Below are 243793 nucleotides of genomic sequence, written 5' to 3' on the forward strand. Positions count from 1 at the left end.
GTCCATCCCCATCAAAACAGGCCAATACGCGTATACATTGAAATATGTTCTTCAGGCCTGGTTTCCAATGCGCTTCCATGGGTCTACTCTGAGTAGGACTATTTTCGTGTATCTTTATATACATAACTTAAGTTTTGTTGCCAATTCTAGTTAAACCCTTCAATAAAACGTTCCACAGGAGTCTTTACTATATATTGCAGTAGACTGAGCGTTTTTGGTAACATTTCACAAAAAGTCCTTTTTAAGAGAAACGCATGCCAGTCTACTGATTTACATTGAAACCGTTCTCACGGCCTGGTTTCCAATGCATTTCCATGGGTCTATTCTTAGTAGGACTATTTTCGTGTTTCTTTATAAACATGAGGCAAGTTTTTGTATTGTTGCCAATTCTATTTGCACTGTAATAAGGCACTCTATTGGAATCTCTATTATACTGCAGGAGATTGAGCGTTTCTGAAGTCACTGGTAACATCTCATTAATAAGCCGTTTTTAAGAGAAAAGCATGATCTGTCCATCCCCATCAAAACAGGCCAACACGCGTATACATTGAAACATGTTCTCCAGGCATGGTTTTCAATGCGTTTCCAAGGGTCTACTCTGAGTAGGACTATTTTCGTGTTTCTTTATATACATAACGTAAGTTTTGTGTTTTGTTGCCATTTCTAGTTAAACCCTTCAATAAAACGTTCCGCAGGAGTCTTTACTATGTATTGCAGGAGACTGAGCGTTTTTGGTAACATATCACAAAAAGTCCTTTTTAAGAGAAACGCATGCCAGTCTACTGATTTACATTGAAACCCGTTCTCCAGGCCTGGTTTCCAATGCATTTCCATGGGTCTACTCTGAGTAGGACTATTTTCGTGTTTCTTTATAAACATGAGGAAAGTTTTTGTTTTGTTGCCAATTCTATTTACACTCTGTAATAAGGCACTCTGTTGGAATCTCTACTATACTGCAGGAGATCGAGCGTTTCTGAAGTCACTGGTAACATCTCATTAATAAGCCCTTTTAAAGAGAAAAGCATTATCTGTCCATCCCCATCAAAACAGGACAATACACGTATACATTGAAACATGTTCTCCAGGCCTTGTTTCCAATGCGTTTCGATGGGTCTACTCTGAGTAGGACTATTTTCGTGTTTCTTTATATACATAACTTAAGTTTTGTGGTTTGTTGCCAATTCTAGTTAAACCCTTCAATAAAACGTTCCACAGGAGTCTTTACTATATATTGCAGTAGACTGAGCGTTTTTGGTAACATTTCACAAAAAGTCCTTTTTAAGAGAAACGCATGCCAGTCTACTGATTTACATTGAAACCGTTCTCACGGCCTGGTTTCCAATGCATTTCCATGGGTCTATTCTTAGTAGGACTATTTTCGTGTTTCTTTATAAACATGAGGCAAGTTTTTGTATTGTTGCCAATTCTATTTGCACTGTAATAAGGCACTCTATTGGAATCTCTATTATACTGCAGGAGATTGAGCGTTTCTGAAGTCACTGGTAACATCTCATTAATAAGCCCTTTTTAAGAGAAAAGCATGATCTGTCCATCCCCATCAAAACAGGCCAACACGCGTATACATTGAAACATGTTCTCCAGGCATGGTTTTCAATGCGTTTCCAAGGGTCTACTCTGAGTAGGACTATTTTCGTGTTTCTTTATATACATAACGTAAGTTTTGTGTTTTGTTGCCATTTCTAGTTAAACCCTTCAATAAAACGTTCCGCAGGAGTCTTTACTATGTATTGCAGGAGACTGAGCGTTTTTGGTAACATATCACAAAAAGTCCTTTTTAAGAGAAACGCATGCCAGTCTACTGATTTACATTGAAACCCGTTCTCCAGGCCTGGTTTCCAATGCATTTCCATGGGTCTACTCTGAGTAGGACTATTTTCGTGTTTCTTTATAAACATGAGGAAAGTTTTTGTTTTGTTGCCAATTCTATTTACACTCTGTATTAAGGCACTCTATTGGAATCTCTACTATACTGCAGTAGATTGAGCGTTTCTGAAGTCACTGGTAACATCTCATTAATAAGCCCTTTTTAAGAGAAAAGCATTATCTGTCCATCCCCATCAAAACTGGCCAATACACGTATACATTGAAACATGTTCTCCAGGCCTGGTTTCCAATGCGTTTCCATGGGTCTACTCTGAGTAGGACTATTTTCGTGTTTCTTTATATACATAACATAAGTTTCGTGTTTTGTTGCCAATTCTATTTACTCTTTGTAATAAGGCACTCTATTGGAATCTCTACTATAGTGCAGGAGATTGATCGTTTCTGAAGTCACTGGTAACATCTCATTAGTAAGCCCTTTTTAAGAGAAAAGCATGATCTGTCCATCCCCATCAAAACAGGCCAATACGCGTATACATTGAAACATGTTCTCCAGGCCTGGTTTACAATGCGTTTCCATGGATCTACTCTGAGTAGGACTATTTTCGTGTATCTTTATATACATAACGTAAGTTTTGTGTTTTGTTGCCAATTCTAGTTAAACCCTTCAATAAAACGTTCCACAGGAGTCTTTACTGGAGAAGAAGAGGCGAGTACTACAGCATCCCCGGCTCTCTATATGGCCTGGAGAAGAAGAAACGAGCATCCCTGTCTCTCTATAGGGCCTGGAGAAGTAGAGGCGAGCAGTGCAGCATCCACGGCTTTCTATATGGCCTGGAGAAGAAGAGACGAGCATCCCAGGCTCTCTATAGGGACTGGAGAAGAAGATGCAAGTACTGCAGCATCCCCTGCTCTCTATAGGTCCTGGAGAAGAAGAAGCAAGCATTCCCGGTTCTCTATATGGCCTGGAGAAGAAGAGACGAGCATACCAGGCTCTCTATAGGGACTGGAGAAGAAGAGGCAAGTACTTCAGCATCCCTGCCTCTCAATAGGGCCTGGAAAAGAAGAGGTGAGCATCCCCAGCTCTCTATACGGCCTGGAGAAGAAGAGGCGAGCATCTCCGGCTCTCTATAGGACTTGGAGAAGGATAGGCAAGTATTCTCTATAGGGCCTGGAGAAGAAGAGGCGAGCACTGCAGCATTCTCGGCTCCCTACAGGGCCTGGAGAAGGAGGCGAGCACTGCAGAATCCCCGGCTCTCTATAGGGCCAGTAGAAAAGGAGGCGAGCAACCCCAGCTCTCTATGGGGCCTGGAGAAGAAGAGGCGAGCATCCCTGGCTCTCTATAGGGCCCGGAGAAGAAGAGGTGAGAACTGCAGCATCTCCGGCTCTCTATAAAGCCTGGAGAAGAAGAGGCGAGCACTGTAGCATCCCCGGCTCTGTATAGGGCCTGGAGAAGAAGAGGAGTGCAGCCCCGGCTCTCTATAGGACCTGGAGAAGAAGAGGCGAGGTCTGCAGCATCCCCGGCTCTCTATAGGGCCTGGAGAAGAAGAGGCGAGTATCCCGGGCTCTCAATAGGTCCTGGAGAAGAAGAGGCGAGCACTGCAGCATCCCCGGCTCTCTATAGGGTCTGGAGAAGAAGAGGCAAGCACTGCAGCATCACTGGCTCTCTTAAGGGCCTGGAGAAGAAGAGGCGAGCACTGCAGCATCCCCTGCTCTCTATAGGGCCTGGAGAAGAAGAGGCGAGCACTGCAGCATCCCCAGCTCTCTATAGGGCCTGGAGAAGAAGAGGCGAGCACTGCAGCATCCCCTGCTCTCTATAGGGCCTGGAGAAGAAGAGGCGAGCACTGCAGCATCACAGGCTTCAAAGTGTTGTGCGAAATGAATAATCTACACTGTAGGCAAAAATTTATGTTAACAGGTGCTATATTTTAGCATTTACATTTACACACACACACATACACACACACAGAGAAAGAGAGTATATATATATAGATATTATGAACATTGTTTTTGTTCTTACTGTTTGTGGTTATTTTTCTTGTATTCATGTTTTCATAAAGAATATGACTAAAGAAGCGTATAGCTTCAGAACATCACAGCCAATGACAATGGGTTATACTGAATCAAACAAATGGTCAACCTAGATCCCACTTATTCACATGGGGCTAACCTATTCAAGACACCTAACATACAATTAAAAGTTGTGTGATTGGCTTTTAAAAATAAATTCCATGTTTGGGGAGGGGAGAGGTACCTGTCAAGATTGTGGAATGTGGGCATTAACGCTTTGTCTCCTGGTGTGATAATGGTGACCAGATGACCCGGAAAACACGGGAGACCTCTGGAAAAATGGAGATCTCCAGGGCAACCGGGACTGGCATCCAATTTCCTGGGGGAAAGGGCTGAGGGGGGAAGGCCTCCATCAGCCCTGGAAGGGGTTGGGGGCCGCGTTTTTGGACTTCCTGGAACGCAGCCTCCAGTACTCCCATGGCAATCCTCAAAAGACCTGGGCTTTTTTGGCAGAACATTTATATCCCACCTGCCACCCAGAAACACATGGTGAACTACAATGGTCTTTCCCAATTTTGTAATAACCCTGTGAGATAGGTTATGTTGAAAGATGTGAATAGCCACAGGTCATTGTAAGCTTAATGATGGAATGAGACAGCCCAACCCCAGCAATGCCATCATAGACAGATATTTTAAGCACACTACCAAACACATGACAACTATGGGCTTCTGTAGGAAACCATCTTTGCAGAACTTCACTCTGGATTCTGAGAAAGTTTATTAAATGTTCCAGTTAGTACAATGAAAGTGGTTTATTTGATTGCATTCACACACATAGAAGTTGCCTTTCAAGGCAATTTCCCGACAATAGATAGTGCCTCATTTTCCTCACCCATAATTTTCTTTTCCAGCTAATTTTGGGAATATGAACTATGGCCCCGATTGGGTAACAGAACCTGACTTTCATGGAAATTTCAGAGTTTATTATATCTGTCCCATCTAGTAATGTGCTTCTGGTGAGTTTGGTTGACTTACCTCATTGGGAAGCTGCCGTTACGGCTCATTTTGCGCAATACAGACTTTTGCCCAGAACGGGTATCAGAACGTGGTTTCGGGGCAACATTTGGAGCTTTTTATATCTGTCGCACCTAGTAATGTGCTTCTGGTGAGTTTGGTTGACTTACCTCATTGGGAAGCTGCCGTTACGGCTCGTTTTGCGCAATACAGACTTTTGCCCAGAACGGGTATCAGAACGTGGTTTCGGGGCAACATTTGGAGCTTTTTATATGTGTCCCATCTAGTAATGTGCGTCTGGTGAGTGTGGTTGACTTACCTCATTGGGAAGCTGTCGTTACGGTGCGTTTTGAGCAATATGGACTTTTGCCCAGAACGGGTATCGGAACGTGGTTTTGGGGCAACTTTTGCAGCTTTTAATATGTGTCCCACCTAGTAATGTGCGTCTGGTGAGTTTGGTTCATTTACCTCATTGGGAAGTTATCGTTATGGCCCGTTTTGCGCAATACACGTTTTTGCCTGGAACGGGTATCTGAACGTGGTTTCGGGGCAACCTTTGCAGCTTTTTCTATGTGTCCCACCTTGTAATGTGTATCTGGTGAGTTTGGTTCACTTATCTCATTGGGAAGCTGCCGTTACGGCCCATTTTGCGCAATACGCGTTTTTGCCTGGAACAGTTATCTGAACGTGGTTTTGGGGCAATTTTTGGAGCTTATTACATCAGGCTCACCTAGTAATGTGTGTCTGGTGAGTTTGATTAACATACTTCACTTGGAAGCTGCTGTCCCTGCCCGTTTGCGCAATATGCGCTGTGCCTGGAACGGTTAACGGAACGCAGTTTCTTTGCACGTTTTGTGGCTTATTGCATCCCTGCATGGAGTTATGCATGACTGGTGAGTTTGGTTGATATCGCTCATTCAGTAGTGGCCGTTCCGGCCATCCCATTCTGTTCCGGATGTTGTTTTGGGAGTTCTGGGGTTAATAGTGATATAATATTGGCATGGTTTTAGTTAGGGGTGTGCACGGACCCCCCGCTCCGCTTCACTTGCAGATCCGCCATTTTTCGGAGCGGGTCGCTCCGCCCCGCCCCCGCTCCGCCCACTTCCGCTCCGCTCCGCCCGGAGCTCCGGATCGGATCCGGAGCTCCGTTTTTGCCCCCCCATAGGCTTGCATTGAAAGCTAAAAAAGTAAACAACTTTTTTTCCGTTGAAGTTAGAAACCTCACGTTTGGCACCATGACACCTCATGGGCGTATACACACACACGCCAAGTTTCAAGGCAATCCCATCATCCCCTGATTTTTGGCGAATTTTTGAAAATCGGGCACCCCATTCACACCCCTTGGGATAGCTCCGTCAATTTGCATGTTACAAACCTCAAACTCGGCACCAGGGCAGCTTATCCATGTGTCCACATGCACGCCAAGTTGCAAGCAAATCCCATCATCCCCTGATTTTTGGCGCGGCTCTACCCTCTAACGCACCTCCCATAACCCTAATTCACACCCCTTTAGATAGCTCCGTCAATTTGCACGTTAGAAACCTCAAACTCAGCACCATGATAGCTTATCCACGTGTCCACATGCACGCCAAGTTTCAAGGCAATCCCATCATCCCCTGATTTTTGGGGAATTTATGAAAATCGGGCACCCCATTCACACCCCTTGGGATAGCTCCGTCAATTTGCATGTTAGAAACCTCAAACTCGGCACCAGGAGAGCTTATCCATGTGTCCACATGCACGCCAAGTTGCAAGCAAATCCCATCATCCCCTGATTTTTGGCGCGGCTTAAACTTTTTAACTCACCCCAAATCAAGTCCCATTCTACAACTACGTCAATTTGCACGTTAGAAACCTATCCTTTGGTCCCATGACAGCTTACCCATGTGTCCCCATGGACACCAAGTTTCAAGGCAATCCCATCATCCCCTGATGTTAGGGGAACTTTTGAAATTTGAACACTCCAGTATGTCAGGGATTTAAAGTTGCAATTGCAGACAGCTCAATGGGGCCAGTTCCAAGGCAATCCCAACATGCCACGAGATAACCCTAAATCTTCTGGCACATTTGAAAAAGGGATTATTGAATTTGATAAAGTCTAAGTGAGCGCAGGAAGGACTTCTCCCCTTAGTCAAAGCAAGACACATACACCATCGCTGCAAGGCGGGAAGGGGAGAATTATTATTATTATTATTATTTATTTATATAGCACCATCAATGGAAAGCAGGCAGGCAGCATGCATTGTAGTGCCGCAAGGATGGCTTGAGCACTAACGCATAGCAAACCAACCCATAAGTGGGCGCAAAGTGAGGCAAAGATGGCTGGTTGTTTCTTTCTAAGCCAGCAGTTACGCCTTGAGGGGCACAGAGGAGGACGATTGGGAGCAAACCAGGCACCAGGCGGGCAGAGAGGCAGGCAGAGTAGGCGAGGAGTCAGTCCTGGCAGATGCCCCACCACAGCAGCACCCCGGGGGAGGCGGGCAGGCAGGCAGGCAGGCTGCGGGCATTTCTGGGGGCACAAGGAAGTGATGGCTGGTTTCTAAGCCAGCATTGCAGTTAGTCACGCATTGCAAACGCAAACCATCCCAGCGAGTCGGTCACCGAGGAGGACAGGCTAGCAGAGGGGCAGGCAGAGTGACATGTCATAGATCTAGTATTGGGGAGGAGTCAGTCCCGGCAGATGCCCCAACACAGTAGCACCCTGGGTGGGCATTGGAAAACGCCATCTTGTGGGTCAATACTTCCCCCACCCCATGTCCTGCAGGGTTGCCTGCCTAACCCTTGTGGGGATGGGAGATGGAGAGCTTAGAGTGGCAGTGCCAGCAGCAGCCTTCGGCTTTCCCCTGGAACCAGTCGCCTTGCCCGCCTCTTTCCCCAGCAAGATCGCCTGGTGCTGCCTATGAAGATGCATCTTCATGCTGCTGGTTCCATAATGCCCTGTCGATGAACCCCTGCTTAGGCTGAGTTTGCAGTGGCGACAGACAGCAAAGCGGGGATCCGCTCCCAACTCAAAGTGGTCCCACACGATGCTTGTCTTTCGTTTCTGTGGTGACACCACCAATTGCCCGCCTGAGCTCTCTGGTGTTGCCACAGAAACAGGGGTGTGGGATGAGACTGGGGAGAGAGCCTCGGCCTGCTGCTGCTCCTCCTCAGCCCCCACATCCTGGAGGCCCACCGCCTCCTCCTCCTCCCCCCCCTCCACTGTGCTGAGGACCTCGTCTAGGTCCATCAGCGGGCTCGTGGGCTGAAAGGAGAATGAAGGAGTTGGGGATACTCCTCCTCCTCTAATGGCACTGCTGCCACGTGCCTCTTGCAAACGGGCACTTTTCCCATTCCCACCCTCAAAAAGAGAACGCCGGGCACAAGTTGCAGAAGAGAGTGGCTCTGCCTGCTGCTTGTCCTGCTTCTGTTTTGGAGCAGTCAGCCAAGGAGTTGCCCGTTTGAGTTTCACAGGAGGAGAGGAAGCCCTGCTGGCAGACTGAGCCTTGCTGCTTTCAGCACGCCTGCTTTCTCTTTTCATGATGACTAACAAAATATTAATACTACTAATACTATGTATAAGGTACTACTAAGAATATGTATAAGAAGAATATAATATGTTTAAATGTAGGGAAATGGGACAAGAACAATAAAATATACTACTACTAATATGTATGAGAATATACTACTAAGAATATCTACAAGAATATAATAATATGTTTTAGAATATTACTAATAAATGTAGGGAAATGGGACAAGAAATGGGACAACCACTACTATAAGAAGAACAAAATATGAATACTACTACTAATATGTATGAGAATGTATACTAATAGACTACTAAGACTATGTCAAAGAATATAATAATAATATGTTTAAGAATAGGGAAATGGTGTGCGTATGCTTTCCCCAAAATGCTCAATCTGTGGCTGCCTGTTGAACTTGACAAAAGCAGCCCACTCCGTCGAAGTTACACAGAGAAGAAAAAGAGAATCCAATTTTTTTGGTATATTTGGTATATAGAAGATAGAAGGAAACACAATCAGGATTTAAGAGAGGGGAGGGGGAAAAAGAACCAACCACTACTATAAGAAGAACAAAATATGAATACTAATATAATATGTATGAGAATATATACTAATGGACTATGTGAAAGAATATAATAAAATATGTTTAAGAATATAAATGTAGGGAAATGGGACAAAAAGTGTGTGTATGCTTTCAAAAGAAAGCTTTCACAAAAGCAGAACAGTCAGGCTTTAATACAGGGAAGGGGGGGGGCAACCAACCCAACCACACACTCCAAAATTCAAAAATAAAGTTTATATTAAATCAAAGTAAGGGGAAAACACAGGGCAAACTAAGCTACAAGTCAGAAAGAAGCAAACAAACACACACACGCGCCAAACTAAACCTATATTAAATTAATCTATCTCCAAAGCAGGAGCACTAGCTAAGTAAGTGTTCCCTCCACGAACGCCAACCCACAAAGAGACACAAAACAGAAAGTTCTCAGGGTGGGTCTGCCTTAGTCCCCCCTCCAACGCTGGGATTGGAGGAGGATGCTTTCTGAGGAGATGAATTCTCATCAGGATTGGGAGTTGAATGTGCCTGTCATCGCTTCCAAAAAAATAATAATAATAAAAAAAAAAAACCCAAACCCCGATTTTTAAAAAAATATTGCACGTGAACCACAGCACGCAGAAAGTTGAGAGTGGTCTCAAAATGACCCCCATCCACGACTCTCTGTGCACAAGAATTTTCAGAACGATAGCTTAAACCCCCCCCCAGTTATCCCCGATTCTTTCCCTCAATGCAATCCTATGGGCGAAAAGCCGAAACGCCGTTTGAGCCCTGCGGTTGACCCGATTTTTAAAAAAATATTGCACGTGAACCACAGCACGCAGAAAGTTGAGAGTGGTCTCAAAATGACCCCCATCCACGACTCTCTGTGCACAAGAATTTTCAGAACGATAGCTTAAACCCCCCCCCAGTTATCCCCGATTCTTTCCCTCAATGCAATCCTATGGGCGAAAAGCCGAAACGCAGTTTGAGCCCCGCGGTTGACCCGATTTTTAAAAAAATATTGCACGTGAACCACAGCACGCAGAGAGGTGAGAGTGGTCTCAAAATGACCCCCATCCACGACTCTCTGTGCACAAGAATTTCCAGAACGATAGCTTCAAAAACAACGTAGTTATGCGCGATTATTTGCCGCAATGCAATCCTATGGCGAAATGTTTTCAAGATGGCGACCGGAGCGCTCCGACTGAACTCGGAGCTCCGAAAAATGGTCGCTTCTCTTCGCCTTGCTTCTAGGGGGTCCGCGGTCTGCTCCTACTCCGCCTCTGGGTAAGGCGGAGCAGGCCAATCCGCTACTGCTTCTACGCTCCTAATCGGAGCGGAGCACATCCCTAGTTTTAGTCCTAAAATTTAGTTCCCAAGTGTTGCTAACACATGCCACTGTTTTTGGTATGTTTTTTTTAATATAATGGGGCCGTTCTGGCCTGTTCCGTTCCGTTCCGGCTTTTACACCGTCCCAACAAAATTATGGGACGTTAACATAGATGGAGGGCCAGATTATTCTCCAAAGCCTGCTGGAGCAAAAAAGGTTTAGCCTGCTTCCGAAAGCCCATCAAGGAGGGAGCCAGCCTAGCTTCCCTGGGAAGAGAATTCCAAAGCACTGGAACAGCCACCAAGAATGGGACATACTAAAACAAAGGACAGTACTTGCCCATAGGGAAACCATACTAGCCCATAGAAAAACCATACTTGCCAATAGGGATCCATTGAAAACCACTTGCCCATAGGGAAACACAGGACGGAATTCTCCATAGAGAAACCATACTTGCCCATAGGGATCAATTGCAAAGCGCATGTCCATAAGGAAACATAGGACAGAATTCTCCATAGAGAAGCCATAATTGCCCATAGGGATCCAACGCAAACCGCTTGCCCATAGAAAACAATGGGACAGAATTGTCCATAGAGAAACCATACATGCCCATAGGGATCCATTGCAAACCCCTTGCCCATACAAAATAATGGGACAGAATTCTCCATAGAGAAACCATACTTGCCCATAGAGATCCATTGCAAACCACCTCCTCATACAAAATTATCGGACATAATTCCGCATAAAGAAACCATACTTGCCCATAGGGATCCATTCCAAAGTGCTTGTCCATAGGGAAACATAGGACATAATTCTCCATAGAGAAACCATACTTGCCCATAGGGATCCAATACAAACCGCTTGTCCATAGAAAAATATGGGATACAATTCTCCATATAGAAACCATACTTGCCCATAGGGATCCATAGCAAAGTGCTTGTCCATAGGGAAACATAGGACAGAATTCTCCAGAGAAAACATACTTGCCCATAGGGATCCAATGCAAACCGCTTGCCCATAGAAAACAATGAGACAGAATTCTCCATAGAGAAACCATACTTGCCCTTAGGGATCCAATGCAAACCGCTTGCCCATAGAAAACAATGAGACAGAATTCTCCATAGAGAAACCATACTTGCCCATAAGGATCCATTGCAAACCCCTTGCCCATACAAAACTATACGACAGAATTCTCCATAGAGAAACCGTACTTGCCTATAGGGACGCATTGCAAAGCGCTTGTCCATAGGGAAACATAGGACAGAATTCTCCATAGAGAAACCATACTTGCCCATTGGGATCCATTGCAAAGCACTTGTCCATTCAAAATAATGGGACAGAATTCTCCATAGAGAAACCATACTTGCCCATAGGGATCTATTGCAAACCACTTGCCCGTACAAAATAATGGGACAGAATTCTCCATAGAGAAACCACACTTGCCCATAGGGATCCATTGCAAACAACTTGCAGGTACAAAACAATGGGACAGAATTTTCCATAGAGAAACCATACTTGCCCATAGGGATCCATTGTAAACCGCTTGCCCATAGAAAACTGTGGGACAGAATTCTGCATAGAGAAACCATACTTGCCCATACGGATCCATTGCAAACCGCTTGCCCATACAAATCTATACGACAGAATTCTCCATTGCAAAGCTCTTGTCCATAGGGAAACATAGGACAGAATTGTCCATAGAGAAACCACAATTGCCCATAGGGGTCAATTGCAAAGCGCTTGTCCATAGGGAGACATAGGGCAGAATTCTCCATAGAGAAACCATACTTGCCCATTAGGATCCATTGCAAAGCGCTTGTCCATAGGGAACAAGGTGGATTCCTGCACCAGGGTGGATTCCTGCATTGAGCAGGGGGTCCCCCATAGGGATCCATTGCAAAGCGCTTGTCCATAGGGAGACATAGGGCAGAATTCTACATAGAGAAACCATACTTGCCCATAGGGATCCAATACAAACCGCTTGCCCATAGAAAATAATGGGACAGAATTCTCCATAGAGAAACCATACTTGCCCATAGGGATCAATTGCAAAGCGCATGTCCATAGGGAAACATAGGACAGAATTCTCCGTAGAGAAGCCATAATTGCCCATAGGGATCCAACGCAAACCGCTTGCCCATAGAAAACAATGGGACAGAATTGTCCATAGAGAAACCATACATGCCCATAGGGATCCATTGCAAACCCCTTGCCCATACAAAATAATGGGACAGAATTCTCCATAGAGAAACCATACTTGCCCATAGGGATCCATTGCAAACCACCTCCCCATAAAAAATTATCGGACATAATTCCGCATAAAGAAACCATACTTGCCCATTGGGATCCATTCCAAAGTGCTTGTCCATAGGGAAACATAGGACATAATTCTCCATTGAGAAACCATACTTGCCCATAGGGATCCAATACAAACCGCTTGTCCATAGAAAAATATGGGATACAATTCTCCATATAGAAACCATACTTGCCCATAGGGATCCATAGCAAAGTGCTTGTCCATAGGGAAACATAGGACAGAATTCTCAATAGAGAAAACATACTTGCCCATAGGGATCCAATGCAAACCGCTTGCCCATAGAAAACAATGAGACAGAATTCTCCATAGAGAAACCATACTTGCCCTTAGGGATCCAATGCAAACCGCTTGCCCATAGAAAACAATGAGACAGAATTCTCCATAGAGAAACCATACTTGCCCATAGGGATCCATTGCAAAGCGCTTGTCCATAGGGAAACATAGGACAGAATTCTCCATAGAGAAACCATACTTGCTCATTGGGATCCATTGCAAAGCACTTGTCCATTCAAAATAATGGGACAGAATTCTCCATAGAGAAACCATACTTGCCCATAGGGATCTATTGCAAACCACTTGCCTGTACAAAATAATGGGACAGAATTCTCCATAGAGAAACCACACTTGCCCATAGGGATCTATTGCAAACCGCTTGCCCATACAAAACTATAGGACAGAATTCTCCATAGAGAAACCATACCTGCCCATAGGGATCCATTGCAAACGGCTTGCCCATACAAATCTATACGACAGAATTCTCCATAGAGAAACCATACTTGCCGATAGGGACCGATTGCAAAGCTCTTGTCCATAGGGAAACATAGGACAGAATTGTCCATAGAGAAACCACAATTGCCCATAGGGGTCAATTGCAAAGCGCTTGTCCATAGGGAGACATAGGGCAGAATTCTCCATAGAGAAACCATACTTGCCCATTAGGATCCATTGCAAAGCGCTTGTCCATAGGGAACAAGGTGGATTCCTGCACCAGGGTGGATTCCTGCATTGAGCAGGGGGTCCCCCATAGGGATCCATTGCAAAGCGCTTGTCCATAGGGAGACATAGGGCAGAATTCTACATAGAGAAACCATACTTGCCCATAGGGATCCAATACAAACCGCTTGCCCATAGAAAATAATGGGACAGAATTCTCCATAGAGAAACCATACTTGCCCATAGGGATCTATTGCAAACCACTTGCCCATACAAAATAATGGGACAGAATTCTCCATAGAGAAACCACACTTGCCCATAGGGATCCATTGCAAACAACTTGCCGGTACAAAACAATGGGACAGAATTCTCCACAGAGAAACCATACTTGCCCATAGGGATCTATTGCAAACCACTTGCCCATACAAAATATTGGGACAGAATTCTCCACAGAGAAACCACACTTGCCCATAGGGATCCATTGCAAACTACTTGCCGGTACAAAACAATGGGACAGAATTCTCTATAGAGAAACCATACTTGCCCATAGGGATCCGTTGTAAACCGCTTGCGCATAGAAAACAGTGGGACAGAATCCTCCATAGAGAAATCATACTTGCCCATAGGGATCCAATGCAAACCGCTTGCCCATAGAAAACAGTGGGACAGAATTCTGCATAGAGAAACCATACTTGCCCATACGGATCCATTGCAAACCTCTTCCCCATACAAAAACTATAGGACAGAATTCTCCATAGAGAAACCATACTTGCCCATACGGATCCATTGCAAACCTCTTCCCCATACAAAAACTATAGGACAGAATTCTCCATAGAGAAACCATACTTGCCCATAGGGATCCATTGCAAAGCGCTTTTCCATAGGGAACAAGGTGGATTCCTGCACCAGGGTGGATTCCTGCATTGAGCAGGGGGCTGGACGAGATGGCCTTGTAGGCCCCTTCCAACTCTGCTATTCGATGATTCTATGATTCTATGAAACATAGGACAGAATTCTCCATAGAGAAACCATACTTGCCCATAGTGATCCATTGCAAAGCGCTTGTCCATAGAAAACAATGGGATAGAATTCTCCATAGAGAAACCATACTTGCCCATAGGGATCCATAGCAAAGTGCTTCTCCATAGGGAAACATAGGACAGAATTCTCTATAGAAAAACCACACTTGCCCATAGGGATACATTTTTAACCGCTTGCCCATAGAAAACAGTGGGACAGAATCCTCCATAGAGAAATCATACTTGCCCATAGGGATCCAATGCAAACCAGTTTCCCATAGAAAACAGTGGGACAGAATACTGCATAGAGAAACCTTACTTGCCCATAGGGATTCATTGCAAACCGCTTGCCAATACAAAACTATAGGACAGAATTCTCCATAGAGAAACCATACTTGCCAAGTATCCATTACAAACCGCTTGCCAATAGTAAACAATGGGATAGCATTCTCCATAGAGAAACCATACTTGCCCATAGGGATCCAATACAAACCGCTTGCCAATAGAAAACTATGGGACAGAATTCTCCATAGAGAAACCATACTTGCCGATATGGATCCATTGCAAAGTGCTTGTCCATAGAAAAAAATGGGATAGAATTCTCCATATAGAAACCAAACTTGTCCATAGGGATCCAATGCAAACCACTTGCCCTTAGAAAACAATGGGATAGAATTCTCCATAGAGAAACCACACTTGCCCATAGGGATCAAATACATACCTCTTGCCCATAGAAAACAATGGGATAGAATTCTCTATAGAGAAACCATACTTGCCCATAGGGATCCATTGTAAACCGCTTGCCCATAGAAAACAGTGGGACAGAATCCTCCATAGAGAAATCATACTTGCCCATAGGGATCCAATGCAAACCAGTTTCCCATAGAAAACAGTGGGACAGAATATTGCATAGAGAAACCTTACTTGCCCATAGGGATTCATTGCAAACCGCTTGCCAATACAAAACTATAGGACAGAATTCTCCATAGAGAAACCATACTTGCCAAGTATCCATTACAAACCGCTTGCCAATAGTAAACAATGGGATAGCATTCTCCATAGAGAAACCATACTTGCCCATAGGGATCCAATACAAACCGCTTGCCAATAGAAAACTATGGGACAGAATTCTCCATAGAGAAACCATACTTGCCGATATGGATCCATTGCAAAGTGCTTGTCCATAGAAAAAAATGGGATAGAATTCTCCATATAGAAACCATACTTGTCCATAGGGATCCAATGCAAACCACTTGCCCTTAGAAAACAATGGGATAGAATTCTCCATAGAGAAACCACACTTGCCCATAGGGATCAAATACATACCTCTTGCCCATAGAAAACAATGGGATAGAATTATCTATAGAGAAACCATACTTGCCCATAGGTATCCATTGTAAACCGCTTGCCCATAGAAAACAGTGGGACAGAATCCTCCATAGAGAAATCATACTTGCCCATAGCGACCCATTGCAAAGTGCTTGTCAATAGGGAAACATAGGACAGAATTGTCCATAGAGAAACCACACTTACCCATAGGGATCCAGGGCAAACCGCTTCCCCATACAAAAACTATAGGACAGAATTGTCCATAGAGAAACCATACTTGCCCATAGGGATCCAATGCAAACGGCTTGCCCATACAAAACTATATGACAGAATTCTCCATAGAGAATCCATACTTGCCCATAGGGACCCATTGCAAAGCGCTTGTCCATAGGGAAACATAGGACAGAATTGTCCATGGAGAAATCACACTTGCCCATAGGGATCCAATGCAAACCGCTTCCCCATACAAAAACTATAGGACAGAATTCTCCATAGAGAAACCATACTTGCCCATAGGGATGCAATGCAAATCGCTTGCCCATAGAAAACAAACCACTTACCTATAGAAAGCAATGGGACAGAATTCTCCATAGAGAAACAATACTTGCCCATAGGGATCCACTGCAAACTGCTTCCCCATAAAAAACTATAGGACAGAATTCTCAATAGAGAAACCATACTTGCCCATAGGGACCCAATGCAAAATGCTTGCCCATTGAAAGCAATGGTATAGAATTCTCCATAGAGAAACCATGCTTGCCCATAGGGATCCATTGTAAACTGCTTGCCCATACAAAATTATAGGACGGAATTCTCCATAGAGAAGCCATACTTACCCATAGGGATCCAATGCAAACCACTTGCCCATTGAAAACGATAGGACAGAATTCTCCATAGAGAAACCATACTTGCCCATAAGGATCCGTAGGACAGAATTGTCCATAGGGAAACCATGCTTGCCCATAGGGATCAATTGTAAAGTTCTTGCCCATGTGGAAACAGAGGACAGGATTGCATTAGATGAAATTATAGATAAAGCTATTTGCAATTTTATTTGTAAGTTCCAATTAAAGGATAAACTCCTACTCTGCCCAACACACATATATAAAAGTATTGCCTTAGGCAATGTAGATGTATTCTACAATTTCCTGGATACAAATCTTACTCTTAACAAAGACTTTCCACTGATACCCTTGAACATTGATATTGTTGGTACTGGTCAACATTGGCTATTAGGTATTATAGTTTTCAAAACAAAATAAGTATTTATAGTTGATTAAATGAAAAATAGAGAATGATCAATGCAGCATGGACACATTCTCCTTTGTATTGCAGCTGCATGTTATCAGGTAGGCTTGGTGCCATTGAAGATAGACTGCAAAGACTGTTTTTTATGTGAGGATATACCATAACAAAGGAATTCCTATGTGGAATACACTCAGTTTTAAATTCATACACAACCATATCTGGGGAGGAATGCAGCACCATTGTAATTAAGACAGCAAGGTCTTGGATAGGGATACACGTTGGCATGCATCAGAATTGTGCCTGCAAGAAAGGAAAGTCAAGGAAAAGAGTTCTCGTCTACACCAAAATGCATAAAAAATTACTAAGAATAGCTTCAGCTGTGGAGGTTGTGGTGGCACCATTGTCAACATATCTATTACAGTTGACAGACAAAGAGGAAAGTAGATGGACAAGGTGACACAATGGTTTTCTGTTGCATTTGCAGGACATATAATGTAGCACAGTGGTTCCCAAAGTTTTTCTGGTAACTGCCCCCTTGGTTCCACAAACTCATGCCCAGTGCCCCCTGCCCTACACTATAAAAATCATTATTCAGAATAGCAGTTTTCAACGACCCACTAAGGAAGATAATAACAATAAAATTCAAAACAGTAGCAATTAATTGAATATTTATTCAAAATCCAATTACATTTTTTAGTTTATTCAATTAAACATAATTGATGAACTTGATCCAGTGATATCATCCTTCCAAAGTCTGATAGTCATTTAGCAAGAATATTAGATATCACATTTAGTAACTATGGTAGAGTACCTCACTATTCTATAAATTCTTAATGTGATGGATGGGCTTGATGAAGGTATACCAGTTTCCCAATGTGTGGTTTAAAGTCACTTAACATGAGTCTTAAATCACCATGTTTAGTCACCTGGAGTCGATTTCTTTGCTTGGAGAGAAGTAGGCAGACAAATAGGTTGGAAATGCAACCAGGAGCTTCTGAACCACTCTCCATAGCACAGGACAGCAATCAGAAATTTCCTTCAGTAACCAAAACTCCTTGTACGATTTCTTAAACTTTGGCTTCAGCTCAATATCATTCTGTAGCTTAATTGGCCCCTTTAAATGGGAAGCACCTGTCTCAGGCTTACTGAGGGAGGGAGGGAGGGAGGGAAAAGAGACCAAACGCCTCTGTTTTGCAGCTGGCGTGGAGAGGCACACCATGCAGGGTATGTCTCTTCATTAGCGGTTTGGTGCTTTTGAAACATTTCAATTCACCGTTAAAAGGACTCTTCTTAAACAGTATTAATACCTGTGTGGATTCTTCCCTATATGGCTTGGGACCAAACTACCTTCTCCCATAAAAATGTCCCTAGGTTTTAAGACTTTCTGGAGAGGCGCTTCTTGGAAAAGTCCACCTCGAGTGCCCCCCTGACACCCCTTTGCTGCCACCTTGCCTCTTAACGCCCCCCTATGCAATCCCACCACCCACAAGGGGGCAGTACCACCCACTTTGGGAACCACTGATGTAGCATGTCTGGGACATAAAGTGGTTCCATTGCCAGACTACTACATTTGCAAACAATGCAATCCATAAAAATCTGTCATGGTGGCATGCATGTAGGGGTTCCTGCACTGTGCTCATGGAGTGATACAAGGGCAACAGGGGCAATGGACTAAAAAGACAGACTGTGCTACGGAAGGGGGGTTGTTAGTAAAAGTTATGAAAATTGTAGGTGTTATGCATTTCTCTGTTTAAAAATCAATACAGAAATTTTTCAGAAACAATGTAAAAAAGATGAGCTCCTTTCCCTCCCCCTCAGCTTGTCTGTGCTTTTACATTGTTTATTTATTTCAAATATTTTTATACTGCTTTTTGAGGCAAACTCCTCTTCAATGCATTTAACAAAACTAAATTTTAAAATGCTAATACAAAATACAATTAACTAACTTTTAAATTCCCTTCTTCACATTCACCTTTCATGCTCCAGCCTTGCTCTCTAAACAACTCGCACTCCCACAAGTACCTATGCCCTGTGCATGTAGGGAACTGCTGCTGCATCAGTCTTTCGAGAAAGCTGGGGTGCTGCCATGGCAATCGGTAGTCAAATGAAGAGATACTGAACAGGCTGCAACACCAGGACCAAGCTGAGAGTGGGATGGAACACACAGGTGAATCCTGACCCACAGTTTGAGAATCACTATCGTAGAATGCTACCTGTGCTGCTTGCCTGTGCCTTCCCTTTTCTTTTTTGGACACTTATATCCCACCTAATCATTGAAAAGAAAGATGTGATATATAGCAGAAATACACTCAATAAAAGCTGTGCAAAAAAAGCCCATGGAGGGCAAAGAATGAAATAGACAGAAAAATTAAATAAAATTATAATGGAAACAATGTACTTGAACATAGTATATCAGATTAAGACTCCAGGAATAAAATAAAGTCTCCAGCAAATGTCTAAAACAAGTGACTAAGTGGAAAAGCACTTAGCCCAATAGGTAGAGTTTTCTATGACAATGATTCCTTGCAAGGTTGCAGAGGCTGCTGAATTGTCCTATGTCACCCTATGGGCAGGTATATTGACCCTGCGGTGAGATACTGTTCTATGTTTCCTAAAGAGCAAGAATAGTTTTTATTCGGGATATACTCTCCTATGGATCCCGGTGGGAAAGTGCTTTGCAATGGACCCCTATGGGCAAGTATGTTTTCTCTATGCACAATTCTGTCCTATGGATCCCTATGGGCAAGCGCTTTGCAATGGATCCCTATGGGCAAGTATGGTTTCTCTATGGAGAATTCTGTCCTATGTTTCTTTATGGACAAGCGATTTGCAATGGATCCCTATGGGCAAGTATGGTTTCTCTATGGAGAATTCTGTCCCATATTTCTCTATGGACAAGCGATTTGCAATGAATCCCTATGGGCAAGTATGGTTTGTCTATGGAGAATTCTGTCCTATGTTTCTTTATGGACAAGCGATTTGCAATGAATCCCTATGGGCAAGTATGGTTTCCCTATGGAGAATTCTGTCCCATGTTTCTCTATGGACAAGCGATTTGCAATGAATCCCTATGGGCAAGTATGGTTTGTCTATGGAGAATTCTGTCCTATGTTTCCCTATGGACAAGCACTTTGCAATGGATCCCTATGGGCAAGTATGGTTTGTCTATGGAGAATTCTGTCCTATGTTTCCCTATGGACAAGCGCTTTGCAATGGATCCCTACGAGCAAGTATGGTTTCTCTAGGGAAAATTCTGTCCCATTGTTTTCTATGGGCAAGCGGTTTGCATTGGATCCCTATGGGCAAGTATGGTTTCTCTATGGAGAATTCTGTCCCATTGTTTTCGATCGGCAAGCGCTTTGCAATAGATCCCTATGGGCAAATACGGTTTCTCTATGGAGAATTCTGTCCTATGTTTCCCTGTGGACAAGCGGTTTGCAATGGATCCCTATGGGCAAGTACGGTTTCTCTATGGAGAATTCTGTCCTATCGATCCCTATGGGCAAGCGCTTTGCAATAGATCCCTATGGGCAAATACGGTTTCCCTATGGAGAATTCTGTCCTATCGATCCCTATGGGCAAGTGCTTTGCAATGGATCCATATGGGCAAATACGGTTTCTCTATGGAGAATTCTCTCCTATGTTTCCCTGTGTACAAGCGCTTTGCAATGGATCCCCATGGGCAAGTATGGTTTCTCTATGGAGAATTCTGTCCTATGGATCCCTATGGGCAAGCGCTTTGCATTGGATCCCTAAGGGCAAGTATGGTTTGTCTATGGAGAATTCTCTCCTATGTTTCCCTTTGGACAAGCGGTTTGCATTGGATACTTATGGGCAAGTATGGTTTCTGTATGGAGAATTCTGTCCTATGGATCCCTATGGACAATCGCTTTGCAATGGATCCCTATGGGCAAGTGTGGTTATTTTCTACAGTACTTAAACATACACCATTACAATTAAAAAAAACATATATACTACATAATTATTAATTAACATTAGTATCATATCTATATAACATAATCAAACTTAACATATAAGTTCACCCCTCCACCTCGGGATCTCATTCCTGGTTCCAAAATCTCATACTTTCTTCTGCTGGCGGTTTCCCACTTCCCTTAGAAAACACAAATATTAGGAACTGCTTGCAGATTCCTTCAAAATCATTTGTTTTAGCTATACCTCTTCTTACTTTAATATTAAAAGTCAATTTGTCATTAATAGCTATATCCCATACTTCTTTGTACCATTCTTCAATACAATAATCTCCTTGAATCTTCCAGTTCCTAGCTACGATCAATCTTGCTGCCGTCAGCAAATTCGATATCAATTCCTTAATTTCTTTTTTACATTTAAAATCTTCAAATAGTGACAGTAATGCAACTTTTGGTGTTCGTTCTATCTTCATTCCCACAATTTCTTCAATCTCTAAAAATACCATCTTCCACAATTTTTGAACATATTTGCATTCCCACCACATATGTAAATACGTTCCTTTTCCCCCACATCCTCTCCAACAATTTGCTGAATGCTGATTATTTATCTTATTTAATCTAACCGGGGTTAGGTACCACCTCCATATAATTTTAAAGTAATTCTCTTTTATTCTCACTGACATATTTCTCAACACTCTTTGTTTCCATAGTCCCTCCCAGCTCTGTTGTCCTATTTGTACTTTCAAATCTGTCTCCCAAACCATTTTCCCTGAACTATCCATCGACCCTTTCTCCAACAGTATTCTATATATTTCACTCATTTTTATTTTTTCTATTTAAAACTTTACTTAATCTACTCTTTAATTCCTACGGGAAATTCTTTAACATTATTACTCAATAATAATTATTATTACCGGTGGTAAAGGGGAGCTGCTCGAAAGCAGCTCCCCTTTATATTTACTCCAAATCTCCCAGTGAAACCTCAAGAGCGGATTACCTATACTTTCAGCCCATTTTTTTCGCCTTCCCTAAAGAATACCATAAATACCATTTATTCTTATTTACCCTTGCTTTCTTATCCCCATTACAATAATTATTTATATTTTGCCAACTTTTTATCTCTGATTCTGAAATTTTTATTGGTAACATCCTGAGCACAAAGTTAATTTTTGCAAAATCTTCATTTTTATTAATGCAATTCTTCCAAACCAGGATAAATTTAATCTTTTATATTTTTCCAATTTTACTAAAATCTCTTTTTTTAAACTATTTAAGTTTAAATAGAAACTCTCATTTCTATTCCTTTCCCTTCCCATTCCTTCTCTTCCTTTTTATTATAATTGAATAACATCATCTCTGATTTGGATCAATTTATTCTTAACCCAGTAATTTCCTCAAATTCTCTCAGTTGCTGTTTAATTCTTTCCATCTTTCTTACTGGATTTTTAATAGTTAGTAAAGTATCATCCGCAAACATATTCATTTTTTTTTTTATATCCCCTATTCCTTCTATCTCCCCATCATCTCTTATTGCATTCGCCAATAATTCCATAACCATTACAAACAGGACCAGCGAGAGTGGACATCCTTGTCTTGTCCCTCTGGCTAGTCGTATCTTATCCGTGACTCCGTCGTTCACTACCACTACGGCTGTATTTTGAGAGTATAATTGTTCTATTATAGCTTTAAATTTATTTCGAAATCCCATTTTATGGTTTCTCTATGGGCAAGTACTGTCCTTTGTTTTAGTACGTCCCCCAATGAGGTAAGTCAACCAAACTCACCAGACGCACATTACTAGGTGGGACAAATATAAAAAGCACCAAAAGTTGCGCCGAAACCACGTTCCGATACCCGTTCTGTGCAAATGTCTGTATTGCGCAAAATGGGCCGTAACAACAGCTTCCCATTGAGGTAACTCAACCAAACTCACCAGATGCTGATCCCTAAGCGGGACACATTTAAAAAGCTCCCAAAGTTGCCCCATAACCCCGTTCCGATACCCATTCCGAGCAAAAGTCCGTATTGCGCAAAACGGGCCGTAACGACAGCTTCCCAATGGGATAACTCAACCAAACTGTCCAGACGCTGATCCCTAGGTGGGACACATATAAAAAGGTCCAAAAGATGCCCTGAAACCACGTTCCGATATGTTCAGATGCCCTGAAACCACGTTGTTACTGTGGAGTAACTCTAATCAAATGTGTTTACTTGGAATTGTTATTTTTTAAAGAGTACAAAGACCAACGTTTTTGAAGAAGGTACTTCGAAACAAGGAATAACATGAACCTTGTTGACTAAATTTGGTCTTAATATACTGTTGTGATTAGATTAAAGTGTTTGATGTCTATGGGTCGGATTTTCTGCAATGATTGTTTAAAATTTGGTTTGAAATGATTGTTAAGTACAATTGAATGCTATTGATATGTAATGAAATGCTACACTGATGTGGTAGTTAATTTTTGTAGACTTGTATTAGCATTGGATTTTAAATAGTTATTTTAGTAAAAACAAGTGAGTATAATTTTTTGAACAACAATTTAATTCATTGGGTTTATTTTGTTTCTACGGTGGTTGCCTTTTGGGTTCCTTTTGTTCACATTTTCACCACCACTGCCTCCCTTACTAAAGTCAACCAAACCCACCAGACGCACATTACTAGGTGGGACAGATATAAAAAGCTCCAAAATTTGCCCCCAAACCACGTTCCGATAAACGTTCTGGGCAAAAGTCCATCTTGCGCTAAATGGACCGTGACAACAGCTTCCCAAAGAGGTAAGTTAATGGACACACATTATTAGGTGGAACACATATAAAAACCTCCAAAAGTTGCCCCGAAACCACATTCCGATACCCGTTCTGGGCAAAAGTCCGTATTGCGCAAAACGGGCCGTGACGACAGCTTCCCAATGAGGTAAGTCAACCAAACTCACAAGATGCACATTACTAGGTGGGACAAATATGAAAAGCACCAAAAGTTGCCTCGAAACCACGTTCTGATACCTGTTCCGGGCAAACGTCTGTATTGGGCAAATGGGCTGTAATGGGAACTTCTCAATAAGGTAAGTCAACCGAACTCAACAGACACACATTACCACGTGGAACACATATAAAAAGCACCAAAAGTTGCCCTGCAACCTCATTCCGATATCCGTTCCGGGCAAAAGTCCGTATTGCGCAAAACGGGCCGTGACGACAGCTTATTTATTTATTTATTTATTTAAGTATTTTTATGCCGCCATTCAGCCAAAAAAGGCTCTCATGGCAGCTTACAAAAGTATTTCTTGACAGTCCCTGCCCACAGGCTTACAATCTAAAAGACATGACACAAAAGGAAAGGGGATTGGGAGGGAGGAGGAGGAGGGGGAAAAGGAAAGCAAATTCAGGCACTACAATCTTAGTTGGAAAGTTCAGCAGTTACAGGAGACAGCAGGAGGGAGGGGGCTCTCAGCTGGAGACCCATCCAGACCCAGGCACGGTGGAGAGGTGCCTGGCTGCTGATTCCTCCCTCACTGGTGGTCTCTGCAGAGACAGTTGGTAGCAGGAGGGAGGGGGCTCTCAGCTGGAGCTGGACCCAGGCACGGTGGAGAGATGCCTGGCTGCTGCTTCCTCCCTCACTGGTGGCCTCTGCAGAGACAGTTGGTAGCAGGAGGGAGGGGGCTCTCAGCTGGAGCTGGACCCAGGCACGGTGGAGAGGTGCCTGGCTGCTGCTTCCTCCTAATGAGGCAAGTCAAACAAACACACAAGATGCACATTACTAGTTGAGACACATATCAAAAGCTCCAAAAGTTACCCCAAAACAACGTTTCAATACCCGTTCCGGGCAAATGTCCGTATTCCGCAAAATGGGACGTAACAGCAGCTTCCCAATGAGGTAAGTAAACCAAACTCACCAGATGCATATTTTTAGATGTGACAAATATAAAAAACTCCAAATGTTGCCCTGAAACCACGTTCTGATACCCGTTCCGGGCAACTATTGTCAGTATTGTGCAAAACGGGCCGTAGCAACAGCTTCTTAATGAGGTAAGTCAACCAAACTCACCAGACGGACATTACTATGAGGGACAAATATTTAAAGCTCCAAAAGTTGCCCCGAAACCAAGTTCCGATACCTTTTCCTGGAAAAATACCGCGTTGCGCAAAACGGGCCGTGACGACAGCTTCCCAATGAGGCAAATCAACCAAACTCACCAGACACACATTAAAAGGTGGGTTACATATATAAAGCTCCAAAAGTTGCCCCAAACCACGTTCCGATACCCGTTCCGGGAAAAATTCCATATTGCGCAAAAGGGGCCATGACAACAGCTAACTTAAAGTTAACAGCTAAAGTTAACTTAACTTTGGTTAAGTTAACCAAACTTAACGGCCGCACTTCTCTAGGTGGAACACATATAAAAAGCTCCAAAAGTTGCCCTGAAACCCAAATAACCGTTCCGGGCAAAAGTCTGTATTGTGCAAAATGGGCCGTAGTGACAGCTTCCCACTGAGGTAAGTCAATGAAACACACCAGACGCACATTAATTGGTGGGATACATATAAAAAGCTCCAAAAGTTGCCCCAAAGCCACGTTCTGATACCTGTTTCGGGCAAAAGTCCGTATTGCGCAAAACAGGCTGTAACGACAGCTTCCCAATGAGGTAACTCAACCAAACTCACTAGACACTGACCACTAGGTGGGACAGATATAAAAAGCACCAAAAGTTGCCCTGACACCACGTTCCGATACCCGTTATGGGCAAAAGTCCGTATTGCACAAAATGGGCCGTAACGACAGCTTCCCAATGAGGTAAGTAAACCAAACTCACCAGATGCACATTACTAGATGTGATACATATAAAAAACTCCAAATGTTGCCCTGAAACCAGGTTCTGATACTCGTTCTGGGCAAAATCTTTATTGTGCAAAACGGGCCGTATCAACAGGTTCTTAATGAGGTAAGTCAACCAAACTCACCAGACGCACATTACTATGAGAGACACATATAAAAAGCTGCAGAAGTTGCCCCGAAACCAAATTTCGATACCCGTTCCAGGCAGAAGTCCATATTGCGCAAAATGGACCATAACGACAGCTTCCCAATGAGGTAAGTCAACCAAACTCACCAAACGCACATCACTAGGTGAGATATGTATAAAAAGCAACAAAAGTTTCCCCGAAATCACGGTCCGATACCCGTTATGGACAAAAGTCCATATTGCACAAAGCGGGCCGTAAAAATAGCTTCTTAATGAGGTAAGTCAAACAAACTCATCAGACGAACATTACTAGGTGGGACACACATAAAAAGCTCCAAAAGTTGCCCCGAAACCACATTCTGATACCCGTTCCAGGCAAAAAATCCGTATTGTGCAAAATGGGCCATAATGGGAACTTCCCAATGAGGTAACTCAACCAAACTCACCAGACACACATTACTAGGTGCGACAGATATAAAAAGCTCCAAATGTTGCCCCAAAACCACGTTCTGGTATTCGTTCCGGGCAAATGTCCGTATTGCGCAAAACGGGCTGTAATGACAGCTCCTCAATGAGGTAAGTCAACGAAACTCACCAGATGCACATTACTAGATGGGACACATATAAAGAGCTCCAAAAGTTGCCCCGAAACCATGTTCCAATACCCGTTCCGGGCAAAAGTCCATGTTGTGCAAAACGGGCCGTGACGACAGCTTCCCAAGGAGGTAAGTCAACCAAACTCACCAGACGCACATCACTAGGTGGGACAGATATAAAAAGCTCCAAATGTTGCCCTGAAACCACGATCCGAAATCCGTTCCTGGTAAAAGTCTGTATTGTGCAAAACGTGCTGTAACAAAAGCTTCCCAATGAGGTAAGTCAACCAAACTCACCAGACGCACATCACTAGGTTGAAAAAATATAAAAAGCTCCAAAAGTTGCCCCGAAACCACGTTCTGATACCAGTTCCGGGCAAAAGTCCATATGCGCAAAATAGGCCATAACGACTGCTTCCCAAAGAGGTAAGTCAACCAAACTCACCAGACGCACATTTTTAGGTCGGACACAAATAAAAAGCTGCAATAGTTTCCCCGAAACCGCGTTCCGATAACAATTCCGGACCAATGTCCGTATTGCGCAAAACGGGCAGTGACGACAGCTTCCCAATGAGTTAAGACAACCAAACTCATCAGACGCACATCACTATGTGGGACAGATATAAAAAGCTCCAAATGTTGCCCCGAAAGCGCGTTCCGATATCCGTTCTTGGTAAAAGTCTGTATTGTGTAAAACGGGCTGTAACGACAGCTTTCCAAAGAGGTAAGTCAACCGAACTCACCAGACATACATTACTAGGTGGAACAAATATAAAAAGCTCCAAATGTTGCCCCGAAATCACGTTCTGATATCTGTTCCTGGTAAAAGTCTGTATGCGCTAAACAGGCTGTAACGACAGCTTCCCAAAGAGGTAAGACAACCAAACTCACCAGATGCACATTATTAGGTCAGACACATTCCCATCAAAACAGGCTAACATACTGATTTACAATGAAACACATTCTCACGGCCGGGTTTCCAATGCATTTCCATGGGTCTACTCTGAATAGGACTATTTTCGTGTTTTTTATATACATGAGAGCCTCGTGTGGCGCAGAGCAGTAAAGCAGCAGTTTCTGCAGCTGAAACTCTCCCCATGGCCTGATTTCGATCCCAGCAGAAGCTGGTTCTCAGGCAGTCGGCTCAGGTCGACTCAGCCTTCCATCCTCCCGAGGTCGGTAAAATGAGTACCCAGTTAGCTGGCGGAAAGGTAATAACAGCCGGGGAAGGCAACGGCAAACCACCCCGCTATAAGGCCTGGCAAGAAAACGTAAGCGAAAGCTGGCATCCCTCCAAGAGTCAGTAATGAGAGGTTCCTTTCCTTTCCTTATATACATGACAAAACTTTTATGTTTTATTGCCAATTCTATTTCAACTCTGCAACCAAACGCTCCAAAGGAGTCTCTATTATATTTCAGGAGATTTAGCGTTTTTGACATCATTGGTAACACAGCACAAAATGTCCTTTTATGGGAAACGCAATATCTGTCCATTCCCATCAAAACAGGCTAACATACTGATTTACAATGAAACATGTTCTCACGGCCGGGTTTCCAATGTATTTCCATGGGTCTACTCTGAGTAGGACTATTTTCGTGTTACTTTATATACATGACGTAAGTTTTACGTTTTGTTGCCAATTCTATTTCAACTCTGGAATAAAACGCTCTATGGGAGTCACTACTGTATTGCAGGAGATTGAGCGTTTTTGACGTTATTGGTAACGTATCACAAAAAGTCCTTTTTAAGAGAAACCCAATCAAAAGAGGCCAATATACTAATTTACATTTAAATGTGTCCTCATGGCCTGGTTTCCAATGCATTTCCATTGGTCTTCTCTGAGTAGGACTATTTTCGTTTTTCTTTATAAACATGACATAAGTTTTGTGTTTTGTTGCCAATTCTATTTCAACTCTGCAATAAAACGCTCTATGGGAGTCTCTACTGTATTGCTGGAGATTGAGCGTTTTTGACATCATTGGTAACACATCACAAAAAGTCCTTTTTAAGAGAAACTCAAAATCTGTCCTATATAGTAAAACAGGCTAACATACTGATTTACAATGAAACGCGTTCTCACGGCCGGGTTTCCAACTCATTTCCATGGGTCTACTCTGAGTAGGACTATTTTTGTGTTTCTTTATATACACGATGTAAGTTTTATGTTTTGTTGCCTGTACTGTTTGCACTATGCAATAAAACCCTCTATGGGAGTCTCTACTATCTTGCAGGAGATTGAGAGTTTTTGACATTATTGGTTACATATCACAAAAAGTCCTTTTTAAGAGAAACACAATATCTGTTCATCCCCATCAAAATAGGCTAACATGCTGATTTACAATGAAACGCGTTCTCAAGGCCTGATTTCCAATGCATTTCCCTTGGGACTACTCTGAGTAGGACTATTTTTGTGTTTCTTTATATACATGACGTAGTTTTGTTGTTGTTGCCAGTACTGTTTAAACTATGCAATAAAACCCTCTATGGGAGTCTCTACTATATTGCATGAGATTGAGCGTTTTTTACATCCCTGGTAACAATCACAAAAAGTCCTTTTATGGGAAACGCAATATCTGTCCATTCCCATCAAAACAGGCTAACATGCTGATTTACAATGAAACGCGTTCTCAAGGCCGGGTTTCCAATACATTTCCATGGGTGTATTCTTAGTAGGACTATTTTATTTAAAATCGGGAATAAAACCCTCTATGGGAGTCTCTACTATATTGCAGGAGATTGAGCGTTTTTGACGTTATTGGTCACATATCACAAAAAGTCCTTCTTAAGAGAAACGCAATATCTGTCCACACCCATCAAAACAGGCCAATATACAGATTTACTTTGCAATGCGTTCTCAAGGCCTGATTTCCAATGCATTTACATTGGTCTACGCAATATCTATTCCATCCCCATCAAAACAGGCCAATGTACTAATTTCCATTAAAATGTGTTCTCACAGACTGGTTTCCAATGAATTTCTTTGGGACTACTATGAGGAGGACTATTTTCGTGTTTCTTTATAAACATGACGTATGATTTGTGTTTTGTTGCCACTTCTTTTTAAACTCTGCAATAAAACGCCCCTAAAAAGTCTCTACTGTGTTGCAGGAGATTGAGCGTTTTTGACGTCATTGGTAATGTGTCACAAACAGTCCTCTTAAACAGGAACGCAATATCTGCCAATCACCATCAAAATAGGCCAATATACTGAGTTACATTGAAATGCGTTCTCACGGCCTGGTTTTCAATGCATTTCCATGGGTCTACTCCGAGTAGGGCTATTTTTGGGTTTCTTTATAACAATGACATAGGTTTTGTGTTTTGTTGCCAGTACTGTTGAAACTATGCAATAGAACACTCTATAGGAGTCTCTACTATATAGCAGGAGATTGAGCGTTTTTGATGTCATTGATAGCATACCACAAAAAGTCCTTTTTTTAATTTTTAATTTTCTACAATACTTAAACATACACCATTACTATTAAAAAAACATACTACATAATTGTTAATTAACATTAATATCATCAAACATAATCAAACTTAACATATAAGTGCACCCCCCACCTCGGGATCTCATTCCTGATTTCAAAATCTCATACTTTCTTCTGCTGCTAGTTTCCCACTTCCCTTAGAAAACACAAATATTAGGAACTGTTTTCAGATTCCTTCAAAATCATTTGTTTTAGCTTATACCTCTTCTCACAATACTACAAGTCAATTTGTCATTAATAGCTATATCCCATACTTCTTTGTACCATTCTTCAATACAATAATCTCCTTGAATCTTCCAGTTCCTAGCTACAATCAATCTTGCTGCACTCAGCAAATTTGTTATCAATTCCTTAATTTCTTTTTTATATTTTAAATCTTCAAATAGTGACAGTAATGCAACTTTTGGTGTTCGTTCTATCTTCATTCCCACAATTTCTTCAATCTCTAAAAACACCATCTTCCAAAATTTTTGTACAGATTTGTATTCCCACCACATATGTAAATACGTTCCTTTCCCCCCACATCCTCTCCAACAATTTGCTGAATGCTGATTATTTATCTTATTTAATCTAACCTGGGTTAGGTACCACCTCCATATAATTTTAAAGTAATTCTCTTTTATTCTCACTGACATATTTTTTAACGCTCTTTGTTTTCATAGTCCCTCCCAGCTCTATTGTCCTATTTGTACATTCAAATCTGTCTCCCAAACTATTTTCTCTGAACTTTCCATTGACCCTTTCTCCAACAAAATTCTATATATTTCAATCATTAACCCTTTTGACGCTATTCTTTTTCCTTTATCATTTTCTTTTTTAACTTTTAATTCCTCAAATTTTGTCAACTCTCTACAACCTCCATTTTCTCTTACCCACTTTTTGGTCCACTGTTCTAATTGCCAATAATTTAACCAAGTTAATTTTTTGTCTTTTAAAACCTCTTCCAAATCCTCTCTTGTATTCATTTCTTTTAACCAATCCTTTAATTTCATTTTATTTTTTTCTATTAAAACTTTACTTAATCTACTCTTTAATTCCTCCGGGAAATTCATTAACATTATTACCGGTGATAAAGGGGAGCTGCTCGAAAGCAATTCCCCTTTATATTTACTCCAAATCTCCCAGTGAAACTTCAAGAGCGGATTATTCTACATTTTGGGAATAGAAACCAAATGCACAGTTACAAGATGGGGGACACTTGGCTCAGCAATACTACAAACGAGAAAGATCTTGGAATTGTTGTAGATCACAAGCTGAATAGGAGCCAACAGTGCGATATGGCTGCAAGAACGGCAAATGCTATTTTGGGCTGCATTAATAGAAGTATAGCTTCCAAATCACGTGAGGTACTGGTTCCTCTCTATTCGGCCCTGGTTAGGCCTCATCTAGAGTATTGTGTCCAGTTCTGGGCTCCACAATTCAAGAAGGACGCAGACAAGCTGGAGCGTGTTCAGAAGAGGGCAACCAGGATGATCAGAGGTCTAGAAACAAAGCCCTATGAAGAGAGACTGAAAGAACTGGGCATGTTTAGCCTGGAGAAGAGAAGATTGAGGGGAGACATGATAGCACTCTTCAAATACTTGAAGGGTTGTCACACAGAGGAGGGCCGGGGTCTCTTCTCTGTCATCCCAGAGTGCAGGACACGGAATAACGGGCTCAAGTTAAAGGAAGCCAGATTCCGGCTGGACATCAGGAAAAACTTCCTAACTGTTTAGAGCAGTGCGATGGTGGAATCAGTTACCTAGGGAGGTTGTGGGCTCTCCCACACTAGAGGCATTCAAGAGGCAGCTGGACAAGCATCTGTCAGGGATGCTTTAGGGTGGATTCCTGCATTGAGCAGGGGGTTGGACTCGATGGCCTTGTAGGCCCCTTCCAACTTTGCGATTCTATGATTCTATGATACCTATACTTTCAGCCCATTTTTTCTTCCTTCTCTAAAGAATACGTGTTCCAACTTCATCTCAATATTACTTGTGGTTTTATCCTCCATCCAATCTAAATCTCCTACTCCTATAATTGCTTCCACAATATGCCTTAACCTATTAGCTATATAATATAGATTAATATTTGGGAGACCCAATCCTCCCTTTTTTTGACTTAAATACCATTTATTCTTATTTACCCTTGCTTTCTTGTCCCCATTACAATAATTGTTTATGATATTTTGCCAAGTTTTTATCTCTAAATCTGAAATTTTTATTGGAAACATCCTGAGCACAAAGTTAATCTTTGCTAAAATCTTCATTTTTATTAATGCTATTCTTCCAAACCAGGATAAATTTAATCTTTTATATTTTTCCACTATTTTTCAAAACAGGCCAATATATTAATTTACTTTTACATGTGTTCTCATGGACTGGTTTCCAATGAATTTCCATGGGACTACTATGAGACGGACTGTTTTCGTGTTTCTTTAGAACCATGACGTAAGATTTGCGTTTTGTTGCCAATTCTATTTCAACTCTGCAATAAAACGCTCCAAAGGAGTCTCCATTATATTGCAGGAGATTGACCGTTTTTGACATCATTGGTAACACATCACAAAAAGTCCTTTTTAAGAGAAACGCAACATCTGTCTAACCCCATCAAAACAGGCCAATAAACAGATTTACATTTAAATGTGTTCTCACAGCCGGGTTTCCAATGCACTTCCATGGGTCTACTCTGAGTAAAACAATTTTCGTGTTTTTTTATAAACATGATGTAACTTCTGTATTTTGTTGCCAATTCAGTTTAAAATCTCCAATAAAACACCCTTTTTGACATCATTGGTAACATATCACAAAAAATCATTTTTAAAAGAAACGCAATATCTGCCCATCCCCATGAAAAAAGGCCACTATACTGATTTACGTTCTCATTGCCTTGTCTACAATGCATTTCCATTGGTCTATTACCGTATTTCTGAATAAACTTGAAGTAAGATTTGTGTTTTGCTGCCAGTTGTAATTAAACGCTGCAATAAAATGCTCCATATGCCTCTCTACTATACTGCAGGAGATTGAGCGTTTTTGATGTCATTAGTAACATATCACAAAAAGTCCTTTTTAAGAGAAACGCAATATCTGTCCATCCCAATCAAAAGAGGCCAATATATTAATTTAAATTTAAATGCATTCTCATGGCCAGGTTTCCAATGAATTAACTTGGTTCTACTGTGAGGAGGACTATTTTCGTGTTTCCTTATAAACAGTACGTAAGATTTTGTTTTGTTGCCAGTACTGTTTACTCTGCAATAACATGCTCTATACTGCAGGAGATAGAGCGTTTTTGCCTTCATTGGTAACACATCACAAAAAGTCCTTTTTAAGAGAAACGCAATATCTGTCCATCCCCATCAAAACAGGCCAATATACTGATTTATATTGAAAGGCGTTCCCAAGGCCTGGTTTCCAATGAATTTCCATGGGTCTACTCTGAGTTGGACTATTTTCGTGTTTCTTTATAAATATGACGTAAGTTTTGTGTTTTGTTGCCAATTCTATTTCAACTACGCAATAAAAAGCTCCATAGGAGTCTCTGTTATATTGCAGGAGATTGAGCGTTTTTGAAGTGATTGGTAACATGCCACAAAAAGTCCTTTTAAAGAGAAACACAATATCTATTCCATCCACATCAAAACAGGGCAATATACTAATTTCCATTTAAATGTGTTCTCACGGACTGGCTTCCAATGAATTTCCATGGGACTACTATGAGGAGGACTATTTTCGTGTTTCTTTATAAACATGACGTAAGATTTCTGTTTTGTTGCCACTTCTTTTTAAACTCTAAAATAAAGCGCCTCTAAAGAGTCTCTGCTATGTTGCAGGAGATTGAGCGTTTTTGACGTCATTGGTAACATATCAAAAAAGTCCTTTTTAAGAGGAACGCAATATCTGCCAATCCCCCTCAAAATAGGCTAATATACTGCATACTCACGACCTGGTTTTCATTGCATTTCCATGGGTCTGCTCTTAGTAGGACTATTTTCGTGTTTTTTATATAAATGTCGTTTTGTGTTTTGTTGCCAGTACTGTTTAAACAATGCAATAAAACCCTCTATGGGAGTCTCTACTATATTGCAGGAGATTGAGCATTTTTGACGTCATTGGTAACATACCACAAAAAGTCCTTTTTAAGAGAAACACATCCACTTTTTTGATGTGGATGGACAGATGTTGCATTTCTCTTACAAAGGACTTTTTGTGATTTGTTACCAATGATGTCAAAAACGCTCAATCTCCTGCCGTATAATAGAGACTCCTATGGAGCGTTTTATTGCAGAGTTGAAATAGATTTGTAAAATACAAAATAGCAAATGCTATTGGGCTGCATTAATAGAAGTATAGCTTCCAAATCACGTGAGGTACTGGTTCCTCTCTATTCGGCCTTGGTCTACTCTGAGTAAAACAATTTTCGTGTTTTTTTATAAACATGATGTAACTTCTGTATTTTGTTGCCAATTCAGTTTAAAATCTCCAATAAAACTCGTTCTCAAGGTCGGGTATCCAATACATTTCCAAGGGTCTACTCTGAGTAGAATGATTTTCGTGTTTCTTTATAACAATGTGTTTTGTGTTTTGTTGCCAGTTGTGATTAAACTCTGCAATAAAACGCCCCTAAAGAGTATCTATTATACTGCAGGAGATTGAGAGTTTTTGACGTGATTGGTAACATGCCACAAAAAGTCCTTTTTAAGAGAAACGCAATATCTATTCCATCCACATCAAAACAGGGCAATATACTAATTTCCATTTAAATGTGTGCTCACGGAGTGGTTTCCAATGAATTTCCATGGGACTACTATGAGGAGGACTATTTTCGTGTTTCTTTATAAACATGACGTAAGATTTCTGTTTTGTTGCCACTTCTTTTTAAACTCTAAAATAAAGCGCCTCTAAAGAGTCTCTGCTATGTTGCAGGAGATTGTGCGTTTTAGACGTCATTGGTAACATATCACAAAAAGTCATTTTTAAGAGGAACACAATATCTCCCAATCCCCCTAAAACTAGGCCAATATACTGATTTACGTTGAAATGCGTTTTCACGACCTTGTTTTCAATGCATTTCCATGGGTCTCCTCTGAGTAGGACTATTTTTCGGTTTCTTTATAACACTGACTTAGGTTTTGTGTTTTGTTGCCAGTACAGTTGAAACTATGCAATAGAACGCTCTATAGGAGTCTCTCTTATATTGCAGGAGAATGAGCGTTTTTGACGTGATTGGTAACATACCACAAAAAGTCCTTTTTAAGAGAAACGCAATATCTGTCCATCCCCATCAAAACAGTCCAATATACTGATCTATAGTGAAACGCGTCCTGACGGTCTGGTTTTCAATGAATTTCCATGGGTCTACTCTGAGTAGGACTATTTCTGTGTTTATTTATAACAATGACATAAGTTTTGTGTTTTGTTGCCAGTTGTGATTAAACAATGCAATAGAACGCACTATAGGAGTCTCTGTTATATTGCAGGAGAATGAGCGTTTTTGACGTGATTGGTATGCCACAAAAAGTCCTTTTTATGAGAAACCCAATATCTATTCCATCCACATCAAACCAGGGCAATATACTAATTTCCATTTAAATGTGTTCTCACGGACTGGCTTCCAATGAATTTCCATGGGACTACTATGAGGAGGACTATTTTCGTGTTTCTTTATAAACATGATGTAAGATTTCTGTTTTGTTGCCACTTCTTTTTAAACTCTAAAATAAAGCGCCTCTAAAGAGTCTCTGCTATGTTGCAGGAGATTGAGCGTTTTTGACGTCATTGGTAACATATCAAAAAAGTCCTTTTTAAGAGGAACGCAATATCTGCCAATCCCCCTCAAAATAGGCTAATATACTGCATACTCACAACCTGGTTTTCATTGCATTTCCATGGGTCTGCTCTTAGTAGGACTATTTTCGTGTTTTTTATATAAATGTCGTTTTGTGTTTTGTTGCCAGTACTGTTTAAACAATGCAATAAAACCCTCTATGGGAGTCTCTACTATATTGCAGGAGATTGAGCATTTTTGACGTCATTGGTAACATACCACAAAAAGTCCTTTTTAAGAGAAACACATCCACTTTTTTGATGTGGATGGACAGATGTTGCATTTCTCTTACAAAGGACTTTTTGTGATTTGTTACCAATGATGTCAAAAACGCTCAATCTCCTGCCGTATAATAGAGACTCCTATGGAGCGTTTTATTGCAGAGTTGAAATAGATTTGTAAAATACAAAATAGCAAATGCTATTGGGCTGCATTAATAGAAGTATAGCTTCCAAATCACGTGAGGTACTGGTTCCTCTCTATTCGGCCTTGGTTAGACCTCATCTAGAGTATTGTGTCCAGTTCTGGGGTCCACAATTCAAGAAGGATGCAGGCAAGCTGGAGCGTGTTCAGAAGAGGGCAACCAGGATGATCAGAGGTCTAGAAACAAAGCCCTATGAAGAGAGACTGAAAGAACTGGGCATGTTTAGCCTGGAGAAGAGAAGATTGAGGGGAGACATGATAGCACTCTTCAAATACTTAAAAGGTTGTCACACAGAGGAGGGCCAGGATCTCTTCTCGATCCTCCCAGAGTGCAGGACAGAGTGTTAAATGTTAGGAAAGGTGAGACTATGGTCATCCAGTGAAGGACTTGCAGTCAGAAAAGATATTTGAGGCAAAGGGAGACTGTATCACACAAAAGCTTCAAAGTACAGTGATATCTACAAAAGTAGGAATGAGTGAAGTTAATTTCAGATACATTGAATGACTCAATTGTTCTTTATTCCAGTGATTTTAACTTTAAGATGTTACATAGAACAGGCTTGTGTGCTGTGAAATCAGACATGTGAGCAAGACCATGTTTAGGTGGGCTTGGGGGCTGGGTATGTTGGTGGGCATGCCCCTTTGGGCATGCCTAAAATCCTACCTAAAATCCAGAATACACATATGGCTAGACTTGTGGCTGAGTATGTAGCCTGTCCATTCAACCTCTCTCAGCTGCTCCTTGCTCTCAGCGCTGGTTTCCCTAGAGGGATGTTTTTTATTAGGGATGTGCTCCGCTCCGATTAGGAGCGTAGAAGCAGTAGCGGATTGGCCTGCTCCGCCTTACCCAGAGGCGGAGTAGGAGCGGACCGCGGACCCCCTAGAAGCAAGGCGAAGAGAAGCGACCATTTTTCGGAGCTCCGAGTTCAGTCGGAGCGCTCCGGTCGCCATCTTGAAAACATTTCGCCATAGGATTGCATTGCGGCAAATAATCGCGCATAACTACGTTGTTTTTGAAGCTATCGTTCTGGAAATTCTTGTGCACAGAGAGTCGTGGATGGGGGTCATTTTGAGACCACTCTCACCTCTCTGCGTGCTGTGGTTCACGTGCAATATTTTTTTAAAAATCGGGTCAACCGCGGGGCTCAAACTGCGTTTCGGCTTTTCGCCCATAGGATTGCATTGAGGGAAAGAATTGGGGATAACTGGGGGGGGGTTTAAGCTATCGTTCTGAAAATTCTTGTGCACAGAGAGTCGTGGATGGGGGTCATTTTGAGACCACTCTCAACTTTCTGCGTGCTGTGGTTCACGTGCAATATTTTTTTAAAAATCGGGTCAACCGCAGGGCTCAAACGGCGTTTCGGCTTTTCGCCCATAGGATTGCATTGAGGGAAAGAATCGGGGATAACTGGGGGGGGGTTTAAGCTATCGTTCTGAAAATTCTTGTGCACAGAGAGTCGTGGATGGGGGTCATTTTGAGACCACTCTCAACTTTCTGCGTGCTGTGGTTCACGTGCAATATTTTTTTAAAAATCGGGGTTTGGGTTTTTTTTTTTTATTATTATTATTTTTTTGGAAGCGATGACAGGCACATTCAACTCCCAATCCTGATGAGAATTCATCTCCTCAGAAAGCATCCTCCTCCAATCCCAGCGTTGGAGGGGGGACTAAGGCAGACCCACCCTGAGAACTTTCTGTTTTGTGTCTCTTTGTGGGTTGGCGTTCGTGGAGGGAACACTTACTTAGCTAGTGCTCCTGCTTTGGAGATAGATTAATTTAATATAGGTTTAGTTTGGCGCGTGTGTGTGTTTGTTTGCTTCTTTCTGACTTGTAGCTTAGTTTGCCCTGTGTTTTCCCCTTACTTTGATTTAATATAAACTTTATTTTTGAATTTTGGAGTGTGTGGTTGGGTTGGTTGCCCCCCCCTTCCCTGTATTAAAGCCTGACTGTTCTGCTTTTGTGAAAGCTTTCTTTTGAAAGCATACACACACTTTTTGTCCCATTTCCCTACATTTATATTCTTAAACATATTTTATTATATTCTTTCACATAGTCCATTAGTATATATTCTCATACATATTATATTAGTATTCATATTTTGTTCTTCTTATAGTAGTGGTTGGTTCTTTTTCCCCCTCCCCTCTCTTAAATCCTGATTGTGTTTCCTTCTATCTTCTATATACCAAATATACCAAAAAAATTGGATTCTCTTTTTCTTCTCTGTGTAACTTCGACGGAGTGGGCTGCTTTTGTCAAGTTCAACAGGCAGCCACAGATTGAGCATTTTGGGGAAAGCATACGCACACCATTTCCCTATTCTTAAACATATTATTATTATATTCTTTGACATAGTCTTAGTAGTCTATTAGTATACATTCTCATACATATTAGTAGTAGTATTCATATTTTGTTCTTCTTATAGTAGTGGTTGTCCCATTTCTTGTCCCATTTCCCTACATTTATTAGTAATATTCTAAAACATATTATTATATTCTTGTAGATATTCTTAGTAGTATATTCTCATACATATTAGTAGTAGTATATTTTATTGTTCTTGTCCCATTTCCCTACATTTAAACATATTATATTCTTCTTATACATATTCTTAGTAGTACCTTATACATAGTATTAGTAGTATTAATATTTTGTTAGTCATCATGAAAAGAGAAAGCAGGCGTGCTGAAAGCAGCAAGGCTCAGTCTGCCAGCAGGGCTTCCTCTCCTCCTGTGAAACTCAAACGGGCAACTCCTTGGCTGACTGCTCCAAAACAGAAGCAGGACAAGCAGCAGGCAGAGCCACTCTCTTCTGCAACTTGTGCCCGGCGTTCTCTTTTTGAGGGTGGGAATGGGAAAAGTGCCCGTTTGCAAGAGGCACGTGGCAGCAGTGCCATTAGAGGAGGAGGAGTATCCCCAACTCCTTCATTCTCCTTTCAGCCCACGAGCCCGCTGATGGACCTAGACGAGGTCCTCAGCACAGTGGAGGGGGGGGAGGAGGAGGAGGCGGTGGGCCTCCAGGATGTGGGGGCTGAGGAGGAGCAGCAGCAGGCCGAGGCTCTCTCCCCAGTCTCATCCCACACCCCTGTTTCTGTGGCAACACCAGAGAGCTCAGGCGGGCAATTGGTGGTGTCACCACAGAAACGAAAGACAAGCATCGTGTGGGACCACTTTGAGTTGGGAGCGGATCCCCGCTTTGCTGTCTGTCGCCACTGCAAACTCAGCCTAAGCAGGGGTTCATCGACAGGGCATTATGGAACCAGCAGCATGAAGATGCATCTTCATAGGCAGCACCAGGCGATCTTGCTGGGGAAAGAGGCGGGCAAGGCGACTGGTTCCAGGGGAAAGCCGAAGGCTGCTGCTGGCACTGCCACTCTAAGCTCTCCATCTCCCATCCCCACAAGGGTTAGGCAGGCAACCCTGCAGGACATGGGGTGGGGGAAGTATTGACCCACAAGATGGCGTTTTCCAATGCCCACCCAGGGTGCTACTGTGTTGGGGCATCTGCCGGGACTGACTCCTCCCCAATACTAGATCTATGACATGTCACTCTGCCTGCCCCTCTGCTAGCCTGTCCTCCTCGGTGACCGACTCGCTGGGATGGTTTGCGTTTGCAATGCGTGACTAACTGCAATGCTGGCTTAGAAACCAGCCATCACTTCCTTGTGCCCCCAGAAATGCCCGCAGCCTGCCTGCCTGCCTGCCCGCCTCCCCCGGGGTGCTGCTGTGGTGGGGCATCTGCCAGGACTGACTCCTCGCCTACTCTGCCTGCCTCTCTGCCCGCCTGGTGCCTGGTTTGCTCCCAATCGTCCTCCTCTGTGCCCCTCAAGGCGTAACTGCTGGCTTAGAAAGAAACAACCAGCCATCTTTGCCTCACTTTGCGCCCACTTATGGGTTGGTTTGCTATGCGTTAGTGCTCAAGCCATCCTTGCGGCACTACAATGCATGCTGCCTGCCTGCTTTCCATTGATGGTGCTATATAAATAAATAATAATAATAATAATAATTCTCCCCTTCCCGCCTTGCAGCGATGGTGTATGTGTCTTGCTTTGACTAAGGGGAGAAGTCCTTCCTGCGCTCACTTAGACTTTATCAAATTCAATAATCCCTTTTTCAAATGTGCCAGAAGATTTAGGGTTATCTCGTGGCATGTTGGGATTGCCTTGGAACTGGCCCCATTGAGCTGTCTGCAATTGCAACTTTAAATCCCTGACATACTGGAGTGTTCAAATTTCAAAAGTTCCCCTAACATCAGGGGATGATGGGATTGCCTTGAAACTTGGTGTCCATGGGGACACATGGGTAAGCTGTCATGGGACCAAAGGATAGGTTTCTAACGTGCAAATTGACGTAGTTGTAGAATGGGACTTGATTTGGGGTGAGTTAAAAAGTTTAAGCCGCGCCAAAAATCAGGGGATGATGGGATTTGCTTGCAACTTGGCGTGCATGTGGACACATGGATAAGCTCTCCTGGTGCCGAGTTTGAGGTTTCTAACATGCAAATTGACGGAGCTATCCCAAGGGGTGTGAATGGGGTGCCCGATTTTCATAAATTCCCCAAAAATCAGGGGATGATGGGATTGCCTTGAAACTTGGCGTGCATGTGGACACGTGGATAAGCTATCATGGTGCTGAGTTTGAGGTTTCTAACGTGCAAATTGACGGAGCTATCTAAAGGGGTGTGAATTAGGGTTATGGGAGGTGCGTTAGAGGGTAGAGCCGCGCCAAAAATCAGGGGATGATGGGATTTGCTTGCAACTTGGCGTGCATGTGGACACATGGATAAGCTGCCCTGGTGCCGAGTTTGAGGTTTGTAACATGCAAATTGACGGAGCTATCCCAAGGGGTGTGAATGGGGTGCCCGATTTTCAAAAATTCGCCAAAAATCAGGGGATGATGGGATTGCCTTGAAACTTGGCGTGTGTGTGTATACGCCCATGAGGTGTCATGGTGCCAAACGTGAGGTTTCTAACTTCAACGGAAAAAAAGTTGTTTACTTTTTTAGCTTTCAATGCAAGCCTATGGGGGGGCAAAAACGGAGCTCCGGATCCGATCCGGAGCTCCGGGCGGAGCGGAGCGGAAGTGGGCGGAGCGGGGGCGGGGCGGAGCGACCCGCTCCGAAAAATGGCGGATCTGCAAGTGAAGCGGAGCGGGGGGTCCGTGCACACCCCTATTTTTTATGTCCTGGTTTGGCCACAGGCCGTTTTGTCAGGGGGCTTGTGTAATGGTTTGTGTGACAAAATCATCCATTTCTTTGGTTAACCTGTTAACCTCCCAGGCATATGTTCATATGAATGTATATCATTTTTTAAAAAACTGTTTATATATGTAAGGAAGGGCTTAACGGAAGGGGTATGTGTTTGATTTCGTTCTATCTGGGGGAGAGGGAGGGTATTGAGTGTTTAGTTTTGAGGTATATAGGGTTTAAAGTTGATGAAGCCCCTATCTGGACAGGGATAACCTAGCTTCAGTTGTCCATACTCTGGTAACCTCCAAATTAGATTACTGCAATGCCCTCTACATGGGGCAGCCTTTGAAGACGGGTCGGAAGCTGCAGCTTGTGCAAAATGCAGCAGCCAGATTGATAACTGGAACAAGGAGATTTGAACATATAACACCGTTTCTGGCCTGCTTGCATTGACTGCCTATACGTTTCTGAGCCCAGTTCAAGGTGCTGGTTTTAACCTATAAAGCCCTACACATCTTGGGACCACAATACCTGATGGAACACCTCTCCTGACATGAACCTACCCATACATTGCGCTCAACACCTAAGGTCCCCGTCCGAGTGCCTACTCCGAGGGAAGCTCCGAGGATGGCAACAAGGGAGAGGGCCTTTTCGTTAGTAGCCCCTGACTGTGGAATGATCTCCCTGACGAGGCTCGCCTGGCGCAAACACTGTTATCTTTCAGGTGCCAGGTCAAGACTTTTCTCTTCTCCCAGGCATTTAACAGCATTTAACAACGCTAAGTTTGTTTTTAACGGACCCCAGAACTGTTGTTTTTAAATGGATACTGTTGTTTTTATACTGTTGTTCTTATGTTTTTTGATGGTTTTAAATTTTGTATATTTTTTAATGTTTACTGTTTTTAACTTTTGTAAACTGCTTCAGGTAAGGGGCTGTATATAAATGTAATAAATAAATAAACAAATAAAATAAATAAATAAAATAAACTTAGTTTTGAGGGAGGATTTAGAGTGGTAATGAGGTAGGCTTAGGCTATTTAGTAATTATCCAAGTAAATAATAATGCCATCTATAGCACTGAAACATCATCTTGCATATAATAAACTTCTATTTTTTATCATTGTGTTACATCTGAGTGCCAGCTTGGTCTCTGTTTATGCTACTGCATACAATAGCACTTTACACCCAGCACCCATTTTCCCAAACAAGAAATAATAGTAAAAGTGATAGTTTCGACACCTATTTAGTGTTGACTGAGGCAGGTAGTACGTTAGCCAGGTCAGTTTGTACAGCTGACATGACGGTGATGTCCCACTCCTTGGGCTTTTTGTCCTCAGCATGAGGGGTAACAGGTGTAAGCCCAGATAAAGGAGGGGTGGACATCACAGTCTGCCATGCCTCCAGCAGCATTTATTTATTTATTTATTATTGAATTATATATCCTACCTTTTTTCCTCCAAGGAACCCAAGGCGGTGTACATAATCCTCCTTCTCCTCTCCATTTTATCCTCACAACAACAACTCTGTGAGGTAGGTTGGGCTGAGAGTCTGTGACTGGATATGAGTGGCTTATCTCCCCATCCTATGGTATAATTGGTGAATAACTGGGATCCGCAACACAATTTTAATTTTTAAAAGATTGTTTAAAATTAACTTAGAAAGGAAATCTGCATGTATTAGTTTTTCAAAAAAATATTTCCTGAACATATTGAAATGTTCAGTATTCTCAAGTTGCAATTTGTTTAAAGGCACAATCTATGCATATTTAGATTTTAAAAAATCTTACAACTTCCAGCATTCCCCACAGAGAATTCCCCACTGGGGAATCCTGAGAGTTGTTTTTGCCTAAATATGCATAGCATTCCACCATAAATGACTATGACTTGTCTATAGGCATTTATATTTTGAAGAAAACTTTGACCAGTCTTCTGAGAGTGCCCCTGTTCAGAAGACACCTTAAATCATGGCTTTAACCAGACGTTTAAGTCAAAAAGCCTTAAGCACTATGGTTAAAGCTGTGGTTGAAGATGTCTTCTGATCAGTACCATTGGGATATTGTTTCTGTTACCACTTATTAGCCCTGAGGAGGCTGACATTGCCAAACATGTACAGTACTCTTCAAGAAGCATGAATCACAGTGGCCTGGTTCAGACAGCATGCCAGCATGGTTTAGCATGCTGTCTGAACCAGGCCAGTATAAGCAAACTCTCCACAAGCTGCAAAGAGTACTTGCTCACTGCTGGCTCTGAGGGGAGTAACTTTTTTCTCTCCACATATACCAAGCTATGTAAAAATCTACAGTTATCGTAAAGGAACAGATACAGATAAATAGCTCCTGCTACTATTAATTAGTAGGATTTGAAAGAAGTGTTTGAAACTGATCATTCAGAATGAGAGTATACTGGAGACCTGTCTTGCATCACTGTTTTTAATTAGCATCTGCAACTTTTCATGTTTATGTTATGTAAACTCTGAAATTATATTTCTATACACATTTTCAGATTCTTATGGATTTCCACTCATTTGTATTCCATGTTATGAATCTGTTATTCTGTTGAGCTAATTTTTTGAACAGACCCAGCCCAAAAGGGTTGTATCCCCGGTGTATAGGATTGCTGTTAGTTTCTATGATTATTATGCATTAGCTATGTTTACTCAACTTTTCTGTAAATGTACTAAAAATATATCAAAAAGTGTAATGAATCTTGCAAGAATCAACAATACTTGAGCAATACTTGAAACAAGACAGGAAAACACATGCCTTCTTTAAAGAATTTTATTTGTGAGTAGAATTGAATGATAAGCAAAAGAAGAAAAATACAGAACACTTCCCTTTTCCAACCCATTTCCCACTGCCCACAAGTCAAACTCCCAAACAAATCTACACAACTAGATTTTATATTTTAATAGAAAGAGTTGAGAACTACAAAATTAGAACTTAACTATCATTGCATATGTGGTCAAAAGATAGGGCCCCTACAATTTATAATAGAAACACTGAAGCAACGGCTTTTGTAATGCAATTTCAATCCTGACAATGAGACACAATTAAGCTTTTTAGTGTTCACAGGACACACAGTTAGGCAACAAGCTTAAAGCCATTAGTGCCATGCAATCCATAGGAAACATTACTGTTAAGATTTCTCTCTCTCTCTCTCTCGCTCATCAGTTTCCCTGTAGAGTTGATATTACTGCCACAAACCCTCATTTCCTTATACTCCTTCGACACAGATATTACAGAAGTAAAATTTATTTACTATTTTAAACTGCTCCAAGGTATCTATTTGGAACTTAACATAGTTGGGACATTTACAATTAAGCTGCATCCAATCACTGAATTCATTATATATTTTTGTATTTTTTAAAAGCACAAGTTATATTGCATTCAATACTAGCTATTTTATCAGATTTTACTTGAAGGACAAAGAACAAACAAAACCATGATCTTGAAGCAGTATACTATTCATTATTAAGTTCATGTTATTTCATAAAACTGTCTTAGTTCCTCATGTCCTCAAGTAATATATGAACACTAGTTTTTGTTATAACTAGAAATTAGCAGAGTTTAAGTTTTGAAAGAATACCAATCATTAGGGTAAAGTTGTTGGAAATATTCACATGCACAACTCAAAATTTAGTCTTTGCATTCTATTTTTAAATGAGCAAATCCAGAGAAGTAGAATAGGATAGCAAGCTCTGCCAAGTCTGAACTATATCACTTGCTGATAGAATATGGCAAGCCTTTCCAGGGCTCACAGAAATGTGCCACATGGTCTTGATTCAACTGCTATTAGGAAATGACTGATCCAGTTACCATAATGACTGCTGACAGTGTTAATAACAGTTAACACATCAGTAAGTGGTTACAACATATTAGAGCAATTGAATGAGGTGGTAAATAAATGCAGATCTGTGGAGATTTTATTTCCAAGGGCTTGAATTTAACTTCCAAGTTTTAGGTGAGTTTCAATACAACATCTCCCTAGAAAACAAATTAGTAAAACAGCTGATTGCTCTGTGAAAAAGATTACATTAAACATATTAGAGGCATATTAGGAAAAAAGGCAGGAAACCCTACAGGTTACTTATGTCGTCTTAAACAGTACAAATAGCTTTAAAACTCAGCATACAGAATAAGAGGGAAGAAAGACAGAATTTTAAAAGCCTCAGTGTAACATTATTTCTAGTTACACAGTGCTAAAGCAGATACTCAGTTCAATAATATAACCTTTGAAAACATAAATGCAACCATTTCCAAGTTGTCAGTACTTAAAGCCACTTGCAAGACAAGCTCTGAGACAAGGATACATTGTCTGTGTTAAGCAGGACCTTTTGAAAAATGCTTGCTTTGATAAAAAGCAACATGGGTTTTCAAAGTTACACACACTGACGTAATTTACTTTTGTTTACATACTAGGAATAAATCATGGTTAGCTTCTGTTTGCACACACAAGATTAGCAAATTCTGCTTCTTAATTTTTCAATATAATCTTACTCAAACTATAGATTTAAGGTGTTGCTTGTTCTGCTTTTTATGTAAAAGACAAAAAGAAAATACTCAGTAAGATCGGATACATTCTAGTGCTTAATAAATGTAAGATTCTAAAACGTAATAGCATTTTTAAAGGTCTTTAGGAGTCACTCTTCTTTTTATTTTTCTTCAGGAAGGAAGGTGTACGGAACTTCTTCTTCTTCTTGGACGGAGACTTCCCAGGAGACTCATCACCACCTAGTTCAGCGGCTGCCACCTCCTCAGCCACTGGGGTCATGGTGTTTTCACCAAGCTGAGACTGGGGCTCCTGGTTTTCAGTTTGGCTTTGGGTGAGATCTTTGTCACATTTATCATCCTCTTTTCCAAAGGTTGGGAAGCTGAGGGCTTCTGAAGGTTCATCAGGGGTTAGGTCTGGGAGGCTTTGCTTGAAAGTTGCAGCGTCACTGTCATCGTAATAAGTCTGGTTAGGTTGCCTCTCTAATGGAACAATCAACAGAAATATTAATGTGTGCCTTGTTGCTTAAATGAGTTCTAACAAGAATCAGCTCTGTGTGGAAAAACTACATACAAACCCAGGCATTTAAGCCTTATGTAAACTGGCCTTTGGATAGAGAAATGTAGATGAAGGCTCTCTTTGAACTCTGACTTTGCTTTAATCCTTTTAGAGTCCAAATCTGAGTGTAGAGATCTATATCAATAGACTTGGTGTCAAAAGTTGAAAAGTTCATGTACTAGAAATTCCAGTTTTGTGGGTTTCTAAATTTATTCATATAACATTAATCACTTCTCTCTAAATGCACCCATAGAAATGACCCCGGGACTGTTTTCTGGCTCATCGTTTTTAAAGTTGTTATACTGGTTTTTAAATGTATGTGTATTTTGCTTGTTTTGTGGTTTTTTAATCTTTGTATATTGTTTTTAAGTGTTTTTATCTTATGTGAACTGCCCATAGAGCTTCGGCTATGGGGCGTACTTGCATACTTTTGCATGGGGCGTATTGCGTACAAATGCAATAAATAATAATAATAATAATAATAATAATAATAATAATAATGTCATACAAACATTTACTACTATTCATCAGCTGAAGAACTATGGATTGTTTAGTTTATACAGACTAATAATGAGGTGGCTTAGGCTAGTTTCCCCTCATTTTGTCAAAACCATTTATTAGCCTCAGTGCACAAACTGAATAGTACTGATGAATTAATGAGGTTTTAGGTTAAAAGTCTTCTAGTTGCAAAAGTTGTTGTTATACAATTTAATTAAATCTTTTCCAAACAAGGAAGAGTGGTTCACACTGTGATCGTTTTGGACATAATGTTGGGATCCATGCTATGCGTGAGCTGCTTCTGGTTTCCAGCAACGACCTATGAATGCTGCATTCATAGCTTGTTACTGTAATGTTTGAACCCAGAGATGTGGTATTGTTCGTTGGTAAACAACCTCAAGTTAACCCATGGTTTATTCTTGGTTTGTTTACCCATGAACAACCCCAAGTGCCTCTGTTCAGACAACCTAGGGTAACAGGTTGTCTAAAGGGTAACAACCTACAAATGCGGCATTCATAGGTTGCTGCTGGAAACTGGAGGAGTTTCACGTGTTCCCACAATTCATAAGTTAATTAACTCATGAATTGCCACTGAACATTACAGTTACATCCACACAGCCCAATTATATTCAGTATGAAAACATAAGCCATACTACTTAACATAACATAACAACATAATTATAATAACATAACAACATAATTATGCTTAACATAAGCATAACAAACCCCTTGCAGATGAAGGACCTGACCAAGTAAGCCCAGCAATTTTAACTATTACTCTCTCATCCTCAAAAGACATCTCACATGCTCTGTGACACCTTCAAATGGACCACAGATTGTTAAAAAGAATGCAGAAATTAAGATTCCAACTCATGCAGAACTGTTCCTTGGAGCTTTTTCAAATGATACAAAGGAGAGGAAGGTGAGGTAGGAACTATCCCTGCTTCCGCTTCCACACTTCTATCCACAGGTCTAAGCAGAAGCAAGATCTCTCAATTCAGGCATTAGAACATAAGAAGAAAAGAGACAAGAAGTATAGGTGATTCCTACTTCTATTTCCCCCACTTGTTCATAATACCTGAACTGGTCTTCAGGCTTAGGAAAGATGCTGTATTTGGCTATTTCATATCTCTAGACTTTTTTAGTTCTAAGATGGAAGGGAGGATATCTGAGCAGAAAACAAGGTTAGAAAAGAGGCACAATTACCATGCCCATGTATTGTTATACATAAATATTAAAAAGCACTATTCAAGTCTTGCAGGGAAGAAGGATAAGACTCATTTGAAGAACATCTACATAAAACAGCTGGGAGAGGTTATCTGGAGATGTGGGCTGAGGTGTCATCAATATGCGGATGACACACAGCTCTCCCTCTCCTTTTCATCAAATCCAGTTGAGGCAGTGACTGTTCTGAATCAGTACCTGGGCAGGGTAATGGACTGGATGAGGGCCAACAAACTGAGATTCAATCCAGACAAGACAGAGGTACTATTAGCAGGTGGTTCATGTGTCCAGATAGGTGATGTTCACCCTGTTCTGGATGGGGTTGCACTCCCCCTAAAGGATTGGATTTATAGTTTGGGGGTGCTCTTGGATCCAGAACTGTCACTTGAGACACAGGTGGGACTCAATGGCAAGGAGCACCTTTTATCAACTTAGACTGATATACCAACTGCAATCTTATCTGGACAGAGATAGCCTAGCTACAGTTATCCATGTTCTGATAACCTCTTGTCTGGATTACTGCAATGTGTTATACATGGGGCTGCCTTTGAAAATGTTCTAGAAACTTCAACTGGTACAAAACAGGACAGCAAGATTGTTAACAGGGACTGGCCAATGATACCACATTACGTCAGTACTTTTCCAGTTTCACTGGCTGCCAGTCCACGTCTGGGCCCGATTCAAAATGCTAGTATTAACATTCAAAGCCTTAAATGGCTTGGGGCCAGGTTATATGAAGGAATGCCTCTTCCCATATGTACCTGCCCGGACCCTAAGATCATTTTCAGGGCCCTGCCAAAGGAAGTGAGGCAGGTAGCTACCAGGAGGAGGAACTTTTTTGCTGTAGCACCCCAGCTCTGGAATGAGCTTCCTAGAAAGGTTCACCTGGCACCTACATTATACTCTTTTCAATGCCAGGTGAACCCTTTTATTTTCCCAGTATTTTATCATTTTACCATCTTAGTCTTTTACTTCACTGTTTTAAATCTGCATTTTAAATCTGTATTTTAAATCTCTGTATTGCTGCTCTGTACAATCAGAATATTCTATTACAATATTTTGATTGTACTTTGACATTGTGTTTTTACATTGTGGATTAAATTTTATACTTTAAATTCTACTTTATGGTTTTGATTTTTGTGAACATCCCAGACAGCTTCAGCTGTTGGGCAGAATAGAAATGCAATAAATAAATAAATCTGAGATGTTAAAAAAAACAAAACCTCAGATGTTGTTGGGTGGATCAAGCCAAATCATTCCCCTTATTTTTTAGGTTCCATAACTCATGTTCTTTTAACATAAACATGTTGAAAGATGGAGGAAATGGAATTAAACCAAAAACACAGGAACGCACAAAACACAAAAAACTTGCACCAGCAGTCTTTATTGTTTTTCCAGCTTAGGGTTTGGAGATTCAATGTTCTTTACTAAATTTATATCCCAAGTCAGTGACTTAAGTATGTTTGATTACTACCTCTGCACTGGAAGCTTACTATGAGCTCCATCCAACAAGCGTTTTATTGCACACTCGTTACTGAGCACTCACAGATTTCTTGGAGGTCCCTCACATGATGTCGTCTGCCTCTCTTGCACCTTCCTTCCCTTCTGGCTTTCCTTGCGCCGCAAGAAAAACCAGGAAAAGTCCAGTTGCTGCTCTCTCCTGCTGTGTGTGGGAGAAGCAGTGTGATTACAACACCCGACTGAACGGGCCTCGTGCTCATGTTTTCCATCAGGAAGTAACTGAGCGATGAAACCAGGAGTGGAGAAGCCACGGTAGCCAGCATTTTCCCCAGATGTGATGGAGCTTATGTTGCAGTCTGTATTCTTTTAAGATAACATTTAGTGTTATGTTTACTTTCTCTTCTAATTGTATCAAACAATTCTGTATATGGTGCAACTTTATTTTTGAAGCTTAGAATCTAAGGAATTTTTAAGCTCAGTGATGATAACTCAACAAACCAAAATGTTAGAAGTTTTAAACTGGGTTAAGATAATATAAAAGCAGTGTAAAGGTAGAAAGCCATTTGGCAGGTTAGAACTAAAATTAGGTTTTTTTAAAAAATATTCACAAGTTCCCTTTAAAACTGAACTACCGTTTAGTTTTCATTTTTTCTGTTTCAGCTGTTTTCTCAGGAAAACATCATTACCTTTCCTTGGAATATAGTATGCATCAAGTTTTTAAGCAACACTAAAAAGTTGTTTTATTTTAAAGAAATTCTTCAGAAAAGTAAGTACGTAAGTCTAGCAAATTTGGCTTCTAATTAGATTTCACATGAAGGAATTTCAGAATAAAAAATAAATGGAAAATTTGAAGCTTAGCGAATACTACTGTAAATGCTACATACAAATATTCCTTCTTGCACTATGAAGTCACCCACAGCAGTCAGTTTCAACACAAGGAGAAGATGGAACTTTCCTATCCTACAGAAACCTATGTTGAGACTTTACCAACTGTTGCTGCTGAAGCCATCAGAGGAAAAGGAAGCAGCAGCCAGGCGCCTCTCCAGAGCCCCCTCCCTTCTCTCCATCATGCCTTGATATGTATGAGGCTATGAGAGGGAGAGGGAGCAGCTGCTGAACTTTGCAACTAAGAATCTAGTGCCTGAATTTGCTTTCCCCCCTCCTTCCCAATCCCCTTTCTTTTTATTTCATGTTTTTAGACTGTAAGCCTGTGGGCAGGGACTGTCCTAAGAGATATTTTTGTAAGCTGTCCTGAGAGCCTTTTTTGGTTAAAGGGTGGGATAAAAGTGCTAAAATACATACATACATACATAGTAACAGAAGTGCAGACTACCAGATTTGCAGTGCACACTTGCTTTTCTTCCTTGGGCCAAATTTTAGATAATCATCCGTTCAAAATGAAGACAAAGGGAAGAAGGGCTCGCAACAGGTCACTTGGGAAATGATAAGAGCCCTGAAAAACCAACACAATTTAAAGATGGGCCTATTAGAAACACCATCTTATTTGTCTCCTAAGACAATTCTATATTTTTGTAATTGATGAATGCAACACAAATATATCTTCTTTTTATAGGAGACATTTGTTGTTTGTGGTCAAAATCAGTATCTGAACTAACATAATGAGTTTTAGATACAGTATGTAGCTACCAAGAAAGGAAGCCACTGTCAAATCTAATTTAAGGTACAGACTGTATTTCTGTTAATGTAACTCTGATCTGTTTGTTCTGGTAAAGCAACAGAAATAGTTAAGCATACTTGAACTGTGTAAATGCCTGACTAATCAAGCCAACACAAGGAGGAAACATCACAAAAGATGCAAGAGAATGAAGCAAAGCACAGAGAGGTTAGGGAAAGCAGCAGGAACAGGAATGGGATGATACTTACTATGGCAACAGGTACTCTTTAGCATATCCATCTCCTGTTTGTAATGCAGCCACAAGAAGAAAAAGCACAAGTAGAGAATCTATGCATCCATTAAAGCCATTGTGTTAAAAGAATGGTCAGTCCCATTCTTATAGAATACAGAATGAGGTGGTGTGAATAGACAACTTTGTAACAGACAGTGATAAGTCCCAGGGGAAAAGGGAAATGCAGTACACATCTTAGATTACACCTGTTTGTATACTCAACTTATTTTTTACCAGTTCACTGAAATAAGTTTAAAAAGTGTCTCTGGCTTTGCTCTCATTAAGCAAAAACCTTAGAAGAAACAAAGATACATTTCATCTAAATTAAAATAGAAATATGACCAGAGGTGTAATCCAATTACAATAATACTTAAGAAATGTGCAAACACCAAGCAGAATTCACTACATGTTTGCCTAATCCAAAAGCTTCTTGAACAAGTAATTTGCCCATTTATTGAAAGGACGCAGTTCTGTTCATGAAGACCTACTTCTCTACTAAAGTGAATCTCTTTTGTGGATGGGTGGTGCTCACATGAATCACAAGACTTAAGCAATCCTGGTCATATCACCCTTAGTGAATTTGCACAATCTAGCTGTGGCTTGACTGAGGAAGTGAAAATATGATTACATTTTGGAACTAATACAAAAATTTGATTTTGACATGGTAATTATTCCCTAGCTCAATAATTATCCTAAGCAGACTAGAAAAAACTTGAAATCTCTTCAGGTTGGCTTTGAGGGTTATAAAAATGCAAAATAATGCCCACCGGGACCAGTAAAATCCTAATTTTGCCAGTATCTTGATGGCATGGTATGGTAGCCAGTCGTTATTTTTTAGTCGTCAGCTGTGAAGTTCAATCCTAACACAATATACTGGGCATCAACTTACAATGAACTTTCTGCCAATGGAAGATTTAAGGAAGAAGAGAACAGGTGTGTGGTGTTGTATGTATGTTGTATGTATGAGTGTGTGTCTGTTACAATGAAAAAATACTCTATACGTTCTCAGCATAAAGAAATTATTTCGAAAGTTGATAGCTTCATCATAATTTGGACAAGTCACTGTCAGTAAATCCCTCTTGTGACTTTGTTAATTGGATCATCCAGAAAGATGTTATGTCATTTTCCCATACAGTTTCTTTCCTCTCAACTTCCATCATGACCCTATGGAGAATGGGGAAGCAAGAGTTCTTAAAAACATTATCCTGTGCACACTCCCACTACAGAGTGTGATTGTGCTTGCTCCCAAGTAAGTGAGAAAAGGAAGGACTCACCCTGATTCCACCAGCAACTTCACAAATGCTGCCTACTCTCATACCCAAGTTGGAGGGGGGATATATATCACAAAGAAAGTCCTGAGAGACAGCTAAGCAGAAATACTGTATTCACAGAGCCCAATTTCTCATGCAACAACTGAAAGAAGTTCATATGATCCCGCTTTGAAAAACTATGGCTGGGTTCATACAAGGTACTAACCCACTATGGGTTACTGTGTTGTCTGACCACAGCTTATTTTCCACAGGGTAAGTTGACATGTTGTTTGAACGCAGTGTGTTTTCTGCAGGGTGGATTATCTGAATGCAGTGTATTTCCTGAAAGGTGGATTGTTAAACATGCAGTGTGGTTTGTTTTTCTTGAAAATGCCACTTTTCTTGAAAATGCCGTGGCTTGTTGTTCTGTTGTTCAGGGTAGCTAACAAGCAACCCTGCATTGTTAACAAGCAACCCTGCAGAAAAAGTGCTGTGTTTGGGCAACATGATAACCATCCCTGCAGAAAACACAGTGTGTTCAGACCATACAATAACCATGGTTTAAAAACAACCCACACTGGGTGGGTTAGCGCGTTGCGTGAACACAACCTATGAACAGAGTGAAGGAAAAGATGTTATTTCCATCTTCTCATAGCCAGTTTGCAGCATGCTGTTATCAAAGGCAAACAAATCCAACAGCCATTCGTTCAACAATATTTTTTTTGTTAATCAGTTAGGTAACCAAACTTAAGAAATCACTTAATTCATTCATTTTGCTTTTGTGTTTTCTTGTTTGCATGTACATTTGGGTTTGAGGTGGGGGAGGGGGAGATTAGCTCTTGTTGATTATGTCACTGAGAAGAGGAGGGACACCAAGCATTAAATCAACTTCCCATCAACCTATCCTAGAAGCAATCCTTCCAACACTTGCTTACTTCCTGTAAATTAGCTGATTTACTAAATGTGGAACTGGTTTCACAGTCTGGGTGCTGGGCTGTACTTCAGGACTTCCTCCCAAACCTTCATTTTCCAGGTACAATAATTTATCTAGTTGAGACCAAGACAGCAGCACTAGCAGAACAGAGGGAATGGGCTGAAGCTACAAGAGAGTTCTGTCTTGGTGCCCAAATTGCACAGGAAATGAGGAAAGGCAACAGATTTCCTGAGTTGCATGGGTTGCACTGGTCTTTTTTTTAAAAAAAACTTTCCAGAATGCTATGCAAGTTTAGTCATAAAATACACATTTCCCCCATAAACATGAAAATGTGCATTTTTCACAAGTGTGAATTTGTGCAAATTTGAGAAATTGGAAAAAAATCCAATTCTGTCAATGAGAAGACAATAGAACGAAAGGCACCTGACTATCCATGAAATATAGATGGAATGGATTTTATAAAATCCATACATCCCTAGTGAAAGTACTTCGTTTTGCTACTTCCATCTTTGCCCCAGCCTGAGAGAGAGAGAGAGGAAAAAAACACTGCTTCACCAATTTGTCTGTTAAAGAAAAGAGGGGCAGTTTTTCTCCTTCAGTCTAGGCTTTTGCAGGAGGCATGACTAAGAAATGCAGGTTGCTTACCTGTAACTGTAGTTCTTCGAGTGGTCATCTATGTATTCACACATATGGGCTTTGCGCCTGCGCAGAGACCAGACCGGAATCTCCAATAGCTTAGGGAAACGCTTTTGGGCGGGAACCCCTCCCCCACGCTACCGTGCATGTCCACGGGGTTCCCGCCCTTCCCTCAGTTTACAGGAGTCCGACATTGTGCCCCCATAAACATGAGTGTAATTCAATAAAGAGGATAAAATAAATCTATAGTCAATTATGTCATTATTAAATATCACACCACCAAGAGGGGATGGTGGGTGGGTTGTGTGAATGCATAGATGACCACTCGAAGAACTACAGTTACAGGTAAGCAACCTGCATTTCTTCATCGTGGTCTCTATGCATCACACATATGGGCGAGTAGCAAGCTCACATACCTTGGAGGTGGGTTGGTGTATTATTTCAACACTTCCGAGAGCACCGCCCTTCCAAACGAACAGTCATGTCTGGATCGAGTGTCTAAGCTGTAATGCTTGACAAATGTGGAAGGGGTGGACCAAGTCGCAGCCTTGCAAACGTCCTGAAGTGGAACACCCCTGCTGAAAGCCACCGACGTTGACATTGCTCTGGTTGAATGAGCTGTCACAGGTCGATGTATCTCTAATTTAGAGATAGAGTAGGCCAGTTCAATTGTCTCTACTATCCAGCGTGACAATCGCTGGCATGACACTGGGAGTCCTTTATAGGGCTCACCATAACATACGAACAGTTGTTTGGATTTTCTAAATCCTTCAGTTCTAGCTCTATAGAAAGAAAGAGCTCTTCTAACGTCCAGCATGTGGAGAGCAGTGTCTGCAGGCGTTGTAGGGTTTGGAAAGAAGGCTGGCAAAATAATGTCCTGAGCCAAGTGAAAGGGTGTCACGACCTTTGGTAAAAAAGATGGGTCTGTACGCAACACAACCTTGTCATTGTGAAAAATTGTATAAGGAGCATCTATCCTTAGAGCTCTAAGCTCACCTGCACGCCTTGCTGAAGTTATGGCAACCAGGAACACAGTCTTGAGAGTCAAGAGTCTTAAGTCCGTTGTAGCCATAGGCTCAAAAGGTTTTCTCATCAGTGCATGGAGCACAACCGACAAACTCCACGACGGTACGATGTTTCTAGTTGTTGGTATGGTGTTTTTTAAACCCTTTAAAAATTCTTTAGATGTAGGGTGGGTGAAAGGCGAGAAGCCTTCCACACCTTCATGAAAAGCAGTGACGGCAGCCAGATGGACCCTGATGGACGAAAGTCCTAGTCCTTCTCGGAACAGTAAGAGTAAGTATTCCAGAATCACAGAAATGGGACAAATTTCAGCGATGTGATTCATTTGTACTGCAAACCTAGAAAACCTCTGCCACTTAGCCGCATATGACTTCCTTGTCGAGGGTTTTCTCGATGAAGTCAGAATACTCTGTACCGTCAATTGTTCGATACCGGAGGTTATGGTACTATTCTCCATGCTGTCATCTTGAGTGTCGAGAGGTCTGGGTGTCGAACTCTGCCTTGGTGTCGAGACAGAAGGTTCGGTATCGATGGTAGCTCGATGTAGTCCCCTCTCGACAGTCGAAGAGCATGAGGAAACCATGGTTGTCGAGGCCACCACGGCGCGATCAGGATACAGTTTGCGCTGTCTGTCCTTATCTTGGCCACGACTTTTGTCAAGAGTGGGAACGGTGGAAAGATGTAGAGTAGTCCACCTGTCCAAGTTCTTGCGAAGGCGTCTCCTAGCGAGTTCCTTCCGCTTCCTGCTCTGCTGCAGAAGTTGGTACAGACTGCGTTTTCTGCAGTGGCAAAGACATCGACAGTCGGATCGCCCCAATACCGAAAGAGGTTGTTTCTTACTTCGGTATCGAGCTCCCATTCGTGGTCGACATGGAAGGACCTGCTTAGGGAGTCCGCTACGATGTTCTCCTTCCCCGCTACGTGGATTGCAGTCAGGTAAGTCCGTCTCTTTATGCACCAGTTCCAAATCCTGAGTGCAGAGCGGGTTAAGGGGTATGATCTCGTACCCCCTTGCCTGTTTAAGTAACAAACAACAGTGGTGTTGTCTGTTGCGATCAGAACATCTTTGCCCTCGATGATCTGGGCAAACGCTTTTAAGGCATTTTCCACTGCCAAGAGTTCCAGGTGGTTGATATGTTCCTCCCTCTGTTGAGGGGGCCATCGACCTTGAACGGTGAGCGAATTGCAGTGAGCTCCCCACCCATCGAGGGAAGCATCTGTCGTGATGGTAACCGATGGTGTTCTCTGCTGAAAGGGAATCCCTTCCAAGAGGTTTTCCATCGAAAGCCACCATTTCATCGACGCTCGAACTTGTCTCGGTATCGAAAGGTAAGTCTTGCGAGCATTGCGTCGAAGGTCGAAGGTCTTTAAGAACCACCCTTGCAGGATCCTCATTGGCAGTCTGGCGAATCTGATGACAGCGGTAGTCGACGCCATCAAACCCAGCAATCTTTGGATTGTCCATGCCGAGGGTCTTGCTAGGGTTTCGATATCGAGAAGTAAGTCTCGAAGTGTCTTTGCCCTTGCTGACGGGAGGTAGGCTCTTCCATCCGGAGACGACAGAGTCACTCCTATGAAGTCTATCGTTCTCTGAGGAGTCAGTACAGATTTTTCCTGATTGACCCATAGGCCAAGGGATTCTAAAAGTTCGAGAGTCATGGCTATATTTTCCTGGAGCGTGTGACTGTCCTCCGATACCAGGAGCCAATCGTCTATGTATGGATAAACATGTATTTCCTTCTTTCGCAGGTGGGCACACACAACAGCCATCACTTTTGTGAAGACCCTCGGCGCCGTCGCGAGGCCGAAAGGGAGGACGTTGAATTGGAACTGCTCGACGCCGATGGAGAACCGTAGGTAAGTTCGATGCGACTTCCTGATGGAGATGTGGAAATACGCATCCTTCAGGTCTACTACCGCAAACCAGACCCCTGTATGCAACAGTTGGAGGATAGAAGTGACTGTTGTCATACGAAACTTCCTTGGGGTGATGTATTTGTTCAGTTGTCTTAAGTCCATGATCGGTTGAAGACCTCCATCTTTCTTCGGGACCGTGAAGTAACGGGAGAAAAATCCCTGGTTGAGTTCCTCTGCAGGTACAGAAGAGATGGCTCCCTTCGATAGCAAGGTCTGTACCTCGAGCAGCAGAGGAGGGGATGGTGCTGTTACTTTCACCCCCGAAGAAGGAGGGAGGGCATCGAATTCGATGGCGTATCCCGTCTTGATGATAGTGAGCACCCAGGAGTCGGATGTTATGAACTCCCATTGATGGTACTTGAGTGCTAGACGGTCTGTAAAGGGTAGTAGGCCTGGTACGGAGGAGTCAAAGCCGCTGCCTCTTTGAGAAATCCGGCTGATGTCTACTTTGCTGGTATCGACCTTGGTAAGGTCTCTTTCTCTGCATCTGTTGTTGTTGTTTTGGAGGTTGCTTCTCAAATTGAGGGCGCTGTTGTATCTGCTGGTACGGTTGTCTAGTCCAGCGCCTTTGCTTAAACTGTGGTTGGGGTTGTGAGAAACCCATCTTTTTGGCGGTTGTGCGAGCCTTATATATCGAATCTAAGGACTCGTCGGTTTTATTGTTGAATAGCCCCTCTCCATCGAAGGGCAGACTTTCTATTCTAACCTTCGTTTCGTTTGTCAAGTTGGCTGATCTCAGCCAAGCATGACGTCGAAGGGCTATAGACCCCATCATCGATTTAGAGTGAGAGTCCGTTTGATGTTTCGCTGAATTAGGGTGACCATATTTTGGAAAACAAAAAGGAGGACAACATGGTCGCCCCCAAGGGGGCGTGTCCAGCACCAAGGGGGCGTGCCCACCCGAACATAGCCTTGGTCACATGTCTGATTTTACAGCACACATTCAAGACAAATCTCTTCTTCATAACATCTTAATGTTAAAATCACTGAAATAAAGAACAAGTGAGAGATTCAATGTATCTGAAATTAACTTCACTCACTCCTACTTTTGTAGGTTTTGCTGTACTTTGAAGCTTTTGCTATACTCTTTGTGTTATTTTATTTATTTATTTATTTATTTATTTATTTATTTATTTTATTACATTTATATACTGCCCCACAGCCAAAGCTCTCTGGGCGGTTTACAACAATTAAAAATAGTAAACATTAAAAGTATACAAAAATTTAAAAAACATAAAAACAGTATAAAAACAACAGTATAAAAAGTGTTACATTCTCCCCTTCCCTCAAATATTTTTTCTGACTGTATCTTCACTCATTGCAAGCTGCTGTTGTTGTTAACAGGGTTTGCTACTGGCCCCAGATCTGTTTCAAATTTGGTATGGCTAAAGCTCTACCTAAAAGCTAAGTTTCAGCTCTTTATCTTTAAAAATGACAGTTTTAAAAATAATAATTTTAAAATGTCATTTTTTAAAAAATTCCTAAAAAATCAATGGATGAGCGGATCTCTTTCAAATTTGGTGTGGCTAAAGCTCTACCTAAATCCTATCATGGTACATAGTTTCATCGCTTTATCTTTAAGAATGATGATTTTAAAAATAATAATTTTAAAACCTCAATTTTTAAAAAATTCCTAAAAAATCAATGGATGAGCAGATCTCTTTCAAATTTGGTGTGGCTAAAGCTCTACCTAAATCCTATCATGGTACCAAGTTTCATGTCTTTATCTTAAAAAATGACGGAGTTATAAGCATTTTTGTTAATTCCCATTAGAGCTGCTCTTTGCAAAAAACCTGGATTTCCCCTCCCCCTCCCGGATCTGCCGGTTTACAACAAAAATCCGGACATATCCGGGCAAATCCGGGTCATATGGTCACCCTAGCTGAATTTAGCTGCAGATGGGCTATTGCTGTTGCCTCGGTATGGAAGATCCTCGCCAACTCCCTTTTATCTTCGGGCAGATGGTCAGAGAGGGAGTTTAATTTTTCCAGGACGAATATTTGGTACCTGGCCATGGTTGCCTTGTACGCAGAGGTTCGTATTCCTAGAGAAGATGAAGCATACACCTTCCTGCCGAGGTAGTCTAACTTTCTACCTTCTCTGTCGGTAGGGGCTGAATGCACCTTCTGAGATCTTCCCTGGGCAGATTCCACAATTATGGAATTAGGTTTTGGCTGCTGGAATAGAAACTCAGCATTAGCTTCCTTAACCTTGTACATTGACTCCAACCTTTTAGATGTCGACTGAGCTGCACAAGGATTTTTCCAGGAGATCTGTGCTGTCCTCCGTAGCTATGGTCGAGCTAGATTCCGTTCGAGTCACATCGTAGATCGGGTCATCATCAATCTCTGTTGGTTGATCAATGTCGAGACCTAAAGACTTGGACATTCGGAGTACCTGGTCGGAGAATTTTCCCACATCTTCTGATGCAGAGACAGGTTCATGACTATTTACAATATCGTCAGGTGAAGGCATAGATTCTATAGATACTATAGAGTCTGAATCAGACCTGTAGTCCTCATCAGGAGAATCTTGCACCGCCCGCACCGTCTGATGCACTGGCTGCAAAGCCCGCTCATGTTGAGGTGAAGGGGCGACGACAGTTGCAGTCGGTATCGATCGATGTTCTGTTCGCTCAGTCCTACTATCTCGGCTGCGAGGTGTATAGGATCGAGGATCTGGAGGAATTTGCAAAACTCTTGAATCTGGGGGAGGTTGTGCAAAGTGTTCATACCATCTGCGCTCCGAAGGATAATAGTCCTGAGGCCGGTAGTACTCCCAATCATAAGGGTAATCCCGTTGATATTCAGAGTATTGAGATACTCGATCAAAGTCCGGGCCAGGAGATTGGCGTCGTCGGTGTGGAACAAGCCCAGTCGGCTCCTCTAGCTCAACCGTGCACGGTACCTGAGCCGATGGTATGGAAGCAACTGATGTGGAGTCCCGAATTTCACCCTCCGACATCGAACTCCTCGCTGGTAACGGCAATTGCGTCGATACCGAGGTCGGCGCCGACTTGGTAGGCTCAGCGGGTATCGAAGATAGGGTATCGACCCTCGAGGTGGAGCGTCTTTCAGCGTCCTTCCTCTTTTTCTTCTTTTTCTTTAGCTGTTCCGCTGATTTAGGGGTCCGAGCCTTTTTTTAAATCTTCTTGGCTGCGGAGACCGCTAGGGATCGGCCTGGCGTCAGGGGTATGGCCCTGTTATCTGCCATCAACTCCTCACCAATAATAACTGATTGGACTTCAGGGCTAAGAGGTTTTTCCATTGCCCTTGAGGAGGGTTGTTCCTTACGCTTTTGAGGCGTAGGTTCAGTCGCTCGTAGAGCTTTTTCCCGGAGTATAGACCGCAGTCTATCTGATCTATTTTTCCGCGTTTGTTTGGTAAACGCCATACAATGGTGGCACTGTTGAACTTTATGCGCCTCGCCCAAACACAGTACACAGAGCGAGTGACCGTCCTTAGGTGGCAATTTAGCGCCACATTTGATGCACTTCCTAAAAGGGGCCTTTACGGCCGTGCGCCTCAGGCGCCGAAAGCGATCAGCGATCGCTGGAAAAAAAGGTAGGAAATAACAACAATAAATAATAATTTTTTTTTTTAGGTAAGACAAGAAAAAGAGAAGAGAAGTGCCGAAAGAGAGTAAAAAGCGAAGCCAAAAAGAGGTAAGTATCGTTACAAAGCTGGAGAGAACACGGTTTCTACGTCTGTGCACAATGGCGGACGACGAAGAACTGAGGGAAGGGCGGGAACCCCATGGACATGCGCGGTAGCGTGGGGGAGGGGTTCCCGCCCAAAAGCGTTTCCCTAAGCTATTGGAGATTCCGGTCTGGTCTCTGCGCAGGCGCAAAGCCCATATGTGTGATGCATAGAGACCACGATGAAGAACTAGGGGGATTTTTGCACATTAATGTTGAAAGAGAGAAAGGAGTAACCCCCAGAGATAGGAGTAATTTTCACCATAGGAGAAGAGGCAAGTGAATTTTTTGGAACCTTATTGTTAGGGTCTGCATGGGCTGTGATTTCTCAAGACATCCTGGGGTTATACTAGGAAATTCATTGAAAACTCAATCCAGTGAGTTTATAGCAGTTTTAAAAAAGGCACAAAGTTGGGAATGATTAGGAAAGGAATTGAAAAATCAAATGGCAAATATCTGCAATTATGGTATGGTTTCTTATGGAATACCATATACAATTCTGGACACAACAGCTCAAAAAGAGAGTGTCATAGAGCAAAAGAGGTACAGAAAATCACAATCAAAATGACCGAAGCACTTTCACTATGACAAAAAAGTTGCTTACCTGTAATTGTGGTTCTTCGAGTGGTCATCTGTGCAGTCACACATATGGGCTCTGCACCTGCACGGAGCCTCAGTTCAGGAAGATTCTAAAGCTGAGTAACGTTTTGGCGGGAATCCCTCCCCCACCACCTTAGCGCACAACCTTTCCTTTCAATTCCTTTGCAACCACTACTATACCAGTCTCAGGACCACCCTTCTGGCATGACACCATACTGACATTGACACTGTAGAGGTGACAGTGAATGGGGGTTTGTGTGACTGCACAGATGATCACTCGAAGAACAAGTTACAGGTAAGCAACCTGCTCTTATTCTTCATGGTCTCTGTGCATCACACATATGGGCGATTACCAAGCTAAGCCACTTGGGTTGGTGTCCCTGTAAAACAGCAGACAGCACTGCCCTTCCAAAGGAGCAATCTCTCCGGGATTAAACATCGACCTCACCCCTGCTGGCACACTCACTGTCGACACCATAGATACATAGGTACACTCTGTCGAGACTGGGGAGAAATTCACCAACAGCATCCTTGGATCCTCCAGGCTGTGAGATTCAAGGTGTGGAAATCCAGGTGATGAATTCGACCCTGATTGCATGTGATGAGGGATGGGTATGTCGGTAAATGGTATGTCTCCCCTTTCAACATCTGTAGTAGTGGGGCAAACCAGGCCTGTCTCGGCCACCAGGGCGTGATTAGAATGTCATTGGTCCCAAACTCCAACATGGAGTTTGCTACTACTTCATTTAGAAGTGGTAATGGAGGAAACATTTAAAACAGAGTCCCCTGCCACTAGAGAAGGAATGTGTGCAGCTATGGGTAGGGTGGTGATCCGAATACCTCTGGGGATGATCCAACAGAATATGCAAAGGGTCAGGCTGACCAGGGTTTGGAATCATGTTCCACCCTGCTGGTTTATATGCCAGAGGACAGCTGTGTTGTCTGTCAATATCTGGACATGACAGTTCTGGAGGTAAGTTTTGAACGACACTAAGACCTTCCAAACTGCCAGCAGTTAATTGATGTGATGGATGTTGTTGCATGACCATCGACTTTGGATTTGTGGTGGTCAACAGTGCACTCCCCAGCCTTCCCTTGACGCATCCATGGCAAAGAGGAGGACTGCCTGAAAGGCATGCCGTTCAACAGGTTCGGAGAGACCTGTCTGGGACCGTGAGGAAGTGGTGTTTGGTCCCACTGTAGTTCTGAAGGAACCAAGCTTGGAGGGGTCTCATCCGGAACCTTGCGTAGTCCACAACAGTGACTGTGAACGCCATGTAACCCAAAAATCACTGGAGAATGGTGATTCCTTGTTAGCTGTACTACTTTGAGTGCTAGTAGATTTACTCGGTCCCAAGGCAAGTATACTTTTCCTTCTATGGCATCGAGAAACGCCCCTATGAAAGTGATCTTTTGTACAGGATGCAAATTAGACTTTTCTCGATTGACGCAGAGCCGAAGCTCATCAAGGAGAGTGAGAGTGGTTATAAGATTGTGGTGTAGATCCACTGTCGTGTTCACCACTAACAGCCAGTCGGATATAGGATATAGCTCGACACCTAAGAGACTCAGATGTCCACATACCACTGGCATACATTTTGTAAAAACATGGGGGGCAGTGGCCAACCCAAATGTAAGTATCCATGCCTATGGCAAAACAGAAGAAACGGTGGTGCAAATGTTCAATATGTGGAAATATGCGTCTCTCAGGTTGATTGAGGCAAGTCACATATCCTTCCTTAAAAGAGGGAGAATCATTTGTAACATGGTCATTCTGAACTTCCTGGGCTGATAAAGGTGTTTATGTTTCAAAGGTCCAAGATCAGTCTGAAGCCTCCATCTCTTTTCGGTACTGTGAAGTACCTTGAGAAAAAGCCTCTTCAAGTGACAGTTGCAGGAACTCTTTGGATGACACCTTTCCTCAAGAGGGACTGAACTTCCTGGACCAAAACTTCTGATGGAGTTGTAATCTTCACAGTCCCAACAGGAGGGAGAGCCTCAAACTCAATTTTGTAACATGGTGAGTACCCAGGAATCTGACGTTATCCTTTCCTATGCTGGGAAGAAATCTGTAAGATGGTCCTCGAATGTTGGCTGACTCTTTTGCAGCCTTGGAGTCAGAACCGAGTCAAAGATGATGTTTGGAATATCCCTCCAATTTGTGCTGCTGCCTAAATCGTTGAGGCTTTTGCTGCTGCTGTCCAAATTGGTAGTGAGACAGTCTATCAAAGCTTTGACGATGAAGGAAGGGTTGTTGCTGTCTGAACCAATGATGAGGTTTATAAGATTGCTGTTGTTGTCCTTGTTGTCTGAACCCCATCTTCCTGGCTGTGGACTTTGCATTTTGGACCAAGTCCATCTATTCATCAGTTTTGGAAGTAAACAGTCTGTTGCCATTGAATGGCAGATCTTCAATGTGTGAACATTCCTCTGATGTCAATCCAGCTGACCTGAGCCAAGAATGCTTTCTCAGGGCTATAGCGCCCATGATAGACTTTGCTTCACAATCAGTCTGATGGCTCCCACCTGAAAGATAATCACAGAGGGACCCTATCTTGTCGCACCAAAAAAGCTGGTAGCGGGATATTAGTGCTTGGTAGTTAGCAACATGGAGCCCTAATGCAGTAGACTAGTATAACCGCTGTCCAAGCAAGTCTAGAATCTGCTTTCTTTATTGGCTGGGGAAGCACAAACTTTCTGAGGGTGACTTTGAGAGGACTCCACAATGATTGAGTTCAGCTGGGGATGCAAGAACAAGAACTCAGCCTCCTTGGCCTGGATCGACTTCAACCACTTGGATGTGGGAGCCATGGATGAAGGGGCAGCCCATGTCTGCTTCACTGCCTGCAATAGTGATGGTAAAAAAGGTATAGCTACTGAAATGGAGGTTTCAGTAAAAAACGCATCAAATACTGGATCCTCCAAGCGTTCTATTGGCTGTTGGGCATCAACTCCCAATGCCTGTGCCATCCACAGAAACTGTTCTGCAAACCTGCCCATATCCTCCAAGGTGTAGACACAATCCTCAGTGCCCACCACTTTGTCAGGGGTTGATATCGAAGGCGGAGTCAGATTCGTAATCCTCTGCTGAGGTCAGGGAAGATGGTTGATGTGTCCTTGATTCCTCTGCTGTTGGCAGGATTCTTTGACCTGTCGGTATGGAACAGTCGGTTTTGACACAGGACAAACTGGATGAGATATTGGGGGGTCCCGTACATCTTGAGAGAGAGATTGACAATCACACCTGGCATCTGGTGGTGGAGGATATCGCCTTCTTTCGTAATACAGATCCTAGTCTCAATGGAACCTCCAGTCATCTGGATAATAATGACCGGACGGTGGGTAGAACCAGTCAGAGCACTGCTCTCAATCTCTTCTAGTTGATCTGGATTGACCTCAGTAAATTGTGGTGTATTGACAATTGAATCCACCATAGGTCGGCAGTGGTGAGTGGTGTTGATAAGCTCAACTTGGAGAAAGATATCTAGAAGAACAGTCTTGATATTCTTGAGCATTAGCTCCATCGGAGCTGGTCGAAATTCCCTTTGTAGTGAGGGGTCTTGAGCCAATAGCCTAGGTGGAGGGGAGTCTAATGTATGGTGTCAATGGCCTGTATTGACACGAGCTCCACCTTGAGTGTTGTCGTTGACTGTTTCTCGATAGTTCGTGTCACGAGCTGCTCTGCATCGAGGGTCGTTACCAACTGCCTCTGGACTTTGTTGAGGAGAGGAGGTAGACCGACTTTGAGGTGAAAGAAGCTCTAATTTCACCCTCCAGTGTAGTAGATAGTAACTCAACTGGCGGAGGTTCCACTGACACAGAATTCTCCAGTGGGGGTGGCAGAGGAGGCATACTTAAAGTTGCAGCCTGAGAGGGCTGCCCCAAAGACAGAATCCTCTTTTTCTTCTTTTTAGGGATCACCTCCGCAAAACTCTTTGATTTTTCTTTCTTTCTTAGCTAACTTCTTAGCCATTGAAATAGACAGAGACCGTCCTGGGGTAGGAGGATCAGGTCTGACTATAACAATCAACAGCCTGGGAGGTGAAGATGCTGGTGAGGACACCATCGTCACAGACTCAGAAGTAGATACCTTAGCTTTTTGAGTTACTGTTTTCTGGTGATTCACTGTCTGAAGAGCTTTCCTCCAAAATTCTGCCTTAAGTCTGTCAGACCTATTTTTTCTGGTTTGCTTACAGAAAGATTAGCAATGTGGACAGATTTCCACCACATGCGACTCACCTAGGCAGATTGAACCTAAAGAGTGTCCATCTGCAACTGACAGTTTACTGCCGCAGCAAACACACTTGCAAAAAGGGGCCTTTAAGGCCATACCAAAAAACTATCAGTTGAAAGATCAATGATGACTTTTTTCTTTTTTAGAAGAAGGACGAAGGTAGAGATGTAGTAATAGAACACAAAGAAAAAATCCTCAGCTAAATAGATGAAAAAGAACGACTCTTTTCAAGATTGATTTCCTGGCGAGGCACCAGCAATGGCGGTTGTAAAGGAACTGAAGGGAAAGGCGGGAACCTGCAGAGACATGCATGGTAAGACGGTGGGGGAGGGTTTCCCGCCAAAATGTTCCTCAGCTTTAGAATCTTTCCGAATTGAGGCTCCGAGCAGGCACAGAACCCATATGTGTTATGCACAGAGACCATGAAGAAGAAGAAGCTAAAGCACTGGGGCTTTCTAGTTTAGAAAAATAAAGGGAAAACAGCATAGGGGTTTACAAATTTGTACACAGTGTCTATTAAGAACTCAGGTACGTAAGGAGAAAGGTACGTAAGGGCAGACAAAACAAAGTACTTCTCACAATGTATGATTTATCTACAGTGGTTAAGTTGTGGTGCTGGCTACATCTTTTAAAAAGGGTTAACACATTCATGGAAGATAATCTATTAGCCATGAGAGTTAAATGGACCCTCCGAATGCACAGGAAGTATGCCAATTATCTGGTGCTAGGGAGAAACAACAGGAGATGGCCTTCACTTCCAAAGGTGGGCATGTTGCTAGAAACAGAATGCCTGACAAGATGGACTTCCTTCTGTTCCATCAAGGCAACTCTGGTGTTCACAGAATCACAATGCTGGAAGGGACTACTTAGGCCATCGAGTCCAACCCCCTGCTCAGTGCAGGAATCTGGTTGAAAGCCTTCCTGAGAGATGGCTGCCCGGTCTCTGCTTGAATACCTCCAATGACAGAGATCCACCACTTTCCTAAGGCAGTTGTTTTCATTCTCTAATTGCTCTGTCCATTAGAAGGTTTTCCCTCATGTTCAAGTGAAATCTCCCTTCTTGCCACTTAAGCCCGTTATTTTGTGTCCTACACTCTTGGATGATAGAGAACAGGTTGCAGCCCTCTTCTGTGTGACAACGATTAGGTACTATCATATCCCCTTTCCATTTTCTTTTCTCATGACTAAACATATTCAGTTCCTTTACTCTTTCCTCATATGATTTAGTTTCGACTCCCCTGATCACCTTTGTGGTCCTTTTCTGAATTTGTTCCATTTTATTTGAATCCTTCTTAAAATGTGGTGTCCAGAACTGGACACAGTGCTTGAGATGAGGTCTGACCAGTGCAAAGTAGAGTGGAATTATTACTTCCCATTATTTTGAAACTATACTTGTATTGATGCAACCTAAAATAGCATTTTTCTTTTTTGCAGCCACGTCACACTGCTGACTCATATTCATATTGTGATAGACTAAAACTCCAATACCCTTTTCAGATGTACTGTTGGCAAGCCAGGTGTTCTCAGTACACATTTCTTTATTATTGTGAACACAACTACTAGTACATTTAGCTCTACAGAGTAAAATACATAAGTGACATTATCACCAATGGATCTATTAACTGAAGCACCAAACCATAGTTACAGAAGGTCCTTTAACTCCAAGGGACATACCTTCCTCTAGCTTGACTGGAGTAATGGGTGAAATGCAAGCAACAGGAGAGCTCCTTTCTCTTTGCTGGCTGGCATCTTCTAAGTCTTCTACAAAATGTACCATATAGAGAGGTTAAGAAAATAAAACTTTGCATATTAAATACAATATGAAAAGAAAGCCAAAGTTCATCATTTATCTTTGCTTTTACTAAAAGATACTTCTACTTAGAGAACAATTTCTAATGTGAGTAAAAAAAACCATGAGCACAACTGAACAAAAGCAGAGACCTCTCACTATGGTGTCCTGTGTTAAATTAGATAGGGCAGAATGCTGTTTCAATTTGCTGGGCTAATATCGACTGACGAAATTCACAATAAACTATGTTTTGCTTTGGCACCATTAATGTGAAAGGCTTCTTAACTGTGTGATCCCAGGCAAATAAGGATCACTTAAGTCCTACACGTATAAATCTGAAAAGGGGCTTGTAAGTGTATTCAGCTGAACGTACTTACAAAGTTCCCACAATTGGGAACCTTGCAAATGAATGCCTGAATAGGGCTTTAGTGAATATGACAATGTAATAGTGCTGTGTAACCAACTACATTTGACAATGTGATGTTATCGAGGGCCCTCATTGTTAATGAGAGTGAAGAATGAGTCTTCATTGCCCAAGCAAGTGGTTCAATACTCTGTGTTTTCCCAGCATTAAGCAGCATGGCTTTTGCCCTAATTCATATTCACAGAATCATAGAATAGTAGAGTTGGAAGTTGCATATAAGGCCATTGAGTCCAACCGCACCCCCTCCCCACAATGCAGGAATCCACCCTAAAGCATCCCTGACAGATGGTTATCCAGCTGCCTCTTGAATGCCTCTCGTGTGGAGAGCCCACAGCTTCCCTAGGTAACTGGTTCCATTGCGGTACTTCTCTAACAGTCAGGAAGTTTTTCCTGATGTCCATCCGGAATCTGGCTTCCTGTAACTTCAGCCTGTTATTCCACGTCCTGCACTCTGGGATGATCAAGAAGAGATCCTGGCCCTCCTCTGTGTGGCAACCTTTTAAATATTTGAAGAGTGCTATCATGTCTCCCCTCAATCTTCTCTTTTCCAGGCTAAAGATGCCCAGTAGTTTCAGTCTCTCTTCATAGGGCTTTGTTTCCAGACCCCTGATCATCCTGGTTGCCCTCCTCTGAACACGCTCCAGTTTGTCTGCGTCTTTCTTGAACTGGACGCAATACTCTAGATGAGGCCTAACCAGGGCCGAATAGAGAGGAACCAGTACCTCACACGATTTGGAAGCCATACTTCTATTAATGCAGCCCAAAATAGCATTTGCCTTTCTTGCACTGTTGGTTCATATTCAGCTTGTGATCTACAACAATTCCAAGATCCTTCTCATTTGTAGTATTGCTGAGCTAAATACCTCCCATCTTGTAGTTATCTTGTAGCATTTGGTTCCTATTTCCTAGATGTAGAACTTGGCATTTATCCCTATTAAATTTCATTCTGTTGTTTTCAGCCCAGCACTCCAGCCTATCAAGATCACTTTGAAGTTTGTTTCTGTCTTCCAGGGTATTAGCTATCCCACTCAATTTTGTGTCATCTGCAAATTTGATAAGTGTTCCCTGCATCTCCTCGTCCAAATCATTAATAAAAATATTGAAGAACACTAGGCCCAGGACTGAGCCCTGCAGTACCCCACTCGTTGCCTCTCCCCAGTTTGAGAAGGTTCCATTGATAAGCACTCTTTGAGTCTGATTCTGTAGCCAACTGTGAATTCACCTAATAGTTGTTCCATCTAGCCCACTTTTAGCTAGTTTGTTAATCAGAATATCATGTGGTACTTTGTCAAAAGCTTTGCTGAAGTCAAGATATATGACGACCTCAGCATTCCCACAGTCCACAAGGGAGGTTACCCGATCAAAAAATGAGATCAAATTAGTCTGACAGGATTTGTTCCTAGTAATCACTGCATTGTTTTCAAGGTGCTTACAGATTGACTTCTTTATAATATACTCCAGAATTTTCCAAGGGATGGATGTCAGACTGACTGGTCTGCAGTTCCCAGGTTCCTCCTTTTTGCCCTTTTTGAAGATCATAGAATCATAGAATCATAGAATAGCAGAGTTGGAAGGGGCCTACAAGGCCATCGAGTCCAACCCCCTGCTCAATGCAGGAATCCACCCTAAAGCATCCCTGACAGATGGTTGTCCAGCTGCCTCTTGAATGCCTCTAGTGTGGGAGAGCCCACAACCTCCCTAGGTAACTGATTCCACCATCGCACTGCTCTAAACAGTTAGGAAGTTTTTCCTGATGTCCAGCCGGAATCTGGCTTCCTTTAACTTGAGCCCGTTATTCCGTGTCCTGCACTCTGGGAGGATCGAGAAGAGATCCTGGCCCTCCTCTTTGTGACAACCTTTTAAGTATTTGAAGAGTGCTATCATGTCTCCCCTCAATCTTCTCTTCTCCAGGCTAAACATGCCCAGTTCTTTCAGTCTCTCTTCATAGGGCTTTGTTTCTAGACCTCTGATCATCCTGGTTGCCCTCTTCTGAACACGCTCCAGCTTGTCTGCGTCCTTCTTGAATTGTGGAGCCCAAAACTAGACACAATAGTCTAGATGAGGCCTAACCAGGGCCGAATAGAGAGGAACCAGTACCTCACGTGATTTGGAAGCTATACTTCTATTAATGCAGCCCAAAATAGCATTTGCCTGTCTTGCAGCCATATCGCACTGTTGGCTCCTATTCAGCTTGTGATCTACAACAATTCCAAGATCTTTCTTGTTTGTAGTATTGCTGAGCCAAGTGTCCCCCATCTTGTAACTGTGCATTTGGTTTCTATTCCCTAAATGTAGAACTTGGCATTTATCCCTATTAAATTTCATTCTGTTGTTTTCAGCCCAGCACTCCAGCCTATCAAGATCACTTTGAAGTTTGTTTCTGTCTTCCAGGGTATTAGCTATCCCACCCAATTTTGTGTCATCTGCAGATTTGATCAGCGTTCCCTGCACCTCCTCGTCCAAATCATTAATAAAAATGTTGAAGAGCACTGGGCCCAGGACTGAGCCCTGCAGCACCCCACTTGTTGCCTCTCCCCAGTTTGAGAAGGTTCCATTGATAAGTACTCTTTGAGTCCGATTCTGTAGCCAGCTGTGGATCCACCTAATAGTTGTTCCATCTAGCCCACTTTTAGCTAGTTTGTTAGTCTGCCATAAGGACGTTAGCCCTCCTCTAGTCGTCCAGCACCTCACCCATCTTCCATGATTTTGCAAAGATAATTGACAGTGGTTCTGAGCGTTTCCCCGCTAGCTCCTTCATTACTCCAGGATGCAGTTCATCGGGCCCTGGAGATTTGAACTCATTCAAGGAAATTAGGTGTTCCTTGACTATTTGTTTATCAATCTCAAACTGCAATCCTGCCTCCTCAATTTGTGCTTCTCTTTTCCCAGGTGGGCTTTTGGGAGAAGACTGAGGCAAAGTAGGAATTGAGCACTTCAGCCTTTTCTTTGTCATCTGTTATCAATTTGCCATCCTCATTAAGCAGTTGAACCACCATTTCTTTCCTCTGTCTTTTACTACTCATATATCTGAAGAAAGCCTTTTTATTGCTTTTAGCATCCCTCGCTAATCTCAGCTCATTCTCAGCATTAGCCTTCCTGATGCCATTTCGGCACTTCTGTGCCACCTGTCTGTACTCTCCTTTTGTAGCCTGGACTTCCTTCCATTTCCTATATGTATCCTTTTTTGTTTTCAGGTCATCTCTAAGCTTTTTGTGGAGCCACATTGGTTTCCTCTGTTGTCTTCTATCTTTTCTCCTTGTTGGAATTGTTTGTAACTGTGCCTTTAAAATTTCATTTTTTAAATACTCCCACCCATCCTGAACTCCTTTTCTCATTAGGTTCACTTGCCATGGGACCTTACTTATCATAGTTCTGAGGTTATTAAAATCAGCTTTCCTAAAATCCAGAGTAGGTGTATGGCTATGCTCAGCTTTTGTCTCCTTTATAATCAAGAATTCAAGTATGACGTGGTTACTTTCCCCCAGAGTTCCCGTAACTGCCACTTTATCCACTAAGTCATCCCTATTGGTCAATATCAAATCAAGGATTGCCGATCCTCTAATTCCTTCCTCGACCTTCTGTAGGAGAAAGTTATTACCCACACATGTCAGGAATTTCTTGAAAGGGACGCTTTTGGCAGTATTTGTCTCCCAACAGATATCAGGGTAATTGAGCCCATTATTCTTGAGCCCCATTATTTTGTGTCCTGCACTCTGGGATGATCAAGAAGAGATCTGTGTGACAACCTTTCAAGTATATGAAGAGTGCTATCACGTCTCCCCTCAATCTCCTCTTCTCCAGGCTAAACATGCGCAGTTGTTTCAGTCTCTATTCATAGGGCTTTGTTTCCAGACCCCTGATCAACCTGGTTGCCCTCCTCTGAACATATTGCTTGGGCTTCCAATGTGACGCCCATGGGCACTTTTCATGACACCTATCAGGGAGGCTCTGTATTGGGAAACAAGGGGGATGTTTTGTTTGTGTGGCATGTTTTTTTGGCAGGGGTGGGGGAGATGTGGCTATGTGGTCTGCGTGTGTTTTTCTCTCACAGATTGTCTTCTGTGAAACTTGATATTTCGTTGTGCTTTGTGGGGGCATGTGATTTGGTATTTGGCTGAGTCAATTGGCTACATTACTTGACTCAGAGTCTCATAAGTTTGTCTTCCGCAAAATTGGTGATGGAGAAGAAAACTGTGGGTTCAAAGGAGTGGTTTTGTGTTTTGGAGTTTAGTCCCTAGGTCTGCCTTTTACTTAGTCTTTGGGGCAACTTACTTTTCATTGGTTCTTACCAGTTTGCCTTTGAGTGGCATGAACATATAAACAATGTCACACCCTTTTATACTGGGATGCAAAAACAAAATCACCCAAGGGCAGAGGAAAGTTTTCATAGGCAATTCACAGCAATTAAGAGAGCTATTGTGGTGTTGTGGTTAACATTTTGGAACATAACTAGAGAAACTCATGTTCAAATCCCCACTCAGCCATGCAATTCACTAAGTAATTTTGGGTTCAGTCACTATCTCTTAGTTTAACCTACCTCACAAAATTACAATGGAGAACTCTGGAAGAAAACCAGGCACATTTAATATTCCCACTATCTTGACCTCATAGTAAGATAAATCTTACACACACCTTCTGACTGTCTTTGTTTTCTTTCTATTTCTCTGCGATACTCTTCCAGTTCTCTGTCTGTGAGCTTGTTGAAGGGGTTTGGTCCTGTTGTGCTCACTACGACTCGTGGCTGATATTCCTTCTCAATTATTGCCTTTGATGCTGTCACCAGTTCTCCCTAATTGGAAGAAAAGAGACATCTTTCACCACCAAGAGCACTGATAATGCATGAGGGCTAAAACAATGGGAAAATATTTAAAACTGATGAAACATATAACTGATTTTTAAATTTAGTTTATTGAAGAGAATACTATGCAATTTACTGTATGTTTCTGGCAGCACAGGCATCAGTGATCCAACTTGGGCAACCTTTACTAAATAGCATGACCAAATTGTTGTAAATTTGTGAACACTTTTCTGTTTAAAGGTGGTCTATAAATATTGTAAAAAAAAACCTAACCAACAAATATTCACTGAGTGCAAAGCATGAGAGCAGGCATTTCCGGGACAGCAACATACATACATCAGTGTTTTTGCCAGTCTATAACCACTCATAAACAGCACATTAAAAAGTAGAATCATGGAATCATAGAACAGTAGAGCTGGAAGGGGCCTATAAGGCCATCGAGTCCAACCCCCTGATCAATGCAGGAATCCACCTTAAAGCATCCCTGAAAAATGGCTGTCTAGCAACATCCAGGGCGGGTGCCAGACTATTTTGTGCCCTAGGCAAGGCGAGCTACTTGCATCTTTCCCCCCAAATTGCCAACTTAGATTAAGCTGTTCAAAAAGAGTTTCTGAACTATTATATTTTCCTTTTATGTTTTTTCTTAAAACAGCTAATTTCTATAAAACTGTGACCCTTAAAGGGCAGTACTGCGCCCCTCTGAGGTCTGCGCTCTAGGCAGCTGCCTAGGTGGCCTAATGGTAGCGCTGGCCCTGGCTATATCTTGAATGCCACTAATGTGGGAAAACCCATGACCTCCATAGGTAATTGGTTCCATTGTTGTACTGCTCTAACTGTCAGGAAGTTTTTCCTGATGTCCATCTGGAATCTGGCTTCCTGTAATTTGAGCCCATTATTCTATATCCTGCACTCTGGAATGATCGACAAGTGATCCTCCTCTGTGATGCAGTTCATCGGGCCCTGGAGATTTGAACAAAGGAATTTTGTTCCTGTTCCCCTTCATCTTGTACTATATTTTTGCCAGCAGGGTCATAGACCCACCTTTGGGTAAACACTGAGCCAAAGTAGGAATTGAGCACTTCCGCATTTTCTTTGTCATCTGTTATCAATTTGCCATCCTCAGTGAGTAGTTGAACCACCATTTCTTTCTTTTGACTTTTACTATGTACATACCTGAAGAAAGCCTTTTTATTGCTTTTAGAATTCCTCGCTAGTCTCAGCTCATTCTCGGCTTTAGCCTTCTTGATGTCATTCCTGCATTTCTGTGCTTCCTGTCTGTGCTCTCCTTTCGTAGGCTGGTCCATGTTAGAACTGTTGGCAATTGTTCCTTTAAAATTTCCTTTTTAAAACGCCCCCATCTTGGACTGCTTTTCTCATTAGGGTCACTTACCATGGGATCTTACTTATCATTGTTCTGAGTTTATTAAAATCAGCTTTCCTAAAATCCAGAGTATGCGTATGGTCTCACTTAGCTTTTGCTTCCTTTAAAATCAAGTATGATGTGGTCACTTTCCCCCAGAGTTCCCATAATTGCCACTTTATCCACTAAGTCATCCCTATTGGTCAGTATCAAATCAAGGATCACAGGTCCTCTAGTTCCTTCCTCCACTTTCTGTAGGAAAAAGTTATCAGCCACACATGTCAGGAATTTCTTGGAGGGGCCACTTTTGACAGAATTTGTCTCCCAGCAGATATCGAGGTAATTAAAGTCCTCCAACACACTTCCCTGAAACATTGGCAATTTACTTTTCAAAAATTTAATCCTCATCTTCTCCTTGATTCGGTGGTTGGTAGTAAACTCCGACTATCATGTTCCTTTTATTCCTTGCCCCATTTATTATAATCTGGATGATCTTGATGGGGCTCCCAGGCTATTCCTCCTGTAATTCTGTGCAGGGGTAAATATTTTTAACATATAATGCAACTCCACCTCCCTTTCTATTTCTTCTGTTCTTTTTGAACAAGTTATATCCTTCATCTGCTGTATTCCACTCATGGGAGTCATCCCACCAAGTTTCAGTTATACCTATCAAGTCATATTTGCCTTTATGTATTAAGAGTTCCAGTTCGTTCTGTTTGTTTCCCATACTCTGGGCATTAGTATTTAGACATTGAAGATCATGTGCTTTATAGTCTGGCTTCTTCCCTACATTATTGTGAAGACTATTATTGGGTGCTATTGGAGCTGTTCTCTTTGTTATGTTGCGTAAGCCTTCAACTGTTGTTGCCTCCAGGTTTACATTTCTCTCTCTCTAGGATTCAGTTTAAAGCCCTCCTGATTAAGTTCTTCATGCTGTCTTCCCAGTCCTTGCGAGGTGCAACCCGTCCCTTGTCAGCAATCCATCTTCCAATGGACTCTATTGTCTCAGAATCTGAATCTCTCACGTCAGCACCATCTTCATAGCCAGTCGTTCACCTGGAGTATTTCCCTTTCCTGTTCTACTCCTCTTCCAAAAACTGGAAGGATGGATGAGAAAACTATCTGCCCCCCCTCAAGTTCTTGAGTTTCCTCCCCAAAGCTTCGAAGTCTAATGTGATTTATTTGTAGCTCCACGTGGCAGTTTTATTTGTTCCCACATGGATAAGAAGAAAATGATATGTGTCAGTGGGCTTTATGAGCTTTGGCAACCCTTCAATCACATTTCTAATCTGTGTTCCTAGGACACAGCATACCTGGCAAGTCCATGGGTCTTTGTGACATACTTGAGTTTCAAACCCACGCAGCAGGGAGTCTCCCATAACGACAACTCTTCTCTTCTTATTGTTGTAGACCTTAGTATTATTGCCTCTGCTCGACTGACCTTCTGCCTCTTGCTCACTGTTGCATGGTCTCCCCTGTAATTCTTCCTCTGCAGGCTGAAAGTGTTTACATAGTACTAGTGGTTCCTGGTGCAGAATGTCTTCTAGTTCTCCTAACCATCAACCTTTTCTAGGGAGTTTCCTGTACTTCAGCTTTCTTTACCTCAGCATTCCCCACCTTTGCATCACTGTTCTGTCTAAGAACTCTTTGTCTTCTCTTATTCCTTGGAGGGTGGACACTTGCCCCTCAAGTACACTCACCTTTTCTTGCAATACTGCAACCAGCTTGCATTTCTTGCGCGTGTACACCATGTTGATCTCAGGCAGGAACACAAATATTGCACACGCTTTGCAGGTCACTGTTACTATAGAATCCTTTCTGTCCATAGTCTGTATTCCTTTTTTGTTTCTGTCATTCCAATTGTATTGGAATAAACTGTGCTTTGTTCTGTCCTCCCTGAAGGTTAACAACAGAGTCCCCTAGTATATGAGTGTGTTACAAGAAAACATTTTTTTTGTTTGAGGCCTCCTCCGCTGCACTCCCCTGACAAACTCCTGTTTACTCACCCTGTTTGCTTGCTCTAAGCATGCTCTCTCTGGGAGCTCACTTTCTTATGTACCTTCTAGACCAGCTGGAGCAGCTTCCTATTTTCTGCTCTGGTCAGCTAGATGTCAGAAAACAGAATGAAACATCCTGCCCACTCAGCTGCTGAGAACAATCAAGCCACACCCCTTCAGTCCCAGCACCAGCTCTCAGGCCACGCCCCTTCAATCACAGCTTTCAGGAGCACATGGCAAGCACACAGTAACTTTAAATAGGCAGCACCCTGGATTTACTCGAGGCCTCTCTCGTCTTCCACTACATCACTATTTAAAAATGGAAAAATAAATAAGTATATGCTTATATATTTGTCAGATTCTTTTGCGTATTTTTTTCTTTTCTCTTTATTGGGGTGGTGGTGAGCCAAACATGGGGAGAAGCTGTCAAGAGAGTCCCAGTATCAGGCTGGTTTGGGTGTGTGGTCTGAGCAAGCACTAGAAGTTCAAACGAGAACAGTTCAAAAGAAAAGTTCAATAGAGAACAGGCCAGTCAGAATCAACAGCCTGCATAGCAGGAGGTTCCCCCCCGAGGAAACCACACCACTGAAGCCCTCCACGTGGATTCAGGCAAATGCAGGCTAGGCGAAGGAGCAGCTGCTGCCCCACAGTAAATGCTGCAGCGAGGACAAGGCCACTGACTGGGAGAGGGCTGGGAATGACATGAGAGGGTGGCAAGAGAAGGCAAGGGCTGGACAGCACAGGTTACTGCTGTCTTCTCACCTTCGAGGAGAGGAGCCAAGGATCAGGCCTTGTGTAAGCAGGCTCTGGTGGGACAGGAGCTCAAAGGAGAGCAACTGGGCCCTCCTGCCTGCTAGTGGGGTTATTTCTCCTCCGGCTCTCCTCTGAAATAGGGGGCATGGGTGGCCAGGGCCATCTAGAGCTCGAGTCTCCTTAGTTGGGAGCGTGGGATCCAAGGCCCTAGTATAACTTTCCACCTAGGCACCAAGCCCTTCTTTAATTTGGGATGTGGGTGGGGGAAGCTACCTTGCTCCAAATTCCTAGTTCCTTCTGTGTTCTCCTCCTGTAGCATCTGAGCTCTGCAGAGAACATCTGCCTTCAGCAAGCAGAAGAAAGAGAGTGGGAAGTTGGAGCTGGAGGAGTCAAGAAGACGGGGACTGAAATCTTTCTTTGAAGATATGAAAGGTTCTGCCAGTCAGTGGGTAGCCAGAGGCAGACCCACACCTTTGGAGCTTGTAGTGAGAAGTCAGGGGAAACACTGCTCTAAACCAAAAGGGCTACTAAATAAAGCTAGGCCTGTCATCTCTCTCCCAGGAGCCCTGCAGCTGAAGTACAGGCAGAATATCCATAGGTACTGCATCCATCATCATATGCTAGGTAAAGTGGCATCTACTGAATTTCTGCCTGCCATGCAGAAGAGTACTGGTAAGAGTACTGGAGCACAAGGAAATCAGCAGCCAATTTGGTCTATGAGATAAAAGGTTGGAGGGTTGGTAAAAGCCAAACAACACTGAAGCTAGCAGTTTTGAGGTGAAAATGAAGCAAATGAAGAAAACCACTTACAGATAGAAGCAGTCAACTGTGGCCCTATAATGCACATGCAGGTACAGAAAAAAAAGGCAATTACTAACCTAGATGATTGCTGGGGAAAAAAGCAGCAGCAATTTCATAAAGGAGAGATCAATCAGCAGCCATTAGCCATAGGGACACTGAGGTGTTGAGGTTCTATCTACACCTTAAGGTAAGGTTAATCTCCTTTTACACCCTCTTTGTGGACGTCTTGGGCATCTGCCTGAGCACTTCTGAAAATAGGATACTGGTCTAGATGGATCTTTGGTGTGATCAAGCCAGGAGATTCCTTAGTCTCAAAGTTAGATTGAAGTACCTCCATGTAGGCTACATATGAATATAGCCTACTTATGAATTCCAGTTGAAGTGGGGAGGTCAATTTGTTTCCTGGAAACATCTGATCACCCACTTCTGGGAAGCTGGAACTACTTCAGTATAATCCAGTAGGACTCCTCTTGTGTAAATCCCCTTGATTCCATCCTAGTAAATTTGTGCAGGATTCCTTCTATTTACATGCCAACTTTTTTTGGAGGCATATTTGTATCTGAAGATGGATAGGCCAAGAGAATGCGTCAAAATACTTACATCATAAGGTACAAAAGGTTTGACTATATGGATATCTTACAAACATTGTGGCATCTCTGAAACTGCCAGTCTTATGCACAAATGCCTAAACCCCCGGTTTAGGTGGTGGCAGCCCACCCAAACCCCTTTAAGGGTCCAATAATTATGTCATAAGGTACAGGGATAAAACAAGCAGCATCTATTGGGGAATAGTGTATGTAATTCCAGACTGTCCAATCTGACTGACTTTGTTAGCCTACATAAACCAGTCAGATTGGATATTGTAAGATAAAGGAAAGTGATTGCTACGAAGTGTTATGGATTTCAGCCACGTACCTTAAAATGTAATTAACGCTTACCTTTTTGAAGAGGTCAGAAAGGGGTACACTCCTAAAAAGTTAGTCAGATTAGACAGTCTGGGACCCTGAAAATACTTGGCAGGTAATTTTTTGTCATTTACTATCCGATCACTTCCAGCTGCGGTGGAGGCACATTGAGCTGCCTCTGGAGCTACATGCTCTTTTAACTTTTATGAAACCATTTTTAATCTTTTAACTTTTTATCTCAGCTAGTTGTTGTTTTACAACCACAGACAGAAGAAAAAAGAGAAAGAGAAAGGGTGAGGATAAGGATAAAGAGTGAGAAGGGCAAAAAATAAAATAAAAAATGATGCTAGCATATAAATATTTCCTGCTAATCCTGAATGGCAGCTCAGTGGATATGCCTACTGGACACTATACTTATCACTAATGTCAAAACATTCTCAGTAGAAGATTTCTGTAAACCGCCCTGAGAGCTCTGGCTATGGGGGGGGGGGTATATAAGCGCAATAAATAAATAAATATCCCATTAAATTAGTCATGCAACTGACTGTTATGAAAACTTGTGATAAAAGCACTTACCCGATTGTGCTGGTCAAACAGAACGAACTTGAACTCTATTACATAAAGGCAAATACGACTTCATAGGTATAACTGAAACTTGGTGGGATTACTCCCGTGTTTGGAATATAGCAATTGAAGGATATAACTTGTTCAAAAAGAACAGAAGAAACAGAAAGGAAGGTGGAGTGGCACTATATGTAAAAGATACCTATCCCTGCACAGAAATAGAGGCGGATCAGACTGGGAGCCCCATTGAGAGCATCTGGATTAAAATAAATGGGGCAAGGAATAAAAAGAGTATGATAATCGGAGTCGATTACTGACCACCCAATCAAGGAGAAGAAGAGGATGAAACTTTTGAGAAACAAATTGCTAATGTTTCAAGGAAGTCTGATGTAGTAGTGATGGGGGACTTCAACTATCCTGATATCTGTTGGGAGACAAATACTGCCAAAAGTGGCCTTTCCAAAAAATTCCTGACATGTGTGGGTGATAACTTTCTCCTACAGAAAGTGGAGGAAGGAACTAGAGGATTGGCAATCCTTGACTTGATATTGAACAATAAGGATGACTTAGTGGATGAAGTGACAGTTACAGAAGCACTGGGGGAAAGTAACCACATCATATTGAATTCTTGATTATAAAGGAAGCAAAAGCTGAGTGTAGCCATACACCTACTCTGGATTTTAGGAAAGTTGATTTTAATAAATTCAGAACTATGGTAAGGAAGGTCCCATGGCAAGTGAGCCTAATGAGAAACGGAGTGCAAGATAGGTGGGAGTATTTAAAAAAGGAAATTTTAAAGGCACAATTAAAAACAATTCCAACAAGGAAAAAAAAAGACAACATAATAAACAAATGTGGCTCCACAAAAAGCTCAGAGATGACCTGAAAACAAAAAAAGGATACATATAGAAAATGGAAGGGAGGCCAGACTACAAAAGAAGAGTACAGACAGGTGGCACAGAAGTGCCGAAATGGCATCAGGAATGCTAAAGCTCAGAATGAGCTGAGATTAGCGAGGGATGCTAAAAGCAACAAAAAGGCTTTATTCAGATATGTGAGTAGTAAAAGACAGAAAAAAGAAATGGTGGTTCAACCATAGTGAGGATGGCAAATTGATAACAATGACAAAGAAAAGGCTGAAGTGCTCAATTCCTACTTTGGCTCAGTCTTCTCCCCAAAAACGGGTCTTTGACCCACCTGGAAAAAGAGAAGCACAAGTTGAGGGGGCAGGATTGCAGTTTCCTTGACCATAAACAAATGGTCAAGGAACACCTAATTTCTTTGAATGAGTTCAAATCTCCAGGGCCCAATGAACTGCATCCTAGAGTAATGAAGGAGCTAGCAGAAGAACTCTCAGAACCACTGTCAATTATCTTTGCAAAATCATGGAAGATGGGTGAGGTGCTGGACGACTAGAGGAGGGCTAACGTCCTTATGGCAGACTAACAAACTAGCTAAAAGTGGCTCCTGCCCGTATGGTCCAACTTTCTGCCTTCTCTGTCCACGGGTGCAGAATGTGCCTTCTGTGAGTGGCCTTGAGCCGACTCCACTACGATCGAATTAGGTTTGGGATGTTGGACTAGAAACTGTACATCTTCCTCTTGGACTCGATAGAGGGTCTCTAGCCTTTTCGATGTGGCTTGAGTCATAGCCGGTGTTTTCCAAGATAATTGAGCCGTTTGCTTTAAAGCATGTGGAATAGGGATGGCAAGTCGTTGGTTGGTTGTGGACTGGAAAACATCGTAGATTGGATCGACGACCGATTCATCCATTTGCTGGATCTCCAGTCCTAATGCCTGAGCCATTCTAAGCATATGGTCAAAAAATCTGACCATATCGTCGGAAGGGGAAGAAGGGTCCTTGTCATGAACCTCATCTTCTGGTGAAGGCATCGATGGAGTAGCCGACAACCCCGACTCAGAATCCGATGGGTAATTATCCTCAGGCGAGGGTACTGTAACCACCTGGAGGTCTACATGCTCCGTCGGTACCGTGGTAACCGCGGCAGTCGATGCCGATGGCTGCGTACGGTGTCGAGGCGTCGACACCGTGGATGTTTGGTGGGCGGGCGGTGGAGGCAGCGGTAGATGACACATCCTCGTAGGCGGAGGGTGCGCATAATATTCTTCTTGAGGGTACTGGTGGTCACCCTGGAAGTATCGTTGTGGGCGATATTGATCCCATACATAGTCGCCACATACTGATTGGGGATAAGAGTATTGAAAAGCTCCTTCCCATTGACGCCTTAGAGTGTGCCTTGGCGAAGGCGGTAGAGGGATTAGTCCCTGAACTTCTTGCAGCCTGGCAGGCTCTCGGAAAGAGGCCGCTGAAGCTGAATCCCGCAACTCGCCCTCCGATAGACTGGGAGGATGTGTCGGTACCGTAGCCATCGGTACCGACTGGGATCTCGATACCGAGGGAGGCCTCGGTATCGAAGAGGTCGGTATGGCAGGAGGAGTAGAGTGACTCCTAGCCAGTTCCGCCGTGCGGGATGACCCTAACGAGGGTTTTTCCGCGTCTCGCTTCTTCTTCTTCTTCTTCTTTTTCTCCATTTCAGAAGAAGATTTGGGAGTCTGGGCCTTTTTGGAGATTCTCCTGGCCGCGGAACTCGCCAGTGACCGTCCAGGCGTTAGGGGTATCTGAGCCCTATTAGCCGCTCTGGAATGTTCAGGCACCTCAGTGCAACGGTCATCAACGGACTTACTGGCTGCCGTTTGTCCAGGCGTTAGGGGTATCTGAGCCCTATTAGCTGCTCTGGATGTTCAGGCACTTCAGTGCAACGGTCATCAACGGACTTACTGGCTGCCGTTTTGTGCATCCTCGAAGATTCAGCCAAGACTCAACTTTATGGCTTTCACCTAGGCACAGGACGCACAGGGAGTGCCCGTCAGTTGGAGGGAGCTTAGCTCCACATTTCACACACTTGCGAAATGGGGCCTTAACTGCCATACGGCTAAGCGCCGCGATCGAAATCACTGAGGAAAATCTAACTACTAAAATAAAATTATTATTTTTTTTTAGATAGAAGAAAAGATGTTAAGAAGTGAGAAATAAGCGAAAAGAGGAAAGATTTGAAGTAAAAAAGGATTTTAAAGAGAAAACGCTAAAAGGTTTGGTTCTATGGTCTAAGCACAATGGCGGACGACGAAGAACTGAGGTAAGGGCGGGAACCCCATGGACGTGCACGGTAGCGTGGGGGAGGGGTTCCCGCCAAAAATGTTCCACTCAGCTATAGAAGGTTCCGGTCTGGTCTCTGCGCAGGCGCAAAGCCCATTTGTGTGATGCATAGAGACCACGAAGAAGAACTTGACTTCAGAAAAGCTTTAACAAAGTGCCCCGATATTCTGATTAACAAACTAGATAAAAGTGGGCTAGATGGAAAAACTATTTGGTGGATTCACAGTTGGCTACAGAATCGGACTCAAAGAGTGCTTATCAATGGAGCCTTTTCAAACTGTGGGGAGGTCATGAGTGGGGTACCGCAGGTTTCAGTCCTGGGCCCAGTGATCCTCAACAGTTTTATTAATGATTTGGACAAGGAGGTGCAGGGAACGCTTATCAAATTTGCAGATAACACAAAATTGGGTGGGATAGCTAATACCCTGGAAGACAGAAACAAACTTCAAAGTGATCTTGATAGGCTGGAGTGCTGGGCTGAAAGTAACAAAATGAAATTTAATAGGCATAAATGCCAAGTTCCACATCTATAAAAAAGGAACAAAATGCACAGTTACAAGATGGGGGATACTTGGCTCAGCAATACTACAAACGAGAAGGATCTTGGAATTGCTGTAGATCACAAGCTGAATATGAGCCAACAGTGCGATATGGCTGCAAGAAATGCAAATGCTATTTTGGGCTGCATTAATAGAAGTATAGCTTCCAAATTGCCGGAGGTACTGGTTCCTCTTTATTTGGCCCTGGTTAGGCCTAATCTAGAGTATTGTGTCCAGTTCTGGGCACCACACTTTAAGAAGGACGCAGACAAGCTGGAGCATGTTCAGAGAAGGGCAACTAGGATGATCAGGGGTCTGGAAACAAAGCCCTATGAAGAGCGACTGAAACTACTGGGCATCTTTAGCCTGGAAAAGAGAAGATTGAGGGGAGACATGATAGCACTCTTTAAATACTTAAAAGGTTTTCACACAGAGGAGGGACAGGATCTCTTCTTGATCATCCAAGAGTGCAGGATGTGAAATAATGGGCTCAAGTTACAGGAAGCCAGATTCCAGCTGGACATCTTGAAAAACTTTATGTTAGAGCAGTACGATAATGGAACCAGTTAACTAGGGAGGTTGAGGGTTCTCCTACACTAGAGGCATTCAAGAGGCAGCTGGACAACCATTTGTGAGGTATGCTTTAGGGTGGATTCCTACACTGAGCAGGGGATTGGACTTGATGGCCTTATAGGCCCGTTGCAACTCTACTATTCTATGATTCTATGATTCCCCAGGGAACAGATGGATCAAATGGTCTAAATCCTTGAGCATCAAGGCTGCAGACTTGTTGCATGGCGCTACCTTGCCGGGCTGTAAAAACAAAATTGTGGAAGGAATTTTGGAAGTGATGGAGGGTTATCAACTAATTACATTACCTGAAACCTCATGTAGTACAGTCTGGCACTTTTGGTGCTTCCAGACCTCGAAATGCGAGTTGGTTTGACTAAGAACGTAGAGATATGAAAAAAGAACTAACCAGGGTCAGTAGAAATGTCAGAAGGACCAGATCAAATACTTTACTAAAAACCCTGAGAAGGAAAAGATAATCATACAAGGCCTTACTGAAGAGAAAGAAGTTAGTGTTTAGCAGACAAAAGTGGAATGAGTTGGGCCTGGCAGTGAGACAGAAGGATGATGAAAATGTTTGGAACATGGTCCATTCCATCTACATGTCTCTAAGTTGCATTTGGAAATTTAAATCCCTGCAATTACATGGCAACAGCACTTCAAGGGCATTTTTCATGGTCCGGAGCCAATTGAGGAAGGTCCACTGAGCATAGACATCCCAGTCTGGCCTGAAGTGACAACTCAGGAGATCAGTTGTCTACTTAGGAAGCTTTTAACAGGTAACGCTCCAGGGGAAGATATGCTCTCCCCTGAACTATTTAAATTTAACCTTACTTGTTGGGCCCCACTTGGCTAAACTGTTTATGCACATTAATCCAGAGAAGAAGCAATGGTGGACTGAAGCTCCGTGCCAAGCGGAGAGACGAAACGTCCTGACTGATGGCTGGGATGTCTTTATTTTATTTATTTATTTATTTATTTATTTATTACATTTCTATACTGCCCAATAGCCGAAGCTTTCTGGGTGGTTCACTTTTCAGCTGAGCAGAATTCTCTAGATTAAAGAGAATAGCAGGAAAAACCAAACAAACATAGCTCACTGGCTGTCTTATGCGAGGTTTATTTTTCCAGACAACTATTTGCTGATAATTTAAAGATGTTCAATCAGTTAAGTAAAAAGACTGATGAGGGAAGGAATCTGGGGAAACATATGGCAGACATAAAGAAGGAAGTGTCCCAAGAGATAAAAGAATTGGATAAATCTTTGAAACAAATAGCAATGGAAGTTAAAGATTCCAAGGATAGAGTAGAAATCCAAGAAAGCAAGATTCAGGTTCTGAACAGGGAATTAGAAAGGCTTGGCGCAAGCAGAATTAAAAGAAAAAGAACATATCCTGAGATTTAGATCTATTCCAGAACTTTAAAATGAAGACATCAGAGAGGAGATTAATAAAAATCTGGCAATGCTGTTGATGAGGATGAGGAAGTTATAGAAAATGGAATTGACAGAGTTTACAGAATAAATTATACTTATGCCAGGACAAAGAATGTACCAAGGGATGTATTGGTCCATTTTGTGAAAAAGATAACAAGGGACCAGATTCTCAAAAAGCACTACTCTAACAGGTTGAAGATCAGCGGGAAAGAGGTAATTGTGTTAAAAGAAATCCCTGTGAGGGTTTTGCAAAGGAGGAGGGATTATGCATCCCTGATATCAATCTTAACACAAAGAAAGATTATCTTTAGATGGGACTTTCCAGAAGATGTAATCTTCACCTTTAAAAGCCAGAGTTATAAACTAAACTCAGTTCAGAAAGTGAGACTTTTTGGAATTTTTTAAAAAAAGAACTGGAAATGACAAAATCAGATGAAGAAGACTTGGATGGTGCCATAGGTGCCACAAATATGGACTAAGATTAACCTATGATGGACTACAAATTTCTAACTTGGAATATTAATGGAATCAATGCACCTCTAAACAGGGGGAAATCATCAATTGAGAAAACGAAAACAGGATGTCATCTGTTTACAAGAGACTCACATCAGGAAAAAAGATATAAAATTCCTATACAATAAGACTCTAGGGGAAGAATTTATTTCAGCAAACATGAAAAAGAAAAATGGAGTTGTCTTGTATATTAAATCATACCTGAAACCAGAATTGGTAATGTCTGATGAACAAGGACGTTACATAGGAGTTAAAATTAACTTAAATGGAACTACAACTATGGTATTTGGAATCTATGCTCCTAATGAACATAAAGCAGAATTTTATGAGAAACTCATGAACAGCCTAACCGATATAGCCTTTGACAGCTGGTGTCTGATGGGTGGCTGGAATGGAGTGATGGTGCCAAAAATGGATAGGACTTCAGAGAAGAGTATCAAAAGTTATCAGGACAAACTCCCCAAAAGTTTTTTGATATGATGGACAATCTGGGACTGATAGATAAATGGAGACAAAAAAATGGCAATTCAAAGGAATTTACCTATTTTTCAGAAAGACACAGATCACTTTCAAGAATAGACATGATCTTAACAACCAGAGCCTTTTGTTACCAGAGTGAATAAAATAGAGATTCTATCCAGATCTCTCCAAGATCACAATCATAGAATCATAGAACAGCAGAGTTGGAAGGGGCCTATAAGGCCATCAAGTCCAACCCCCTGCTCAATGCAGGAATCCACCCTAAAGCATCCCTGACAGATGCTTGTCCAGTTGCCTCTTGAATGCCTCTAGTGTGGCCCATAACCTCCCTAGGTAACTGATTCCATTGTTGTACTGCTCTAACAGTCAGGAAGTTTTTCCTGATGTCCAGCCGGAATCTGGTTTCCTTTAACTTGAGCCCGTTATTCCATGTCCTGCACTCTGGGAGGATCGAGAAGAGATCCTGGCCCTCCTCTGTGTGACAACCTTTTAAGTATTTGAAGAGTGCTATCATGTCTCCCCTCAATCTTCTCTTCTCCAGGCTAAACATGCCCAGTTCTTTCAGTCTCTCTTCATAGGGCTTTGTTTCCAGACCCCTGATCATCCTGGTTGCCCTCCTCTGAACACACTCCAGCTTGTCTGCCTCCTTCTTGAATTGTGGAGCCCAGAACCGGACGCAATACTCTAGATGAGGCCTAACCAGGGCCGAATAGAGAGGGACCAGTACCTCACTGGAATCCTATACTGATGGTTTACAAAAGAAAAGTAAATACCCCGAGACGGAGATTCAATGAAGCACTACTATAAAATGAAAGTATTCTAGAAGAGGCTAAAAGGAAATTAAAAGAATACTTCGAGATAAATTTAAATAAAGGTACAGACATGAGAATGGTCTGGGATGCAAGCAAAGCAACCATTAGAGGCTACTTCATACAACAAAATAAATGGCTCAAGAGGAAAAGGCAAGAGCAAACACAAAATATTATGAATGAAATCAAAAGTTAAGAAGAAGAATTAAAGAACACACCTGGAAGTACAAACATTATCCAGCAAATTAAAATACTACAGCAACAGCTATCCATGCTATCGTTAAGAGAGATGGAAGTAAAACTAAATTATATGAAACAAAGGAACTTCAAATTTTGCAAATAAGCCAGGGAGGTGGGTAGGCTTACAAACTGCAAAAAGAAAAAGAAAAGAACATAATAAAGATACAAGAAGGAGATCTGGAATTAAAAGACAACACAACCATACAAAGAAGCTTCCACCACATCTATTAGAATTTATACAAAAGACACGAGGTTGCGCCTGAGAGAATAGATGAATACATTAAAAAGCAAACATTACCTAAAATTACAGAAAAACAAACAGATCACGAATAGATCCATAACAGTAACAGAAATAGTTGAGGCATTCAGAAAAATTAAACTGTGAAAATCGCTGGGCCCAGATGGCTTTTCAGGCGCTTATTACAAAAACTTTGAAAAGGAGCTGTTACAACCTGTACAAAACATAATGAACTCCATCTTGGATACTGGGAAGATACCAGACACTTGGAAAATGTCTGGTAACATTAATACCGAAAGAAGGACAAGATCCTACTTTGACCAAAACTTACAGACCAATCTCACTATTGAACAATGACTATAAACTGTTTATAACAATATTGGCAGAAAGACTCAAAAAAATCGTACAAGAGATAATTCATGAAGATCAGAGTGGCTTCCTACCAAAAAGACAGTTAAAAGACAACGTTAGAACTATCCTAAATGTGGAATACCTAGAAAAACATCAGGAGAAACAAGCTGCCTTGATTTTCCTTGATGCAGAGAAGGCGTTTGATAATGTTAACTGGAATTTTATATTCAAAATTTTGGAAGAAATGAGTTTTGGAGATAACTTCATAAAATGGGTCAAATCGATTTATTCTTCACAAAAGGCACAAATAATTATTAATGGGGATCTATCACAACCATGCGAAATACAGAGAGGAACAAGGCAAGGGTGCCCATTGTCACCCTTGTTATTTATTTTAGTTTTGGAAATACTGAACAGGGATATAACACAAGATGAAAGAATTGGAGGGATAAAGATTAAAAAAGAGTCATATAAATTGAGAGCTTTTGCAGCTGATCTGGTACTTACTTTGGAAGACCCATTAAAAAGAATAGAAGCTTTGATGTATAAACTAAAAGAATTTGGTGTAGTAGCAGGCTTTAAGGTTAATAAACAGAAGACAAAGATATTAATAAAAAATATGAACCCCCAAGACCAATTAAAACTAATAGGAAAAACAGGAATGACATTAACATCTTGTTCTATAATAAGTATGTCAAGGTGTGGAATGAAATTAAAAAATACCTAATTAAATGGGAGAAAATACAACTATCAATGTTGGGGAGAATTGCCACTTTCAACATGAATGTGTTACCAAAAATGATATTCTTGTTTCAGGCAATACCCATAGTGAATTCAGAGTTACCATTCAAGCAATGGGAAAAGGATATATCTAAATTTATATGGAAAGCAAAACCACCAAGAATTAAATATAAACTATTACAGGATGCAAAAGAAAGGGGGGATCTAGGTTTGCCGAATCTAAAATGATACTTTGCTGCATGTGGCTTGGTACGGATGAAAGACCGGATACTGTTGAAAAAGAAAAGATTATTGGATTTAGAGGGACATGAATTGAGATGTGGGTGGCATGGTTATATATGGTATGAGAAAGTTAAAGTTAACGTAGAGTTCAACAACCATTATGTATGGCGTGCTATTCTGAAAATATGGAATAAATATAAACCCAGACTATGTCAAAAAACGCCATTATGGGTATCAGTGCAGGAAGCATACCAAAGAAGGGAGAGGACAAGTAGTTACAACTGGTGGACATATTGTGATATTTTAGAACCGTGGCAATGGGATTTTGTCAAGAGAAGGGTTGACAAAAGGGTACCCATGTCAATGGTTTGAATATATGAAAATGTCAGAAAGGTTTAAAATGGACAAAAAAGCTTGTGGCTTTGAAACAACAAAGTCAGAATTTGAAAGGGCATTATGTACGAATGACGAATATGTTATTGCTAAAATTTATAAACTTTTATTGAGGTTTGAGATGCAGGAAGAACAAGTGAAAGAATGTATGATAAAATGGGGCTAGAATATGGGACATAATGGCACAATGGGAAAATATGTGGACAAGAGGGCTAAAATTTACGTTAAGTTAAAATTTTGCCACCAGCAAAATTGGCTAAAATGTATAAAGGGGCATCAGGGTTGTGCTGGAAATGTGAAGAGCAGGAAGGAACATTCTACTATGCATGGTGGACCTGCAAAAAAGCAAAACCTTTCTGGATTCAAATTTGTTCTGTAATCCAAAAAATCCTAAAAATTAATATCCAACTGAAACCGAAATACTTTCTTTTGGGATTTATGGATGAGCAGATGAAAAAGAACCATGGGACTATATTCTTATATATAACGACAGCTGAAAGATTACTATATGCACAAAGATGGAAGGGCAAAATAGTGCCCACAATAGAGGAATGGCTACTGAAGATGTTTGAGCTAGCGGAGATGGCGAAACTCATGGCAATAATGAGAGAAAAATCGTCTTTAAGATTTATAACTGAATGGGAACCTTTTGTAAACTTTATGAAGGGACGAGAAAAAGATGACTTGTATATCTGTGGATTAAACCAATAATGTAGAAAATGTTAAGAGAGAAATTAAAGATTTGGATTTGACAGTGATAGAGTAAAAACAACAACATTGTTATACAGTTTTGCTGGGGAGAATATTGGAAGAACATTTTATTTTTGTGGGTTTTTTTTGTTTGTTTTTGCTTTGTTTGATTTTTGTGGATGTGTCTGTCTATGTATTATATTTTGCTCTGTAGTGTCTTTTATTTATTGGTGTTTGGAAACAATAAAAAAGATTAAATCAGAAATTAATCGGACAGGAATTATCCCTGCTGGATGGCAGTCCAGTATTATTGTTCCCCTGTACAAAAAAGGTGAGAAAACTGACCCTAAAAACTATAGGCCAAAAAGTCTACTGGACGTAGCATCAAAAGTGTATGGTAGGTTCCTACTGAATAAGTTCAATCTTGGGCAGAGGAAAATGGTATTCTGGCTAAGGAGCAGGCAGGGCTCTGCCAAGGGAGGAGCACAATTGATCAATGTTTTGTGCTCAGCCATCTGATTCACAGATGTCTGAACCAATCAAAGGAAGCTTACATGTGGTCTTTGTGGACTTTACCTCTGCATTTGACTTAATTGATAGAGATCGCCTTTGGGATAAACTCTCACAGACTACCATAGACAAGCGTTTATTGTTCCTGATTTGGAAACTTTATTCGTACACAGACCTACGAGTGCGGATTGGCCTGTCTGGCACTCTCTCAGATAAAGTTAATATCAGAAGACGAGTTAGGCAGGGTTGTCTACTAGCACCTTTTTTGTTCAATTTTATGTGAACAATTTCGTCTCTGAGCTAACAGCCCTGAATTGCTTCCCCCCCTCTATTGGAACCAGAAAGATTCAGATGTTGCTATCTATGAATGACATGGCCCTCATATCTATTACTCAGGTGGGCCTGAGGAGACTCTTAAATAGACTAGGCAAGATTTGCAGCCAGGAAAAACTGGTAATAAGCCATTCCAAAAACAAGGTTGTGGTTTTCTCCAGGAGAAATTGCCATCATAAATGGCGCCTAGATGGACACCCGACTGAACAATGTACTTGCTTTAAATATTTGGGGATACACTTTTCATATAATGGTAGCTTGAAATTTCATCTAGAGGAAGCAAAACTTTCAGTCTGGAGAACAGCAAAAGTAATTTTATGTTACAGGAGACATAAAGGAGGCTCCCTCCTTTGAAGCTATACACAGCTAAGGTACTCCCCCAACTTCTATACAGGGTGGAATTATGGGGCCAGGGATTTGCCCCAGCTGTTGAGAGCATATAGAATAAGTTCTTGAAAGAACTGCTGGCACTCCCCCTTGGAGTACCCTCTGCCTTACTAAGTGGAAGTTGACCTGCCTTCTATTATGGCAAAAATCCACAAGGCAATCATACTTTATGGGGAAAAACTGATGAATCTTGACAAAAATAACTTGGTGAAACAATGTTTTAAAGAACAGTTCGCAAAAGGTGGATGGGCTTGTAAGGTTGGCATTGTCAAAGTCTTGTGTAGAGGATGCTCAGAAAATGCAAGTTGTTTACCTGTAACTGTAGTTCTTCGAGTGGTCATCTGTATATTCACACTTAATGGGGCTCTGTGCCTGCGTGAAGCCTCAATTGGAATTTTAATAGCTGAGAAATATTTGGGTAGGAACTCCTCCCCCACCGTCATGCATATATATCCGTGTTCCCACCCAATCCCTCAGTTCCTCGAGACCGAAGTTGATCTGGGACCTTGGAATGACCATACTTCAGTACCGCCAGGTAAACTGACACCAAAGTGGAGATGGTGGGGGGGGCAGTGTGAATTCACAGATGACCACTTGAAGAACTACAGTTACAGGTGAGCAACTTGCATTTCTTCTTCGTGGTCTCTGTGCATCACACTTAATGGGGCGATTAGCGAGCTCACTTATCGAGGTGGATAAGGTGTCACTGTAGAATGGATGCCAGGACAGCCCTTCTGAAGCATGACGAGGACTTTGCGTATCTTGTAGTGTCGGATGAACGTCAACTGTGACATCCAGGTGGCTTCTCTACACAGATCCGAGAAAGGAATTTCTCTAGTGAAGGCTGTGGAGGTTGCTACTCCCCTAGTAGAGTAGGCTTTAATATTTACTCTTGCGTACAGCGCAGTATGCTAGCTTGATTTTTTGCTGAATCCAAGCTGTGAGTCTTTGTTTGGATACCATGGTGCCCCTGTTAGGTTGTCCGTAGCAGAAAAAAAGTCTTGGAGTGAATCGGAAGGGCTGGGTTCGATCTTTGTAGAAAGTGAGAGCCCTTCTGACATCTAATGAGTGGAGTTGTCTTTCTAGGTTGGATGTCGGATTCAGGAAGAAAACCGGCAGGGAGATCGGTTCGTTGACATGGAAATCGGACGCTACCTTAGGGAGGAAGGAAATGTCCAGACGGAGCGAAACGGGTTCCTTGTGGGAAATCAGGTAAGGATGGTCCGCTCTAAGGGCTGATAGTTCACTGACTCTCCTAGTGGATGTGATGGCTACCAGGAATGAGACTTTCCAGGAAAGAAGTTGTAGGTTGCATGTAGTTCAAAGGGCTTAGCCATGAGAGCCTTTAGCACCAGTGGAAGGTCCCATGTTGGTGCCTGAGGCCTGAGAGGTGGAACGAGGTTGTTTAGGCCTCTAAGGAAGGCTCTTGCCATTGGTGGCAGAACTTGGTGTAACCTTCAGAGATTGGTCGCAAGTTTGATATGGCTGTGAGGTAGACCCTAATGGAGGAGGGTTTAAGTCCTTTATTGAACAGGTTCGACAAGAATTGGAATACTTTGGATATGGGACCGTTGTACGGGTCAAGTCCATTGTCGGTTGTGTACTGAAAGAAGGACACCCACTTGGAGGAGTAAGAATGTCTGGTGGATGGTCTAGTATTCTTTGAACTCAGTCTGGAATTTGTGGGTGTGTTAAGGTTGGTGTATTCTCCAAGCTGTGAGGTTTAGGGTTTGCAGGTCTGGGTGGTATACTCTGCCTGAGCTGTGTGATATGAGGTTGTGGTGCAGGGGGAGATGGAAATACTGCCCCTGTGAGAGTCAGAGCAGTGTGTGGAACCACGTCTGTGGTGGCCACCATGGTGCTATAAGGATTGCATTCGTCTGTTCCCTGGAGATTTTGGTGATCATTCTTGCCAACAGTGGAAATAGGTAGAACAGGGCTCCTGACCAATGTGACCAATGGATGGCAAATGCATCTCCTAGAGATGTTTTGCCTCTGCCCCTGAAGCAGAAGGCTGGGCAGGCTGCATTCCGTGGAGACACAAAGAGGTCCACCATGGGCTGTCCCCATTCGTGGAAGATGGTTTGATGGATGCGAGGCGCAAGTTCCCATTAGTGGGACATTTTGTTGGAGCAACTCAACACGTCCGCTAGCATGTTGGAGACACCTGCAATGTGCACAGCTGTAAGACGGATGTTCCTGGGGTTCATTCAAGTAAATATCTGGATCGTGAGATTGACAAGGTAGGGAGAGTGTGTGCCCCCTTGTTTGTTCAGGTGCCACAAAACAGACGTCTTGTCTGTGAGAATTTGGACATGATGACCGGCAATGTCTGGTTCGAATGAGACCAATGCTTTCCATACCGCCAAGAGTTCCAGCATATTGATTTGGTGGTGCTTCTCTAATGGTGACCATAACCCCTGGGCTCGGAGGGGTCCACAGTGCGCCCCCATCCCTTTAGAGATTATTTATTTATTTATTATTTATTTATTTATTTAAAGCGTTTTTATAGCGCCGCCTCACCATTTCTGGCATCGAGGCTCTTTACAATAACACATAAAACAATTCCATTAAAAGCCCTCAACCCCAATTTAAACCACCCCTCCCCAAACTCTTGTGAAAATAAAAATGCCTTACAAAGGCGTATGAAGCAATTAAAAGTGGGAGCCTGTCGAATCTCCAGTGGCACATTGTTCCATAACCAGGGGCCAGCCACTGAAAAAGCCCTGGCCCCAGCACATTCCAATTTGTAGCGGGGGACCATCAGGGCACCCTGCTCCTGAGAGCGAGTCTGCCAGTGGTGAGACACAGGAGAAAGGCGAGTGCTCAAGTATCCAGGACCCAAGCAATGCAGGGCTTTATACATGGTAAACAAAACCTTGTAGCGCACCCTAGCAGCCACCAGCAGCCAATGGAGCTCTTGAAGCACCAAAGTGATAGAAGACCACTTCGGGAGCCCCTTGACCAACCTGGCTGCTGCATTTTGTACAGCCTGTAGGCATTGGATTTGCTTCAAGGGAAGCCCTGTATACAACAAGTTGCAATAGTCCAGTCTGGAAAGAACCAGGGCCTGGACTGCGGTGTTAAGATCAGGCTCTGACAGAAAGGGGCGAACTTGCTCCTTTCCTTTTGTGTCATGTCTTTTAGATTGTAAGCCTGTGGGCAGGGACTGTCAAGAAATACTTTTGTAAGCCGCCATGAGAGCCTTTTTTGGCTGAATGGCGGCATAAAAATCCTTAAATAAATAAATAAATAAAATAAAAGCAACTCCGAACCACGGTCCCCACCTGTGATGACATAGTTAGGGACTGGTCAAGAATAACACCCAAGAATAACACTCAGTCACAATCCTTGGTCGTATTCCTGAAATAGGCAGATCTATGAGCTCCTGCCTCAAATCTGCCAGCCGCTGACCTCGGCCAATCACCATCAGCTCAGTCTTCTCCGGGTTAAGCTTTAGTTAAGCTCCGGGTTAAGCTTTAGACATCCAGTTACAGATCTCAGCCAGGCACCAAGACAGAGTAGCAACTGCCTCGCCGAGGTCAGACCCCACTGAGATGTAAAGCTGGGTATCATCAGCATACATATGGTACCTCAGCCCATGGGCGCTAATTAACTCTGCCAGTGGCCTCACATATACATTGAACATGAAAGGTGAGAGGATGGAACCCTGTGGAACTCCACAGGGGAGGGCTGTGGGGGTAGATGTACAGGTGCCCATGGTAACCACCTGAGCCCTTCCATCTAAGTAGGACTGGAACCAGGCAAGAGCCAGGCCCTCCAGGCCCACCTGGGTCTTCAACCGTCTAATCAACAATTCATGATCCACTGTGTCGAAGGCCGCTGAAAGGTCCAATAACAGCAGGATGGACAGATGACCTTTGTCCATTGCTAAAAGAAGATTGTCAAAGAATGCGGCAAGGGCAGTCTCCGTGCTGTGACCCGGTTTAAAACCCGATTGAAAAGGATCTAGAAAATCAGAGTCATGAAAAAACTCTTGAACCTGCTCCAATACCACTTTCTCTACCACCTTACCAAGAAAAGGAAGGTTAGAGACCGGTCAGTAGTTGTCAGCAGCGATGGATCAAGAGTTGGTTTCTTAAGGAGCGGCCGCACACTAGCCAATTTTAGGCAGGTGGGCACCCTAGCCTCCATCAAGGATGCATTCACCACTGCCATTAAAAGTGGAACCACCACCGACCAAGCGGGGCAGATCAACCAAGTTGGACATGGATCCAGGCCACAGGTGGTCAGCCTAACCTGACCGAAAATCCTCTCCAGCTCAGTCAAGGATACTAAGCCAAAACAATCAAATGTAGGCCGTAATCTCGATGCCTTCAGTGGTGGCACAGAGGGTAAGCCTGGAGGAAAACCAGCTCGAATTCCATTAATCTTATCAACAAAAAATTGGGCAAACTCGTCACATCCATTAACTGTAGGTTCTACTACCGCTGCTGCGCAGTTAGGATTTATAAAGCTGCGGAGCATTGAAAAGAGGCCAGCTGTCCGGTTCTTTAATGCGTCTAGGCGTGAGGAGATGGAAGATTTCTTCGTCCTCATCACAGCCATATGATATTGTTCCACCAAGGGTGAGCTTTTCCACCTGCTCCCCCCCACCCCCACCCCACCTGGAGGCTTTAAAAGCAAGGCTGGAGAGGCTGGAGAGGCTGGGACATCTGGAGAGTAAGAGAATTGTTAATTATGTTTGGAGATAATTGCAAATAGAAATGCTAATATAGAAACCTGCCGGCCAGGCACAGCACTGCCTCCCCCCCCCTTTAAAGTAGATGGCTGGAGTACTAGACTCACGGGGATATGGGGGGGGATTAGAGTGGGGGGGTGGGGAGGGGGGAAGGTGGGGTAGGAGGGTGGGGGTTCTATGTATGGAGTTTGTGTTTTTATGTAAGCAAGTTTGAATTGCTGAGCACAAGGGATCGGAAGAGATTTCAAAAGGGTGATTATGGATAAAAAGATAAAGGTATCAACACTCAATGTTAAAGGTTTGGGGGCAGTCGTGAAAAGGAAGAGAATAGAACAAATGCTTAATAAAGAGGGATCAGATATTATAATGGTCCAAGAGACACACCAAGGCTCCGAGAATTCGAATATGATAAAATTAAAGTGGTTAGCCTATTATGAAAAGTCATTAGGGACATCGAAAAAAAATGGAGTGGCCACTTTGATTTCAAAAAAAAGTGGGTTTATATTAGAAGAAGTAAAAAAGGATGATAAGGGTAGATATCTTATGTTAAAAGGTAAAATTGAGGGAAAGGTCTATACTTTGATTAATGTTTATGCCCCAAATGAGAGGCATAGAGAGTTTTTTATAAAGTTGTTTAAAGAAATAGAAGAATTTAAGGAGGGGTATGCTATATTAGCTGGGGATTTTAATATGGTTATGGATAATAAATGGGACAGGTCAAATCCCACTAATGCTGAAAAGAGGAACAATATGACTATATTGAATAAATTAGTAAAAGAAAATGATTATTTAGATTCGTGGTGTTTACTTAACGGGAATAGGCCTGGATTTTCATACTTTTCCCCAGTTCATCATACATACTCCAGGATAGATTATATATTTGTTTCAAAAGATTTTGCAACGAGGATTTGTAAAATGGAAATGGGGGTAATAAAAGTAACTGATCATGCCTTGTTAAGTTTAGAATTTACAGTTAAGAAAGATTATAAAGAGGCATATAGATGGAAGCTGAACACAAAGATATTGAAATACAATAAAATAGTAGATAAAATTCGGAAGGAACTGTCGGAGTCATGGGAAATTAATGAAAAAGGAGGAACAGCTGGGTCAGTCATTTGGGACACCATGAAGGCTGTAGCAAGAGGAATCTGTATTAGAGAAACATGTAGTTTAAAAAGACAACAACGTGCAGAACAGGAAAAGTTAGAGATAGAAATTAAAAACTTGGAGGAAAGATATTGGCGAGTTAAAGATAAATATAAATTAGTGGAAATACAAGCTAAGAAGAAACAATTAGAAAACTTAAATATAGAAGAGATTCAAAAGAATTTAATGTATATGAAAAGGGAATATTTTGAAAACAGTGATAAGAACTCGAGGTTGCTTGCCAAGCTCACACAAAAAGAAAAAGGGAGGAATGGGATAGAAACGTTGAAAGATAGCCGAGGGAATTATTGTCATGCAATGAAAGCTAAAATAAAAAATTTTCAGGAATTTTATCAGGAATTGTACAAGGGTAAAGAAATTCAACAAGAAAAGGTGGAGGAGTATATTGGAAGGTTTATAAAGAAGGAAATAAAATTAGAATATAAGGAGTTAATGGAGTCAGTAATAACTCAAAGAGAAGTTGAAGAGGTTATTGATAAGTTAAAAGTTGGTAAATCACCAGGAGCAGATGGTTTGGGTCCAGAATATTATAAGGTCTTCAAAGATTGTTTAGTTCCAAAATTAATGGAACTTTATAATAGGATATTATCAGGAGAGAAGATACCTGAATCATGGGAACATTCAGTGATAATTCTGATCCCAAAACCAGATAAAGATTTGACTAATCCCGATTCTTATAGACCTATTTCTTTAATAAATCAGGATGCTAAAATTTTTACATCTATTATGGCCAAACGACTAAATAAATTTTTGGCAGAATACATAGGAGCAGATCAATGTGGGTTTGTGGTAGGAAGGCATATGCATAATTTAGTGGGTAGAGTTTTAAATGTAATAAATGTAATAAAAAAAGCAAATATTAAGGCAGGTATTATGGCATTGGATATTTTTAAAGCTTTTGATTGTGTGAGCTGGCAGGCACTAAAGAGTATTATAGATAAATTGGGATTTGGAAATAAATTTAAAAATGTAATAGAACAGCTATATTCCCAAAATACGGCGGTAGTGGTGGTAAATGACAGACTTACTGAAAAGATACGACTAGCCAGAGGAACAAGACAAGGATGTCCGCTCTCGCCGGTCCTGTTTGTAATGGTTATGGAAGTTTTGGCGAAGGCACTAAGGGAGGATGAAGAGTTAGAAGGAATTGGAGAGGTAAGGGAAATAAAGTTAAACATGTTTGCGGATGATACTTTATTGACCATTAAGAATCCATTAAGAAAATTAGAAAGAATTAAATATCAGTTGAGGGAATTTGAGGAAATTACAGGGTTAAAAATAAATTGGTCTAAATCAGAGATGATGTTGTTTAACTATACCAAGAAGGAAGAAAAGGATTGGGAATTTAAGGGAATGGAATTGAAAGTTAAGAACGAGATTAAATATTTGGGAATTAAAATTACAAAAAATCTAGAGAATTTAGAAAGGGAAAATTTAACGAGGTTAAAGAAGGAGGTACTAGAGAAATTGGAGAAATATAAAAGATTAAATTTATCTTGGTTTGGGAGAATAGCTTTGATAAAAATGAAGATATTAGCCAAAATTAATTTTGTATTTAGGATGTTACCTATAAAAATATCAGAAACCGAGATAAAAAGTTGGCAAAATATTATTAATAAATATTGTAATGGAGAAAAGAGAGCAAGAGTGAATAAAAATAATTGGTACCTAAGCCAAAAAAAGGGGGGAATGGGTCTCCCAAACATAAAATTATACTACGTAGCAAATAGATTAAGACATGTTGTAGAAGCAATTATGGGAGTAGGAGATTTATATTGGATGGAAGAAAAAACCATAAGTAAGGTAGAGATGAATTTGGAGAATGTTTTTTTTAAAGACGGAGGAAGAAAGTGGGTTGGAAGTATAGATAATCCACTCCTGAGGACTCCATGGGAAATTTGGAGTAAATTTAAAGGGAAGCTGCTTCCGAGCAACTCTCCCTTAGCACCGATAATAATGTTAAAGAATTTCCCAGAGGATCTAAAGGGTAGATTATGTAAAATATTAAAAGAGAAAAATAAAATAAAATTAAAGGATTGGGTAAGAGATATTAAAACAAGAGAGGATATGGAAAATTTGTTAAAGGAGAAGAAGCTATCTTGGCTAGAATATGGTCAATTAGAACAATGGAATAAAAAGTGGATTAAAGATAATAGAATGTGCAGAAAGATGACGAGGTTTGAAGAATTAGTAGTAAGTAAGGAGAAAGGAAAAGGAGGTAGTATAGTTTCAAAAGGATTAATGAGTGAAATATATAAAATATTGTTAGAGAAGGAGTTTAGAGAGAATACAGAGAAAATGGTTTGGGAATCAGATTTGAAGATACAAATAGGGCGACAGAGCTGGGAGGGACTATGGAAACAAAGAGTGTTGAGAAGTTTATCAGTAAGAATAAAGGAGAATTATTTTAAAATTTTATGGAGGTGGTACCTAACCCCGGTTAGATTGAATAAGATAAGTGATCAACATTCAGCAAATTGTTGGAGAGGTTGTGGGGAAAAAGGAACGTATTTACATATGTGGTGGCAATGCAAATATGTACAAAGATTATGGAAGATGGTGTTCTCAGAAATTGAAGAAATAGTGGGAATGAAAATAGAACAAACACCAAAAATAGCATTGCTGTCACTATTTGAAGATATAAAGTGTGGAAAAGGAGCTATAGAGCTGATATCGAGTTTGTTGGTTGCAGCACGATTGATGGTAGCTAGGAACTGGAAGATCCAAGGGGAATATTCTATTGAGGAATGGTATAAAGAAGTATGGGACATAGCCATTAATGATAAACTGACATGTAATATTAAGTGGAGAAAAGGCGTAACTAAAATAAATGAGTTCGAAGGAATCTGGAAACAGTTCCTAGTGTTTGTGTTTACTAAGGGAAGTGGGAAACCACCAGCAGAAGAAACGATTAGATTTTGGACTCAAGAATGATCCCGAGGTGGGGGGTGCACTTTTATGTTAAGAACGAAGATGTTGTAGTATGATAAGGCATATGTAATAGTTTTTGATATTTGTACTCAACAATTATTCAATATGTATGCAGCAGATATTTGATGTTTTTTTTCTTATTGTGTTTGTTTCAGTTATATTTTGGTAATGTTTATCTATGTTTATATAGTGTTGAAAATGAATAAAAATTATTAAAAAAAAAAAAAAAAAAAGCAAGGCTGGAGCTGAAGGGAGGCGCTGCTTCAGGGGGAGAAACGCTGTTCCAGCAAGGGTGAGCTATTCCACTGGCTCCCCTCCACCCCCCACCCCCACCTGGAGGCTTTAAAAGCAAGGCTGGAGCTGAAGGGAGGCACTGCTTCAGGGGGAGAAATGCTGTTCCACCAAGGGTGAGCTATTCCACCGGCTCCCCTCCGCCCTGCCCCCCACCTGGAGGCTTTAAAAGGCTGGAGTTGAAGGGAGGCACTGCTTCAGGGGGAGAAACGCTGTTCCACCAAGGGTGAGCTATTCCACCTGCTCCCCTTTGCCCCCCCCCCACCTGGAGGCTTTAAAAGCAAGGCTGGAGCTGAAGGGAGGTGCTGCTTCAGGGGGAGAAACGCTGTTCCAACCAAGCTTTCTTTTCTTTTTATCTTTTTATCTGGTTTGTTTTGCTGTGAACTTGTATTTAGTATATTTTTGAGCATTATTGTGATGTTGTTGATTAGTATATTGTTAAATATTGTTGTAGTTCTAATTTTTGTAAACCGCCCAGAGAGCTTCGGCTATTGGGCGGTATAAAAATGCAATAAATGAAATGAAATGAAAATGATATTGTTTGCGGTGCCATACAAGAAATTTACGATCAGCAAGAGAGCGGGTCCGTCTCCAGTGCCACTCTAATCTACCCAACCTGTTTCATCCCACGCAACTCATCTGAAAACCAAGGTGAATTGCGTGGGTGACCCCGAGCCAGCAGCCGCCTTGGGGCTACATGATCAATAGCTGTGGTCAGCCAAATATTATAGCAGTGCACCAACTGATCCACTGAGTAGTCGGTATCCCACCGAGGTTTATGGGTTCTCAAAGCACCCTGGAAACTGTCTGGATTCAGCTTGCTTCTTGGGTGGACCCAGCGTTGTGGGCCATCACCTCTTCGGGGGGGGAGAGGTGTCTTAAACACACATTGCAAGAGGTAATGGTCTGTCCATGACAGAGGGGTTAGATGACAATCCCCAATGACCAACCCTAGGCCAAAGATAAGATTGAGTGTATGACCTCTAATGTGAGTGCTCCCAACAACATTCTGCGAGAACCCCAACGAGGTCATGGTCTCAAGGAAGGCCCTGGCCGACACATCACATGCATCCTCTGCATGTACATTGAAGTCACCCAGGACCACCAGCCTGGGTGACTCTAAGATCAGGTCCGACAACAACTCAGTCAATTCAGGGACAAACTCCGTTAAGTGCACTGGCGGTCGATGCACTATCAGGAGTTTGCAAGCAATGTTCTTGCGAGAGAGACATGACACCAAAATATGTTCAAAGGATCTCGAGTCTGGGCTAGGGACCACCCTACAGTATAAACTAGATGAATATACTAAAGCAACCTCTCCTCCCCGATGGCCCTGTCTTGCCCGGTGATGAATCGAGTACCCAACTGGAACAAACTGGGCTAACAGCAGTCCATCCATCTCACCCAACCAAGTCTCCGTAAAGACAACTAGATCTGGGCGCTCGTCCATGATCAAATCATGGACAATGCTGGTCTTATTACATACAGACCTAGCATTCACCATCATAAGGGAAAGAGGACTACCATCCATGAGGCCATTGCCTGATGTTAAATGGACCAAGTGGGCAGACGAGGGAGGAAGCGTGACAAGAGTCCTTGGTCTTCGGCTACACCATCGCCGCCTCCCACCTAACACTCGCCGCTTACACCCACCCCCAATAGATTGTATCTGCAGGGCATTATTAAACTAACTTTCTTGTCAGATCTGAACAGGCCCCTCATCAGTCATAGATTGAGTTCCTGTATTCGTTCCAAGGGATATTTCGTCAGCATGGAAACATTGTTTTGTTGTACTTTTCTGGTCCCCAATTAACAGGCTTGATTTTAAATCCAGGTCCTCAATCTGGTTCATTTGTGAGCAGATGGTGCTGACATTTGATTTCACTAAACAAGTCATTTTTATAGACGGCTGAAGAGGTTCCACAAGCCTCTCAGGGGATCCAAGTTCATCTTCCTCCAGGTATCTCATATCTTTCCAAGCAAGTGGATTTGTTATATTTGGAGTTGGCTTATGATAAGTTAGGGTGTCCTGTAGCTCTTTGTTATCTGACAGCAAAAATTCAGCTACAACCAATTTTTTCAGTGGCTCTTTTGTTTCATCAGCATTCACCTTTCTTACACCAACCCCACTTACTGGTGCATACTTCTGGGGGGATTGGTTGTTCTCCATACTTCGGCTAGACACTTTTTCTTTTTCCTTAAAGGCTGCACAATCGTTCTGAATCGTTTTCAGATGGTCACTTAATACTTCTATCCATCTCAAAATATCAGTATGTGCCAGTAAAGGTAGTGTGGGAAAAGAACTCAGAGTACCTTTCTCTTCAATATTAAATAAATCAATATCACTGTCCAGTTTATACTGTACGTCCCATTGGCCTTGTATCACCTCTGAACTATTTCCTAGGGACATTTGGTTGGACTGGATTTCAGGGTTTTGTGCAAGAGTGTGTACTGGGTCTACAATGGATGATTTGTATGTCTCTTCTACATCCTCTAAGTTGATCAGATTGTATGATCTATCAGCCCTTTCCTGTTCACAAAATTCTGACTGGTTTGAACTATAACCCCGTATATCCCACGGGGCCTTGAGATTTTCAAAGAACCTTGAAACTGTTATTCCATTGTATAAAAGTTCTTCCTTATAATGGAGTAATAAGTTGGCCTTGGCCCAGTCCTTAAAAGTAATCACTGCTCGTGCATTTTTATAATTGAAAAATATATATTCTACATGAATTATATCGTCCACACTCCAAGAATAGGGATGCACACTTTCTAATATTTGTATCAAGTGCTGTTTATGCACTTTTTGATGAAGTAATCCTTTAAGTTTAGGATAGTTATAGATAACGAGCTTGCATCAGTTCAGGACAAGATTCCAATTATTTGCACTACCAGACACATTATGAAGTGAGTTTTCCCCCATTCGTTTCACTGATCGAGGGTTTTGTCTATCACCATTGTTCCCCTGAAGTAACGAAGAAAGTGTACACTCAGAGTCGCCAACCATTATGGGTTTTATATCAACTTCTTGGTCAGGCACCCATTTTACCGAAGGTGATATTTGAGCCGGAAGCAATTCCTCCATCCTTGGGTGCTTAAGGCAGGCCTGGTTCTTATCTTTGTTCTTAGTAGCCTCTTGGGGACTTGAGGTGGATTTCACACTAGATGCTTTATCCTTCTCAATAAGATTAAAAAGTTTAATAAAATCCATCTTTTTGTAACTTAAGCATTTTACGTTTTTAATATTTTTAGTCTTTTTTAAATTGTTTGTGTACTTTTTACTCATTGCCCTCTTGGGAGACTTACCATTTTAAAGATTTTTCCCATGCAACTTGACATTTTTACATTCACACAACACAGCCTCACTTCCCAGTCCTGGACCCATCACTCCAAACGCTTTGACAAGTGTTGTTAAAAGGTCATTACATTCAGAAAGAAATGCTTTAATATGAGTGAGGTCCTGTGATAATAAAAAGAGCCATCCTTCAACTGACATCATACTCTCTTTAGTTGGCTCACTTTGATCAGTGAATTGTTCTTTATCTGATTGACTTCCCCCTGTCTCTAGCTCAGCTATTTGTTTCATCATCAGTTCATTCAATTCAAACATTTGTTTTTCTTTCTTAGGGGAGTGTTCCTAAGAAGTGGCCAAGGCCACTTCTAGAGCCAAATTTGTGGAGGAAGAGTCTTCAAACCAGTTTTTGTGTAATTTCCCTTTAATCTCCACAGACCAATCTAATAAGGGCTCCACGGTAGAGGAACTTTCTTCAACAGCTACATTATCATCAATTTTCTTATCTCCTCTATTGGCAAGAAATTGTGTAGTTCCCAGCTGTTTCTTTCTACCTCTCCGACCATTTAATGGACTGCTCTTAAATATAGGCGGAATCCCGTGTTCTTTATATACTTTCCTGGTAAGCATATAGTTGTTTTAGCAACTAAATCCAGAAGGCCAAGGGTTAACAAGAGATTGGGTTTCACGGCCTAATACCAAGTAGTCAAATGCCATCAGAGACTCCAAACAGTTGCAGCAGGAACTTTATCCCTCAGCCAAACTCCCTGCATAAGATACTCCTCCACACTAAGGTGGTAAGCTACTTTATCTAATAATGATAATAATAAAAGCTACTTTAATTTAAGACAAAACAAGATAACAGAGTAATAAAAACAATATGAATAGGAAGAGGGCAATAGTAGAAAGCAACTAATAGATAAAAAGCAAACCGAAAGAAAAAACACTTGGAAGCAGTGCTTTTTACCATGCCACCATCTTAGTTATTTGCATCTGTCGTTATGGTCTTGGAGTGTGGAAGTGGCTGAAATGGTATACCTTGAGTGAGGTTGAGATCCATCCACCACAGCAGGGATAGCACTATTTTGGGTGATATGCATAGTCGAATGCGATGGCCATCGGATTCAAAGTCGAAAACTCTCGCCAGCCAGAGTTGTAAGAGTCCGCGACTGCCACTGCCATGTGGCCGAGCAGTTTTTGGACAGTAGTGCTGTCCAAAAGGCTGTAGTGCTCCTTTCATTGAATAAGGAGGTGGCCATTGTAACAAGTTTGAGGGCCCTGTCTTGAGGGAGGGAGGCTTTGCCAACGTGCGCATTGAGCCTGGCTCCAATGAATTGGATTGTCTGGGAGGGCCGTAGGTTGGACTTCACAGTGTTGATGCAAAGGCCTAGTGTGTCGAGGAGATGAAGGGTGCAGAGCACAGCAGAGTGCAGTGTCTTTTCATCGGATGCGACGATTAGCCAGTCATCCAAGTAAGGGTATAGTTCTAGGCTGTTGGTACGGAGGAAAGCACACACTGGTGCCATGCATTTTGTGAAGACCCTGGGGGTGGACGAAAGGCCGAATGGGAGTATGCAGAATTGTAGGGTTTCGGTACCGATTGCGAAGCGGAGTTACTTGCAGTAGGTCAGGTGGATGTGGATATGGAAGTACGCATCCTGGAGATCCACCGACGTGAACCAGGTGCCTTGGCGGAGGAGCGGGAGTACCGTTCTGAGTGAGTTCATTCTGAACTTCTTGGTGGTAATGAAGTCATGAAGGTCCAAGATTGGACAGAGTCCTCCGTCGTGTTTGGGCACGGTGAAGTAGTGGGAGAAGAACCCATTGGAAGATGGGTTGGTGGTGACCCACTCTATGGCTCCCTTTCGAAGGAGAGTGGTGGTCTCTGCTAGGAGTGTCTGGTTCAGGGCTGTCGTTTTTACAAACCCAAGTGGTGGAAGGGAAATGAATTCGATTCGGTAGCCGTGTGCTATAATGTTGAGAACCCAAGAGTCTGTTGTGATGTTGGCCCAGGCATGTTGGAATTTGGAAAGCCTGTTGTCGAATGTGGGCAGCACCTCAAGGTGGCTATCAAAGGAAGCGGCTTGGTGAGGCCGCGTAACGGACGTGACTTGGGGGGCTGGTATTGTTTCTTTTGTTGCTGTGGTTGGTATCGTGGGACACGATCAGGATATTGTTTACTGTAGTATGGGTTCTGTGGTGGAAACCATCTTCATGCCTTGGATGCTGACTGTGTCTGCTGTTGGCCTATGCCCATCTTCTTTGCTGTGGATCGAGCCTTCTGGACTGAGTCCATTTGGTCATCCGTTTTGGCATTAAAGAGACCCTCTCTGTCCAATGGGAGGTCTTCTATTCTGGTTCTGGCTTCTGGGGTCAGTCCAGCTGAACGTAGCCATGCATGGCGTCTGAGGTTTATGGCGCCAACCATTGATTTTGCATGGCAGTTGGTCTGGTGTCGGGCCGTGTTCATTTGGTGGCGTGCCAGCTTTACATCTTCTGTTTGGAAGACTCTAGTCAGCTCTCTATGGTCATCTGGGAGGTGATCGCAAAGCGAACCTACTTTGTCCCAGAGGAAAAGCTGGTACCTGGACATCATGGCTTCATAAGGCCGAGTGATGCTGTTGAGTAAAGCTTTCTTCCCAGAGCATCTAGCTTGCAACCCTCTTGGTCAACTGAAGAGCTGTGGTGCTTGTGAGTTTTCCCCTGCGCTGATTCAACAATAATGGAGTTTGGGCATGGGTGCAAGGAGAGGAAAGCTGTCCTTTTCCTGCACTCAGTACATGGACTCAAAGTGCTTAGATGTTGGGGGCATCGTGGAAGTTGTGCTCCATGCCTGGTGAACAGTTTGTAACAGCTTTGGTAGGAACGGAATGGAGACTGGAAGGGTGGAGTTGGTGTAGATCGCATCGTATACGAGATCTTTTATTTGCTCAACTTGTTGAGCAAGTTGAGGCTTTGAGCCATTCGGAGGACTTGGTTGGAAAATATGTCAAGCTCCTTAGAAGGAGAAGTTCCGCCTTTAGGAGCTACGGTGTCCTCTGGTGAGGGCATGGACGAAGGAGACGATAACACCGAGGAAGAGTCAGATTCGTACTCCTCAGGCGAGTCTGGCGAAGTATGCCTGGTGTTCGAGAGTGGAGCCAGCTGAGTATCCGGTGGAGGGAGTGGGAGTGGTTAGATTCAAAACTGTGAACGGTGCTCAGTATGTGGAATCCTCAGAGACACTCCCCTTGGTGGTACTGGGGGTGGCGGTGTTGGTTGGCGAGGCCATGGTTGAGGAGACACAGGATCATAATACAGATCGCGGTAGCAGGGGCTTGGCCACTCTGCGTGGTCTCTCCAGTAGTCAAAATAGTATCTACTAGGTAGTTGGTAGCGTTTGTAGAACCGGTCCCAGTCCCTGTGGGGCGATCTGGAGCGGGCATAGTAACACTGGTGCTCCGAATGCAGGTATGGTTCTCTCCCTCTGTGCCTTGGGTGGGAATGAGAGGGTGAACAGCTGTTGGTGCCGTGGCTGTGGGCCAGTGGTGAAGATTGATGTGTTGAGGAGAGACGCTGTTGACAAGTTGATTCGGTGGGATCGGTCTGTCTGGGGAGAGGTCTTGAGACTGATCGCTCAGAATGGGAGGTTGTACCGACGGTGAAAACTCCCTGATTTCTTCCTCTGACGCTGTTAAAATTGGTTTGATGATCAATGGCTGCAGAGGGGACCGCACCAGTACTCGAATAGGGGAATCGAGTAGAGGGGGAAGTGGTGGCGTTATTACCACAGCAGCAAGATGTTTAGTCTTCTCCTTTTTCTTCTTTGGATGAGGCACCTTAGTCTTGGGCTTTTTAGCCCTTTTAGCGAGTTTCTTCACTGCCGTTTGGGCTATAGAACCCCCTTAGGATAGAAGAGTTGCAGGTGGGTTCTGCAAGGAGGCGGCAGATGGTTCATCAACATTTTGGGTGATTGGATGGGGTCTACCGCCTGAAGCACTTTCTGCCAGAGGAGTGCCTTTAATCTATCAGCTCTATTCTTTTGAGCCTGTCTAGAAAAAGACATACAATGCCTGCAGGACTCAACGACGTGGGTTTCCCCTAGGCACAGGAGGCAGAGAGTATGCCCGTCGGATGGTGGCAGCTTACTGCCACACTGGATGCATTTCGTAAAAGGGGTCTTCAAGGCCATGCGCCTGAAGGACGCTAACAAAAATAACAAGGTCTGAAGAGATATATATATATATATATATATATATATATATATATATATATATGGAAAGATGAAGAGGATGAGAAGATGAAGAAAACAAAGAAAACAAAGAAAAATGAAGATTTTTCTCAGCAAGTAGGTAAGTAACTCAAATCCAGATGAGGCAACGCCGACAGCGGTCGAAGAGGAACTGTAGTTCTTTGAGTGGTCATCTATGCATTCACACATATGGGCTTTGCGCCTGCGCAGAGACCTGAATCGGAACCTTCTATAGCTAAGTGAAATGTTTTAGGCAGGAACCCCTCCCCCACGCTACTGCGCATGTCCCTGGGGTTCCCGCCCTTACCTCAGTTTACGGGAGTCCGACATTGTGCCCCCATAAACATGAATGTATACATAATTATTTCAATTGTATATCGTACCACAGGTAATAAATGTATCATGCATACACCCTGTATACCACCAAGCGGGGATGGTGGGTGGGTTGTGTGAATGCATAGATGACCACTGGAAGAACTACAGTTACAGGTAAGCAACCTGTATTTCTTCATTGTGGTCTCTATGCATCACACATATGGGCGAGTAGCAAGCTGACATACCTTGGAGGTGGGTTGGTGCATCATTTTAGGACCTCAGAGAGCACTGTCCTTCCAAAGGAGCAGTCTTGCTGAGCACGAGTGTCCAAACTGTAGTGTTTGACAAACGTGGATGGAGTAGACCATGTTGCAGCTTTACAAACGTCTGTCAGTGGGACACCTCTGTTGACAGATCTATAGAATGAGCTGTCACAGGCTGTTGCAGCTTTAGTTTTGAGAGAGCGTAAGTCAGTTCAATTGTTTCTACAATCCAGCATGACAATCGCTGGCATGACACAGGGAGTCCCTTGGATGGCTCTCCATAACAAACAAATAATTGATTTGTTCTTCTAAAGTTCTTGGTCCTCGCCTTGTAAAAAGCGAGAGCCCTCCTCACGTCAAGCATGTGTAACGATGCATCCAGTGGTGTTGCAGGATTCGGGAAGAAGGCTGGTAGGATGATGTGTTGAGACAGATGAAAAGTAGACACTACTTTAGGTAGGGAAGTTGGGTCTGTGCGTAGTACAACTTTTTCTTTATGAAAAACTGTGTAAGGAGCATCTACTCTGAGAGCCCTAAGCTCACTTGCACGCCTTGCAGATGTTATGGCCACTAGGAACACAGTCTTGAATGTTAAAAGTCTAAGATCTGCTGTGGCCATGGGCTCAAAAGGTTTCCTTGTCAGTGATTGCAACACAACTGACAGGCTCCACGATGGAATGATCTCCTTAACTGTCGGTATCGTATTTTTGAGTCCTTTCAAGAATTTCTTTGATGTCGGGTGCGTGAAAGGTGAAAATCCATCCACACCTCTGTGAGAAGCTGCGATCGTGGCTAGGTGGACTCTGATTGATGTAAGTTTGAGTCCTTGCTGGTACAGTGTCAGTAGGTATTTGAGAATTATTGAGATAGGGCAAGATTCTGCTGCTTGACCGTTCTCTGAGGCAAACTTTAGGAATCTTTGCCACTTTGCTGCGTAAGACTTCCTTGTTGAGGGCTTTAGCGATGCCAACAATATGTGGTCTACAGTTAAGTCTCTGGTACGGGAAGAGGAATGGTTGTTATCCTCCACGCCGTCATTTTGAGTGTTGACAGGTTTGCGTGTTGAACTCTGCCCTGGTGTCGAGACAACGTCGGTATCGACGGGAGTCTGATGTAGTTCCCCTTCAATAGTCGAAGGACATGGGGAAACCAAGCCTATCGAGGCCACCAAGGTGTGATCAGAATGCAGTCCGTTCTGTCTGCTTGGATCTTGGCTACGACTTTCGTCAAAAGTGGAAAAGGGGGAAAGATCTATAGAAGCTCCCCCTTCCACGTTCTGGTGAACGCGTCTCCTAAAGAGTTCTTTCCTTTTCCTGCTCTGCTGCACAATCTGGAACAGGCTGCGCTTTCTTCGGTAGCGAAGACATCGACAGCAGGTTGCCCCCAGTACAGAAAGAGGTCTTCTCTCATCTCGGTATCGAGTTCCCACTCATGGTCGACGTGGAAGGACCTGCTGAGGGAGTCCGCGATGATGTTCTCATGGATCGCAGTCAGGTAAGTATTTCTCTTTATGCACCAGTTCCAAATTCTGAGTGCCGATCAGGTCAGGGTGTGTGATCTTGTTCCACCCTGCCTGTTGATATAGCAAACTACGGTGGTGTTGTCCGTCACGATTGCCCTCGATAATCTGAGCGAATGTCTTTATTGCATTCTCTACCGCCAGGAGCTCCAGGTGATTGATGTGCTCTTCCTTCTGGCGAGGAGGCCAACGACCCTGGGCGGTAAGGGAGTTGCAGTGGGCTCCCCATCCGCTCATAGAAGCATCTGTCGTGATCGTTACCGAAGGTGTGTCTTGTTGAAAAGGAACCCCCTCTAGCAGATTCCCCATCGACAGCCACCACTTATGGGATGCTCGTACTTGCCTCGGGATCGACAGGTAAGTTCTGCGGGCGTTGCGTCGAAGGTCAAACATCCTCAAAAACCAACCTTGTAAGATCCTCATTCGCAGTCTGGCGAACTTGATCACTGCGGTGGTTGCTGCCATTAGACCTAAAAGTCTTTGGATTGTCCATGCCAAAAGCTTTGTTCAGCTTTCGGTATCGAGTATCAGGTCACGAAGTCTTTGCTCTCGATACAGGGAGATATGCTCTTCCGTCTAGGGATGATAGACTCACTCCTATAAAGTCTATTCTCCTCTGTGGAGTCAAGATGGATTTCTCCTCATTGACCCATAGTCCTAAGGAGTCCAGCAGGTTGAGAGTCGTTAGTATGTCCTCCTGGAGCGTATAACTGTTGTCTGCCACCAGGAGCCAATCGTCTATGTACGGATATATGTAACTTCCTTTCTGTCGTAGATGGGCGCACACCACAGCCATCACCTTTGTGAAGACCCTCGGTGCCGTGGCAAGGCCAAAGGGAAGGACGGTGAACTGGAACTGTTGCATGCCGATAGACAATCGCAGGTAAGCTTGATGCGACTTCCTGATGGAAATATGGAAGTATGCATCCTTCAGATCCACCACAGCGAACCAAACCCCCTTGTGCAAAAGCTGGAGAATGGAAGTTACCGTTGTCATATGGAAGTTTTTGGGGGTGATGTACTTGTTTAATTGTCTTAAGCCCATAATCGGTCGAAGACCCCCATCCTTCTTCGAGATTGTGAAGTAACGCGAAAAGAACCCCTGGTTGGTCTGGTCTGCTAGTATGGGAGAGATGGCTCCCTTTGCTAGTAGGGTTTGTACCTCGAGCAGCAGAGGAGGGGACGGCGCTGTTACTTTCACTCCCGAAGAAGGAGGGAGGGCATCGAACTCGATGGCATATCCCGTATTGATGATGGTGAGCACCCAGGAGTCGGATGTTATTAACTCCCATTGATGGTAAAAAGGTGCTAGGCGGTTCGCGAAGGATGGTGGATCTGGGATAACGGAGTCAAACCCGCTGTTTTTTGCTGAAGTCGGGTTGGCGCTTGTCTTGCTGGAAGCAACCCTGGTAAGGTCGTTTTCTTTGGTGTTGATGTTGCTGCTTCGACTGTCCTTGATATTGAGAGCGCTGTTGTTGTTGTTTCTGAATAGGCGGCTTCATCCAACGCCTAGGTCTATACTGTGGAGGAGGGCCGGTGAAGCCCATCTTTTTTGCTGTAGTACGGGCCTTATATATCGAGTCCAGCGTGTCATCAGTTTTGGTGTTGAATAAGCCCTCGCCATCGAAGGGCATATTTTCAATCCTGGTCTTCATTTCATGAGCTAGATTGGTGAATCTTAACCAGGCATGCCTCCTTAAGGACACAGCACCCATCATGCTTTTGGAGTGGCAGTCGACCTGGTGTCTCGCAGTGGATAGCTGCTGTTTAGCTATAGCCGAGGCTTCAACCTGAAAAACTCTAGCCAACTCTCTCTTGTCCTCTGGGAGATAGTCACATAGTGACCCTATTTTCTCCCAGAGGAAGAGTTGGTATCGAGCCATGGTTGCCTGGTAAGTTGAGGCTCTGATACCAAGGGAGGCAGAGGAGTAAATCCTTCTGCCTGTTAGGTCCAATTTCCTGCCCTCTTTATCTATGGGGGCAGAATGGTTCCTCTGTGAGTGGCCTTGGGCTGATTCCACCACAATGAAGTTGGGTTTTGGGTGTTGGAATAGAAACCCAGCATCTTTCTCTTGTATGAGGTAGAGAGTTTCCAGTCTCCTTGAAGTAGCTTGTGTGGAAGCTGGAGTCTTCCAAGAAAGCTGTGCTGTCTGTTTTAGGGCAGGAGGAAGGGGAATGGCCACTGCCGCATTACTTGCAGTATGAAACACATCATAGATCGGATCATCCACTGGGTCATCGGGTTGCTGGATATCCAATCCGAGTGCCTGGGCCATTCTCAACATATGCTCTGAAAACCTGCCCATGTCTTTGGATGGTGAAGACGGATCTTATGCGTGTATCGCATCTTCTGGTGATGGTACCGACAGTGTAATTGATAACACCGACTCGGAGTCAGATGGATAATCATCTTCAGGCAAGGACGGTCTGACAAGTTGCAGCTGTTGTTGTGCTGGCTCTAACTGCTCTTGATGAGCCCGTACCATCGTGGTTGCGGCCGCCATCGGTACCATAGAGGTGTGGCTATGACGGCCATGGCTCGGTGTTGGAGAAGCTTGATGAGATGGAGGTGGAGCCAAGGGAATTTGGAGAATCCTTGTTGTGGGTGGAGGCTGAGCGAAGTAAGCCTCAGGTGGGTACTGGTAACTTCGCTCATGTGGGAAATATCTTTGTGGCCGATAGTAGTCCCAGTCATAGTACTCGTGTCTGGACTGAGATTCGGAATACTGGGAGGCCCTGTCCCACTCATGCCTTGGTGTGCGTCTCTGTGTAATCATTGGTCTCGGCGATGGTTGAGGTACAGCGATAATTTCCTCAGTTTCTATAGGCCCTGCCAGGTCACATACTGATGCTGCAGAGACTGAGTCTCGAATTTCGCCCTCAGATAGACTTGGGGGTCGAACCGGTACCGTAGCTGTTGTTTCTATTGTCGGTAGCGAGTGGGGTCTTGGTACCGACAGTTGTGGAAACCGTCAGTACAGCCGCAGCAGCTGAGTGGCTATGAGCCGAAGACTTTGGAGTTTGAGCCTTTTTAGTAATTTTTCTGGCTGCCGAGCTTGCCAATGACCGCCCAGGCATGAGGGGTATCAATGCCCTACTGCTCGCCATGATTTCATCACACACTTCAGTGCTGTAGTCTGCAACAGTCTTACTTGATGTAAGTCCATTTTCGCTACGTCTGTGGCCTTGAGGGCTTTCTCCCACAAAGTGGCGCGTAAGCGGTCAACTCTGTTTTTCCTAGTCTGCTTGGTGAATGCCATGCAGTGGTGGCAGGCTTCTACCTTGTGACCTTTGCCCAAACAAAGGACACACAAGGAATGCCCGTCCATATGAGGGAGCTTGGCCCCGCATTTAACACATTTTCAGAATGGGGCCTTCACTGCCATGCAGCTCAGGCGACCGCAACCGAAAGTCGCTGAGGAGAAATCTAACTAACAACAAACTCTTATATAGTAAGAAGAAGGAGAAGATATTAGAAAAGGTTGAAGAATTTTGGAGAAGAAAAGGTTTTGAAGAAATTTGAAGAAAAATAGGCGAAAACACTAAGAGGTTCGTTCTAACAGTCTAGGCACAATGGCGGACGAAGAACTGAGGTAAGGGCGGGAAAGCCAGGGACATGCGCAGTAGCGTGGGAGAGGGATTCCCGTCTAAAACATTTCACTTAGCTATAGAAGGTCTCTGCGCAGGCGCAAAGCCCATATGTGTGATGCGTACAGACCACGATGAAGAACTGAGGGATTGGGCAGGAACACTGATATATACGCATGAAGGTGGGGGAGGAGTTCTCGCCCAAATATTTCTCAGCTATTAAAATTCCGATTGAGGCTCCACGCAGGAACAGAGCCCCATTAAGTGTGATGCACAGAGACCTCAAAGAAGAACTTCTGGCTCACTATAAATTTTTTATTAGAAATAGAATTTTTGAGGCAGATGCTCATGAAAATATACTTTCCACCCAGCTGCAGGCCTTTTCCCCATGGTTCAGGTATGTTAAGAAAGAACAATACCGCAGTATTTTCAAGATCTGACTTTCCCTGCTCTCCGAAAGGCCTTTCTTTACTGCCCTCCATTTCTAAACAATGCCCACAGCTTATTTGGAGGGGAAGTTCAAAGGGGTTCCCTATGCCCAGCAGACTTGCATTTGTGGTGCAGGGGAGGTAGAAGACATAGTACATTATTTGTTACACTGCTCCTTGTATAAAGATATTAGGGATCACTTTCTGGGAGATCTTCTTATAGTGAGAGTGGGTTGGCTCACCACTGATATTATCTGTGATCTGTTAGCAGATTATAGTAAAATGAATACAATCAAAGTTGCAATGTTTGCTGCAGCAGCTCAAAAAATCTGCCAAAATTTTCTAAAGGAATCTGGCCTAGACTGCAGAGGGGACCACCTGCTATAATCATCTTTTATTGTTACTAGGGGCTTTATTATTATTATTATTATTATTATTATTATTATTATTATTATTATTATATTTTAAATATTAGCCTCTTCTCCCAGTCTATTGCTTTTATATGACCTTTCATTCCCCCCAGTCTGGGACCCCATCCTTGGTTTAACACACAATAATCCAGACTGAATCATCACGTATTCCATTTCAGCATTGCAGCTTTTGTTAGCTCTCATGGGGAAAAAAGTTTCGACAATAGAGAAGCCATGACATGAAGACAGAAGAAAAATATCCTCTATGTTCAGTCACGTTTTCATTGGTAGACTGTGACTGAAAGTAGAAGTTCTGTACCTAGCTCTCTCTGTGTGTGTGAGTGTGTGTGTGTGAATGAGGTCTGGGTAATCATGTTGGGGGTCAAGTGTTAGCAGCGCAATGCGATCCTACTCACAGCTGGCATATGGCCCCGACATGCTTGCCAGAGACATTGGGCTGAAAGAGGTTCCGTACCCCTGAAGTATAACAACAGCAGCAGCATAAATATGTTTCAAACATAATTAATTATGAAGCTCCTGTTTCCTTCCAAAACCTCACTCTATCCCAACTGCTTAACCATAATCATTATAATAAATTCCCTATTCTGAGTTCTATCCTGCCATACTCACTCCCATTCTACCTCCATCCTTCTCCAGGATTGTTCTGAGCATTCCCAAAAGGTATCTTATGAATTCCTATAGGATAAAATGGATCAGGGTGGGGGGTGAAATGCATTTTTAATAACAACTATTAAAATGTCCTGCTACCACTGGCACAACAACTGATTCCTGAATGCTGCTATAGCAAGGGAGAAATTGGTCTGTAAAGTTTAACTCCAGAAAAATCTGAGAAACCCCCACAGACAATTCCCTTCAAACTGTTGAAGGTCACTCATTAAGTAAAAATAATCAATTTCTTATGCCATTCCGCTTCTAAATCAGCATGGACCATCCCCAAATCAATCTCTCCTACACTGCCAGTTTCAGATCAATCCACTGAGCCATTTCCTGAGCCATAGAATTTACTGTCCCTGATTTCTGATTATAATGAGATTCATCTGACACCTTTAATCTAGGGTCCTATAATAAATCAACATTAAAAGTAGAAGTCACACACAAAACCAGCACCTAATAATTTTTCTAAAATCATACAACATGCAACATCTGATGTTTCCAACATCTAAACTGAGATATTTTATGTCTTTTTAAATTGTTGTACAGCTAAATACTTTAAATAAGTACACATAATTTTAGACGGAATCTCCCTCATATTCAATGACAAAGAAAAATACCTAATAAAGCCACATACCTCTTTCTAATCAACATCCTTTATTGGAGTGTCACATTCTGATTACTTTTTTTTTAACAAACAAACATATAGACCTCTCTTTATAACTAAGAGCAACACATTTTTTTAAAAATATCACTCCTCTATTCATGGAAGTGCATTTAAAAACAACAACACCAATTTTTGTTTATTCTTTTAATTGAGAAGAATGTGGGAACTCTGGGCTTGCATATACATTTATATTCTTCTCAAGGGAAGGAGGGCAGGAAGTGCTGGCGCAAGACACTTTGTTGACTGAAACTGCTCAGGATGTTGGTAAGGAAAACAGGATCCCTGGAAGTGAACACTTGGTTATGCTGATGGTGCTCTTGGGAAAAGTTTGGTTTGGCCTATGATACCAATATGAAGGACTCCTTGTAGAGAATGGGGTGCACCTCATGTATTTAGCAGGAGTCCAGCAAATCTGATCAAGACGGCTTTAAACTAATTCTGAGGATGTGGGTGTCAGAAACCCAAAGCTAACTACTAAGGCACTTATTAGGGACAAGAACATGAGGGACAAAGGAGGGAGCATGACATGAAGTTGGAGTCCAATAATTTGTAGGTAAATAGAGGAGGGAAACTGGGAAGGTGCAATGCCCAGGGCCCCCAATTTACTGACACAGATAATGGGAAACTAACAGGACAACTTGAATTCATAGTATAGGGTAGTGTAAGATCTGATAGGTATCACTGAGACTTGGTGAAAAGAGACCTATGATTATAGAAACTGAATGGTATACCTTGTTATGAAGGAACAGAGTCAGCAGAATGGGAGGGAGAGTTCACAGAACCTCCACCTCTGTCACCATAAAACCACTCTGACTTGGAATGGGCCTTGAGGGGTTGCACCCGATATTGGGTCATAGAGACAGATTGGGGATGCTGCTGGTGTACCCTGCTAACCAGCACCCTCCCTGACCAAGCTGGCGGAGGTGATCTCAAGTGTAGTGTTGGAGGAACTCAGGATGGTGGTTCTGGGTAACTTTAACTTCCATGTTGAGGCTGTCTTTGAAGCTCCAGCTCGGTACTTCATGGCCTTTGATAACCACGGGGTTCTCAGTTTGTCATCGGCCCAACATTTGAATCAGGGCACACCCTTGATTTGATTTTTGCTACAAGCTGTAAGAGGAGTAATCTGAAAATTGGGGTGCTCCAAGTAACCCCTTTGTAATGGTCAGATTACTTTCTGGTGAGATTTGAATTTATGGTGTTACTTCCCTACTGCAGGGGTGGGGGACCCATTTGGATGGTCCGCCCCAGGAGACTGATGGAATCTGATGAATTTTTGAATGCTCTTGGGGATTTTCCAGTGGAGAGAGCTGGTGATCGAACTGAGGCCCTAGCTCAGTGTGGAACAGTGAGATGTGGAGAGCTATCAACCTGATTGCCCCTGAGTGCCCTCTCTGGTGCTGTGGAGCCCATTTGGCTCCCTGGTATACTGGGGAGCTGAGGTCAATGAAACAAGCTGGATGTCAGCTAGAGAGAAAATGGGGCAAGACCCAAAATGAAGATGACCAAGTACGATCTAAAGCACATAATCATGCCTATTGTGCACTGATGCGAACAGCAAAGCCTTACTTTGCTGCCTCCCTCGCATTTTCAAGTAGCTGTCTAGCAGAGTTCTTTTGAGTGGTCCAGGGGTCCACTCTTTGAGTGGTCCACTCTCCCTAGTGAATGGTTCCCTCAAAGACTTGCTATGACCTTTTTGCATTGCACTTTGAGGACAAAATCGATTGTCTCTGTGGCAAATGTGATGCTGTCGTTAGTGCAGCTCCAGTCGAGGTATACTTAGCCTCAAATGAGAAATTTGTAGCTATGAAGTTGGAGGTGGGACGCCAGCTCTAAGGCAAACATAGCTAATATTCCATTCTCCAGGAGACAGCTCTTTGGGGATTTGGGATCCCTTGGAGGCAATTTTGGTGGAGATTGGCATGCTTGAGATCAAGAATGGCTTGTTTTTAGGCATTTTTCTTCAGTACTGTGAAAATTTTGGGCCCTGGATCTTTGGCATCTCAAGAAGATGAGTATATATCTCTTATGGAACTAGCGCAATCAAATTAGTGCTTCATTTCTCACACTTTGGTCAAGACTGAGAACACAATAACCAATGCCTATATCAACAGGCAAAGCAGTACCCAATTAGGATCTTTCCTGAATAAAGCACTACTTTATTCAGGAAAGGCTGTGAGCCCTAAAGGCTGTAAGCACTTCTGCCCTGGTCTGGAACCTCCATTGTTGTGCACAAAGGAGGCTCTGAAAATTGTGTATTTCCCACATTGCATAAATGGAGGTTGTAAAGTCATGCAATTTCTGGAGCCTCCATTGTGCACAGACTTTGGATGAAGGCAGTCGACTGCCGGGTGCTTGTTGAGTTGTATGCTGCCCTGAGATCTTATTGATATAGGGCGGGATATAAATGTTTTAAATAAATAAATAAAATAAATATTCGAAGTACAGCCCCGCGAATGCGCTGTGGCCTGGCAAGCTGGTGAACGTGGGAGAGTCCATTGGGCTCCGGACCCAGTCGGGCACCCACAAAATTCCTAGCACTATTACTGTTTTCACGAGAGAATTACATTCAATGAGTAAGGGCAGAAACCTGAAGGGTATGTTATCTTCAACATACAAGCAGACTGAATCAGTTGTCAGATTCTGGACCCAGCAGAATGGACTTGAATCTAGAGGTATTCAACAGTCTGAGTTCCAGGTACGAGGATCCAATCACAGTATCTGCATTATCCAACAAGAGATTCAGAACAGATTTCAAGGAGGAGCAAGGCTGCTTGATGCTCTAAAATTGGACTAATCGTGAAGGCTGCTATAAATCCCATTATGAGGTTTCTTATTTGTAGCAAATGCTTATATTTCTGGGCCTAAATGTTGTGATTCTAATCCCTTCCACCAAGATGGGAGATAATAAAGAGGCCTGCTGTGCAATCCACAAAAGCTTTAATAAGAAAATAGATACCTCTTCATACCTGAAGGGAGTGTAAATGCTAGAAGCTATCTTCTAAGCTTAATTAGCCTAATAAATCAAGGCAGTTGCCTACCAAACTAAATGGATGGTTTCCTGCCATGCCCGATAGACTTTTACTGGACCCCTCCTTCAGGGAGGGTCTTCAAGCTGTAACCTCTGCTGTGTGGCTAGTCTAGCAGACTGCTTCCTACCTCCTCTCAACTCCACTCCACCCACTTGACTCTGCGGCAGACTCTGGGATTTTAAGTATTTTATACTTGTTGTTCCCCACCTCAATCAGGATGGAGAGGTGGGTTAGAAATAAATTATTATTATTATTATTATTATTATTATTATTATTATTATTATTTTATAATAATAATTTGTCAATTCCAATGCTCCCTCCCTCTCCAACAAAGACTGAGTTCCCACAGAGGGGGAGAAGTGGAAGATGACCTCTGAGCTTGGGCCTCCTGTTTGATAAATTCCTGGAAGTTCCTCCTTGACTCCTGGAGAGCCTTGGAGAATTTCCTCCCCTCTGCTTCCTGTCTTCTTCAGCCTCTGAGTCCAATTCAGGATCACACGTGGGAGATCAAGCCTGATCCTGACACTAAGGAATTCTCTGCCACTAACTCAAGATTTCCACAAATTGACCCTTTTATGCTGCCACCTCATATGGTGATTTCCTCTCCCCAGCGCTGCCACTATCTATGGGAAACTGCTTCACTGGGCAATTGTACAGAGAAGAAAAAGCTTAATATTCAAACCTTAGCTATTCAGTTTTTTCTCAGCTTTCTCCTAGTCCTTCTAAAACAGCACACATCAGCCAGACCTTTTCCCTCACTCTCCACAGACTTACCAACTCCCAGCTGCCAACTGTCAACGTCTTAACTGTTATTTCCCAACTGCTCTTTTCTACCTACCCAGAATCCCCAGCCAATCAGAACTGAATTCATCTAACAATATTCAAAGTGATTGTCTCACTCTCCCCCTTCAGAATGTCACTAAGCAACTATGATACAGGCCTTTGACAGTAACAAAACTCAGATTCATTGTAGCCTCACAGAGGCAACACAAAGTAAATATTACATAATAACAGCAGTTATATACAAGGTGTTGCTTCATATACAGTACCTTCTGCTATATTTCCTCTGCTCAAGCTGTTTATTTTTCATTTTGATTTTCCTTTTTTGGGTGAAGCAAGGGGCTCACACAAATAGCCCTCCAAGAACCCACCTGCCCATATGTGGATTGAGGGGCCTTTTCTTCTTTGGATACAAAATTTAGAGACTGCATTCCTGGCTCTGAAAAGAAGGGCCAATCCCCATACTAACTCCCCTCCTCTCCTCAATGGAAAAAACTTTTGCACTAAACATGCTAACTCAGCAATTGTAAGAGGGGAAATGCTGCCTATTTGTTGTTGTTTTTTCTTCCTAGGCATATAAAAACAATACTCTTATCAATGTTTTTCTCAGTGTCCTCAAATTGTTCTTTCTTAGGTAGCCATAACAAATCTCTCAAAGTGTTACCTATAGGGTTGCTGGCGGGAACCCTGGGGGGAGTTCTCTTTTCTTTGAGAAGGGCAAGACACCCTGGAATCGGTTCACCCTGAGAGAGGGGCCCGAGCCTTGGAAAGCATTGCAGTTCCGGCAGCATCTGGTAAGCTCTTGCTGGCCCTTGAAAATCTGGGGGAGAGGGTGTAAATCTCAAGCCGGGCCATACCCATATCCACAGGTCTCCAAGATGAACAGCCTCTGGCATGTTAGAATAATGTAGGTAAGGGAAGTCGGCAAGCTGGATCCATAACTTCGGGATAAGGATTGGCTTTGAGGGCTGGGCCAGTGGGGCTGGGCCACGAAGCGGGGCTGGGCACGAGCCACAGCTGGAAGAGGTGCCTGCTCCCCCCTGCCTGGGGGGACGTGGAAGTGACTGGATGCAAGCCAGGCCCTTCCTGTGGATCAACCCAGCTGTGGCAGATGTTGCCTGTCCCTCCTCCCTCGTGGGGACAGGTCAGGCCAGCATTCCAGCTCAGCTGGCACCTAGCAGCTCACTTAGAACTGGTGCAGACCAGGGGAATCTGACTGTTTAATTAAACCAAACATTGCAAAGGATTCATGTTGATGTGATGTGGTTTCTGTCCAGTGCTCTGAATGTCAAAGTGAAGAAATTCAATGAAGCGTGGGTAAACGGCAGGAGTAATTATGACTCTCTTAGTTACTGGGGTAACACCTATAAGTATAAATCCTCTGCCTCCCTGCGGCCCCACCAGACAAGTCTATCCACTCAGCTGAGTGAGGATTGTGTCACACCCACCTTAACCGCGTGGCTTTCCCCCACATCCGTGAGGACTGTTGCAGGATGTTGACAAATAAACCAAATATCCCAAGTTCAGCTAGTCTGTTGCGGTGCAAACCTGGCAATTCTGTTTCAATTGAAGATACTATTCATGTACTGCAAGAATGCTCTATTTATAATGATCTCAGAACCAAATACATTAATCCATTGTTAAGATTGTTCAAGGGAAGGCCATCCCTTGTTAAGGCTTGTTTCCTATTGTCTGATGCTGAGAAGTATGTATCTTTTAGAACTTCTAAATTCCTTGTCAATGCTCTACAAATACATGCCATGGCTGTATAGAAAACTAGTCAACTCGTAATGGTTTATTAGTAGAGTTTTAAATTGCTTAGTGTTCTTTCTTCTGTATTTATGCATCGTGGCAATTTGCTAAGATACAATAAATCTCTGTGTGCAGACAAACCAAACACAAGCTGGCTTGGCAGTGACTATTTTATGTGGTAGGGATGACCTTATGGCCCGCCCGTGTGGCATAAGGAACCCACCACAAGTAACCGGATGGACATTTTCATTTTCCCATCTATTGGGGAAAAGGGGTGAGCCTTCCTGAGTTCAGATTAATACCATCATGGCCTGAATGAGGAGTCATGCAACACACATATTTATGACTTGACCTAAAATGGGTGGATGTGCCGTCAGGGGTTTAGTCACCCCCTACTAACACGAAATAAGAGTTGGACCATGTGTCCTCTCAGAACCAATTAGCCAAATGCCTGATAATCTAACTAGTGACATGCATAAATGGATGAACGAGATTCCCACTGTCCCTACCTACTAGCTATCATATAGGGTTAAAATTTAGTTCAGTTTAGTTCAGTGCAGACATTAAGCCTGCTTTATATCAAGTTAAATAGTTATGGTTTGGATAAGTGTGGAATGTATGGCTTCCTGCCAAATGTCAAGGAAGGTGGGTGATTTCCAGAGCGATGGGGAATTCATAATTGGAGAAGGGTATAGTGTTGTTGCCTGCCAAGATGATCTTCACCTGCCAAGAGATTTTTGTTTGCCAAAGAAGACTTTACACAATCACCAACCTGGTGGAGAGTACCAGAGGAGCCAGGTAAGAATGGATGAGAATTCGAGCCAAGAGCATGATGATCTTTTAGAACTGCCTTTGGAACGAATGAGAACTCAAACCAGGGGCATCATGACCTGCTGGAACGGTCTTCACAGTCCCAAGTGAGACTGATAATGGAATAATGGAGCCATGAGAAGGAGGGTCCAAAAGGAGAGGACTAGCTGAATCCATGGACTCTTATTCTATATAAACCTTGATTCCTGAGACAAGAATTTGAGACAATCCGGAACATCAAGAAGGGACTTTCAGCAGGTTAGTATCCCTCTCCATCCCCCATAAACCACAGCATGGACCTGGCCAGTTCATTCTGTGTGAGAAGGTATGAATGGGTGCTTTAGCTTAGCTTTTAATGCAATAGGGATTGTTATTATTGATATTTCTCTGCACTTGCTTTGCTTCACATTTATTATTGTGCTTTAACTAGTAAAAGTCACATAAAAATGTGTTATACCTCAGAAACGTTTGTTATCTTTCATTTCCGTATAAAAGCATTTGTTATCCTGTTACCTTGGGGTTAATAATTAGTTAATATTCAAATAAACTTAAAAATGACCTAGCTAAATGGGATAAAATGCAATTGTCTCTTTTGGGAAGAATTGCCATGATAAAAATGAATGTATTGCCAAAAATGTTATTTCTGTTCCAAACAGTGCCTATTGTAAAAGGGGATGCACTGTTCAAGCAATGGCAGAGAGATATTTCTAGATTTATATGGCAAGGGAAAAAACCAAGGGTAAAAATTAAAGTATTACAAGATGCCAAAGAAAGAGGAGGTCTGGGATTACCGGATCTGAAATTATATTTCTCTACCTGTTGCTTGGTGTGGATGAAAGAGTGGGTCGTGTTGGAGGGTCATGATATAAGATTTGGGTGGCATGGTTATTTGTGGTATGAGAAAGTGAAGGTCAATGTGGATTTTAATAGTCATTATGTCAGACATACAATTTTGAATGTATGGAAGAAATACAAATCGAGATTATGTCAGAAAATACCAATGTGGGTTTCAGCCCAAGAAGCCTTTTATAGAAGAGAACTGTTGAGTGGGCATAAATGGTTAAAATATAGGGATGTTTTGGAGATGTCCCAAGGAGATTTTAAATTAAAAACAAGAGAAATGTTGTTAAAAGAGGGACACGTATGCCAATGGTTTTCTTACTTACAGATTATGGAGAAGTTTAAGAGTGATATAAAAGAAGGGGGATTTGAGGGAACGAAGTCATTGTTTGAAGAAGCACTATGTACTAATGAAGAACATGTTATCTCCAAGGTGTATAAACTATTGTTAAACCTTGAGACAAATGGGGAAATGATTTTGGGTATACGATCCCAATAGAATTATGGAAAAACATGTGGACAAAAGGCTTAAAATATACATTAAGTACTAGACTTAAGGAGATTTTTTACAAGATGATGTGGTATAGGTCTCCTTCAAAGTTAGCGAAAATGTACAGGGGTTGTCTGGGAGACTGTTGGAAATGCGAAGAACAAGGAAGAACCTTTTACCACATGTGGTGGTCTTGTAAAAAAGCAAAAACTTATTGGGTTAAAATTCACTCATTAATACAAAACATTTTAAAGATAAATATAAAAATGAAACCAGAAGTATTTTTGCTTGGACTTATGGATGAACAATTAAATAATATATTATTTCACTATATGACAACAGTGGCAAGACTACTGTATGCACAACACTGGGGGAAAAAACAAATACCAAAAACGGAAGAATGGCTCCTCAAGGTGTTGGAGTTGGCAACGGCAAAATTAACAGCGTTACGTAAGAGAAAAATTAATAACTGCATTTGAAATAGACTGGAAACTTTTGATATAGTATATACAAGAACTGCAAAAGAATGATTTGTTTGTATGTGGATTTTATATATAATGTGATTTTTTTTTCTTTCCCGGTGACTTTTTTATTTTTATGTAATTCTGAGCTGACTAAATAGTAATAATTAATAGACGTAGTCTGACAAGAAGATTGCTTCAAATGGAGTATTGTCTTATGTATATGTCTTTTTATTATTATTAGACTAGCGAAAAAGCCTGTCATATGACAGGTGTAGAAGAGCAGTCTGGTGAGGAGGTTAGTGGGTTTTGGCCCCTCTGCTAGGCCAGAAGCTCCTGGCAGTACTCTTTCTCGGAACTTGGAATTTCCATAGAAGGCCGCAGTTCCAAGAAACGTCGCTAGATGGCACCAGAGGGCGAAAACTATAAACTGGCTTGAAGGAGCAGTCTATATATTCAATAAACAAAAAAACTTATGGTTTACAAAACAACATTAAAGGCTCTACAGTTTTCAACCAAACTCCAAAAAGCAGGAAAATTGGGAGTTAAGGCTCACAGGCCTATAACGCCACATCCTCCCTAAGGAGGCAGAAAGTGCCAGTGAAATTCTCATTCTCCCAAAGCAGATATAAACCATGAGGACAGGATGCAGACAAACTGGAGTGTGTTCAGAGAAGGGCAACCAGGATGATCAGGGGTCTGGAAACAAAGCCTGAAAGAGACTGAAAGAACTAGGTATGTTTAGCCTGGAGAAGAGAAGATTGCGGGGAGACATGATAGCACTCTTCAAATACTTAAAAGGTTGTCACACAGAGGAGGGCCAGGATCTCTTCTCCATCCTCCCAGAGTGCAGGACATGGAATAACGGGCTCAAGTTAAAGGAAGCCAGATTCCAGCTGGACATCAGAAAAAACATCCTGACTGTTAGAGCAGTACGACAATGGAATCAGTTACCTAGGGAGGTTGTGGGCTCTCCCACACTAGAGGCATTCAAGAGGCAGCTGGACAAGCATCTGTCAGGGATACTTTAGGGTGGATTCCTGCATTGAGCAGGGGGTTGGACTCGATGGCCTTTTAGGCCCCTTCCAACTCTGCTATTCTATAATTCTATGATTCTATGAGAATAGGATATGCAGAGGTGACTGTGGGGTTGTGGAAAACTGATGACGAACAACTTAGGGCCACCTACTTCTTTTTGTTTTTGTTTAGAGCAGCCCTTCCCCAACCTGGTGACCTCAAAAGGTGTTGGACTACAACTCCCATCATTGCAAGTCAGTATGTCCCATGGTCAGGAAAGCTGGGACAGCAGGATAGGGAACGCTGTTCTATATCCTTACCAAATACAGGGGCTGCACAATAGTTTTTTCTCACACACATCTCACATAGAGCAGCACGATTGATAACAGAAGGGGCACTATTTGTTGGAGATGTAGAACTAGAGCAAGGGCTGGCACTTTCAGCTTTTGGTAAATACCCTGCCCTTCAAAGAAATGCAGGTTGCTTACCTGTAACTGTAGTTCTTCGAGGGGTCATCTATGCATCACACATATGGGCTCTGCGCTCGTGCGGAGACCTGAACCAGAACCTCAAATAGCTAAATATAACGTTTTAGGCGGGAACCATCCCCAGCGCTACTGCGCATGTGCACGCGGTTCCCGCCTATACCTCAGTTTACAGGAGTCCGACATTGTGGCCCCATAAACTATGTATAAAAATTTTGTATAATTTAACCCACAGAAAGTATCAAGATACACCACCCATGGGTGGGTTGTGTGAATGCATAGATGACCACTGGAAGAACTACAGTTACAGGTAAGCAACCTGCATTTCTTCTTCATGGTCTCTATGCATCAGACATATGGGCGATTAACAAGCTGACATACCTGGAGGTATGAAAAGCCGACACTGAGATATTAAGATGACACACCGCTCTTCCAAACAAACAATCCTGTCATGCCCTAACATCAAAGTTGTAATGTTTGATGAATGTAGATGGAGTTGACCACGTTGCTGCCTTACATACATCTTGTAGAGGAATACCCCTACGAAAAGCCACCGAAGTTGCCATTGACCTAGTGGAGTGGGCTGTCACGGTGTCAGACAGCTGCAGGTTAGATAAGGCGTAGGCCATCTCAATTGTCTGCGTTATCCAGTGGGAAAGACGTTGGCAAGATATGGGAAGACCCTTGCGAGGTTCCCCATAACATACAAACAGTTGTTTTGTCTTTCTGAAATTTTCCGTCCTGCAGGCAGTACAATGTCCTGCATTGTATGAAAAGCCGACACTACCTTCGGTAGAAAGGCTATATCGGTACAGAGTATCACCTTGTCCTTGTGAAAGGTTAAATTAGGTGGGTCGACTCTTAAAGCCCTAATTTTGTTTGCACATCATGCAGAAGTCACTGCTATGAGGAATGCTACTTTAAAGGACAATAGCCTTAGATCGACCATAGCCAAAGGTTCGAACGGTTTCTTTGTCAAAGCATGTAGCACCACCGACAGACTCCAAGTTGGGATTAAGTGTCTAGTCGTCGGTACCAAATTTCTTAGCCCCCGTAAAAACTTCTTCGCTACCGGGTGTGTGAAAGGTGACTAGTTGTCAACACCCTTATGTGATGCCGCGATGGCTCTTTTCGATGACATCTTTAAACCTTGTTGGTACAGAGAGAGTAGATACTCTAAAATATGCCTAATAGAGCAAGAATCAGGTCGAGCGTTCCTACTTCTAGAAAAAATAGAGAATCTCTTCCATTTGCTAGTGTATGATTTTCTAGTCGATGGTTTGCGGGATGTCATCGATAGTTAATGTGTTATTGTGCCTAGACTACAGAGGGATATCCTCCACGCCGTCATTTTCTGTGTCGACAACTCTGGATGTCGGATCATGCCTCGATCCCGAGTCAGCAGCGTCGGTATCGACAGGAGCCGTATGTAATTGTGGTTCGACAGTCTCAGAGAGTGGGAAAACCACGGCTGTCGAGGCCACCACAGGGCTATCAAGATGCAGTCCGATTTGTCCATCTGAATCTTGTCTAGGACGCGCGTTAGCAGTGGAAAGGGTGGAGACAGGTAGAGTAACATTCCTTTCCATGTCCTGGTGAATGCGTCCCCTAAAGAATGCCTGCCCTTGCCTGCTCTGCTGCAGAATTTGGGGCATACAGCGTTGTTTTCTGAAGCAAAGACGTCGATCATGGGAAAAACCCAGTATTGAAAGAGGTCCTGCCTCGTCTCGACATCGAGCTCCCACTCGTGCTCAGTATGGAAAGATCTGCTCAGGAAGTCTGCCACAGTGTTCTTCTTCCCTGCAACATGGATGGCAGTCAGGAAGATGTCTCTCCTTATGCACCAGTTCCATATTTGAAGGGTCAGGGGATGAGATCTTGTGCCACCCTGCCTGTTGAGATAGCAAACGACAGTGGTGTTGTCGGTGGCTACAAGTACACTGTGTCCCTGTAGAATTGGTACGAAGGCTTTTAGGGCTCTTTCTATTGCTAGCAGTTCGAGGTGGTTGATGTGCTCGGTTTTCTGTGGTGCAGACCACCTGCCCTGGACCTGGAGCGATTTGCAATGGGCGCCCCATACTAGTAGAGGCGTCGGTGACGATCGTCCTCGATGGGCTTGGAGTTTGAAAAGGCACTCCCTGGAGGAGATTCCTGTCTATTGACCACCACAGGAGGGATGATCGTACCGAAGGCGGTAGAGACAGTTGAGCCCAATGAGGGTTGGTACGGAGATGGAAGGTTCTGAGAAACCAGTTCTGCAGGATTCTCATCCATAACCTCGCGAACCTGATGACTGCGGTGGTGGCTGATATTAGCCCCAGTAGTCTCTGTATCGACCACGCAGTGGTAAGGCGTTGAGTTCTGACAGCGAGCACTTGTTTGCGTAAGGTTATGGCCCTCAATATTGGGAGTTAAGCTCTTCCCTCTATCGAAGACAGGGTAACACCTATGAAATCTATCTTTGTTTGAGGTGATAGGATAGATTTTTCTAGGTTCACCCATAGCCCCAGGCTGTCGAGGAGTTGCAAAGTGGTGGCAATGCTCCCCTGTAGGGAAGCGCTGTCTTCTTCTACCAGTAGCCAATTGTCTATGTAAGGGTATACAGAGATAGCTTGTTGCCTGAGGTGTGCGCATACCACTGCCATCACCTTCGTGAATACTCGAGGTGCTGTTGCGAGTCCAAAGGGGAGGACGGTAAATTGGAAGGATTGTTCCCCAACTAAAAAACGGAGAAAGGGTTGGCTTGACTCTCTGATGGAGATATGAAAATATGTGTCTTTCAGATTGATCACAGCAAACCAGACACCCCTTTGATTAAGTTGGGGTGCCACCGTGCCACCAGATGCCACCGTGATCATACAGAACTTTTTTGGGGGTGATAAAGGCGTTGAGCTGTCTCAGATCTAATATCAGTTGAAGACCCCCATCTTTTTTTGGGACAGTAAAGTAACGGGAGTAAAACCCTTGACTGATAAGGGGAATTGGTACATGGGAGATAGCTCCCTTGTCGAAGAGCGTTTGTATGTCTTGGAGAAGTGGAGTCAAGGGTGCTGTTATCTTTATTCTCGAAAAAGGAGGGATGGTGTCGAACTCGATGTCGTATCCGTTGCCGATGATGGTAAGGACCCAAGAGTCTGTAGTTATCATCTCCCATTGCTGGATGAATTGTTGGAGTCGGTGACCGAAAGGTGGTAGGTATGGGTAAGGGCAGTCAAAGGTGCTGCTTTTTGCCAAAATCTGGATGGCGGCGGGCCTGCTGGTACCGGGGCTGGTAGTTCCTCTTTCTTTGCAGTTGTTGCTGCTGCTGTTGTCTAGGCTGCTTATCATATTGAAAGCGTTGTTGGGGGAATGGTTGTCTGGACCATCTTTTAGGTCTATACTGGACCATTGGTGCGGAGAAACCCATTCTTTTTGCCGTTGTGCAGGCTTTATGGATGGAATCCATTGCCTCGTCTGTTTTGGTGTTAAAAAGGCCCTCGCCATCGAAGGGTAAATTCTCAATGCAAGTTCTAGTCTCATGGCTTAGTCCAGCAGACCTGAGCCATGCATGTCTATGAAGGGCTATGGAGCCCATCATAGCTTTAGAGTCACAGTCTGTTTGATGTCTCGCAGTACTGAGCTGCTGCTTCGCGATGGCTGCTGCTTCGGCCTGGAAGACTCTGACTAATTCCCTTTTATCAGCACGTAAATAGTCGCAGAGTGATCCAATTTTCTCCCACAGGAAAACCTGGTACTGTGCCATGGTTGCTTGGTAAGTAGCAGCCCGTAGGCCTAGGGAAGTGGACGTGTAAATTTTCCTGCCCAGGAAGTCTAATTTTCTGCCTTCTTTATCAATAGGTGCAGAATGAATCTTTTGGGATTTCCCTTGTGACGACTCGACAACGATTGAATTAGGCTTAGGGTGCTGAAATAGAAATTCAGTCCCCTTTTCCTGGATGCGATACATCGCCTCAAGCCATTTTGAAGTTGGTGCTGTGGAAGAAGGTGCTTTCCATGACATTTGTGCAGTCTGCAGCAAGGTAGGTGGAAATGGTATGGCAACTGGTACATTGGCGTCCATGTGGAGTACATCATAGATAGGGTCATCAAGTCTCTCTAGAGGCTGATGGGTTACAAGCCCTAACAATTGAGCCATTCTCAGAATGTGCTCAGAGAAGTGTCCCATATCCTCGGACGGAGACGCAGGGTCTTTGGAGTTTACTGCATTGTCGGATGATGGAATAAAAGGCATTGGTGATACAGAGGAAATTGAATCCGATTGATAATCATCATCAGGTGATATAGATTGATGTTGTGGTGATGATGGAAAAGGTTGAACTTCTTGTTCTGACTGCGGAGGCAGTACGGGCACGATCGTCATGTTTGGTATCGTGGCTGATTGATCCTGGTATCGACGGGATGCTGGAGTTGGTGGCGCTGACTGTTCACGGTACCGACGGGGTGTCAGTATAGGTGGTGGAGGTGCCATTGGGCCTGGGAGGGCTCTTGATACCGGCGGAGGCTGAGCAAACTGGCCATCAATGGGTTATCGGTATCAATAGCAGTAGTCATCTGCCGGCAAGTATGCCTGCGGGCGATAGTATTCCCAGTTGCCCCAGTCGCGGCATCTATAGGGATCAGCGTATGCTGATTGTCTGTCCCAATCAGAATGGGGAGAGTATGATCTCTCTCTGTAAGCAGTTGGTCTAGGCGATCTAGACCTGGCTGGGGAGATCGGAGGCAAAAGTTGTTGTGGTTGCCTTTCAAGGTCTACAGCTGCTTGCTTGCATCGAGGTGCCTCATGTTGTACCAATCGTGTTGGCGTCGAATCTCTGATCTCACCCTCAGAGATTGATTCCAGAGGTCGGTACCGATGCAGGCCTGCTCGATACCGTAGCGGTTGGTATCATAGAGCTGCACGGCGAGGAAGATTTGTTAGTCTTTTCTCTTTTCCTTCCTTTTCTGCAATTCAGCAGACTTTGGAGTCCGGGCTTTTTTAGAAATTTTTCTAGCCACAGAGCTAACCAAAGAGCGACCAGGCGTGAGGGGTATATCCATCCTCTTTTCTGCCATGGTCGTGTCCGAGATGATGAACGTTTGTACACCAGAGCTCTGGTCATCGTCGATACTCTGTTGTGTAAGAATAATGGTTTTTTTCAGAATCGCAGGTTTCTCCATTGTTTTCTGTTTGGGAGCGTCGGTTGCCTTGAGGGCTTTTCCCCACAAAATGGATCTCAGCCGATCAGCCCAGTTTTTGCGTGTCTGTTTAGTAAAAGACATGCAATGGTGGCACGTTTCCACTTTATGGCCCTCACCCAAGCAGATTATGCAGAGCGAGTGACCGTCAGTTGGAGGGAGTTTCGCCTGGCAGCTAACGCACTTCCTAAAGGGAGCTTTTACTGCCATAGGACCAGTAGGCCCTAGTGACCCGCAGATCGCAGCGAAAACTAAAGTAAGCAATACTATATCTAATAATTATTTTTTTTTTTAGATAGTAAAGAAGGGGAGAAGAAGATACTGAGAGAAAGTAGTAATTTAAAGTAAGTATAAGAAATCTATCAGGAAAAACGCTAAGAGGTTGGTTTTCTAAGTCTAGCCACAATGGTGGGCGACAAAGAACTGAGGTATAGGCGGGAACCGCGTGCACATGCACAGTAGCGCTGGGGATGGTTCCCGCCTAAAATGTTGTATTTAGCTATTTGAGGTTCCGGTTCAGGTCTCCGTGCGGGCGCAGAGCCCGTATGTGTGATGCATAGAGACGACGAAGAAGAACCAATGTTTTTTTCTTAAAATCTGTTCATACAAAATATACTGTTCACTCCCCGCAATCCCTCCACAATACATCATCTCATCAGAGTGACAGAGGAATAGAAAAGGATTAGTTTGGGTGTCTTGAACTCCTTTCAGATGAGATTAGTTTGCAATCCTATACTACTTGGGGGGAAGCCCTAGTAAACTCAGTGGCACTGGCTTCTGAGAAGACATGTATAGGATCCAAGTATAAACCATTCTTCTCCAGCCTGGTACTCTCCAGATGTGCTGTGCTGCAACTTCCATGTTATGGTGAGGACAAAAATCATTTTCATCAATAGTTTTAAAAATAATCCTTCCTTACACATGAATCTATTAGGTGGTAGCTCTGCCTTTGATCTCACACTGCTGAACACGTAAGAAAAATCCTCTGCAGTCACAGCATTCGCAGCATTCTTGATCACTGTCCATGCTGACAGAGACTTTTATGAGTTGAATGCCAAAACATCTAGAGAGCTACATTTTGCCTGCCCTTGCTCTAGAACAGCATTCCCCGATCAGTTTTCCAGAACCCCACAGTCACCGCTCCACATGTTTGAGGGTACAAGTTGCAGCATTAGTCCAACACCTTTGGAGGGCACCAGGTTGGGGAAGGGCTGCTCTAAACCGCCCAGAGAGCTCTGGCTATTGGGCAGTATAGAAATGTAATAAATAAATAAATAAACAAACAAACAAAAAAAGATAAGTAGGTGGCCCTAAGTTGTTCATCATCAGTTTTCCACAACCCCACAGTCACCTCTGCATATCATATTCTCCATCCTGTCCTCATGGTTTATATCTGCTTTGGGAGAATGAGAATTTCACTGGCACTTTCTGCCTCCTTAGGGAGGATGTGGCGTTATAGGCCTGTGAGCCTTAACTCCCAATTTTCCTGCTTTTTGGAGTTCGGTTGAAAACTGTGGAGCCTTTAACGTTGTTTTGTAAACCATAGATTTTTTGTTTATTGAATTTCATGGTTTTGTGTAACGGATGACCACACAGGAAAGAAGCCATATAAATGTATGGGATGTGGGGAAAGCTTCAGCTGTAGTGGGACCTTGAGTAGACATCAAAGAACCCACACAGGGGAGAAAAATAATTTAAAAAATAATTTCCCAATTTACACTATTAAAAAAAAATTAAATTATGACACCATAGTGTAATTATTTAAAAAATACACTAAAATTTATAATTTTTACTATATTGACATTAAAGAATCCACTTAAACCAAGGATCGGAGTATCTAGCATTTTTCATATAACTGCTTGATAACCCACATATCACATAACTCCCAGATGAAAGGCATCACCAAATGTTGCTTCCTTGCTCCTATTTTCTTGCTATGTCAAAAACAAGATCATTGTTAACAACACTTTTAGGTATTTATTGCAGAGCTTTGGCTATGGGGCGGTATATCAATGTAATAAATAAATATACCCAGGCTATGGGGTGGTATATAAATGTAATTCCTTATGCCCCCCCCCTTCCCGGCTTTCCCTCAGCCTACACTACCTCACAGGGTCGTTGTGAGGATAAAATGAAGAGGAGGATGAAGAGGACTACATGCCCTGGACTACTGCAACTACTGAGGGGCATTGAAATCTATGATTCTGTGAATCTAAGTCTACAGCAACTGGAGGGTGCCAGGTTGTAGCAAAAAATGCAGGTTGCTTACCTGTAACTGTAGTTCTTCGAGTGGTCATCTATGCATTCACACATATGGGCTTTGCGCCTGTGCAGAGTCCAGACCGGAACCTTCTATAGCTGAGTGGAACATTTTTGGCGGGAACCCCTCCCCCACACTACTGCGCATGTCCATGGGGTTCCCGCCCTTACCTCAGTTTACAGGAGTCCGACATTGTGCCCCCATAAACATGAGTGTAAAATAAAATAAAGTACATTCCACATATAACAGTGTCATTTATAAGTCTCACACCACCAAGTGGGGATGGTGGGTGGGTTGTGTGAATGCATAGATGACCACTCAAAGAACTACAGTTACAGGTAAGCAACCTGCATTTCTTCTTCGTGGTTTCTATGCATCACACATATGGGCGAGTAGCAAGCTAACATACCTTTGGAGGTGGGTTGGTGCATCATCTGAAGATCTCTGAAAGCACTGTCCTCCCAAACGAGCAGTCCTGCCTCGCACGGGTGTCCAAACTGTAGTGCTTGACAAACGTGGATGGAGTGGACCACGTTGCGGCTCTACAGACTTCTGCCAGTGGAACACCTCTGGTGAAGGCAACCGATGTTGAGACGGCTCTGGTAGAATGAGCTGTCACAGGTTTTACTAGCTCTAATTTGGAAATTAGGAAATTGAGTAGGCCAATTCAATTGTCTCGACTATCCATCGTGACAGTCGCTGGCATGAAACAGGGAGTCCCTTAGAAGGCTCACCATAACAAATAAACAATTGCTTTGTTCTTCTAAAAGTCTCTGTCCTGTCTTTGTAAAAAGCAAGAGCCCTTCTTACATCGAGAGTATGCAAGGAAGACTCAAGAGGTGTAGTTGGATTAGGAAAGAGAGCAGGCAAAGTAATATGCTGGGACAGATGAAAAGATGACACTACCTTAGGCAGGAAAGCTGGGTCTGTGCGTAGCACAACCTTATCCTTATGGAAGATAGTGTATGGTACATCTATCCTGAGAGTTTTGAGCTCACTTGCTCGTCTTGCCGATGTGATGGCTACTAAAAAGATAGTTTTGAATGTTAGAAGCCTAAGGTCTGTTGAAGCCATGGGCTCAAAAGGTTTATGCGTCAGTGCTTGTAGCACAACTGATAGGCTCCATGGTGGCACAATACACTTCACAGTCGGTATCGTATTCTTAAGACCCTTTAAAAACTTTTTGGTTGTTGGATGAGTAAAAGGAGTAAAGCCATCTACACCTCGGTGAAATGATGTAATAGCAGCTAAGTGAACTCTGATGGAAGTGAGCTTGAGTCCCTGCTGGAAAAGTGACAATAAATAGTTGAGAATCAACGATAAGTGGCAAAATTCTGGTGTCTGGTCATTTTCTGATGCGAAGTTTTGAAACCTTTGCCACTTTGCTGCATAAGACTTTCTAGTTGAAGGCTTTAATGCTGCTAGAATAATCTGGTCTACAGTTAAATTTGTGGTAGGAGAGGAGAATTGGCTGATATCCTCCACGCCGTCATCTTGAGGGTCGACAAGTCTGCGTGTCGAACCCTGCCCTGGTGTCGAGACAGTAGCTTCGGTATCGACGGGAGCCTGATGTAATCCTCGTTCGATAGTCGAAGGGCGTGTGAAAACCACATCTGTCGAGGCCACCATGGCGTGATCAAGATGCAATTGGAGTTGTCCATCTGGATCTTGGCTAACACCTTCGTCAATAGCGGGATGGGCGGAAAGATGTAAAGAAGATTTCCTTCCCAAGTCCTTGCGAAAGCATCTCCTAAAGAGTGCTTTCCTCTTCCTGCTCTGCTGCAGAACCTGGAACAAGCTGCGTTTTCTTCGGTAGCGAAGACATCGACAGCAGGACGGCTCCAGCACCGAAAGAGATCGTCTCGGACATCAACGTCGAGCTCCCACTCGTGGTCGACATGGAAGGACCTGCTGAGGGAATCCGCAATGATGTTCTCCTTTCCTGCTACATGGATGGCAGTCAGGTAAGTATTTCTCTTTATGCACCAGTTCCAGATTCTGAGTGCAGAACGGTTCAGAGGGTGTGATCGTGTTCCACCCTGCCTGTTGATGTAAGCCACAACGGTGGTGTTGTCTGTTGCGATCAGGACATTCCGGCCGTCGATCATTTGTGAAAAGGTCTTTATGGCATTTTCCACAGCCAAAAGCTCCAGATGGTTGATGTGTTGTTCTCTTTGATATAGAGGCCAGCGACCCTGAGCGGTAAGGGAGTTGCAATGAGCTCCCCATCCTTCTAGGGATGCATCTGTTGTGATCGTTACCGAGGGCGCCTTCTGTTGGAATGGTACTCTGTCGAGGAGCGTCGACATCGAGAACCACCATTTCAGGGATGCTCTCACTTGCTTCGGTATCGAGAGGTAAGTTCGTTGAGCACTGTGTCGAAGATCGAAAGTTCTCAAAAACCAGGCCTGTAATATCCTCATCCTGAGTCTTGCAAATCTGATGACTGCAGTTGTAGCTGCTATCAAACCTAGTAGTCTCTGAATTGTCCATGCCGAAACTTTCCGGCGGCTCTCGGTATCGATGGCTAACTGCTGCAGGATACTCGCCCTGGCCAAGGGTAAGTATGCTCTCCCGTCTCGAGATGAGAGGGTTATCCCTATGAAGTCCAACCTCTGCTGTGGAGTCAAGATGGATTTTTCTTCGTTGACCCAAAGACCCAACAAGTCCAACAGGTTGAGGGTAGTTAGAATATCTGTCCGGAGCGTGTCGCTGTTGTCCGCTACAAGAAGCCAATCGTCCAGGTATGGATAAACGTAAATGCCTTTTTGTCTTAGGTAGGCGCATACCACCGCCATGACTTTGGTGAAGTCTCTCGGTGCCGTGGCCAATCCAAACGGGAGAACCGTGAATTGGTACTGGGATGCACCGATCAAAAATCGAAGGTAAGCTTGATGCGACTTCCTGATGGAGATATGGAAGTACGCATCCTTCAGATCCACCACTGCGAACCAAACTCCCTTGTGTAGGAGTTGCAAAATCGAAGTAACCGTTGTCATACGGAACTTCCTCGGGGTGATAAATTTGTTCAATTGCCTTAAGTCCATGATCGGTCGAAGACCTCCATCTTTCTTCGGGACCGTGAAGTATCGGGAGAAAAAACCCCAGTTGAGTTCCTCTGTAGGTACGGGAGAGATGGCTCCCTTCGACAGCAGGGTCTGTACCTCGAGCAGCAGAGGAGGGGATGGGGCCGTCACTTTCACGCCCGAAAAAGGAGGAAGGACATCGAGCTCGATGGCATAGCCCGAGTTGATGATAGTGAGCACCCAGGAGTCTGTTGTTATTGACTCCCATTGATGGTAATGGGGTGCTAGGCGGTTCGCAAAGGGAGGTGGATCTGGGGCCGAAGAGTCAAACCCGCTGCTTCTTGCCGAAGTCGGGCTGCCGTTTATCCTGTTGATATCTGCCTTGGTATGGCCTCTTCCTCTGAAGCTGGTGTTGTCGCTGTCGAGGTTGAGGCTGATATTGGGGTCGATGCTGTTGCTGCATCGAAGGTCCTGTCCATCTTTTCGGTCGGTATTGAGTTTGAGGAGGAGCAGTAAACCCCATCTTTTTGGCTGTTGTTCTCGCCTTGTAGATAGAGTCCAGCGTCTCATCGGTCTTGGTATTAAACAGACCTTCGCCATCGAATGGCATATTCTCTATCCTCCACTTTGTTTCATGTGTAAGATTGGCTGATCTGAGCCAAGCATGCCTCCTCAAAGAGATGGCCCCCATCATCGATTTTGAGTGGCAGTCCACCTGGTGTCGAGCGGTAGACAATTGCTGTCTTGCTATGGCTGTCGCTTCATTCTGAAAGACTCTTGCGAGCTCCTTCTTATCCTCTGGAAGATGTTCACATAAGGAACCCATCTTTTCCCAGAGGAAAATCCGTCAGTCGGCGGAAGTTTGGCCCCACACTTAACGCACTTTCTAAACGTGGCTTTAACTGCCATAAAGGCCTCACGTGACCGAAGTCGCTGAGGAAACTATCTACAATAACTTTTTTTTTTTTTAGATACAAGAAAGTTTGTAAGAAAAAAGAGTTTAGAGTTTAGAAAAGATTGAAGAACGAAGAAGATAGTAACAAGAAGAAACTATACGAAACACCAGAGGTTCGGTTGAACAGGTCTGTGCACAATGGCGGACGACGAAGAACTGAGGTAAGGCGCAAAGCCCATATGTGTGATGCATAGAGACCACGAAGAAGAACTAGGTCCCTTAACCATTTCTCTGGTGTGAAGTAATGTTTTGGGTATAAGATTCATGGATGTACATTTTAGAAAATGTTTTCCTTTCATACAAACATAAAGCAGCAGATTTAGCTTATATGAAGCAGGTACACAGAGAAAGGAAAATATTTTCTTCCTTCACACCAGAGATTTTTTAAGAGACCTATATCTGTGTTCAAATTCAAAATACACACACACACACACAAATCTATAAAAGAAAGCTTAAAATGTAGTTCAGCACCTTTTATAGAAACACACACTAACTGAAGAAGTTTAAACTCATGGCAGATAGGCCAGGGTTAACCTCCTCTCATTCCTAGTTTCAAAATATTTATTTCCATAAAGTTTAAACTTTACGAGGCTTGGGTGAGGAACTGCCACTCCAAAGGAAAATTTGCCATATATTCTTTACTTTGAATTAAGAAGCATGCACCAGCACTTCAAACACACACACACACCTCTCCCTCTTCACAATCACAGACACACAACAAAGCCAATCAAACCCCTACCTGAGCCAGCCAGGCTTTCTTTTTCCTTGGAGGCCAGGGAAGGGCCTCCCTCTAAGCAAGGCAGATAGTTTTTCTCTCCCTCCCTGGCCTCCACAGCACTGTGGGGAAGGAGAGGGCCCAGACAGGGCCTTGGCTTATCTGCAGAAGGAAATGGCTCCTAAATGAGCCAGGCAGCCATCTTATTTCAGCCAGGCAGCCATCTTATTTCCAACATTCCAATCTATTTGAGACAGGAGGGAGGGGGGAGAGCGACACTACTGAGCATGCTCCATTTAGGAGTTATGAGTCTGTACTCACTTTACTGGGGCAAAGAAATGTTCATTAAAAAACAATGGAAGTGAATTTTGAAAAAAGAAAAGCCATTCCACCAACTAGAAGGACAGGGGTACAAGATCTCACCACTTGAAGGGTAAAGGTCCCAATTCAGAGCTTTTAGTGAGCAAAAAAATTGTTGCCATCCGGAAATAGTAAGCCATTTTGAGCCAGAGAGGTTTTCCCCATTTTCGTACTTTGAACTGCCATCCTGCCCTCAATATTTCACAAATCTTCTTGAAACGCACAGGGTATGTAAAACCAGCATTTCTTTCTGGCAGGTCTCCGTTTCAGAAAGATTGGTGAAACATTTTCCATTTTATGAACGTCAGAATGACCCACCCCCAATTTTGGCCTTAACATGGTGGAATGCTCTTTTCACTGATCACCTATAACACAGGGAAACACTCCCATGTTTCCCTGTAATATATCTATATAGAGAGAGGTATTGTAAGTGATGTTATGTATTCTGTATTGTTTCCCTTTTCCCATGTGTTTTGCTTTTGTAGAAAATAATAAAAGCATTACAGTACAAAAAATATTCAAATAAACTTGAAATAAGAAAAGTACATAATTTAGACAAGCATTTCCAAATTATAACATAATAGAAATGGAAGAAAAGGTAAAAGTGTCTGTAAATTTGTGTGTGTGTGTGCGTGTACGTTGAGGGTTAAGCTAAGTCCTTCTGATTAATAGAACCATAGAATAGTAGCATTGGAAGGGGCCTATAAGGCCAAGGGGGTTGGACTCGATGGCCTTATAGGCCCCTTCCAACTCTACCACTCTATGATATTCACTTGTAAATAAGAAGAACTTGAATTACGCTGTATTGGAAGTGAGGTTAATGGCCAATAAGCTACCCATTTCTATACATAAAGGAAAGTGAATTTACCTGGTGAATTTACCAATTAACCCCAAAGATAGTTAATTATAACATTCCAAGTCAAATTTCAACTTTCTCTTGATATTAGCCAACCAATTTGGGAAGTTCCATAATCTTAACATTATCAATCAATCATCATTCTTTATTGTTTGTAGCCAATGGCCATCACAACATCATAAAACATTAAAACATTAAACATTAAAACATTAATCTGATTAAAACTGTTGAAACGGTAGGACACATTAAGCAAAATAGAGCAGCAATAAAACACACGTTATCTTAAATCAGTGCCATACTCTTTGTTTTATTGTCTACCTTACCCAAGGTCAGAATCCAGACCTGCCACAAAAGCTCTCCTTAACTTTAATGCTGCTAGGGCAAATAGGGCCACCCTGTAGCTTACAAAGTTGTCTGTGTCTGCCAGCAACCACCTGATTTTGAACTCTTCCGTGTGGCCTTCAAGGAAGTTTAGAAAGGGGAGGATGAATTTGGTCCGTGGTGATTTATAAAGGCGGCAGTGAAGAACATAATGAGCCAAGTCCTCAACTTGGCCTGCTCCACATATGTATAAACACTCATTTACGGGACAGTTACCACATCTCCCCTTCAGGAGTTCCGTAGGCATCTGTTGAAATCTTAATTGCGTAAACGCTTGCCTGACAGGGAAAAAGTTTAATTCCTTGAGATATGAAGCCATTTTGTGGTCCTGCTTGAACTTAGGATACCAGAAGGTCAACTTACATTTCCTAACCTGTTCAAGGTCGATCCCAATATCATTACTGAATATTATCACGGATTTGGCAAACAGGTAGGGCATGTAAGGTTGTGACTGAGGAAGGTGAATAGGATGACATCAGACTTCTACCAGTACGCACCCATCCCTCCCTGTCCTGTAGGTCCAAAAAGCACATTTTTGCCAGGTGTTGCTCAGGCATCAGGCAGAGCTTTTTCATATAAAGAATGACAGATTTATGCGAGCTCTCAGGGAGGGGATGCCTATTTCTGTTCTTAATAGTGCTCCAGGCATATTATGTGCCACTGCCAAGAGAGTGTGTAGAAAGTTGTTCTGTATAGGTTCTAATTCATTTTTGTAGTAGGCACCCCATATGGGTGCACCGTACAAAAGATGTGCTATTATTTTGGCAACATAGACCTTTACCATGGGTTCGACTAAGTGGTGTCCCTTTGTATAATACAGCTTTTTAATAGGGCCCAAGAGGCGACTGCTAGAGGTTGAAATTGCTTTAATGTGGGCATGCCACAGGGTGTTCTCCGAGAAGTGAAGACCCAGGTATTTGAAAGAGCGTGTCTGCTCGATAACTTGTCCATCTAAGATCCATCTATGGTGAACGTGTCTCTTAGCAAATACCACAACCTTAGTCTTTTTGTAATTGACAGTTAGGCCCTCCTGTTTGCAATACACTCCAAGTTGTGTAAGTAATCTCCTCATACCCACTTGAGTTAGTGAAATGAGGGCCATGTCATCGGCATAAAGCAAGGCTGGAACCTTTATCTTTCCAATTGTGGGAGGGAAAAAAGTAGGGGCATAGAGTTTTTGAGTTATATCATTAATATAAAAATTAAATAATAGCGAGGCCAGAATACAGCCTTGCTTGACTCCTTTTGATGTCAAGATGGGATCAGAGAGGGAGCCTGCTATACCATACTGGATTTTAATGTCTGTATTGGAGTATAGGCGCTGTATAAGGGAGAGGAGGCGTTTCTCAGTTGATAAAGCCTGCAGCTTATTCCACAGCCTCTGTCAGTCTATGGAATCAAAAGCAGAGGAGAGGTCTACAAAAGCAACATACAACTTCCTTGGCGGATTATTTGCATACTTTTGTATTAAGTGATTCAGAACAAAGCACTGGTCGATTGTAGTATGACCCTTACGGAAGCCAGCCTGTAATGGGAGAGGATATGAAACTCCTCAACCCATTGTTCTAATTTCTCCAATAGGTGCCTTGCGTACAATTTGGCGGGAACATTGAGCAAACTTATCGGGCGGTAATTGTTAGGGTCCTGAACGTTAACTTTCTTATGTATTGGGACCACCACACTAGATGTCCAACCTCTTGGGAGAGCACCTGTTAAATCGATTGATGTAAAAAGTGCTGCCAAAATTGGGCACCACCAGGATGGATTTAGGCGGAAAATTTCAGGTGGCAACATGTCCCCTCCCGGGGCCCTTCCGCTAGTTAGTTGGCCGATAAGACTCATAATTTCCCTTTCTGTAACTGTGGGCCAGGTATTCTGTGCATCTAAGGGCAGACCATCCTCCAGTTCGCTTTGAGCCAACTGGGTTGTATCTGAGGACGAGAACAGATTGCCAAAGTGTTCCACCCACCTTTCCATTGGGATTTGTCCTGCTACCGCAGGTTTAAATTTTTTTAGACCCCTGGCCACCATGTGCCAGAATCGTTTTCCATTGCGTTCTGTAGCAGCTTGTCCTAAATCCTTCCAGAAGGTGGTTGCAAAGCTCACTTTTTTCCACCTCAATAACGTCTTATATTCACCCCTCTGCATCAAATGCCTTCTGGTGTTATCCTCTGATTTGTCTCTCAAGGACCTAGCCGATTTTACCAGAGCTTGTTTGGCTTTCCTGGCTTCTGCATCAAACCATGAATATACATGTTGGTTCGTTCTTAAATGTCCGGACCTTACCAAGAAGGGCCGCATATTATCCACTAGGGCCTGGTATAGGCCCAGGGAGTTATCAGGATTATTAATGATCAAGTCCCTAGCCTCCATCATATTCGTGCTGTCTAATAATTGCTTTATTTCTTCCATCAGCATTGGGGTCCATCTGAGATGTCTCTCACCTATACATGTAGCCTGTAGGGGATGTTGAGCAGTAGGCTGTTTCCCACCCCCTGGGCATTCCACCTCGGCTATCAATGCTAGGTGGTCACTATCTGCACGATCATCTAGGTGGAGGGCATAAGTTTTTGCATAGAGGCCCGCTGACATAAAAATATAATCCACCACACTGCCCCCCTCCCAGTTAAATAAGTAAAATGGCCCCCTGTCTTATCTAGAGGCCCTCCGTTCAAACAGTATAAATGGTGCTTGTATATAAGGGAGAACAAGATTCTCCCAGCTTTGTTAACGACTTTGTCATAGGAAGTTCTAGCTGGCATAGCATCAATATCTTCGTCTAACAGCAGATCCTTGCATATCTGTTCATTGCTGCTTCCTAGTCGTGCATTAAAATCTCCACATAACAATATCTCCACATTAGGTAAAATTTCTTCAACCAAATGAAGTACTTGATCCAATTCATGCCAAAGTTGGTTATCATTATGCTTAGTAGAGTTAGGGGGAACATAAACATTCAAACAAACCACTGAGTTATGCATAAAGGATTTAACTAGGGTTGACTGGATATAACCACTATCCGACAGTTTCAGATCTGTTATATCCATCCGGGTATCCGTTGAGAGTAAAATTGCAATGCCGCCACTTCTGCGACCGTGCTTGCCCATCTTAATAGCAGGTAGGGCAAGGAGTTTAAAACCTTGTAGCTGCATATCTTCAGGGTCCCTGAGCCAGGTTTCCTGGAGACATAAGAGATCAAATGTTTGTAGATAGGGGATGAAATCAGAATCTACAAACTTGTTTCCCCAGCCTGCCATATTCCATGACAGAATGTGTAAGCATTGTTCCGTTTGTCTAAGTGTTACCCTAAAGGAATTAGGGGGCTTATTGCCCCTAAAAAAGCACAACTATTGCCTGGTGGTTCAGAAGTCCTCAGCCCATGCTCCTTGCACTCAGGCAATTGTTGATTATTTTTAGGTGGGCTACCCATCTCGCGGTTCTCCAGAAATCTGCTGGCTAGCCATTCCTCCTTCATTGCCAGCGGGTTGATGTTTTTAATTTGAGAAGGATAATCTTCCGCTGAGTTGGTGCTTTCAGACAGTCCCTCCACATCTGGCATTGGCACTTTTCTTTCAGGCCCACAGAACAGTGATGTTGGCAATAGGTTTATTTCCACTGGCACTTGCAGGTAATGTTCACTAGAGGTGCCTTCCAGAGCTGCCTGGTTGTCAGATGCCTCTTGGGCGCTGCTGCTTAGCTGGTTCATGCTCGAACTTCCAGCAAGGTCCTGGATCGCATGGACGCCATAAATTGGATTATCCAGGGTGATCAGATCCTTGTTGCAGTGTGGGACATCAGTGCCAGATTTTTGTAGCCAGCTTTTGAAATAGGGGAGTAACGGCTGAGGTTGGGCCAGATTTTCAAATAGCCTAGTAACTTCCACTCCTCTCTCCAAAAAATAGTCTCTCTGCATTCATAAACTCGTAAGCCTATGCGGCAGGGTCTTGCTATTTACTGTGTAATCTGTACAGCACCATGTACATTGATGGTGCTATATAAATAAATAAATAATAATAATAATAATAGTCTGGCAATAGTCCAGTTGGAAAAGGTGACAATTGCTCGAGCTCGTTGCCCATTATAGTAAAGATATTCTACACTATTCACATTAGGAGTTGTAAAAGTCCCCCGGGAAGCAGCTTCTAAGAACATTGAAAAATCTAATTTCCATGCATTTTGAGTTAAATTTCCCTTTGGCTTGGGATAATTTACAAAACCTAATTTATATTGATTCAGCACCAAGTTCCAAGGGGGGGTGTCGACCTTACAGTTCTTAGAGCTAGCTTCTGCGATAGCGTAGTTTTGTGCAGGGCATCTATCCAGGGGTCTTGTCCCTCTAGGTCCCGGGCCAATGGAGGTGTCAAACTTATAATTTCTTCTCCTGTAGTAGGATGAGGTGTTTGTACTACGTCATTGGGCAGAAGAGGGTTTCCCCTGTTAAAAGTAGACTTTGATGTAGAGTTGTTTCGACTAGATTTAGAATTAGTTATGGTCATCTTCCCTAACAGGTTATATAGTTTCTTATAGTCCATTTTCTTATATTTGACTGTCTTTGCTCCTTTTATGTTTTTATTTTTCTTTGCAGTGTTAACATTGTTCCTCTTATTTTTACTACTTCGCTTCTTATTTAGATCATTTCGCCCCTTCTCAGGCTCAGTTATGAGTGGAAGATTGTTTATGATATCATGGCCTTTTTTATTTATCTTAACATTAGATAGTATTAATATTCCATTGAGCGCCACTTTCTTAAGAGTAATTGGCCCTAATCACAACAAATTTTGCCATTTCTTCAGAACAATACAAAGGTATTACAAAATCATCATCATCATCATCAAACCAAACACTTAATAACAAAATACTAGATAGCATGGAAGAAAATGAAATATACAAATACTTAAGGATTCCAACAAAACATTATAATCAATCACTCCACAATAAAAAACTCAGCTAAGAATGCAATATAAAACTCTCCTATCACAAATCCTAAAATCGAAACTCAACTCTAAAAACATTTTCAAAGCCATCAACACCTACGCAATACTCATCCTAACATACTCATTCGTAATCAAAATAAACAAAAACCACTCCACTCAACCTAGCGCTACAAAATGAAGAACAAACACGACCACTCTCACTCACAGAGAAATGGGCACAAAAAGTGCTCCATGAGAACCACTACAATAGAACTCACAAAGAACAATTGTACAAATGGCTCAGGAAGGGTGAGCTATTTCCAGAAACAGAAGGATTCCTAATAGCTATACAGGATCAAGTTATAGCAACCAAGAACTACCAAAAATACATAATAAAAAGACAGCAATGTAACAACAGACCAAGAAACAATAGATCATGTAACAGGAGGATGTAAAATTCTGGCAGAAATGGATTATACAGACAGACACAATACAGCTGCAAAAATAATTAATCAACAACTGGCCATCAAATTCAATCTTATCAAACAACCTACTATACATACTCACCTGAAACAATCTTGGAAAATGCAGATCATAAAATATACTGGAACAGAACAATTCATGCCGACAAAAGAATACCTTGCAATCGACCAGACAAAAAAGAAAAACACGTCTCATCAACATAGCAATACCAAATGTCAGAACTGTTGTTGAAAAGGAAGAGGAAAAGAGATAAAAATATACACCACTGGCCATGGAAGTCAAAGAACTATCGCAACAGGAAAAAGTCACAATCATTCCGTTAGTCACAACAGTTACTGGCATCACATCAAAAAACTATACAGAAAACATTCAGAAACTGGGCCTACATCCACACCAACATCCAGAAAGCAGTCATACTTAAAACATGCTCAATTCAAAGCCCATCATGTCCGTCTAGAAAAACCGCCAAAAAGGAGATGATAATAACAATAATAATAATAATAGTAATCACCATTAACTTTGGCAACTTTATTTTTGCCATCCATGAGAGGTTCCATTTTCTTCAGCACTCCAAATCTATTTCCATATTTAAGTACTATCAATGTTACAAACAATAAAGGCTTGAAAACCCTTCAAAACCTGGGAGAATACACAAGTATTTGCCTGCAGCTCATAACATGTCAATGGTGGATTTCAGGAGTCATAGACATACATCCAAATGGGTGCATCCAAGCCTTCCATTCATTTCCCCCCCCGTAGTGACACCAAGAAGGCACACTCCAACTTGTCAGAAACTTTCCATGATTCAAGAGACAAGGAGAGTGGCCCTTTAGTGATGTTACCCAAATTAACAATGTTAATTAACAACATTGGAGGGGCCATACAGCACCTGCTTTGCATGCAGAAGGTCCCAGGTTTGATCCCTGGCTTCTCCAGGTAGTATGAGGAAAGGCATCCTGCCTGAAACTCTGGAGAGCTGCTATCAGTCAGTGTTGACGATAGATGGGCCAATTGTCCGATAAGGCAACTTCCTATGTTCCAAAGCAGACTTGTAATACGGTTTGAAAGTTGCCTGTTAAGTATAAACTGGCTCAGTTAGGCTTAGAGTTGAGAAAAAAACAGAAAAATCTGGCAAAAAAATTGGCTGTTTTTCATAAGGACCTCCCCTTGCCCCAAATAGGAATGATTGAATAGCTTTGGATTATGAAATATTTTCTCTTTGAATTTAAGAAAAGGTATTTTTATTGCCCAGCCTTTACTCCCCACCTAAAAATGATTTCTAAAAAACTATTTAATAAGAATATTTTTATGAAAAGACTAGATATGTAAAATGTCTGAAAATAATGAAGCCATTGGGGGGGGGGGAATGATTTTTAATCGTCTCTGTAAGATTCCCAGCATAATTATTTATTTCATTATTGATCTAAAGTATATTTTACTGATAGACATTTATGCTGTTTCCCAACATGTGAGTAGAGTCACCATTGTGCATTCTTGACAGTAAATGTGCATTCTTAACAGTTGGATTTTATTCTATAGAATCCTGTGTTTCTGATGCTGTAGAAGTAGTTAACCTATTCTGACAATAATTACTGATTTAGTTAATTTACTTTGAAAAGATTTTAAATATAAAGATAATTTTATAACCAAACTAAGATACATAAAATAACTTTAGGAACAGAAAGTCTGCTTTATGTTCCTAAAGTAGCCCTCCCCAACCTGATGCTCTCTAGATGTTTTGGACTACAGTGCCCAGCATTCCTGACCATTGGCTATGTTGCCTCAGGCTGTTGGGAGCTGAAGTTTAAATTATCTGGAGGGTACCAGGAGAAATCTGTTTTAAACAACAAACTTTAGATCTGTAAAGAGCGTTAAAAAAACAAGTATTACTTATTTTTCTGTTTCCCTCCCAGAAAAAAATGGAAACCCCCCCCCCCGCCCATAGTATCAACATTTCCAGAAATTTTACATCTCTAGGCAGGATCTACACTACTGCTTTAAAACGGTTTATAATAGTAGTGACAACTGTTGGGGCCCAGGAAACACTCAATATACCCTTTTCAAACCATTTTCAAAGTGTCATATCCTGCTTGGTGTAGATCTGGGCCTAATCTACACCTGGAGGCCTTCTGGGAGTGGAGAAGGATGATCACACGTTCTTGCGCTTCTGGGATCGTCCCTCAGGGGCCACATGCCAGTGAGTTTTCCCAGAAGTAAAGGAGGGCTGTTCCGGGACGCCTTTTTTATTTTTACAAGCAGAGACATTTGTGCAACAGGTGAAGGTACATTTTTTAAAAAACACATACACAACAAACTCGGTGCTGGAAGACACCAAGAGCCATTGCAAACATGGCGGAAATGCTCTCCCCCTCACCCCCAACTCTCCAGGCACAGCTCCTTGCCTGTTTCCTGAGCCCTGCTACTCACAGGCAAGAGGGAGGACCCCAAGAAAAACGGCCACACTGCCCATGGACCTCAGGATTGTCCCAAGACTGGAGAAAAAAATGGGATAAAAGCAGTCCCAGATATCCCCGGAGAACTGACTGGTCGTCCTCGATTCACCCTGGGATCAGCTGTGCATCATTTGGACCCACAGGGATGACTTTGAGTCCACCCCAGGATAAATGGCAGGTGTAGATTAGGCCCTGGACCTTTTTAGGTTTTATGCATGCTGATGTAAACCTATTATGTCTAGCAGCTAAAACAGCTGTGAAGATGTTTACATCATTGTTTAATAACGCTGTAGGGATATAGAACTCTACATAGTCTGTATCCTTTCCTACTTCAGGAAGAAACATTATTGCGGAGTAGGGGTGAGTAACCTTTTTGACCATGAGGCACTGAGGCATCTTCCCTCCTTACAATCCTTGGGGCTTTGGATCTGCTGTCTTAGTGCTTTCAGATATGTGGTGTTCTATAGGAACACCACATATCTGGAATTGGGCTCCAACCCAAGATATAATTTAAAGGGTTTACAAGCCAAGATATATCCGAACATAGCAAACTTCTTATATAAGTCTATTCAGAACTGGGGACTTGCCAGTTTGACTTTGTTTTTGAGATACTTTGGTTCAGCATTAAGAGTGAATAGGTTTTATTCTTACCTTGTCCAAATACATCTCTATTTGTTGCACTCCACAGTTATCTTGCAGGCAAAGAATTTAACGAACTGGTGGTTACAACTAATTTGCACATGAGGCCTGATTTCTAGCACGAGCAGATTATGTTCGGAAGCAAGCATGGGGAGCTGTGGGCAATGAAACAGGTTGGGCAACGTCTAGAGTGAAAATACTCAGTGAAAATAATCGAGTACGTTCTAGAGTCTACTGCATGGCAGTACAGGCAGCAAAGATGATTTTTTGTGCTGCCTCCATTGGGTACACAAGTAGCTGTCCAGCAGACCTCTTTTGGGTGGATCAGGGATTGTTAACACTCTCTCAAGGACCCCCTGTGACTAGGGCTGTGTGCATGGACCCCCCCGATCTGCTCCGCACCCGATCTGCAAATTCCGGATCGGGTCCACCCCGCCCCGTGTCGATCTGCCTATGGTCCACTCCGCTCTGGAGCTCCGGCTCCGAATCTGCAGCGACAGCATCAGGTAACGCCCCCTCCCTCCTTACCATGTGTCCATTGTGGTCCGGTGGCTTCTTCAACTGAGCCCGAGGACTCAAACAGGAAGACCAGGCTGCTTGGTCTTCCGGTTTGAGTCCTCGGGCTCAGGTGAAGTCTGCCGGAATGCGACGGACTCAGGTAAGACCCTTCCCCCTTGCCCCCTTACCTGGCTTCACCACCGTCACCACACGGACTACAGCAGTGCCAAGTAAGCCCCCACTTACCTTTTTTTCGGAGCTCCGGATCGAGGCAAAGGATCCGCTTGGTCTCGATCCTCTTCGCCTCAATCCGCAGCTCCCTCGACCTGCTTCGTCTCCGCCTTTGCCGGGAGGCGAATCAGGCTGCCTTGCTATTGCTTCTACGCTCTGAAGCGAAGTGGAGCACAGCCCTACCTGTGACCCTTTTGCATCACATTTTGATAACAAAATCCCTGCAATGAACTTGATGCTTTCGTTAATACAGCTCCAGCTGAGGTATCTAACACCACTGTCTGCCTTGTTGTGTGGGATCAATTTCAGTTGTTGTGGATAATTCAAAAATTCGACCATGTGCCCTTTGATCCATGCCCTTTCTGGCTATTAAGAGCTAGCCTTGGAGGTAAGACCTGATGGGTGTCCAGAGAGTGGTAAATGGTTCATGCAACCACCTCCGTATTGGATCCTTGCCCCTCTTGGCTAATAAAAGCTACCAGGGATGGAACAGCCAGCTGGGCCAAGGAAGTGATTAATGCCTCTCTGCGAGAGGGAGTGGTCACAGGCTGTCTGAAAGAGGCGGTAGTGAGACCACTTCTGAAGAAATCTTCCTTGGACCCAGAAATTCTTAGTAACTACAGGCCAGTGGCAAATGTTCCATTCCTGGGTAAGGTCCTTGAGCAGGTGGTTGCAGGCCAGCTCCAAACACTAACTTGGATGAGACTGATTATCTGGATCCATTTCAGTCGGGTTTCAGGCCTGGCTTTGGCATGGAAACAGCCTTGGTCGCCCTGTATGATGACCTATTTCGGGAGAAAGACAGGGGGAGTGTGACTCTGTTGATTCTTCTTGATCTCTCAGCAGCTTTCAATACCATCGACCATGGTATCCTTCTGGAACGACTGGCTGAGTTGAGAATGGGAGGTACTGCATTACAGTGGTTCCGCTCCTACTTGGCTGGTCGGCTCCAGAAGGTGGTGCTTGGGGAACACTGGTCAGCCCCGTGGATTCTCCAGTATGGGGTTCCACATGGGTCAGTTTTGTCCCCCATGCTGTCTAACATTTACATGAAACCGTTGGGTGCAGTCATCCGGAGTTCTGGAGTGCTTTGTCATCAGTATGCTGTTGACACACAGCTCTATTTCTCCTTTTCATCTTCATCAGGTAAGGCTGTGGATGTGCTGAACTGGTGCCTGGCTGCGACAATGAACTGGATGAGGGCTAATAAACTGAAACTCAATCCAGACAAGACCGAGATGCTGCTAGTGGGTGTTCACAACCTGTTCTGGATGGGGTTGCATTCCCTCTGAAGGAGCAGGTTCGTAGCTTGGGGTTCTCCTAGAACCATCTCTGTTCCTTGAGGCTCTGGTGGCCTCGGTGGCATGGAGTGCCTTCTACCAACTTCGGTTGATGGCCCAGCTAAGCCACTATCTGGACAGGGATAACCTAGCTTCAGTTGTCCATGCTCTGGTAACCTCCAAATTATATTACTGCAATGTGCTCTATGTGGCGCTGCCTTTGAAGACTGTTCGGAAGCTGCAGCTTGTGCAAAATGCAGTGGCCAGAAAGTTCGAACATATAAGACCAATTCTGGCCTTGGCTGCCTATACGTTTTCAAACCCAATTCAAGGTGCTGGTTTTAACCTATAAAGCCTTATATTGCGATGAGGTTCGCCTGGCACCAACATTGTCATCTTTTCGGCACCACGTCAAGACTTTTCTCTTCTTCCAGGTTTTTTCTTTCTTTTTTAACTGACCCCAGAATAGCTGTTTTAAATGGGTATTGCTGTTTTTATGCTTTTGATGGTTTTAAATTTTTGTATATTTGTTTTTAATGCTTACTGTTTTTAACTTTTGTAAACCACCCAGAGAGCTTCGGTTATGGGGCAGTATATAAGTGTAATAAATAAATAAATAAATGCATCTCTATGCAAAGTGATGGTTCCTGTTGCCCTTAAGGAGGCAGTAGTGCAGCCACTCCTGAAGAAACCTGCTCTGGATCCAGTAGAATTTGACAAATACTGCCCAGGTGCGAATACTCCTTTCTAAGGAAATGTACACGAGAAGGTCGTGGCGGAGCAACAGCAGGCACCCTTGGAGGATACTGATTATCTAGACCCATTTCTAGCTGGATTTTGGCCTGGCACAACACCAAATAAGTCTTGGTCACCCTGAGGGATGATTTTTATCAAGTGATAAAGGATGACCTTTATCTGCTCAATCTCCCATCAGCTTTTGATAGCATCAAACTATGGCATTCTCCTGGACCAGCTCTATGGGTTGTGCATTGGAAACACTATGTTACAGTAGGTCTAGTGAGGTAATTTCAAAGAGTAACATTAGATGACTATTCCTTGGCAATGAAGCTATAGGGTTCTGCAAGGTACTGTTTTGTCCCCAATGTTGTTTAAAATCTATATGAAATCATAGCTCTATCACCCTGTAACATCTGACACAGGTGAGGTAGTACAAGTTCAGGGTCAGTGCTTAGGCTCAGTGATGAGCTGGATGAGGGCCAATAAACTGAAGCTGAATTCTGGGGCAAGATGGAGGCCCTGTGAGTGAGTGGTTTCTAAGTCTGGGAGATAGGCTTACTATCTGCTTTGGATGGAGTTCGACTTCCTCTGCAAAATCAGGTTTGCCATCTAGGGTGCTGCTAGATCCATCTCTGTCACTGGAGGCCCACGTGGCCATGGCCGCTTAGTGTGGCTTTTATAAACGTCGAATAATACACCAGTTATGACCTCTTCAGGACAGGTATAGCTGGGCCACTGTCATGCAGGGAACTGCACTGGCTGCCTATCCGCTACTGGGTCAGGTTTAAGGTTTTGTTACTACTATATAAATCCCTAAACAACTTGGTACCAGGATATATAAGACAGCACTTTCTCCCATACTAGTCTGCCTAGCCAATTAATGTTTTAAACCTGCTTGCCTCACCCTGTGTTAACTATGAGCAGAGGTGGCAGAGAAGAGATGGAAGCAGATGGCACATGCCTAGTGAACCATGCTGGAGGCCTGGCATTGCTACCTGCCATGGGGGACAAGCATAATGATCAATTTATACCAGGGCTTCATTAGCTGTACTGGCATAAGGTCTGCTTCTGGGCCCAATTTAAGGCTTTAACCTTAAAGCTATTCATGGCTTCGGACCAGGGATTGCTTCTCTCCATCTATTACCATCTGTACTCCAAAATCTTCAACAGAAACCCTTCTCTTGGTACCTCTGATATCTGAGGTGTGGCAGGTGGCTACAAGAGTAAGAGCCTCTCAATAGCAGCAACCCATTCATGGAATGCTCTCCCTAAGAAGGCTTGTAGCACCTACTTTTATGTCATTTCAGCACCAGGCCTTTTAATTACTTTTTGTCTCTGCTGATCATTTTATGCTAGTTGTTTAGTTATTTTGCTGCCTATAGATTTTTTCTGTTTTACACTGCATTTTAGATGTTTGTGTTTTAAGCTGCCCTGAGAGAAGTTAAAAAAAAAAAAAGCGTAGAAATGCCTAAAAATAAACTAACATAGATAATTATAAATGCGTTGACCATATAGATGCCTCTGTCCCCATAGAACTACAAGGTTTTTTAATTCTTAGAGTGCCTTCTCCTATCGGAGGTTAGCTGTCATGACAGCTATTTTCATTTTTGATGTCACTGCTCTAAGTAACTTTAACTACAAGATGTTGAGAAAAAAACTCATTACCATTAGGAACACAAGAATAAGTATTACCTTGCTTAAGCAAAAATCCCCGAGGAAGCATGTATATTTAATACGTGTATACATTGGATTTTTAAAGAGCCTTAATAAGCAGGTTTTTCAGGGACTCCACCAAAACAATGGACAAGGCAAACTAGAGTCACCCAAGATTTTGCTCAACTGGCAACTTCCGATGCTCTAGAACTGGAGTTGTTGTATTGAACTAGGATTGCAAAAATCATCACAACAGAAAGCAGGACAGCTATGCACTGTAAACCAGACAAACTTCTATATGGAGTGCATATGCACAAATGTAATTTGTAATTTTGTGCCAAATTAATATATGGCTAGTATTCAACATAGTCAGAGATATGATCAAACAAAATTATGCCTACTTCTGGAGTTCAATCGAACTATAGCCCCTCTTCATGGTCACTGGCAACAGAAAGCTATTCCAGAGCAAAAAGTATGTTGCTCTAACTGAAGGAAGAGAGAATACGTGACCTCCTAGCAATTTCCAGCGTTTCAACAATGTTTCATAATATTCTGCATACATTCCAATTAATGCAGTCAAATTCCACACAATGGCATTCAACTTTTTGTTTTTAGTTTGCAATTTCCTGCATCATTTAGTTTTTTTTAATAATTTTTATTTGTTTTCTACACTATATAAACATACAACATTACAATAGTAATAATAATAAAAAAGAAAAACATCAAACTGCTACATACATATTGAATAAATGTTGAGTACATATATGTTGAATAAGTATTACCTATACATTATCATACTACAACATAATCATTCTTAACATAAAAGTGCACCCCCCACCTCGGGATCTATTCCTGAGTCCAAAATCTGATCGTTTCTTCTGCTGGCGGTTTCCCACTTCCCTTAGTAAACACAAATATTAGGAACTGTTTCCAGATTCCTTCGAACTCATTTATTTTAGTTACGCCTTTTCTCCACTTAATATTACATGTCAGTTTATCATTAATGGCTATATCCCATACTTCTTTGTACCATTCTTCAATAGAATATTCCCCTTGAATCTTCCAGTTCCTAGCTACCATCAATCGTGCTGCAACCAGCAAACTCGATATCAGCTCTATAGTTTCTTTTCCACACTTTATATCTTCAAATAGTGACAGCAATGCAATCTTTGGTGTTTGTTCTATTTTCATTCCCACTATTTCTTCAATTTCTGAAAACACCATCTTCCATAATCTTTGTACATATTTGCATTGCCACCACATATGTAGATACATTCCTTTTTCCCCACAACCTCTCCAACAATTTGCTGAATGCTGATCATTTATCTTATTCAATCTAATCGGGGTTAGGTACCACCTCCACAAAATTTTAAAATAGTTCTCCTTTATTCTCACTGATAAACTTCTCAACACTCTTTGTTTCCATAGTCCCTCCCATCTCTGTCGCCCTATTTGTACCTTCAAATCTGACTCCCATACCATTTTCTCTGAGTTCTCTCTAAACTCTTTTTCTAACAATATTTTATATATTTCACTCATTAACCCTTTTAAAACTATACTACCTACTTTACCTTTTTCCTTATTTGCTATTAACTCTTCAAACTTCGTCATCTTTCTACAAACTCTATTATCTTTAATCCACTTTTTATTCCATTGTTCTAGTTGCCCATATTCTAACCAAGATAATTTTTTCTCCTTTAACAATTTTTCCATATCCTCTCTTGTTTTTATATCTCTTAACCAATCCTTTAGTTTCATTTTACTTTTCTCTTTTAATATTTTACATAATCTACCCTTCAGATCCTCTGGGAAATTCTTTAACATTATTATCGGTGCTAAGGGAGAGTTGCTCGGAAGCAGCTTCCCTTTAAATTTACTCCAAATTTCCCATTGAGTCCTCAGGAGTGGATTATCTATACTTCCAACCCACTTTCTCCCTCCATCTTTAAAAAAGACATTATCCAAACTCATCTCCACATTACTTATAGTTTTTTCTTCCATCCAATATAAATCTCCTACTCCTATAATTGCTTCTACAATATGTCTTAATCTATTTGCTGCGTAGTATAATTTTATATTTGGGAGACCCAATCCACCCTTTTTTTGGCTTAGATACCAATTATTTTTATTCACTCTTGCTCTCTTTTCTCCATTACAATATTTATTAATAATATTTTGCCAACTTTTTATCTCAGTTTCTGATATTTTTATTGGTAACATCCTAAACACAAAATTAATTTTAGCTAAAATCTTCATTTTTATTAAAGCTATTCTTCCAAACCAAGATAAATTTAATCTTTTATATTTCTCCAATTTCTCTAATACCTTTCTTTAACCTCGTTAAATTCTCCTTTTCAAGATTCTCTAATTTTTTTGTAATTTTAATTCCCAAATATTTAATCTCCTCCTTAACTCTCATTTCTATTCCCTTATGTTCCCATTCCTTTTCTTCCTTCTTAGTATAAATAAACAACATCATCTCTGATTTAGACCAATTTATTCTTAACCCTGTAATTTCTTCAAATTCCCTCAACTGATATTTAATTCTTTCTATTTTTCTTATTGGGTTCTTAATGGTCAATAAAGTGTCATCCGCAAACATGTTTAACCTTATTTCCCTTACCTCTCCAATTCCTTCTAACTCTTCATCCTCCCTTAGTGCCTTCGCCAATACTTCCATAACCATTACAAACAGGACCGGCGAGAGCGGACATCCTTGTCTTGTACCTCTGGCTAGTCATATCTTTTCAGTGAGTCCATCGTTTACCACCACTACAGCTGTATTTTGGGAATATAACTGTTCTATTATGTTTTTAAATTTATTTCCAAATCCCAATTTATCTACAATAATCTTTAATGCCTGCCAGCTCACACAATCAAAGGCCTTAAAAATATCCAATGCCATAATTCCTGCCTTGATATTTGATTTTTTTATTACATTTATTACATTTAAAACTCTTCCCACTAAACTATGCATCTGCCTTCCTGCCACAAATCCGCATTGATCTTCTCCTATATATTCTGATATAAATTTATTTAACCGTTTAGCCATAATAGATGAGAAAATTTTGGCATCCTGATTTATTAACGAGATAGGTCTATAAGAATCAGGACTAGTCAGGTCTTTATCTGGTTTTGGAATTAGAATTATCAATGAATGTTCCCATGTTTCAGGTATCTTCTCTCCTAATAATATCATATTATAAAGTTTCAATAACTTTGGAACTAAAAATTCTTTGAAAACTTTATAATATTCTGGTCCTAAACCATCTGCTCCCGGTGATTTACCAACTTTCAAATTATCAATAACATCTTCAACTTTTCTTTGAGTTATTACCTTCTCCATTAACTCTTTATATTCTGGTTTTATTCCATTCTTTATAAACCTTCCAATATATTCCTCCACCTTTTCTTGTTGTATTTCTTTACCCTTATATAGTTCCTGATAAAATTCCTGGAAAATTTTTATTTTATCTTTCATTATATGACAATAATTCCCTCGATTATCCTTCAATACTTCTATCCCATTCCTCCCTTTTTCTTTTTGTGTGAGCCTGGCAAGCAACCTAGAATTCTTATTACTGTTTTCAAAATATTCCCTTTTCATATATATTAAATTCTTTTGAACCTCCTCTAAATTTAAATTTTCTAATTGTTTCTTCTTAGCTTGTATTTCTACTAATTTATATTTATTTTTACCTCGCCAATATTCTTCCTCCAAATTTCTAATTTCTATCTCTAACTTTTCCTGCTCTGCACGTTGTTGTCTTTTTAAGCTACACGTCTCTCTAATACAAATTCCTCTTACTACAGCCTTCATGGTGTCCCAAATGACTGACCCTGCTGTTCCTTCCTTTTCATTAATTTCCCATGACTCCGACAATTCCTTCTGAATTTTCTCTACCACTTTATTATATTTCAGTATTTTTATATTCAACTTCCATCTATATGCCTCTTTATAGTTCTTCTTGACTGCAAATTCTAAACTTAACAAGGCATGATCAGTTACTTTTATTACCCCCATTTCCATTTTACAAATCTTTGTTGCAAAATCTTTTGAGACAAATATATAATCTATCCTGGAGTATGTATGATGAACTGGGGAAAAATATGAGAATCCAGGCTTAATCCCATTGAGTAAACGCCAAGAATCTGAATAATCATTTTCTTTTACTAATTTATTCAATATAGTTATATTATTCCTCTTTTCAACATTAGTGGGATTCGACCTGTCCCATCTATTCTCCATAACCATATTAAAGTCCCCAGCTAATATGACATACCCCTGCTTGAATTCTTCTGTTTCTTTAAATAACTTTATAAAAAACTCTCTATGTCTCTCATTTGGGGCATACACATTAATTAGCGTATATACCTTTCCTTCAATTTTACCTTTTAACATAAGATATCTGCCACTATCGTCCTTTTTTGTTTCTTCTAATATAAACCCACTTTTTTTTTTGATCAAAGTGGCCACTCCATTTTTTTTTTGACGTCCCTAATGACTTTTCATAATAAGCTAACCACTTTAATTTTATCATATTCGAATTCTCGGAGCCTTGGTGTGTTTCTTGCACCATTATAATATCCGATCCTTCTTTATTAAACATTTGTTCTATTCTCCTCCTTTTCACGACTGCCCCCAGACCTTTAACATTGAGTGTTGATACTTTTATCTTTTTATCCATATTCACCCTTTTGAAGTCTCTTCCGATCCCTTGTGCTCTGCAACTCAAATTTACATACATAAAAACACAAACTCCATACAACTACCCCCCACCCCCTTACCCCAACCCCCTCCCTCCTACCTTCCCCCCTCCCCACCCCCCCACTCTGATCCCCCCACATCCCCGTGAGTCTAATACTCCAGCCATTAACTTTAAAGGGAGGTGGGAGGCAGTGCTGCGCCTGGCTGGCAAGGTTTCTATGTTTAACATTTCTGTCTACAATTATCTCATAATATGATTAACAATTCTATTACACCCCAGATGTCCCAGCCTCATTCCCCCCCACCCATTCCAGTCCCAGTTACTTCCCCATACAGACCCAGCCTCTTCAGCAACTCTTTACCTTGATCCAGTGAGGTTACTCTGTGTTCCCCCCTTCCATGTGTGAATCTTAAAAAAACAGGATAACCCCACGAATACAGGATTTTGTTCTTCACTAGTGTTTCAGTTATTGGTTTAATACTACGTCTCCAGTTTAATGTGTGCTGAGAAAGATCATTGTAAATTTGCACTGCTTTGCCTTTATACTGCAATTGGACCATAGATCTTAATTCTTTCATAACTTGCTCTTTTTTATAATAATTACCAAATTTTACCAAAATGTCTCTAGTCCCTTTTTAGTTTTGCCCCCCCCACACACAGTGAACTCGATCTAAATCCGATCCATCTATTGGTAGGTCAGGCATCAGCTCTTTGAACCAATTCAGGATGATTTCTCTTAGATCTTCTCCTTGTGTTTGCTTTAGCTGTTTTATTCGAATTGATGATCGACGAGATTGATCCTCCAAGGCTATCAGTCTTAATTCATAATCTTTAAATTGAATATTTGTTGATTTTTCAAAAGCCTCTTGCTTCTTCTGGTTCAAATCAGCTTTTGTCTCCAAATCTTTGATATTTTTTGAGTTCTCAGCTGTCTTATCAGCCAGGACACGCATTTGTTGTCTAAAAACATCCATTTGCTGATCCATTTTTAAAAAAATGACTTTATTGTTCTCTGCAATTGCCGCCTTAATCTCCACTAAAGAGGGTGGCTGACTGCCAGTTGGATTTCCCCCTTCAGCCATGTTTTTTTCTTTTTTTGGCACTGTATCTAAGAAAACTGGGTCTGTATCTTTGTCCTCCTGTTCTCCTTCAGGGACTGGATTTTCCAGGTTGGAGAGGTTATGGTTACTTGGTTTCTTTTTTTGAGTATTTAACCTTTTCCACTCCTTCCTAATTCTCCTTTTAATGGACACTTAAAGGAGACTTAAATAGGACACTTCTGGACAGGGCATAAATCTTTGAGTCCAGCTCCCTTTCTTGGCAGTTTATTAGCTTATCTTCTGTGTGTTAAACACTCTTCCTTCTTCTCAGGGGGGGGGAATACATCAGATTCACAACAGCATTCACTAGAGGGGACCGGAACTAGCCATACACAGTCTATCAATGCCACACTTCGCCCCCTCACCGAACGCTGCTTTTTCTCCGCCACTGCTCACCCCCCTTCTCGCCAGCCGACGATAACTACAACAAACTGCTTTCCTCTTTATAAAGCCAGTATTTCAGTCTTTTCCACTATCTCTTCCAGCTTTTTCCAACACCGGCAAGTTAGACAGTTAACATTCATAGTCCTTTTCCATCATTTGATTAAAGATTTATGCTCATTAAAAAGGAGATAATTGTTTTTCCCGGCTAAGCCGGTTAGAGCATCAGAAGAAACTCGCCGACTCCATGGCTGCCAAGCTCCACCCCCTTCCTGCATCATTTAGACTGTGACCTAAGTATAATCATAATCTCACCTAAAGGAAAATGTGAAACATCCACTTGAAAACTAAAGAGTCACAATTAGTGGGGAAGATCTATGCCAGTTATTTAGGCCTCAAACTAAAGGCATGGACCATTGAGCATGACATACTGGGTGTTGAGCAGATCGGTTTTAAACCCGGCTGCTCAACCCTTGACCACTGTTTGGTCTTGACTCACCTGGCCCACAAATATTCTGCCCCTAAAGGCGGCAAACTTTTTGCAGCCTTCATTGATTTAAAATCAGCTTTTGATTCTATATCACGCCCGCGTCTGTGGAACAAATTGGAACAGCTTTCCATGGATAAGAGACTCCTGTTTTTGATTCAATCTCTTTACTATCAAACCACTGCTCAGGTTCGGTGCAGCCCATCAGGTCACTACACAAAAGAGATTGCTGCATCATGTGGGGTTAGACAAGGCTGTGTGCTCGCACCTTTATTATTTAATCTGTATTTGTCAGACCTCCCCCACGCATTGGAGCCCTTACCGTCCCACCCACCTAGGATACAGAACACTAAAGTTTCTCTGCTTCTGTATGCAGACGATGCAGTTCCCATCTCTCAGACCAGGGTGGGCCTCAAGAGATTGCTGTGCGGCTTTGCAAACTACTGCTCAGAAAACTTGCTCTCTATTAATTATACTAAATCTAAGGTTTTGGTGTTTTCCAAACGCAAGGTTAGATTTTCTTGGGCCATGGAGAACTCCACGATTGAGCAAGTGGGCTCCTATAAATACTTGGGTATATGGTTCCATGAAACCATCTCTTGGAGAGAACAGGGAAAACTCTCTAAGACTAAAGCTGAACAACACCTAGGTGCAATTACTCGCTTCTTTTTTTACAAGGGGCGAGAAATTCATTCCGGCAGCTGTCCAGGTTTTCAAAGCCAAAATCATCCCTCAGATTTTATATGGGGCTCCAATTTGGTTCCCATGCTTTAAATCCTCCCTTGAGGGCATTCAGTCTTTTTTTCTTAGAATGTTATTTGGTGTTCCCAAGTGTGTTTCTGGAGCTGCTCTTAAACTAGAAGTCGGTCTGAATTCTGTTAATTGCCTGGCCTGGATTCATGTTATTCATTTTTGGCTTCGCTGTAACTTGGCACCTCCATCTAATTCTCTAGTATCTAAGATTCTGTTAGACCATTTTGAATCCCCTTGGGCAAAGGCCATGACTAGTAAAATCAAGTCAGTAGGCCTTTCCCCCCAAAAGCTACTATCAAGGGATTTAGCTAGTGCCAAATCAGTAGTGAAACAGAGACTGTTTGATATAGATATGCAAGTCCTTCAGAGTGCTGCACGGGGCCCATGCTCCCCCCTGTCCCTAGGACTACCAGCCTCCTTTTGTAAAGATGGGATGCCTTATCTACACTGGTTGACTATTCCTAAATACAGGAGAGCATTTTCATTAGCCAGACTTAATGTTCTCCCCTCCAAACTTTTGGAGGGCAGATTTAATAAAATTCCAGTGCTCAACAGATGCTGCCCCTGCAACAATAGTGAAGTGGAAACTGTATCTCATGTTTTACTGTTTTGCAGATTTTATCTAGGGGCTAGAAATGATCTTCTAAACCCTATTTTACAATTTTATCCTGGTCACCCAACTGAATTCTTAACATCTCTTTTACTTTGTAATATAGACAAATCAACCACTGAGCAAGTGGCCAAGTTTTTGAACCTGGCCATTTCTTTTAGATCTTCTATGATCGCCTGACTTTTAATAGCTAATAGTTAATGGTATGTTCAGTTTGCTTGTATGTAAAAATTTTATTTGCTGGAATGGTCTATTGACCGAAATAAAGTTGTTGTTGTTGTTGTTGTTGTTGTAAAGAGTCACAATTTAAATTGTGTTGAACATTGTGCTGATCATTGACATCAAGTAATATGCTAGTAGTTAACAAATTAAACATTTGTTTAAAGCAATGATGGGAAACATGTTGTCTGTAGGCTGCATGCAACCCTCAGCCTTTATTGCAGCCCTGGCGGCAATTTTAGCAGCAGGTGTGTGTGCAGCCCCTGGTGGTTTCCTGGAGCCGGAAATTGGATCACAGACCATCTTAAGTTGACCACTGCTGCTTTAAAGGATTTATCTATATAAATCTTTAAACATTTATCTGTATCTAAAGCTTGTGCATCTGGCAGATCTCTCCCAAATGAAAATATCAAAGACTAGCAGAGAGAGAAGACAAGGGAGGGCAGAGTTAGTGCTGCAACAAGAGGATGCTATTTATTTATGATACAGTTCCTTGCATTGAGGCTGTATGTTTGTATAAGACTGCTATGTATAAAATGGTCTATGCCAGAAATAAGACTAATTTTCGAGCCTACTACCATGCTTAAGTTTGGGGTTTCAGACAGATGTATCCTCATGTGAAATTCTGGTTGTACTACTCATGTGAAAAAACTTCAGGAAGCTATAACTGAATCCATCTTTAGTAGTAATTTGAGGTCCATCTACATACAACGCTCTTTACAAGTAAATAACTACCATCATTTTAAACTTATTTGTGCTGCATTATTCTTGGTTAAGTCTGTGGATATTTTTGGAATTACACTGATATAACTGGATTACTTAACACAGACTTAACAATTATACAGAGAACCTTAAAATCTTCTGTGTTATCAGCTTCAGAATCATGAATAAGACTACTTTAATTTTACATTTTATATCAAACATATACACATGCATAACATGTAGATTCATCTAATTCATTTCACACTATAAACAAACCAGTTAAGAGAGATTAAAAGTGAAAGCTAAACATCAGCATTTAGAGCAGTATGACATGGCAGTAAGTACCTTTCTAACAGAGACAGATTTAGCGGGACTAAAAGCCTGCTCTGTGGGATCGAGCCCTTCAATTGTTTCCGTACAGTCTGAGAGGGGTGCATCCTGTAACAGTAAATTGAGTGAACAGAGCAAACCAAGCTCGGGATTCAGATTATCAGCTAAGAGCATTATGTCATGGACTAAAAACATGCAGGAAAACAGTAAAAGTTGATACAGAAGCAATGACAATTGAAGCAACATGCACAGGAACATTAACTCCAACATTAGAGATGACGGCTAGTCCTGCTTCATAAGGCACAATATAAAGGATTGGAGAACAAGTTATAGCTCTTAAATTTACTTAGCCAAGTTATTACATTATATGCTTTATTGGAGCAGACATACCTTTATAATCTTTTAAATAGATATAATGTAAAATAATTTTAAATATCTGAAAATGAATGCTTCCTAACAAAGATATAATTTTCAATAAAGATGTTATTGCAGATAAATTATATTGTAGCAATAATGTTGGGTATTCAGCAGTTTTTCAAATACAATCAGTGACACAAAGCCTGACTAGCTCAGAGGAGGTTTTCAGTCCACAGGAAAAAGCGGCCCTTGCATGTCTCATGCACTGCACCCAACGCTAGAGACAGCGCACTGCCGGGGTCATGCATTTCTCCATTTCTGACCCTGAGCATGGTTGCGGAGACAACAAATGTTACCTCTAACACTTACCTTATAAACAGTTACTTTCTGCCAATTAAAGAATAATTTCATAGTGATATATTAGATGACAGCAGAAAGATAATAAACTCTAAAATTGCATTTTAAAATCAGATTGTGCTCTCACCTGTACTAGGCTCCTGTCTACAACAACCCCAGAAAGAACCTGTGACTGCGGGCCAGCAGTTTTGATATCTTGCAGGTTTTGCTCCCGGATCTATAAAAGAAAAATACATCAAAGCTACTTGCTTAGTCTCTGTGTGTGCCACAATATGAGCTGTTTTATATTAACTTTGGTTGAGTTGGCTTGGATATATAAGATATTGGTTGCATCAATTATCACTGCAGGTTACAATTTTATACCTTTCTAATCTTTTGAGGCTACAAACATCACTTTATCAGAAGCTCTCAGGGGATCTAGGGTCCTGTACTGAACCCCAAATCTTGTGACTGCAAATTTGCAAATTTATTCAAGCAAAACACTTAGTTTGAATGTGCTGTTTTTGCTTTGCAAAAGGAAGGAACAAGAGAAGAAGCTCGTAGAACAACGCAAGGGAGTATATTTATTAAAACCACAGCAGTAAGCAGATTGTATTAAACATTCCAAGATCAGTTCTTACAAAAGTGTGTGAATATGCTGGGCCAATCTGTAGGCTTGGCCAGTTGCTTCTTATGTGTGGAGATAAGATTAAGTGGACAGTGCTAATTTGTGGGAGCCAGGGGAAGAAACATTAGTGATCTGGATGGGAGGGAAGAGAGAAATGCTGATCTCTGTGGTGTTATTTGAAAGGAAAAAAAATTGCAACATATCTGGCAAATACTAATAGGGCTGCACTATTCTACCTGGTTCTTGCCAAGCAAGGAGGGGATAGGGGACTTTCTTGACCAGATTCCTGGCTTCCAAGTTGAAAAGTGAAATTCCCCATAGCAAAAACACTTGTTCTAATTAGGATGCTGTATTAAGCAAATGTCTTCGTGATTTCTCCCCCTCACCCAACATTTTGCTTGACTTTTCCATCTTGTTTGTTAGGAGTGCTCATTCTTCAACATGCTTGAATGATATCCAGTAAGAGAGATGTAGACTTTTTAAACATATGAATTCCCTTGAGATTCCACTACAATGTTCACCTACTGGGCATATAAGACAACCCCTAACTTTTGAGAAGATTTTCCTGAGTTAAAAAGTCATCTTATACTGGGTGTATAAGACGACACCCAACTTTTGAGAAGATTTTCCTGGGTTAAAAAGTAGTCTTATACGCCAGAAAATACAGTATTTCAATCACTATAAAAAACGAGATGACATACTGATTGCCAGTACAAACCTTGTTTCTCATTTCTTGGACCTCCTTTGGGTTAGTATTCAATGGAACGAATAGATTTTGGACAGCAGAGGTGGCAGTTCTATGTCCATCCTCTTTGGTCCACTGTAATATGAAGAACAATTATATCAAACAAAATTGCTAAAATGGGTGGAACATTCATATCAGCAAGTTCACAACACGTACATAATACACAATACATAATAACCGAGAAATTAATCAATGATTATGATCCACTAATTATAAAAATGTAACCATCCCTAAACTTTGAAATATCTTTTAAGCTGCATTTTTATGTATACAGAAGAAATATGAAAATACAGAATATGAAAATGCCTCTGAGTATAGAGCTAGTAAAGGTATTAATGAAAATTGCTTTAAGGGGCTTTGATAAATTAAGGCAGAAAACCCAAAGAATCACAAGTATACTATGCCAAATTAAATTCTTTTATAATTAGACTGCAGTCCAGGGGATACTTTTCTGTGAGTAAGTCCTACTGATCACATGGGAAAGGTTGCTGAAATAGAAATCTAGCCACAATGCCAAGTTTTCTCAACTGCCTTTTCCACATCATTGATTCACTTCCCTGATATTTACACACACCAATGCCAACAGAAAGCACAAGATGACAGGAATATGAAAAGCAGTGTGATGTCAATAACTAGGTCAATTGAATGATTCTGTACTATGAGGAAAGAGTGGGCATCACCAAAGTTTGGATTTAAAGCAGAACTCAGAATGCACTGTTTTTAAAATTGTTTTTGTACAGGCAAATAGATGGATAAACCTAAAGGAGGAGTTTGGTGATGTCAAAGAATTTTATATAAAGCTTTACAGCTTCAAAAATTACAACAAGAACAAAAATCCCATACACAAAACACTTCATGATTTCTTTGCAGAAGGTTGTTTTATATGGCCAGTACATTTAGTATGTTGGAAGGTGGCTTTGCATAAGTACAAGCTTTCTTCTTTCACAACAATTAACTGCTCAGCCTCCTTAATTAAATACTAATTGTTATTGCACAAAAAATGCACTGAACATTGAAACAAGCCTGCTTTACACAGATGCTGCTCCTTCCCCCAAATAATTTCAAGGCAAAAGATAGCCAGAAGTAGTACTCTTGAAAAAAGCAACAAAACATTAAAATGTTTTGCAAGTATGAAGTAAAAAAATGGAATGAACATGGAGCTATGGATACTCACTGATTCTTATTTTTTTCACATAAAAATAACTCCAGCTTTTTATTAAAGATATTTAACAACAATATTAAAATCTTAGTATAATTAGAACTTAAAAACACACACCTCAAGAACATTAAAAACCAAATATATAAGCCAGGGTTACTGCTTAAGCTTTGCAAGTTGCTCTAGCAAAATATTAAGATGATTATGTTTTCAAATGATACTTTTACTTTATACTGATCTCAGATATTCACTTCTTTGTGTGTGTCCAAGCAAACACAAAGCCCTTGTAAACATTTTCAGGCACTATCACTACCTAGAACAAAAAAAAAGTGATATTTCAGAGTATGACAGTACTAGATATAGTATAACAAAAAGGAAAAAAATCACCACAGTCAAGGAATCTCTCCTGTGTTTTCTCCGTGGATTTCTAGATGACACTACATTGGCTAAGAGCAACTACATTTCCCATTAATAATTCTGAAAGGGAAAACATAGCAACCATATTTTAGGGGAATATTTTACTGCACTGAGAGAGAAAATGTATGCAAAAAAGAACAGGAACTCAATGTAACAACTTTTGAACAGTATGACTTTTCATGCTTGAAGTTTATCTGTACTTTCACTAGAATGGCTATGGAGGAATCCATTTACAGTCTCAAGTTCCTATATTGTCAGCTTTATATTAATCAGCCATTACAAAGACTTCATCATGCAAAAAAATCTGAGTTTTAGAAATAGAATATACACCATCACAATAAGCATTTCCAAACAGCTATCACTATCCATATGATAGCATTTGAAAACCTTTAGCCAAGACTTAAGTGCATATTTTAACTTCATAAACAAAGTTTCCCAATGGTTACTCGAGCGGCACTTTAGTCATGCCACACCCAGCTAGTACTAGAGGAAAGATTTTCAAATTATGGCCATCTACTTACATGCAACAATTCATGCAGAAGGCTGTGAACACTGGGAGGCTTTAGGAGAGACTAATGCATAGCAGATAGAGGAGCAAAAGAGGTCAATTTATTAGGAGAATTCTTAAGAGGAATTAAAGTTTGTAGAGTTAAACACTAGCCCTTTTTAGTGATTCACAATTTAGCTAAAATAGATGTTGGTATAAGTCAAATTGAGCAGGGGGGTGGACTCTACGGCCTTACAGGCCCCTTCCAACACTACTATTCTATGAAAACAGACCTGATAGTTTTATTAAATGTGGTAACTACACTTAAAACAAAGACTACCAGCTGTGATAGAGACTTATCTAATTTCTACATTGAGGAGTGTTCATATCTAAGGTGATTTAGTGTAAGTTGTAACCAGAATAGTTTTCCAGAAAATATCACAATACTTTTCTGATACAGAACTATTTTAAGTAGCTGAAATATATAAAACAATAAAGCACTGAATTGTTAACTTATTGGTAGTGTAGCAGATTAAAATGTAACTCTATTCTCTTTCACTCAAACAATTAATGAGAATGCAGATTGTAGTATTACAAATCAATGTTTCATGTGAAACTAGATTAGATACTAAGGAAAGGAAAGAGTGTTGTATTTTCTTCCCAAAGCCTCACAGTGCCTGCCACCAAAAGTTGCTCTACATCATCTAACTATGAACAGTAAGGTAGGCACAGACCAAGCAGTTGGTAATACAGCTTGGCACGCAGACACCGGACGAGAGAGACTGCAGCAAGGGTTTCACGTGATCGTGTGTAATGTTCGTCCACACCTTAGTCTTCAACTTGGGGCTGCCGCCATTCTGCCCTTCTTCAGAAGCATCGTCTCCTCGGCCAGAATTCAGCCACCTTGTCTTCTCTCGCTGCTGTTTCTGAAAACTATGCCGCAGAGGAGAACAAGGGCCCAAGTCCCCATCACTAGCAAAAGAATACCCTGTGACACAGGCAGGAATCTCCACATCACTGCATTTTTTAGATTTTTCTCTCAGAGCAGGGCATCGATAGGGATAGCCAGTTCTGTAACCCTGAGAAAACACAACAAAATACTTCAGTCATCTGGATCCCCAAACCTACTATTGCTGAAAAATTACTGGCAGTCATTAAGAAATGTTATATCATCCATGCCATCCTATTTAAGTTCACACAAATGTGTAGACAAATTATTAAACATGTCTTGAAGTAGTTTAATCATACTGGTATGCCCATGAGAGAATCAGTCCAAAGTGTCTTTGTATAGATTAACAAATAAATACAACTTCCATTTAAGAGTAAAAAATGCAGGTTGCTTACCTGTAACTGTAGTTCTTTGAGTGGTCATCTATGCATTCACACATATGGGCTTTGCACCTGCGCAGAGACCAGACCGGAACCTTCTATAGCTGAGTGGAACGTTTTTGGCGGGAACCCCTCCCCCATGCTACCGCGCACGTCCATGGGGTTCCCGCCCTTACCTCAGTTTACAGGAGTCCGACATTGTGCCCCCATAAACATGAGTATAATTTCAATAAAGTACATTCCACGTATAACTGTGTCATTTGTAAGTCTCACACCACCAAGTGGGGATGGTGGGTGGGTTGTGTGAATGCATAGATGACCACTCGAAGAACTACAGTTACAGGTAAGCAACCTGCATTTCTTCTTTGTGGTCTCTATGCATAACACATATGGGTGAGTAGCAAGCTGACATATCTTTGGAGGTGGGTTGGTGCATCATCTGAAGATCTCCGAGAGCACTGTCCTTCCAAACGAGCAGTCGTGCCTAGCACGGGTGTCCAAACTGTAGTGCCTAACAAACGTGGATGGAGTGGACCACGTTGCAGCTCTACAGACTTCTGTCAAGGGAACACCTCTGCTGAAGGCAACAGATGTTGCGACAGCTCTGGTAGAATGAACTGTCACAGGTTTCACAAGCTCTAGTTTAGAGATAGAGTAAGCAAGTTCAATTGTCTCTACAATCCAGCGTGACAGTTGCTGGCATGAAACAGGGAGTCCCTTATAAGGCTCACCATAACAAATAAACAATTGCTTTGTTTTCCTCAAACTCTCTGTCCTAGCCTTGTAAAAGGCAAGAGCTCTCCTTACATCAAGTTATGTAAAGAAAACTCAACAGGTGTTGGATTCGGAAAGAAAGCTGGTAGAGTGATATATTGGGACAGATGAAAGGTTGACACTACCTTAGGCAAGAAGGCAGGGTCTGTGCGTAACACAACCTTATCTTTGTGAAAGATAGTGTAAGGAGCATCTATCCTGAGAGCTCTAAGCTCACTTGCATGTCTAGCAGAAGTGATGGCTACTAAAAAGACAGTCTTGAATGTTAGAGGCCTAAGGTCAGATAAGGCCATGGGCTCGAAGGGCTTCTTTGTCAATGCCTGTAACACCACTGATAGGCTCCATGGTGGAACGATACTCTTTACTGTCGGTATCATATTTTTAAGCCCCTTTAAAAATTTCCTCGATGTTGGATGTACAAAAGGTGTAAAACCATCCATGCCTCAATGAAAAGACGTAATAGCCGCTAAGTGAACTCTGATGGAAGTGAGTTCGAGTCCCTGCTGATAAAGTGCCAATAGGTATTTGAGAATCAATGACAAAGGGCAAGATTCAGGTGCTTGATCGTTTTCCAAGGCAAAAGTTTGAAATCCCTGCCACTTTGCCGCGTAAGATTTTCTCGTTGAAGGCTTTAGTGATGCCAACAATATATGGTCTACAGTTAAATCTTTGATACGAGGGGAGGAGTGGATGATATCCTCCATGCCGTCATCTTGAGGGTCGACAGGTTTGCGTGTCGAACCCTTCCCGTTCGACAGTCGAAGGGTGTGGGAGAACCACGTCTGTCGAGGCCACCACGGTGTGACAAGGATGCAGTCTGACCTGTCCGACTGGATCTGGCCAGTACCTCGTCAATAGTGGAAACAGAGGAAAGATGTAAAGGAGATTTCCTTTCCAGGTCCTGGTGAAAGCGTCTCCTAGCGAGTGCTTTCCTCTTCCTGCTCTGCTGCAGAACTTGGAACAGGCTGCGTTTTCTTCGGTAGCGAAGACATCGACAGCAGGGAGGCCCCAATACCGAAAGAGATCGTCCCTTATTTCGGTATCGAGCTCCCATTCGTGGTCGACGTGAAAAGACCTGCTGAGGGCGTCCGCGATGATGTTTTCCTTGCCCACTACATGGATCGCCGTCAGGTGAGTATTTCTCTTTATGCACCAGTTCTAAATCCTGAGTGCCGATCGATTCAGAGGATGAGACCTTGTCCCACCTTGTCTGTTGATGTACGCCACTACCGTGGTGTTGTCCTTCGCGATCAGTACGTTTCGGCCCTCGATCATTTGTGAAAAAGTTTTTATTGCATTCTCCACCGCTAGCAGTTCTAAGTGTTTGATATGATGTTCCCTCTGGGAAATAGGCCAACGACCCTGAGCTATGAGGGAGTCGCAGTGTGCTCCCCATCCGATCAACGATGCATCTGTCATGATCGTTACCGAAGGAGTGTTTGTTGGAACGGAACCCCTTCTAGGAGCGTCGACATCGAAAAACCACCATTTCAGAGATGCCCTTACTTGCGTCGGGATCGACAGGTAAGTTCGCCGGGCATCGTGTTGAAGATCGAAAGTTCTTAAAAACCAGGCCTGCAATATTCTCATTCTGAGTCTTGCAAACCTGATGACTGCAGTTGTAGCTGCCATCAAGCCTAATAGCCTCTGAATTGTCCATGCCGAGACCTTTCGGCGGCTCTCGGTAGCGATGGCTAAATCTTGAAGGGTGCTTGCTCTAGTCGAGGGCAGGTATGCTCTCCCGTCCCGAGACGATAGGGTTACCCCTATGAAGTCCAGCTTCTGATGTGGGGTCAAGATGGATTTCTCCTCGTTGACCCACAGACCCAACGAGTCCAACAGGTTGAGGGTGGTTGAAATGTCCTTCTGAAGCGTGTCACTGTTGTCCGCTACCAGAAGCCAATCGTCCAAATACAGGTATATGTATATTCCTTTTTGTCTTAGCTGGGCGCACACTACCGCCATCACCTTTGTGAAGACCCTCGGTGCTGTGGCGAAGCCGAAGGGAAGAACGGTGAACTGGTATTGAGATGTCCCGATCAAAAAATGAAGGTAAGCTTGATGCGACTTCCTGATGGAGATGTGGAAATACGCATCCTTCAGATCCACCACAGCGAACCAGACTCCTTTGTGTAGGAGCTGTAAAATAGAAGTAGCCATTACTTTCACCCCCGAAGAAAGAAGAAGGACATCGAGCTCGATGGCATACCCCAAGTTGATGATAGTGAGCACCCAGGAGTCCGATGTTATTGACTCCCATTGATGGTAATGTGGTGCTAGGCGGTTCACAAAGGGAGGTGGATCTGGGATAAAGGAGTCAAACCCGCTGCTTCTTAGAGAAGTCGGGCTGACGTTTGTCCCGCTGGTATCTACCCTAGTAAGGTCGCTTCCTTTGGAGCTGTTGTTGCTGCTGCCTCTGTTGGCCTTGGTAGTAGGGCCACTGCTGTTGTTGTTGAGGTGGCGGTCTTGTCCACCGTCTTGGCTTGTACTGGGCAGGCGGAGCAGAGAAACCCATCTTCTTGGCCTTTATACGAGCCTTGTATATGGAGTTCAAGGTCTCATCCGTCTTACCATTAAATAAGCCCTCGCCATCGAAAGACATGTTCTCAATCCTGGCTTTGGTGTCATGAGCCAGATTGGCGGAGCATAGCCAAGCATGTCTCCTCAAAGACACGGCCCCCACCATCGACTTGGAATGGCAGTCAACTTGGTGTCGCACTGTCGACAATTGTTGCCTGGCTATGGCTGAAGCTTTACTTTGGAAGACTCGTGCCAGCTCTTTTTTGTCCTCTGGGAGATGTTCACATAGTGATCCTATTTTCTCCCAGAGGAAGAGCTGGTATTGTGCCATGGTAGCCTCGTAGGTTGATGCCCTGATGCCCAAAGAGGCAGAGGAGTAAATCCTCCTGCTCGAGTCATAGCCGGTGTTTTCCAAGATAATTGAGCCGTTTGCCTTAAAGCATGTGGAATAGGGATGGCAAGTCGTTGGTTGTGGACTGGAAAAAGTCGTAGATTGGATCGACGACCGATTCATCCGTTTGCTGGATCCCCAGTCCTAATGCCTGAACCATTCTAAGCATATGGTCAGAAAATCTGACCATATCGTCGGAAGGGGAAGAAGGGTCCTTGTCATGAACCTCATCTTCTGGTGAAGGCATCGATGGAGTAGCCGACAACCCCGACTCAGAATCCGATGGGTAATTATCCTCAGGCGAGGATACTGTAACCACCTGGAGATCTACATGCTCCGTCGGTACCATGGTAACCGCGGCGGCTGATGCCGATGGCTGCGTACGGTGTCGAGGCGTCGACACCGTGGACATTTGGTGGGCGGGCGGTGGAGGCAGCGGTAGATGACACACCCTCGATGTAGGCGGAAGGTGCGCATAATATTCTTCTTGAGGGGACTGATGGTCACCCTGGAAGTATCGTTGTGGGCGATATCGATCCCATTCATAATCACCACATACTGATTGGGGATAAGAGTATTGAGAAGCTCCTTCCCATTGACGCCTTGGAGTGTGCCTTGACTAAGGCGGTAAAGGGATTAGTCCCTGAACTTCTTGCGGCCTGGCAGGCTCCCGGAAAGAGGCCGCTGAAACCGAATCCCGCAACTCGCCCACCGATAGACTGGGAGGGTGTGTCGGTACCGTAGCTGTTGGTACCGACTAGGATCTCGATATCGAGGGAGGCCTTGGTATCGAAGCGGTCGGTATGGCAGGAGGAGTAGAGTGACTCCTAGCCAGTTCTGCCGTGCGGGATGACCCTAACGAGGGTTTTTCCACGTCTTTCTTCTTCTTCTTCTTCTTCTTTTTCTCCATTTCAGAAGAAGATTTGGGAGTCCGGGCCTTTTTGGAGATTTTCCTGGCCGTGGAACTCGCCAGTGACCGTCCAGGCGTTAGGGGTATCTGAGCCCTATTAGCCGCTCTGGAATGTTCAGGCACCTCAGTGCAACGGTCATCAATGGACTTACTGGCTGCCGTTTTGTCAATTCTCGAAGATTTGGGAGTCCGGGCCTTTTTGGAGATTTTCCTGGCTGCGGAACACGCCAGTGACCGTCCAGGCGTTAGGGGTATCTGAGCCCTATTAGCCGCTCTGGAATGTTCAGGCACCTCAGTGCAATGGTCATCAACGGACTTACTGGCTGCCGTTTTGTCCATCCTCGAAGATTTGGGAGTCCGGGCCTTCTTGGAGATTTTCCTGGCCGCGGAACTCGCCAGTGACCGTCCAGGCGTTAGGGGTATCTGAGCCCTATTAGCCGCTCTGGAATGTTCAGGCACCTCAGTGCAATGGTCATCAACAGACTTACTGGTTGCCGTTTTATCCATCGTTGTTGCGTTGGAGGCCTTGTCCGTGGCCCTGAGGGCTTTTTCCCAGAGTATAGAGCGAAGGTGGTCAGCTCTATTTTTCCTGGTTTGTTTGGTGAAGGCCATGCAATGATGGCAAGCCTCTACCTTATGGCCTTCACCCAAGCACAAAACACACAGCGAGTGCCCGTCAGTTGGAGGGAGCTTAGCTCCGCATTTCACACATTTGCGAAATGGGGCCTTAACTGCCATACAGCTAGGCACCGCGACCGAAGTCGCTGAGGAAAATCTAACTCCTATAAAATTATATATATATATATTTAAGGATAGAACAGAAGAGAAACGTTAAGAAGCAAGAAATGAGCGAAAAGAGAAAAGATTTAGAGTGAAAGAAGGATTTTAAAGAGAAAAACGCTAAGAGGTTTGGTTCTATGGTCTAAGCACAATGGCGGACGACGAAGAACTGAGGTAGGGGCGGGAACCCCATGGACATGCGCGGTAGCGTGGGGGAGGGGTTCCCGCCAAAAACATTCCACTCAGCTATAGAAGGTTCCGGTCTGGTCTCTGCGCAGGCGCAAAGCCCATATGTGTGATGCATAGAGACCATGAAGAAGAACCATAACTTAGTCTCAGGGGCTCAGTCCTGTCCATTTCCAGCAGTATTGAGAGGATACTTGGGATATACACTGCCCACATGGAAACCAATGGTGACTAGGAAAACCAATTAGGAGAAAGCTGGGTCCTTTTCTGCCTTGGACTGTCAGTGCTTCTCTTGGGTAGAGCACAATGGATACCTGAAGAACAAGGTATCTCCACATCTGCCTTCAAATGCCTTCTGAGGTGCAGCAGCTGGTTATCAGGAGAAGGGCCTTCTTACTGGAGATGATCTAATTATTAATTTTACAGTATTATTACTGTGAATCATGGAATGCTCTCCCCAGGGTGCCTGCTCTAATGGTATTTTGGTGCTAGTAGGATAACTTTTTACTTCATCTTTTTCATCTCTGCCCTTTTAGATTTTTTTCTCTTTGAAAAAAGAAGATTGCTTTAACTGTTTCTATTCTGTTTTGATTTTTTTTTCTAAACTAATTGGGAAATTTGCTTGAAGGGTAGGGTAGAAATTTAAACAATAGAAACAATAACAGTGCTGGACAACTGCAACAATCCAGCCTATAAAAAAGATGCCATGATGCTGCCCCAACATAGTTATCATCTTACATTGTTTATCCCTATTTTGCTTTTCAGAGAACACAAATTACAGGTCTGCTGCAATTTCAAAAGTGAATTATGATCCACTTTACTAAGAAATAGACCATAAATCAGCTGAATGTGAGTTGCCCTAAACAAGCCATAATGGCTGCAGTGTGCCCTTTATTTTGATTGCCTTTTATTTTTTAATGAAGATGCATAAAGACAGACATGGCCGTCAATGATAAATACCTCGCTGCTGATATGAGCCTGCCCCTAGATTCAAATATGTGGATGCTGGCACATTTTCAGGGTTCACATTTCCATTTACCATCCTTGACACAATGAGTGTTTAATCGCCCTCTGGCAACTGTAACAAGAGGAGTCTCAGCCTTCCTCCCCACTTTGGAGCTGGGGAAGGTGTGGAGATTATCACACACCTCCCCCCTTGTGCTGAGCATCAGGTGCTCCACACAATCATGGGGAAGACCTCCATCTCCACCCTGAAGGGTATGGTTGGGGCTGGCCATTTCAGCAGGGGGCAGCCAAGTCACTAGGACTGCCTTCGCTACCCACCATCAAATGTGTCTAAGTCTTTCCCTCTGGCTCAAGTCTGGAGCTAGAGAGGGGGGCAAGGAATTATCCTAGACCTTCTGTGAAGGTACAACATGAATTCAGGGATGAAGGCTGAAATCCTATGTGCATTTACCTGGGAGATAGCCCCACTAATTGAGTTATTACCTTAAATAGAAACAAACTCTTGAACACCATTAGCTATGTCTAGGCAACTGTTTCCAGATCTTTCTAATGTTAAGAAGCAGTATAATGTCACAGTAGATACTACCTTACCAAATTATCAAGCATTCGCATAAGAGCTTCAAATTCCTGTTCTCCAGGCCGCCATTTTGGATAAGATGCTGTTTCCTCCCCTGCTAGAAACTCATGATAATGAGTCTTTGCTTTATATCTTTCTGGGTCCAAAAGCACTAAGTTGTCCGGCCCTCCTGCACTGGCCAGAGTACGTACCTTAAAACAATAAAAACAGACCACATTTTGTAAGAATGAATATATCAAACATACCACAATGCTAAATACTTCACTACAAATACTCTACATAACACCTGCTCTGGTCCGCTTGCACTGGCTGCCTGTATGTTTCCGAGCCCAATTCAAGGTGCTGGTTTTGACCTATAAAGCCTTAGGCTTGGGACCACAATACCTGATGGAATGCCCCCAGACTATGGAACCATCTCCCTGATGAGGCTCACCTGGCGCCAACGCTGCTATCTTTCCGGCGCCAGGTTAAGACTCTTTGCCCAGGCATATAGCGGCACATCTTAATTACCCACATGTTTAGTTTTTAACGGTTTTTAATGCTTTATGTGTGTATGTTCTGTGTTTTAGAATTTTAAATTTTGTATACTCGTTTTTATCTTAATTTTTTAGAATTTCTGTAAACCACCCAGAGAGCCCTGGCTATGGGGGCGGCATATAAGTGTAATAATAAATAATAATAATAATAAAAACAAAGTTTTGTTTTTAATTAAAACTATTAATTTAACAAATTTATATAACATCAGTATTCTCTTAGTGCTAAATGAAAGTTTCATCAGGTCATTTTATTACATTGACTGGGTTCGCACAATCACAGTGGTTTGCAGGGGCCCAGAGGCACCTGTTCTGTAAACCAAACCAATCTTAAAACAGTCATAGAATCATAGAATAGCAGAGTTGGAAGGGGCCTACAAGGCCATCGAGTCCAACCCCCTGCTCAATGCAGGAATCCACCCTAAAGCATCCCTGACAGATGGTTGTCCAGCTGCCTCCTGAAGGCCTCTAGTGTGGGAGAGCCCACAACTTCCCTAGTCCATCAGTTGTGGTAGTTTTGTTAACCACACCAACAACCTATCCATTCTGGGTTTGCCTGACATGACAACCTACAGGGGGCGGGGTGTTTGTGGAACAGGTGCTTGCAAATCTGTTACTTAAGCTACCTTGATTTTGCAAACCTGCCCACTATCTTCTGGTACTAGCACTACAAGCCTGTTTTATTTTTTAAAATAAATTATACCCATTCTAGTATGCTTACTTGGATCTCACAGGCAACAACCAAATTATGAATATAGTAGAAAGCCTCTTCAACACTTCCTCCAAATGATACCAAGCCATGATTTCTGAGTATTAAAACCTTGGGAAAGAGAAACAGAAAAAGAAGTGTTGCAAGTAAGAGGTATTTCAAAACGAAACTTTCTCCTTTCTCCTTGGATTGTTTAGCTACTGACCTTGCTTTTGGGACCCAGATCCTTCTGAATCAACACTTTCTCCTCATTGTCCACAAGAATCCCATGGTAATCATGATATGCTATTTCTCCAAGGGACAATGCCTCAGGTGAGACTGGTAAGAGACCATGCTTCATTGCAGACACCTGAAAATATTACAATAGATTTTATAAAGGGGAGTACAAGATGAAACAAAAATTCTGTACTCACCAGTGAATTTCTGTTCTTTCTTTCATAAATTTATATGCCACTTTCCAGTGGACTCTCAAAGTGGTTAACAGGTTTATTGAAAAAACCAATATATAGCTATAAAATAATAGCTGGTAGATTATAACCATACTGGCTGGTTCACCCATCAGAAAAGCCTGCATGAAGAGGTAAATCTTGAGCAGACACTGAACACATCTGCCTAAATATCAATGGGAAGCATGTTCCAGAGAGTGGGTGCTCACCTTTGCTTACCGGTGAATCTGCATTTTCCAAAAGGCTTGGGGGGGTATGGTGGATTCAGGTGTATCAGGTAGCTTCATTGACTGACACTTTGTGGAACAATTCGGTATCCCCATGGCCTTTGTTGAAGCCATTGCTGGAGATCTACTGACTAGAAACTCAGAGTCAGATATGAAGTGCAATCTAGAACCTTAGGGAGTGGGTGTCCTTTGACTTGGTAACATCACTACACTTTCCAATTTTGTTGGGTATTATATGGCTTACTCAGCATGAACCTTTCATTTGTTGGAATGATACTTGCTTCTACAGTAATGTGATTCAGGCTATGGTCTGCCTTGAAACAGAATTACAGCTCCCTGACAACTGTGCTGATTGCCAAGATGTATTTAACCTGGTTTAACCAGACAGCCTGCCCTCCCCACCCCAAATTACCCTAAGCCTGTGATCTCATTTCAGGAGCTCACATTACCCTATATTGCCCATAATCCCTGTCAGAACCTGAACTAGCAAACCTCAGGGATTATTTGGGGATAAGTACATAAAACACAGGTTCATTCAATATTCCAACTCCTCTGCTGGAACAACTTTTTTTTCAACTAAGAAGAAATGCAGGGAATTACAGGTGAGCTACCAATCCCTCAGTAAGGTTATTTACTAATTTTATTTTAAAGTATTTCTATACCACCTGTCATGTAAAACATATTTAGGTGGTATACAAGATTAAAACTAATATAAAAATATAAATATACAATATAAAACATACTAAAATATAACTAGGGGCAACAGGTAAACAACAAACAATAGAACAATAAACAACATAGAACAATAGGCATTACAAATCTTCAAAAGCTTGAACTGTGTTAGAGTTGGCATGTCTTATTTCTAAGGGGAGGATATTCCAGAGAGTGGATGCTACCACAGAAAAGGCACTCTTCCTTGTTGTCACCAGATGGACATCTGTAGGGTATGGGCCAACTAGGAAGGGCCTCTGATGCCTTATAGTTTAATACCAAAATCTTAAACTTGGCCCAGGAGCAAACTGGGAGCCACTGCAGTTCTTTCAACAATGGTTATATGGCCACACAATAATCTCGCTGCTGCATTCTGCACAAGCTCCGCTTCTGGACCACATATAAGGGCAGTCTCACATAGAACACATTAAAATAGTCAAGATACGAAATTATCAATGTATGTGTCACTGAGGCTATGCTATTCCTATCTAGGAACAGCCATAGGTGGCATACTAATTGAAACTGGTAAAGGGCACTTTTTGTCACTGCAGCCACTTGGGTCTCTAGAGACAATTATGGTTCTATGAGCACCCTCAAAATATGTATCTGCTCCTTCAGAGAAATTGCAACCCTGTCCAGAACAAGCAACTTGTCTAGTCCCAGACCCAGGAACTGCCTAATCACAGAATTCAGTCTTTGTAAACTGAAACTCAATCCAGACAAGACTGAGATGCTGTTAGTAGGGGACTCCGCTGACAGGATAGGGGGGGGTGTTCTACTGGTTCTGGATGGGATTGGACTCACCCTGAAAAAGCAGGTTCATAGCTTGGGGGTTCTTTTAGATCCATCATTGTCACTTGAGGCTCAGGTGACCTCAGTGGCACGGAGTGCCTTCTACAAACTCTGGTTGGTGGCCCAGCTACGCCCCTATCTAGACAGGGATAACCTGGCTTCAGTTGTCCATGCTCTGGTAACCTCCAAGTTAGATTACTGCAATGCACTCTACGTAGGGCTGCCTTTGAAGACGGTTTGGAAGCTGCAGCTCATGCAAAATGCAGTGGCCAGATTGATTTTGGGAACTAGAAGTTTCAACCATATATCACCTGCTCTGGTCCACTTGCACTGGCTGCCTGTATGTTTCCGAGCCCAATTCAAGGTGCTGGTTTTGACCTATAAAGCCTTACACGGCTTGGGACCACAATACCTGATGGAACGCCTCTCCCGACGTGAATATACCCAGTCACTACGTTCAACATCTAAGGTCCTCCTCCGGGTGCCTACTTCGAGAGAGGCTCGGAGTGTGGCAACAAGCGACAGGGCCTTTTTGGAGGTGGCCCCCAGACTATGGAATGATCTCCCTGACGAGGCTCGCCTGGCACCAACGCTATCTTTCCGGCGCCAGGTTAAGACTTTCGTCTTTGCCCAGGCATAAGGCATCACATCTTAATCACCCACATGTTTAGTTTTTTTTAACGGTTTTTAATGCTTTATGTGTGTATGTTCTGTGTTTTAGAATTTTAAATTTTGTATTCTCGTTTTTATCTTAATTTTAGAATTTCTGTAAACCGCCCAGAGAGCCCTGTCTATGGGAGCGGTATATAAGTGCAATAAATAAATAAATAAATTGTTTATTGGCCCTCATCCAGCCTTCCACTGCATCTAAACACTGATCCAGGCAAGACAGTGTGTTTTAATTCTTCAAAATATATTATTTCTTCCTACATATGGCGTTTATATCAACTTAAGATAGAATTGCCTGGTCTGTCTATGATCCCATTTCTTTTCCAATTCTTTACTTGATATTCTTTACTCAATAAAATTTATTTCTTCTCTTTCCTGTAGAACACTCTAGAAAGTTCCTTTTTATTACTCTTGGCCTTAAAATATTGAAACATCTCTGGTAAACTTGTTTGTATGCCTGCGTTTGTATGCAGGGAATATTGACATGAGGGGAAGATATTACAATAAAGGGAGCCATTTTGTGACCATTTGGGCAGACCTTGGGATCACTGGGAGGCAATGTTCTTTGAAAGAACAGCAAAATACTAAAGATGGGCAACATTGGCATCATTAAGTGTGACATCAAACCCCATGCATGTTATGCCCTCCTGTATCTGAAGAAAGGTATAAAAGACCCCAAGAGCATAAAGGAGAGGGTCTTTTGTGAACAGTCAGACCTGACAAAATGACCACTGTCAACTCCCTAGTTCAAGCATCCCATCTTGATGAGTATAATAGTTTGTGTATGTAAGTATGGGGTATTCTGGGCAAATATGAAGCGAAAGTATTTGCTGTCCAGTGCTTAGATATCAGGGATATATCTTTATATTGCCATATTCCATACTTTGGGAATTTGGGGCTGTGTGTAGCCAAAGTGTTCACTGTTATTTGGGAGCATGGGTTTCGTTTAGAACTTTTCAATAAAAATCCTTAAACTTCATAGAATCATAGAATAGTAGAGTTGGAAGTGGCCTACAAGGCCATCAAGTAACCCCCTGCTCAATGCAGCAATCCACCTTAAATCATACTTGACAGATGGTTGTCGAGCTGCCTCTTAAATGCCTCTAGTGTGGGAGAGGCCACAATACTAAGGTAATACCAGGTAACTGGTTCCATTGTCATACTACTCTAACTTCCTTCTAAACGTTTTGTGTTCTCATCTCAACTCCACCCTATAAGTTTCCATTGTTTTGGAGCCTGGTCAACTGTAAAAATCATGGGAGGGCGGAGCCAGCAAGCAAATGAAGCAGTAGGGCAAATCGTCGCTGCGGGACGGTAGGTCCTAAAAATACTTTCATCCAAAAGTAATCGGGCTGGGAGCAGCAAAGAAATTGATGAGAAGCTTTGTGCTGTAGTCGGGAGGGAAAGAATAAATCATTTTGCTACGTGTAATAGACAATTAGCCTGCAAGAAAGTGGGGGCGTGGAGGAGAGGTTTTCCTTAAGAACTCTCATGGCGGAGTGTTTATCTTGAAAAGGAAAGTTGTTTGAAGAAAAGAAAAAGCCAGCGTCATGAGAGAGTGATTGATGGAACCAGCCCCACTTTAGTAATTTCTGTTTAATTATGGCAATAATCTCCCATCGCAGATGCGACACGCTAATTGTTTTGGCTAAAAGTGAAACTAAGAGACAGCTCATAATAAAGTGATCTATGCCACCCAAGAAAGATCTATCGGTAAAACCGAAGTGGCAAAGACAACACACGTCCAACAATGCAGCCTCTCGTCTTCAAAAATTAGCTGAATTAAACGGAGATAAAAATCAGGACCAGAGCCAAAAAAAAGAACCGAAAGATTTAAAAATGGCTGACAAAGTTGGCTTGGAGCCAGAATCACAACCTGCTACTATGGAACAGATGACAGTTCTTTTAAAAGGAGTGAAAGATGCGATCTTCACAAAGATGGTTGAAGTTGGAAAAACGAATAAGCGTGTGGATGATTTAGCTGCAGAGATGGCTGAGAGAGACAAGCAATTAAGCTCTCTTAAATTAGAAGTAGACCAGATGGGAAAGCAAGTTAAGCAGGTGAAAAAGATCCAGGAGGAGCAGGAGCGGAAATTTGATGAGAATGAGAAGAGATTGATATCTTTGGAAGATCAGTCCAGGAGGTCAACACTGCGTCTTCGTAATTTGGTCGAGAGGAAAGGGGAGGACCTCAGAAAGGCCCTCCCATGCTGGTTTAAAGAATTGGTCCCAACCCTGGAACTACGTGAAGAAGAAGTGGAGCATATACACAGGATTGGAGGCTACAGAAGTGGTTCAACCCCTAGAGATGTCTTGCTGAAATTCTCAAATTACTACAAAAAAGAGCAGTTGATGAGGGAGCTGGGATCGCTGGGAGAGCTGAAGTTCCAAGGTGTTCCAGTGCAAGTTTTTAATGACTTATGTCAACAAACTTTGGAATGGAGATGTAGCGTCAAGCCTATAACAGCGGAATTGAAGAAGAGGGAGATACCCTATGCTTGGGGGTATCCAGTTTTTCTGTGCTTTTCATATAAGGAAAAAAATCACAAAGTTTTTTCTTTTCAGCAAGGCCTGGAGCTTCTTGAGAGTTTAGGTTTGGGTCCACGGGATGATGTTGGCGATGATGCAAAGGATGATGATGAGGAAGAAAGAGGCGCAGCAGGGGGTGGGATGTAAGTTGGATAACATGGGATGATAAGAAGTATAAATATATTAGAAGTCCTGCTGGTTCTGTGTTCTTGGCTCTTTCCCCCCTCCACAAGGGTTAATAATTATGGCCAGAGTGTTAGACTCCTGGGGATGTAAGGGGGGAAAAGATATGGGTGGGAGGGTGGGTGGGAGGGATACAAAGGGGGGCTTATGTTGTTATGTTTATAAATTTGAATCTCACCACATAAGGGATCGGAAAGAATACCAAAGAATTAAGTACGGATAAGAAGATAAGAATCTCAACATTCAACGTCAAGGGTCTGGGGGCAGTCGTGAAACAGAGGAGAATTGAACAATTGTTAAATAGAGATGGTTCTGATATTATCTTTCTGCAGGAAACGCATCAATGTAACGATGAGACAAATTTAATTTGCCTGAAATGGTCAGTTTATTATGAAAAGTCGTTGGGGACTTCAAAAAAAATAGGGTGGCCATTTTGATTTCAAAAAGAAGTGGATTCATGTTAGAGAATATTAAAAAGGATGGGAATGGGAGATATCTCTTGATTAAAGGTCAAATTGAAGGGAAAATGTTTATGCACCAAATGATAAACAAAGAGAATTTTATGAAGAGGTATTCAGAGAGATAGAAGAATTTAAAGAGGAATATGTTATTTTGGCTGGAGATTTTAATATGGTTATGGATAATAGAGTGGAAAGGACAAACCCCTCTAAGGTAGAAAAGAGAAATAATGTTACTATTTTAAATAAAATAATTAAGGAAAAGGATTTTGTTGATTGTTGGAGAGTTTTTAGATCCTGGGTTTACTTTTTATTCTCCAGTCCATCATACATATTCTAGGATAGACCATATTTTTGTCTCCAGAGAGTTTGTAACTAAGCTATGCAGAATGGAATTAGGGGTAATTAGAGTAACGGATCATGCATTGGTAAGTTTAGATTTTACAGTTAGTAAGGATTACAAAGAAGCATTAAGGTGGAGATTGAATACCAAGATATTTAAGCATACCAAAGTGATTGAGAAAATGCAAGAGGAATTGTCAGAAACCTGGGAAATAAATGAAAAGGGAGGAACAAGGACAGCAGTGGTTTGGGATACCATGAAGGCTGTGACTAGGGGGATTTGTATCAGGGAAACGTGCAACCTAAAAAGACAACAGGATGCAATGCAGGCTAAATTAGAGAATGAGATAATAAAGTTGGAAAAGGAATACTGGCAAAATAAAAATAAACATAATTTAATAGAACTACAGGCAAAGAAAAAGGAACTAGAGAATATAAATCTATAAGAAGTTCAGAGGAATTTAATTTACATGAAAAGAGAATATTTTCAAAATAGTAATAAGAATTCTAAAATGCTTGCTAAGCTCACACAAAAGGAAAAAGCTAAAAACGGGATAGGATCAGTAAAAAATAAGCAAGGTAATTATTGTCATATGATGAAGGATAAAATAAAAAAAGTTCAGGAATTTTTTGAAGATTTATATAAGGAAAAAGATACCCAAAAGGAGAGGATGGAAGTGTATGTGGACAAATACTTGAAGAAGGGATTAGAAAGAGAGCATAAGGAAGTAATGGATAAAATTATATTACAAAGTGAAATAGAGGAGGTTATAGACCAGCTGAAATTGGGGAAAGCACCTGGGGCAGATGGTCTAGGACCAGAGTTGTATAAAAATTTTAAACCATTAATAGTGCCAAAGTTATTGAAATTATATAATGCTATATTGGAAGGGGAGAGGATTCCAGAATCATGGGAGCATTCGATAATAATTTTAATCTCGAAGCCGGATAAGGATTTGACTCTCCCTGACTCCTTTCTCCTGATGTTCACGATCGTATCTCGGCATGTCTTTCAGATATCTCAGCTTGGCTGCTTCATCGTCGCTTGAAGCTTAACATGGCAAAGACTGAATTGCTTGTTTTTCCTCCTAAACCTTCTCCTCATCTCTCATTCTCTCTTACTGTCAATGATGTTACGCTTACTCCGGTCAAGGAAGCTCGTAGCCTTGGCTTTATCTTCGACTCCTCGCTCTCCTTTATTCCTCATATTGAGGCAGTAGCTAAATCTTGTCGATTTTTCCTGTATAATATTGCCAGGATTCGATCATTTTTGTCTGTCTCTTCTGCCAAGACGCTTGTTCATGCACTGGTTATTTCACGGTTGGACTACTGCAACCTTCTTCTCTCTGGCCTTCCTTCTTCTCACATCAGCCCGTTGGTTTCTGTTCACCACTCTGCCGCAAAGATCATCTTCTTAGCACGCTGCTCCGACCATGTTACTCCGCTTCTGAAATCTCTTCATTGGCTTCCAATTCACTTCAGAATCCAATATAAACTTCTCCTGTTAACCTTCAAAGCTTTTCACGGTCTAGCTCCTTCCTATCTCTCCTCTCTCATCTCACACTATTGCCCCGCTCGTGCTCTTCGCTCCTCTGATGCCATGTTTCTCGCCTGCCCAAGGGCCTCTACTTCCCTTGCTCGGCTTCGTCCATTTTCGTCTGCTGCCCCTTACGCCTGGAACGCTCTTCCAGAACATTTGAGAACTACAAGTTCAACCACAGCTTTTAAAGCTCAACTAAAAACTTTTCTTTTTCCTAAAGCTTTTAAAACTTGATGTTGTGCAGACTTCTACTGTTACTTTCTACTGTTAGTTTTTCCCTACCCTGTGCCTGCTTACCCTTCCCTGTACCTGTTGGCATTCTCTTCCCCTCCTTATTGTTTTACTATGATTTTATTAGATTGTAAGCCTATGCGGCAGAGTCTTGCTATTTACTGTTTTACTCTGTACAGCACCATGTACATTGATGGTGCTATATAAATAAATAAATAATAATAATAATAATAATATAGACCGATTTCGTTAATAAATCAAGATGCCAATTTTTTCCCAACTATTCTGGCTAAAAGATTAAATAAATTTATAGCTAAGTATGTAGGGGAGGACCAATGTGGTTTTATAGCAGGAAGACAGATGCACACTTTAGTGGGTAGAGTTTTGAATGTAATTCAGGGGATAAAAAAGTCAAAGATTAAAGCGGGTATTTTAGCGTTGGACATTTTTAAGGCTTTCGATTGTGTGAGTTGGCAAGCATTAAAGATGGTTCTAAATAAAATGGGATTTGGAAATAAATTTAAAGCTATAATAGAGCAGTTATACTCCCAAAACACAGCCGTAGTGGTAGTAAATGATGGAGTTACGGATAAGATACGACTAGCCAGAGGGACAAGACAAGGCTGCCCACTCTCACCTGTCCTGTTTGTATTGGTTATGGAATTATTGGCAATTGCAATAAGAGATGATGGGGAGATAGAGGGGATAGGTAGTAGTAATACAATAAAATTGAATATGTTTGCAGATGATACTTTGATAACTATTAAGATGGAAAGATGGAAAGATGGAAAAGGTAAGATGGAAAGAATTAAACAGCAGTTGAAAGATTTTGAAGTAGTTACTGGATTAAGAATAAATTGGGCAAAATCAGAATTGATGTTATTTAACTATATTAAAAAGGAAGAAAAGGAGTGGGAAGGGAATGTTACAGAATTGAAAATTAAAGAAAAAATTAGATATTTAGGAATTAGGATTGCTAAAAATTTAGAAGATTTAGAAAATGAGAATTTAAGTGGTTTGAAAAAAGAGATATTAGAAAAATTGAAAAAATATAAAAGACTGAACCTTTCATGGTTTGGAAGAATAACATTAATAAAGATGAAGATTTTACCTAAGATTAATTTTGTTTTTAGGATGCTACCAATAAGAATTTCAGATATAGAGTTAAAAAGTTGGCAGAATATTATAAATAATTATTGTAACGCAGAGAAGAAATCTAGGATTAATAAAAGTAAATGGTATTTAAGCCAAAGAAAGGGAGGATTGGGACTCCCAAACATTAGTTCTTACTATGTAGCAAATAGGTTAAGACATATTGTTGAAGCAATTTTAGGTGTAGGTGACTTAGATTGGATGGAGGAAAAAAGTACAAGTAATATAGAATTAAAATTGCATAATGTATTTTTTAAGGAAAGAGGGAAAAGAAAATGGGTTGATGATTTCGGTAATCAGTTCTTGAAGTTCCATTGGGAACTTTGGAATAAATATAAAAAGGAGTTGCTTCCAAGCAGCTCCCCTTTAACACCGGTGATAATGTTAAAGAATTTTCCTGACGATTTAAAGAATAGATTAAGTAAAGTTCTAATGGAGAAAAATAAAATGAAATTAAGAGAATGGTTAAGAGGGATGAATACAAGAGAGAAGATGGAAGAGGTTTTAAAAGATAAAAAAATAACTTGGTTAGATTATGGGCAAATGGAACAATGGACTAAAAATTGGGTAAGAGAAAATGGAGAGTGTAGAGAGATGATGAAGTTTGAGAAATTGATTGATAAAAAAGAAATTGATAAGGGACAAAATATAGGGACAAAAGGTTTAATGAGTCAATTATACAATATATTAACTGAGAAAGGATTGCTGGATAGTGTAGGAAAATTGGTTTGGGAGACAGATTTGAAGATACAGATAGGACAGCAGAGTTGGGAAGGACTATGGAGACAGAGAGTGTTGAGAAATATGTCAGTAAGAATAAAGGAGAATTATTATAAAATTTTATGTTGGTGGTACCTAACTCCGGTTAGATTAAACAAGATCAATAATCAGTATTCAGCAGATTGTTGGAGGGGTTGTGGTGAAAAAGGAACATACTTACATATGTGGTGGGATTGTAAATATGTGCAAAAGTTGTGGAAGATGGTGTTCTTCAAGATTGAGCAGATTGTTGGAATGAAAATGGTGTTCTTCGAGATTGAGCAGATTGTTGGAATGAAAATAGAAGATACACCAAGAATTGCATTACTCTCACTGCAAGAAGCTGCAAGGTTAATCGTAGCTAGGAACTGGAAGATTCAAGGTGATTATTGTATTGAAGAATGGTATAAAGAAGTGTGGGATATTGCTATTAATGATAAATTGACATGTAATATTAAAGTGAAAAGAGGTATAGTAAAAACGAATGATTTTGAGAGAATCTGGAAAAAGTTCCTAGTATTTGTGTTTTCTAAGGGAAGCGGGAAACCACCAACAGAAGAAGCTATGAGTTTTTGGAAACAGGAATGAGATCCCGAGGTGGGGGGGTGCACTTTTATGTTGAGTATGATTATGTTTAATAGATTAAGCTTGAATATATGATACAAATGTAATTTTGTGTTTATGTACTAATGTTTTATTTTTCCTTTGTTAATAATAAAATATTTAATTAAAAAAAACCCTGTAAAAATCATGGAGTATTTAGTAATGAACATAACACAGGCCTCTACTGATTCAGATGTAACAGAGAAATAGAGTGGAGTGTCATCAGTACCAGTATATTGATGACACTGTGCTACAAAAAGCCTCACGATCACCCCCCAACGACTTCATACCAATGTTGAATAGCATTAGGAACAAGATGGTACATTGTGGCACTCCTTGACAATGGTGCCATGGAGCCAAAAACTAACCACCCCATGCTACTTGCTGCAACCAGCCCTGCAACTAAGAGCAGAACCAGTGTAAAACAGGGGCTCCTATGCCCAACTCATGGAGATGGTCCAATGGCCAAAGGTATCAAAACCATAGAGATCGAGCAAGAGTAATAAAGGTCATCCATCAGGGCGACCAAGGCCAATTCAGTACTAAAAAATAGGTCTGAACTAGTAATGTCGGAAAAATCCGGGTTGGCGATCAAGCTCTGCGAATTCTCACCAGCTCAGCACCCCCAGATGCCAGTCCTGCCCTTGCCTGATCTGGCATTTGCTGAGTGAGGCAAGCTTGGGGATTCCTTCTTATCCACGAGCCACAATTTTTTAAAAAAACAACAACCGGGTAAACTTTTTATGTAAATCACCATTTTGTACAAATGGCAGTTGTAAATAGCACCATCTATGCAAAATTGTGGGAGTGGTTGTCAAATTACACCATTTATGCCTGCAATTTTGCATAAATGGTGCTATTTACAATGCCATTTTGCTCAAACTGGCAATATATGTAAAATGCTTACCTGTGTTTTTTCACAAGGCACAATAAGGTGCCTTCTGGAAAACAATAAGACACAATAAGTGCCCCATGATATTCTGATTAACAAACTAGCTAAAAGTGGGCTAGATGGAACAACTATTAGGTGGATTCACAGTTGGCTACAGAATCGGACTCAAAGAGTGCTTATCAATGGTATGTTCTCAAACTGGGAGGAGGTAACAAGCAGAGTACTGCACGGCTCAGTCCTGGGCCCAGTGATCTTCAACATTTTTATTAATGATTTGGACAAGGAGGTGCAGGGAACACTTAGCAAATCTGCGGATGACACAAAATTGGGTGGGATAGCTAATACCCTGGAAGACAGAAATAAACTTCAAAGTGATCTTGATAAGCTGGAGCGCTGGGCTGAAAACAACAGAACAAAATTTAATAAGGATAAATGCCAAGTTCTACATCTAGGAAAAAGAAACAAAATGCATAGTTACAAGATGGGGGATACTTGGCTCAGCAATACTATACACCAGAAGGATCTTGGAATTGTCATAGATCATAAACTGAATATGAGCCAACAGTGTGAAGTAGCTGCAAAAAAAGCAAATGCTATTTTGGGCTGCATTAATAGAAGTATAGCTTCCAAATTGTGTGAGGTACTGGTTCCCCTCTATTCGGCCCTGGTTAGGCCTTATCTTGAGTATTGTGTCCAATTCTGGGCACCAAACTTCAAGAAGGATGCAGACAAGCTGGAGCATGTTCAGAGGAGAGCAACGAGTATGATCAGGGGTCTGGAAACAAAGCCCTATGAGGAGAGACTGAAAGAACGGGGCATGTTTAGCCTGGAAAAGAGAAGACTGAAAGGAGACATGATAGCACTCTTCAAATACTTGAAAGGTTGTCACACAGAGGAGGGCCAGGATCTCTTCTTGATCATTCCAGAGTGCAGGACACGGAATAATAGGCTCAAGTTACAGGAAGCCAGATTCCAGATGGACATCAGGGAAAACTTCCTGACTCTTAGAGAAGTACAACAATGGAACCAATTACCTAGCGAGGTCGTGGCCTCTCCCACACTAGAGGCATTAAAGAGGCAGGTGGACAGACATCTTTCAGGTATGCTTTAAGGTGGATTCCTGTATTGAGCAGGGGGTTGGACTTGATGGCCTTATAGGCGCTTTCCAACTCTGCTATTCTATTATTCTATTTCTGATGGAGATCCATGGAAATGAGAAAACAAAGTTTCATCATTCTGCCCAATTCAGGTGTTGACATCCCCTACCATGATCACAATAGCTTCTTGATACAAAACTATCATTTATTTATTTATTACGTTTTTATACCGCCCAATAGCCGAAGCTCTCTGGGTGGTTCACATTTAGTTTAGTTTATATAATCTTCTAATCTTGGCCAGATATCCTTAATCAATTGCTTTTCTCGCTGTGGAAGAAAGTAGATGATTATTCTCCCGATGGAGGGAAGTAAATAGTGGGGTCCCACAGGGATCGGTATTGGGACCAATTCTTTTCAACTTGTTCATAAATGATCTGGAATTAGGTGTGAGCAGTGAAGTGGCCAAGTTTGCAGATGACACCAAATTATTTAATGTTGTTAAAACACAAAGGGGGTGTGAAGAGCTCCAAAGGGATCTCTCCAAGCTGGGAGAGTGGGCGTCCAAATGGCAGATGCGGTTCAATGTAAGCAAGAGTAAGGTGATGCACGTTGGGGCAAAAAAAAACCCAACTTCAAGTAAAACCTGATGGGATCTGAGCTGGCTGTGACCGAGCAAGGAAGAGATCTTGGGATTGTGGTGGACAGCTTGATAAAAATGTCCACCCAGTGCGCGGCCGCTGTAAAGAAGGCAAACTCCATGTTAGGCATTATAAGAAAAGGAATTGATTACGAAACAGCCAGTATCATGCTGTCCTTATACAAATCGATGGTGCGACCACACTTAGAATACTGTGTACATTTCTGGTCACCACACCTAAAAAAGATTATAGAGCTGGAAAAAGTGCAGAAAAAAGCAACTAAAACGTTTAAGGGGCTGGAGCATCTCCCTTATGAGGGAAGGTTACATCAACTGGGATTGTTTAGCTTAGAGAAAAGGATGCTAAGGGGAGACATGATAGAGGTGTACAAAATTATGCATGGTTTGGAGAATATGGATAGGGAGACATTATTCTCCCTCTCTCAAAATACTAGAACCCAGGGTCATCCCTTGAAGCTGATTGTTGGGAGATCCAGGACAAATAAAAGGAAGTACTTCTTCACATAGCACATAGTTAAATTATGGAACTCACTACCATAAGATGTAAGTGATGGCCACCAATTTGGATGACTTTAAAGGGGGGTTGGATAAATTCCTGGAGGCAAAGGCTATCAATGGCTACTAGTCCTGATGGTTTTTGTGCTATCTCCAGTATTTGAGGCAGTAAGCCTGTGTGCACCAGTTGCTGGGGAACATGGGTGGGAGGGTGCTGTTGCACCATGTCCTGCTTGTTCATCCCTGGACGATGGCCACTGTGTGAACAGAGTGCTGAACTAGATGGACCCTTGGTCTGATCCAGCATGGCACTTCTTATATTCTTAAATATCAACGTAATACAGAAATCATACATGCAGGAAATAAGTAATAAATTACATATACTTTTTGAAAGGAAAAAAAAAAAGAGTGACACAATCTAACACTATAAATACAGTTCCTAGGACAGAATGTCTCAAAGATCTATATAAACTTGGGAATAAAGGGATTTAATTGGTTTCACTTTGGGAGGAATCATGCAAACCAGGATGGAGAAACTGATTCACCTTCAAGAAGAGGCGTTCTGTATGTCTTGGGGACCCAGACATACAGCCAGGTGGACAACTGCTTTGTAATCTGAAGGGATGTGAGCTTTCCTTGTTTATTCTTTCTGCCTCCATACATCATTTTGTGTATATTCAATAAACTGTTAAGCTGATCCATTTGTGATTTAAATCATTTACAGCACCCTCGAACCTGGTTTTAGATGGGAACTAGATCAATCAGGCTACCATAAATTGAACAATTCAAGACACTGCCCTAGTATATCCCTTCCAATACAAAATTGTAAGAATTTTGTAAGAATTGTAAGAATTCTTCTGCAAAATAGAGCAATTCATTGAGGAGGATGCCACGGGATTTAAGGGTGGAATATTATTAAAACTCACAATGGCCTATCACCGACTCTGTTTACAAGTAGAACAGTGTTCTTTGATCTAGCCACAATAAGTTCAGTTAATTTGAACTACGTCTGAGCACTCATCTGATAAGATTGCTGCAAGTATATCTCCTAGCCTCATTTCAAGCTGATTTTCAGGAAAAATTCAAAGAATTTTGAATCTGACAAATTTATTTCCCTGATTAAAATTTGAGAAAGATTTCTTCATTTTGAAATATATAATATAACCCCACCAAAGGAGATTTCTTTCGACCATGTGTATATCTTTGCTGAGTTACTTATTTTATATATCTTTGCCAATATATATAATTTTATTTTAAGTCATACAAAACAGGAATGAATACAAACAATCCCCTAACAATTAATATCAAACCAACAGTTATGTGAAATTGTATACCGTATTTCTTCGATTCTAAGACGCACTTTTTAACCAAAATAAACAGCTCTAAAAATAGGGTGCGCCTTAGAATCGATGGTGTCTTTCAATCGAAGAAATACGGTAGATGCAAAGCTGAGCAAGCAGGGCTTTCTAAGATTGTTTTGCTAGCTGATTGGAGCCTACAGCGCGCCCCGTGCAGCTCCGGCCCTCGTCAGCCGCGCCAGGAAGACACGCGGCTCCAAGAGTCAGGAGGCTCACCCCCCCAAGCACCGGGACCCCTCCCAGCCACCGCGCTGGGAAGCGCGCATCCCACCTGGAACCCCTCACACCCGCGGAAAAACCTGTGCCCAGAGGCTAAAGTGCTGCTCCACCGAAGCTGCTCTCATGCAGCAGCTCCAGTCGTCTCTCTCCTCCACATGCAGGCAGGCAGCCAAAAGAGGAAGTTCCTGCAGCAGCCGCGAGCCGGGACAAGAAGCTGGGAGGGTAAGCGCCTGTTTTTGGCTTACCCCTAAGCCTCTCCCAGCCTAGTGGCCCCAAAACCCATCTCTTTCTAAGAAATTCTAAGATATTCAAAGAAATTTATTTTTTCTTCGAATCAAAGCTTTTTTTCCTTGTTGGTGGCACTGAAATTAGTGTGCGCCTTAGAATCGATGGCGTCTTACAATCGAAGAAATACGGTAACATACAAAGAAGAAAAAATAGAAGTTGATTGATACAACTTCTAGGGGGAGGAAGTTTAATCGAAGTAGAGAGAAAGAAAAATTAAAAAGAAAAAAGGAGACCAAAAAAAAAAACCACAGCAAAAAAAGAGAGAAGGAACCAGAAAATAAATTATCATATGTATGTTACATGGTATGTAAAGAAGGAATTTCTTACCGCTGTCCCTGCTGGTGTGTGAATATGGACAATGCACTTAATGTCAGGTCGAGCTGCATAAATGGCAGAGTGCAACGTGAAGCCAGCTTGATTAACTCCCAGATTAGTGCTTCCACGATCTACTACATCACCTTGAATATTTACTTTAACCTGGCAATAAAAAAGTACCTTAATACCAGAAATGATTTATTTTTATTCAAGACATTTTTTTATCATAGAATCATAGAATAGCAGAGTTGGAAGGGGCCTACAAGGCCATCGAATCCAACCCCCTGCTCAGTTATTTTAAATACAACTCAATGAATGCAAATATAAAATGCATAAAAATATAATCCCACCAAACAAGGACAGGAACAAACAAAAGACTCATATGGGGCAGCATTCCATACATTCATTCACCCTGAAGCCATCTAGCAAGCATCTTTGCACTTCCACCCTTCCTATCCTGCAAACATCCAGTCACTAAACAGGAGAAAAAAGCAGCTCCCCTGTCATCAAGTTGTTCATGGAAAAAAGGGAGAGGTCATTTCCCATTGAGATATTGCTGGTTGCTGCAGCAGAGTAGTGCTGTTGACACTTTCTCTAAAAGCCCTGCTTGTGGTCAAAACCAAGTGGTTTTACTCCCATCCATTGGTGGGTGTTTTTTTTTGGGGGGGGGGGAGAAAGCACCATCAATAACTTTACAGTGAAGCACTTGCATGTGGGGTTTATTTTATATTACTCCTTAACACCAATACAAAAGAGTTTAGAAATTGTTCCTATATGAAGTATAGTCCATTATTATTGTGTGGTCTTGGGGTCATGAATGCAGTGCCTGCAGACACTAATGTTTGCCCAAATGCTGGCAATGGTGTCCACCAGGCTATCTGCTCACCATGGCGCCATATTACAAAAATATACATTGTCACTAAAATTCTCCCCAGCTTGTGCTGCTCATCTGTCAGCATGGTATTCTGGGTGGGCCTTTGTTGCACACTCACTCACTTGTTTGCCCTGAGGGAAGACAGAGGACCCATTGTGAACCAGATGTGCCTGAGCTGAGCTACTGCATCAGGGATTTGAAGGAGGAAAGGCAGATAACATGGAGTGTTGGGTACAGCCATTAACTGATAAAGAGCTTGCTATTGTAGTCATCTTGAGGTCAGAACTCAGGATCAATGTGGTTCTCAGTGAGAACTCAGTGTAATCTTTTGGTCAATTCTACACGTGGTATAAGAGGCCTGTAGGTTGCTGCAAACCAGCCAAGGGGAAAGGCACAATCTCCCCCACCCACCCACCCACCCACCCACCCCCAAAAAACCTACAAGAGAGCAAACATTCTCACAGTACCTAAGTGTTTTATACATCTACATATATTAGAGTAAAATTCATTCTTCACAGGCATGTAGGAATACATAAACGTATATAAACATTTACTTCCAAACCCAACATATTTTTTAAAAAAAAAAATTAAAGAATTTTAATAAGCTAATTTCCTTAAAAATCAATAAAAATATATCATCTATAAACATTGTGTGTATTCTTTTATCAGTTCACTTGGAATTTTTCAATCAATCAGGTAAAATCATATTCATTTTATACCCAAGGGCCAAATTTGTTCTGAGCAAGCATGTTGGGGGTTGCATGGCAGCAGTGGGAAGGACCATGCCATTAATGGCATGCAGCTCTAATGTATTTGCTCAGATTTCACTCATGCACACATACACATATAATGTCACACACAATCACTCGCATCACCCCTCCCCTGCACAATCAGGCTTTAAAAAAAGCCTCCACCAAATGAAGGAAGGATAAGGGATGGGTGATTTTTCAAATCAGAGTCACAGCATTGGGGACCCTGGCAGCAATCCCCCAAGAAATGCCCCTCATGAAGCAATTAGGGTTTTAAAAGCCTCCATTGGCACCAATGGAGTCTCATTGCAGACAGGCTGGAGGAGGAGAAATCCTTTATCACCTGGCAGGCCAGAGGGGTGTGTGGCTTCCCATGGTTCAGACATTTCTCATCCTTATTCTAGGTGAAATATTTTTAATTGGTTCTTTTGTAAGAAATTGGCTTGTTAAAATATCTGTCTTAGGGGGCTATGCATGTTTAGACAGAAAGAAATTCTACAAGTCCCTGCATGGAAATTATAGGACTTTTTTCTGTCTAAACATGAGTAGCATTGGACCTTTAATTTTTTAAGGTTAAGTTGGTTTAAGTTTGGAAGTAAATGTCCGTCTGTATTTTATGTATTCCTAGATGTCCCTGAAGGAGGAATTTCACTCTGAAGCACTGTGGCTGTGAATAAACCCTAAGCCTGCTGCCACAGAAAGGTGTTGTAGCATGAGGCTGTGTTTCAACATGGTGTTGTGAAAATCTGAAGCAGATGGAGCACAAATCAACTCTGTACACCTCGCCAAGGCACAGGACACACTTTTCATGTCTGTCAGTAATGGGGATTTCATCCCTATGATGGTGGCATTGCTTGAAGGAGCTGCATTGCTCCATAAAAGGCTGACAGAACCAAACCGTTAAATACATGTGGATGGGGGACGAGGGACTACCGATTGAGAAAGCTTCGCAAAATTCTCTGTAATGCTATTCAAGCGGCATTCAAAAAAGTACAGAGTGAGAAGCCTGTGCAAAGCATGGGTTACATTCACTTGAAAGGAGTGGCAAGTTCCACCTCCAACTTTCTAAAGGTCTAAAAATTTCCAAAGTGTTGCTTGGCACAGGTATAGAATGCACAAGCTTATAAACTGTATGTTTGTTACAAATTCAACTATTTTGAGTCATATCAGGATAAGTTTGTTTTCCACTTCAAGAAATCTGGTTAAAATGTGGACTACTAACATATGTAACTATATAGATAAAGCGAATTACAAACATTCCATTTTATTTCTGTCATGTTTAAATAAACATAAACATTGCATCATTCCTATCAAATTTGGCTTTGAAGTACTATGCAGAATGAAAATTAAAAACTAACAAGTGGGGAGAAACGAAAAAGTCAGTGGCTCATCTAGTTTCTAGTCCCTGGAATCAGGAGCTCCCCCTCAGTGACGCATAATGCCCTGCTGCTGTTTTTCTTTCCAAGCTTCAAAAAGGCCCTAGCAACAGAGCCCCATCTAATCGGTTCTTTTTCTATCAGACAGAGAATCATAGAATAGTAGAGTTAGAAGGGGCCTATGAGGCCATCGAGTCCAATCCCCTGCTCAATGCAGGAATGCATCTTAAACCTGGCTTCCTGTAACTTGATCCCATTATTCCGGGTCCAGCACTCTGGGAGGATCAAGAAGAGATCCTGGCCCTCCTCTGTGTGACAACCTTTTAAGTATTTGAAGAGTTCTATCATGTCTCCCCTCAATCTTCTCTTCTCCAGGCTAAACATGCCCAGTTCTTTCAGTCTCTCTTCATAGGGCTTTGTTTCCAGACCCCTGATCATCCTGGTTGCCCTTCTCTGAACACGCTCCAGCTGCCTGCATCCTTCTTGAAGTTTGGTGCCCAGAAGTGGACACAATACTCAAGATGAGGCCTAACCAGTGCCGAATAGAGGGGAACCAGTACCTCACGCAATTTGGAAGCTATACTTCTATTAATGCAGCCCAAAATAGCATTTGCTTTTTTGCAGCTACATCACACTATTGGCTCTGTGACACCCATCCTCCACTGGGTTTACTTCTGGATCACTTTACTTCTTTTGTGACTCCAAAGGATCCAGCTCAGGTGCACTTCTGCTTGGGCCCCCACAGCAGCACAGATCAGCACCCTTGACCCAATCTTCTCCCTTCCGCTGCCACCATGATTACCTGTACCCTTCCCACACCAGGATTAAATAAACGTTCTTTATTTAACAAGATGATTATGCAGGTTCAAAGCTTATTGGTTTCTCTCAGTGACAAGCGTATGGTTTTAGAGCACAAAGCATAGTGGTTTCATAGGTTAATTCACTTTAATGTTTCACAAAATATAACTTCAAGTACTCCTACCTACTCTACCCCTCTCTAAACTACCCTGTAAACTACTACTCTAAACCACCAAAACAACAAATACGCAGACCCTTCCTATCTCTATCCCAAAGTATTCAATGCCTTTTCTCCTCAGAAGCAGCCTATATATTCCCCACAGTCTTCCAACTCCTCCACTTCTCACACAGCCAATCCAGGTACTCCACACAAACATCCAATCAGCACTCTCCTTCCATCCAGCACTCATTAACTGTTCTATGACCCATACTTACCAATCTGCAACAAACACACAGTGAGTACTTACTTTAAACTCAGCAAAACTTAACACTATAGTTAACAGCATAGGCATAAGCAGTAAAACATCACATCTCCCCACCCTTAAAACGAAGCGGAGTATGCCTCTTTAGTCCTAAGTGTTGAGCACTTCAGCCTTTTGTCTGACATCTTTTATCAATTTACCATCCTCATTAAGCAGATGAACCACCATTTCTTTCCTCTGTCTTTTACTATTCATGTATCTGAAGAAAGCCTGTTGCTTTCCCTTGCTAATCTAAAATCATTCTCAACTTTAGCCTTCCTGACACCATCTCAGCATTTCTGTGCTACCTGTCTATACTTTTTTTTTTGTAGCCTGGCCTTCCTTCTAAGCTTTTTGTGGAGCCACATTTGTTTCTTCTGTTGTCTTCTAACTTTTTTCCTTGTTGGAGTTGTTTGTAATTGTGCCTTTAAAATTTCCTTTTTAAAAAACTCCCATCGATCTTGGACTCCTTTTCCCATTCGGGTCACTTGCCATAGGACCTTAGTTATCATAGTTCTGAGTTTTTAAAATCAGCTTTCCTAAAATCCAGAGTACATGTATGGCTACACTCAGCTTTTGCTTCCTTTAAAATCAAGAATTCAAGTATGATGTGGTCACTCCCCCACCCCAGGTTCCTGTAATTGCCACTTTATCAACTAAGTCATCCTTATTGGCCCATATCAAGTCAAGGATAGCTGAACCTGGGAACTACAGACCAGTCAGTCTGACATCCATCCCTGGGAAAATTTTGGAGCAGATTATAAAGAAGTCAATCTGTAAGCACCTTGAAAACATTGCAGTGATTATTAGATGCCAACATGGATTTGTCAAGAGCAAATCCTGTCAGACTAATCACCAAGTGTATTGCTCTATATCCCATTGTACTTAATACATGGAAAGATTAAATACCAGGGGCCCAATCCAGAGTTACTTGTGATCAAGTCTGATCAAAAGCAATTGGTCTTAAATTAGTTGTGACTAACTTGTTCCAATTGACCTTAACAGTCACCACTAAATTGTGAGAAATATGTTCAAGAATTTTGGTTTGTTTGAATGAAAGAATCTTGCACTTACCAGACTAGATGCAGTAACCTCACTATAGAGAAGACCAAAAGGCACAATGAGAAAGTGTTCCTGCTCCAAATTTACTCTGACCTACAAATATAAGGAATAAAAACTGAATATGAACAGATAAACAAGTATTACTTTAAAACAATCCTGTTTAAAACCTATAATATACTGAAATGTGTGTAACCCAGATGTGTCTATAAAATCATAAATAAAAGTCCATGAAAGACCTAAAAGCAAATTAATGTTGAGGTATAAATGGGGTCCCGAAGATTATAGTCTGCTGTTAAGGCCTTAGCAAAATATTTTCACCAGAGTGCTACCATTTTACCAGACATTAAGGAAGATTAAATATTGGCAAACTGAGGTTGCAAACCTTAGCAAAGGTTTAGACCATGTTAGGTCTCACATTTTTGGACCATTGTGCATATTGCATACCCATTACCAGCTCTGAGAATGAACAGCAATAAAATCTACACAAGAAGCCCTATTTACTCATTCCATATGTGCTGCAAATTTCTAATGAGAAATTAAAGGACAAAAGTATCTACCAGTTGGAAAAGTTCACCCAATTTGCCCCCTATGCATATTTGAGAAGTGATCATAATTTACAAGTATCAAGTAGTCTCAAATCTAATCAGGATAACTGGTATAGAGCAAAGTCTTAAGTTTCCCTTTGCACACAAAGGAACTGTAGTTTCATTCATAAGGCTGCTGGCCCTGTCCTACTCCTATCCCACCTCACTGCCAAATACAGTTTCTGGCTGGGGAGATTCCTCATCGCATTCTCATGAGGCCATTGTCATTCCAAAAAAACAGGGTGAAGGGTCAGAAAAACATGCCTGATGAATGCAAGCAGGGATAAACGTAGCAGCGCGAATGCAGACAGTACTAAAACTCTCCATCCTTTCCCCATCGAACATTTTAGTTAGTCTTAAATAAATATCAGAAGTACTTTTAATAGATGTCAGCGTTGAGGCCTTGAGGTTTCTGATGACTCCGATTCTAAATCAGAACTGGGACAGCTAGATCAGAGAACGAGGGAGGAATCTCCCTCCAGACAAACAGATGGCCAAGGCTACCTCCACCCCCCCTCCACCATGGGAACCCAAGTTTCTGAGGAGTTGGAAGAGGAGCGTGTCTTGAGAGATGCAAGAGTTGGAGTGGGTAGAGATAGGGATGGAGCTAAGATGCTCTGCCAGGATAGCCACTCTTAGAAGCTAATGTAGAAGGGGGGGCGGAGCCGGACGCCATGACTGGTAAGATCTCTCCTTAAGGGCTCCCGATCGGGAAGATCTGGAAAGCTAATTATCTCACTTAAAAAGGCATGGGTCATTAATGAAAATGAAGGTTGATGATTATGAGTGCTAAGAGAGGGTGAAAATCCTGTTTTCGGAAGCAGACTCAGAAAAAGGAGGGAGGAAAGCAGCCCGTTCCTTGGCTGTAAACAGACGGAAGGAGTGGGGAGTTAGAAAACGAAACGAACTTTGCTACAGCTCTCCCGTCTCCTAAGTCTGATAAGCGGTGATTTATACTCCTAATCTGAGAGAAAGGTTTATTTGGCAGTAAATTCACCCTTTAAAAAAGCACCGAAGAAGAAGTGTTTATTTGCGCAGAAAGAGAGATGGTGTGGATTGTAAACAGGACATTGACTCAGAGCTAAAAATAGACCCATGCCGTACGTTAGAAAAAAAAAAAAAAAAACCGGGGAAGGCTACTTGGCAAAGAGTTCATCCTTCTAATCATAATTTGGCCCGTCTTGAGAAAGTGTCTGCAGAAAAAGACTCACAAAGTTGTGGAAGTGATAGCAACGGATTTGTCAAGATGGCTGAGGGATCTGGCACGGTGCCAATTTCAACTGCATTGGAAGAATTGAAGAAACTGATTCTGGATAGCACTGCCACTTTGAGCAAGAAGATGGATGTTAATGAAAAAAACGCAGCAGCACGGATGGGGGTGCTTGCAGATAAGATTGCGCAAAATGACAGAGAGATAAAGAAGCTGGATGTGGAAGTAAAAGCACTTGTGAAAAAACAGGATGTCTTTGAAAAAAGTTGTGAGGTGAAATTTCAAGATCAAGATCTAAAGTTGATCCAACTTCAAGATCAGGATCGTCGTTGTAATGTACGCATTAAACAATTTGCTGAAGAACCAGCAGAGGATTTGAGAAAAATAGTTTTGAAGTGGTTCAACGATATGATGCCAGATTTGGATATAAAAGACTGTGATATCGAAAGGATCCATAGAGTGGGAGGAGCAAATTATAGAGGATCAACCAGAGACATTCTTGTGAGATTTGGCAGTTACTACAAAAAAGAGCAAGTGATGAAGAAATTGAGGTCTATGGCCATGATTAAATATAAAGGCAAAGCAGTGCAAGTATTCAACGATCTTTGTCAGCAAACACTCCAATGGAGGCGCAGCGTTAAGCAAATAACTGAAACGCTAACAAAAAATACAGTGAGATATTCTTGGGGTTACCCTGTTTTTTTAAAGTTTTCCTATGCTGGGGGCCAACACAGAGTAACCTCTTTGGAGCAGGGCAAGGAGCTGCTGAAGAGTTTGGGGTTATTTAGGGATGCAAGTCTTGGAGCTGGAGTTGGGAATGGAGCCAAAGCCGGGGCGTCTGGGACGGGGTAAAATGGGGAATGGTATTATGAGATAATAATATGTTAAGTAGTTAAGTACAGAGATCTTGCCGTTAGGGCGGGGCCCCGCCTCCCCCCTAAGTTAGATAATGGCCGGAGTAATAGACTCACGGGGATATGGGGAGGGGGAAGGTAGTGGGGGGGAAGGGGGGTTGGGGGGGATTAATAGGGTGGGAGGGAGGGAGTTGAAGGGGGGTTCAGGGTTTATTTTTATTTTTGTTGTTGTATATGTTTATGAGTTGCAGAGCACACGGGATCGGAAGGAAAATCAAAAGGGTGATTATGAATAAGAATATTAAAGTATCAACGCTTAATGTTAAAGGTCTGGGGGCAGTCGTGAAAAGGAGGAGAATAGAACAAATGTTAAATAAAGAAAGATCTGATATTATTACGATGCAAGAAACACACCAAAAATTTGATAGCGTACATGAAATTCGGACAAGGTGGTCTGTTTATTATGAAAAGTCATTAGGGACGTCAAAAAAAAATGGAGTAGCAATTTTGATTTCAAAAAAAAGTGGATTCATACTGAAAACTGTAAAAAAGGATGATAATGGTAGATATCTTATGATAAAAGGGCAAATAGAAAGTGAACAATATACATTAGTAAATGTTTATGCCCCTAATGAGAGACATAGAGAGTTTTTTATGGATTTATTTAATGAAATAGAGGAGTTTAGGGAAGGATATCTTATTTTAGCTGGGGATTTTAATATGGTAATGGATAATAGAGTAGATAGATCAAACCCCACAAATGTGGAAAAAAGAAATAATACTATATTGAATAAACTAGTAAAAGAAAAAGATTATGTAGATTGTTGGCGTTTACTGAATAGATCGAATTCGGGATTTTCTTACTACTCCTCAGTTCATCAGACATATTCTAGAATAGATTATATAATGGTTTCAAAAGAGTTTGCAAGTAAGGTATGTAAAATGGAAATGGGGGTAATAAAGGTAACAGACCATGCATTGTTAAGTTTAGAGTTTACAGTTAAAAAGAATTATAAGGAAGCGTTTAGGTGGAAACTAAACACAAAACTTTTGAAGTATAATAACGTGGTAGAAAAAATGCAAAGAGAATTGACAGAGTCTTGGGAAATTAATGAGAAGGGAGGAACGTCAAGGGCAGTAGTTTGGGATACCATGAGGGCAGTATCAAGAGGGATATGTATTAGAGAAATGTGTAATTTAAGGAGGCAACAAGTAGCATAGCAGGAACAATTGGAGGAAGAGATTAAGAAAATGGAGAAAGATTATTGGCAATATAAAAATAAATATAAATTAATAGAAATACAAGCAAAGAAAAAACAATTAGAAAATTTAAATTTAGAGGAGGTTCAAAAAAATTTAATATATATGAAAAGGGAGTATTTTGAAAACAGTAATAGGAATTCTAGATTGCTTGCCAGGCTCACACAAAAAGAAAAAGCCAGGAATGGGATAGGGATTTTGAAGGATAAACAAGGGAAGTATTGTCATACAATGAAGGATAAAGTAAAGATTTTTCAGGAGTTTTATCAAGAATTGTATAAGGGAAAGGATATTCAAAAACAAAAGTTGGAAGCTTATATAGAAAAGTATAGAAAAGTATATAAAGAAGAGAATAAAAATAGAGCATAAAGAGTTAATGGAAAAGGTAATAACTCAAGGAGAAGTAGAAGAAGTAATTGAGAACTTGAAGCCGGGTAAATCACCGGGGGGAGATGGTTTAGGTCCAGAATATTATAAGGTTTTTAAAAGAATTTTAGTACCAAAATTATTAAATTTGTATAATTCCATATTGGAAGGGGATAGAACGCCAGAATCATGGGAACATTCATTAATAATTTTAATACCAAAACCAGATAAAGATTTGACTGTCCCTGATTCATATAGACCTATTTCATTAATAAACCAAGATGCTAAGATTTTTTCAACTATTTTAGCAAGGCGGTTGAATAAATTTATAGAGGAATACATAGGGGAGGACCAATGTGGATTTGTGGCAGGTAGACAGATGTCTAATTTAGTGGGAAGAGTATTAAATGTAATACAGGTGATAAATAAGTCTAGGGTTAAAGCGGGAATTCTGGCATTGGATATTTTTAAGGCTTTTGATTGTTTGAGCTGGCAAGCTTTAAAGATGGTTTTAAATAAAATGGGGTTTGGAAATAAATTTAAAGCGATAATAGAACAGTTATACTCTCAAAATACAGCCGTAGTGGTAGTGAATGATGGTGTGACAGATAAGATATGACTAGCCAGAGGGACAAGGCAAGGATGTCCGCTCTCACCAGTCCTATTTGTAATGGTAATGGAATTATTGGCGAATGCGATACGAGAAGATGAGGAGATTGAAGGAATAGGTAGTATGAAAGAAATTAAATTGAATATGTTTGCAGACGACACGTTGTTGACGTTAAAGAATCCAATAGAGAAGATGGGGAGAATTAAACAGCAACTGAGAGAATTTGAGGATATTACGGGGTTAAAAATAAATTGGTCTAAATCAGAATTGATGTTGTTTAATTATACTAAAAAGGAAGAGAAGGATTGGGAAGAAAAGAGAAATGAGAGTTAAGAATCAGATTAGATATTTGGGAATAAAAATTACGCAGAAGCTAGAGAGTTTAGAGAAAGAGAATTTAAATGGGTTAAAAAAAGAGATTTTAGCAAAATTGGAAAAATATAAAAGGTTAAATTTATCTTGGTTTGGAAGAATAGCATTAATAAAAATGAAGATTTTAGCAAAGATTAATTTTGTGTTCAGGATGCTACCAATAAAAATTTCAGAATTAGAGCTAAAAAGTTGGTAAAGGATTATAAATAATTATTGTAATGGTGATAAGAAAGCGAGGGTAAATAAAAGTAAATGGTATTTGAGCCAAAAAAAGGGAGGATTGGGTCTCCCGAATATTAAATTATATTATGTAGCTAATAGATTACGATATATAGTGGAGGCAATTACAGGATATGGGGAATTAGATTGGATGGAAGAAAAAATTACGAGTAATATAGAGACTAATTTGGAAAATGTATTTTTTATGGAAGGGAAAAAAAAATGGGTGGAAAGTATAAATAACCCGCTTTTGAGGTCTCACTGGAAAATTTGGAGTAAATATAAAGGGGAGCTGCTTCCAAGCAGCTCTCCTTTGTCACCGGTAATAATGTTGAAGAATTTCCCGAAGGAATTAAAGAGTAGATTAAGTAAAGTTTTAATAGAAAAAAATAAAATGAAATTAAGGGATTGGTTAAGAGGAATGAGTACAAGAGAGGATATGGAAGAGGTTTTGAAGGATAAAAAATTAACTTGGTTAAATTATAGGCAATTAGAACAGTGGACTAAAAAGTGGGTAAGAGATAACGGAGATTGTAGAGAATTAACAAAGTTTGAGGAACTAATAGTTAAGAAAGATAATGAAAGGGAGAAAAGAACAGTGTTAAAAGGGTTGATGAGTGAAATATACAGAATATTGGTGGAGAAAGGGACGGTGGATAATTCGAGTAAAATGATTTGGGAGACAGATTTGAAGGTACAAATAGGACAACAGGGTTGGGAGGGATTATGGAAACAAAGAGCGTTGAGAAATATGTCAGTAAGAATAAAAGAGAATTATTTTAAAATTGTATGGAGGTGGTACCTAACTCCGGTTAGATTGAATAAGATAAACAATCAGCAATCAGAAAATTGTTGGAGAGGTTGTGGGGTTAAAGGAACGTATTTGCATATGTGGTGGGAATGTAACTATGTTCAGAAATTGTGGAAGATGGTGTTTTTGGAGATTGAAGAAATTGTGGAAATGAAGATAGAATGAACACCAAAAGTTGCATTGCTGTCACTATTTGAAGAAGATTTTAAATGTAAAAAGGAAATTAAGGAACTGATAATGAATTTGTTGACTGCAGCAAGATTGATTGTAGCTAGGAACTGGAAGATTCAAGGGGAATATTCTATTGAAGAATGGTATAAAGAAGTATGGGATATAGCTATTAATGATAAATTGACAAGTAATATTAAATGGAGAAGAGGTATAGCTAAATCAAATGATTTTGAAGGAATTTGGAAACAGTTCCTAATATTTGTGCTTTCTAAAGGAAGTGGGAAACCACCAGCAGAAGGAAGTATGAGATTCTGGAATCAGGAATGAGATCCCGAGGTGGGATCACTTGTATGTTAATCTTGATTATGTTATTAAGATAAGATATTATGTATTCAACATTTCAACATTATGTAGTATGTTGTTGTTGTTTTTATGTGAAAATGTAAATGTGTATGTTTAAGTATTGTAGAAATTTTTTTTTTTTAAAAAAAAGAAGCTAATGTAGAAGGGAGCTGCCCTAAGGGAGGGTCTCACTGTGAGGCAGGTTTGATGACAATTCTACTATCCTATGGATTGTCTTCCCTAATAGAGATCTTAGAATAATCCTTTAGTGCCTGGGGAAATTTGAGAGCTTGCTTGAATCTTCATTGTGGAAAGGCTTGCCTTTAGTATAATAAAGCTGTAATAGCCTGAAGCGTCAAGTTTTTGTTTTGTTGATTGCGAAGGGCGTGGATGATCAAACACAGCAGCTTGCCATCAGTTCCTCTCCCAATCCCTCTCCAATTACCATCTCACTGGTTCCATTCCCTGAGAGCTCTCTATAAAAGTATTATGGACCAAGAACTTGTCACCTTGATGCAAGAGAACCAGGCTCTCTTGAGACCAGGTGAACACGCTAATTGGGGCTGACAGCACATTGCAGGCAGCCACCTAATCCACTCCACCTCTGATTCTACTCCGTTGGAAATGTCCAGTGAGACTTGCAGAGAAGTTGGATAGAGAGACAAGGGACTGTTTCCTACTTTCCCGGGTCAAGTGAAATTGTACATGCACTTGAGGCCAGACAATTTCCAAATGGACCAGATGCATGTGGGACTTTTAATTATCTTGCTTTCAGGAGTGGCGGCTAAATGGGCCTCAGCCCTTCTCATCACAGATAACCCATTGTTGGCAAACTACCAGAGGTTCATGGATGTGATGACCATTGGGGTGTGTGTGACCCCTTTCACATAGAAAGATCCACAGCCTTAAGCAAAGCAAGGATTCAATATTGGTCTATGCAACGATTTACAGTGGAACAATACCGCTTATGTGGCCCAATTATTGGAAGCCTTGAAAGATGAAATTTTGGATGAGTTAGCATGGGCCCCATGCCTTCCTACCCTGGCTGAACTCATCCAGTTGTGTCTGTAAACTGACAGACAGCTAGAGGGGGGCAGACAAGTCAAAAGAGCTCTGCCACCTGGAATATACCTCTTCCCATTCCACCTAAAGTGCTGTCCCTTCCTCAAAGCTGCCCTGCAGAGTGAAGGATGTTTCAATGCAATTGGGGGCAACCCAACCCTGGATGTCCCCAGCTGAGTGGGAACAGTAGCATGCTGCAGGTCTATGTTTCAAATGTGGGAAGAAGGGGCATTTTGATAGGGCCTGCTAGGCAACAACCATCTCACCACCTCCCACCCTGTAGGCCTGACTAGACCCCCCGCCCCAGTCTAACAGGGGTTTCCATCAGGGGAGGAAACCAGCCACAGAGGAAAGTTTTGTGCTTCACTCTGGTCCCATCTGTGCATCTGTAAACTCCCCAGTGGAGTGGGAGACACATCATGGCCTTGGTGGATTCCAGGGCTACTACCAATTTTATAAATTAAGAGTTCGCTTGCCAACACAACATCTCTGCTCCTGCTCAATCCTTTGAAAGTGGAGACCATATGTTATCAATCCCTCCTGTTAGGAGTAGTCACCCAGATTATTATCCCAATCACCTTAAGTTCCCAAGTTTTAAAGCATCTCCATAGCTAAGCTTTATTATAAATACAAGCGAAACTTTACTTCACACTACAGGTCAATCAGCTAGATCATAATCAGACAGGATAAACATTCTCATTATTTTCAGATATAAGTTTCCAAGGACTTCCAGTTCAGATGTTTCGGCTATTGGGCGGTATAAAAATGTAATAAATAAATAAATAAATAAATAAGATGTTACAGTTATGTGGTGGATAGAGACAAAGCTGCATAAGGAAGGGCAGCCAGTTTGGAGAGGGCATGTTGGAGGCAGAGGAAGGAGGCCCAGAACTAGGAGCCACCCTTAGGCCATCCACCTATTTCCCCCTGCCCTGCCATCACCCAGGCAAGAAAAGATGTGATGGTATCCCCCAAAGCAGGCTGTACGTCTGAAGCTTAATTGCACAACCACCTGTGTCCTCCCCCCCAACAGACATTTGGCAATGGGGAACTAAACACAGAGCAGAGGATTCTCCAATTCCCTACATATCACTGATTACAGTACAATAAATGGTGTTAATGTTTATTAATTTTTTATGTAAGAAACCCAAAACATAAACCTTTCCAAAAATAATCTGTCGGGGTTTATTAGCCAACATCCAAAATTTCTAAAATGTAGTTTGAATTTCCAAGACTGACATGATTTCTTTACCATTTCATCTGCTCTCTAAACCAGGGATAGATAACTTCTAAATTGGGAGAAGGGGGGAAGATTACAATATTCACCAGATACTAATCCAAGACCTGAAACAATCCAACTCCCTCATAAATGCTCCATAATAAAATTGGCATCAACTAGCAGTAAAAGCTTCACTGATAGGTGCTAGGGGGTCATTCACTGACTTGTGAAAAGAGAGTATGAAAGAACCCCTTAAAGGCAAAGGCCTTTCGTGAATACAAATGATATAGCACCAGAAACACACTTATACAAAATGCATCCAGAGACCCACCCACCCACCTTCTTTCCTCCAAGAAAAACTGTGAGCCAAATTAGATAGGGACAACAGCAGCAGCTAAAGCTTTGGAGGGAGGCTGTGTTCCTCAAACGTTGGCTATATCTACTCTATTTTAAAAAAGGAAAAGATTAATACATAAATGACATACTCACTGTTATGTGATTATAAATAAGCTGTGACCAACCAAAGAGATCAGCTAGTCTGTAGAAGGCTGCTAGCTTACACCTCAGTATTTTTTCTCCTTTCTCATAAGCAATGGAATCTGATCCCCTGAGATCATTCACAGGTGTTACCATGCCAAGACCTGATAAGAAAAAAGGCACATTTATTATGTATTTTATTTATTTCATTTCTATACCACCCAGTTGCCAAAGCTCTCTAAGCGCAAGGAGCCCCAGTGACAAAGCGTCTCAGCCCCAGACACAAAGTGTCAGGAAACAAGTGAGTTAAGCAACTGGGAGAGGGGAAGGTAGGTGAAATTACTTAATTATAGCCACTTACAAACTTACAGTACAGAGCTAAATATCAGGGGGGAAATCCAGCAAGAACTTACAGCTCTTGCTGTAAGATTCCTAAGTGGTTGAAAAGAATCCCAGCTACATATTTTAATAATTCCAAGCTTATAAAGGGGGAACAAAAGCAATTCATAGCTCTATATTGACAGGAACTACTGTACAGGACAAAATAGTGGAAGAGTCTGGTTATAAGAGTCTGGTTGTAAGCTAAAGAGCACTTCATTAAATAAAGCAAATTTAAGACTTCAGCTTATCACTTAGTTAAAAGCACACACAAAAAATATAAAATAAAAAAGACTCACTCCTTGCTAGCTTCAGTTTAGGCTCAGGTTTTAGACCTTATAGAACAATTCTTTAAATAAAGCAAATTTAAGAATTCAGTTTAACACTTAGTTTGAAAAACCCATATATACGCACACACATGCACACACACAAAATAATAAAAAAGACTCACTTGCCAGCAACATCCATCCCAAATCAACAACCTTTTGAGTATAGGATCTCCCCTGAATAGTCCCCCTTCCTCAATAGGAATCACCATTCCCTGGAGGACCAAATCACCTACATTCCCAGGCACTGGAAGCTAGTATTGATTGGGAGTTCACGCACAGCTTCCCTTGCTTTTCAAACAAGGCCCTCCAATCAGATTCACTGTAGCAACAGTTGGGTCTATCTATATAAGCAGATAAACTAGTGAGGGAGCCAGCTCTACAAGCATGAGGAGCCCCACTGATGAAGTGTCAGGAACCAAGTGAGTTAAGCAACTGGATGAGTTTAGCAGCAGGGCGAGGAAGCCAGGGCGGCAAACACTTCCCTCACTACTCACAGTAACTGTAAATAAATAAAAGCACTAAATAAACTCCACACCAACTCCCACTAATGGATTCCTAGTAAACAAACCCTATAACAGAAATAATAGCAATTAAGATGGATTCTGAAGATGGAAAGCCAGCAGGGGTGTGGGAGGTCTCCAGTGTATTGCACCGAGTGCCATATATATGACTATCTGCCTTCTGGACAGAAATCATGGGTGTGTGCTCAGTGTAATGAGCTCAGGGAACAAGTTTGTTCCATTGAGTCCAAGATTGCTGATCTGAAGAAGTTACTAGGTAGGAGGTTGGAGTCCAAGACAGCCAAGGTGGCTTTCTCTGAAATGCTACCAGTTTCACACAGAGGGCCAGCTAGACAGGTGAAACTGAGAAGTCTCAATGCATGGATGATACGATGGTGCAGAGGGGAGGGTTTCAGATTTGTTAGGCACTGGGGAATATTTTGGCCTGTACAAGAGGGATGGGCTCCACTTAAACCAAAATGGAACCAGGCTGCTGGTGCTAAACATAAAAAAGGTGGCAGAGCAGCTTTTAAACTAAACTCTGGGGGAAAGCTGACAGGAGCTGGGAAGCATCTGGTTCAGGTTAAATCATCCGAAGGGGATGAAAATGAAAATGTTTTGATTGTCCAAATGTAGAAAGGGAGCAAATAGGCTATGGGTATATGATAGTACAAGAGAGCCAATCAAAGAGGCCTAAGTGCCACAGCGAACAATGCACATGCCAGAGACATCTGGGGAGGGACACCGTGTATAGGTGTTTCTATGCAAATGCCAGCAGCCTCAAAGCCAAAATTAGAGAATCGGAGTGCCTAGTTTTAAAGGAGAACCTGGACGTAGTGGGCATTACAGAAACCTGGTGGAATGGAGATCCAGTGAGATACAGTCATCTCTGGATATAAACTCTACAGAAAGGACAGGGAAGGGTATACTGGGGTGGTGTTGTTCTGTATGTCAAAGGGGTCATTGTGACAAGTAGACTAGAACACCTAAATGGGGCAGACTCTTCCACAGGGTCCCAAAACTAATTTAGTGCTAGTAACATGCTATCGTCTCTTAGACCAGAATGCTCATGGTGACCTTGAGATGGAAAACAAAATCAGGGAGGCCTCCAAATGAGGAAATGTTGTAATAATGGGTGACTTCAATTACCCCCACATTGACTGGATAAATGTATATTCCAGTTATGACAGAGGTGAAATTTCTTGATGTCTTAAACTACTGTACCCTAGAACAGTTGGTAATAGAATGGACCAGACAGGAGGCGACCCCAGATTTAATCCTAAATGGCATTGCCCAGGTCCTAGTAGAAGTTGTAAAAGTTGTAGCAATTCATAACAGTGACCACAGGGCTATCAGACTAAAATTATATTTAAGTGGGGAAAAGCCCAGGAAGTGCCTGAACTGATGTTTTCAAGAAGGGAATCTGAGAAACCGAGGCAAATATTGGTGACTAAAAGAACTCAAATATGAAATTGCTGATCTTCTAACCATGTCCCTAAGCTCAGCCTCTGTAAATTGGTTGAAAGCATTATCAAAGACAAAATTAGAAAGCATATAAAAGGAGAAGTCCTTCTGAAAAATAATCATCACAGCTTCTGCAAAGGCAAGTCTTATCTCAGTAATCTTTTAGAGTTCTTTGAGGATGTCAATAAACATGTAGACAGGAGTAATCCTATGGACATTGTTTACTAGGACTTCCAAAAGGCTTTTCATAGTCCCTCACCAAAGACTCCTGAGAAAACATAGTCATTGAATAAGAGGAGAGGTCCTCTTATGGATCAGTAACTGGTTAAAGAATAGAAAGCAGAGAATAGGAATCATAGAATAGTAGAGTTGGAAGGGGCCTATAAGGCCATTGAGTCCAATTCCTGCTCAGTGCAGGAATCCACCCTAAAGCATCCCTAAAAGATGGCTGTCCAGCTGCCTCTTGTACGCCTCTAGTTTGGGAGAGCCCACGACCAACCTAGATAATTGGTTCCATTGTCATACTGCTCTAACAGTCAGGAAGTTTTTCCTGATGTTCAGCTGGAATCTGACTTCCTGTAACTTGAGTCCATTATTCCATGTCCTGTACTCTGGGATGATCGAGAAGAGATCCTGGCCCTCCTCTGTGTGACAACCTTTCAACTATTTGAAGAGCGCTATCATATCTCCCCTCAATCTTCTCTTCTCCAAGATAAACATGCCCAGTTGTTTCAGTCTTTCCTCATAAGACTTTTGTTTCCAGACCCCAGATCATCCTCGTTGCCCTCCTCTGAACACGCTCCAGTTCATCTGCATCCTTTTTGAAGTGTGGTGCGCAGAACTGGACACAATACTCAAGATGAGGCCTAACCAGTGCTGAATAGAGGGGAACCAGTACCTCATGCGATTTGGGGGTTATACTTCTATTACAATCCGCCACGCACACTCAGGTCCTCTGGGGAAAATCTTCTTCATCTAGCAAAAACTAGATTAACAACTGTTACCCAGAGGACCTTCTCTTCTGCCGCTCCCAGACTGTGAAATGGCCTGCTGGAGGACTTAACAGTCTACCAGCATGTCGACTTAACAGTCTACCAGCATTCAAGAAAGCTATAAAGACTGATCTATAAAGGCCTATCCAGTAGAATTTTAAGATGTTTTTAGAATGTTTTAGGAAGTTTTTAGGATGTTTTTAACAATGTATATTATGTTTTAATTCAGTTTTATGTATTTTATTGCTTATTGTTGTTCCCTGCCTCGATCACATTGGAGAGGTGGGTGAGAAATAATTTTTTATTATTATTAATGCAGTCTGGTTATAATATTATTATTATTATTAATGCAGCCCAAAATAGCATTTGCTTTTTTTGTCACTACATCACACTGTTGGCTCATATTCAGCTTGTGATCTACGACAATTCCAAGATCCTTCTCATTTGTAGTATTGCTGAGCCAAGTATCCCCTATCTTGTGACTGTATTTGGTTTCTTTTTCCTAGGTGTAGAACTTGGCAGTACTCAAGATTAATAGGAATGGGTCCCTTCTAAGGGATCATTTCCCTCTTCCTCAGAGTGACACCCTCTTTCCTTGAGACCCTCATTCTCCGTGACTGCAGAGGAGCAGTCACCAAAGGAGTGGGACGTCGCTGTTAGGTCCCTGAAGGTCTCATTTACCAAACTCTCTGAGCTTCTCCAGGTCAGCAACCTTGGCCTCATGGGAATGAGCTTGTTCCCTAAGAGCCAGGAGCTCATTACATTGAGCACACACCCATGATTTCTGTCCAGCAGGCAGATAGTCATACATGTGGCACTCAGTGCAATACACTGGGAAGCCCCCACACCCCTGCTGGTTCCTGGTCGACAGCTGGTTGGTCACTGTGTGAACAGAGTGCTGGACTAGATGGACCCTTCGTCTGATCCAGTATGTCACATGTTCTTCTCAAACTGGGGAGAGGCAACAAGTGGGGTACTGCATGGCTCAGTCCTGGGCCTGTGGCTCTTCAACATTTATATTAATAACTGAGACAAGGAGATGCAGCCAATTCTTATCAAATTTGCAGATGACACAAATTTGGGTGGGATAGCTAATACCCTGGAAGACAGAAACAAAGTTCAAAGTGATGATAGGCTGAAAAGCTGGACTGAAAACAACAGAATGAAATTTAATAGGGATAAATGTAATGTTCTACAGCTAGGAAACAGAAACCAAATGCAGTTTCAAGATGGGGGATACTCAGCTTAGCAATACTACAAGTGAGAAGGATCTTGGAATTGTTGTAGATCATTGAATCACAGAATTGTGGTGTTAAAGGGCAAACGAGGATCATATAATCCAACCCTCTGAAATGTGTAGGAAAACCAATTAAATCATCCATGAGAGTTGGCTATCCAGCCTCATTTTAAAAAATATCCAGAGATGATGAACCCACAAGCTCCATAGGTAGACTGTTCCACTGTTGTACAGATCTTACCGTCAGGAAGTTTTTCCTTATATTAAATGAAATCTAGGAAGCTGTTATTTATACACATTAATCTGAGTCCTAATTTCTGTGGCCATGGAAAGTAGTTCTTGACTATCCTCCCTGTACACACTTTTATGTACCTGAACACTGCTAACGTGTTTCCCCACAGTCTCCTTCAGCCTGTCCTCATAGGGCATGTCCTCAAGTCCCTGGATCATGTTTGTTGCCCTCTGAACCTGTTCTAATCTGTCAATGTCCTTCTGGAAATGTGGTGCCCAGAATCGTACACAATACTCCAGGTGTGGTCTCACTATTGCTGAGTAGAGAGGAATAAGGACTTTACATGTCTTTGATACAATGCTTCTTCTAATGTATCCCAGAATTTCTTTAGCCCTTCTAGTGGCTATCTCACACTGCTGACTCATATTCAGATTGATGTCGACAACCACACTCAAACCCTTCTCTGATCTAGTGCTTCCAAGCCATGAATCCCTCGTCTTGTATGTGTACCCTACATGTTTCCTCCCTAAGTGTAATAGCTTACATTTCTCCCTGTTAAAGGACATCTTGTTCCTCTCAGTCCAGTCTTCCAACTGGTCCAAATCAGACTGCAGTCTCATTCTGTGATCACGGGTGTTGGCCAGAGTTCCCAGTTTTGTGTCAAACGCAACTTTGATAAAAAGCCCATCAATCCTGTCATCTGGGTCATGTAGTGTCCCTCAGGCATAGGGACCATACGGGTGAGCTTACCTGCTCAGCCTGCCACTTGCCCCTAGACTACCAGGCAATAACTTCAGAGTCTTTTCCTTGCTGGATTCCTTTATTACTTAAACCTCCTAGAACAGTGACATAAACTGCCCCCAAGACAGAACCCTCTGGTACCCTGCTGGTTACTGCTCTCCAACTTAATGTAGAGCCATTAATACTGACTATCTGAGTGCCAGCCAGTTGTGGACCCACCATACTGTAGTGCCATCCAAGACAAATTTTAACAGTTTGTCAATGGGAATGTCATGTGGAACATTGTCAAAAGCTTTTCTGAAATCAAAGTACATTATGTGCACAGCATTCCCCTTGTGCACTGGAATAATTACCCTGTCAAAGAAGGAGACAAGATTTGTCTCTCATGGCCTATTATTTACAAAGCCATGATGACTCTTAGCAATCTGAACAGTGTCTTCAAGATGCTTACAAATGGTCAGCTTTATTACTTGCTCCAACATCTTTCCAGGGATTGATGTTAGATTCACTGGTCAATAATTACTGGGATCCTCTTTTTTTCCTTTCTTGAACTGGGAGACACCATTTGCTCTTCTCCAGTCTTCTGGCACCTCCCCAGTTCTCCAGGATTCCTCAAAGATAATTGACAGAGGTCCTGACAGCTCTTCAGCCAGTTCCTTCAATATTCTAGGGTGGATTTCATCAGGGCCTGGGGTCTTGAAAGCATTTAAATTGGCTAGAAATTCTGCTTTCTCTTGTCAATTTGTAAGATTTCTCCATTTGGTATAAGCAGTGAGCCCACCACCTCTGTTGTCTTCTTCTTACTGTATTTCAAGAAACCTTTCTTGCTGGATTTTTCCTCCCTTGCTAGCTTTAGCTTATTTTCTGCCTTTGCCTTTTTGAACTCATTCCTACATTTCTGGACTGAAGTTTTGTAGACTTCCTTGGTTATAAGCCCTCCCTTTGATTTCCAGTAAGCATCCTTCTTTGGTCTCAACTCCTTCATAAGGGGCCTGTTCAACAACATCGGCTTCTTTTGGTGTCTCCTTATTTTCTTCCTCATTGGTATTGTTTGAAACCAAGCTATCCTTAATTCCCTTTCCAAGGAGTTCCAGCTGGCTACGTTTGCCTTTAAGGTTTTCTTTCCATGGTATCTTCCTTACTATTTCTCTTAGTTTATTAAAATAAACTAAGGCCTTCCTAAAATCCATGGTTTCTGTTTGACTGTTTTTTACCAGACTATCTGTTAAAATCATGAACTCTAACAATGTGTGGTCACTTGTACCTAAAGTTCCCACCACATTAATATCTTCAATCAACTCCTCCCTGTTAATAAGAACCAAATCCAAGGTAGCAGAACCCCTAGTGCCCACCTCAACCTTTTGAAACAGAAAATTATCACTAATATGTCAAGAACTTATCTGACATCTTGCTTGGCAGAATTAGTCTTCCAACAAATACCTGGGTAGTTAAAATCTCCCATCACAAACACATCAAGGATTTATCTGCTTCAGTAAATCCTCATCTAGCCCTTTTGACTGGTTTGATGGTCTGTAGCAGACACCTAGCAAGCTATCCTTTCTGTTAGGTTACCCTTTTATCTTAACCCAGAAGCTTTCAACACTTGTATTACCATCAGTCCACTGGACCTCTGTACAGGTAAGTTCATTCCTGATATACAGTGCTACATCATCTCCTCTCTTTTGTTGCCTATTTCTCTGGAACAAGGTGTATCCATTAAGTCTAATGTTCCACTGGTGGGATTCATCCCACCATGTTTTGTAATTCCTATTATGTCATACTGGCCTTGGTGGCTTATGACATCCAGCTTGTTTCCCATACTTTGAGCATTAGTGTAGAGATATTTCAGATGAGTTAGACTCGCTGTGATCAGTCTCCTTTCCCCTTTATGCCTGTCTTTCCTTTGTTTCTCTGTTAAACTAATAATTTCCAATACACTTTGCTTTCCTGTTTTTAACTGTTGTAAACAGTTTTATACTGTTGTTTTATACTTGAATTGTCTTAATTTTGTAAACTGCCCTGAGAGCTTCGGCTATTGGGCGGTATCGAAATGCAATAAAAAAAAATTAAATAATAAATAAACCTCCCAGAGAGCTTCGGCAATGAGGAGGTATATAAATGTAATTAATTAATTAATTAATCCATTACTTGCCAATTCATTAATCCCCAATAATCTTACAACACCCACCCCCTTGCTTTCTAGTTTAAAGCCCTCCTGACCAGGCTAGCCAGCCATCTTCAAAAGATGTATTTTCCTTCCTTAGTGAGATGAATTCCATTGTTGAAAAACCCAAAACTCTGCTGCTTGCACCAGTGCTGTAGCCAATAGTTCACTTGAAAAAAAATCCTTTATGTTGATGGAATTTTGCGTTCAACAAGAAGTATTTATGAGAACACCACCTGAGCCCCAAGATCCTTCACCCTCTTCCCCAAAGCCATGAAGTCACTCTTAATATGTTGGAGGCCATGCCTTGCAGCATCATTTGGGCCAACATCAAGAAAGAAAAGTCTGTGATCAGCAGGTCCAACAAGCCTTATCAGTCTTTCTGATTCGTCTCAGATTTGGGAACCTGGAAAAAAGCATATATGTCAAGATGAAAGATCTGATCGATAAATAGGTGATCCTGTGCCTCTGAAGAGGGAGTCACCTACAATCACAACCTTCCTTTTCTTCTTCTTGGTGATGGATGACAGATGACATCCCCTTGGATCGTATGACAGAGCTTCAAGTGTGGAGGTTTTCTGTAGGTTGCTCCTGTTCATGGAATCTCAGAAGCTAGAGGTTGGAATCAGCTGCTAAGTTCTAGTGGAAGGGTCTGCTTTGTGGCCATTCTGCTTCTGATATTGATGCACTGCTAGTGACTTTCATTCTCTTCCTTGTAAGTTTCACATTGCTCTCCTGCTTCTGATGAATAATGGCATCCATACTACTGTTCAAGAAATCTTCTTGCCAAGTGAGGTGTAGGCATGATAATCTAGCCAAAAAACAAAATAGGTTTAAGGAAACTGATATGAAACAATGTTCAAAATTCAAATGGAGCTATACATACTAAAATAAAATCATATAGCCATAGAAAATATATTTAATTCATTAAACAAATATAAACACTTAAAATTAAACTAAATAGTCTTCAAACATACAACTAATCCAAACGCATTTCGACCACAAGGTCTTCATCAGTGGGAAAAAATTAAACAATGTTTTTAAAAAATATATTATTTTTTGCCGTAAATACAAGAATTTCTATTAGGACCTGTAAAGCAGAAACAAAAACAGAAGTATTGATTGCCAAAACCTATTAATACTGTCCCCACATTGAGCCCAAGAATTTGACCTAATAGTAATAATTTTACTGTTCAATGCCATGGGACGAGACTATACCATCAATTAAGAAGGAGGGAAATATTCTGGATCTTCACCTTAAGGACATTACAGCCACAGGGTCTAAATGAAGAGTGCAACTGGATGCCATGGTTATAACCTTGTCCTTTTACTTCAAATTACAGCTTGCACTGTATTTCATTTCTGTCGTTCCTTGCCATTGTTCTGACATGCATTTTTATTTTCATTTCTATATGTATTAAACATTATTAGGTTTGGAGCAATTATGTTAGTGAGCATTGTATTAGTCTATTCAGTCCCCTATAAAGGAGTACATAGGCTGTGGTTACGGTAGTTACACGCTTTAGGACTTTGCAGGCAATTAAATTAGGAGCAGACTTCTGTGATTATTCACTCCCTAATGAGCTCCACAGTAGGCTTGGGCCATGACTAATAGCTAGTAAATAAAAACCATATGATTGGTAACATGGCTCCCAAGCCTACCATGCATATACTTTTGAAGGCAGTGATTTTTACAAGCCTGCACCAACCAAGGATCTTATCTATGCTTCAGATACAATTTGGGAGTCATGGTAAGATTAATTTTTCTGAGCAAGCATTTTGAGTGAGTGTTGTTTTAGATTATTCCATCTGTATATATAAGACGCTTAGGTATGTTTCCGTACAGGCTTCAGCTGATACAGGTTGCTAAGCAACAATAACAACATGTAACGTCAACTGATACAGGTTGCTAAGCCCCTCACCCAACTCCTCCAGGCTTTCCAAGGTAATCCTACCCCCCTTTCTGCCTCTTCGCTTCCCCCCCCCCACAAAGGGGGCAGACAATGAGCGAGTCACGGCCGGGGCCCTTGGTGGCCAGGTGGGAGGCTGCTCGCCTGCTGCGAGCCCAGGCCTCACCCTAATCTCATGTGAGCTGGGCAGGCGGCCCAAGGCTGACAGGAACCTCGGGGAGCGGGTCTGGATCATGAGCGAGGCACGGACGGGGGCCCTTGGTGGCCGGATGGGAGGCCGCTTGCCTGCTGCGAACCCCGGCCCCGACCTAATCTCATGCAAGCTGGGCAAGTGGCCCAAGGCTGACAGGAAAACCGGGGAGAGGGGGACACCAGCTCCCCCTCCCCCAACCTCCCTGCCCCTCAGGTCTGCAAGACAGTGTGGTATCAGCAGCCTTCAAGCAGCCCGTACCCCCGTGATGATATTTAATTAACTTTAAGATATCCTACAACGGAATATGTTACGCCGGGTACAGCTAGTTTTGTAAAAGTTAATTAGGTATGTTTTTTATCCCCCAGTTTCTCAGATACAGGAGGGACCAGTAAGTCCCCCATTTATTCTGGTGTATCCTTGAAAGAGAAGGACGCAGAGAAGGTTTATAGCAGCAAATTTTGGGTAAAATTATTACTATTAGGTCAAATTCTTGGGCTCAATGTGGGGACAGTATTAATAGGTTTGGGCAACCAATATTTCTGTTTTTGTTTCTGCTTTACAGGTTCCAATGGAAATTCTTGTATTTGGGGCAAAACAAATTTTATACATATTTTTTTTAAAAATTGTTTAAACTTTTCACACTGATGAAGGTCAAAACGTGTTTGGGTTAGTTGTATGTTTGAAGACTATTTAGTTTAAATTTTAAGTGTTTATATTTGTTTAATGAATTAAATATATTTTCTGTGGCTATATGATTTTATTTTAGGATGTATAGCTCCATTTGAATTTTGAACATTGTTTCATATCAGTTTCCTTAAACTTATTTTGTTTTCTGGATTGATTTTGGTTTAAGATAACACTTATTTATTTATTTATTTATTTATTACATTTTTATACCGCCCAATAGCTGAAGCTCTCTGGGCGGTTCACAAAAATTAAAACCATCATAAAACAACCAACAGGTTAAAAACACAAATACAAAATACAGTATAAAAAGCACAACCAGGATAAAACCACGCAGCAAAATTGATATAAAGTTAAAATACAGAGTTAAAACAGTATAATTTAAATTTAAGTTAAAATTAAGTGTTAAAATACTGAGTGAATAAAAAGGTCTTCAGCTGGCGAAGATTTATAAGATTGGTGATGATAATCTAGCCTCCAGTTCACCAAGTTTTGGTTTCAGCACCTCCAGGAGTTCACACTTTACACAAAGTCTGCTTTCTCATCTGGGAGAAAAGTAAACATAGCACATCTGCTGCAGGTGACTGCCAGAACCCCATCTCTGTCCAAGATCACAAAATGAATATGAGCCAACAGTGTGATGTAGCTACAAAAAAGGCAGATGCTATTTTGGGCTGCATTAATAGAAGTATAGCTTCCAAATCGTGTGAGGTACAGATTCCCCTCTATTCTGCACTAGTTAGATCTCATCTTGCATACTTCTGGGCACAACACTTCAAGAAGGATGCAGACAAACTGGAGGGAGTTCAGAGGTGGCCAACAAGGGTGATCATGGACTTGAAACAAAGCCCTATGAGGAGAGACTGAAAGAACTGGGCATGTTTAGCCTGGAGAAGGGACTGAGGAGAGACATGATAGCACTCTTCAAATACTTGAAAGTTGTCACATAGAGGAGGGCCAGGATCTCTTCTCAATCATCCCAGAATGCAGGACACAGAATAATGGGCTCAAGTTATAGGAAGCCAGATTCCGACTGCACATCAGGAAAAACTTCCTCACTTCCTGACTGTTAAAGCAGTACAACAATGGAACTAATTACCTAGGGAGGTTGTGGGCTCTCCCACACTACAGGCATTCAAAATGCAGCTGGACTGCCATCTGTCAGGTATGCTTTAATGTGGATTCCTGAATTGAGCAGGGTATTGGACTTGATAGCCTTATAGGCCCTTCCAACTCTACTATTTTATAATTCTATGATACTAAAGCAAACCGGTCAGTGGAGGATTTGCAGGGAGGAGAGTTTGCTTTCAGGATTGGAGGAGGGAATGATGTCAAGTATCACAGGGGTCTTTAACACTGGGTTTGATTGTGAATCAGACAGGGATGATTTATCCAATATTGTAGAGGAAACCTGGCAACCTGGCATAGCCTTATTCTGCACCTGATTATATTGCAATGGGGACTGCAACTTCAGTTTTGGCCCCACTGCAAGATAAGGCTTTATGTCATAGCCCTGATTTATTGCCCTAGACAGTGGGAACCACAGAATGAAAAGATTCTGAGACCAGGGGCGGGGGGGATCAAGTATGCCACCCACGGCAAGGTATCAAATCCAGAGAGAAAACAAAGGGCTCAGCACCTCTGCAGAGGCACCCAAAAAAGACATGACAACTGAGAGGAAGGATGCTGAGGTGCTTCCTGAAACGTCAAGGTTAACAGTGGATGTTGCCAGGTACAAACTAAATAGTGAGAAAGTCAGGCCTGTCTTCATCTGTGAAAATGTCAGCGCTGGAGAAGTAGTAGTTTGAAATACAAGATCCCAGGTATAGATGTCAGGCTAAGTGAGAAGAGTAATGTCAACTGATGAGATGCTCCGTCTGCAAAGACCCACCTTAAGAGAGGGGCTTAATCAGCTACTTGTCCGCGATAAGAGTATATAACTCCAGAAAACCAGCTTAATTACTGGGGTTTCACTATTGGGCAGTCTGCCCAGAATAAGCTGGGAAAATGGCCAAAGAAATCCAAGCAATATTAAGCTTATCAAAACCAAAATAGTTTTTACTGGCAGCAGCAAACACATTCATAAAACAGAAGTACTCTAAAATAGTTTGATTTTAAACAAAAATAATGCAGGAAAAGGTAAAGCAAAAATTGTTTAACCACGAAGTATAGTCCCAGCAGGAAGTGGGCTTACACACAAGACAAAGTCCATAAGGCGGTCCGAAAGTCCAGAAGCATATGCAGAGTTCACGTCGTTGAGGAACCAGTCCGGGTCAAAGAATCACGGCAGGGATCACGGCAAGACAAGGCTCAGAGCGTCAGGTCAAGGCTTATCGTCGGAGTGCTCAGATAAACTCTGACAAAGTACGCTGGCAAACGCTGCTACCTAAATACCAGTCTAATTGTTCACAGCTGATCCCTGATCGCTCGGCGTTTATCTGCAATACGCCTAGACCTGCACAGTGACTGCTTCTCAGCTCTGCGCTGCTGAAATGCTGGTGCAGTTAAGTCCCCCTCTGCCACCTCGTCTGCCACTGTACTGGCAGGAATGTCTGCCTGCCCATTCTCCAGCTGGCTAGTACCTGCCTCTGGCTCAGTCAGGGGTCCTTGTAAGCCAGAGCACCCTGCTATAGAGGTCGTGGACTCAGGCTCTCCTCCTTCAACCTCCGCATCCCCAGAATCAAGCTCCTCCAACCCATGGTACCTTACACCACTCAGCTTATTGAAGAGACTAGCGACACCAGCTTTCATGGACCAAAATGAATTGCTTGTAGCCTAAGTATTCCTGTATTACAGATGTAAAATTTCTGGAAATTTTGAAGCCATGGGGAAAAAATGTCCCGTCCCCCCTCCCCCGTTTTTCTATTAATTCAAAGTGTTTATCAAAATAATTTTATGCAGGTAAAGGTGGGTCTACATGGACATTTGACAGAGGGGATTAATATTTGCCAGGGTCAGGCAGGTATGTACCCTGGCTTCTTTCTTTTTCAGTAGCTGGCAAAGATTCGCTGTGGGTGAAACATGGTATTATAACTTTCAAAGACATGCTAAGGGAAAATCAATGTATGAACTGCGCAGAGTTAAGAACAAGAATACAATTGGACCAGCCCCAATGGTTTCAATACTACCAAATTAAGAACTATATAACTATCCAGCATAGGACACGTACCTTAAGAATGGAATTATCTAAATTTGAAAAATTAATTGAGGGGAGAAAAAGTTTTAAAGTTTTACTGTCAAAAATATATATTTTGCTGTTAGATCAAGATTTAAGTAGAGGTGAATTCTTTAAAACCCGTTGGGAGTTAATGATAGATGCAAAAATTAATGAAGAAGAATGAAGAACAATTTTCACAAGAATGGAGAACAAATACTACCACACACCCTACCATAGCCAGAGCAGTTAAAAAGTAGAGTGCATGAATGGCCAAAGTAAAAAACCGCCTTTCCAAAGTATGTGGAGAAACTGGGCTAAAATGAGTTCAAGCCTGACCTATTCTGGCCCTATAGAATCTAAACACTTCCCAAGGCAAACACAAATTGTATCCTTTTGATATTCTCACAGGTCGACTGTACCATCTCAGGGTAACTGCAGTGTTGAGAGACGTGAATGCTCTGCATCACTCCCTTGGGAAGTATTGCAGGGGCCTCACTAATACTATTTAGAAGATTCAATTATAGGTAGCTGCTGCTTGCCAACCCAGAAGGACCTGCCCACAATCTGCAGCCTGGTGACTGAGCATACGTGAAGCAGCATCTGAAAAAACACTGTATAGAGCCCATACCAAGTTCTACTGATGACTGAAACTTCTGTAAAAGTAGCCGAAGTTAAGCCATGGATACATGCCTCCCACTGTAAGCTGACCAACCTGCCTAGCAACCCTGTCCCAGAAGAAGCTCAAAAACAAACAAATCCCAAGCCTCTAAGCAAGCTACACCAGAAGCTGAGCCCCTTTTGACCAGGAGAGCACAGGACCTGCAAACCAACCGGTGACCTCAAACCAGGGCTGTGGAGTCGGCACATAAAACCTCCAACTCCAACTCCTTTATTCATGGCACCTCTGACTCCTTTAATTACATATCGATATAGGAAATAAATTTCCTATATATTTCCTACATCGACTGCAAGCATGCAACTTTTTAGAACTAAAGCCCAGGTCTAAAGGCTATAGCTAAAACAATGTTTTTTTTATTTTATTTATTAAAGAAGCCCCAAAATGAAAACAATGAGGTTATATTTTTATTTATTTGCATTTATATTGCCTCATAGCCGAAGTTCTCTGGGCGGTTTATCAAAAGACTATAGAGTATTAATAGGATATGAAACTATAAAAGAAAATCAGGAACAACTTTCTCTACTAGTTCAAAAATCTAAAGTACATACTTTGATATCAAAGTCAAAATTACAAAAAAAGTAAAAAACAATTGAACACCTAAAACAACTTAACAAATGATCATTTTAAAAGAAATGAACTCAGGTACATAAGTAACATAAACCTTTTTTGAGATTAAAGTATCGTTTGAATATAAAATTCAAGTGAATATACATTTAATGAAATAAACATTATATTGTAGAAGATTGAAGACTAACTTAGAAACAGAATTGCTTCTGTCAAATCCTCCCTCATAGAAGCCCTTAAATCTGATTTGACTATTTTCAGTGCCAAAAACAGTCTTTCAACACTGACTTGGGTGGGTGGCATTGCTGTTACAGTTCTAGCTGCATCACTAATAACCTCTGGATAAACTAGGATGGCTTCTTCTATAGTCAGTTTTGAATTGGCTGGAATCCAGGACAATCTTGGTTTTCAGGGACATATCGCAACTCTATATACAATTTAAATTTATTAGGCGTCGGAGTTGGTATATTTTTATCGACTCCGACTCCAGTAACCCAAGAATTGCTTCCAACTCCATGACTCCGACTCCACAGCCCTGCCTCAAACTTTGAGTCAATAAGAAACACCATGGATCCACTCCCACAAGAGACAACTGGGTCGTGCTTCGTAACTTATATGAAGATGAGTGGTTAACCAGTGAGATTTCTGAATTGGGATTACATCCAACAAGGGTCAACAATGACATCTGAAAACCAGTTAAGACTATCAAAAATGAAACCGAACATTGTTCTGCTATTTCCTCTCTTGCCTCTCACAATAGGCTACAAAAACATCAAACTTGGTTTGTGGTTTTTTTTAAAAAATGCCCCAAATATCTGCTAAATTAATGTCTGTTGATAGTGATGGTAATACCTTCAAGGGAGGGGGGGGGTTTATTTTATTTATTTATTTATTTATTTATTTATTACATTTTTATACCGCCCAATAGCCGAAGCTCTCTGGGCGGTTCACAAAAATTAAAACCACAGTAAAACACCCAACAGTTTAAAACACAATTACGAAATACAGTATAAAAAGCGCAACCAGGATAAAACCATACAGCAAAGTTGATATAGGATTAAAATACAGAGTTAAAACAGTAAAATTTAAATTTAAGTTAAAATTAAGTGTTAAAATACTGAGTGAATAAAAAGGTCTTCAGCTGGCGACGAAAGCAGTACAGTGTAGGCGCCAAGCGGACCTCTCTGGGGAGCTCGTTCCACAACCGGGGTGCCACAGCGGAGAAAGCCCTCCTCCTAGTAGCCACCTGCCTCACTTCCTTTGGCAGGGGCTCATGGAGAAGGCCCCCTGTAGATGATCTTAAGGTCCGGGTAGGTACATATGGGAGGAGGCGTTCCTTCAGATAACCTGGCCCCAAACCGTTTAGGGCTTTAAATGTTAATACCAGCACTTTGAATTGGGCCCGGACCTGGACTGGCAGCCAGTGAAGTTGTAAAAGGACTGGCGTAATGTGATCTCGCCGGCCAGTCCCTGTTAATAACCTTGCTGCCCTGTTTTGCACCAGTTGAAGTTTCCGGACCGTTTTCAAAGGCAGCCCCACGTATAACGCATTGCAGTAATCCAAACGAGAGGTTATCAGAGCATGGATAACTGTAGCTAAGCTATCTCTGTCCAGATAAGGGCGTTTTGATAAAGAAACTAGGCATAGGTAAACAACTGACAGAAATCAAATTTTGTATGCTTGACACTAGTAAAGAACAGAATAGAGATGAATACACATCAGTGTTGATAAAAGCTCAGAACACGTAGTACATGACCTTTGTATTACTATCTGTCGGTAGGGTCTGTACACCCTAACAGGAAAAATCAAGGGGGTCATCCCTCTGACCTGTGGTTTTTGACACATACACAGGAAAGGTCAATTTACAGAGTTCCGATTGCTGCAACCATGTAACAAAATAATGTTGATGTTAGGTGCTTTTATGACAACGACTGCTGATGTAAAGTGATTGGGAAAAGGGAAACCCAGGGAGGGTCGAGGGGTTTCTGCAAATTGCTTTTCAAATGGTATAAAACTGTGCCTGATCTTCAGGCAGGCAGGGATCTCAGTCTCCGGGTAACTAGAGGCTGTTTCCCTCCTGTACGTGCAGTATCTGGAATAAAGCCTTTGAATCAGAATCCATCTAGATAAGTTTTTCTTTACAAGTTTTCTTCAACAGTGGCTACTAGTCCTGATGGCTCTATGCTACCTCCAGTATCAGAAGCACTAAGTCTATGTACACCAGTTGCTTGAGAACATGTGCTGGAGGGTGCTGTTGCACTCATGCCCTACTTGTGGGTTTCCTATTAACAGCTAGGTGGCCACTGTGTGCAGAACAGACCTTTGCATAAGTGACATTCTTCACCAAGAAGTAACCTTCTTGGATAAAACTGAGGAATGTGAAATGCACTAGACTGGCACATCATAAAAGTGGAATTATCCACCATTAAATCTTAAGAAATGTGTTAAAATCTTCACTTAAAACAATAGGAAAGTTAAACATATTTCTTACTGTGTTACTTCACAACTTAATAAACTACTTTGTTTACATCCTAGTTCGGATTCTAAGCACTTTTAGCTTTGAATACACCAGCTGCAATCGTTATGCACTCCCCAAAAATCCACTGGAACTCACTCATGTTTAAGGCAGTCATTCCACCTTGAGGTGCTGCTGGGTAGACATTTGGAACATTTGCTGTCATGAAGTCTGCAATCTGTTGTAAAGCCAGTAAGCCTGTTGGGTTCTTTCCTTTTTTAATTTGTTCCTGGATCATTGATTCCAGTTCTTCACAAAATGCCTAACAATAGAATATTATGTTACACACTGGAACACTGCAGAACTTCAAACATTTTATTGACTTAATCCCATACCTTTTATTATTCTTAATGCTTCCCTCCCACATTTCTTTAGAAGCATCTCTATAGGAAAAATAATTGAGCCTACTGTTGTCATTCAAGTCTAAATGAGGGACTTGAGGAGGAGATAAGCAGAAGAGTTCTGTTCTCACACAGCTAGAGATTACAACATTGTGCCCCAAATGCTACCATTTAAAACCTAGTTAACAGCTTTTTATTAGTAATGCCACACCAGCCTTCCCACACACTGGAATCATTATAAGAGGCCCTTCTGTAGATACTTCCACTGACATAATTGAGATAAGTGTTAAATAGGGAAAGGCCCTTCTCAGCTGTGGTGCCTGATTTACAGAACTCTTATCCCAGTGAGGCTCACAAGGCACCTACTTTGCTATCTTTTCATCACCAAGCAAATAACTTTTTCTTTTCTCAGGCATTTAAGTATGATGGTTTCACTGCTGCCAGTTTTTAAATCACTGTTTTTAAATATTATTGTTAGATTTTATTATGATATTTTTATTGCATAAGCCACCCTACAAATATTTATACTGAAGGGCAACATAAGTAAATTTTCAACAAAGGAACAGATTTAATGTAAGTCGGCAGAACACCACTGCTGACTGGTATTTCACACAAGGTGATGAAATTTGTGAACATACTTCACAAATGGCTGCCTCTTTGTATGGCAAGAAACTGCAAACACTTATAGATTCTTTCTGTATAAATAGACTTGTTTGTCATAGGCTACTGTGTAACCTGTAATTTCCTTCATGGAAATTATCTTTCACAGGGAAATATTGACTGAAGTAGCTTGGAATTGCTAAAAATCAAACTGCCAACCCTTTAGCAATTTCCCCAACATCTGTTTCAGTAACAAGGTGGGGGTGGTGAAGTTCACTGAATAAGATTAGTGCTGGGATCCAAAAGGCTGTTTATGGTGTTTCCACCTGCAAAAGGTCTCTTTTCAAAAGAATTGAAAAGAGTTTTTATTTTTAAATATCCGTATTTTCTGTTCAGCCCAGCTAGAGGCAAGAATTGCCTGGTGTTGCATCAGTCACTCTAAAGGTCAAAGTGATAATTGTTTAATTGGTTAACGACCTGACAGGAGTGATTGATTGTCAATCATGTTGTAAATTGTTAGAGACAGATAGTGCTGTGTATATAAGTCTTGTGTAGAAGCATATCTGCTCTCTCCTGAGTGACAAGTGATGTTCTGTGAGTATATCTGTATGATATTGTAAATAAGATCTCTAAGTCTATGCCTCAGTAAAAGTGTTGCTGAAGAACTACCTGTTGCTGGCATTTATGTTCCTGGCTGTATTCCATTTCTCTGAAATCTATCAGAAACCGCTGTATGCTCTGCTAATCTCTCTTTGCTTGGAGAGGAATTTTATCATAGACCCAACAGGGTTATGGGCCCAGTTCGGACCAGAACCAGAACCGGAGCAGAACCAGCAGAACCAGAACCAGCCAGGTGCTAAGGAGGTTCTGGAGTGGCGTTTCCAGGAAGACCAGGAGTGCTCGGTTTGTGGAGAGGAGAAATCTATCTCTTGTGAGCAGAAAGCCTGTGGCTGAGATTGTCGGAGAACGGAAGCCTGGAAAGAGATTTCACAGCAGGAAAACAGTGAGTTTTTTCAGCAGGAATCAGCTAAGACGTGCCGGAAAAGCCGACTTACTGGAGAGGCTGTCTGCCTTGTGTAGTTGGTACGGAGGTCTGGAATGCTGAGCGGTGAGGAAAGAGACACTGACTCAAAAGCCGAGGTGTCTGGAAGACAGAGCCGGTCGGAGAAAGGAGAGTCAAGCAGAAAGGAGATCAAAGAGATGGCTCAAACCGTGGGTACTAATGTTCCTATGGAGCTGTTAACAGACGTCAATTATTTAGCATGGTCCTTTAAAATGGAAATGGCTTTGAAAAAGGACGGTTTATGGTTTGCAGTAGCTAATCCACGTCCGGGAATGTTGGAGAGAGAAGAACAAGCCGAATGGGACAGAATTGCAGAGCGTGCAAAAGCAATGATTGTTTTATGTCTCCGTAATGATCAATTGTCTTACATAGATCGCTCTGATACTCCCAATGTGATTTGGACTAAGTTACGTGCAGTATACGTGAGAGAAACTGCAGGGAGTCGAATAACACTGACCAGACAGATTTACCGGGCAAGGCCGGAGGAAGGCGGAAGCATGACTAAGCATTTACAGTCACTGAGAGAATGCTTTAACCAGCTAAGTGCCAGCGGAATGCGGTTGTCTGATGAAAACATGTGTTATATTATTCTGTCAAGTTTGCCTAAGTCATATGATGTATTAGTAACAACTCTTGAAAATGTTCCAGTACAAAATTTGACATTGAATTATGTCTATGGAAGATTGAAGAAGAGCAGAGGAGGCAAGAAAGGAGTGCTGCTGATGTCCAAGATCGTAAATTGGCTGGAAAGGAAAGAGTTAATACGTTGCCAAGAGGAGAAATGGCTGAGAATGTGACTATCGATGGCAAAAGGAGAGAAAAAAGGTTTAAGCCGAAGTGTTTTCGATGTGGCAAACCAGGGCATATGAAAAAGGAATGCCGTGTGAATCTGGAGTCTGGAATTTCCTGTGCAGAAGCCAAAGAAGGGAAAGTTTGTTTTCTTTCAGGTGCAGAATCCAGTAAGCGTGATGGGATATGGTTGATTGATTCAGCTTGCAGTCGAACCATAAGTAACAGGAGAGATTTATTTGATGATGTGGAAGGAACAACTTTAAAGGAAGTCAGTTTGGCGGACGGGCGCGTTGCCAAGGTCATTGGCAAGGGAGTCTGCGCTGTAAATTCCTTAAGGATGAAGTTGAAGGAGGTTCTTTTCATGCTGGAGTTGAAATATTGCCTGCTCGGGGTGTCAACGCTGACGGAGCTCGGTTTTTCGGTGAAGTTCGAAGGAGACAGATGCTACGTGGAGCGAGACGGAGTGGTGCAAGGAACGGTGATAAAGAAGAACGGTCTTTTCCACATGGAGCCAGGAGATGAAGGGGAGATGCCGTGCGTGGCACAGATGAATCGTGTGGCCGGCAACAAATCACCTCATGATGGCTGTGTCCATCTGATGCATCGGAGAATGGGACACATTGGGTTCAAAGCACTTAATAAAACTATTGACTGTGCTGGAGGACTCAAAATGAAGAATTGTAAAAATTATCTAGACTGTAATATATGCAGCTTGGCAAAATCTAAAATAGCCAATATTCCAAAGTCCAGGGATTGGAGGGCTAAAGAAAAATTAGATTTGGTGCACATTGATTTGTGTGGACCTTTTCCTACCAGTCTGGGAGGGGCCAAGTATGCGTTTGTGCTAGTTGATGATTTTTCAAGATATTCTTGGGTTTATTTTCTCAAGAAGAAGAGTGATTGTTTAAAAACACTGAAATCTTGGGTCAGATATGTAGAAAGATTTTTTAAATCTCAAGTACGTATTCTGAAAAGTGACCAGGGAGGAGAGTTTATGTCTTCTGAATTCAAAAAGTTCTGTGATAAACTTGGAATTAAACTGATAAATGTTAAAAATCCCTGGGAAAATGGCACTGTTGAAAGAAGAATTGGTGTCTTGAAAAGCAAAATGAATTGTTTAATGCAGGACAGCGGTGTGCAAAAAGGTTTGTGGGCTGAAGCATTTAGAGCTGCAAATGATTTATGCAATTTGTCATGGAGTAGCTCTATAAATAATATTCCCTATTATTTGATGCATGGCAGGAAGCCAAGGCTGGATCATTTAAGAGTTTGGGGAAGTTATGCAGCTGTCAATGTTCCTTTAAGCGAAAGGCACAAGAAAGGAGCAAATGCATTGAATCTTAGATTTGTGGGTTATCAGGGAACAAGTTGGAGGTTTATGCAGAATAATGGCAAGATCCTGATAACGAAGTCTGCTAAGTTTTTTGAGCAGGATTGGGGGAGAATTCATTCAAACTCAAGTGTATTGTTGGAGTTAAAAAACAATGCAAAAGAGCCAGCAGCAGAGGAGGAGTTAACGAAGTCTGTTAAACCAGCAGAAAAAGAGTTAACTGAATCTGCTAAGCAGGCTGCGGGGGAAGGGCAACAAGAACAGTCAGTCAGAAGATCTAATCGTTCCACAAAAGGAATTGCTCCGGAACGTTTTGCAGATCAAATTTTTTTTACAGAAGCAAGCCTGCAACATTACAATGATGTTTTGTTTTTAGAAGCTAAAGAAAAACAGTGTTGGCTAGATGCTATGCAAGCTGAGCTTGATAGTTTCAAGCGCAACAATGTCTATGTAGAAACTCAGTTGCCTGAAGGAAAGCGTGCAATGACTTGTAGATGGGTTTTCAAAAGAAAAAATCTAGAGTCTGGAGGTTTGAAATATAAAGCGCGCTTGGTGGCCAGGGGATTTAACCAGGTAAAGGGAGAAAGCTATGACGAAGTATTCTCTCCTACCTGCAAGGCAGAATCTTTGCGTATGTTGTTAACAGTGGCTGCAAAGAAAAATTTAAAAGTGTCTCAGTTTGATTTTGAAACTGCCTATTTAAATAGTGATCTGCCAGAAGAAATCTACATGAGACATCCTGATGGATTTAATGGGGAGCCTGGAAAAACGTGGTTGCTCAAGAAAGCAGTCTATGGGCTCAAACAGTCAGCAAGGTGTTGGAACCAGTGTCTAAATGCTGTTTTAGTAAATGAATTGGGTTTCCAAAGGAGTATTGCTGATCCATGTCTGTATACCAAAGGAAAAAACAAAGATTATATGCTAATTCTAGCTTTTGTTGATGATTTGTTAGTGGCAGGGAGTTCCACAGACCAAATAGAAAAAGTTTCTGGTCAGTTGGAAAAAAGATTCAAGTTAAAATCTTTGGGAGAAGTTAAGCACTATTTGGGTGTTGATATCACAAAAGACAGTGATGGCAACTACAGATTGAGTCAGAAACAAAAGATTTTAAACTTGATAGAGTCCTGTGGAATGAAAGATTGTAAAACTGTTAAAAGTCCTTTAACAGTTGATGTAAGAAAAAATTTGGAAGGAGAAAGGTTTAGCAATCAAGATTTATATCATTCTGTAATAGGCACTCTGTTATACTTAGCATTTTGGACTCGACCTGATATTTCTAATGCACCTATTTTAAGCAGGCTAGTTGCAGCTCCAACTGTACCAGCCTGGCAGTCAGTTAAAAGAGTGCTGAGGTATTTAAAAGAAACTCAAGACCATTGTCTTATTCTGTCTGGAGAACAGAATGAAAAGGTAGAGAGTTTTACAGATAGTGACTGGGCTGGATGTCTTAATGATAGAAAATCAACAACTGGTTTAGTGGTTATATATGGAAAAACATTGATTGCTTGGAAAGCCAGAAAACAAAGTTTTGTATCTACTTCTTCCTGTGAAGCTGAATATGCTGCATTGTCTGATCTTTGTAGTGAACTAACTTGGTTTATACAATTGTTAAAAGATTTTGGTATTGTATTTGATCTTCCCTTGCCAGTGTACTGTGATTCACAGTCATGTATTTCGTTAGCTAAAGCTGACATGTTTAAAACAAAAACGAAACATGTTGCCATAAAATACCAAAATGTAAAAGAACATGTAAACAACAAAGTTATTAAGTTGATGTACTGTGAAACAAAAAACAATGTGGCAGACTTATTTACAAAGCCTTTGGGAATGGTAAGGCATGCAGAGCTATGTGAAATGTTAAATTTCAAAGAGAAGTAGCTGGGTGGTGCAAATTGATTTTTGCTGTATTTGTATAAAGGCAGAAAATATCAGATAAGTAAAAATTGAAGGGGTGTCCGGGTTTTTATTTTTAAATATCCGTATTTTCTGTTCAGCCCAGCTAGAGGCAAGAATTGCCTGGTGTTGCATCAGTCACTCTAAAGGTCAAAGTGATAATTGTTTAATTGGTTAACGACCTGACAGGAGTGATTGTCAATCATGTTGTAAATTGTTAGAGACAGATAGTGCTGTGTATATAAGTCTTGTGTAGAAGCATATCTGCTCTCTCCTGTGTGACAAGTGACATTCTGTGAGTATATCTGTATGATATTGTAAATAAGATCTCTAAGTCTATGCCTCAGTAAAAGTGTTGCTGAAGAACTACCTGTTGCTGGCGTTTATGTTCCTGGCTGTATTCCGTTTCTCTGAAATCTATCAGAAACCGCTGTATGCTCTGCTAATCTCTCTTTGCTTGGAGAGGAATTTTATCATAGACCCAACAGCCTGAACCTGTTCCTAAAACTAGGAAGAATTTTGAGAGCAATCTCCAAAGGAACAAATAGCAAATAGGGAAGTCCTGTATTTGCCACTGAAATGTTTACATGTGCCTTAAGACTCCTTAAATTCAGCTGCACATGTTAATATTACCTTTTCTGGAAACTGTTTAAAACCAACCAACAAAAGCAACACAAATTATTGCTACTTTTCCCTCAGTTGTTTCTTGTGACATACATTTTTGTTATCTAACTTTTAAGACTTGCAAATCCGCTTGTCACACATGAAGTGAGATTACTATATATTCTTACTGGGCTTTGAAGAATCATGGAGACTCTCTTCTTCTGTTCCATCATATTGAAATCCTGGCGAAGGTCAGGCGCCATGTTCCTCTCCCGCAAGTACTCTGGGTTATTTTCATCAACTTTATCAAAATACCTCTCTTTATGAGGGGCTGTTGGAAGTGGTGAAGTTACCACCTCTGTTCTGGATTCACCATTCATAGCACAATTTCAATGATTCTATGGAATTGAGAAAAAAAAAGCATCAAGTTTAGTTGGCCACACACAGTACTGCCTTTAAAAAACAACAACTATCTGACGGGAAATGTTAAAATGTGGTTAGCAAATAAAACAGAAATCTCTCTCCACTTTGGATACCTACCTACCTACCCACTTAGGTATACTTTCAAGAAGAATGACACTTGCAAAACCAGGAAGTAGTATGGTTGGTATAATCACAGAGTGGTTAACAAGCACCCATTCCCACAAAAATAACTGAGAAAAAGGGGGGACCAAGCTTCAATGAATATTCATGAAATTTAATCAGACTCATTTTCTGAGCTATAGCCACCACTATCAGTTTCAGTCTCTGCTTCGGTGGCAGTGCACCCTAGAGGCAGAAATGCATCTTGCACTTGCATCTGAGCGTTGTAGTCTCAATTTGCAACCTAGGACTGCTTGTCCTCGGTGCACAGAACTTGTAATAATCTAATACTGTACATAGTGTTTAGAAATCATTTGGAGAAGTAAATATCTGAACACCGTGTCTTAAACATTTTACACATCATGCTAAAATAAAACATCCTGTAACCCATTTTTCTTCATTTTTTTTAAATTTTTCAGAAAACCCCCCAAAAGGCTTTGGAAAAAACCAGGTTTTTCCCCAAATTTTTCCATTTTTTTCCCAGGCCTTCACATCTCTACTGCTAACCGAGTTCACTCAGTCTCCCTCATCTGATACAATCTATAATTTCTTCTCTTCCACTGTCTTCTGCAGCCCACCGCTGGTGTTGAAGCTGTCCAGTTCCCCCCCTCCCCACAAATTTGCACTCCCCTAACCCAGCAACTCAGCTGTTTGGTAGGCTTGTGGGAGCATGGTTGTGCTGGACAGTGACACAAGAGAAAGTCCTTTCATGCATGCCCAAAAGTCAGGCCTCTGTGGAGGGTCTCTCCTGTAGATTTTAATAATCAAAGTTTCATAATAAGACACACACTCTCTGAGATAGCCAGGTCCTAAGCTGTTCACGGATTTAAAAATTAATCCAAAACCTTGAACTGAGCCTGGAAAGCAATTGGCAGCTTTTCAAGATGGTGTGATGTAGTCCCACTACCATATATTATTTAGCAACCTACCTATTGTATTTTGCACCAAAGTTTCCAGGCACTTTTTAGGAGTAGCCCCAAATAGAGCACAATGAGGTGGTCTAATGTAACAATGGCATGGATAACTGATGCCAAGTAACACCAACTCAGGAAGGGTCACACTGGTGCACTAAGCCTAATTGTAGAAATACACTCTTTACCACTATCGCCATCATAAGATCCAGGGACAACATAGAATCAAAGAGCACTTCTAAGCTACAGATCTGATTCTTCAGGGGGAGTGCAATCTCTTCCAGAACAGTTGGATTCCAACCACCAAGTTTCTATTGAACAACACCTCTTTGTTGTGAGGGGTTTAACCTCAGCTTATTATCCTTATCCCACCCATTACTAAAGATGGTAGTGCACGTGCTGGTAACTTCAAGGCTCGACTTCTGCAATGCACTCTACATAGGGCTACCTTTGTGCCTAGTCCAGAAACTTCAACTAGTTCAAAATATAGCAGCCAGGCTAGTCACCGGTACACCTAGGGGTGACCACATTACACAAGTTTTAAAATCTCACTGGCTGTCAATAAGTTTCTGGGCAAAGTATAAAGTGTTGGTTAGTGCCACGACACAGGCTCTGAACACCAGACCTCACATCTGCCACCACTTATTATGAGGCGACACAGACTCTGAACACCAGACCCGGCCGAGGCTACTCCCTGCTCAAGCCAAGCACCACCACTTGATACGCCTGAGGCAAGGGATAAAGCCCACCTTCCTCCAAACTATGTGGAGAAAGGGGTTTAAAATGGAGAAGGATTTTAATATATATAATAATGCGCTGTGAGTTATATCTGCTTAGGTGAATGATTGTCAGAGTGGGTGTTAAACTTAAGATGATAAATGCCAAACAGACTTGTGGGACTTTTGTGGTAGTTTAAAAACAAAACAATCAGAATTTATTTTTAAAAGTACATAAGCTTTGTTTCAAATAACAACATTTAAAAACCTTTTTGAAACCTTTCATACAATCCGGTCACTCATACACATTCGCGCTTTCCTTTTTCTCACACAATCACTCTTGAACTTTCTTTATTATCAGTATTGATTAATATACTTCCACTACGTGCACACCACACCCTAAAGACAGCACTCACTACACTGACTCTCAAATTTCCCAGAACTTAAGTACCATAAACACAGAGAGCACTACAGACTCTAAGTGTACCTAACAAGTCTCCCTGAAAAGTTTCCCTGAAAAGAACTCTGAAAAGAACAAGAACTCACAATCCCCTCAGTCTTGCCCTTATATATCACTCCTCCCCCCTCCCAAGACATTCTAACTCCGCCAACTCCGGCCAACATTCTAAAAACCACAGACTTACAAACCGCAGACATACATTTGGAATTGACTTGTGGGGTGTAACGCCACAGTTAGCACCTTTAAAGCCCTACATGGTTTGGGTCCAGGCTACCTGTGGGATCACCTTCTCCCATACAATCTGCCCCACACACTCAGGTCCTCTGGGAAGAATCTACTTCAGTCAGCAAAAACTAGATTGTTAACTGTTACCCAGAGGACCTTCTCTTCTATTGCTCCCATACTGTGGAACGGCCAGAGGAGACTCGTCAACAGTCTTATCAGCATTTAAGCAAGCTATTAAGACTGATCTCTTCCAGCAGGCCTATCTAGTGTAACTTTAGGATGTTTTTTAAAATGATTTTAGGATGTTTTAACAATGTATATTATGTTTTAATTCAGTTTTATGTATTTTATATTTACTGTGGTTTCCCGCCTCGATCAGAATGGAGAGGTGGGCAAGAAATATTTTTTTATTATCATCATCATCATCATCATCATCATCATCATCCAATCCGGGCAACATTCAAAGAATTCACCTTAGTGCCAGGTGACAAGGAACAATACAGCTGGGGCTCATCAGCATATTGGTGGTACCTTGCTCCAAATGATCACTCACTTCAGTTTCTTGCCCCCCATGTTACTTAATATGTATAGATATATCAGAGGCAAAAAAGTGATTCAGGCAAGAGTTTATACAGCACAGAAGCAGAGCACTAATGCCAAAATTTCAAGTGCTCTGCAGGAGCCTTGGTCAATTCTTCAATTCCCAAACAAGGCAATATCTCCTTCCCCAAAGCCTTTAATTCAAGAATCTGCTCTGAAATATACTCTAGTAAGCAAACCCTAGCATCTACAGCCAATGACACAGAAGCTACCCTTCATTAATTGCCCTAAGCCAAAGGGCATGCTGTTGCAATCGGAGCGTGGTGAACATTTTCTGCAGCTCAGACCTGCCTTTTTCAAAACACCATTAGTTCACGATACTGTATGGGATATTGGAATTATTTCCAATAATTACCATTCTGCATGTGCTATTATAACATCTGAATGGCCCAGCATTGCTACTAGTATATTTAGTGCTAAACAGGCATTCTTTAAGAAGGGCATGAGGATAATAAGGCACTTTAAGGTCATCTCCTGAATTTCTCTCTGGGAACACAGAGGAGTGGAAATGGGTGTCCCTCCAGAGCTTGCAGCAAGGACCCACCTGTTGGGCACTTGATTGATTTAACTACGATTTCCCACTCCCCTTCCCACATTCCTCTCAAATTTCAAGTTATTACAACCCCTGCAAGCCCGCTCAAAACTAGCTGTAACAAGAATGACATGAAAGATAGCATTAAAGTTAAGCCAGAGCCAGTGTGGTGTAGTGGCTAAAGTGTTGGACTGGGAGTCAGGCGATCCAGGTTCTAGTGCCACTCGGCCATGGAAGCTCCAATGGGTGACTTTGGGCCAGTCACAGACTCTCAGCCCACCCTACCTTACAGGGTTGTTGTAGTGAGGATAAAATGGAGAGGAGAATTATGTATGATGCCTTGGGTTCCTTGGAGGAAAAAAGGCAGGACATAAACACAATAATAACAACCACTACCCAGGGATTTTGTTTTTTAGCAGATTAACAAATACTAATTGAAAGCTTTGATGCTCTCCCAGTGAAAGCACAGCATGGGATCTTACTGGGACAGGAACCTCAGTCTCTCATAAATGTTATGTGCACTGTTGTGTTATTTACAAAATAGCAAGGGAGTCCCCTTAGCTAAAGAAGGTAGTAAAACTCAGAGGCAGGGGACCCTTAACATCTAATTTACAAAATTCAGATTTAAGGGGAGGTCTGGCCCCTAGCTCTGAGATCATGGTATTAAAACTGCTCAATTCTTGCTGAAAGACTCCAGAATTTGAAGAAGTGGGGCATGTTTACAATCCTTCTACTCCATCATCTGTGATCTTGCACCAACCAAAAAGTTTCCTGGAGGCTGACTGGATTGCCATCCAATATCTGGAACACATGAGATAGAAACATAAAAAACTCAAACCCAAGAACTCTTATAGGTCTGGATCTTGGAAACACCAGCAAAGTATTCTTATCAAACTGCTGCATTCTGGGGAGTCAGGGTGATAGCCTGTATACAATTGCAGAGACTGAATGACCAAGAAGATCAAACCAGTCCATACTCCAGGAAATAAAGCCAGACTGCTCACTTGAGGGAATGGTATTAAAGGCAAAACTGAAGTACTTTGACCACATAATGAGAAGACAGGATATCCTGGAGAAGAGGCTGATGCTAGGGAAAGTGGAAGGCAAAAGGAAGAGGGGCCGACCAAGGGCAAGATGGATGGATGATATTCTGGAGGTGACAGACTTGACCTTGGGGGAGATAGGGGTGGCAACAGCCGACAGAAAGCTCTGGTGTGGGCTGGTCCATGAAGTCACGAAGAGTCGGAAACGACTGAACGAATAAACAACAACAAAAAAGTACCCTCTCTAAAATTTCTTTCATGAAATATTGCTGGCTGGAATTTCAAATGCAGAGATAAAGATTTTCTTCATTATCTGAAGGATTTTGATGTAATACTGAAGAGCCCTGGAGCTGTGATCAAATCTTTCTAAATGAGTTTGTATCTTTCAGTCTTCCTGCACTCCCCAATAGAGGTAGGGGTAAAGCCAGCCAGGGGCTGAGTCTTTTAGTTTCTTCCTCCCTTAATGCCAAGATAACAGAGTTGCCTAAGAGTGATTCTCCCATTGAAGCCATGGCTTTGGAGTTGACCTTACAATTGTTTAATACTTATTTTGCCCCGAAGGCCAGCAGGGACAACTCTATGTCAAACTCCGTTACAGCTAATTGCTATTATGAAGAAAAGCTGACAAATTTCCTCACGCCGATCATTGTGAGTGACTTCAATGCAAGAACATGGAGCTACTTGGTGGATTTCTCCATCATCTGTGCTCATCTAATTGAGTCTAAGAAACATCTTAAAGCCAATTTACATCACTCTAAAGATCCCCATCTTTATCCTGCAGGGGTATGTCTGCTACAATTTGTTGTAGAGAATGACCTGCATATTTTGAACAGTTCTATTCCCCGAGGGTGAATTTACATTCATTTCTTCAAGGGGGTCGAGTGTGGTCGACTATATTTTAGTGCATAAACGTCTAAGTCATGGGTTGTCAACAAGGGGGGAATTCCCCCCCAGGGGGGAATTTTAGAGTTCCAGGGGGGGAATTGGGACCACTATTCAGCAAAGCATGATGTCCTGTAGATTATGTCTTCCTACACACGTTATTAAAAACATCCCAGAAAAGTGTCATGTCATCTGCAAAAGCCAGGCCTTTGTTCTCTTTTCCCTCCCTCCCTTGCAATCCTAGAAGTTTCAAGCTTCCCATTTAAAGGGGCAATGCCAAGCATGGGAGCTGAGAATGTAAAAGGGGCCATGCTTTGCATGGCCCCTTTAAATGGGACTAATAAAGAAAAAAAAAGATTTTCAATATTAAATGCATATTATTTGGAATGCACCTTTTGAGTTAGACTATCTTGGGAAGAGGGGAATTATTTTCTGAACAATAGTGAAAGGGGGGATGGAGCACTAAGTACATGGGAGTGCAACTTTAGGGTTACAGATCACCCAGATAGCCATCACTTGCCCTTGGGAGTTCTTTGGTTCTTTCTAGGGTTGTGCAAGGATCGGCTTCAGTACAGCCCTAGGACTCCACAACGGGGAAAGAGCCTACAACTCTCAGTATGCACTGTTTGGACTTGCCACAACCAAGAATCTCTTCTCGATCCTCCCAGAGTGCAGGACACGGAATAATGGGCTCAAGTTAAAGGAAGCCAGATTCCAGCCCCCAGACTATGGAATGATCTCCCTGACGAGGCTCGCTTGGCTCCAATGCTGCTATCTTTCCAGCGCCAGGTTAAGACTTTCCTCTTTGCCCAGGCATATGGCGGCACATCTTAATCACCCACATGTTTAGTTTTTTAACAGTTTTTAATGCTTTATGTGTGTATGTTCTGTGTTTTAGAATTTTAAATTTTGTATACTCGTTTTTATCTTAATTTTAGAATTTCTGTAAACCGCCCAGAGAGCCCTGGCTATGGGGGCGGTATATAAGTGTAATAAATAATAAATAAATAAATGAATGAATAATGTCTTTGAACGAGTTCAAATCTCCAGGGCCTGATGAATTGCATCCTAGAGTAATGAAGGAGCTAGCAGAAGAACTCTCAGAACCAGTGTCAATTATCTTTGCGAAATCATGGAAGACGGTGCGAAATCATGGAAGACGGGTGAGATGCCGGATGACTGGAGGAGGGCAAACACCGTCCCTATCTTCAAAAAGGAGGAACCTGGGAACTACAGACCAGTCAGTCTGACATCCATCCCTGAGGAAATTTTGGAGATGATAAAGAAGTCAATCTGGAAACACCTTGAAAACAATGCGGTGATCACTAGAAGCCAACATGGATTTGTCAGGAACAAATCCTATCAGACTAATCTGATCTCATTTTTTTGATCAGGTAACACCCCTTGTGGATTGTGGGGATGCTGTGGATGTAATATATCTTGACTTCAGCAAAGTTTTGACAAAGTGCCCCTTGATATTCTTCAACATTTTAATTAATGATTTGGACTAGGAGGTACAGGGAAAGCTTATCAAATTTGCAAATGACACAAAATTGGGTGGGATAGCTGGAAGACAGAAACAAACTTCAAAGTGATCTTGACAAGCTGGAGTGCTGGACTGAAAACAACAGAATGAAATTTAAGAGGGATAAATGCCAAGTTCTACATCTAGGAAATAGAAACCAAATGCACCGTTACAAGATGGGGGATACTTGGCTCAGCAATACTACAAACAACAAGCTTGTGTAGATCACAAGCTGAATATGAGCCAACAGCGCGATGTGGCTGCAAGAAAGGCAGATACTATTTATTTATTTATTACATTTTTATACCGCCCAATAACCAAAGCTCCCTGGCTGGTTCACAAAAATTAAAACCATAATAAAACAACCAACAGACCATTTTGGTCTGCAGTAATAGAAGTATAGCTTCCAAATCACGTGAGGTACTGGTTCCTCTCTATTCAGCCCTGGTTAGGCCTCATCTAGAGTACTGCATCTAGTTCTGGGCACCACACTTGAAGAAGGACGCAGACAAGCTGGAGCGTGTTCAGAGGAGGGCAACCAGGATGATTAGGGGTCTGGAAACAAAGCCCTATGAAGAGAGACTGAAAGAACTGGGCATGTTTAGCCTGGAGAAGAGAAGATTGAGGGGAGACATGATAGCACTCTTCAAATACTTAAAAGGTTGTCACACAGAGGAGGGACACAGAATAACGGGCTCAAGTTAAAGGAAGCAGATTCCGGCTGGACATCAGGAAAAACTTCCTGACTGTTAGAGCAGTTCGACAATGGAATCAGTTACCTAGGGAGGTTGTGGGCTCTCCCACACTAGAGGCATTCAAGAGGCAGCTGGACTACCATCTGTCAGGGATGCTTTAGGGTGGATTCCTGCATTGAGCAGGGGGTTGGACTCGGCCTTGTAGACCCCTTCCAACTCTGCTATTCTATGATAATGCTGTGGTTGTTAATAGTGGCTTATAGGATCCACACCCTTCCATGTTCTCTGACATGCTGTTTTACACTATTTAATAGTCTTTAGATAGTCAGCATAAATCCTATCTCTAGTAGAGGGTTTATATTTGATATATAGCTGACCAAAAAAAAAAATCTAAATAGTTTCTAAAGTTTAAAAAACAACAACAGGGGTGGTGGTGGGAAGGAACGGGGCAGCCAGAGCAAGCTCAGAGGGAGGAGAGCCAGCTGCTCCATTCTTTCCCCCTCCCTGGTGCTTGTCCTGGCAGTGGAGGCAGCCTCCCTGCTGCCCCGTTCCTCTCCTCCCACCTGGTTTTTTTAAAAATATTTATTTATTTGCAGTGTGGAGCCCAGAGCTCTCTGTCTGCCCTCTTCCAAAAATGCCTTTACTTCCCCCCCCCTTAAAAAGTCTCCGTAGAGATGTGGAGCCTGGCTTCAAGTTAAAAAAGCCGAGGTAAATACCCAACTTCTTTAGTGCAGAGCTTTGGGGCTTTTCCCCTGGATCCCTTCGGAGTGGTGGCAGCATCATGTAGATCACCTGCTGCCACTCCGAAGACACCCCGGGGCAAAGTGCCCATGTAGATGAGCCCAAGGAGAGATCACGCTCCTTCCACCTCACCAAAGAGCTGTTTGACAGGCTCAGATGAATGTAACCTACCTGGGGATGAGACCTCTGAGGGGAGTTAACTTCGCACCCTTGGCAATCTTGGCTGCATCAGGATTCTTGGGAGGGTGAAGTTAAAGCATTGGACAAAAGACGTGATAATAATAATAATAATAATAATAATAATAATAATAATAATAATAATTGTTATATTGCTATACTGGTGGTCTTTCCAACTGTGCACCATGTAATGACACTGCAATTATTATAAATAATTGACAGTACAACCCTATGCATGTCTACTCAGAATTAAGTTCTATTCAGTGTGACTTACTCCCAGGTAAGTGTGTATAGGAGTGCAGCCCAAAGACATCAATCATAAAAGTAAATTCAACTACTATAATATGCCACAATCCTAAAACAGCAGGGAAATAGGAATCTGTTCCCTGGCACCAGCCGATGGCTGATCAGTGGGGAAGTGTATGGGTTCCCCAGACCACACAGCGAGCAGCCGGAGAACAGCACATGACCAGAGTTATTCACATATGGTCTACATTGTGACTGGTAACAACAGAGCTCTTTCCCATCACCTGCTACCTGACCATTTAACTGAATATACCTGAGACTGAACCTATGGGTCTTTGCCCAAAGGTATCTACCCCAAGAAGGTTACAAACTAAAATATAGCACCAGGGATAAGGGAGACAACTAGACTCATCAGATGAGCATTTTATCGCACGCTCACTACTGCCTACTTATGGATGTTCGCATGTACTTTAGACAACATATCCTCCTCCTGAATGCCTCCCGTTCATTTTTCCATCACAAAATAGACAGATTAATAGATTTTAATCTGTCGGGTTTTTTAAAAATGGAATTGTGCCACTTCCTGCTATGTGCAGGAAAAGCTGTGTGATAAAAACACCCCCTGAATGGGACACGTGGTTGTTGCTGCTTCCTCTCTCTGACTCCGTGGTAAAGAGATCATCGCTATTGTGGGACAGCAGCAAGAAGCCATAGTTACAGTAGGGAAACATGAAAATCCACCCATTTGATGACGCCCAATGAGGGAAAACAGTGGAAAAAACGGCATTATAGTTGTATCTTACTTATAGGTTACTTAGGGTGCAATCCTATGTATGTTTAGACAAAAAAAAATGACCTACAACTCCCAGCATCCTTCCTGCCAGCCCTGCTGATTGGGGCATGCTGGGAATTGGAGGACACTTCCTGCTTAAACATGCATCAGATTGCATATCTGAGCTGTTTCAGTATCGGTAAGAACTAAAGATCTTTGCCAAATGCTTCACAGAAAACTCACAGGAAAAGTTAATTTTCGGGAGGGATTTGAATGACCTTCATAGCACTTGAATATTTAAGTTGTGATCATTCAAGCTGTAATTCCGCTCTCCCACACAAGACTGAGGGCCACAGGCACTCACTACACAAATGGTTCCAAAAGGGGAGGCAGGTAGTAGGCGATGCATCTCTGTCACCCATCCCACAAACGAACCCCAGCCTGACCCCCCAGAGCCTAAGGGAAAAGCTGATGTTCACCTGGAAACTGGAGATGCCAAGTCAGCTGCTTAGTATACACACAAGCCCCTGCTACCTTCACCAGCAGGAAGCCCTTTCCCATAGCAGGGCCCCTGCCCACCCTGCTCCTGAATGATTCCCGACTTCAGAAAAAAAAAATTGTGAGGTTAGAGACAAACAGACCAAGCTTATAGCTACTTAACCAGAAGTAAATTCTTCAGATGTTTCCTTACTCAGGTGGAAAAACATTGGGGTGTGATGGGGGATGAAATCGAGCGACCAGAACAGGACAGGAACACCCACATTGCAATGTGGGTGTTCCTGTTCCTAAATGTTCCCTCCACTCCCAACGTTCAGGACTGAATACGGTTGCTTATGTGGCCCAAACCACATCACAACAGGAAGGTATCCTACTCTGAGGTGCTCACAACTACATAAATTGCTTGCAACAGAGAAGTGGCGGGGCAAAAAGCAGGGCTGTGGAGTCGGAGTCGTGGAATCGAAGTCGGAAGCAATTCTTGGGTTACTGGAGTCAGAGTCGGTAAAAATGTACCAATTCCGACGCCTAATAAATTTAAATTGTATATAGAGTTGCGATATGTCCCTGAAAACCAAGATTGTCCTGGATTCCAGCCAATTCAAAACTGACTATAGAAGAAGCCATCCTAGTTTATCCAGCAGTTATTAGTGATGCAGCTAGAACTGTAACAGCAATGCCACCCACCCAAGTCAGTGTTGAAAGTGTTTTCGGCACTGAAAATAGTCAAATCAGATTTAAGGGCTTCTATGAGGGAGGATTTGTTTCTAAGAGCAATATGTTAGTCTTCAATCTTCTACAATATGTTTATTTCATTAAATGTATATTCACTTGAATTTTATATTCAAACGATACTTTAATCTCAAAAAAGGTTTATGTGACTTATGTACCTGAGTTCATTTCTTTTAAAATGATCATTTGTTAAGTTGTTTTAGGTGTTCAATTGTTTTTTTTTACTTTTTTGTAGTTTTGACTTTGATATCAAAGTTGTACTTTAGATTTTTGAACTAGTAGAGAAAGTTGTTCCTGATTTTCTTTTATAGTTTCATATCCTATTAATTTATACTCTATAATCTTTTGATGAACTGCTCAGAGAACTTCAGCTACGGGATGATATAAATGCAATTAAATAAATAAAAAAATATAACCTCATTGTTTTCATTTTGGGGCTTCTTTAATAAATAAAATAAAAAACCCAGAATGTCTTAGATATAGCCTTTAGACCCGGGCTTTAAAAAGCTAGGGTTCTAAAAAGTTGCATGCTTGCAGTAGATGTAGGAAATATATAGGAAATTTATTTCCTATATCAATATATAATTAAAGGAGTTGGAGGTGCCATGAATAAAGGAGTCGGAGGTTTTATGTACAAACTCCACAGCCCTGGCAGAAAGTCTCCAAAACAAAAGAATTCATACTGGAGTGCGCAAACATTCACTTCCAAGTTCCCTGCATTTGAAGAAGGCGCTGCCTGATCCAAGCCTTCGAAACTCCCCTCTTTTATGCTCACCCTGGACATCCTCTAGGCCTAAGAAAGGGAAGATTTGAAGCAATATTTCCCTGGGTATGTTTTTGTGGTTAAAAATGAGCTTTGGCCTGTGAAAGGCTAACCAACCTATAAAGCCAGAAGGGTTTCCGCTCTCAAACGTCTGTAACATAATTTTGCTTTGCTTGCTTTATTTTTTTTGGGGGGGGAAAGAAATCCCACCCTTTATACTCTCCCAAGATTCAGCCCCATCTTAAACTGGCCTCCAGGCAGACAGGCCCAATGGAGGCAACCCTGAAGGGCTGAGATGTGAGTCATTTTCAAACACCGCTAGACGACGACGAGGAGGAAGAGGAGGAGGAGGGGAAGGGGGAGAAGGGAGGGGCGTTTCCGCGCAAGAGCGGCTCAGAAAGCTCCGGGGAGGGGGGGGGACGGTTTTAGGAGCCCTGACGAGCCGCCGCCAAAGCGAAGCAAATAACGGGGCCTCGGCCGCCCGTGGCTCTTCCCAACCCGCCGCTTCGCTGACTAATGGCGGCCTTATTCCATCCCACCCAGTGGCTTGACAGACGAAGCAGGCGAAAGAGGGGAGGGCTTTCCTCCCCCGAAACGGGGCGCCCCCTTCCCCTACGGCCGACGACGCGGCCGAGGCGGCCCCCTTCTCACCCGGAGAGGCAGGAACGGCCGGGGGACGACGCGGGCCCCCGATGCGGCTCGGACGGACGGACGGACAAACGCGCTGCGGACGCCGCCTCCCACTCACGATGGCCTCCGCTGTCTGCTCCTGCTCCAATGCTTCAGGGTGCGGCCTCGAAGGGTGCGCAGGCCAAGAAGCCCGTCCGTCATTGGAGAGCGCCTACGCCGGGACCAAGCGGGCTGCTCATTCGCTGGCTTCGCAGAAGGACGCTGCTGCCAACATAGACTTAGAAAGAAGAGTGACGCTGCTATTGCCACAAACGAGATGTCGCTTGGGCGAGTTGAACATCCAGGACTTCGGCCTGTCAGAAGGGCAGAGGCGGCGGTGGCGTCGCGCCCACAGGCTCCTCCCACCCGCCGTCCAACAAAACGTAGCCGTGAAGCTAGGAGCTTTGTTTAATTCTAGCCCAGCGCTTACTTCTTTTGAGAACTATGATTCTGTTCAATATTTTTTAAAAAAATAAATTGCCCCCATTAATTAAAACGCGACCCATACAAAATGCGTCACCGATAAAGCTACGAAGGAGTTACCAGTAAAGCAAGGGAGAGATCCTGAAAAGAAACGGAAAGGGCTAAAGAAATGGGCATGAAATAGGGCGGTGAATACTGCTCTGCTTTATTACTTCAGATGCTAACTGTGAGGGTTGTTTTACTATGATTGCAAAATATTCCGGTCTCCTGAATAGAACTAGGCTACCTTACTCTGTTTTGCCATTTTAAGCATTAACTTAGATGTTAGGCAGCATAGATTAATTAATTAAAATAGAGCATATTAACTACACTGACAGGGAGAGAAGATGGGGGAAGAGCAATGACAGACCAGAAGAGATTGAAATTATGGTCCCTGCCCTGGAACTTCAATGATAGGACTGGTGGCCCAGCATTTTTTTGGAACAATAAACTCTTTCTTTCAGGGGCAGACTTACATGTGCACATTCTGGAAGCACCTGGCTTATTATGTTAATTGATTAAATGCGTCTTCCTCACTTAAAAACAAGTGATAATGGTCTTTTAAAAAATCGTTGAAAAGAGTTCCAGAGA

At 42.0% G+C, this 243793-nt stretch overlaps 1 protein-coding gene across 7 annotated transcripts; it reads right to left on the reverse strand.

Annotated features, from left to right (window-relative positions):
• Nucleotides 1-44235: 44235 nt before the first annotated feature.
• Nucleotides 44236-242816, reverse strand: ADD1 (adducin 1). Of its 7 annotated transcripts, none has more exons than XM_063135815.1 (17): nucleotides 242723-242815; nucleotides 230163-230372; nucleotides 223452-223614; nucleotides 205625-205776; nucleotides 196068-196148; nucleotides 190748-190897; nucleotides 174977-175120; nucleotides 174784-174882; nucleotides 173544-173720; nucleotides 165831-166175; nucleotides 163010-163111; nucleotides 161812-161901; nucleotides 161697-161714; nucleotides 160986-161078; nucleotides 72747-72903; nucleotides 67576-67662; nucleotides 44236-46444 (listed from the first exon to the last, which is right to left on the reverse strand). In XM_063135815.1, exons 2-17 carry the CDS (start codon nucleotides 230352-230354, stop codon nucleotides 46107-46109), a joined length of 2388 nt encoding a protein of 795 aa, XP_062991885.1. In that variant the 5' UTR covers nucleotides 230355-230372; nucleotides 242723-242815; the 3' UTR covers nucleotides 44236-46106. The 7 variants fall into 7 exon arrangements, with proteins under 7 accessions (XP_062991885.1, XP_062991888.1, XP_062991886.1 ...); XM_063135818.1 differs by having other exon boundaries at nucleotides 165924-166175; nucleotides 242723-242814; XM_063135822.1 differs by lacking the exon at nucleotides 161697-161714 and adding an exon at nucleotides 51588-51621 and having other exon boundaries at nucleotides 46354-46444; nucleotides 242723-242816.
• Between the last annotated feature and the right edge of the window lie 977 nt (nucleotides 242817-243793).

This window comes from Elgaria multicarinata, chromosome 10 (genome assembly GCF_023053635.1).
Source record: "Elgaria multicarinata webbii isolate HBS135686 ecotype San Diego chromosome 10, rElgMul1.1.pri, whole genome shotgun sequence".
NCBI classification, from domain to species: Eukaryota; Metazoa; Chordata; class Lepidosauria; order Squamata; family Anguidae; genus Elgaria; species Elgaria multicarinata.

Bases quoted from the DNA above. Each gene is read 5' to 3' on its own strand.
- ADD1 (XM_063135815.1), bottom strand. From the start codon at position 230,354: ATGAATGGTGAATCCAGAACAGAGGTGGTAACTTCACCACTTCCAACA. The intron at 174,883-174,976 runs GTCAGTAGCTAA...CTCTTTCCCAAG, and splicing joins ATCTGGGTCCCAAAAGCAAG to GTTTTAATACTCAGAAATCA. The intron at 46,445-67,575 runs GTATGTCCCTTG...TTGTTCCATTAG, and splicing joins TCCAGTCAAGCTAGAGGAAG to AGAGGCAACCTAACCAGACT.